This window comes from Vicugna pacos, chromosome 6 (assembly GCF_048564905.1).
Source record: "Vicugna pacos chromosome 6, VicPac4, whole genome shotgun sequence".
Lineage (NCBI taxonomy): Eukaryota > Metazoa > Chordata > Mammalia > Artiodactyla > Camelidae > Vicugna > Vicugna pacos.
Window position 1 is genome coordinate 42277223 of NC_132992.1, and position 278977 is coordinate 42556199.

General features: G+C 33.9%; 3 protein-coding genes, 1 long non-coding RNA gene and 1 other non-coding gene across 10 annotated transcripts; 3 read left to right on the forward strand and 2 right to left on the reverse strand.

Moving 5' to 3' along the window:
• Positions 1-5901: 5901 nt before the first annotated feature.
• On the forward strand, positions 5902-7569 carry INSM2 (INSM transcriptional repressor 2). The gene has a single exon (XM_006212755.3). The coding sequence runs from the start codon at positions 5902-5904 to the stop codon at positions 7567-7569; it is 1668 nt and encodes a 555-aa protein (XP_006212817.1).
• Positions 7570-9770: 2201 nt separating this feature from the next.
• RALGAPA1 (Ral GTPase activating protein catalytic subunit alpha 1) lies at positions 9771-222629 on the reverse strand. Of its 5 annotated transcripts, none has more exons than XM_031678941.2 (41): positions 221989-222624; positions 183206-183316; positions 182616-182665; positions 179413-179470; positions 172954-172997; positions 171143-171320; positions 169814-169929; positions 167120-167258; positions 165880-166088; positions 163987-164226; positions 157564-157761; positions 155342-155479; positions 150725-150873; positions 147701-147830; positions 145731-145968; positions 144559-144720; positions 124513-126054; positions 122642-122766; positions 121411-121627; positions 120184-120360; positions 118146-118298; positions 115574-115767; positions 115205-115303; positions 114346-114501; positions 112786-112914; positions 108758-108883; positions 106165-106223; positions 103105-103213; positions 101640-101750; positions 99064-99132; positions 91383-91517; positions 90784-90967; positions 83355-84219; positions 80924-80995; positions 59929-60052; positions 55813-55968; positions 41106-41264; positions 39513-39640; positions 19798-19922; positions 19171-19201; positions 9771-11115 (listed from the first exon to the last, which is right to left on the reverse strand). In XM_031678941.2, exons 1-40 carry the CDS (start codon positions 222092-222094, stop codon positions 19194-19196), a joined length of 7488 nt encoding a protein of 2495 aa, XP_031534801.1. In that variant the 5' UTR covers positions 222095-222624; the 3' UTR covers positions 9771-11115; positions 19171-19193. The 5 variants fall into 5 exon arrangements, with proteins under 5 accessions (XP_031534801.1, XP_031534806.1, XP_072819029.1 ...); XM_031678946.2 differs by having other exon boundaries at positions 125887-126054; positions 221989-222621; XM_072962928.1 differs by lacking the exon at positions 19171-19201.
• On the forward strand, positions 24754-30939 carry LOC140696890 (uncharacterized). Its single transcript, XR_012073511.1, has 3 exons — positions 24754-24794; positions 29769-29889; positions 30747-30939. It is a non-coding gene; the product is annotated as an uncharacterized lncRNA (long non-coding RNA).
• On the reverse strand, positions 171017-171133 carry LOC116281119 (U5 spliceosomal RNA). The gene has a single exon (XR_004190570.1). It is a non-coding gene; the product is annotated as a U5 spliceosomal RNA (small nuclear RNA).
• Positions 222630-240071: 17442 nt separating the features above from the next.
• BRMS1L (BRMS1 like transcriptional repressor) lies at positions 240072-270051 on the forward strand. 2 transcript variants are annotated; one of them, XM_072962942.1, is made up of 10 exons: positions 240072-240654; positions 243680-243770; positions 247565-247692; positions 249303-249382; positions 262210-262306; positions 263322-263405; positions 264196-264260; positions 264986-265025; positions 266887-267034; positions 268450-270051. In XM_072962942.1, exons 1-10 carry the CDS (start codon positions 240513-240515, stop codon positions 268565-268567), a joined length of 993 nt encoding a protein of 330 aa, XP_072819043.1. In that variant the 5' UTR covers positions 240072-240512; the 3' UTR covers positions 268568-270051. The 2 variants fall into 2 exon arrangements, with proteins under 2 accessions (XP_072819043.1, XP_031534810.1); XM_031678950.2 differs by having other exon boundaries at positions 240080-240654; positions 266908-267034.
• The last annotated feature ends 8926 nt before the right edge of the window (positions 270052-278977 follow it).

A 278977-nucleotide genomic window follows, 5' to 3' on the forward strand; every position in this document is an offset into this window, starting at 1 on the left:
ACCCAAGTGAAGTGAAGGAACAAGTCATGAGCGTATCTGAAGAAAGAACATTGTGGCAGAATGAATGGCCTCGAGGTGGAAGTGGACTTGCCGGGTTTGAGGGGGGCAAGGAGATCCCCATGTGTGGAGCACCATGAATGAGGAAGAGAGTGGGGTGAGACGTGGTTTAAGGACAACCAGGGACCAGTCAAAGCTTGGGGTTTTATTCCAAATATGGTGGGAAGTCATTTGAAGATTCTGGGCAAAAGAGTGAAGTGACCAGATTTATATTCTAACAGGATCCATCTCGCAGGTGAATGATGGTGACATTTCGGAGGGGCACAAGTGGAAGCAGAGAGACCATATAGTGCAGTGGTAGCCAGTCAGTCTGAGAGTGTTCAGACTCAGGAAGTGCTCGAAGGTGGAGCCAATAAAAATTGCTCATGGAATGAATGTGGGATCTTTGGCTTGAGCCAAAAGTTTCTGGGATTTGGTTCAGGCAGCTAATTGAATAGAAATGCCATTTACCAAGGTGAGACTGAGACTTAGGAGAGGAAATCAAGAGCTTTGTTTTAGATGCACAAGAGAGCACTTGACCCTCACATTCTTGGGGGAGAAGAGGCCCCTGGTTGTAACCTCGTACAGGGGCACGTCTGCATTGAGGTGAGGGAGCAGAAAAATGGAAGAAATTAAGTTCCTTCTGAGAAATCCTTCTGATAGTCAAGTGACTGAAAAGTAGGTCAGTCATCTGAGCTTGTCTAATACACACCATGATTTCAGGACAAGAAGTCTCTCCATACAAAAAAATTTCCCAACTGCTATTACCTTAAAATTCCTGAATTTAAATAAAAGTAATTTATTCCATAATTAGAGATAGGAAGCTTAAAGTGCAAATAGCTTGAGAGATAATTCAGTGTTTATGAACTTTTATCAAAGTATGACAGAACAGGTGAAGGTCTTGATTGTGTATTAAAAGGTCCTGAGTGTTAAAAACAGAAAACAAAAAACAACAGTGTCATTGTTGAAAGAAAAGATGTAGGTAAAGAAGCAAAGGTTTCACAGTCTTGCCAGGGACTGCCCTAGTTAGTATAATTTCTGAGTGTGAAAATGAAGAGGTGTTCGTATCTTGAAGGATTATCTGGGTTGATACCTAAGTGGAGAGTATCTGCCTAAATACTGTCTCTCGTCTTAGCCCTTTTTCTACCTTTAATTTAACCCCTAATCTCTTCTCTCAAATCTTCTTCAACTTAAAGGCCTGTGGTGTCACAGAGGCTTGTCACCTCTTTTCTAGGGCCAGAGTTCTGGAGAATGCTACTTAACTGTGCAATTCCCATTTGATGTCACCTGTCATTTGTCCAACAGTGTCCCGGGGGAGGGGTACCACATCTAACACCAGAAAGGATTTAAGGCAGCTTGTACATTATTTTATCCCCTGATTATCAGAGTGATATGTGCTAATTGCAAAAAAATTAACAAAAAAGTTTTAAAAGTAACAAGACTAAAATTCCTACTAACTGGAAGCAACTGCAACTTCATTAAGTATTTTCATATTTTGGCATAATTCCTTCCAATGTTTTATTCGTTTTCTTCTTTCATAATTGAGCTCTCTATTGCACATGCAACTTTCGAATCCTGCTGTTTTTGCTCAACATAAAGATACATCTTTGTCCATGTCATTGCATTTTTATGGCTACCTAATCATCTGTAGTAGAGTGGCACCATGATTTACTCAAGGTAGTTTCTGATCATTTACAATTACAAATAACACTGTGATAAACAGCCTTGTGTGTAAATCTTTGCCCTTCTTTTAGATGATCTACTAAAAGAGAAATTGGTGAATTAAAAGGGTATATATGTTTTTTAAAGTTTCTAATATTCATTGCTACCTTGATATCTAGAGTGGTTGTTATCAAGTTATACGTGGGGGTAAGAGAGGGAGACCTGTTAGAACTATGGGATCTGTAGAAAATATTTGATAACAATTCTTCCTTCTCTTCCCTCCTCCCCTTCTCCTTCAAAGAATGCTTTTTATTTTGAACACACAGAATAGAAACGACAGTGTATTGTTATATACTAATCATTATTTGCTCTGTTTCATAGTGGTAACATAGTACTATTAGACGAGTATCAGACAATTATTAGCCTACATGGTGGCCAATACAAGTGTTACAAAGCATGGAGATTAGCAGAAGCACGTGTGCAGTGAAACTCAGGAAACTTTCCTTCAGTGGAGGTGGGACGTTCACTGGATATTGAGGGAATGGGGTGGGAAGGAGAGGAGAGGTCAGAGAAGGTGGTCCCCAGGAAGGGGATGGAGTGGGAAGGAGGTGGATGTTACCCCCAGAGGAGGGGGAGTTGCAGGGACAGCAGAGCAGTGCCCAAAGGGTCTGCACTTCTTCGCACAGGCAGAGCTGGTAGGAGGGCAGCCTGGGAGCAAACCCTTTGGCAACGGGGGGTTGGGGAGGTATGTCACAATGTCTTTTGGGGCAACCAGAGATTTCAGGGTAATTTTCTGTAAAATGATTGTTGGAAATAAAACCAGCTCTGTGCAGGCCAGGCCCTCTCCTACACAAATTTGTTTTCCTGAAAATAAAGATACTGCTTGAACGCTGTGTTTCTGAATTGTAACAGAAAGAACACACAGCAATTACTTGATTTGATTGAATAGATGTACAGATGGAAGCCAGGATGTCTGGAAGCCAGGATGGTTGGAAGGATGCTTGGATAGATGGATGGACACACTTGCTCTCCATCTAATAACCAGCACCATTCATTCAAAAAGTATTTATTGAATATCAGCTCTATGCCAATCACTTCATTAAGTATTTTCACATTATAACTGCTCTTTTGACTTCTTAAGTTTCCATTATTATTGTTACTATTATTTTTCCTAGAAAAAGCCTGCACTCAGAAAGGGGAAGGACTGCGGGGAGGAGGCTTGCATATCTGTGTTTCCTTTTCTCTCTCTGGCAGAAAGTTTAGCCAAAGATGTTTTCCCGTATGCAATTTCAAAAGCAAATATCACTCTCTCATTTTTAAAACTTTAATTGGCTCCCTGTCCTGTGTAATAAGGCCCAAATAATATGACCTAGTCCTTGACATTCTTTTCAGTCTGATATGCCACGATTTTGCCTTCCACTCTTTCTTGGTGTGTGTGTAAAAATTTTTACTGCAGTAAAATATAGATCACAAAAATGTCCATGTGTACAACTTTTAAGTGTGCAATTCAGTGTTATTAATTGCATTAACAATGTTGTCCATTTGTCAGCGCTATTGATTAACAAAACTTTTTCCATCACTCTAGAAAGAAATTCTATAACCTTTAAGCTGTAAGTTTCCAGTCCCTAAGTCTCTAACAACCGATAATAATCTGCTTTCTATTTCTATGAATTTGCCTATTCAAGTTATTTCATTAAGGGGAATCTTCTAGTATATTTCTTATTGTGCCTGGCTCATTTCACTTAGAGTGTTTCAAGATTTTCAGTGTTTTTGAGATCCACCCATGTTTAGTATAGCAGTACTTCACTTCTTTTTATGATAAATAATAGTCTGTCATTTGCATATACCACGTTTTGTTTATACGTTTATCTGTTGGTGTGCACTGGGTTGTTTCCTTCTTTGGGCTACTGTGGATAATGCTGCAATGAACACTGGTGTACAAGTATGTACAAGTACAAGATTCAGTTCCTGTTTTCAATTCTTTTGTGTGTATAATTGCAAGCACAAAGGCTGGGTCAGTTGGTTGAGAGCAATTCTTAGACTACTATGCACCCAGGAAAAAGCCCTACTGGAGAAGGAGCTGTCTTAAAGTTCTTACATCAGATTTTCCATACCACACAATATATCTGGGTCATTAGGAGAAAAAGGAAAGGAGAAGAATTGAGAGGGAGTTGAGTTAGAAGTGGCAGAAATTATCCGTTTGGGAAACTAAGTTTACACTACTAAAGGACTCAAATATTTAAGGAGTGATTCAGAATAGTAGTTTGGATTATGAAGTGTCAGGTTTATTTATTTTTGTTTGATTTCATGCTATTTAATAGGAGACATCATAATGATGGTGTTTTTCAAACTGTGCATCCTAATCCATTAGTGAGTTAGGAAATAAATTTGTTTGCTATGATCAGTATTAAAAAAAAAGAGAAAATAGAATTGAATAGAAAAATACAAAAATGCATTGTACCTAGTTAAGGGGAAGTATTATTTGTGAAACTTCTGTTTCAGTTACATGTGTGTACTATAAAATGTATTTCTTATTGTGGGATGGGATCAGGAAAAAATTGTTTAAAGCCACTGGGGTAGTGGAAAGTCTGAGCTTTGGAATTAGCCAGAGCTTGGTTCGAATCTGGGCTCTGGGAGACTTCTGTCAGTTTAGTAACTTCTTTGTGGCTCAATCCCCTTATCAAAAAAGGAGAGTAATAATATCTGTTTTGTTTGAAAAGATTAGAGATTACTTAAGTAGAATACTTAAAATACAGTCAATGATTAACAAATATTTAGTTACCTTCAAATTTTCCCATAAATAATGCTCTCTGTGTAAAGATACTTGATTCGCTAGAAGGAAGACGATATATGTTATTGATGACTAGATCTGTTATGCTGTAGTCTATTTTGAAAACACATCGCTCAGTCTGTTTCTCCAGTCCGGTTCAGGAAGGAGGCTTGAACACACCGTTTTTCCCCGTTCCTATTCTCAGAGTGTACTTTTCTAAATTATGGATTTGGGGCATTTTATCGTACATCTGCCATGTATTTCGTAATTATTTCATAGTTCAGCTAGTATTACAAACTTTCAAATCTCTTCTCGTGCTTAAAACAGTGCTGGATGAAAACGTATTGGGGTTTTAAGGGTCCATAGCATACCTTTTGCAAAGTATCACTTATACAAGGGGAAGCAGATGCAATCCTGATTCCACCAGTATTTCTCACTCAATCTACTCCATGCTAAACAGGTCAGTTAGGCACTGTCATGTCTCTGGGTAGTACAAGTGGAAGGTGTGAACAGAGAAACCACTTTATGTGAGGACAGTCGAAAATTAGATCCGATTTCCCTCTCCCCACTCCTATTCCCATCGGGGAGGAAGCATTTATAAGCCCCGAGGACCAGGGCCCAGAAACCTGCTGGCGTCCTGAGCTCCAGAGGCTTGCCAGCACGCACGATCTCCCGCACTGAGAGCCCTTCTTCCCAGATGAATTCTCATAGTATCACAGACGCGCGCAGTCTCGATCGATACTGGATGGCAGACGTGCTCCCGCCGTCAAGTGTAGGCACAGAGCGGTGGATTTAGCCGCCCTGCCGCTCTGTCGCAGCTTCTCATCAGCTCGATACGGGCAGAGGAGGTTAACCCGTTCCCCGGCTGACACCCAACCGGCCGGCTCCCCGGCACCCGCTGCCCCGTCGCCCTTCCTCTAGGCTCTGCTGCTGCAGGGCGGGGGCTTTTCCACCAGGCTCCCACGGGGCTGGGCAGCAGGGTCCCGCCCGCAAGGGGGGCGCTTTGAGGTGGCCTCTTAGCCAGGCTCCCCAGACGGCCTCCCGGAGGCGGCTGAGGCGGGCAGTGCGGAGCTTCCTCACACTCCGGACCTTACCTTCTTGAGCCTTCGCCCGGCAGGCAGCGTGGGGAGGCTGCTGCGGGCAGCCTCTAAGCCGGCCGCGGGGTCCAGGCCGGGGAGCCGCCCGCGCCGCCGCCCGCCTCAGGGACCCCTGCGAGCCCAGCCCCGCGAAAGCCCCGCCCCCGTACCCGCTCCCACTCCTGATTGGCGAGTCCGGCCCAAAGGCGACCTGGCTGTCCCCCGGCCCGCGTCTCAGCTATAAAGGCGGCGGACGCATGACCGCCGTGGCGAAGCTCGGATAGCTGCGGTGCTCTCCCGCTCTCAGCCCCCGCGGCGCCCCCGTTACTCCTTGCCCCCGACCGCTCCGACTCCACCATGCCTAGGGGCTTCCTGGTAAAGCGAACTAAACGGACAAGCGGCTCGTACCGAGTGCGCCTAGCCGAGCGGGTCTTCCCCTTGCTGGGGCCCCACAGGGCGCCACCCTTCCCCGAGGAGGCTTCCAGTGCCCCCCAGCCCAGTGCCGAGCAGCCGGCATCCCCCGCCCCGGAGGAGGAGGTGGCCCACGAACTGTCGGGGTCGTCCTGTCAGGCAGCTAGGGTGAGCCCAGGGGCGGGCGGGCGGAAAGGCGCGGGGTGGAGGGCGGATGGCAGGGAGGGTCCCGGGCCCAGCCCCAGCCCCACGAAGCCAGCCGGCGCGGAGCTACGCCGGGCGTTCCTTGAGCGCTGTCTCAGCTCGCCCGTCTCTGCTGAGTCCTTTCCCGGGGGAGCCGCCGCCGTGGCCGCTTTCTCCTGCTCGGTGGCGCCAGCAGCCGCACCGACCTCGGGGGAGCAGTTCTTGCTGCCGCTCCGGGCACCTTTCCCGGAGCCCGCGCTCCATCCAGACCCTGCACCCCTCTCGGCCAACCTACACGGCCTGAAGCGGGCCACCGGCGGCGAGCGCCGCGCCAAGGCACCTCCCGGCTGCGCGTCTGGACCCTCTGCCGCAGTAGTGAAGAAGCCAAAGGCCATGAGGAAGTTGAGCTTCGCCGATGAAGTCACCACGTCCCCTGTCCTCGGCCTGAAGATCAAGGAGGAGGAGCCCGGAGCCCCGTCCCAGGGCCTTGGGGGCAGCCGCACACCGTTGGGGGAATTCATCTGCCAGCTGTGCAAGGAGCAGTACGCAGACCCCTTCGCTCTAGCTCAACACCGCTGCTCCCGCATCGTACGCGTCGAGTACCGCTGCCCTGAGTGCGACAAGGTCTTCAGCTGCCCTGCGAACCTCGCCTCACATCGCCGCTGGCACAAACCCCGTCCTGCAGCGGCAAATGCCGCCACAGTCTCCTCAGCCGACGGGAAGCTGCTGCCTTCGTCGGCCTCGTCCTCCCAGGATTCTGGGGCTGTTGCATCTTATCTGGCCGAGGGGAAAGAGAACAGCCGGGCAGAGCGAACTGCGGATCAGCACTTGCAGGCCGGGGACAGCTCCGGAGCGGAGCAGCACCAGGACAGTGCCCGGCATCAAGGCCTCCAGGTGTTGTCCCACCCCGACCCACCGCTGCCTCAAGTCCCTTATGCGGAGGGGGTATTGGGGCGCCGGGTGCCTGGGCCGGGCAGTGCCAGTGGTGTTGGGGGCCCCGAGATCTTCGTGTGCCCATATTGCCACAAAAAGTTCCGTCGCCAAGCCTATCTACGCAAGCACCTGGGCACTCACGAGGCGGGCTCGGCCGGCACACTGGCCCCGGGCTTTGGCGCCGAACGCGGCGCCCCACTCGCCTTCGCTTGCCCGCTGTGCGGGGCGCACTTCCCGTCGGCAGACATCAGGGACAAGCACCGGCTGTGGCATGCGGTCCGCGAGGAGCTGCTCCTGCCCGCTCTGGCCGGGGCGCCCCCTGAAGCACAGAGCCCAGGCGGGGCATCCGACGCGAGTGCTCAGCAAATTTTCTCTTGCAAGCACTGCCCGTCCACTTTTTTTAGCTCCCCGGGGCTAACCCGGCACATCAATAAGTGCCACCCCTCAGAAAGTCGGCAGGTACTGCTGCTGCAGATGCCACTGCGGCCGGGTTGTTGAGGGCCAAGAGCCGAGGAAGATTGTGAGGCTGGCCTTGGAGGAAAGAGATCATGGGAATCTCTGTGGGGATTTTTTTTCAACTTTCAAGTTGACCCTCTTTCCTTCATTTTCTCTCCTAAAACTCCCAGTAGTCAATATTCCGCCAGAGGAGCGGACAGCGAAATGTAAAATCTCTCTGTAGAGCAGGTATGTATGTGGTATAAACTTTCTCGATCAAGAACCGTCAGCTTTAAATCCTTCTCACTTTCCCCGCGAAAATAGGATTCCACCCCTCGTCCCCCTCCACCCCCACCAAACTCTGGAGATCCTAACGAATACTATATGACTTGTAATTCCTATGGAAAGTCGCAGTGAATGCGTGCATGTCTCAGTGTCTACAAAGGATTCTAGCTACCCAAAGTGGTAGTCCTTAATCTTTTTTTCTCTTGCCATCGCAGGCGCCTATGTAGTCTCTGTCTCAGTAGGGTCAGATATCTTGCATTGTATATTCTGTGAATTAAAAGTTATGTGATTGGTGCCAAACTTACACAGGGGTGGGGGCGGAAATACAAGACTTGTGTCTGTGGGCAGGAAATGTAAGAGGATGTTGGGGCTTTTGGGGGATGTGGGGAATCGCCCTGGAAACTTTCGTTTTCTCAATTACAAGTAATAGTCCAATCTTCAGTTAGTGTTTGGAGGTGAGGAATAGCACCTCTTTACTGGAAGGAGTTGACACTCCCCCCAAATTTTCACTTTTAGCTATTCTGTGAGCAGTATTCAGGAAGAGATACTTAAAACCTTTAATACATTTTGGAGAATATAAATGCATGTCCTTAAGTTTGACTGTTTTAGTAGTTTCATCCGAATTGTTTAATTCTTCTGTTGTAAATCTCATAATGTGTATTATATACGATACTACGTTCAGCTTAAAGATGTTAATACTTTTAATCCACTATGGAACTGAAGGGCAATTCATTCAATATTCAGTGTTTTCTTTTCAGCAGCAACTGGTTTTTGAATTTCTTTCTGTAAGCATATTCAGTGTACATTCTGTACCTATGCCCTAATAGCCAGCGTCTGGGACACTGGCTGAGTACTTCTTGACAGATAAGCCCATATATGTAAGATGCTTACCACCAAATAAATGTACATAGCCGGTGCTCTGTTGTGTTCTGTGTTTGTCTTAAGAATCCCATTGAACACAGCCTATTTTTGAAAGCCACATTTCTTGTCTCCCCAAAGCCAGTATCCTACTTTTTAATCTCACTGACCCATTTAGATGGAATACAGACAGGAGAAATTTATTTTGTAAATGAATGTAATGGTGCAGAAATTCAATGGGAAAACTTCTTTTGAAATATGGCTGCACAGAATGAGCTCCAAAAGGCAGAGAATATGTACTGTTCTTTTAGATATTAAAGATACTTTCCCACCCAAAAATCTCAACAGAAAATACACTTTAAATACTTTTAAAAAAAGCTAGGTGAAGAGTGTTATCCAGATGAATATAAATCATGTTATCTGTGTTAATTAAATTCACTATTTTCAAGTTGGTATTTTCACTCCATTTTGTTACCTATCAATCCATTAGCTGTTCATTTTTCAAAAATGAAAGCACTATAGAAATGTGTACTTTAATTTTCCTTTCTGCAGTTCTTCACTTTGGTTGTGGGAAGCTGTCTATATTGTTTAATCTTGTTCCCAGGGATTCTCTCTATCCATTTGTTTATGACCTCTACGTAAGCTTTCATGGGAATTTGTTTATTTTCTACACAGTTTTATAGGAATTTGTTTTTACTTATAAGAAAACCCAAAACTTAAGTGCACAGGAACTCTGAAAGCTTGCTTTAGAAACTGTCTGTAAAAAGTTTTGTTCCTGAATATATATTACAAAACAAAGTAAAATTAAAGAAATCAAAGAAGGAGGCTGAGCTAAATCGATGCTTTAATCAAGGACATTGGGTGAAGTTCCTGGCCAGCCCTTATGATGGCATAAACTTTCCTGTGTTTTCAATGACTGTGGTAGGTTCTCTGAGGAATAAATTGGAGTGTATCCTAAGAAGGGAATTAAAATTCATTTTTCATGATTAGCTAAGATACTCTAGGTTTATGCTTTATACCTCTCCATTAAATACAGCCCTGCTTACTAAGTCTGGAAAATATATGTAAGAAAAACAGAAGACAAAAGAAATATAGACAAATCAACACTCATGGACAGGAAATGATAAGAATATTTTTATTGTATTATTAAATACCATCTTTTTTCCACTGTTACAAATTTGTAGATACTACATGAATGATGATACATAATTTATATTTTATAGTTTGCCGCTATGATGTATTTACACATGCAGTTAGTACCAATGTCATGCTACATTTCCTTAGAAGATGCCCATTCAAAACAAAATGTGAGCAAATGTGAGCAGCTTATCTACTGTAGGAAAATACTTTGGAAGGGTGGAATGTATACCAACCTGCACCTGCAAGTTCAGTATTAACAATATTAGATTAATTTTAGACTCCTGGGTCATGTTCCCTTTTCTTTTAAAATAACGTACATAATTTAAGCAACATATTTGTATCAGAAGTTTTTTCCTTTTGTTTTTTCTCTCCTGCAGTTTCTCCCTTTTTGGTACTTAAGAAAGAACAGATACACCAGGATCAAGTAGCCAATAATAAAGGGCCACAATCTCAAAAGTAGAAATGGCATTTAACAGTGATACCATTTAAAAAGCAAAACATTAGAAAAATATTTGGAAGCTAAACACGAATCAAAGTTCAGCACAGTGAACTTTCTGGTTATTGGATATATCATGGTATCACCTGCACAGTTAAGAAATGACACATTGCTTTGGGAAGAAAAAGTTAATGCTAAAATTATTTCAGCTGGAATTTGAGATGCTCAAAGACCACTTATTTTTAAGTGTCTTATTTTCATAACTTAAATAATCCATACACACCCTGTGTATTAACAGATCTGCAACTTTTGCTATAACTTTACAAATGCTTAAATTGAAAGATGTACATGTATTAAAAAGTTATATATTTACTGAGCCATAAAGTTGCAATGGGGCATGATAAATAAAATAATAAGACTATCTGTCCAATTATATTTTGGCTCAAAGTTAATTAAGAAATTAAAACTACTTAGACATAATTATCTAGGGAAAGTGAAGGGTGCAGAATAAAACTCCACCCTCCCCCCCATATGGCAGCTTGGAGTGTTGGGGGAAAAAAACCAACCAAATAAACAACCCAAATCTAAAATATTAAGTTACAAATTATTTAAATCCAGTGTTTTCTAAAATAAATGTTCAGGAAAGAACATGCATGTTATGGCAAACATGAAGCCTAAAAGGGTTAACACCGTGTTCATGCTAAGATGGCTACTGCTGATCACTGCTGGGCTGCTGTCTCCTTAGGATTTATTGGCTGAGCCAGAGGAACGACGCAGCTTCATGGACATGCGGCTTTTGCTAGTTCGAGGAGACATTGGAGAGGCCAGGTCAGCCCCGTCTACCTGCGTTGCTGTGGGAGTTTCACTGGGTAGAATCTCTGGGTAGGAGCCTGTGGGAAACAGCAGGAGCATGAGTACAAGTCATCCAACCTCTTGTCCCATAATAACCTTCTGCTACCGATCTGCAGCATGGATCCCAATCCTTAATGAGGCCCTTTGAGAGGAAACAGCAAGTCCAAAACTTGCTTGTTTAACAGTCTACTAATATTTTATTTAAAACCCAGTGATTTGGTGGCTCATGTCATCATATTAGCAAGAAAGCACCAATCACTATTTCCAGAGCCAGAACCAACCAGAGAGCTCCCTGGAAAAAGCAATGGGAAGCAAAATCTTTTGAGACAGGGATCCAAAGCACCATTAGCATGCACGAAAAGGCTTAAGAAGCAGGATACAGGGTATAATCAAGAAAAGGGCCTTCATTGCCCAAACTTGAAAAAAAATTGCACCAAATTTTTCCAAAAAGGAACTTAGCAGCATGAGACCATTATATATGCTAGTTATTTAAATATGCTTTGAAGGAGGAGTAAGATAAATTCCTGGGAAAAGGAGGAGGACAAGAACTCTGATCTGAAAGTCAGTCAAAAAAGACAAACTGATGTCTCAGTCATAAGCAATGCTTTTGTTTTCTTAAACCTTTGCAGTTATACTATCCAGTCATAGCAAGTAGGGAACTAACCAGTAGAATTAGCAGATACAAAAATTTTTAAAGCAGCAAAACAAGTTCAAATTGGAAAATTCTTCATGTCATTTACAAAGTAGCCCTTCACCACTGTACTTTATTTCTGAGTTACAATTTTCTAATATACAAAAGTACTACAGAACTTTGCACACTGCAGGCTGTTAAATATTTCATGAATGAATAAGAAGTTACATTAAAAATAAAAACCCTTCAAAACAACAAAAAGTCTGCAAATATAACACAGTAACAAAATTTAAAAAATTTTAAGGCACTTTAATCCAGATTTTCTTGGGTTTATGTATATGAAAATTATCTTTATGTGTGTCAAAAACAAACACACACATCATATAAGTTATAGGCTTACACTTATATATAGCTCCTTACTCTGCAGGAAAACTTTTGGCATAATAGCCACTGTAGCACCTCACTGACACCTTGGGCTTGGGCATACTTATACTACTATTTCCATATAATAAAATATTTGTGTCTAAACTGAAGTTATGGATATTTATAAGGAAACACAACACTGTTCAGTAAGGGGTAAACTTCCTAGTGAGATGTTTTAGGAAATTAAGAATGTATCTCTGTAGAACTCTTCAAAGTGTTTTTTAAGGCCAAATATTATAATTATACTTAAGAACAAACATACATTGTCAAGGAAAAAATATTTTACCACTACTCCCAATCCAGGTAAATTGTCCTCCTTTTCAAAGTAACTTCTCCAACATTCTTTTCTAATTGAAATGAAGTTGGCCTTCAAAATACAAGGAGAAGGAAATTTATTTCTGTTCACCTTTACTCTTCCTGAGGCTCTGAACTGGTTCATACTGGACTCAGACTGGAAAACCTAGAGGAGAATGTGAATCCATGGCCCTTTTGAGGGAAGCACTGCAGATGGATGGCAGAAGGGCGGTGAAGAGCAGTAGCTCATGCTTTTCTGGTGATGCGTATTATTCCCAGCCAACCATGAGAGGCCTTCCCATGGCTGTTTACCTTGAGATGGCCAATGTTTTCTAGTGGAGGTTTTGGGAGGAAGAGAACTATCACTGCATTTCTTTCTTTGTTGTGAATGAAGAAATGGAGTAGCGCGCAGAAATGAGAAAACAAAAGAGAAGATAGGTAACAGATATGAGAGACACAGTGCAGAATTTTACAGGTGTTAACAGAGGAGCAGAGAATCAGGTTTTTATTATGAAATATAATTGGGCATGCAATGTGTTAGGGTGATGAGGTTTCACAATGGACAAATGCTTTGTAAATTCAAATATACTTACCAACTAACAAAACAAGTTCAAGTAGGAAAAAAGAAAAGAAAAAAAAAAGCCTATGAGCAGTTCTACAAACATCTACCTTTTAAACTGTTGACTGTGCTGCTGGCATGTCATCCTAATCACTCAGTCATGAAATCGCTAGGGCTGTGCTGTCCAACGTGGTGGCTACAGCCACATAACATTTAATTAAATAAAAATCTGGCTTCTCGGTGCACTGGCTACATTTCACACATTTCAAGTGTTCAGCAGCCACATGTGGTTAGTGGCAACCATACTGGACAGTTCCATCATCATAGAAAGTTTTATTAGAGAACACTGCTTTAGAGTATGCCAAATTCAAAGAATATTTCCCACAAAAACAGCAATTCCTCGATGCCACCCTTACTGCCTTCAAGGTAAAACCCCCTTTTAGTCAACAGAGTCAAATCAGGCTTTTTAAAAGTGTGTGTGATATACAGCTATCAGTATGTCCTCATGTTTTAGCAAATGGTATCTGTGACATATACTCGGCATATCCAAACTCTGTAAATAATTTATGGTGGATCTCAATTTTAGATGTAAAAAAGTACAGTCATACCTACACTTCATTTCCTATCCTATTCTCCCTAAGTACTGATTTATATCTCCTGAGTCATAAAAAATACTGATTTATTTATTTCTATTATTACTATATCCTCAAGTATGAAGTTTAAAAGGCACCCAGGGGCCCCTATATTTTGCATACTGTATCTGTTACTAATCTTCTTGCAGCACTCACACAGACTGTTGTGTATATCTTGATGGTTTAATACATTGATTCATGTATTGTACATTGATTACAATGAACTATTATTACAAATAACATGATGACTATGACTTTGGGGATCTACAAAGAGATTGTTATTTATTGTGGCTTTGTTTACAGTGCTTGCTGACAGGTATGACCAGTTTAAAACTGCCAAAGTTACTGGATTAACTAAATATAGCCTTTAAAAATATTGGGATTTTGAAGGCAACTCCAATTAATACTGAACTAAGAGGCAGTGTCATATGTTAAAAAGAGCGTGGGCATGGGTTAGACAGACCTAGGTTAAATGACAAGTTTATCGTATTATTAGATGTTGGATGTTGGGCAAACTGACCCAAGATAGTTTCCTTATTTATAAAATGGAGACAATACAAGTTACTTTGCATAGCTGTGGGGGATGAAAGACCACATATGCAAAGACCCAGGCACACAGCAGGTACATGGTAAGTGTAGCTGTGTAATAACACTATGATGAGTAAAAATTAATAGTCTTTGAAATCAGATCAGATGAGGATTAGAAAAGGGACAGAAACTAGAAATATTTTTGAAGCAAATGACCACTTACAAAATTTAATTATTAAAAGTTGGAGAACACAACATAATTTAAAGTTTAGTTTGGGGGAAAGTAAAGAATTTATCTACTAAAATACAATTTTATATTAAAGGATAGAAAACTACCCGAATAATCTTATGGCTTTAATATTGTTAAAGGAGTTGAATAATTAAGATTAGTGTGGATGAACCAGTGAATGTCATAAAGGAAGTAACACATAATTTAAAATAAAATAGTACAGAAACATAGGCAAACAAGAGGTTTCATATTAAGATAGTCAAGAATTATTATTATTGCAGACTTAAATCATATCAGTTTAAGCCTGTCATATTTTATCTCCTTACAAATGGGAAAAGTGGGTATAGGATAGATTAATGATATTTGAGTTCATGCAGATAACAAATGGTAGAACTTGTATTTAAATCCAGATCAGTCTGATTCCAAAGCCCATAGTCCTCTCATGGCAACCTTAAAATGATATAAAAAATAAGGGAATTAAAAAATTTTTTTCTCAACGGGTAGAAGAGTAAAAAGCCTTCAAAATAAAAACTTCTAACAACTTCTAATTTGCAAATATGACAGACTGTTGGTCAGTTTCTCTCCTCTCTCAATTTCAAGAAGGGATTGAAAATATTTAGACTAAATGAGTATAATAGTTAAGATCATATACTCTGATGTCAGACTCTGGCTTTACTCTGGGTAAGCTTTTTTACCCCCTCATCTCATGGAACTACCATGAAGATTCAATGAGAGAATGTATGTATAGTACTTAGCACAGAGCCTGGCATTCAGTAATTGCGCTATTTTATTATTTTCATTACAAAAATTTTACATCTGAATTAATGTTTTAAGTGGTAACTGAACCCAGTAACTAATGTCACAAAAGGTTAATGGACTTTATTTAAGATTAATATTATTTGCTTCTTGGTCAACAACATGTAAGCCAAATTCAAAGTTCAAAACACTGAAAACAGAATACATTTGGCTACTTTTAATTTCAGGCTAACCTAGTGACAAATAAATACTATGTTTTTAAAAACAAATTCCTAATCATAAACAAACTTACAGCTTTTGTTAAGTTGAGGGAAACTGGCACTTAGAAATAACATTTAAGATATATAGAAAATAACTATCTTCTGAAGAGCTAAAATTTCTTCTTCCAGATCATTTCAAAGCCTGGGAAAAGGAGAAAAGTTTAACGGCTAAATTTGATGATTCATTCCATTCAGCTTCAAATACATGGGTCTGACAATCATAATAGTATCCCATCTACATGTGGCAATCCAGATTTTGGGAATTAACAGCAAAACTGAGGTTAAAGTGAAGGAAGATTAGATGCTACTCTACGTTTCCATAATCACTCTAGATTATCTCTTATTTTGATGGTATAGAAATATTTGAATCTCATTATTAAATTTTTATAATATTTACTTAAATAGGAACCTATACGCTTTCTGAAGGTAATTATACAAAGTGGTATGTATCAGTAGATATATGTACATTTATGTGGCATATAGCTGACCCTCAAACATGGGGGGTTAGGGGTGCCGACCCTCTGCATAATGTGCTTCTAACTTACGGTCAGCCTCCATACATGCAGTTCCTCCCTATAGGCGCTCTGGTTCCCCTACATCCATAGTTCCGCATCCACAGATTCAACCAACATCAGACTGTGTAGTACTGTAATATTTACTACTGAAAAAACTGCATGTATAAGTGGACCTGTGCAGTTCAAACCCATGTTGTGCAAGGGTCAACTGTATATGTGTACACACACACACACACACACGAATATATTCATATGTAGAATCAAATACCAATCAACCCTTTAGTTTTCGAAGTACTAAAATTTCTAACTTAATTCATAGAAAAACAAATCCAGAGGGAGGTATCTACTAGCTCAATTAAAACAACAGAGTGTTAGAGGTAATTGTAGATATGCTTACACAATAGGCATTCAAAAATATTTATGGCTGATGATATTGAAAAAGATGATATAATACTTGAAAAAATTACGGGTGTATATTTACTGAGACAGATAATTAATATTTACTGTGCACTTTTGGTAAAACATGATTCTGTTTCTTGTTGTAGGCATTCTAGGGTTTCTTTTATTTAAAAAAAAAAGATTTGAAAAGACATTGTGGCACTATGGGAAAATATCTAGATTTTACACTACCAATATAATCTAGCCAAGAACGGGAGCAATCTTATTTTAAAGTTTAGAGTCAAGAGGACAGGGGCTCATGAATATAAAAAAAGTTAAAAAAGAAGGCCACTGCAAAACTTTTGATATTTTCCACACACACGGCTGACAAAGATAAAAGGATTTTTTCCTGTAATTTTTTTTTAAATAAAGGACATGAAAAAATCTAATAATATTTTAATGTAGTTATGGAAGATCAACAAACTGTGACATCACAATATCTCCCGCAATGACCTTAGGGATAAAAATAAATTCCCTTAAGTATCAGTCTACTGTCACAGACAGAGTCCATTCTGAGAAAATACAGTTAAGAAATTTATGGATCAACTATGATACACCAAAAATGTTTTTCATTATCTATTTAAGTAATACTAAAAATTATCTAGAAAAATTCCCTTTTGAATTTCAATGTCATCACAGTTGGTGCATTACTGTTAACCAGGAAGTAAGTTTTAAATAATTTTGAGCCAAGTTAAGTAAACTTAAAAAATAGTATTTTTCCACTACTCCACTGAATAGAATTATATTATAGGTTTGATTAGAATGAATAGATCATATCCTTTAAATGGTTATCATACTGGTATTCCTTTAAAACTTAATTTCAAATTATTGCATTAGTGTTGATTAATATTATTTTATATACATTGGGTATGCACAGGATATCTAAAGTTGATTCTCAATTGCAGGTTTTAAAAAAAATTTTTATTAAAAAAAAACTTTTTTTAACAGAGATACTGGGGATTGAACCCAGGACCTCATGCATGCTAAGCATGTGTTCTACCACTGAGCTATAACCTCCCACCACAACTGCAGTTTTGAATGCATATAAATTTTATCCTTACGTTAAAAAGTAAAAATAAACCTAAAAATCTTCACTCCATTATGAAATTTTTATAAACTGTAAGTCAGCTCCACGTGACTATTAAGTATGTCCTATTTCATGTCTTCTCTCTCCACTTTGACTTCAAACTTAAAAGGGAGTTCTATATGTATGGGGTGGCTTATGACAAGAAAATAAAAATTTGAGATGATTGGGGGAAAAAATCATTCTTCAGATATCATAATGTTTTTGTTACCATAAAGGAGTAAATATTTCATTTTTATATTATTGTGTTGAATTGAAAACCACTGATAAAACTTTTTATCTTTCATAACTATTAAAAGTCTGCCAGAAAAAACCCATAAAAATGTATTCAGTAATACTGGAAAAGTTATTCACAGGTAAAGACACTTTTAAAAAATTCAAGTGCATGTTTCTAATGGTCCCTAAAGGCAAAGACAATTTAAAAAATTAATACATACAACATTATAAAATGACTATAACTCAATAAAAAAATGTAAAAGAAAAAGAAAAAAATTAACTAAAGAACCTTGACTGTATCCTTTACCTAATGTCTCAGAAAGTGAGAATACCACTTACTTCCCATATTATACATCTGGCCAAATGTGCAGGATAATATGCAAAATATAAGAAAAACATTAAGAGAAAGAATATGAAAGACTCCAGCTGGTAAACAACTACAACATGAAAACTGACAGCCTTTCTACATTTAAGTGGAAAAGTTAGTCTGAACGTGGCCTTATTACCAATATTTTTCATTTGTGAGATTTATGGGTTGCCTATACGGTAACAAATACAAAAGTATTATCCATATCTATTTTAATGTCTGATATTTTATCAGATATTCTCTATTATTAAAAGTGACATTTCTAGGTATACTTAACTAGCTTTTGTTTTGTTGTTGTTCATTAATTTACTTTTTCTGTCCTTCTTTTGCCATCTTTCTTATCACCAAACTGAATAATTTTAGATGGTGTCAATTCACTAAACAAATCTTAAATTAACACTTTTAAATCTCTCCTTCCAAAGATTCAACCTCTTCTAATATAACTTTCTCTTTGCTAAGTCTTTTATATATTAATTGAAAGGGCTCCACATTTTTTTGTAAAATTATTTTTATAATGGCCAATAAAAATGATGACAGGAATGGAAGCTTTGATTTCATCAACTAAACCTCAACTGAGAATTATAGTAATTATTTTCCAAACAAATTAGGCCAGAAAATACTGCACCATTTAAACATATTTAATGTATATAGTATAAAGAGAATTTGAAGGCTTATTATGATGAACTTCAAGTGTACTGTATTCTCTTTTCCTGCTTCCCTTAAACATCATTAAAACACTTATCTTTGTATTTCAGGTGCCTAGTATAGTATGAGGCACACAACAGAATAACTATTTGATGAGTTAAGATATCCAGTAACAATGCAACACATTACAAAATACAAGACATCATTTCAGTTCAATAGTACTACTTTTTCATGCTGAGAAACAAAAAGGTCTATGCAACGAGGTGTAACTAACTTCAACCAAGGGTTCTACTATTAGTTATTTTGATCCCAGAACCAGTGTTAGTGTTTCATGCAGACCTGGGTTAGTAAGTATAATTCTGGAAGAAATTTAGAGACAATTTCTGAAATGTTTAGTATGAACCAGGGCAGTGTTAAGTTTGCTTATTAACTGAGTTACAAGCTTAGTGCTTGCTAACTTTAAAAAAAGGAAATGGGGGAAGAACAAAGGGTGTTTTGGTTGACACTTTGTCTTACCTTCAGATAAACAGAACTGATATTTAATGATCTAAAGAGGGAAAATAAAATAAATGAAACAATCATAAGGAGTGCAAAGTATTACAGAATAGGAAGGCCATGAGTCATTTATTTTCTTACTGATTTCTTCAAAATTAGTTAATTGCAAAATGCAGTACCCTCTTATAATCTTTAAATATTTATAAAATAATTTAGTCTGCTAAGTACTTCTAACTCTAGACCAGTTATTTTAACTTTATTTGTAAAATCAGCGCTGATAAGGCAATATTCTTGGCCATAAAATTTGATCCTCTGAAGTTGAGAGAGTGCCTGCTCAACTTGTGTTTCTATTGCAGATACTTCAGTAATGATTCATGAAACACAGTAGTCACTGCCCATTAGCTAAGATAAAATGTGCTTGTGCTTTTACGAAGATTGTTGACTTTTGGAGGAACTGCATATAGGTAAAAGAAAGTATAAATCAAATTTACAGGCCAAATATTCAATATAATGAAAAATATTTATATATCAATGACTAGAATTTTATTCAAGCAAGTTTTCCATTATTTTAAGAGTTTTTAGAACAAAAGGGTATTGCATTTCAAGTTTCAATAATGACCAGTAACTAATACTTGCTTTTAATCTTACCGGCATCAGATGGTAAATGATGGTAGGGAGCTGGAGAAAAAACCTGTGCTGCAAAATCTTCAAAGGTTGTTGGTTCTAAATGGTGCTGGACAATTGTTTGCAGATACCGCGCTCTCTCCTCATAGCTGATTTCCTTCAGTTAAGGATGAACTTAAATACAGCTTACATTGGAAAAGAATGTATCTCATGGAAAAGGACTACTATGATTACTAAGCCATTACTTCTTAATAAATAAAATTATTTACTATTCTTGCATATCATTAAAAGTATAGTCTTTTAAAGAGTAAAAATACAGCTTTTAACATAAGTTTATTCTTCTGGATACCACTACACTTGACAGCTTAACAGGTAGGCATTTATTAGAAAATAATTAATAGTAAACTGTTGGAAGAAAGAAAGGTAACAGTTTACTTGGGAAAGGATTCAACTGCTTTCAGGTCAGCCTAGGCTCATCTTATCTTGTTAATCAGCTTCGATCTGCAGCTGTACTCTAAAAAGCCACACAATAAATATTACAATGCTGCCTAAAATACTGTCTGAAATTCTGTTTTTCATTTCTAATGATTTATTGTAAAAAAAAAATTCCTGCATATCTTCTTCTTCTTCTGAAATCCCTGCATTTTCTCAACAATTGTTCTCATTGTGAATGGAAGACTACTGTTGCTGTAATCCTCAAATAACTCCATGCGGTTAAGATAAATACATAGTAGAATTTTTATGTCAGAAAAAAAAAATACCTAGTCAATTATAACACTGAAACAAGCAGGAATATTTGCAGAGTCCACAGGACTCCTAAATACTGTCTAACAAAGCATCTACAGGGCACTGACACTGACAGAAAAATACTGTACTTCCCTTTCACCATATTTTCTTCTCTGATATTATTGACAAGCAACCAGTACCTTGAAGTGTTGTTGCTTTTGAACAACCCACTCCAGGCTTCCTGTTTCAGCAGGCCTGATTGTGCTGTTAGCACAGAGAGGGCGAGAAAGAGAGAGAATATTTCTGTTGTTCACGAAAGCAACTATGGAAATGGCTGTCAAAATGTAGAGCAGCAGGCAGCAACATACAATTATCAGGAAAAACTCACATGCTGACTTCATGTCGTATAGTTCCTGAACTGAGAAATCAGTTAACCTTTCTTCTACAACTTTTAAAACTTTTCCTGCTGTACCCAGTGTGCTATGTTGATAGGCTTTACATCAGACATTTATATAAGTATAAAGGATAATAAAAATTTGCCTATTGGTTCTTTATTCACTGATTTTTTTCCAAAACCCATTTTAATATTTTCCCCACAAAATTCATTATTCTCTCTCTCTTTAAAACTGCAATTCAATGGTTGTAGTTCTACTGTTCTAGAAATTGTAGACCAAGTCTACAAACAGGACAGAAAAAAAAATTTTGAGAGGAGGGTAATTTAAAATGTTAATTCAGTGAGAGATGCCATAGCCAGTTAAATTTACAAAAGGTTACTGATAAGGAAGAGAAAAAAAAAAATAGAGTGAACGGTAAGACTATAGTCATTATGCACTTGACTTAGACTGTGATGTATTTTGCCCTCAAAATGGCTTGGGTAATCTCTTCTACAATTTATTTTATCTATCAAATATTGAAATAATCTGACTTCCAATTCCTTCCAATTCATTATTTTCAATTCTGGAGTTGAACTTCAAAATAATCTTACCTCTGAAATGGGTAGCAACAGGACAAGATGCTACATTAAAATGATCAGTGGTAAAGATTTCATGGAAGGATCATATAGATACTTTTGAGTGTTAACACAGAAAAGTAATATAGCACACTTTAAAAAGAGGGTATATGCTTATAAATGGAAGAGGATGAAACTGATGGTTCAATCTAAATAATACCACATATCTCACAACTTGTTGGAAAGTACTTTTTTCATTGGGGGAGATTCACAGCTGCCGAATTTTCTGCAGTTAATAGAGTCCTTTGATTCACAGCAGTGCCCCTTGTACAAAAAATACTGGCCTTTGTGTATTACCAGAAACTAATTTTCTATTTGGCTGAAAAGGGAAAAATGGGGTTATTGCTTCTCCCTCCTACAGAGCTTTTCATTATGCCTGATGCACTCAACTTCTAAGCTCTTCTGAGAAAAAAAAATAACTGAAGAGGCAAGAGGTAGAAAAATGAGCTTGTTAGCACATTAGAAGTGAAGTATCTTGGTGGGCCCTAGAAATTCCCAGTGGTGTGTTAACTTATCACTCTATGCATGCTGGCACTGATAGTCTCCCAATTGATCACTCTCTTTTCGCACCAAAGGTGCTGCCAGGAAGCAAAGGCTGAAGGCCCACAGGAGAACAGTCTGCTATCAAAACAAGCTGTTTTTAAAAGTCTGCTTGAATGGGTAAAATGCTTCATGAAAAGTAGGGTGGAGACACCTACCTGCTTTTAAAATGCTCTACTTTCAGAAGGTCTATAAATGAAATATTTTACTTTATCTTATTATATTCAGAGTTTACACAAAAATTAGAAAGAAAGCAAATTTAATATTTCTAAAGCAGGGAGGATATTTCCAATGTAGTAAAAATGTATTAGAGCAAGAAATGACTATCTAGATAAAATATATTTTTGAAGTATAATTTGATTTCACTATACAAAAAAGAGATTTATAAAACTTTGAAGAAACCCTAATATAAACCTACATAAACTAAAATTATCTAGACATAATGTATTCATTTTGTATAAAAACACATGATGTATTTAATAAAACTGTAAAAAATCATTACTGAAAATGATGCTCTCTAAAACGACTTTTTAAAGTTTAAATAGAGGTGGCAGAGTGAAGGAAAACAATCATTAATGATTGAATTTAAATGAAAAACTGCCGTGCTTATCACAAATTAGGCAGGCTAATGCCTGAGGTTTCCTTTTGTGGGGTTAATTTCAGAAAACACTGTTAGCTTAGTAAATTATTATAGTCTACAATAATACCTTTTAAAAGCTAAATATTCTTTATAATTTTCCAAGTTTGATGTAGCCAAATAAACAACATTATCAAAATGACTCAATCTATAGTACTTACATCTTTTCCCGTTTTACTTTGGAAAATACATATTAAGATGATATAATGAACTCTAAGTACTTAAACCATAGCCCTGAGTCCACAAACAAGGTGCTTTTTGTGATTGAGATGATAATAAAGTTTCAAACAGAGATGTTAGCATCTGCAATGGTAACCATAATCCAAACGGTTAATTCCCATATCTCCTTATAATAGGCCAGACACTTATTCCATAAAAGGCAGCTCTCTAGGGAAGAGTTATTAGTAACTATAAATTGAGCGGCATACACAAACTTGATGACTAACAACAACAGGATAGCTCAAGCTATATTTTGACTGTGAGTGCATGTTGCCATTGGCACTGAAATGACCAAAACTGAAATGGCTGAGATAAAAAGGTGATGGTAAACTTACAAATTCAGAATAAAATTTAAAGTACAAGTCTAAGCTGAATTAAGATTTTTGTTGCAAATCTAAAACAAACCAAGCCAAAACTAGCTAATAAAAAGCCACTTGATGAAGGAGACTTTTAACTGGTAGGAATCTTTGATGCAGAACTAGCCAATCAAAAGAAATAACACACAGGTGCTGCAATCACAGCAATATAATTATCCACTAATCCTCTTCCTACTTTCTGCAGAAGCAGAAAAAGAGGGAAAGAATATTACTATTCTAAAAATAATAAAAGGGAACGAAATGTTTTCTATAGCATAAATAAACAGTTTAAACCTAATCTGTACTTCATTAATATGAAATTAACATCATTATTCATTTTAAGGAACTACTTTTGATTTTTATGTATGAAATTATTTATGGCCCTCTGTCACTGCATCCAGACCAGCTGTCATGAAACCAAGGTTCAATTTCAGCCCATTTCTGGAAAGAGGTGCATGGATTCTCTGTGCCACAGTTTACCTGAATGTTAAATGGGGATACTACCACCTGCTCCTATTTATGTCATAGGGGTGTTGAAGATAAAGGATATAAATTCAGGGTAACCCCAAAGTCCCCCTACATCTGTGCTGACAAAAGTTTGACTTTTGACTCAAGTATTTGTAAACAGCAGGTGCTGTCTCCATGAGGACAATTTTCAGTATTGATTTAAGAAATGTATCTGTATTCATGTACAAGAAATCTTTGATAATATGTCTTGTTTATGATATATACAGAGGAACTTTTGACTTATAAGAGAAAACTCGATTTCTCATGAGAAAAAAGACATTATATGAAGAAAAGAGACTGCAAACAGTATATTATAGTATCCTTTTTCCAATTTTACTAATGATAGGGAGAATGTACTCACTAATGTAAAGGTAGATTTGGTTTTAAGGAAGCAACAACTCTTCATTCTCCACAATAATTTCCTTAATAATATAATGTAATTTTGAACTGCTTTTGCAGTTAGAAAAGGCAAAACCTTTAGTTTTGTGATCACTAATTCTGTGGCACAACCCAGGAGGTTGTATAAACACTTAGGTCAAGTGTAATTTGTGACTAGTCTCATAGAAACAGAAATATGTGGGTGTGTATGTATATGTATGTTTATGTGTATATGTATATATATCATACATAGTAAGAATGAATATACAGTATACTTTTTCATAAAAAGGAGTAATGAAAATTTTAACTGTAAGCAGACATCAGAGGCATATCACTGCTTAATTAATTACCTCTTAAATTCAATTTTAATGTTTTCTTTCCTAAACCAGAAAAGAAAAACCTACTGGCTCCTTTTTAAGCAAAAGCAAAGCATGAAGTGTTTATATCTGTGCTTAACATCATAGCCTCAGGGATTTAAGGCCCATTCTGAATTCCTAATTTAGTAAGCACTTGCCTATACTCATATTTCTATGGTTTCTTTGCAGTTTTAGCAGTTAGGAATTTCATCTCCCTTCTCTGTATAGAAAATTCCAAGAACAGTAACTGTAGGAAGAGAGAGAGTTTTGCCTGCTGACTTAGAAAACTTTCTGTGAGTACTACTTACAAAATTCACAAAGTTTGGAAGGTGGTTGGTAGCTTGAAACTGGCTATGGTGGGAGTTTTCACATCATAGAATTCAATAAATGCCACAAACTGGGCCTCCTCCTGCTCTCCAGAGCCAGTTGTTAAACACCAAGAGAGCCTCTTTCCTCATGCTTGTTCTCCTAATAAACTAGTGGAGAGGCTAATGTCTGGGGGCAGAGGCCTTGTCTCTCTATCTTTATATCTACAGCACCTAACACAGTAGTACTCAATGACAGTTTATAGAAGGAATGAATAAAGTTGGTTTGACAGCTGATTAGGAGACTTATGCAGACAGTCCCCTTCCTCTGATTGCAACTTGGCTCCCCAGAGGCAAATCCTTTGGGGCAAATATAGTTGGGACTTTCCTAGGACTGAATTTAGAGTTTCAATCTTGTGAGGAACACTTTGATTCTACCCTATCCTTAATCTTGCTGATCTTCTTTGGAAGAAGAAAAAGTGAATAAAGCACAATGTATACATGTGTAAGGTATAACATTAGAAGAAAGCTGATATTAACTTCTCAAAAAATTTTAACAATTGCCTACAGAAGAAATTCTGTAAGTGTTGAGAGTAATTACAACTCATTACAACTTAGCATTGAAATAAATATTCTGCTCCACTGGTTGTGACAATTTTTAAAATGTTCATATATTCTACAGTATGAGACAACAAATTTAGTTAAATGAATTCTTTTCATTTAAGTGGCCATCTGTACAGAGGGTGGAGAAAAGGGAAGAAACCGAGAAAATCTCTATATAAAATCAAATGAAGGTTTCTTTCAAAATCATTTTAGGCAGATTTCCAAAACTGCTCTGTACACCACTACAGGTAAAAATATCCTTGAAAAATAATACTTGGAAATTTAAATATTTAAGTTTTTAAAAAGGCCATGTTGAGGGGGTTGATCCCAAGGCATCATTTATTGAGAATATTTTAGGACACTGTGACCTAGAGGAATGATACAACAGTGATCTACCAACATTACTTTCAGGAGACTTAGCAAAATCGGCAAAATGTTTATTCAGCAATAACCCTTGCCTCAAAGGAGAACAGAGATATGCTCAGAAAAACAAAGCTGCTGACTAGTAGAGCTGGGACTAGAAGCTTGGTCACTTAATAGTCCAGTGCTCTTTCTACATATAGTCTCAGTGATCTGGGTTTTATATGGAGAGAAAAAAGGGTATAAAAGCCATTTTAGTTAGTGCAAGATGGTCAACACAATGACCATTAGCTTAAGTTCTAGGATTGGCAATTTTGGAAAAATGTTTATAAAACAGGATATCATACTGTAGTATAGTAAAATTCCATGGCATGCTATAAAATAAAAATGAGAAATGTCGTATTTGGCTTTTCAGTTCTAAAAGGCCTTGAGATATCTTCAGACATTCTGAGGCAGTATTATTACACAGGGTCTTGAAAAAATAATAAAAAAAAAGAATTTTATTGAGATATAGGATATAGGTAGATATATTTTGTAAGTACACCTCAAGAATTTCATGGCTATTATTATCAATAGTAAAGCAATATATTTCTCTGAAATATACAGGGCAATTACATATCCCATTGGACTAACAGGCACTGCTCATTTATAAAAGTAAACTATTGTTTACTTTATAAAGAAGATCTAGTAAGCTAACACTCCATTTATTTCCTAGAGTAGCTAATTAAGAATCAAGCAGTCTAGTTCATATACAGCAAAAATTCCCCCAAATAATAGCATGAATCTTGGTATTGTTTGCATTAATGTTAACAGAAATTCTTCTGAAAATCTGCAACAGGTTATGACAAATTATTGTGTATGATTATACGATGCCTTATATTAAAGACATTCTTTAGTAGTTGATACTATCTACACCATGAAGGAAAAGCTGTGATTTGTCAAGTAGACAAAGATGGGCTTTAATCCATCCTTTTAACCATACTGCCAACTCTATATTGTTTTCACTGCGTCTCAATTAGGAGACAGGCAGGACACCTGGTACTTCTTTATCTAAGTCCCATGGGCTGCCAGATGACTCAAAATCCGTAACAGGTGCTAAGGCACTGTGAGGATAGTCCTATTATTGAAGGCTGGAGTTGAATAAAATTTGGACCATATATAATTGCTCATAAGTCAGTCAATTACTAAATGAAAACATTAAGCAAAAAGTTGATAAGCCCAATTCTACCAAAGTTAATGTAAATACATTTAAAAAGATTAACCTTAAATAAATAGGATTAAAAACTTAAACCTACCTAAAGGTTCTGAAAATCCTCCCTGATTTAATAATCCAATAATCATTGGTGGCTTCTAAAAAGCACTAACATGATTATCAAATATGTATATTATCTATTACACTTTCATGAAAGTTGTATACAGTAAAGCATTTAAAAGAAAAACTAAGTTACCTGGATTTCAAATTTAATGAAATTAAAAATATGGACTCTCCTCTCATTCTTGATATCACCTACTTGAAAATGTTATTAATAATGAGACTTTCATCATCAACAGGGAACTGCTTCAGAATCACTAATAGAGTAAGAATTTAAAAAATATTGGGGGAGACTAGAAAAAAATCACTCTGTGTTGTTCCTTTTAGGAACAAAAATTTCAGTACATTAAAGTTGAGGAAATGAATGTCTTTGTTTGAACTAAATACTAAACTTGGGTTCTGTCAGAAGATTGCAAAAAGGAAAAAAATAACTAAGTGAAATTTTACAGTGTACAATTACTTAAGTGTTATCTCTACCTAAATGTGTACTAACTTAATTAAGATTTTGTTTAAATGCTGTAATTATCAGGAGTACAAAAAAAGTGATTTACTATCATGGTAAGTAGTTACAAAGTACAGCAAACTGTCATTTAAGACAGTGTTGTAGAATCTATGATAAACAGTATATTGGCTTAAACTAATGCACTATATGCCCCCAGGGAATAATAGGTTCAGAGACTGGATTTTAACATCAAAATCTACCCATTAATCTTGACTTAACTATAATCTATGCTGCAGTAAAAGGAAGAATGGGCATTCAATGAATTACTGTTTTTGAAATATTGCACTGGTGTCCATTTACTAAAATAATTTAAGGGGACACGAAGAGAGAATACTAGTAAATTTTGCACACTGTTACTAATTTTACAAAACATGCATTTGATTTTCCCTCAGTTTAACAAGAACATCCCATTTAAAAAAATTATAGATTAAATTTTTTTCCTTAAAATATTTCTCCCTGATCCTATGAAAGGACTTATTGCATAAATTATAATAGTATAGTAGTATAATTTAGTCAACTTAAATTATGCTGAAAAAGAATCGTCTATGGAAATATACACTGTAGGCTTAGGATCCTGGGGGCAGAAATAAGCTTTAATTTTTTAAGCTGTAGATCATTATTTCTTTACATCAGAACCACCAACTGCCTGATTAGATTGACTAGGAGAAAACGGAAAGGCCAAGAGTAGTGTTTATAAAATATCACAGCATAGAGTGCTTCAGATAAAAGGAAACAAGCCTCACATTTAAAAAAGATACCCAAAACAGAATTCAAGGAGAGAAAGATAATCATATAGGTATCAGCTATTCATTTCAATGATAAGTCCAGTTTTTAACCTTAAGATCTGCGGAGTGGATTATTTTAGCATTCGTAATTATTACGCATAAATTAATTTACATTTCTACATTAATATAGCATATTTGTATTCAGATGATATTTGGGGAATCTAAAAAGCACAGCATAAAGGAAATTAAGCCAAATCTGTCTTTAACATTATCTGATATATAAACTGTGGTGGTTTTAATTCACTTTCTCTCATTGTAAATTTTTATGAACATAAGCATTATTTTCATCTAAACATAAAAATTTGCTCTGCTATAATCTAGTGGGCTGAAAACAGATAATGGCATGTTAACAAGGAATTACTACAGGTGGTTGCTTAAATATATTTATTTGCTTTCTTTATGATACTAGGTATGTGCTAAATACAAGTCAACACTCCTATCAAGAGAATAAGTAAATGTAGAAACATCAATTCTACAACAGCTATTTTTGCTTCTTTCTTTTTTCTGAACAGCAATTAGTAAAGCTACCCCTTCCCCTCCTCCCTAGTGCCGTCAAGCTGTTCAGAGCAGTTTGCAATTCGACAATGGTACCATTGTGAATGCTCTCTGGGCTTCCTTCCCACAGAGAGTTAAATGGGCAGTTCCTGCTGCCCATGATTGGTGTCCAGTGAAATAATACTCAAGAGCCAGGTTTTATCAGCTTCACGCCAAAGAAGTGAAGCCAGGGAACCCAAGCCTTCATATCATACTGGACCATATGCCAACCCTGATGGCCCAAAGGTTTATCACTAAGAATCAGGATCCATCATGTCCCTTGTGAAATTTCACTTCACATACCTTATGTGAAATGCAAAGCTTCACTAAAAACAGAACCTTCTTTACAATTGGCATGAACAGATGGACGGTAACAGTGGTTTGGCAAGCAAAAGTTAAGATTTAAATAGGCTGTATTCTAGTGTTTGAGAGGAAAAGCAGTTAGAAGAAAATGGGGAGATTTGTGACCCATAGTTTAATTTTAATTCCATTATTGAGTTATTAAAAATTCAATAGCAGAATCTCTTACTTTTGGTGAAAGGAAAAGGATGGATTATAAGCACTGCAATTCCTATGTTAAACAAGGTTAGACTAATTTCAGCTTTATAGCTTTCATTCTTTTCTCTCTGAAATCCCCAAACAGCATCTGAACTACTGATGTTTCTATATTTAAACAAAGACTAGAATAAAACTCACACATTATGTAGTAGGTGAGGTGAATAATAATGTGAGCATACCACTGTGCCTTCACCACTAATATCGACAACATAAGGGTTTGATAGGAAAAAAAAAAATCCCTGTTCAAGCAAAGGCCAGAAGTTAATAAAGACAGAAGCAGAGAAACTTTAAGTTTTGTTGTTTTTAAGGAACAGCTTGACTATCACCTGAAAGAGTTCTCCTGTATTCCTTCTGGTACACTATGATATAACCCAAATGTCTAGATTGGCATGTATGGACCATACTGTCACACTGGATTTGACAAAACAGGTAAGATGGTGGTAGTGCTCTCTCTTCCTTTGCTATTTTTGCTAAGAAACCAGAATAGGATAAAAATGCTTCATTTGTCAATAATGTGTAAAAGTATAATAGTAATGTAAAAGCATAATACTGTATAAAAAGTACTTTGCAGGAAAAGTTGTAAAGGACTGTTATGCAAGAATGAAGAGTATCATAAAACTTAAGAATTATGAAAATCTCAAGTGCTCTTTTTTAAATGGCAAATATGTATAAATATTATCAAACATTGAGAGAACTTACTCATTAAGAAAAATAACACTAGCTATTACTGCACAACTAATTAAAAAAATACTTTATTTAAATACTCATCTAATAAACTTATTTCGGAAAGGCTTTTACTAGAAAAGAAACAATACATTCATTATTTAAATACTAACCTAAAGAAAAATAATACATTCAAGCTGTGTTCTACCATTCAACATCTAAAAACTATGTAAGAGCACAAGGAGGATTTACTTTAGACACTGGTTGCTATGTTACTGGCAGTAACATTAGAAAACTAAACTTACGTTGGTTTTCTTCCTGCTTGACTACCATCTGGTTTTGAACTACTTGATCGTCATCAGCTACTACTATTCCCTTTGCTTTACACCACCCAGCAGTGTGAAACCCCTTGCATTTCTTGACCACATCACACTTTCAGCCTTCCACGCCCATTTTCTACCCCTGAGAAGCTCTTCCCTGGCCCTGTCTGTAAAGTCCCATGTGCCTTTGAAGTAATAAGTGAAAGAACATAGTTCCCTGGTGAAGCCATTCCTACTTTCCTCTTCTCCGCTATCCTCTCCCACTTCAGTAAAATTAATCACCGTTTCTATCCTTCTCTGTAGGTATCACTATTGCTGGATTCTTCAGACTGTACCTCACTCGCTCACTCACTCATTCACAGGGCTCTTTCTCTCTCCTGCACCAGAGTGGAGAAGCTTCTTGAAAGCAGTGGTTGTCTTTCTATTCCTAGCTTTTCTCTCACAGTGCCTCCTATACAGTCAGTAATCAATAAATAATTGATGAATAAAAGAAAGATCCAAAATTGCTTGGTGATCTTTTTTTGGGTGAAGAAATATGGCCTTTTAAAATTACTTAAATTTATCATTAGTGCATTAAATTTTTGGTATAGAATAAAAAATTTAAATGTCTCTAGAATTAATACAGTGATAATAGGAATATAAGTTGGTGATGTAATGAAGTCATTTTCGTGAGCTCCCATAGTTTAAATATAAGAAAATTATTAAAGGTCTATATTAGTAAAAGATCATCTGTAGAGAACATTGAGATGATGCTACTTTCAGACATATTGGTTCAATTCCATAGAATAAATTTCATTATTATCAAAAATTTATTACATATCAGAGATTTATATTTATTACCTTTACATCGTTTTGAAATGACACAGGCAGATCTGATATACCAAAACTAACATCTTTATAAAGTTATGTAATAAAATATTTCCACAGTGATCGTAAGGAAACCTCTCAAAATACCTATAACATCATCAATAGGCATATATATTGCCACTGCCTGAAAAGAATAGCGAGTAAATTAAAATTAATGTAGTAAAGACTATATTAGAGTCACGATGGAGATGTTGCATGTATTCAGGTCCCCTGTTTAAATAGTTACTCTGATGTGTACACAGGCTGTAAGGTTTGGCAGTAAAAATCCAGGCCATGGGGATGTTAAATCACAAGGTTACAGCCAAAAAAATCTTCAATAGCAATGCCCATGTCTTTAACTCAGGAGACTTAAATGCTCCCAATACAGAGCAGACTGTTAGCTAAGAATATTTGACTGTTCTCGGTCCTAGTACAATAATTAGTATTCAAAGGTGCAGGCTGCAAGCATTTCAAAAGCCCCAAAACCTGGACCACTTAGTTGGTGAGACATTTTATTTAAAGAATCCTCTTCTGAGGCACAAATGGCCATAACCATAGTTCTCAGAGTATCTGTCCATTAAATTTAAAACTTTCATTTAGACAGTATGCTGAACAAGCAGCACTAACAAGATACTGAGAACTCCTAATGTGATCACTGATGGTGCAGAGGTTCAAGAAGTAAAATTAAAGACCTCAGCAGAGTCTAGACTCCTGTAGCTACGCCCACTGCTCTCCTGTGGCTACCACCTTCCTTACCATTCAGGAAGAAGTGTGAACATTTAGGGCTGTAGTCATGTGCTGCTTCCTTTCCTGGGATGGGGGGTGGGGTGGGGTGGGTAGGAGCAAACTCACCAAACTCTACTCTCCCCAAGACGTCTGTCATTGTCATCAAGTCACAGGTGTATTAGCTGTTTTCTCCTTAACAGATTCTCTCTCCCCCTTAGAAACAGAGGGAAAAACCTGATTATTGATCTCTGAAAATATCTTCTTTATAAACTATAATGCCCTCTAATAAAGATATATTGATTAATCAGTCAAAATACAAAACCCTTGTGTGTGTGTGTGCTATTCTGGCTTGTTCATGTATCAGAGGCAATTTTTGCTGCTCCTAGGTTTCCTTATCTATCCAGCATGCTCTTACACTTGTAGCCTAGTGTACCACAAATTACAACAACAACAAAGTGAACTTACCATTAAAAGTACATTGGCTGTATAGCACAGGAAACTATATTCAGTATCTCATAGTAATTTATGGTTAAAAAGAATATGAAAATGAATATATGTATGTTCCCATATGACTGAAGTATTATGCTGCACACCAGAAATTAACACATTGTAAACTGACTCTATACTTCAAATAAAAACATTAAGAACCCCCCCCAAAAAGTACCCTGGCAAATGAACAGAAATTTTGTTAGAGAAAAAAATGAATAGTTAAGAATCCATTCATCCATAAATTCATTTACTCTGTACTACAACTAATCACTAGCTACCTATCTCTGTTAGAAGTTAGTGAAACCAGGATAAGTAAGACTTCTTAACACGTGCACATACATGGTAAATCATCTAACAAAATGTTATGAGGCAGTGTGCTGCTTAGTGAAAAAAAAATTTGTTTTACATAGTTATTTCATTTGGGTCATGCAGAATGAGTATATTAGGTGGAAAAGAATAGAGAAAAGCATTCTTAGGGCAAAACCAGGGGCCTAAAAGAGGAGAAGGGCATTGAAGGATAAATAATATGTTTTAGCTGGACACATACCAGGTGTCCCGGGTGTGGTGGGAGTTGAGATGAAGGATGGGGGAACAGAGCTGTGAAGTAGTACATGTAGGTTTGACAAAAGTACAGTGAGAACTATGAGGCTGGGAGGGTAAGTGAACAAGAATTGCTTGCAGGTAGCCCAAGAATTTAGATAAGAATTTCAATAAGTCAAGAGCCATCACAAGTCTTTTAACATAGACTTGTGTTTCAGAAGCATATTTCTAGTGTCAATGTAGAGGATAATAATGATAACAGCATCAACTACCAGGCAGCCACCATTTTCTGAGCTCTTGCTACATTACAGACAGGATGCTTAGTGCTTCATGTGGATAATCTCGTTTAATCCTTACAACAATCCTGAGTTTGGGGCTCTTTTTACAGATTAAGTGAAAATTAAACATAAAGACAGTGACACACTTAATAAGTGGTTCTGGACTCTGAAGCCCATGCTGATTTCCCAACAGTCAGCTTCTACATTTTAAAATATAATTAATTTACAATTAAGGATAGTCTATACTTGTCAATGTTATCTTCTGAGGAAATGACCTACAAAAGACAGTACTGATATAAAATTATGTAGTTTCTCAACAAACTCACTTTCTTCTAACATGAAATGGCAGCAATATTGATGGGCCTCCCTAAGAGGTTTTATAATGTTCTTCACAATGAATGGCAAACTGCATTAGTGGAGCCAATCAATTACATTTCATTTCATTTTGGCTCTCATACTTTTGCAACAGGTTCTTTACATTTGAGTAGTAGAACTGCAGGGATAACAAACTGTGACTAATTGAAGAATGATCATTGACTTCTGGTAATTTGTCTGATAAAGTTGAACAGAAACCCAATTCTGGCATTTACGAAAAAGTCAAATCTAAACAGATTAGAAGAAATCAAATAATATTGGTTTGGTAGGAAAGAATATTAAGCCTAGGAAGAAAGTGTCTTTTTAAAGATATATTTAATTCTGTAACATCCCCCATATTATATACTTCAGAATTATTACATATGTATTATACACATGAGCCTCAAAATATAAATTATAAGAATTACAACAGATACACTGCAGTCCATTTACTCAAATCTCACCCTTTGAGGCCCAGATTTTCCATGCATTCTTCCCTGGTTTTCTTACTCCAAAGTAATAACCTATTCCCTGGAACTCCCATAGCATTTTATTTATAACCCTAATGTGACATATTTTATCTTGTGTTATAATTATTAATGTATATATTAATTATCTCCCCTATTAAATTATAAGCTTATTGAAGACGAGATTACCATCTGATTTGTCTTTGCCTCTCTCAAAATCTTTGCCATTATCATATAAGTAATCAATAAATATTTTTGATAGAAGACAAACAGTACAGTTCTATCTTTTGACCTGGTGGTGGTTTAACTATATTTATCATTTAGTATCATATAGTATATTTGGGGTTTACATACTTTTTTCAAGTTATATTTTGTAGTAAGAAAGGTTAATAAGAAAAATTTAAAATTAGGACAAGGGAGATGGTTAATTTTATGACAATTTAGCTAGGCCATGGTACCCAATTTTTGGCCAAACACCAGCCTAGATGTTGCTGTGAAGGTATTTTTTAATATGTAATTACCATATAAATCAGGAGAAAAGTAAATCAGACTATTCCCCATAATGTGGGTGGGTCTCATCCAATCAGTTGAAGGCCTTAAGAGAAAAGACTGAGGTCTCCAAAGAAGGAATTCTATCTCCAGATGCCTTCTGACTCAGACTGCATCAACTCTACCCAGGAACTCCTTCAGATTTCGGACTTGCCAGTACTCACAATTCTGTGACCCAATTCTTTACAATCAATCAATCTTTACGTATGTATGTATGTATGCATGTATGTATGTACGTATGTATATATGTGCATACGTACGTATGTACACACATCCTACTGACTGTTTCTCTGAGAACCTGAACACACCATGACTATATACTGTAACTTCTGAAAATTTCTATGTATAATCTCACTAAAAAAGAAACAGAAACAGTACATTTATGATAGCTACACACTTAACATTTGTACATAGTCAAAATGTCTGTAGGATCAAAACAAAGAACTAACTTTAAAATTTTTATTTAAGGAACAATCATGATAGCTAAGATCATGAAATTAATGCTTTGGAATTATTCCCACTGCAAAAAAGCCAGAAACAACAAAAAGCCCCCAAACCCCACCAAAACACATGCACACACTCTCTCTCTCTCAACAGGTAACTAATAAATTGATGGCTAAGATCAACCTGAAATACCCCTCAGGTCCAGTGGTTACCCAGAATGTGCCTAATCTTCCTCCTCAGTGTTGCATTTCAATTCTAACTGCATGATCAAACCAACAAATTGAGCTTGGGACAAAAAAAAAAAGCACCTAGATGACAAAGTCAGAGGTTGCAAGAAAATGCTTTTCATGTACAAGTAATGCAAGAAATGACAAGTGAAGTGAAGGAGAGGTTTCAAAGCTTGAAAGACAGTCATCAATACTGACAGATTACTGTAATTCTGGCTGCCAGCATGATCGATTTGGGCAGCATATGACAATCAATATTGTCCTCATTTAGTGAACAACATTAGATTCACAGATACAGAAGATGTTCCTAAGGTAAAATTTAAACTGTATTTAATGATCATAAATAGCACAATTTATGCTGTGGAATCTTAGTGGGTACTTTTATTGGGCATAAAATAACTGAAACAGCAATATAATTATCCAAATATAATTGAGTTTATTACATATTCTTTTGCCCCTTCATTTCTCTTATGAGAATTAAAATAGTAACTCTGATGGTTTTCAAAGCCTACTTCTATCTCAATTTTTGTTGTAATTTCTCTTGTTTTATCTGTCTGTTTTAGACTGCATGATTTTTTCCTTAATGAATTGTCAAAAATTCCTTCTGAATTTGTCAAAAACATGCACTTAAAATTTATTATATTTGTGAAATATGTATTTGTTATTTAAAATTAAAGAACATTTGTATTTCAGTATCTTAAAAACACCTAGTTGTAATTTATTGTATAAGCTTTCATTTAAAAATCAAGGAATCCACCTATATGAAGTCATTTCCCCCAACATTTAGAATTAATACAGAACTTTGTGAATCTCTGTGAAAGATGACTACATGTTCTTCAGATGAGCAAAGGCTAGGAGAATCTCTACTATATACCTAAACAGTATGGGAAAATAATTTCTATATAGCTTTTAAATTCAAGCTTCTAAGTCAAGAAAAATGTTTGATCTGTCTGATTTACTATTTTTACTTTGAGTGTTCCAGAAGTGGTTTTGCTCACAGAAATTGCTCACACTTGCTGTGTAAACAAACTGTTCATGTTTACTGTTTTCATCTGAAATTCTCTCTCTTCATCTTAGAATTTTCCCCAATGTGGTATCTATTAACGTCTCAGCAAGATTAACTATTAAGAACTTCATGAAGCAGGCCTGAAAATCCAATCCAATCAATTAACTGACCAACCAACCAAACATAAAAACCCAATTAGGCAATTCCTTGGTGTTGGGTAAAGTTGTTTTATATTGACTATAATTTTTACACATAACAGAATTAATCACGGCACAAAATAATGTACCTTATTTCATTTACTAGGCACATCCAAATTCATTATCTCATTTATTCTTCACAACAATTCTAAGATGTGTATTAGCACCTTTTTTACAGATAAAGAAAGTTAGGTTTAGATATTCTGTGACTGGACCAAGATCACAAGGTAGACTTCTAGTTAAAATCAATGTTTTCTAACTGCAAATCCAGCTATCATACCTCTGCAAATCTGAAAAAAAGTTCTCAAAAGTATGAATTTAGCCATAGGAAATAGAAAATTAAGCCATATCCTCAAACTTTTAATTGGCATACTTTAACTACTGGGTAAGGTGTGCTTCTTATATATTATTTGTATCTCAGGCCAGAAATAGTTTTTGTTAGCTCAATAAAATGAGTTCCTGTAAACACAAGAGGTAAACAGAGTTTTGTATTACAATCTAATCTCTCTCGCCACTTTCCCGAAAGATTTAAGGCATTCTTTCAACTGTGTCTTAGAAGAAATAATGAGCTCAAACAACTTAATAAGAAAAAAACAAACCACCCAATCCAAAAATGGGCAGAAGACCTAAACAAGCAATTCTTCAATGAAGACCTACAAATAGCCAATAGACACATGAAAAAATGCTCAGTATTGCTAATTATCAGAGAAATACAAATCCAAACTAATGAAGTATCACCTCACACCAGTCAGAATGGCCATCATTCAAAAGTCCACAAACAAATGCTGGAGAGGGTGTTGAGAAAAGAGAACCCTCCTACACTGTTGGTGGGACTGTAGTGTGGTGTAGCCATTATGGAAAACAGTATGGAGATTCCACAAAAGACTAAAAGTAGACTTACCATGTGATCCAGCAATCCCACTCCTGGGCATATGTCCAGAGGTAACCTTAATTCAAAAAGATACATGCACCCCCAATGTTCACAGCAGCATTATTTACAATAGCCAAGACATGGAAACAATCTAAATATCCATCAACAGATGACTGGATAAAGAAGTTGTGGTATATTTATACAATGGAATACTACTCAGCCATAAAAAAGAATAAAATAATGCCATTTGCAGCAACATGGATGGCCCTGGAGATTGTCATTCTAAGTGAAGTAAGCCAGAAAGAGAAAGAAAAATACCATATATCACGTATATGTGGAATCTTAAAAAAAAAAAAAAGACAAACTTATTTACAAAATAGAAAACAGGCTCACAGACATAGAAAACAAACTTATGGTTACCAGGGGGAAGGGAGTGGGAAGGGATAAACTGGGAGTTAGAAATTTGCAGATACTAACTACTATATATAAAAGAGATAAACAACAAGTTTATACTGTATAGCCCAGGGAACTATATTCAATATCTTATAGTAACTGATGGTTAAAAAGAATATGAAAACAAATATATGTATGTTCCTATATGACTGAAATATTGTGCTGTACACCAGAAACTGAGACATTATAAACTGTCTATAATTCAATAAAAATATATTAAAAAAGAAACTGACACCATTGTAAACTGACTATAATTCAATAAAAATATATTAAAAAAAAAGAAATGGTGGAGAACACTAACTTCAAGATGACTATCAGGATCAGGGGAAGTGTAAAGAGGTAAAGGTCAGAAAGAAGTCAACTTCAGTAGAGCTGACAATGTGGATTAAGTTAGTTTATAGCTAATAATCTGGATATTACTTATAAGATTAGCTACCTTTCTAGAGACAGGAAATAATAAGTTGAACCCTTACATTTCAAAAACAATGACCATGTCAAATCTGAGTTTTCAACTTAAAGTGAAGATACAACTGCCACAAGTAAGAAATGGAATATAAGTGTCATTAACTATAATCAATGTAACATGCATGATCCACCTATAATTCCATTCCAGTGTCAGAATGTGACAAAATACATAGGAATCAGATTGCATAAATCAATCTTCACTTAGAGAAGTAATGTATGCAGCAGATTTATGATAAATCCATTTCACATGGTAAAGGACATAGGATATTTAAAAAACCCTCCCTGTAAAGCTTAACATCTGCAGTTTATTATGTGAATGAAAAATAACCGAAATGTTTTTAATCACATATAAAATGTATATGGAAAGACAAATCCATTTTAGAAAGGAATAGCAAACAATTTAAAATTTAAAATTGTGTGCATAGTTCGTCCCAGGCACTGTTCTAAGATTTTTATACATATTGACTCAGTCAGTTCTCATACCACTACAGGCTAGATATTATTATCATTCTCATTTTATAGATAAGGAAATTGAGCCTGAGAGAGGTTAAATAACTTGCCCAAGTCTACATGGTTAAAGAAGTGGTGGCCAGCATTTGAGTCCAAGCACTCTGACTCCAGAAGCCATGTTGTCCTCTCCTACTTCTATGTCTCTGGTTATGTTGTTCTCTCTGCTTGGAATGCTCTTCTTAATCTCATTTACTTGATTAACTCTTATTCATCCTTCACGACTGGTTCAATATTTACATTTCTCAGAAGTGTTTCTTGATACCACCACCCCTTCCAGCTGAGATGCTCCTTGTTATTAAACTTCCAGAACAATCTTTGCACAACTCTATTACCACACATATACTGAAAACAGTGTATTTCCTCAACCGGATTGAGTACTTTGCGATGACTATTTCGATTATCTCTGCATCCAGAGTAGCAGAACGCCTAGTATATAATGGAGTGCTAATTAATTAATCAAAAATAAGTACTGATTAAAAGTGTATAAAAGAAAATGCATTATTCAAATATCGTAACTGCTTAAATACTGGGGAGGAACTCTATCATCAGTGTATCAATAAACAGAAACTCAAAGGTCTCACTTAACAACACATAAGTAGCAGTTCAGAAAGTAGACAGAGCAGAAAACACACTGTTAAAAAGGATACAAGTTTTGATACAATGGAATCAGTGATTTCAGAGCACGGCTTGCATTTATAGCTGTTGCTCGAACCATAATGGGTAGAACCTTTCCATTCACAATAGCACCATCAAAAAGTGGGCCAAAGAAGGGAACCTGAATGAGAAATCAGAACATAATTTTATACTCAAATTGGAGAAAAGTTGTAAATAAGAACAATCAAAACAGTTTGTATACAAAAAGGTTTCTGGTTCCGCTTCTGCTTTAGTTCTTCCTTTAGTAGAAATACTTTTTCAAATTCAATTCTTTTCCATGATGGGTCCATACTAGGACAATAAATAAACAAAAAATGCCAATGGACTACAGGTCTTCCATTCAAAAGAATTATGTGCTTCATGTAATTGACTAAATAATTTATACTATCTGCCAATTCTCAAATTTTTGTTGCCTCAATTATATACAAAAACCCAACACTGGAAATAAATTACTTTTCCTCCACTGAATAAACAGAGAAAAGATGCACATTTTTACAGTTAGCAAGTTAGTTTTTCATTATTTTTGTGTGATGCCAGCTTTACTACACAGTCTAATATGCTTTTATTATTTTACCACAGAACATAAAATATTTTTTATTTTATTATATAGTTTACTAGGAAAAAAATCTGTCATTTTTATCAGATGGCTGACAGTTTCAAAACATTCTATTTGAATATGGCTGGTAGAAATGGCAGCTGAAGGCAGAGACATGAGCTGTGGATAATTCAGTAAATATTTCAGGCTTTGTGGCCACATACTATCTCTGCTGTATATTCTTAAATTTTTTTTTAAAAAAGAAAAACCCATTAAAAAAGTAATAAAACATTCTTAGCTTGCAAGCTGTTACAAAAACAACATGAAGTAGGCTGTAGTTTGCTGACCTCTATTTTAGATGAATCCTAATAAAATCTGGCTATAAGCTTAAATTCATATATGGGAAACAATCCAATTCAAGAAACTCTAAAAATTCAAGATAAACTGTCAAAAAGTAGGTTTTCTATAAACTAAAAGCACTCAAAAGACGGACAGACAGACCCAAAATACTACCAAACTTTAACTGTTCTAGAAGAAAACACTTCTGCAGATTTTTCAGCCCTATCGTGTAAGACATCCATCTAGAACTACTTGGCTTTTTTTTTTTTACTTTGTAGAATTCTCATTTATTATGTAACATAACTAAAAAATCATGTAATCTTAACCAGATGTATCAACTAAAAATACAGGTATCATGCGTTCCTGTTCTAAAGGGAGTGATTACTTCTTACTGCGTCTTTTAGAAAACTGTATTCATCCTCTTAATAAAAGGTAAGTCTTAAGTCTTTTTTGTGAGCTTAATGTAAAGGATCTTCCACTCTGGCACTACCTGGTTTTCTCATATTTCAGTACAGTTTCTTTCTATTTTTCCTGCTTTAGCTCCTTCTAAACTAGACTCAGACGATTCATAGAGCTACAGTCTGTGCCTCACCTCCCCTTTCATTTTCATAACTTGATGGCTAACCTAATCCTTCTGAAAGAAGGAAAGAAACTCACAAAGCTGTACAGAATTTGAAATATATTATTAAAATGTAAGATAAGGAGTTCTTACCTCTGGCTTTTTCATTATCTGGATACTGAACATGTGATTTTTCATTGGATATATTACTATAAGGACATCACCAAATTCTGTAGGAATAATTCCTCTTCTGTAGTCTCTTGTATGCTCTGACCAAACAATGTGTACTTCATCATTTCCTAAATGTCTCAACTGGAAAACCAAGAAAAAAGTTCATAGTGCTTTAGAAAAGCCCTCTTGAGTACAGTCATAAAACTACTGACAACATACTATAAAAAGATTAAAAGGTAAAGAAATTAAAAATATTTTTAAAGCTTCATTTGATCATTTTTCACAACACAAAACACACTCAAAAAAAACATTAGGAGACACTGCATAAGACTAGATAATTTTCAACCGTCTATAGTCAATGTGCAACAGAGAAATTAGATTAAAAAAATTCACAGCCCAAATACTTTTCTTACCAGCAACTGCATCAATTCTCCATTACCAAAGATTGTTTTTAAGAGTATTTTTAAGAAATGATTAATTTAAGATTGTTCTTTTTTTCTGACCACACTCTGTAAGTGCTAACGAGTAGCGAAATAGTCTAACAGAGGCATTAGGAAGAGAAGTAAAAAAACTCATAAATTGGGTCATCACCTACTGAGTAAGAGAAAGTTGATTATATTTAGTTTAACAAATTTATTTCCAGGTTTTCTTTGCCTATGAGACTCTGCCTATGAAATTCTTCTACCCAGATTTCCTGAGATTAGTTAGACTCCCTCTAGGTGTTACTCAAATATCTGTAGTGCTTACAAAGGTGTTTTTGGCAATTAAAGTTAACATGATGATTACAATTATAAAAAAGCAAAGTATCCAAAAGTTGGATATCTAATGAACTATTAAGAAAAATGAACTTAATACCCATCAGTCTTAAGTTTTCTTCACAGAGATTATTGCATAAACATGTATTTTAATATATAATTTTGATTATCTTAGTATATGTATTGATTCTGCTACTGCAAACATCTGAATCCATTTTTTTGGATACCTATCTCACGTGGGTTTTTCTATTACGTTCAGATAACTAGACATATTGTATGCAGGGAAGTTTGGAAGAGAAAATTAGGATGTCATCAGTATTTTTATTATGGGCTAAGATTTTGGCAAGTTCTATTTTTGAAATATGCAATTTATTTTGGCTTAATGACCACAGGGCAGGAAAAGAATTAAATACGTGATTTAAACAAAGAACGGAATTAAGTCAATTAATGAAATGCTCTCTTCTGTTACTGTTTAACCCTGGAGTTCTTAATCTGCATCAGTAATATTTGAAAATTTCATCTGTGTTATTTTTCTGACAAGAAAGTCTATCAAATAGGACTATGTACTTTAAAAAAAAAAAAGAGCCAAGAACTGATGTTCCAATGGTTCTTAAAAGTCTCCAACACCAGTCTAGAAAAAATTCTAATCACTATGAATGTCATTAAGTATTTAAGAATATGAGGTAAATCCCTGAACTTTAAAATTTATATTCCTAAGCAAGAAATGCCCTCCCTTCTTTGATAGATTATAAGACAGTGGCAGCTATTATTCTAAAGACGTTGTCCAGCTAAATCTACAGACCAGAATCTATCATTTTAGAAATACAGTTTAAAGATTTTTATTTTCTTTTAAGGAAGGCTTTTTTCAGATTTAAGTGGATTAAGTAATTCTTTTTTTCTTTTTGAAAACCATAAACATGCTTATTGCTCTAAATACATTATGATAGACCTCAAGCATCAAAACACTGTTTAAGTTTTAATTCTCATTATTTTCAACACACACACACACACACCTTGAATGACATAAATGCAGGACATGGGCTTTGTGACATTTCTAAAAACCAAAAAAGATTACACAACTCAGAAAAGCCATGGCTCTATAATTTCATTTTTTAATCAAAATACTTTAAAAATATCCTTCCTATACAGCCATCCCCATGTGTCAGCTTCCCTAATAGGTTTATGTTAACTGAATACAAAAGAAATGTGAAATAAATTTAACCAGGAGGGATGATCCAATCTAATTTTGATACATTAATGTCATATGCTGTACATGTTACAATAGCAGCCAGATCTAATACTAAGCTCCAGGCTATACTGAGATTTCCAAATGGCAGATTGTTCTAAGTGATAGCTAGTATAATTGAAGTAATAAACGATAGTAAAAGCTGAGCACACTGTCAGGAAGAATTTAAGTATTTACTTTTTAAAATTAAATGAGTTAGGTTAGGAAAGACAAGACAACTGAAATAATGCAGGTCTCAATTTACAGAAAATTCCTTTTATTTATCTGCTACATTAACCCTTGAACTCTTGCCAAAGCTATCTGTAATTTCTAGTGCCCACTTATCTAAAGAAATGAGAGAAAAGGGCAACTGTAGTTTTATTTTATAAAGAAAGCTTGTCTTCAAATATCTACCACAGAGTATTGAAAGTCTGATATGGAAGTTTAATGGAAAAGAATACTGTATTTTCACCAAGATGTTGTAATGAAGATACTTGTGGCACAGAATCATGCATATAATAGTCATTTAAAACACGTTCAATCATTTTTAGGAAAGCTTCAAGAACACCCCTTATCATTTATATCCAAATGCTAAAAAAGTAACTATTTTATGCTGTTATGGTGAGGCATGTTTTTATATCTTTATGTCTTTAAAACCTGCTATATAATAATGAAACACAAATTGAGAAATTGCTAATAAAGTATCTTAGAACTTCTGAAAGACTACTGAAAATATGAATTTTCAGTGGTTAATAGTTAATAAAAATTTCAGAAGTGTGTTTGACATTTGATAAATACTTTATATAGTATTTTGTTTATTTTATCTATTCCTTATCTCTTATAGACTTAAAAGATTGTGTCCTATTGTATACTCAGCAGGTTTTTCTAGATTCTAAAAACTCTCAAAGGAGTTCCTACCTACATGTTTTTGTACCCAGATGCCAATCACTTCTAAAATAAGAGTGTAAGACTTCTGTACATGGGACAGGTCTATTCAAATGACTGGCAACCAAACTACTCTTCCAAATTCACTTCAACTGCTACTGAAGTCATTTTGGTACTCAAGTTATATACAATGAGCTGCAGATTTTCATTATCAATTTATGAAGATAAAGCAGTTAAATGAAATTCAACATGTATAAAACTGAAGTCCTCGATACACTATAGAATATTAGCACTGGAAGAGACTTTAAAGCTCTAATTTCCCACACAATACAGGAACTCCCACTGTAATATCCCTGGCAAGTAATCCTGCCTCTGCTTGAAATTTCCAGAGCTGGGAAGCTTAAAATTCACAAATCAGCCCATTCATTCTAAAAGAGCTACAATCATCAGAATCTTCTTTATACTAAGCTAAAATCTGTCTTCCTGAAGCTAGTTCTTCTACAATAAAACTTAGCAAGTAAACCCAATGTATATTTCATATATTATCTTTTCAGGTGTTTGAAGATTGGTCTAATATATATCTCAACTTTTCTATTCCAGGTTAAAAGTGTTCCCTTTATAGTTTACAAACCTATTCATTATCCTGGATTATTACCTCAGTTTATTAATGCTTCCATTAAATTGTAGTGTCTGGAATATAATACAGTATCAGTAGATGCTCTTATACAACCAGCCCATAGTGGAACTACTTCCTTTGTTCTGTTCAACTATTTTCTGCATTTTTACAACACTGGCTTAAATGGAAGTTGTAGTCAGTTCAAACCCTGAAAACTTTTTCTTATGAAGTTCTTTTAAGCAGACAGAATTGACTGCTAGAATTAGAGAGGATTTCTATGTATTCTTATAAAACTTTATCATACCAGGTTCAGATTACCTTTAAGTCTATCAAGGTCTTTTGTTAGCATGATTCTGCTATTCAGTACACTGGCTCTCTCTTTCCCAGATTTGGGTTATCCTTACATTCAAATTCTAGCATCTTTATTCAGATTTTGGGTCAAAATGTCAAATGGGACAGGTTCAGGTAACAGCCTTAGAGAAAGTCATTACAGATGTCCTTCCTGGTTAAATAAATATCCAACATTTATTAAGTGCTTACTATTCTAAGTGCTTTGTAATAATTTATTTAATTTCACAACAAGCTATAAGGTAAATATAATTATTATTGACCTTATTTTTATAGGTGAGGAGTTGAACCTTAAAGAGATAAAGTAACTTGCCTAAGGTCATGTAACTAGTAAGTGGCAAAGCAGGCTAGTTTCAGAAACCATACTCTACCTACCTCCCTATATTGCCTCTCATTAAATAATTAATTTATATCTCCAGATATAATTATACAACCAGTCATGAACATACTTACTGAACTATTATTAAGACCCCATTTCTTCAACTTGTCCACAAAAAATGACTTAGTTAAATGCTTTATATTATCTATGGTGTTCCCTGATCTAGTAATCCTATTAAAACAAATTAAGTTACTTTGATGTGATTTGTTATGGTGAACTCATGGTGGCTCCTAGTGATCACTACTTCATTACCTAAGTGCTCACAAACCATCTGTTTAATAATCCCATTTTGCCAGGCACTGACATGGAGTTCATGAATGTTAGTAGTTTTTGTAGTTGGTGGCCTGTTCCGTGTCCTTTTGTGAAAATCAGATGTTTGCCTATCTTATGGCAGTGTTCTTGTTTTCCATTATCATAAGTGGAGATTTTAGATTTCTCCAGTGAAAAATCATTCATTTGGAGCTGGAGACAAGAATTCATATAATGTAACTATATCCTCTGTTTCACAAAATCAGCTTATCCCCTACATCTTCATTTCTGTTAAAAGCACCTAACAACTAGTTATAATCACTCAAGGTCAAAATCTGAAAGTCTTCAATTTTTGTTTTCCTTATGGTATCTCTAACAAGCTCTTCAATTAAAATAAAAGTTACTATACTCCTTTTTTTGTACTTTCCTTCCTATTTCCTCTACTGTTGCTCTACGTCAGATGCTAGTCATCCTACACACCTGGACTAGTTCCTGGGTTCTAAAAAGCCCTTCTCCCCCCTCCTCTTTCTCTTTCTTATCTGCCATCTTTCAAACATTAGCAAATATTGAGAAATGACTAAATGCACTGTGCTAGCTATTGAAGATACAGCAGTGAGGAAAAACAGACATACTTTCTGCTCTCCACAAAGCTTGAAGTCCAGTGGAGGAGACAGAGTAAACAACTAAGCAATAAATGAATAATTAATGGTCAATGCTCTAAATATACTTCTCTGAATGCAAGTAACAAAGGCAATTGATCTATAATGGCACTTGGAAGAATGTAGAGAAGTTTAATTAGGTTAGGAGGTTACTTCAGGAGATAGTGGTATACATGTAGAAATTGAAACTGTGTAATTCTCACTACCCAAGCCCTCATTCTTTCCCCACATTTTCCAGACACTCATATGTAGCAAAATATACACTATTATACAGTCCCCAATCATGTAAAAAAACATATTTTCATAATTTACTGTCTGGATCATTCATTTTTAGTAATTAGGAAAAGTTTCTTGAAGCAACGGGCACAGCATTTAGTATACAATACCTTAGCAGAGTGGGCATTCAATAAATATGCTATTAAAATACAATATCACAGTATTTATTTGGCAAGTTTTTCTATCAATACATAGAGCACAGCATAAAAACAGAATTACCTGCAATTATGGCTTAATTTAAATATGCCATTTTGATGATGAAGTGCTATAAAAATATAAAGTAGGGTAATGTAATAGTGTTACTGGGTAGAGAGAACTTTTTTAGCCATAATGGTCTGGAAAGATCTCTCTAGGAACTGTCACGTGTGTTTAAGAAATAGAACAATGAGGATGACAAAGCCTAATGATGTGGTTAAAGAGCATTTCAAATGGAAAAAATAGTAAGTGTACAGCTCCTGCGATGGGAATGGGCTTGATATGTTGGCAGGTTAGAATGACAGCCAGTGAGGCCAGATTGTGGTAAATAAAAAGGAAAGTGACAGGAGATGAGATCAGAGAGGTAGGCAGGCAAGTGGTCAAATCTTGTAGGGCACTGAAGGCCACAGTGAAGAATCAGAATTTTATTCTACATGCAATGAGAAGCCACTGCTATACTATCCAAATTAAACCATTCACAGAGGTGAGATAATTTTACTCTAAACCATTTATATTTCCTGGTTTTTTAATCTTCTGTTCTTGTCATCAGGAGTATATTTATAGGAACTGGGGTTAAGAGTAGACTCTATGATATTAAAATAGAATTATTTTATGTATGTGGCTATATCTGGGACTAAAACCGTAAGTATAATTCCATAGCATTTATTAACTATTATATTAACTACACTTTTACTAAAACAATTAAAAAAATTCACTATTCCTTAAATTTGTTTTTAATTCATTTTCCAGACTTTATTTAGCATGTGGTTCTTTGGAAAGTGAAGTATATTTTAATTGCATTTCTAGATAAAATAAAGAAAAACAGATCTAAAGTTAAAATTAGACAAGCAGTTCTATAAAGCTCATTTACTTGTGAAACTATCGTGATCAAATTTCAAAACAGCAAACAAACTGCTGTCCATTACACTAACAGTATTTCAGAGGGAACTGACTTAAATGAAGTGCTTCTTTCCCCTCTTTTAGGGGGGTCCAGGAAATGAAAGATAGGCTAGAGAGTCCAACTAAGTAGGTTACAATTATCTCAACCTGATCTTCATCAAACTCCTAAAAAGATGATTCAGCTACCTACGAAGCAGAGAGTATCAGCAAGTGGCTAGAACAAGGAGATAGAGGAAATGAGACAAGCTCCTGTGAACACTTTACACCAATGCTTGCAGCACTTTTGATTTTTAGGGGTGAATAAACTCAGTTAAGTGGAAATTATTTTTAACCATTTTCCGTCAGTCTTCCTCAGGTAGAGATAATTTATAGAACAGATGGCTTGGACTGGGTTTACATCAGGACTTCTGATAAGGCAATATAATACTTCTAGAGAGACTACTTTGTTAGACTGAATGTTTGGTTAATTTGTTAAAAACATATAGTCTATGTGGTAAAAATTCTATTGCTATCATCATGAGCCTTGAAAAAGCTTCTCTTCATGAGAAATAAAATGCTTCACTTAAAAAGGTTCAAGAATATTTACCTCATTCTGAGAAACTAAAATGCTTAAAAATAATTTACGAAATCACCATGTGATATTTTTAACAAAAAGTGAAAACTAAAATTAGTTTCTATAAAATAGGTATAAATGATTTTCTCCTATCAAGTTTAAAACAAAGAACAAGAGTCATAAATAATTCTGCTTTGCCAGAGGCATGGCTATTTCTTTATACTGACTGTCGACTATCTAATTTAATTAGAGGTATTAAACTCCATGCTGAGGTCAACGAGCCTTACTTCCTTCAATATTACACTTCAACCGGTGCTCATTAATGTGTCTACTGAATGGATTAACACACCTAAAGATATATGTACAAAGGAAAGGGGGACAACATAATGATATCCAATTGTTCATTTGCAATAGGACACATGTTCTAGGCCTCAACTTATTACCACTAATGTGGAATTTATTAAATTCAGGAGAAAAAATACCAATACAGAAAGTGATTTTTTTATTAAGGAGAACTCAAACTGGTGTCTATGATTAACTTTAAACATTTAACCTTTTATTAAAAAGAAACTGATATTATAATAGAGCTAAAATATAAGCTGTTTCTGTTTCTTAGAAAAATCTTACATACTAGGACTCTGAAGAACAGATTAAGGGCAAGGGTCATAGAGAATAGGGAAAAGGAAAACTCAGTATATAGAGAAATAAATGTTAACTTTTTTCATTTCTATGAAAAGGTTTAGAATAATTTATATTGAATTATGAGACTAGGTTAAGTTTTTCCTTTTTATTGAATTAAGTGAAATGTTGCTTCACTTTATTCCTAGGTAAGTTTTTCCTTTTTATTGAATTAAGTGAAATGTTGCTTCACTTTATTCCCAACCTTGGTATCATAGACTCTACTAAACTAACTTAAATTACTACTTGAGAAGATAAGAGAACTATACCTTCCAAAATGATACCACATTATTATTTACTGTTTACAGTTTTGATAGGTTGCATTTTTATATGGTAGGTACTATACATGTGAAGAAAGTGACATTTTGAAATTTTCTCACTACAACAAACAAATAAATCCTTTAACTTGCTTTATTTAAGTGAAAAAGCCTACCTGGCCAGGGTAATTTTCTTCACTAAAACAAGTATAATTTTGTTAACTACTAAAATAGTACACATGCTTGATTAATTATTTTAAAATTATAAACATATGCTTTCATTTTTTAAAGTTATAATACTTCTGGCATCTCGATACTAAACAGCTGGAATATCATGCCACATAATTACCTACATTCTTTCTTGAATAATTCGAAAAATAATACTAAATAATTGCAAAGTAATTGGGAAAAAAATACTAATACTATTCCACTTGGTAAACTGCCAAATAATTTTGTATTTAGATTAATTAGCTTGGGGGAAAAAAACCCCAATTTTTTTCCACATTGTTATGTCAGCAAAATGGTGGACCAGGGAAGCTCCAAGCTCTTGTGTCTCCACAGCAACATTGGAAAGACATGATCTTAAATGTAGAAAACCTTGATTCCACAACAAAACATATCAGAGGCAATACACAAATTCATCAAAGTTGCACAATAAAAAATTAACACACAAAAATCAGCTGCATTTCTAATAATGAACAATTGAAAAAGGAAGTTACAAAAATAATTCCATTTACAATTATATCAAAAAGAATAAAATACTTAGTGATAAATTTGACTAAAGAGAAGAAAGACATGTATACCAAAAAGTACAAAATATCACTGAAAGAAATGAAAGACTACATGAGTAAATGAAACGATATCCTATGTTCATGGGCTGTAAGGCTTATTATTAAGATGACAATATTACCCCAAAGGGATCCAAAGGTTCAGTGCAATCTATCAAAATCCCAACAAAGATTTTGCAGAAATAGAAAAACCTATCCTAAAATTCATATGGATTCTAGAGATCTTGAATAGTAAAAACAATCTTGAAAAAGAAAAACAAAGTTGTAGGACTCACATTACTTGAATTCAAAACTTACTACAAAGCTACAGTAATTAAACTAATTAATTAAAGCAAAAAGATAGATATTCAGATCAACGGAACAGAATAGAGAACCCAGAAATATAGCCTTGCATAGATGACCAACTGAGTTTTGACAAGAGTGCCAAGATCACTCAATGAAGAAATGTGTAGTCTTTTAAACAAAGTGGTGGTGGGACAAATGGACAGCCACATGCAAAATATAGAGCCAACTTTTATCTCATACTGTACACAAAAATTAACTAAAAAATGGATCCAAAACCTAAATATAAAAGCTAAAACTATAAAACTCTTAGAATAAAGTATATGGGAAAATGTTCACAACATTAGATTTGGCAGTGATTTCTTGAACTGATACCAGAAACAGAAACAACAAAAAAAACATGGATAAATTGGACTCCATCAAAATTAAAACTTATGCATCAAAAGACACTATCAACCCGCAAAATGGGAGAAAATATTTGCCAGTCTTAACATCTGTATACTAACATCTAGAACATATAAAGAACTCCAACCACGCAACTAGAAAATTACAAACAAGTTGATTAAAAAATGGGTAAAAGATCTGAATAGACATTTCTCCAAAGAAGATACACAAATGGCCAGTGGCCAATAAGCACATGAAAAGATGCACATCATTAGGCATTAGGGAAATGCAAGCCACAACAAAATAAAACTGCACCTATTAGGATAGCCAAAAAAATTTTTTTAATGGAAATGAACAAGTGTTGACAAGGAAGTGGAAAAATTGGAACTCCTGTGCATTGCATTGGTGGGAATGTCAAATAGTATAATCACTGTGGAAAACAGTTTGACAGCTCCTCAGGAAGCTGAACGTATAATTTTCATATTACCCAGCAATTCCACTCATAGGTCTATACCTAAAAGAACTGCAGATACGGATTCAAATAAATACTGGCATGAAAATGTTCACTGCAGCATTATTCACAGTAGCTAAAAAGTAGAAACAACTCAGTGTCTATCAATAGATAAATGGATAAACAAAATATATTTATATATTATGGAATATTATTCAGCCATAAAATAATGAAATTCTGACATGCTTTAATATCAATGAAGCTTGAAAACATTATATTAAGTGAAATAAGACAGACACAAAAGCACAAATACTGTATGATTCCAACTTATACGAAGTATCTGGAACTGGAAAACTCTAAGAGAAAGAAAGTAAGTTAGAGGCTACCAGGGATGTGCTGGGGTGGGTAATGAAGAGTTATTATTAAAGGATACAGAGTTTCTGTTTGGGAGGATAAAGTTCTGAGAGTTTCAGTTTTCAGCCTGGCATGTAAGGAGACTAGAAGCTGCCACTCTGTCCTAACAAGTAAAAAGCTAAACAAATTAAAAATCAACTATAGTACTTTTCATAGATCAGAGAAGAGAGGTAATAGGGAAAACTGCTGCCCCCAAATCGGATAGACAGGCAAATATGAAGAACAACAACTTAAAAGGAGCAAAAACTTCTGCAGGATCCAGTGCCATAGTAGGAAAACCTGAACCGTAATTCAGCGTGCACAAGTGTGAGAGAATGATGACGCATCAGAACTAAAGTCAGATATGACAAGGATGTGGGAATTGTAACTATGAATAATATGCTAAGGGCACTAATGGAAAAAGCAGACAATATCGAAGAACAGATGGATAATTTAAGCAGAGAGATGGACATTCTCAGAAAGAATAAAAAAGAAATGCTAGAGATAAAAAGAAAATATTTTATTTATGGAAGAGGAGCAAAAATAAGAATTACACTGAATTTCTCTCAGAAATCATGCAAGCAAGAAGAGAGAAGAGTAAAATATTTAAGGTGCTGAGAGAAAAACCACTCATCTAGAATTCTCTACCGTGTGAAGCTATCCTTCAAAAGAGAATAAAGACATGTCAGACAAACAAAAATGAGGGAATTTGTTGCCAGTAGACCTGCCTTAATGAGAAATTCAGAGAGAAGGAAAATGATATAGGTTAGAAATTTAGATCTACATATAGAAAGGAAGAGCTTTAGAGAATCAATAACTGAAGGCAAAATCAAAACTTTTTTTTCTTAGGGGGAGGGCATAGCTCAGTGGTAGAGTCTGTGCCTAGCATGTACAAGGTCCTGGGTTCAATCCCCAGTATCTCCATTAAAAATAAACATACAGAAACCTAAACCTAATTAACACCCCCCCCAAAAAAAACCAAAAAAAAATCACTTATTTTTCTTATTCTAACACTTAACAGTTTGTCCAAAATAATAAACAGCAATAATGTATTTGATTATATATGTTTATGTATATATGATTATGTATGAATAAAATGAATGATGGTAACCATATAGGGAAGAATTAGGCATATTCTGTTATTATAAGGTACTTGCAGTGAACCACTGAAGTGCTATTTGAAAGTGGACTTAGATTAGTTGTAAACATACAGCACAAACTCTAGGGCAGGGACTGAAAAAATGTAAGGACAAAAATATAAATGATATGCTAAGAAAGGAGAGAAAACGGAATCATGTAAAGTGCTCAGTTATAACCACAAATCGCAGAAAAAATGTAAAATGCAAAAATAGAAACAAGAGTAACAAACAGAAAACAGTAACAAATCCAGGAAATATTAATCTAACTATGTCAATGATCACTTTAAATGGCAATGGTCTAAATACACAGAGACTGTCAGAGTGGATTAAAAAACAAGCCTCAACTGTATGCTGTCTACAAGAAACCCATTTTAAATATAAGGACACATACAGATTAAAAGTAATGGGATGGAGAAAAATATACCATGATACCACCAATAAAAGAAAGCAGGAGTAGTCATACTAATTTAAGACAGAGCAGACTTCAGAGCAAGCAAAGTTATCCTGGATATGGAGGGGTATAATCTAATGATAAAGAGATCAATAGTCCAAGAAGACATAACCAATCTTTAAGGTGTATGTGCCTAACAACAGAGTAGCAAAACATTTGAGGCAAAAACTGATAAAACTGCAAGGAAAAATAGAAGAATCCACTACTATAGTTGGAGACTTTAATACCGCTCTCGGAAAAGGAGAGATCCAACAGGCAGAAAACTGGTAAGGATATAGCTGAACTCAACAGTTCCAACAATCAACTGGATATAACTGACATTTACAGACTATTCATCCAACAGCAGCAGATTATACATTCTTCCCAGACTCACATGGAACATTCACCATACAGACTACATTTGGGCCGTAGAACACACCTTACCAAATTAAAAAAAAATAGAAATCACATGATGTCTGCTCTCAGACCACAGTGGAATTAAATTCGAAATCAGTAACAGAAAGATAGCTGGAAAAGCCCAAAATTCTTGGAAATTAAACGATATACTTCTAAATAACGCATGGGTCAAAGAATTCTCAAGAGAAAATAAAAAATATTTTGAACTACATGAAAATGAAAAATGAGTGCTTGTGATGGTTGTATAACACTGTAAATGTACTTTATGACAATGAACTGTACATTTAAAAATGGTTAAAATGTGGGAGTTTGAGATTTACAGATACTAAGTACTATATATAAAATAGATAAACAAGTTTCCACTGTATAGCCCAGAGAAATATATTCAATATCTTGTAGTAACCTATAGGGAAAAACAGTATGAAAAGGAATTTATGTATTTATACGTATAACTGAAACATTATGCTGTACACCAGAAAATGACACACTGTAAACTGACTATACTTCAATTAAAAAAAATGGTTTAAATGGTAAATTTTGTTATATATATTTTTATCACAATGAAAAAATTTCTAAACTTATAGATGAAACAAATATCTGTAAGTTTAATCTTAAATTTAAGGTTTAACCCATCAAAATTTTCTAGTAAATCCAGTACTTAAAAATTTTACCATTTAAAGGTAAAATTTTAATTAAAACTCAACCATACAATAATTTTAAGTGGTATTATCATCTCCAAAATTAATTTTGTTATGACAATGGATTTTTAACCATTCATTTCAGATTCTCCTCAAATAATTAAGGACAAACTTTTGTGACTGTTGTGAAGGAAAGAAGAAACCTTACTTATTTGACATTTTTACAAAGGTTGCAGGAATAAAATTTCAATCATCTTATAATCATCAGGTTTAATATAGTGAAGTAAAAATAGCCTCATAATTTCCTTAAAAAAGAAAAGCATTTCAACAAAAAATGATGTATTTTGTTCTGCTCTTACATTTGCAATCGAAGATACTATTAATTTTAGACTCTGCTCTGGGGCTTAAAAGTTGTAGCTATGGAGTCATGAAAATGAGGATCACTGCCAAGTTCTTAATGATTAAAATTATTTATCTTTTTGTACTAAACTCCTAATTGTCCCTAATTTGGGTATGGCTTATTTTCATACAGATTTAAAATGAAGTGATGGAAGAAAGTGCCTAATGGAAGTTTTAATGAAGTTTTACTCCAATCCAGCTCTTCACCATCTTCTTGTCAGTATTCATGTCTCATTCTGTACTTCTAAAAACTATATGCCAATTCTATAGCAAACCTGTTACTGAATATACTTTCCTACATTTATCAATTAGCTCCACCTTTGCTACTCATTCCAATCTAGTCAGCATCTATATATTAATCTTACTAACCATTACTCATTTAATAGGCAATTTCCAACAGTATTCTAAAACGTAAACAAAAGGAATCAAGGACATTAAATCAATCTTACAAAATATTTGAGAGGAATTCTGAAGTTCCTTTTCTAAAGAGTGTAAGAAACACTATTTTCTTTTCATAGCTTATTAATGAAGTGTAAAGAGCTTTAATATCTGGCAACATGATAACAGACTATCAAATAAAATGACTTATGATGTTATTACGTTGGTTACATTCAGCAGTAGTTCTGAATAAACTGCGGAGAAGGAAGAAAAGGAGGAGGAGACAATAAAGAAACATGGGACAAGGTTTTACTTTAAAAAAATATTTCTCCCTAAAAAAAACAAACACGCATTGAACACATGCAACTTTACTCTGAGGTATGTCTGTGGTCACTAGAATGATTTTTGAATGCTTGTGCCAGCTGTAGCAAAACAGTGGTGTAGGTTTTAAAAGATGTTGGCCATCAAAACCATTCCACTATATCTCTCATAAATTCTAAGGCAGTAAAATCTATTTGAATTAATTAAGGTTTATTTTATCTGCTATATTAGTTTTAGTTAAAATTTATGATAAAAGACAGGTTTTCCTGGCTTACAGAGATTTAAAGTATTAAAAATGTGTTTGTAAAAATGCTAAAAAAAAATTTATGATAAAAGGTTACATTTTAGGCGTTTTGTAGTAATTTACATTTTAACTTATTCCCTCTCCCTCAATCCATATAAAAATTATATCTATCCATGTGTGTAGAGACTTGAAATATAATTTCATCAATGAGAACATATATAGAAGCTTTTCAATTTTTCAAATGCCCATTTCCTTGAAGGCAAATTCATTGTTAAGACTATCACCTTCAATCATATCATTAAGGAATACAGACTTTACTATTTCTGAAGACACTACTAGGTGAAAGTAGAGTACTCAGAATAGTTCTTCATCAATTAATTAGATCACTTACTTATATATTTTATATATTATTAGGATTTAAACTCTGAGCACTTTCTTCTCAACACTTACTTTTTTAGTCAAAGAGTCATCAGAATCAGAAGGCATTCTTGTTGATACATGAAATATTACTTCAACAGTAGAGGTAGCAAAGTATGGTGTGGTCAATCCAGTGCTTTTATTTTTTTGTAGTCCTCCCATGAAACCGCAATGGTTTGTAAGATTTACCTAGAAACAATGAAAAGACATATAATATTAATTAACTAAACAAACTCAAAAACTCACTACTGAAAAATACTCAAATTTCTCTCTTTGCAAAAACATGGGGAAGAAAGTCTTTCGCATGTTATCAACTAATGCTTGATCCAGTATTATTAGTTAGAGCTGTTCTATTAATATTGGTAGTTTTTCTTAAGTATTTGATCCTTAATTAGTAGAAATTAATTAGGAAAGAAATCAACCGCTGTGCACTATGCATCATTTATTAGGCTACTAGGTGTTAAATTGTAAAGGCTGTCAAGGGAATATCAAAGCCAGAAAATAAAAATCAAGTGGCCAAAATCAAGACTGGAACTGACCTGCAGAAAAAGTTAAAATAGTAATGTCACTCTGATATAATGACTAATTAGGTGTGTCATATTTACTCATCAAAACCGGCTTTCTAATTATTAGTACCTATCATAGCCCAGAACAAAAATACAGAAATGCAAAACTTAATTATATTTCAAATGCATGAAAAAACTACAAGTTAATCTGTGCAAAGATTTTTAATTATCTTTTTTCCTGATTATAAACATAATACATGCTAATATCAGGTTGTTGCATTAGATGATATCCCCTGGACTTGTTTGATGCACAGAAGCCAGCAACTTGTACTCACTGTAGAAAATTAAAGAAGTATAAAAAAAAACAAAATTTAAACATTGCTTGTATCTCTCCATTTAGAGAAACGACATGCATATACTTGTAAAAAATAAACTATAAATATATGATAAAGTAGAGAATTACAAAAACAAATTTCTGCATCATGTGAAGTGAACATGTCTCAACTATCAAAGCCATTACTAATGGCTGAACATATGAATAACAAGTTAGTTTTTATGCCATTACTACAAGATTGCCTCAATCACTTATATTTTAAATTTCTTGACTCAGTAATATTCATATAATTAAAAGTTCAAAAGATACATCCAAATTTTTCCTTCCATGTCTCTCATCTCTAGCTACTCAGTTCTCCTTCAAAAAAGCAATTTAAGTATGCCTTCAAAAAAGCAATTTGTTTCCTTTCAAAAATGTTCTTGATATACAATTAAATCTTCAATGTATGTATATATACAAACAGGCACACACACAGCACAGATACACAATGCTCTGGACCTTGCTTTTTTGCATTTAAAATACCTTGAAAAATACTCCTTATTAGTAAGTAAAGAGCATCCTGATTTCTTAATTTTCATGGCTTCACAGAAGTCCATTTTCTTGATGTACAGTAATTTAACTACCGCCCTGCTTGAAGGATATTTAGGCTTTCCCAATCTTTTGCTATTATAGTCAATGCTATAGTGAACAGCAATGAACACATATGCTGCATTTGTGAAGGTAGATCTGTAGGACAAAGTCAAAAGTGGTACTGCAGGTCAAAGGGCACGTGTACTTCTCCTAATTTTGAAACCCACTACCAAACTGCACTCCACAGACAGTTTCAACAGGGCATGAGAGTGCCTATTTCCCACAGACCCTTTCAAATATATCATTAAACCTTATGCCCTTTGCTAATCTGATAGGTAAAAAAATGATATCTTACTGTAGATTTTTTGTTCTGTTTTGTTTTAGTGAGAAAGTTATCTTCAAGTCAGTTCTCTGAGTTTATAAAGGAGTTTCAGTTCATAGTGTTCCTTTGCTGTAAACACTTCCGTAACACTCGTAATAAAAAAATAAAATTTTTTATCTGGAATAATTGTAGATTTACATGAAGTTTTAAGAAATAATAAAAAGAAATCCTACGTACCCTTTACCCAGATTCCCCCAATGTAAAGCTGTTTTACAACCAGGATATTGACACTGATATGACTAAGAGAGAGAATCACAAGGATCTCCCATGTGGCCCTGTTATATGACGCACAGCCACTTCCCTCCTACCCTACCTCCTAAACCAGGCAATCACTAACCTGTTCTTCACTACTGAAACTGTCAGTTTAAGGATGTTACATAGGCGGAATTATATGGAATGTAACTTTTCCATGTGTTAGGAGATTTTCCCATTATCCTTCTGTTAATGATTTCAACTTTGATAGTACTGTAGTTAGAGAAAAGACTGTGTGATTTCAATGCTTTTAAACTTGCGGAAATTTGTTTTATGGCCCAATATATGGTCTATCTTGGTATTATTTCCATGGGCACTTAAAAAGGATATGTATTATGGTATCATTGGGTAGGGTAGTCTATAAATGTCAATTAGATCCTGTTGGTTGATGGTGGTGTTGAATCCTTCTTTACACTTGCTCGTTTTCTTTCTGCTTCTTCTCTCAGTTGTTGAGTCAATTTTTGTACATAGTATGAGATAAGAGTCCAAAGCCATTTTTTTGAATGCAGTTATCCAGTTATTCTAGCACCATTTGCTGAAAAGACTTTCTCCATGGGATGGTCTTGGAACCCATGTTGAAAATCAGTTATGGGGTTTACTTCTAGAATCTCAAATCTATTTTACTGATCGATATGTCTATCCTTAGTGCAAGTAACACACTGTTCGATCAGAGGTATTTTGTACTAAGTTTTGAAACCAGGAAGTGTGTGAGTTCTCCTAATTTACTCTTTCAAATGTCTCTTGCTTTTTACTAACACTGTTCTAGGTTTTTATTGTTTGCTTTTTTAAAAAAGGAAACCTATAATGTTTCTTAATACTTTCCAAAGCAATTTCACATACATATCTCAAATGAACTTCATATTTTATCTGTTGAGTAAAAAAGTATACTACCTTTGACAAATAAGCAAACAGGCCAAGAGAGCTCAAGTAACTCAGTTTATGAAACAGCAGGTTAGATCAGCCATAAAAATATATATTGAATGCTAAAGGTTTATGTATTGGATGATACTGTGCAGGGACTGCGATTGAGAAAGAAAACCTAGTAAGATGAAGGAGCCTGCCTTCTAGGAGCTTACAGTCTTCTGCAGTGGTCTTCAACAATTTTGCTCATGTACTCTAAAAGAATATTGAGAAATTATGTATTAAATTGACAACTATAAAGAAAATCCTCATCTTAAGTTTAAGCTGTTGCAAAAGATATAATTTCCAGTACACTGTATATTTATGTACTTTAAATATATCTTCATCAAAATCTTAGAGCATAGATTTGGCTGATATAACATATATAAAATGTTTGTTATTAACTTAATGACAAATCAGCCACATCAAATTACTTTCTGTTATATGTCTGACTCTTCATTTTTCAATTTAAATAAACTTACTAATACAAATCACTATGACACATAGCTCACTTCTGAGTTATAATTCTTAGACAGCTTTGGTTCAGGAACTTTGGTATGAGTTGGTTGCTGACATGGCACAGAGTGCAGCACCTTTCAATATCTCGTGCTTTTGCTGTCAGAGACACGCTCTCTCTCAGGAACATGCCTTCTTGAATCAACTGTCTCTTTTTTCGGTGCCAAACCTTCTAGGGCCATGTAGGATGCAGGTGAGTGAGTGGTATGCCTTTCTTTTACAAAGATGAAGAACAGGAAAAGAAGAGGCAAGAGACTGCAGAAGGGTTCTCAGGTATTAATTTTAGTAAAGCTGAGGATCTGGGAACTTATCTCCTCAAAACTATCCATGCTGATGTGCTTTCCGCCCTCCCAACCCCCAGGAATCCCTGGGATAGCCTTAAGGATATTCTTATCGTTGTTTGAAGACCACTATTCTAGAGGCCACAGCTGTGAGGAAAATCCAGATCTTCTAAGCCTATGTGTTTAGTACTCTGACAATATATCCTGTGATAAAATAGTTAAAAACTCGTTAAGTCCCAACTGCTGCTGCCTTTATAGATGAGAGACAAGGCAAAAACAAATAACAAACCCACTGTCAGGTTGTTGAGTTTCCTAAAGTAACACTTCTAAAACAGGTCAGAAAGAAAAAGAGAAACCATTGCTTCCAAATAGAAATAAAATGATATTTGGTATAATTTAAAACAATACCTCCCAACCAAGACCAGCTACAAAATCTTCATATGCTTGACTTCCTCCTGTATTGGTGAGAATGGAATGTTTGTCTTCTTGTCCTTCAGCAACATAAAATACTGCAATCTTGTGTGTCTCTCGGCTATAAAACAAAAGATTTCACAATTCATTTAATCCTTAATTTATCCACTCATTCATCCAATAATTAAGTTCTTAATATGTGGTAATAAAAAAGATGAAAGTGAATTAATTCTTAGTCTACAGAGGGAGATAATTACAAGTAAAAAATTATAAAAGTCATAAAATTGCCTTTGGAACAGAAGAAATGCATGATTACTTCTGACTGAGAAACAGAAACTTAAAGGAGAAAGTAATATTAAGTTGAGTGAAGGTAAGTAAGATACACCAGATGAAGAAGTGACAGTATCAGGAAAGACACATAGGTGTAAATGGACAAAGCATCTGAAAAGCTGCCTGTTGTGCAATGTGGTTGAACCTCAGAGTTAAAGGGATTGTGTTTTAGAAATAAAATGAAGTAGGAGTATAGAGATGAGTGAGAAATAATCCATTTCTTCAAATTATTTGTAAGAAATGTATACACAAATATTATAAACCTGTATGGAGAAATTGACAAGTTCTTAGACTTCTTAGTTCTCCCTAAAATTGAAAATGTTCACAAAAGCAAATTTCTTGTATGAAATCTGGCTTTCCAAGCTAACTAGGGCACAGCACATTTGGTCTAGGTTGATTTAATAAAGCATGGGCCCATAAGTTTTATGACAAGAACTAATGTTTTCACTATCATACTACTTTCCCTACTATACTATGTAGGAATTAAGAAACAAACAAATTACATCCAGCAACAACAAGAAGCAAATAAGAATTTAAGTTATTTTAAAAGTTTAGTCAGACAACCAGATTCTCCTACACATCTTGAGGAAGTTGTCTATCATGATTGTGGGCTTCAATATCAGCAACTTAAAATCAGGACCAAAGATGTTTTAGCTGCTTTTCACTACTGGCAATATTTCCCTTTAGGTTGTGAACACTTAGGCAGACTTTTGGTGTATTCAACGTAACATTAGGATGATCTCATGTAAGCAGAAAAATGTAATTTAGTGCGTGTGTGGTGGTGGTGGGGACTTCCAGAATTGTCAAGTATCTGGGTGAACTCTCTCCCAAGCAAAATAACAATGTAACTGGTGAAAATGATTTTTAAAAAATTACCTAAAGTCTCTGGATATTGTTCAAAGGACATACAGTAAATGGGAGAAACAGTCATTAAAGAAAATCTACAAAATCTGATAAGAACAGAGCCTGACATTTGAGGCACCATTTACTCCCTTACCTCACCTCTTCACCTCCACATTACAGAAGCTTTACTCTGAGATTCTACCTAGGCCAAAACAGGGGTTCCCTCTCCCCTCCAGTTCCCAGTTTGAGAATATGGTTTCACCTTGGGAGAAGCAGGCTGTGTTTCTCATCCTTCCTACTCCCATCTCCCCAATGGTTGCAGAAGCTCTCTTCCAAGCTGGTGTGGCTGACAGAACCAGGTCTCTCTTATCTCATCCAGCTCTCTCTCCTACAGAGCTCTAGGTGCAAAATATTGGTGTGTCCCAATCTTCCCCACTGTAGTTTACCAGTAGGATGGAGGTTTCACACCAGGAGGGCAAGCTAAAAGACAGGAATTGTCAATCCCTTCCCAAGTGCACACTCGTATAGTCAGAGTATTAATCCAGGAAAAGTTTTGGTCCTGACCCCAGCTCAGGTATAGTGGCAGCAGGGTTCTGCCCTGGGTGAAAAGCAGGTCATAAGTGTAAAGAATTCAGTAGCAGCTCTGCCTGAGGGGAACAAAACTCCAAGAACTCCATGCTTAAGGGTGTTGTCAAAAACAAAGGAGATCTTGGTGGAAAGCAATTAAAAGAAGTCAGCAGCTACAAGACCAGCGAAACAGCAGAGCAGTCAGGTTTCAGTGGAGAGAACCAGGAAGCGACAACCAAGATGAGCCCTCCTGGGAACAGTCAATTCAAGGGCTCAGAAAGCCTGTGCGCACGCACTATGTTGCAACCACACAGGGGCAATTAGAGTAAGATGTAGGACAGACATGAAAGCATTCTCCAAGTCACACAGTCCTATCAACACAGCGTGAAGGCTCACTGGTGGTGAACAATACTTTACTTGAATTCAGGGTCAATCCTAGGAAGCCAAGACTTAAAAACAGCACCCAGTCATCCCTGGTAGTCTGGAAGTCAGTGCATGCCTAAGGCTGTACCTTCTCTGGAGCAATCAGAGTGAACCTCCAACCTACTAGCCTCTGGATGCACATGGGGCCAAAAACAAACACTTTGAATGGGACAGCAGCCTGCACGCCACACACACACCCACAGTTAATAAAAATGGGCATTTCCACATGGCTGCTGGGCAGGACCAGTGGGACAGGGCTCAATATTGGAAGAAAAGCCGTAGTATTTAGCGGGGGAATTTGCCACCTAGAGCCTGTCCAGTCCATGCATGGGTGGGCCACAGTGGTCTTATAGACATGAAGGCTTTGCACCTCTTTCAAGGGAAAAAAGAGAGTCCATATGCCATTCTGGAGTACAGAAGTTTTTTAGAGTAGTGAAAATACTTTGTATGACATTATAACACCACCAATGTACTTTTGATTCAAAGACATATAAATAAAGTTGAAAGTAAATGGGAAAAGGTGCCATACAAATTAGCCATGCTAATATCAGACCTTAAAATTAAAATCTTATAAAAGATATATTTCCTAATGTTAAAAGGTCCCTCTAATAGGAAGATATGAAAATTAAAAACATATATGTACCCAACAACAGAGATTCAAAATACATGAAGCAAAAAGAGACGGAACTGAAGGCAGAAATAGACATTTCTATAATCATAGCTGGAGACTTCAATACCTCACTTTCAATAATGGACAGAACCAGGAGAACATCAACAAGGAAATAGAAGACTTAAACAACAGTATAAACCAACTACACCTAACAGATACCTACAGAACACTCCACCCAGTAGTAGTAGAAAACACATTCTGCTCTAGCATCCATCGAACATCTTTCAGGATAAACCATATGGTAAGCCACAGAACAAGCCTTAGTAAATTTGGAAATAACTGAAATCATGCAAAGTACATTTTTTAACCATATGTAATAAAATTTGAAATCAATAAAAAAATTACAGATATGTGGATACAAAACATTGTACTGCTAAATAACCAATGGGTTAAAGACTAAATCTCAAGGGAAACTAGAAAAAAATGTTGAAATGAATGAAAGTGAAGATATAATACAACAAAACTGATGGCATGCAGGTAAAGCAGTAATCATTGGTAAGTTAATGGATGTAAATGCCTTGTATGAAAAAAAAGGGGAAAAAAACTCACATAAAAAACTAAACCTTCTACCTAACAGAAAAAGAAGAGCAACTAAACTGAAAGCAAGCAGGAGGAAAACAGAGACAAGTGAAAATAAATGAAATAGAAAAGAAAAACAACACAAAATAAAAATTTTGAGGTATTAATCAAAACTGACAAACTGTAGCTAGACTGAGCAAGAAAAAAAGACTCAAATTACTCATATCAGGAATGAAAAAAGAGACAACACTACGGACCCTACAGAAACAAAAAGGATTATAAGGGAATACTATCAACAACTGTACACCAACAAATTTGATACATTAAACAAATTCCTAAAAAGATGCAAATTATTAGAACGAACTCAAGGGCAAAAAGGATATCAGAATAGATCAATAATAACTAAAGAGATCAAATTAGTAATTTGATTGAAAAGGAAGAAGTAGATTACTTCCACTTGCAGATGACATGATCTTGTCTATAGAACATCCTTAGAAATCTACTAAAAAGCTATTAGAACTAATAAATGAGTTCAGAAAGGATTCAGGATACATTATCAACATACAGAAATCAATTGTATTATTATAAACTAACAATGAACAATATGAAAACAAAATTAAGAAAGCAATTCTTTTTATAATAGCATCTAAAATAATAAAAATAAAAAAATATATATTTAACAAAGGTATAAAACTTATACTGTGAAATCTACAAAACATTGTTGGTAAAAATTCAAGATCTAAAAAAAAAAAGTCGACATTCATGGACTAAAAGACTTAAGATAATAACAGTCCCTAAATTGATCTACAAATTTAATGCAATCCCTATTAAAATCCCAATTTTAAAACCTGCTACAAAACTACAGCAATCAATGCACTGTGGTACTACCGTAAGAAGAGACATCTAGATCTATATAGAACAGAATCTTGGGTCCTGAAATAAACTTTTATATTTGTCATCAATTGCTTTTTGCACTGGTACCAAGATAATTCAATGGGGAAAAATAATCTTTTCAACATACAGTGCTGGAGCAACTGGATATCTACAATGCAAAAGAATGAAGTTGGATTCTTTGTACCATGTACAAAATTTAAATCAAAATGCATCATAGATCTAAATATAAGGCCTAAAACTATAAAAGTCTTATTACAAAGTTTACTAAACTGTAAAATGTCCATGTAAAAAAACCGACACAAATGTTCATGTTCACAGCAGCAGTATTCTTAACAGCCAGAAAGTGAAACTAATTCAGATGTCCATCAACTGATGAATAGATAAACAAAATGCAGAATATTCACACAATGGAACATTATTCAGGAATAAAGAGAAATGAAGTGCTGACACATGCTACAATATAGATAAACTTTGAAAACATTATGCTAAGAGGCCTGCCACAAAAGACCACATATTGTTCGATTCCTTTTATATGAAATATCCAGAACTGGCAAAGCTATAGAGAGAGAAAGTAGACGAGTGTAGTCTAGAGCTGGGGAGTAGAGCATGATGTCTAGGGGTAATGGAGAGTGACTGGTAATGAGTATGAGATTTCTTTTTGAAGGACTAAGATCTTTTAAAATTAAGATTGTTGAGATAGTTGTCTGTGAATATTCTAAAAACACGTACACTTCAAATGAATGAATTTTATGGTATGTGAATTACATCTCAATAAAGCTGTTAAGAATTTAACTTGGAAGCATGATCTACCATATGTAAATTCTGATCTTGACAGAAAAGGGACTTCTCAGTGTTCTCAATTTCTGAGATAAAAGGCTATCAATTAGAACTCAAAAATCATAATCTATGAAATTCAGAAGAGTTGCATAGAAATGTTCAGCTAATATATAAATTTAAAAGAGAAATACATGTGCCAAATAGGAAAAAGTAGAAAATAACTCTTTAAAATACAAAAGTAAAAGAGAAACCACCTTTATAATTATCTGTCCTCATAGTAATTTGTAAAAGCAGAGTTTAGCTGCCCTTTTATGTCAAATTTTAATTTGTCACCATTCTTTCTTATTATTCCACTGCTTCTGCTAAAATATCTGATATATTGATTGCCATTCGATTAATATGTACAATAGTGAATGAGGCAAAACAAAATTAGAAAAAAGCTAAAATTAGTGAATTTGCAACCACAAGTATAGATATAAGAATATTTCCAGTACTGGCAAAGTACTATGAGCTTACTGAAAAATTCCAGATGAAATGTGCTAAGTTATAAGCACTTCCGATTCATTGTTTACACATTGCAATAGAAGTAATAATACAAAATCATTTTGAGATTTGAAATTTAAAAATCTGGTGATTCACCCAGGAGGAAAGGAATCAGTAAATCTAGTCAAAGAAAATGGATCTATAAATGGTCTGGAGAGATATGACTATAAAGAAAGTAACTTTTCATTTTTTTTTCCTCCCTAGTCCTCCAGACAAGTAATCAGGTTTGAGTAATCAGGTTTGTTTCCAGGTTCTTAGCATAAGAAGCTCAAAAGTTGCCTTACTGTCACACAATTAGAATAAATTTTTATTTGAACCCACTGTATTGGAAAAAGAAAGGAAGCTTGTTTTCATTTTGCTTTCTTTAATTCTTTTTAAAAAGCAAAATACACAACATTGTAAACTGAATATAACCCAATAAAATAAAATTAAAAAAAAACACCAAATAAATATCATGTGTTCATTTGGTATACAGTATCAAAAAAAAAAATCTATGCTGTCTCAAGATGTCCTCCATACATTCAAGGTATATTTGAGAATGGAAGTAGTTTAGCATCCCCAAGAAATAGAAAAGCATAAGATAATGTTAAGAAACCATGAATAGCCAAGAATGGCTGCTGTGGCCTTAGTTCTAGAGTATAGAGTCTGGTTAGGCACTGGGAAGTGACTAAGAAGTAAAATTAAATTTTTACTTTAGAAAAATTATTCTGGTGGTGAGGATTGCCTAGATGGTGAAGAATCAGAAGATGAAACCCTATAGACTACTTAGATAGTTGTTATAACTGTCTTAAAAAATAGTAAGGAAAAAATAAAAAAGTAGTAAGGACATCAATCACAAGGTTGAGAGTAGGAAAAGCAAAGGAGAGATAACAAGAAAGAAATGACATAATGATTATGAAACTCTCAGGGCAACGGAAAGGAAATGATCAAGTTTGAGTGACCCTGAAATGGTACTTATTTCTTGCTTTTTTTGTATATATATTTTTATTGAAGTATAGTCAGTTTATAATGTTGTGTCAATTTCTGGTGTACAGCACTGTACTTCTAAATATAATTGGAAAATCAGGAGGAGGATCTGACTTGGGAAAGAAACGATGACCTGGAAATGGTAGTAAGGAGGCACATAAAAATTTGTAATAAGCAGATGTAAAATCATGACTGAGAATTGGGAGATAGGAGTGTATGGACAGAAAAGAATAGGGTTGAGAAGATATGAGAGATATCCCAATGAGAGGGATAACTACATTAGGAGAGGAAAAGGTAGAAAATGAGCCAGTGAAGACAAACTTGGAATAACTAGAAAATTAAGAATGAGGTAATTTTAGCATGATTTTAGAAATCAAGAGAGAAAAGAGTATTTTAAAGAGAGAATAGACAACGGTATTAGATAGTTAGTGGATATAATACTCAAGGGGGTTTTACAGCAGAAACTATTCTGCATTATACTGTGATGGTGTACAAATTTGTCAAAACTCATGCAATGTACAACACCAAGAGTGAAATCTAATATAAACTAGGGACTTCAGTTAATAATAAATCAACACTGGCTCATCAGGTTTAACAAATGTATCTCACTGATTCAAGATACAAATAATAGGAGTACCTATGTGTAGAGGGAAAGAGAATATGCAGCAACACTCTGTAATTTGCAACTAATTATATTGTAAATCTAAAACCTGCTATAATTTTCAAAGTGCCTATTATATTAATTAAAATTAATTAATTAGATAAAGAGGTCAGAGAGGATGGAGAAAACTTTAAGACTTGATGGTCAGGATACTAACCTTCTAAAGGATGGTTTCAGTAGAGCAGCAGAGGTCTGAGAACACACGGTAAGCAAGAAAGCAAAAGAGGTACAATTCGGGCCCTTGGTGACTTGACTATCCAGTATCAAAGACAAGTTATTATGGGGAAGAGTCAGGATATGAGAACTCAGAAACTACTTAGAGAGTTTTTATTTTATAATTGTCTCAGAAAGAGTAAGAATCTAAGAAATAATAATAATATAGTGTGATAAATACTATGACAGGGAAGTGTAACAGGGGTCTGTGAGAGCACGTGGAAAGACACCCAAACATATGCTGGAAGGAACTGGAGAGGAAGGTTAAAGGATTAAGGGTAGATTAGGGAGAGGCTTTTCAGAAAAAAATAATGTTTAAGCTGAGAATAAAATGATGGACAGGAACTATACTTGGAAAAAATTAGAGAATAAAACTATTTCACTGTTAAATAATAAATAAAACCAAGACAAATAGCATTTAATTCTAGAAGAAAAAGAACAATATAAAGCTTACATACAAGAAATAACAGAAATTAATGAGTTAAAAAACATAATAGAATATAATAAATGAAAAATAGTTTCTTCAAAAAGAGTAAGTAAATTATTTGTATCAAGAAAAAACAAGTCCCACTGTAATGGTGGTGCACAATTCACTTATGAATCTAGTTTAAAAGTTAAAAATGTTTAAAAAGTAACCATTATTACAAAAACTTGTTACTGGATACATAATATAAAAAAGATGTAAACTGTAACACCAATAACCTAAAATGTGAAGATGGAAAAAATAAGAATATAAACCTTCTGTATACTATCAGTTAAGCTGTAATCAGCTTAAAATAGAATATTATAAATATATTTTTTTAACATTTTTTATTGATTTATAATCATTTTACAGTGTTGTGTCAAATTCGTGTTCAGCACAATTTTTCAGTCATTCATGGACATATACACACTCATTGTCACATTTTTTTCTCTGTGATTTATCATAACATTTTGTGTATATTTCCCTGTGCTATACAGTGTTATCTTGTTTATCTATTCTACAATTTTGAAATCCCAGTCTATCCCTTCCCACCCTCTACCCCCCTGGTAACCACAAGTCTGTATTCTCTGTCCATGAGTCTATTTCTGTCCTGTATTTATGCTTTGTTTTTGTCTGTTTCTTTGTTTTTGTTTTTTAGATTCCACATATGAGCGATCTCATATGGTATTTTTCTCTTTCTGGCTTACTTCACTTAGAATGACATTCTCCAGGAGCATCCATGTTGCTGCAAATGGCATTATGTTGTTGGTTTTTATGGCTGAGTAGTATTCCATTGTATAAATATACCACCTTTTCTTTATCCAGTCACCTGTTGATGGACATTTACGCTGTTTCCATGTCTTGGCTATTGTAAATAGTGCTGCTATGAACATTGGAGTGCAGGTGTCATCCTGAAGTAGGGTTCCTTCTGGGTACAAGCCCAGGAGTGGGATTCCTGGGTCATATGGTAAGTCTATTCCTAGTCTTTTGAGGAATCTCCACACTGTTTTCCATAGTGGCTGCACCAAACTGCATTCCCACCAGCAGTGTAGAAGGGTTCCCCTTTCTCCACAGCCTCTCCAGCATTTGTCATTTGTGGATTTTTGAATGACGGCCATTCTGACTGGTGTGAGGTGATACCTCATTGTAGTTTTGATTTGCATTTCTCTGATAATTAGTGATATTGAACATTTTTTCATGTGCTTTTTGATCATTTGTATGTCTTCCTTGGAGAATTGCTTGTTTAGGTCTTCTGCCCATTTTTGGATTGGGTTGTTTATTTTTTTCTTATTGAGTCGTATGAGCTGCTTATATATTTTGGAGATCAAGCCTTTGTCGGTTTCACTTGCAAAAATTTTCTCCCATTCCGTAGGTTTTCTTCTTGTTTTATTTCTGGTTTCCTTTGCTCTGCAGAAGCTTGTAAGTTTCATTAGGTCCCATTTGTTTATTCTTGCTTTTATTTCTTCTACGAGAAAATTTTTGAAATGTATGTCAGATAATGTTTTGCCTATGTTTTCCTCTAGGAGGTTTATTGTATCTTGTCTTATGTTTAAGACTTTAATCCATTTTGAGTTGATTTTTGTATAGGGTGTAAGGGTGTGTTCTAGCTTCATTTTTTACATGCTGCTGTCCAGTTTTCCCAACACCATTTGCTGAAGAGACTGTCTTTATTCCATTGTATATTCTTGCCTCCTTTGTCGAAGATGAGTTGACCAAAAGTTTGTGGGTTCATTTCTGGGCTCTCTATTCTGTTCCATTGGTCTATATGTCTGTTTTGGTACCAATACCATGCTGTCTTGATGACTGTAGCTCTATAGCATTGTCTGAAGTCTGGGAGAGTTATTCTTCCAGCCTCTTTCTTTCTCTTCAGTAATGCTTTAGCAATTCTAGGTCTTTGATGGTTCCATATAAATTTTATTATGATTTGTTCTAGTTCTGTGAAATATGTCCTGGGTAATTTGATAAGGATTGCATTAAATCTGTAGGTTGCCTTGGGCAGTGTGACCATTTTAACAATATTGATTCTTCCAATCCAAGAGCATGGGATATCTTTCCATTTTTTAAAGTCTTCTTTAATTTCCTTCATCAATGGTTTATAGTTTTCTGTGTATAATTCTTTCACCTCCTTGGTTAGATTTATTCCCAGATATTTTATTACTTTGGGTGCTATTTTAAAGGGGATTGTTTCTTTACTTTCTTTTTCTGTTGATTTATCGTTAGTGTAAAGAAATGTAACTGATTTTTGAACATTAATTTTGTAACCTGCTACCTTGCTGAATTCTTCAATCAGCTCTAGTAGCTTTTTTTGTGGACCTTTTAGGGTTTTCTATATATAGTAACATGTCATCAGCATATAATGACACTTTTACCTCTTCTTTTCCAATTTGGATCCCTTTTATTTTTTTCTCTTGCCTGACTGCTGTGGCTAGGACTTCCAGGACTATGTTGAATAGGAGTGGTGATAGTGGGCATCCTTGTCTTGTCCCAGATTTTAGTGGGAAGCAATATAAAATATTTTATGTAAGCCTCATAGTAACCACAGAGTAGATTTAGTAGTAGATACAGAAAGATTATAATAAAGGATACAAAGTATACCACTACAAAGAATCATTAAAATACAAACTAAGACAGCAAGAGAAGAAGCAAGGAGCAAAGGATCTGTAAAACAGTTAACAAACTAGCATTAATAAGTCTTTACTTATCAATAACTACTTTAAATGTAAATGAATTAAATTATTCACTCAAAAAAACACAGAATATCTAAATGCATTAAAAAAAACCCAAAGGAGATCCAAACAATATGCTGCCTACAATAGACTCACTTTAAGAACACAAAGACAATGAGAATGAAGGAATGGAAAAAGATATTTCAAGCAAACAATAAATTAAAAAAAAAGGGTAGCTTTATTTTTATCAGACAAAACAAACTTTGAGTTTAAAATGGTCAAAAGGGACAAAGATGGTCATTATATAATGATAAAGAGGTCAATCCATCAAGAAGATATAACAGTTGTAAATACTTATGCATCTAACATTGAAACACCTAAATATATAAAGCAAATACAAACAGAAAAGGGAAATAAACAGCAATACAGCAAGAGTTGGGGATTTTAATATCCCACTCTCAATAATGGATAGATCATCCAGACAGAGAATCAAAAAGGAAACAGTGGATTTGAACAACACTATAGACAACATGTACCATAAATACAGAATATTCTGTCCAACAGCATCAGAATATACATTCTGTTCAAGTACACATAGAACATTTCTATAATAGATACTGTATTAGAATGCAGAACAAATCCGAACAAACTCAAGAAGCTAGAAATTATATCAAGTATCTTTTCTAACTAGGCCAATGGAATTAAACTAAATATCAACAATAGGAGAAAAACTAGAAAATTCATAAATATATAAAAATTAAATAACACACTCCTGAACAAACAATGTATCAAAGAAAAGAAGTCAAAAGGGAAATTTAAAAAATATCTTGAGACAAAGATGGAAAGACAACATACCAAAATGTATGGAATATAGCAAGCTCTAAGAGGGAAGTTTTTAATGATAAACACATATGTGAAGAAAAAGAAAGATCTCAAATAAACAAGTTAACTTTACAATTAAAAGAACAACAAAAAAAGAAACCCAAAGTTAGCAGAAAAAAGGAAATAATAGAGATTAGAGCATAAATAAATAAAATAGAGGAAAAGGAAAAAATATGAAGAAAACCAAGAGTTACTTCTATGGAAAGATAAACCAATTGATAAACCTTTAGCTAGACTAACCAAGAAAAATAAAAATGCACATAAAAATTACTGTAAATGAAAAAAGGAGAGACTATAACTGATACCATAGAAATACAAAGGCTCAAAAGCAACAACTACACAGTATGAACAACTATACATCAACAAATTGGACAACCTAGAAGAAATGGTTACTTTCCTAGAAACATACAATCTGCCAAGAATTATTAATGAAGAAATAGAAAATCTGAACAGATCACTAACAAGTAAGCAGATTGAATGAGTAATCAAAACCTTTCAACAAAGAAAAGCCCAGGACTGGATGGTTTCACTGGTGAATTCTACCAAATACTTTAAGAATTAACGCCATTTCTTCTCAGACTCTTCCAAAAAACTGAAGAGGAAGGAATACTTCCAAACTCATTTTACTAGGCATTAGCTTAATATCAAAGTCAGATAAGAATACTATAAGAAAACTACAGGCCATTATCCCTAATGAATATGGATGCAAAAATTCTCAACAAAATACTAGCAAACAGAATTCACCAGCACATTAAACGATCATACAATATTACAAAGTGAGGTTCATCCCTTGGATGCAAGGACAGTTCAACATATGCTAAGAAACATCTAAGAAAAGAAGAATGTGTGTGTGTGGTATGAGGAAGAAGATTGAGCCTATCAGATACTAAATTATAAAGCTGTACTAAATTAAACTAATATCTGCATGATATTAATAGACAAATCAAAAGAAATTAACATATAGTTTTGAAACAGACAGCTTAATATTTGATAAAGACAGTATCAAATCAATGGGAAAGGTATGGATTATTTAACAAATTACAGAAAGACTATTCTGCAACATTCAAAAGTGGTTCCATTTCTTCTTCCATAAATCAAAATGTATCTCAGAAGGAATAAAGAATTAAATATAAAATAATTACCACTCCAACCAAATACTTAAAAATCTAGATGGAAATGTAACAATTGATTTCAAGACAGAACTCTCTAAGCATAACAGACAACTGAAGAAATAAAAGAAGATTGAGAGATTTTATTACTACATAAAAATGAAAAACCTGTATGTTGAACAACCTGAAGTTGTTGAATACTGAAAGCCAAACAACTAACCAGGAAAACTCCCACAATAAGTACAAAAGTTAATCCTTCACACACACACATATGTAAAATAGCTTTTACAATTAAGAAAAATTCCTGCAGTGCTGAGAAGTTGTTGTCAGGTAGCCACAGCCCTGACTGTGGTGAGGGAGACCAGGTCCTGCAGACCCCTCAGCTTTCCATGACTTGGCGCAGAGGACTGGAGAAAGAAGACTGAGGACGAGGCCAAGATGGCAGAGTAGTATGACGCTCATAGCTCACCCTCTCCCACAGATACACCAAGACTCACATCCATGGACCCACTCAGCCAACCAGAGTACCTGTGGAACTCCGACAGAACACTGTCTTCTTCAAAATACAAAGACACCAAAAATCTGTTTTATTCCTACACAGGCATTAGATAGATAAATAAATAAACTCCCTTAAGGACCACAATAGATAACTGATACTCCATAAGCCACAGTGCCAGAGAGATATGAGCAAGATGAAGAAGCAGAGAAACCATTCCCAATTAAAAGAACAAGAGAAATCCCCTGAAAGAATGATCAATGAAATAGACATCGATAGCCTACTAGATCAAGATTTCAAAAATGGAGTGATCAAAGTATTCAAGGAACTAAAAGAGATAGTGTTTAGAGATATAAAACATGTCAAAAATGAAATAGAAGCGATAAAGAAGAGCCAAGCAGAATTGGTAAACTCTGGCTGAGATGAGAATGGATCTAAAGGCTGTGCAAAGCAGACTAGATAATGCAGAGGAACAAATTAGTGACCTAGAAGACAGGATAACAGAAAGCACCCAATCAGAATAACTGCAAGATAAACAAATAAAAACAAATGAAAGCAACATAAGGGACCTATGGGATACTATAAAGCATGCCAATCTTCACATAATAGGGGTCCCAGAAGGGGAAGAAAGATCAAAGGGGATTGAAAAGGTTTTTGAAGAAATCATGACTGAAAACTTCCCAAACTTAAAGAAGGAATCAGATATCCAAGTACAGGAAGTTCAAAGGGTCCCAAACAGGAAGAACCCAAACAGACCCACACCAAGACATATCATAATCAAGATGGTCAGAGTCAAGGATAAAGAAATGATCCTAAAGGCAGCAAGAGAAAAGCAAAGAGTGAGTTACAAGGGAACCCCCATAAGGCTCTCAGCTGATTTCTCTACACAAACACTACAGGCCAGAAGGGAGTGGCAAGATATATTCAAAACCCTGAATAAAAAAAAGATGCAGCCTAGGATACTTTATCCAGCAAGACTATCCTTTAAGATAGAAAGAGAGATAAAGAATTTCACAGACAAGCAAAAACTAAAAGAATTTAGCAACACTAAACTCATGCTAAAAGAAATACTGAAAGGTCTACCTAAATAGAAAAGAAGCAGGATGCTACAGAAATGAGAAACTCATAACTGGAAAGGTGGTAACTGATGAATTACAAATAAAATAAACACAAAATTGTAAAAGACGACATTGAAATCATTAATAAGAGTGGGAGAGGGAAGCAAGAAAATATAGAGTAATTTTTTTCTTTCTTTTTAAAATCTTTTGTTTTTCATAGGATGGGTTCGAGATATAGTAATGGGCTAATAGACTTACAGAAGAGGGTAACCACAAGCCAAAAACTTACAAGGGAGTCACAAAATCTAAATAAAATCCATGATAATACGAAGGAAAATTACCAAACCACAAAAGGAAGAAGAAAGGAACAAAGAGGATATACCAATTCAACTGCAAAGATAAGTTCAAAATGGCAATAAACACACATCTATCATTAATTACTGTAAATGTTAATGGACTAAATGCTCCAGTCAAAAGACATAGAGTGGCAGACTGGACAATAAAGCAAGAACCTTCAATATGCTGCATACAAGAGACCCACTTTAGGGAGAAGGACACATATAGATTGAGAGTGAAAGGATGGAAAAGGATATTCCATGCAAATAGAAAAGCCAAAAAAGCAGGTGTTGCAGTACTGATTTCAGACAAAACAGACTTTAAAACAAAGGCCATAAAGGAAGATAAAGAAGGACATTTTATAATGATTAAAGGAGTGATACAAGATGAGGATATTACACTCGTTAATATATACGCACCCAATATAGGAGCACCTAAATACATAAAACAATTACTAACAGAGATAAAGGGGGATACTGATGGGAATACAATCATAGTTGGAGATTTTAACACTGCATTAACATTACTAGACAGATCTTCCAGACAGAAAATAAATAAGGCAACAGAGAAACTAAATAATACAATACAAAAATTAGATTTGGTGGATATTTTCAGAGCATTACACTCTCCCAAAATAGGATATACATTCTTTTCAAGTGCACATGAAACATTTTCTAGGACTGATCATGTACTTGGGCACAAAAGAAACCTCAAGAATTTTAAGAAGATAGAAATTATCTCAAGCATCTTTACTGACCACAATGCCATGAAACTAGAAATCAACAACAGAGAAACAAAGGAGAAAAAAAGGAAAGCACGGAGATGAAACAATATGCTATTAAAAAACCAATGGGTCAATGAGGAAATCAAAGCTGAAATTAAAAAATACCTTGAGACAAATGAAACCGAAAGCACAACCACACAAAATTTATGGGACACAGCAAAGGCAGTGCTAAGAGGGTAGTTTATAGTGATACAGGCCTTTCTCAAAAAAGAAGAACAATCTCAAACAATTTAACTCACCAACTAAAAGAAGTAGAAAAAGAACAACAAAAAACCCCCAAAAGGCAGCAGAAGGAAGGAAATTATAAAGATCAGGGAGGAAATAAATAAAATAGAGATAAAAAAACCATAGAAAAAAAATCAATCAAACCAAAAGCTGGTTTTTTGAAAAAGTAAATAAAATCGACAAACCTCTGGCCAAACTCACAAAGAAGAAAAAAGAGAGAGCACAAATTAGCAAAATAAGAAAGGAAAATGGAGAAATTACAACAAATAAAATAGAAATACAGAATATCATACGAGAATATTATGAAAAACTATATGGAACCAAACTGGATAACCTAGAGGAGATGGACAAGCTTCTGGAAACATACAGTCCACCGAGACAGAATCAAGAAGAAACTGACCACTTGAACAAACCGATCACTAGATATGAAATTGAAATAGCAATAAAAAACCTTCCTACAAATAGAAGTCCAGGACCGGACAGCTTTATTGGGGAATTCTACCAAACATACAAAGAAGAGCTCATACCAGTCTTTCTCAAACTCTTCCAGAAGATTGAAAAGGAGGGAATACTCCCAAACTCATTCTATGAAGCCACCATCACCCTGATACCAAAACTAGGCAAAGACACTACCAAAGAAGAGAATTATAGGCCAATATCACTGATGAACATAAATGCCAAAATCCTCACCAAAATATTAGCAAATAGAATCCAACAACACATAAAAAAGATTATACATTATGACTAAGTGGGGTTCATCCCAGGGATACAAGGGTGGTTCAACATATGCAAATCATTCAATGTAATACATCACATCAACAGGAGAAGGGACAAAAACCACATGATCATCTCAACAGATGCAGAAAAAGCATTCGATAAAATTCAACACCCATTTATGATATAAACTCTCACCAAAGTGGGTATAGAGGGAACATATCTCAACATCATAAAAGCTATTGATGACAAACCTACAGCCAGCATAGTACTCAATGGTGAAAAACTCAAAAGCTTCCCACTAAAATTCGGGACAAGGATGCCCACTATCACCACTCCTATTCAACACAGTCTTGGAAGCCCTAGCCACAGCAATCAGGCAAGAGAGAGAAATAAAAGGGATCCAAATTGGAAAAGAAGAGGTAAAAGTGTCATTATATGCCGACGACATGTTACTATATACAGAAAATCCTAAAAGGTCCACACAGAAACTACTAGAGCTGATCGAAGAATTCAGCAAGGTAGCAGGTTACAAGATTCACGTTCAAAAATCAGTTGCATTTCTTTACACTAACGATGAATTAAAAGAAAAAGAAAGTAAAGAAATAATCCCCTTTAAAATAGCACCCAAAGTAATAAAAATAGCTAGGAATAAATCCAACCAAGGAGGTGAAAGAATTATACACAGAAAACTATAAACCATTGATGAAGGAAATTAAAGAAGACTTTAAAAAATGGAAAGATATCCCATGCTCTTGGATTGGAAGAATCAGTATTGTTAAAATGGTCACACTGCCCAAGGCAATCTACAGATTTAATGCAATCCTTATCAAATTACCCAGGACATATTTCACAGAACTAGAACAAATCATAATAAAATTTATATGGAACAAAGACCTAGAATTGCCAAGGCATTACTGAAGAGAAAGAAAGAGGCTGGAAGAATAACTCTCCCAAACTTCAGACAATGCTATAGAGCTACAGTCATCAAGACAGCATGGTATTGGTACAAAAATAGACATATAGACCAATGGAACAGAATAGAGAGCCCAGAAATGAACCCACAAACTTTTGGTCAACTCATCTTCGACAAAGGAGGCAAGAATATACAATGGAATAAAGACAGTCTCTTCAGCAAATGGTGTTGGGAAAACTGGACAGCAGCATGTAAAGCAATGAAGCTAGAACACTCCTTTACACCATACACAAAAATCAACTCAAAATAGATCAAAGACTTAAACATAAGACAAGATACAATAAGCCCCCTAGAAGAAAACATAGGTAAAACATTAATTGACATACATCTCAAAAGTGTTCTCCTAGAACAGTGTACTCAAGCAATAGCAATAAAAGTAAGAATAAACAAATGGGACCCAATGAAACTTACAAGCTTCTGGACAGCAAAGGAAACCATAAGTAAAACAAAAAAACCTACAGAATGGGAGAAAATTTTTGCAAACGAAACCGACAAAGGCTTGATCTCCAGAATATAGAAGCAGCTCATATGTCTTAATAAGAAAAAAACCAAACAACCCAATCCAAAAATGGGCAAAAGACCTAAACAAGCAATTCTCCAGGGAAGACATACAAATTATCAATAGGCACATGAAAAATGCTCAATATCACTCATTATCAGAGAAATGCAAATCAAAACTACAATGAGGTATCACCTCACACCAGTCAGCATGGCCATCATTCAAAAATCCACAAATGACAAATGCTGGAGAGGCTGTGGGGAGAAGGGAACCCTCCTACACCGTTGGTGAGAATGCAGTTTGGTGCAGCCACTGTGGGAAACAGTATGGAGATTCCTCAAAAGACTAGGAATAGACTTACCATATGACCCAGGAAACCCATTCCTGGGCATATATCCAGAAGGAACCCTACTTCAGGATGACACCTGCACCCCAATGTCCATAGAAGCACTATTTACAATAGCCAAGACATGGAAACAGCCTAAATGTCCATCAACAGATGACTGGATAAAAAAAGGTGGTATATTTATACAATGGAATACTATTCAGCCATTAAAAACCAACAACATAATGCCATTTGCAGCAACATGGTTGTCCCTAGAGAATGTCATTCTAAGTGAAGTAAGCCAGAAAGAGAAAGAAAAATACCATATGAGATCACTCATATGTGGAATCTAAAACAACAACAACAACAACAACAACAACAAAGCATAAATACAAAACAGAAAAAACAGACTCATAGACATAGAATATAAACTTGTGGTTGCCAAGGAGGTGGAGGGTGGAAAGGGATAGACAGGATTTCAAAATTGTAGAATAGATAAACAAGAGCATACTGTATAGCACAGGGAAATATACACAAGATCTTATGGTAGCTCACAGAGAAAAAAATGTGACAATGAATATATATATGTTTATGTATAACTGAGAAATTGTGCTCTACACTGGAATTTGACACAACATTGTAAAATGGTTATAAATCAATAAAAATTGTTAAAAAAAAAAAAAAGAAAAATTCCTGAACAGAAAAAGGACACTAACAGAGAACCTGGAAACAGATTAAAATTTATTACAAATATACAAAAAATATTAACTTCACTAGTAATTAAAATATAAAAATTAATGAGATAACACGATTTGTCTCTTAATCTATAAAGATTAAGAAAATGTGACGAACATCTTGTGCTGGGCAGGTTGAAGTTATATGATATTTGTAGAATTAGAAATCAGTACTTAATGAACAGTAATTCTGCAATACATATGATCTGAAATAAGTTCTTACGCTTTGACTTAGTAATTCTGTTTTTAAGAATCTATCCTAGCATAAGAAATTAAAAGCAATTTAAATGTCCAATAGTCATAGAACTTGGTGCCATAAAAAATTTTGTTTCAAAGAATATCTAAACGGCCAAGGAAAATGCTCACAATGTAATATAAAGTTTTAGGAGATAACTTACTATACATTAGTATGATTTCAGTTTTGTAAAACAAAATCATATGTCTACGAAAAAAGACTGAAAACACATAAACAAATGTTAATAATAGTTTTGTGAATAATAAGTGTTGCTTTTCTGTTTTATATTTTCTATAATAACCAAAGAAATTACACATTATTTAAAAAATTATTCTGAGGAAAGCTAAAAGCAACAACAAAAACTAGTTAGGAATTACAAAAAGTGAGTAAAGATTTTTTTCTATAAATTTGGCAGAAAAAGGCATGAAAGGGATTGACTATTTCTTGAAAAGATAGTAAGTGAGGAAAGTTTTGTTTGGTTTTGTTTAAAGGCATATAACAAACATGTTTATGGTAAGAGACATAAAGTAGAAATACAAGATAAAGAAGGGATAACAAAATTTTTTAAGATCCTAGAGCAGACACAGAAGGTAGGAAGCAGAAGTACAGACAGAAAGGGGAAAAAAAGGCTTTTCTGAAGCTGAAGGGGATCAAGAGAAGATAGCTCAATACAGAAAATTTAAAGAGACGAAATGCAAGGCATAATTGTTTAACGTGGGAAAGGTCTGAATTACCCTCTTGACTTTGTATTCCTGTAGAATAGTGATGACAGGGTGAACGGCTTGTTTCAAACTAGTTTCCCACTTCTCAGGATCACTGGATTTAATTAATGAGAGATGTGACTAACCTGTGTTAAAATGTGAATGTGTAGAGGACAAAGAAAGGTTAAGAATTACTATTCTAACAGATTATCTTTCATATAGGCCAACCTTTGAATTGAATTCTTAGTGAGGTTAGAGTAGAGATGATCTTCTGACTATAATAAAGGGCTGAGGAACAAAGAAGTGGTTTATAATGATTACTCTGAGAAATAAATAAGTGAACAAGGGATTAAAAAATTTGCCAAACAAGAGATGACACAGTTGAAATAAAGGAGCATGAATCTACAGTAACTTTCTATGCCACTCTGCTTTGATGATTTTTCTCTTAATGTAATGCTGCCCAAGAGTAAATAAAGCAGATGTCAAGAATGATTCTGATGAGAGAATTGATTATAGATATACATATATAAACTTCAGCAAAACATAGTTTTGAGGGTGCTAGATATGACATTTTAAAAATGGCTGACAATATGTGAATCTACTGTACAGAAAGGCAAGTGCAACCAGAGGTGGGTGGGCAAACTGACTGTGGAACAGGAAAAGCAAAAAACTGAAGATATAAAAGTATAAAGCACCAGTTGAGTAAGATGTGAGAGTTAAGAGTGCCCAGAAGTACCTATCCACAAATTTTATTTTAATGAGTCTAAAAGGGAAAGTAGCACCTATACATTAGTTGACCTAATGGGAATTCCAGTTAAGTAGTATTTTGTAGTTTCTAAAGTACTAGTTTCCCAGGAAATCTCATTCAGATACATCAGGAACCTAGAGATCACTAAAATAATAATACAACAAGGTTTATACATTAAAACCCACATATAAATGGATACATATTCAAGGCTTAAAAAGAAATCAGATTTATACCAATATAACAAACTATATCTATCTTTGTTCCATTAATATTTTTGTGGGTATTAGCTTGTATTCACCACTCATTTCACTTGGGTTCTCTTAGACTAGTCAAGGGTATACTTGGAATGAGTAAGTATGGGAAAACTAAATGATATTTTATAGGTTCAGTCAGATTTCTTCAATTCAAAAGATGATTGATTCTACAATGTATAATAAGAAAGATATAAACAATCTGAACATGTCAAATATTTAAATGCAGCCCTACATCTTTCTTTATTATTTCTAAGGTATATATAAATGAAATATAGTTCCTGCTCAGGAAGTTATAATTCATTAATTCAGTATTATTCACACATAAACAGAGAAACAGCTGACAGGTGCTAGATATAATTTTAAAATTTCTCAACAACTTACCACTGTCTTGAGTCCAAGTTCCTAAGTTCTCTAAGTAGTTTTTCATTTTTCTTCAGGAGATGAAAGCTCCTCCTAAATAGAGAGATTTATAAACATTTTCATCACCTTTGCAGTGAATGACATGACAGTCCCGGAAATACTTTCCACTCTACTCATGCAACTCTTATACTTTTCTTGCCTTTTCATACTTCTAACACAAAGGAGAACAGACCCTAAAAAAAATGTAAAGAATATATGTCATTATTTCTATCCAGGCCCTCAAACACTCCTGCTAGTGGATCATTATCTATTGGCCACTTTAATTTTTCCTTGCAGAAAAATGGATAAAATACTTGTAGTTTCCTTCTTAAGAGTTTCAAAAAAAGTGAGAAAATTGTTCCTCATGAGAAAGAAAATATTCACAAAATCTAAATCATTATCAAACAAGGATATCTAATCCACATGGAATTTGCTTTCTTCCTTGTTTTATATTATATGCATTTCTAATACTACTAAGCAAGTATGCATATTTTACCAAATATATTATACAGGTGATAAATATGTACAAATTATATTCACGAAATCAATGCTTGCTATGGTAAAATACAGCTTCCCATCTTAAATTTTTCTCAAGAGACAACATATGAATCATTCTACAGCAAAAGAGAGTAGAATTTATATGAGTGGCTATTACTCGTATTTTAATATACTATAAGGTAAATTGTGTTCTTGATATAACACGGCTTTCCCATAAGGCAGAGAATACTCCCTTCTAATAAATGGAAGGGTTTAAATCAAGTAAGATTATAAACACTAGGTAAGCAAGATTTCCATTTCAGTGGTTCACATGCATTTGAATTACTTTAAGATTTATTCGCCCTGTGTTATCTGACTCCCCTCCTACTATAAATTGAACAAAAACACATTAATGCTTCTTCTTCCACTTCCCTACAGCTTTTAGTATCATAGAAATTTTAAAAATAAATGTATATTAATAATGTTTTACACTAGTGTACAATTTTAGTATTTTATGCACATTATCTAATTTAATTCTCACTACTATGTAAGGTAGGATTTATTTCCTCAATTTGCAGACTGTAGCCCAAGGCTCAAAGTTTAAGTTACTCTAACCTAGATCTTCTGATTTAAGTCTCATGCCTTTTCATTTAACTCCTACTTACCTTACTTCAAAACTTTGTATATTGCAAGTTTTAATGAGGTTTTGCAATATGCACAAGAGAAACTAAAATTAAAGAAAAATGAAATATCGATTTTTTTTCTTCATTTGATGCTAAATCTTGAGTTAATTTCTGATACAAACAAGAACTGATCACTGCTGTTTGCCTTAAAAAAAAAAAAGTTAGGCTTATGTGACATAATAAGAAATACACATTTGGGCTTCGTCTCTAGTTCCAGAGTTCTAAAACCTTTGTAATTTCCTGAGTGCTGGAGGTGACAGGAGCATCTTACACATATCTCCTAAAATCTTTGGAATTTCCTGGGTAATAGGAGCATCTTTTGTTCTAATTAGGTGACTCTTGGTGGGCTTCTGGATAACTTCAGAATGGGGCTTCATCACCAGAAAGAGCAAGCCATGGGTAGACGCTTGAAACTTTCAGCCCCACCTCTAGGGAGGGAGAGGGAATGGACACTGAGTTAATAATCAATCATGTCTACGTGATGAGACCTCCATAAAAATCCCTAAATTAGGAGATTCAGAGAGCTTCCAGGTTGGTGAGCACATTCAGCGTGCTGGGAGGGTGGCAAACTCCAACACCATAGTAACAGAAGTTCCTGCACTTGGAATCCTTTCAGACTTTACCTTATTTACCTCTTCTTCAAGCTGTTCTTCTGTATCCTTTAACTACCCTTCATAATAAACTCATAAATGTAAGTAAATATTTTGTGAGTCAGTATAACTGTCAAATCCAAGGAGGGGGTTGTGGGAACCCCTGATTTATAATCAGTTGCCCAGACGCATGGGTAGCCTAGACTTGCAACTGGTAACTGAGGTGGGGGGGGCAATCATGTAGGTCTGAGCTCTTAACTTGTCTCTGCTAACTCCAGGTATCGTTGGAACTGCTTAGCATGAAAAACTCACACATTTGGTGTCAGAAGTGTTTTTAAGAAAAACCAGTCTTTCCTATTAGATTAGATGAAGGTTGGAAAAAATATTTTTTCAATTATATGAGCTATGAGTTCTAAGTCAGGTAGTTCTACTAGTCATTATGAAAATTTAATAGTTAATTTACTATGTTAAGGTTTTTTTTATTCCTTTGAAAGCTGATTATGACTCAGTGGGACTCAAGAAAAAAAAATTCGCCCACTGGTCAAAGAACTAATTGGTAGGTAACCACTTAGTAAGGAAAAGAACAGAGACTAAAATGCCAATCATAAGATGAATAAGACTAATACTAAAAAAAAAAAGGAAAAATGTCTCCTTTATTCTTACCTTTTGTCCCAGGAATTCATTCCCAATATACTAAGAAGCAATCTGCAATAATAAAATGCTGATTGAGGTTTCTGAGGTGTTGGTTCATCTTGCTCCACAGCTTTCATGTTTAAGTCATTAAAGTGTTTCTCAACAAATTCTTTTTCCTCCGTATGTTGTTTGAGGATAGCATTAATAACATCATTTTCCTGTTTTTCAGAAATGCACACAGGTTGTGGAGCAGGAATATTAAGTGAGATTCCAGTTCTCTGTAAGCATTCAGGACTAGTTACACCTAAATACTGCAAAAGCTCGTCAAGAACATCTTCTTCATCTCTTATTGTATCCCAAGTTGGTACAGTTTCTCTAAACCTTCTTTTAAATTGGAGGGAAATCTCATCTTTTACTGTTAGGTCTTCTAAGCATTCATTAGATGTAGGAGGCTCTTCTGGCTTCTCTTGACGAGACAATGAAAGTATGAGAGATGTAGGTTCTGACAAGCCACTTACAAGAGGTGGTCCGTACAGGATGGCAGAGTCCCATGAATATTTTCCAGAAAGATCACGTACTATAATTCTGACATTTGAATTGGCTGATGCAAGGCCAGCAGATAAACCTCCTCCAGGTATACTCTCTTCTGATCTGATCTGGATACAGGACACTAAGGTTGTATTGTTCAACACAAAGAATTGGATATTTGGACTCTCAAAGAGTTCAGGAGAAAGTTCAGTACTTTCACTGTAATGATTGTCATGATTTTCACACACCTGACTTGTTAACATAGCAGGACCACCACTCATTGGATAATGGCCCAAGTGATTTACCAGATGTGTAATAACAGTGCGGGCAGCTATAGAGATTAATCCTTGCTGCATCTGAGTTTTCACTAGAAATAAAAAAATATGAGTGAGTGGAATACTTCTGCTTCCTAGGAAGTCATATAACAATGAAACATTAGACCAAAAATGGGGATTTCATCACATTATCAAAGTCACATTCAAATATTTGACTAAATATTAATATTTCCAATTTAGAGCCTATACTACAAGAATGATGGCAAAGAAGACAACTGCTTTTTGATGAAGCTTTGTTAAACTTTATACAAAAGCACTTTTTGAAATTTTGCTTATGGATTCATAAGTTAAACTGAGGCCCTCAAATGTAAATCACACCTTCAAAGAAGGTTCAAAAGTATTATAAATCACTTGAAATCACTTAGTGCCCACATTAAAGTCAATGAAATCCAACTGATAAGTTTATCTCATGAGGAGATTCACAAACATAGTTTGCAGCATGCCTTAAATGTCATTTAATTATGGCTGTTATGGATGATGCAGAAGTTTCAGAGAAAAGTGATCTTTCACTAAACTTTAGGAGTCAGGATCAGTTTAAACAGTGAGTCAGTGTAGCTAGCATATGCCAAGGAAACTTTACTTTAAAGGAAAAAATATTTTATGGGCCTGCTTATGTATTAAATTTTTCTGAGTCACTAAAGGAAACACATAAGAAGCATATCCATACAAGTAACTTAAAAACACAAACAAACAAAACAGAGGAAATGGTAAAAAGAGAAAACTCAAAAAAAAAAAAAAAAACGGGAATTGAAAACTCAAGGCATACAGTCGTAAGAGGTCTAAAGAGACAAGGTGCATAATGTCAGGATTCTGGAGGAAAAGGAAAAGGAGTGGAGTGGGAAAAGAAGACAGAGAACATAGAAAGCAAGTAAAGGTTCCAGGAAGGGGGAAGTAGAGATAGACAGTAACTTGTCAAAGCCCACTAGCCAGAGACTGCCCGTGTGATTCTAAAGAGGGTTGATGTGGAAGCCAGTTATAGAATGAGTGGTCTCAGGAAGTGGGGACAACAGGGTTAACTTAATATTTTTCATCTAGGAGGAGAGCTGTCATTGGTAAAGATGTACTAATCATGTTATAGAGGACGTTTAGTTGTGTTTGTGTATGTATTGATAGTGTTCCTGTCTGTCTTGGTTATAGAGAGGATTACAGAATGATCATGTCTCTGTATTGTTCTACTAGTTAGAGAGATACTGTCTGAGTACTGTTTATATTCTGAAAGTTAATCCTTTGGGAATACTATGGTCTAGCTGCCAGAATAAATATAGATTTGAAAATGTCCTGATGATCAAAGTATTATCTATATACAAGCAATTCGTTACTTTTAAGTGTATTATGTGATGAATTTCAGTAACTGTATAAAACTGTGTAACCACCAACATAATCAATATATAGTCAATTCTTACATCAAAGAAAGAGAAATTTTATTTTATATAAATTATACCTCAATAAAATACCAACTTAAAAAAGTTTATAAGGAGACTAGGTTGTGTACTGCTGATAAGATTACTTTTAAAAGAGGCAAGAGAGGAACAGTGCTATATTTTCGAGGCCACAGTCATCAAGATTGAGAACTAACACCACTGGGTACAGGCAGAGTCAGCAACAAATCAGCTGCTATGCCATTAATATGAATAACACCTTCAATGGTCTAACTCTAAAAAAGAACAGTTTTCTTTGAGCTTTGGTTGATTCTGAAATGTCACTGAGTATCAAAATTTTAATCTCTTTCCATTATCAATTAAGTTTTATTTTACATACATGTATAAATAAACATTTTTCAGTTTACTTAAAAAGTTCCAATTACATCGAGCTGTTCCTTGATTACAATTACGGCTAAATTTGAAATTGAGTTATTCAACATAGGATAACAGCACTACTAAATGATTAACCTTCATTTAATCCTACATTTTCAAGACCTATTATGGTACAGTAAAAAGATATGCCACTGAATGATGAGAAACAGAGGGGTGACTTGAATCTAGTGTTTGCTTTCCCTCCTCTAATTCTAACTTAGAATATAATGAATGTTCACACTATAAGGGACCTTACAGATAATCTAGCCAGTACTTCTCATTTTGCATGTGAGGACAAATGGGTTCACAGAAGTTCAAGGATTTGCCTGCCATAGAGATTTCACATCGGGGCAGTGTTATTTCCATCTTTATCACAACTCTAATTCCTTTTTTTTTTTTCTTTTGTTAAACTACCCTTTTCTTTTGGTAAATCACTGTGACATATAGAAACAATGAATTCAAAATTAATTTTTTTCCATATACAGTATCTTCAAAAAAGTGTTACTTAGCATAAATAATTAAGTGGCCAAGATCAACTGGAAAGGCTCATTTAAATAAGACTAAGCCATATTTTAAATGGTAATATAAAATCATTTTTTTTTAGTTTTTGATACAGGAAAAACATTTTCTGTTCTTATTTTCTTTTTCCCCTTCTTTTTGAGAGATAAATTTAGAAAGGTGAATCTTTTTTGCAAAACATTTCCGAAGAAGTGAAAGAGTGTAGTTTAATAGAAACAGATTATAGAAAAGAGAAGAATTTCTGACTTTGTCTCTAGTTTCCTCTGTGATCATGGGCAAATCACATAAAGCTTCTTAAACTCCATTTTCCCCTAAGAATAACACAGACTTTTTGTAAAGATGAACTGAAAATTCATATACAAAGCTGGATATAATAGAAACAATAAAATAATTTCATTTTGAGACCATTGTAAGTAACACAGATTTTATGAGTTTCTTTTTCAAACTTGCTTATAAATAAATTGCAAGAATGAGCCAGCTCTTTCCCTAAAACAAAAACCTAAGTCCAGGTACCAGTTCATCCTACACATGCTCTTCCCAAAGGAAGAAATAATGAGAATGCAGTTTGAGCTTGTTCAATAATGTCATAATTACTAACATTGAGAACACTTAAAAAGTAAATTTAGATTTCAGCTGTGGGTAAAAACATTTTCTTTCCTAAGCTGCTTCTCTAAATTCAGGATATACAGAGGGATAAAAACCTCTCAACTTGTTAATTTAGCAGTTAGGTTTATTTAGATTTATTTTTGAATTGTAAGCTACAGAACATATCTCTGTTCTACATAACTTCTTAGATATAAAGAAAACATGAAATTCTGATTTAAAAATTCTAAATGAAATTATAAAATAACCAGCCTTGTAAGAAATTGTAAAATGAAGATATCGATGCTTCTAAAGCTTTGTGTAAGTAGCATTCATTTAAATAAGTCTATTCAAGGTTGTCTTTTCAGATTGTCAGATTAAACAAACCCTACAGCATTTCCAGCAAACCCATAATTACAGATTATTATGGCATACAAAAGCAGCAAGACATAAAAAGCTGCTGCAATTCACTGCACTGTAATAGAACATGCAGAGGAAGTTAATTTCGGCAAATGCTTTAAATATTAGCTTTGCATAATATGTATAGGTGAAACTATAATTAAGACAGAATGAATCCTTTGGAGCCTCCTTTCACTCTGATCCCGCAAATGATGACTTTTTGCTAATAAGACTACTGCCATTTGACAAAAAGCCAACTTCACTACCTTGCTTTATTCTTTAGTAAATTTAATAATTATAGCTACTCCTGCCAATAGTTCTCTAATCAGACTTGTTCAATCCAATACTGAGCTTATTAGGGACACTCTATGTTTAGAAATCTTGGCCAAAAAGTACTTGAAGATGATGAAGCATGCCTTAGATAAGGGCACAATGATTAGCCATTTTGGCCACATTAAAAAAAAAAACAACCCACAGCATGTAGTCCCTACAGACACAGAATCACCTGCTGTTAGCTCACAGCTGTTTATAAAAGGTTCTGCATTTATCTGGTCTTTTATACCTTTAAGAAAGTCCAAAGGGAAAAACTTTAATACATTTAGACAGTAGTATTTCACAGAGTATTTGGTATCAATATAAAGGTTATCTGTTAAAATCTTTAGCTTTGTGTCTTTTACAATGACTATTAATGGCACAGAAAATTTTGCATGAAATACATTAAAACTTCCCTTCACATAAATGAACTATTTAGTTTAAGAAATACACTATATTGCCCTGAATCAAACTTTAACATTTTACACCTTTAACAATGCAAAAAGCAACTAATACTTTCCTATAACTTTGTTTTTAAGTAAAATAAACACTTCATTTTACTATGTCAAATCTAAAGAAATAATTATGTCACCTGTATCAATTCCTGTCTAATTTTTCTATACTATACTACCCAGTATATCTCTATTACATCTCAGCTATAATTTAAATCTTATATTCCTATTTCACTTGTATATACATATTTTAGACAAACTATTAGAGGTACTTGTGGTCAACCCAAAGCCCTAGTCCTACTTCCTTGATGTGTAACTTCATATCTTCACTCACAGTCTATCTCATCAATCCATTACCATGGCCACATCCTACATGTTTTAATCATTTACAACTTTTTTAAAAGTCGAACTCTTCTTAATAGCTTACTCTTTGATGACAACCTCCTAGTCTAGTGATTTCCCAATTTGGTTTTGTGGAGCCCTTGAAGAGAGCTCTTAGAGATGAATGGGAGAGAGATCAGTAGAACCCCATGCTTCCACCCTGCTGCAGCTCTACTTCAAAAAGTTTCACAAAATGGACTCTCTTGTGAAATTTATTAGAAGAGGTTCTACTGCTTAAAAACTCATTTTAAAAAAACACTGTCCTAACATACTGATACTCTCAGTGGTTCTCAACCTTGGGTGTTTATTAATTATCTGCAAGGTTTTAAAAATCCCAGCAATTCCAGATCAATACATCAAAGTCTCTATAGATGGGACCAGAGCATCAGAATTTTAAGATGCAGCCAAGGCTGAGAACCACTGTTCTAACTTCTTATTATCAACCACATCTACTTTTGACTCATTGGATCACTTCTATTTTCTTCCAGCTTATTAGCCATTTCCTAGCATCAGTTCAATCCTTACCAAAACCTAGATTCCATGACTAAACCATATACCAATTATTCTGAAAGCCAATGTACTCATGTATTTCTGCCAGATCCGCCCTACTGAATGTTGCCTGGTGTAACCAAAACTTTGCAAATTCCATTTTCTATTGGGCCCTGAATAACTTCTGTCAATCCTCTTAATTTAGTTCCTTCTTCTTTCGGTCTCAGAAGAAGGGCTAACATTAGCAGCTGACCCCTCAGGAATGATCCCCTCATTCTATTAATGATCCCCCTACCATCTTCCTTCTCAGCTTATAATTCAACTCTCTTCACCTTTAAAACTCTCTTAACCTGGAATGATCTTTTAGCTTACCTACTATCATTTTTCTTTGCTTTTTTAAATAAACAGTTAAATTTTTTAATAAAGAGTACTTTAAAAAGTTGAAGTATAGTTGATTTACAATGTTGTGTTAGTTGCTGGTATAAGGAGTTCTTCTGATACATGGCTCTATTTCCTTAAGGCTTGCTTCTCAACCCACAGCCATCCACTTCTATCTCCCTGTTCTCTGCTGAAACTAAAGCTGTCTTTCTCTACTTGACATCTCTATCATTTAATACCGTTGGCCAGTCTTTAAAAAACTTTCTCTTCTTTTTGTTTCTGAGAAATTACTCTGATTTTCCTTCCTTTTCAACTTGTTCTTCTCAGAACACACACACCCATGTAAATATGTATTCCTAACAAAGACCTCTCTGCTAAGATCTAGATCTGCATGTACAATGAACTGCCTGCTAGATCTCATCATATGAATATTCAACAGGCACTCTGAGCTAATCCATTCCCAATACTGCCCTCCTTATTTCTCTTTCAACCCTCTAAACTTTCTTACATTCTTGGTCTAGTTTGGGGAAAATCTAACCAATTCAAGCCTTTAGCAACTCCTGCTAGGCCTACTGCAACAGTGTCATGACTAGTCTCTCTGGTCCTGGGTTAACCTCCATAAAATCAATCTAATATACTAGAGATCAACAAACTTTTTCTGTAAGGGGCAAGAGAGTAAATTATCTTCAGCTTATGGGACACAGTATCTCTGTCACAACTACTCAACACTACTGTTGTTGCACAAAAGCAGTCCTAACAATACATAAATGAACAGCACGATGTGTCCCAATAAAACTATTCACAGAAACAGGAGGCAGGTATGGGCCATAATTTGCTGACTCCTGTAAAATACTACTGTCAAAGTGTTCTTAATACTAATTTAATCATGTATATCACCTCCTTAAAACCTTCAATAACTGCTGGGTTCCTCTGGGCTACCTCTGTATCTTGAATGTACTTTTATTCCTATATGTACTCATATCAGGTTATTTGTTTACATCTTTCTCTTGTATCACACAGTAAACTCTCTGGATCCAAAAACAATGTAGTTAAAGAACTTATCAGAATAACTCAGCTGGACGTATAACAGGAACATCATCTCTTATAATTAATAATTGTATATCTGAAATTATTTCTTAAAATAAAAATGAACTTATTAGCTTTATAATGTACATGGCAGGGTAAATAATTACAAAGTAAGCTACATTATCCTCCTGAATTACTACTAAGGCCCATATCATACCTTGGGGGAACCCAAGCAACAATACTTCCTGAAGAGAATTCATTTTACCTTCTGTTACTGGCTGGAGTTTAGAAGATCGTTCTGAATCAGGAGAGTGCAGAGGTTCAGGCTCTTTCAGACTTTCCAAATGCATAAAAGGATCATAATCTACAGATGCCAAATCAGAGAGACTTATTGGAAAATACCTTGGATTGCTAAAACATTGAGCTCCATAAACACACCCATGTAATACCTGAAAACACAGGGGAAAACACATATCAAGTTTTCCTTTTCAGTGAAAATAAATAAATAAAGGTAAAAGGAGAAAATAAGTCAACTGGTAATACAAGAGCTTGACAAAAATTTTAAATACTTTAAAACTTAGCTCTTCAATCAAGGTAAAATTTAATCTTGAAAAGAAGAATAAGCAAAATTTAACTAATGATTCTCACATTCAACAAAGATTGACTTCTTTCAAAATTCTGCAGTGAAATAACACTGTCTTGTAGGAAGTACTTTTTAATTATTCTTAGGTACTACAAAATAAGCCTACATTCTTTGAAAATACCTAGCTCTAAAACAATAAAAATGTAATACAAAGAAGTGCTATTTCTTTAGTTTTTAAAAACCTTTGGTTACCAAATAAATAATAAGGCAAAGAAATTTACCTTATAAATACAATTGAGGACAGATTTTTCTGTTCTATCATTTTCTGCTCCTGTAGCATGGACTGGTTGGAGCAGTGTCTTTAGAGGTAAGGCCATGATCCAGTCAAGAAGGCACAGAAGTAAGGATACGACCAACTAAAACAACAACAAAAAAAGACCATCATTACTGTCAACTCATAAAATAAGACTTTAATACTTAACAGAAATTCACCAACTTATTTTGTTTTCTAAAATTTATTTCAGGAACTAACAACCTTAAGTTCCACTCTTAACATTTACTTACACTTAACTGATTTTAACATGTACATGAAACCTTCAGCATAATAAAAACAGGAATGTTGAAAATTATTTTCAAATGAATATAGAAACAATGAGTTTAAAAGACAATGGACATCAATTAGCTATACTTAATGCACAAAGAATGGAACACAAATGAAAAGGTTTTAGTCCATAAGTGGTGTATTATAATCATTTCCACATTCCTTTTCTAATTTAATAACACCTCACTGAGTAACCTGCCAGAAAGACCATCTTAACCACTTTCTGCAACTGTTACTAATTATATTAAGTGAATCCACTGGACACTTTTAAATTAATGGATGTTATAACCAAAACACTTTAACCCAAAGTGTAGAGCAAAACAGCAGTATCTATGTGGTCCATTTTACTGAATAAAGAATCGTAATTAGTGCCATAAAGTGTCAATCAAGCAGCAATAAGAGATCCACTGATCTTTAGAGTCAAAGTCCAACTCTGCAACTCAAGGAGTAATGCTGGTCTAAATCTCCCAACATACCCTCCAAAAGAATGATAAAGAACAAAAAGAACCAATAAAATATCACAAAACCTCCATCCTCAATATAACCAGAAAACAGAACATCCAAACTTCAAATTATCTGTAAGCAGAAAACATACACAGCAAACCCAACAGCCCCTTTCCCCATTGCAAACTTTCATGAAGAGTGAGGACAGTTTGGGAAAAACTGTGAAGAAGAGAGAAAGGAACTAGGTACCAATCAAAAAACCACGCCAGGAAGAAAAGATCCACCCTAAGTGTGAGAATATTGAAAAATGTGTACTGGTAGGTAGGGTACTAAGTAAAAAGAAAGTACAGGAAAGGTAATACCTTGGAGGAGAAAAATTTTAAGAGGGAACGGAGAGACATCCTGTGGAAAACACGCAGTGAAAAGAAAAAGCAAAAGATAAACTTGGGACCCTGCAAGACTTAAAAATTTTTTTTTAAAAAACTAACAGACCTACAATTCTTCTCCTCCTTAAAAACAATCATCCAATAAAAACACGATACTTTGTTAAACTGCCAGAAGAGAGAGCTCTTGAAGTAGGAATCTTCTAAACCACCCCAAGCCACCAACCTTGTCCATAGAAATGCAGAGGTAGTCTTCATCTATACAAAACTACTATAAAAAGAAAACAGAAAATGAGAATCTTGAGCAATTCAGCTGATGAAAATTCCCATCCCCCAACCAATAATTAAGCAGAAGAAAACTAAAACAACATTCTAATCTAAATTTAAAAATTTCAAACAAACATTGAGATATAGGGGACAAGGAAAGCTTAATCTTAAACCAGAAATTAAAAAACTAAGAAGACAGACCAAAAAGGGAAGAACTGATTTAAGTCAGGAGAAAAACTAAAAAGGGTAAAATGATATTAGAAAAGAAACCTGATCACTCCTTGGCCTTTGGGCTAAGATCAAGTGTAGAAAGGAAGCCTGAGTTATAAGATGCCTAAAGAATAAATTTGAAAAAATTAAAAGAAAATTTTATTAATAAGGGGCATTGAAGAACAACAGGAAAGCAATAATGAATAAAAATGAGATAAAGAAAAAGGTAAAAAGTGTCAGAGAGAAAAATATTGGAATGGAAGAAGGAAAAAGAATATTCTATTTATATATAACTGGAGTCCTGAAACCTACACACTGACAAGACCTACCAGATTCAGGATAAATTGACCTGCAACAATCAAGTCTAATACATACCCTGGTAAAATTTCAAAAGTAAGATCTTAAAAAAAAAATTATCCACCTATCTATTTATCTATCTTCTTAGAGTCTCCAGGGAAAAAGATGAAATAACTTACAAGAGAATAAAAATGGCATCAGATTTCTCAAAACCAATATACAAAGCTAGGCAATATAAAAAGAAACAAAAAACCTCAAGGAAAATAAATGTCAACCAAGGATTCCATGTCTAGCCAAGAATCAAGTATCAGGGTTACAGAAAAAAATTTAAATATACAACAGTTCAGGGAATTCTGTATTCATAAGCCCATCTTGAAAAATAAAGTGAATTTCATTTAACCAAGAAGTTGACTGAGCAACTTCAGCAAAAAGATTAATAGTATTTGATATATTTAGTTATAGATCTAAGATTAAAAGAAATAAATGTAGAGATGAGTGTAGAACAATCATTTGTTATATGACATGCTACATGTGTAGACATAAAGTAACTAAAAATGAAGGTGAAGAGAGAGAAAGAGAACAGTAACATCAGCTCATTTATTAACATACAGGCAATATGCAGGAAATAAAGGGTATCATTAATAATCATGAACCATATCGTACAAAAGGTTAAGTAAGAAAGCAAGGAATAAAGGCATTAAAAAAGGTATATATATATATAGGTAAGCACAAGAAAAAAGTACAAAATGTCCTGAATACCAAAAGAAATTTTAAAAATAGAACAACGGAAACATATCATGTAGAGAAAGAAACACAGAAAATATAACATGCATAATAATCATAAAATTAAACGACAGAGGTGAGATAAAAAATATATAATAAAGTCTCTTATAAGAATCAATTTAACTTGCCTAATAAAAGAAAAAGATTTTCAATTTGGCTCATAAAGCAAGACCCAAATATATGTTGTATTCAAGATATAGTTAAACAAAAAGATTCAAAAAGACTAAAATTAAACAGATGAAAAAAGGTATATTAGGCAAGTTAGAATTCAAACCAAAAAACATTAACGTTTAAAAGCTGTAATTCAAAAGGAAGATAAAACAGTTAAGAATATCCATATATAAAATAACAGTGACTCACTTTACAAAACAAAAACTACAGCAGATGCAAAGGAACAGAAACATTAACAACAGAAGTCTTTAACACATCATTCTCAGTACAAAACAGATCAAGAAGACAAAATATAATCCACATTAAGAAGTTGCTTGAGTGTAGGAGGGTGTATCTCAGAGCACTGTGTTTAGCATGCACAAGGTCCTGGGTTTAGTTCCCAACACCTCCATTAAGAAATAAACACAAACTAATTACCTCCTCCCACTCCCCCCATTAAAAAAAAAGTTACTTGAGATCTTCAATAATGTTTAACAATATTAAAGGGCTCCTGTCATTGAAACAGTCTGAAAATGGCTAGTAAAGAAACTCAAGAGACAGACATAAGTAATTATGGAACTTGATTATTCAGTAAGGAGCAAAGATGAACATTTTAATAAAGGGAACTCAGAAATCTGGTTATTAGTTTGGAAAAGAACAAAAATTAGATCCCTATCTCAAAACACAGAAAATAAACTCCAAACGGATGAGGGATAAAAATGTAAAAAATGAAGTCATACAAATACTAGAAGAAAATATGCAAAGGTTTTCTACCTATGATTCAAAATCTAGCTCAACTGAAAGAAAAGACTGATAAACTGACTACACAAAAAATAAATCATTTTCCAAGATCCGCCACAAGAAACAACAACAACAAAATCCACCATACGCAAAATCAAAAGACAAATGAATGGGGGAAAATATTTGCAACATACATCACAGTGGAGAGCTAATATCCCTAATATGTAAACACCTGAGGGAATAATACCAAAATCTAACAGAAAATGTATAAACATATGAATGGATAATTCACAAAAATGAAGTAAAAATTAGGCCATTAAGAAATATAAGATAAGAGAAAAGTAAATGAAAACTATAATGAAATACCATCATTTGTCTATTAAATTGGCAAAAATGAAAAATATGACATACTGTGCGATTAGGCTCTGGGGAAACAGATACTCTCACAGTATATTTGTGGAACGCCAATATTTAACAAAATTACATATCTGTTTACCTTCTGACCCAGCAATTCCACTTCTAAGAATATACCCTAAAGACACACTCCAAAAATGTAAAAATATATAGGCACACAGTTAGCCACTGCAGCATTGTTTGTAATTGTAGAATTCTGAAAACAATCTATATGTCCATACATGGAATAGTGAGTTGAATAAACTATGGTACATTCTCACAATGGAGTACTAATATTGTAGAGCTGCAAAAAAGAACATGGAAAGTCTTCATGAAGTGATGTATTGTGAATTTTAAGGATATATTGTCAAGTGAAAAATCTAAACTGCCACAGAATATTTAGAATGAGGTATTGTACCTTCTGTGTAACAAGGAGAAAAAAGAAAATGTAGTTTATCTGCTCATCTGTCCAAAAAAAAAAAAAAGGATGGATAAACCATAGATTAAAAAATATAAATAAGAACAACAGGAATGGGGGAAAAAATCTGAAATGGAATACAAATAGCAATGCACTTGTTAACAACTGCTTCTTTGTTTCAGAGTTCTGTGGGAGTTGTGAATGCAAGCCCCTTTGGCTTTTAGAGCCAGGTGATTTGGGGGCCTATTCCTTGGGTGGCAGGCTTAAAAGACTGGGTTCAAGATGTATGGTCTAAACCCCTTTCTCCTCAGAGAGAAGATGGGAGTTTGGGGTTCCCTCCTGATTGTATGGAGCTATGCTGGGGGTAGGGTTATGTCAAGAGCGTGTCTTAGCCTTTCCCACATGTTTTTTAATTTTTTTAAATTTTTAAAATTTTTAAAAATTTTTAATTTATTTTTATTTATTTATTTATTTTTTAATTTTTTAAAATTTTTTAATTTTTTAAATTTTTTTATTTTTTAAATTTTTATTTATTTTTTTTAATTTTTTTTTTTTACCCACATGTTTTTGATAGGGGTTATTTTCTCAGTTGCTTGATACATAGGAGTCACTTGATTAGTTTCTGGATTTCTCTCACAGGGAATTGCTCCACATGTAGCTGTACCTCTGGTGTGTCCAAGGGAGAACGGAAGTTCAGGAGCATCCTATGTCACTATCTTGGCGACCACCTCGCTGCCTGCTGTTACTCTTCAAGATGTTATGTTTTGCTAACTCTTCTTACTCTGTAACTTCTCCTTAAGTGATCTCATACATTTCCACAATTTAATACAACTCGTGTGTTGACAATGTCAGTAATTGTTTCCAGTCTTGAATTTACTACTTTAGGTATATAGCTGCTTTGCTGGTGGTCTCTACCTGGGCATCACTCCTTACATGCAATACAATGAAAACTGAAATTCATCTTTCTTCAACTACCCTGATCTTTTTTTTTCCTTTATTCCTGACACTGGTGGTGGATTCCACTTTATCAGTATTTACACTTTAATCCTTTTGCCTTAGTTCAGAATATCATCCATCAATTCTTATTGAGATGACTATAAAAAACAATTACCATATTATTCCTTTTAGGTCCCCTTTCATACGTTCTTCTGTGTTCTTTCACAAATCTTACATTTAACTGTGTATTAAAACCCTTCCAAAAAGTCACTTTCAAAAACAGGACTTTCACAGAAGTCCGAGGTTTTTACATGGCATCCAAGGCCTTTCATATCCTGACCAGTTCGTATCTCTACTGTCTAATTTCCCAGCTCTGAACCATGCATTTCACATCCTAAAATACAGAACTGCCTACTGTTTTCCCGTAACACCCATGCCATTTTACACCTTCATGATCTTACACATGCTATTACCTCCACTTGGAATAACTCTCTGACTCTACTCCTCATCTCCATCTATGGAGAAAATTCTATTCATCTTTAAAGAATTTTTCCCTTAACAAGCTCTTCTGCCTCGATAGTTAATTACTTCCTCCTCTGTGTCCTACCTTGTCTCAATAAATTTTTCTGCTTTTTATAGTAAGTACTTACTATACTGGATTGCTTCACTTGCCTCTCTAATCTTTAAAATCCAGGAAAGCAGGGACTATCTTAATTCTATCTGTTTCACAAGCTCCAAGCAGAATACCATACACGTATTTTGTGATCAATGAACGTTTCGTGAATTAAGTGGGCAGGGAACAAAAACCTGTAGTGGAGTTTTTTCATATTAACAGCTAGGCTTTTGGAAAACAAAGATGATCAAAAAGATGCAGCCTATTAGTTCTCCAGATATTGTTCACAAACTGGATTTGGAATCCTTAACCATAGTTTAAGACACTAAAATGAAGGACTCTTGGCCAAAAAATGGAGCAATAGAGTCTTTTAAAGATGGGGAAGAATGTACTTATCAAGAGTTAGACAACCTGATCAAATGAGTTTTAAACTAAATAGAAAGAACAAGGATAAAAAATCTTGAGGTAAACTATTGAAATTAGTAATACAGGAGACAGCAGGAAAGACTAAAAGTGTAAAAGGTATTAAGCCACACAAGAAAATAACTGAGAATAGGTCCAGACACATAATAACATCTGTGAGTTCTATACATTAATAGGCAGAACATATGTAATACAATATATTTGAGATTTCAACAGAATATGACTAAGAGATGGTAATACTTTGTTCTGGAGAATAGAATTCAATGAGAGATGAGAAAATGGAAAGGAATAGGATAATTTTCAGAGGAAATTAACAGGATCTAGAGAGAGCAGTGATGTCTGAAGAACTTTGTGCAATGATGGAAATGATGTATATTTGCCCACGTGGCTACTGAACACTTGAAATATGGTTAGTACAAACATGAAATTACATTTTTAATGTAAACTTTCAATATGATTTTATTTGAATTTGAAGTCACAAGTGGTTAATAGTCACATGTGGGCAGCAGGGATCTAGATTCTCTACATGTTATCTGCAATGCCTGGTGCGCAATAAAAAATTAACAGACATATGAACAAACAGGAAAACAGAACCCAAAGTCATGAGGAAAAAAGTTCAATGAAAACAGACTCAGCAATAAATCAGATATTGAATTTAGGAGATAAGGACTTTAAAGTAATTATAATAAATATATCAAAAATCTATGAGAGAAGATGGATAGAATTAATGAAGAAATGCAGAATTTCAGGAAAGATATAGAAACTATAAAGAGAAACTAAATAGAAATTTTAGACTGATAAACACAATATTTAAATGAAGGAATCTCATAAAATACACCAAGGTAAATACAATCTTGTAGAACTTTTTGGTGGCTAAAGGACATGTCTTCTCCAAAATACTGTATCTTAAATATTATCTATACTCTCCTTAATGGAAATTCTTTACTCTCTACCAGTAACAGCTATACAAAATGCATGGCTGCCTTTAGAGTGGATGAATTTCTCAGAATTGATAAGTTTCAGGCAATAACAAGACCATAACAAGTGAAAAAACTATAAATGTCCTCCCAGGTTCCTTACAACCCTATGATTTAATCTTAAACTTTATCAAATGACCATGATTAACTTGAAATATGAACTAGAAATATAACTTAGTTACACATAATGAAAAGATATATTTCACATTATAATTAACTTTAAACACAAGACTAATTAATGTTTACCATGTAAATATATATACCATCACAATTTAAATATATTTTACTAGATAACCACATATTAAATATTAAAAAATTTAAATTACCCTCTTGTCCATTTCATATGATGAAGCTTCTGTACTTGGCAAAAGATGGGTAATGGTGGCTATTAGAATCTGCACGAAATGAGAAAAAAAGAAAGCTCAAACTATGTCAAACTAATGCTGCATCCCAAAACTTAAATGTTAATGCAAAAGTGATATAAAATCTACTGCAGAAAGTTTATCTAAAATACATTAACACTGTTATTTCAAAGTAATTTCTAATAGGTCAGCTTTTCAACTACACTTGACTACCAATCATTTACAATCCCAATGTACAGAACCAAAATTATATATGCTCTGTCAACTGTAAATGAATTTCTTACAAGTTCAATTCATAAATCAGTATGTATAAACACACAAATAATATATGTTCTAACAGAAAAAATAGAAGATTTGGGTAAGCAAAAAGGTTTATAGACACACCTGCAATTTATCACTCAAGAAATCTACTTTGCTTAACAAATTAGGTATAAAAGGAATGTACTTCAACATAAACACCGTACATGACAAGCCCAAAGTAACATCATCCTCAATGATAAAAAGTTAATATTCTTTTCTCTAAGGTCAGGAAAAAGACAAGGATGCCCACAGTTGCCATTTCTATTCAATATAGTACTGGAAGTCCTACCACAAAAATCAGGCAAGAAAAAGAAATAAAAGGAATCCAAATCTGAAAGGAAGAAGTAAAATTACTTCTGTTTGCAGATGGTCTGATCCTATATATAGGAAACTATAAACATTCTATCAAAAAACTGGTAGAACTCATCAATGAATTCAGTCAAGTTGCAGGACACAAAATCAACATACAAAAAATCAGCAGTGTCACATTTCCTGATTTTAAGCTTTATTATAAAGCTATAGCCATAAAAATATGGTACTGATAGTAAAGTACTAATATAAAAATAGGCATACAGACCAGTGCATCAGAATAGAGAGTCTAGACATAAATCTACATGTATACAGCCAACTAATCTTTGACAAGAGTGCCAAGAACACACAGTAGGGAAAGGATAGTCTCTTCTATAAACAGTGTTGAGAAAACTGGATATTCACATGCAAAAGAATAGAACTAGACCCCTATCTTATACACTCACAAAAATTAATCTGAAATGGATCAAAGACTTAAATATAAAGACCTGAAAACAATAAAACTCCTAAAAGAAAACATAGGAAAAAGGCTCCTTGACATGGGTCTTGGTAATTTTTTTGGAAATTGTACCTAAAGTACAAGTAACAAAATAAAAAATAAACAAGTGGGACTACATAAACAAAAAGCTTCTGCATAGCAAAAGAAACCATCAATAAAGTGAAAAGACAACTCACAGAATGGGAAAAAAACACCTGCAAACCATACATCTGACAAGAGGTTAATATCCAAAATATACAAGGAACTTATACACCCAACAGCAAAAATAACTGAGTAACTAAATTTATAAATGGGCAAAGGATCTGAAGAGACATTTTCCCAAAGACACAGAAGCGGCCAACAAGTACACGAAAAGGTGCTCAAAATCACTAATCATCAGGAAAATGTAAATCAAAATCAAAATCAGGTATCACTTCACATTTGTTAGGATGGCTATCTTTAAAAAGACAAGAGATAACAGATGTTGGTGAAAATGTGGAGGAAAGGGAACCCTTATGACACTGTTGGTGGGAATGTAAACTAGTACAGCCATTATGGAAAACAGTAAATTTAAAATGTGGTAGAGGATAATAGCTTAGTGATAGAGCACATGCTTAACAAGCACAAGGTCCTGGGTTCAATCCCTAGTACCTCCCTAAAAAAAAAGTTAAAAACAGAACTACCATATAATGGAGCAATCTCACTCTTGGGTATATATCTGAAGGAAATAAAATGAGTATCTCAAAGAGATACCTAAACACCCATGTTCGCTGCAATATTACTCACAATAGCTAAGATATGGAAACAACCCACATGTCTTCCACTGGATGAACGGATAAAGAAAACGTGGTGTATATATACACAATGGAGTATTATTCAGCCATTGAAAAAAAGAAAATCCTGACATTTGTGACGACATGGAAGAACCTGGAGGGCATCATGCTAAGTGAAATAAGCCAAAGACAAATCCTGTATGGTATCACTCATATGTGGAATCTAAAAAAATCGTATAGTAATGAATATCTGAAAGTTGCTAAGAGTAGACCTTAAGCATTCTCACCATAAAAAAAAAGGGGTAACGTGAGGTAATGGATGTGTTAATTTTCTTGATCTTGGTAACCCTTCTATAATACCGAATCATTATGCTGACACTTTAAATATTATACAATTTTATTTATCAATTAAGTTGGGGGAAAATAAATTTACTTTCATCTTTCCAGATATTTTGGTGTCTTAAGACAGAAATAATTGAAGGCTGAAAATGTCAGGTGTTGTAGGAAGCACAGACCAACTGACTGTTATGAACTCTGGTATCTCAAAAAAACACCCTGAGTTGCCATTATTTGGCCGTAAAATATTTAAGGAAAATTGTTAATTAATTTTACATTTCAATGTATCCAAATCTAAGGATCTTTAACAAGTCATAATAAGAAATAAATGAGAAATTACTTACTTGAATAATTTTCAAAGGAGAATCAGGCTGGTAAATCTGAAGTCTAGGTACATAATGAACCAGCATGTGAAGCATGTTACAAGCTACATGGGCTACTGTTTTATTAGTAAACTGTTAAAATACAAAACAAAACAAAACACTGTTATAAAAAATTTCTTCCTGAACTATTATTCATCAGTGCATTAGCTGCTGAAAAAATTTAAATTTTATAGATGTTTCTTTTGTCATTTAATGTTTATAATGTGTTTTTAATAAATAATAATAGTTTAATACTATTATTAGGATGATAAATATGTATCTGCAAAATAAACAATCACTGTACATTCCAAAGATATAATTAACTTTATTTTTTCTTTGTAATATTTGTCCTCATTAAAGTTTTATCCCATTTTCTCTTACCTGGATTTCTAGAATGGCCTCTAAACTGCTAATCTTGTTATCAATCTTTTTCCCATTCCAATCTACTATACACAATACTTTCAAATTATCTTCTAAAGAACTGCTCTGATGCTGACATTCTCTATGCTTAAAAACCTTGGATGACTCCCCAATGGTATAAAGCCAAACTTTTATGCTTGTCTCTGTGACCAAATCTCATCCACTCAAGCGCTGTCCACACGTCTCCTCTTTCCAGTCTTCTCTGATACCTAAGTAAAAGTGACCTCAGCTTCCTCCGAACTCAATCATCAATTTATATGCACCACTCGTTTGGTTCTCTCAGCTTTTTATATTCTGCTACTCTTATTTGAATCTTTTTCAGCCATCCAATTATTAATCTCTTGAATCTAGTATTTTTTTTTCATTCTGGAGTCCCTCACTTTGCCTAGAAAAGCACCCCATAGTATACACTCAGAAATACCTGTTAATTAAGTAGTATTTGTACTTTGTGTGTTTGGAGTTCTTCACAGATACTGTATTACAAGTCTTAAGACAAAAACAGTATCATGTATCTTTTTACAAATAAAAAAATCCATTTATTCATTCAGATGCTTCAAATAATTAGGTTATTATTTCTGAACAAACCTAATTCTGGTCACAAAGAGCATATTTAACTTGAATGATAAAGCCAAAAATTTGAACAGGTCAAGAATTCAGGAAATAATGAAGATCAAAGAGTAGGTTAAAAAATACTGATTAGGAAAAGAGAAACAACCCTACATATGTTGTTAAATGGCTGCTTTTCTTTCTAGGAGTCATCCAGATGCATCTTAGGGACAAAGCCAAATACATAAGAAGTTGAGATAAGATAAAGCAGGTCATGACTAAGATATCCTAAATTCAAGAGTAGAGCCACCCTTAAGGAAAAAGTCAGAATTAACAATAAATTAATGAAAACATCTATTAAATATTTTATTTTAAAAGGACATAAGATATAATTAACATTTGGAGAAAAACAATGATGCATTCTATACTATCTTAATACAATCCATGACCCACTAAATGTATTATTATTATTTTTTTTTACCTTTAAGGAAACACAAATTACATTCAGAGCTTCCTTAATTTGAGGATGATGAGACTCATGGACTAGTTCTTCACAAATCCAAATACCTAAACTGCAAAGTGCTACACATCTGCAAAAAAGGCAACCAATAAAGACACAAATAAATAAGTAGTGAGCCTTTAAATGAAATGAAATCACCACAACCAAAACACCCACAACCAAACCACCTAGAATGAACATTAACTGTTTAAGTGAATTAATTAAAAAATATGCAACTGAATTAAAAAGCTTTCTACATTAGCTCTCTGTAGGAAGATAAAGCAGGAGGAAAGCTCATCCCCCAAACCCTAAGCCTTATTTCAATTATAATTTATTACCAAGATCATAGGTAGGGATAACACAGAGGATTTTTCTAACAAACCCATATTAATACATTGATACTGTCATAAAGCATCCCCTAAAAAATGCAATCTGATTTCAAAATGGAAAGTATAATTTTATTGACGTGATAGCAGTAGTAAGATATTATTTTCCTATCTTTAAAATTTAACATAGCTAGCTACAAATTCTTTTTAAAACAAAGTGGGAACACACATAAAATTTACACACTTTATAAAGGTATTCCAACAAAAACAGGACTTGCAGAATTTCTGTCCCCTAATGTCTTGTGAAACTTTAACTCCCTACTTCAACTGAGTTTCAGCTTGAAGAACATAATCTGATGATCAGAATCAGTAAGAATTCTACTAGCACATTCAAATACAGGCTTCTTATGAAGCATACAATGTTTCTAAAAATAAAAGATCAACTCCTTCTAGTATCCTGATATATCTTGTATGTCCTGATACTGTATTCCTAAATTAAAATCAGCAGAATGCTAAATTTCAGAACAATTCAAAGCAGAAATAGTTTTCTTCCTGAACATAATGGATCAGAAGTTCTTAGGTCCCATTTTTCAGTCTATCAGTGATAATGCTACTGATTTACTATCAAAAAGTGCCAAAATGCTTCTAAGTGAAGTCAACTGCTTTCTTTCTTCCCTATTGTTGTCCACCCATAAAGCTTACATGATATTTATAGATTTATATAGCCAAGTGTCAAGTTTGGCAGTGGAAGGAGCTGTAATCCTTAAGTAACAATAAACTCTGAAGAGAAGCAATGTTCTCCATGGATGCAGCTAACTAAGGCATTGTAAAGGCACAGACTGGGAATACAAATGCTTAAACTGTTTTTGTTTTTAAAGAGGGTTAAATTCAGTCTGTGTGTCTACAGTTTCCTACATTCTTCAGGTTGTTAAATTAATCTAGATTATCCCCAGTATGGCACAACTCTCTGCTCCTGGTCAGATTTGGGTGTATATGCTTCTAAGATCTTATACACCTAAAAGGTATAGGAAAACAAGTTTAGAAAATGTTTATGTTCAACTTCTGGGATTTATCTATACTGTCAATACAAGCCATCGTGTTAAAGACTCCCAAGTCTACTTTTGGACAATTATGTTTTAGGCTTCAATATTCTTTCACTTGAGAGGTAACGAAGTTTTAAAAAAAGTAGGGGTAGAGAGGACGGGGCAGTTCTAGGTTCAGATCTAGAATCTGAAGCTCTAGGTTCAAATCTGGTTCTGCCACTTATTACTTATGCATCTAAAAAGGCGCTGAAGACAAACTGCCAGGGTTTAATCATGGCTCTACATTTTCTGGGTGATAGGGCAGATGAGAAATTCTCTAGGCTCCCATCTATAAAAAGAAAGATACAAATTATACCTATCTCTGAGAGCTGTTATAAAGATGAAATGAGGCAATAAAATGTTTAGAACAGTGGTTGGCACATAGAAAAGGCTTAATAAATGTTAGCTTTCTAAGCCATCTGTTTCCTGGGAGCAAAATTGAAAGAATAATGATGATTCCAATAATTTCTTAGAATTGTGTAAAGATTAAATGAAATAATATTATAGGAATATCTTTGTAAACTTAAAAAGTTGTCATTACTAACATAGAAAATGCTAGAGAAGTAATACTGAAAATCATCAAATTTAGGGCTAAAGCTAACAGAAATGAAAATATGGAATACGGAAGGGACATTGTCATTTTCTGGAGTAGGTGACCAGTATTAAATTAGAATTAACGTTAAAGAAGAATCTACTCAAATAGATTTGTTTTTAGTAAACTTGGCTATTATGTAAAAAAACATGCAACTGAATTAAAAAGCTGGCACTATGTCTCATTTAAGAAAACTGTTCATTTTATATTATTTTTAATTGTGGAAAAGAGATTTAAGTTAGAACTAGAATCCAAATTGTCAAAGTCATGATCTGTACCTTTATGAGCCTTGGGTCAAAAAATGTCCAGATTATTGAAAAAGAAGCTTTGCAGAAATGTCGGTCAGAGAAATACTAATACAGATTACTGTTGAGGCTAATGACATACTATTAGAATTAATTTCAAGAAATATAAAATGTAAATTAATATATTTTGAGGAAAAGAAGGAACATGGAATGCTGTTGGCAATGTGCTGATTGAAAGCTCAACCTTTTGGGGAAAGGTTTAGTAAAACAGAGAAAATTCCAATTTTCATTTCTTAATAAGACATTTAAAAAGGAAAACATTCTAAAATCTTATTACAGTCTATTTTTAAAAATCCTGATCAAATATTTATAAATATTACTACTTATTATTTTCTTAGATCTATTACTTTCTACAATAAAAATATTTTAATTTAATTCAATGTAATGAACATTTATTAGGCAACTACTACTACATTTCAAGGTATTGCAGAAGAGACACTGACACATATAATCTGAAAGGAAACCAAAGTGTACTTATACAAAATTAAAAGAAATCATTTTAGATACAGACGGTGAAGCTACTGAAGAAGGTGACCAGGAATTTATTTTTTCCTGAAGAAGGTTTGTACTTAAATAATGAAAAAAAGTATTTAATCATCCAAACAGTTTATATCTGTAATTCAGAATACTTTCCGTGTATCTGAAACAATCTGGGCTACTAAATAATTCAATCAACTTCTAAAATAAGATTCCAAACACAGAACGGTTATGTCAAGTTTTAAGACTATCTGACCTACCGTGCAGGACCAGAGGGCTCATCTCTTGCCGAGCTTAATACAGTTTTAATTATTAGTTCCTGAAATAAAGGAGAAATAGTAGCAATGACTAGGATTTTATTCACTTACTTAACAAATATTTATTAAATAGCCACCACAGGCCTAGGCACTGTGCCAGGTGCTAGGGATACAATACTGAAATAAAACAGACATTCTTTATTCTCATGTACATACTTTAATAGATTCCAAAGTTATCCTTAAAATTAGCTAAATAAATACAATGGCATGGTCTGAATGTTTATGCCCTCTCACCAAATCCGTCTGTTGAAATCCTAACCCCTGAAGATGAAGGTATCAGGAGGTGCTTAGGCCATGAGGGTAGAGCCTTTATAAATGGGATTAATGCTCTTATGAAAGAGACTCACAGAGCTCCCAGAGTTTCTTCCACTCTCTGAGGACACAGCGAGAAGGCACTGGCTCTGAACTATGAAGAGGGCCTTCACCAGAATGCAGCTATGCCAGAGTCCTGATTTTGGACTTCTCAGCCTCCAGAATGGTGAGAAATAAATTTCTGTTACTTACAAGCTACCTACTCTGTAGTTATTTTGGTATAGCAGACAAATGATTTTTGAAATTTATAACCAAATGTGTATTTTTAAAAAAATATTTTTTCCTCATTAGAATAGTATTAAAAAGCTTACTATAAGGATAATTAAAGGAGATTTAATAGCTCAAAGGTATGAACACTTTTTTAAACTTTTAAAAACTTTGAAAGTCATCATTTAATCACCTCCTCTAATTTGAAAATTTGTAAAACATGATTATGTGTGAGTTCTGAATAAGTACTAATTAATAGTTAAAATGATTTTTAAAAATCATTCATTCATTCAGTCATTAAGGATTTATCAGCTATGTAGACTGTAAGCTCCTTAAGAGGGGTAACATTCCACTTAATCTTTGTAAACTTAGCATCTAGCTCAATGGCTGGCAATTAACAGGTACTTAGAAGCTATCCATTGTTTAAGCCCAAGAGCTTTCTATGTAAGCTTTCTTTTTTAAAAAAAAAAATCACTTCAGCCATTACTGCCTATATATAATGACAAGCAAGGAACAAGGCCACACTGATTATGTAGCTCACATACAGCAGGCTAGAACTAAGCCCAAACAAACTCAAAACTACCTAAGCAAATAGAAACTCTTACCTATCCTTGACCTTCAGGATCTTCAGAAAATAGAAGAAACCAAAGCCATTACTTCCCTAAAGACCAAAGGTCAATTTGTATCATTTCTACTAAGTATCACTGTAAATCTACACTAGCCTATACAATTTTATGTTTATGTGAAGTTCACTTGTTTAACAAATGTTTTCTGAGTATATTCTACGTGCCAAGCAGTATGCTAAGCTCTGAGGACATAGCAGGGGGTGTTTATTTGTCTAAAGTATAAATCAGACACTAAACAAGTAATTACAAATGTGATAAATGTTGCAAAGAGAAATAAAGGTGTTATGGAAAGTACATGTAATACTCCTGACAAAAATCCAATTAAAAATTTCTTTCAAAGAAAGCAAAAGTTAAAAAAAAATCAGCATGATTTCTTAAGAGACAGAATGCCCCTCTCTTGTCCCTTCTTTACTCTGTTTTCCCTTCTAATTCTAGGTACCAATTCAGGTCAGAAAGAGACCACCTGGCAATTACTGTAACAGGCACAAATTCTTAGGACTATTAAACCTGTGAGAATTTATAATATATGGGCATTCAGTTAGAGACAGGTCTTGACTTAGTGATGGAATTATTAACTACTAGACACATTGCACTAAGTGCCTTTATCCTAACCAGGAGACCTGATCATACCATCCCCTCCACCATGGGCAAAGAATTATTGAGTCCAGAGGACTAAAGACACTTATCGTGTCATACCTTCCGCTTCAAACAGAGGTTAATATAACCTCTAAAGAGGCACAAAACTACTTTTCACCAATTTTTTACTTGAAATTTTTAAAGAGGCTTGTAAATACCAATTAGGAGCATGTCTACTCCTAATTAGACACTATTATCTTTTAAAAAAAGATTTAATATCTGGGGTAAGTTCTATCAACAACTGTACAGTCACTTTAATTTTGCACTATCTCCTGTTTGAGCCTGCCAATGCTTCATGTACATGGGAATTCCCAACCTCAATTCCACAGTTTCCTATAGCAGAACAGAATATTCTATTACAATGTTTGATTCATCACACTGGGAAACTGGGAAAGGGAGAGAGTTAAATATGCAGGTTGGATGCCATCTCAATCTTAGGAGCCTTACACTAGCAGCATAGTATTCTGGCTCACAGGATGTTTCAATAAATATTCAGTGAGTGAATGAAGAAATCCTAAGATACTGACATATGACTGGGTTCAACAGTGAGAAAACATTTTCATAGCAGTTATAAATAAAAAAAGTCTATGCTCCTAATGTGCATTCCAGCTTTGTGTCTGAGGGGTAAAACTGATCAATGTTCTTTAATAATTGTGTGGATTTCTAGAGGAAAAGAAAGAAAACAAATTTTATTGCATATACTGTTAAGATTACAAAATCATTTAAATGCTAAAAATTCACATTTGATTTCCTACCTTAACATCTGTAAATTGAGACACAGCAATATCAGGAATGTTGGGATGGAGAGCAGGCAGTTCACAATACAAGTTGGGAAAGCAAACCAAAGATCCCAGAAGAACCTGTGCTTCTACTCTTGGTGCCTATGTATCAGATTTTAAAAATCTTTAGAATGTATTTGATTATATCATTAAATTATCAGAAAAATTATTTTATTACCCAGTTTATACAAGGAAGTCAGAGAACAGGACCAAATTCAAAAAGGAGGGAGGAAGCAAAAAAGATTAGGTTTTCACCTATACTTTCCACAGATACTGTTATTATCAATAAATCCAATGAACAAATAGCAGAGCTTTTCTCAAAAGCAGCTAATAAGCAGAAATGTGGCTACAGTTAATGAGCCGTAAACAGGAATGCAGCTTCGCTAACAGCATAAAATTACCCAAAATTTGAGGAAAAATATAAATAGTTCCATTTTAAAGGCAATTTACACATCATAACATATTGTTCTAATGAGCAGAAGCCTCAATGTCTCTGGATTATGTCTGTTACTTTCCAAGGACGAATAAAGTAACTAAGGATGAAAATGTTCACTGTACCTTTAAGAAACAGGCACTAGTCTAGATGTGTTTTATAATATTATGCACATGATAAGAACACTGTCTATACCACTTAGTAAAAACAAAACTAGAAATTATACTTGACGGCAGGTGAAAGTAACTCTTCATCCTTCTTCTTTAGCTGTATTAAGTCATTTCTGAAGTGTCAGCATTGAACATTTCTTTTTCTTCTGCTTTTTTCATGCCCACCAAACATCAACATCCACCTATTATCTAACATCTAATATATTGCTTAATTTACTAAATTACCTTCAAATTGATTTATATGTTTAATAATAGCTAACAAAAATGCTAAAATAAATCTATTAAAAATAGAAGACTTCTACTCACATAAAACAAGAACTTATCTCCAAAAGGATTTCCTCATGTTAATAAATGTTATAACAGAGATGAAGGAGTAGTATTCTTATGATTTTCAACAAAACAACTCATTTCCATATTTTAAAAATAATCTAGATTTACAGATATAAGGCCAGCAGCATAAAGGGGCAGGGTAAGCCCACAGCCACTGTCCCAATTTAAAATGTTATACTACAAAAATGAAACTGAAAAAAAACCCAATATTTAATGAAAGAGATTAGCTAAAGGTTTTTCTTTAAAGTTGAATAAGAAAACCGTGAATATTCATTCAGGTATGAGAGGTATGATGAGGGACAGAACTGAAATATAATTACGATTAAGAGAGGCAAAACCTAATCAAATTATTTTGTAATCTTCCTGGGAGGGTGGGGATTAACAGAAGAAAAGTGATATGTATAGGATCTAAAATGAGAATCCAAGGAGCAGGATTTAGACTGTGTATTTCCAACATCATCCAGAAGAAAAGACTGCCCTTAACCTCACAGTGGAGATGTGTCAGGTTTATATCCTGTAATGATTTGGTTTCCTGTGCGGCCTTTCTCAATAGATGTTCTTCATACGAACCACAGAAAAGAGAAAACAACTATTTTCTAAATTTTCCCAAAGATGTTACATAAGTAGTAACATTTTGGATAGGAAGGAGGTTTAGTCACATAAAATGGATGCCTAAGGACATCAGGGCTTAATTCTCCTGCAGAACCTTGAGAAAGGCAGCAGGAAATGTGCCAACTAGTCATCTGGAATAATCAGTCCACTGAATAGGTAGTTTCCATAGTAAATGGATTAAAAGATGGCATCGGTTTATGCATCAGTCTCCTTTCAGTTCTATCAGCTTTTGCCAGTATCCAAGAGATTGATAATCTGTATACACTGATAATACTCTAACAGCTTTGTAACTTGTTTACCATCTTTAGTTTGTCCTCCATTTAATCTATTCCTAGTTTAATATACTTATTTAACATTCCCAAAGCACAGATTCAAACATCTCTCTCCTTACTTTAACAAAAATTCAACTGTTAATCTAATGTAGCATTATAATATGATCCCTGGCATTAACAGACCTTCCAAGATGTGTAAAGCAGCATTCCTCAACCTTTACTGCCCATACCAATTATTTGGGATATAGTTAAAATATATATTCTGCTTCAGTAGGTCCGCGATGGGGTCTGATATTCTGCATGCCAAACATTTCTGGTGTGCAGATCACAGGCAGCTGGGATCTTAGGTACCTTTCTGTTCTTTCTATTACTCTCTAGTTACATTAATCAGCTTGTTAACAAAATGAATTATCTGTTGTTCCTAGGACACAGCTTACTTATGCCTGTTTCCCTAGGCCTGTAATATTTTTTCTTTTTTTCATTTTCACTTATAAAAATACTACTAATCTTTCAAGGACCTATTCAAACATCTTTTCCTTGGAAACTTTTGATAGTCCTAAAAAAGTTAAGATCTCTCCTTTGTCTGAACTACCAAATTATTTTATTTATTTTAACAAACTCTTAAATTGCACATATAACATCATATAATGTTCCAATCATGTTACAAATATTAATTAATTCAATTCTTATAAAAATAACTCTGTGAGGAAGGTTATTTCTATTTTATACATGAAGAAACTTAGACACAGAGAAATCAGGTAATCTGCACAAGGTCTTGCAAATAACAAGCGGCAGAGCTGAAATTTGAACACAGGCAGACTGGTTCTGTGTTCCATGCTTTTAACACTATGCTAAGCTCCTACTGGTTCCTCTTTGCTGTCCTACATTCTTTAGTTGTCAATAAATATTGCTATCTTCCCAGCAGCAAACTATACTTTCCTTGAGCACAATATGTATCTTATTTATTCTATATCCTTCTGTATTCCATCCAAAGGAATTTTGGGGAAACGAAAGTTTAATAACCACAAGAGGCAGCACAATGTTGAATACATACGAAGTGCTGAATGTGTATTTACACATTCAACTAATAAGCACCTATAAGCATGATGCTGTGCCAGGCCTGGGGATACCAAGATAAGAAAGACATGATCACTGTTCTCAGGGAACGAGGGAAACAGGGTTAATAACTAGCCATAAGCAAGGGTTCTTCTCTTATTTACACATTTCTTCTAGGTGATTGTATCCAGTTTCACAGTTACCAATATCATCTATAAGCTAGTATCTCCTAGTTTCACATTTTTGGTCCAGACATCTTCTTTGAGATCCTGGCTTATATATATGCAGTAGCCTTCCTGACATCTCATGATGTCTAATAGGCAGCTTAGTATGCCCCAGATAGAACTCCTTTTCATTCACTCTAGGTCTTCTGCAGCTTATAAATGAAGTAACGTACGTTAAACTGCTTTGCAAGTCATAAAGTACTGGTCAAATATGACTAATTTTTCTTTCCCAAATACTCTTAGTTTTTTTTGCCAGGAGACTTCCAGTTAATTGTTGTTTCTCACTTACATTTTGTTCCAGAGTGATCTTTCTAAAATCTTTGCCTAAAATTCTTCAATGGTTACTCACTCTTTCCTTAGGATGAAATCTAACCTCTTGAGCACTTACAGAGTTAATGCCTTCCTCCTTAGTTCACTTCTTTCACTTACATCTGATCATGTTCCAGTTACACTAAGTTACTTGGCATTGTCTCATAGCTCCAGAGCTGTATGAAAAATCCTCACATGCTGTTTTAGAGTTTAAAGTTAATGCCTAAAGCATATTTCTGGGTTACTGCATCTCTTTCTCTTCTCTTCCGCTATAGCCCATAGCCTGTTTTTAAAATTTTCTTCCTTACCTCTGTTTATTTCCTTAGATTTTCTCAATTTTAAATTGTTTTGCTTATCAGACTTAACCCATTTTTTAGCTCTTTGGTCAATTTATCAAATTTAGTAATTTCTTACAATTCAGAACTGTTTTTTTTTTAATGTAGGAGAAGCAATCAATTCCAATTAAATTATACATATTTTCCTGAACTCCAGCTTGCTATATTTTATCAACAATGGCTCTTCCCTTTGTTGCTCTGTTAGTTGAATCTTGGTTAACTACAGTTTATTATATTATTAAGGACAGGAAATAAAAACTTACATTGAGAAAAGCTGAAGAAGCCACTCTACCAGCTGCTACAATAAAATCCATAATAAGCATCGTGGCACCAGGCAAACCAAGTGAAAAAAATTGAGGTGAGCAGTGCTTGATGATTGTATTGACAATATCCTTAGGAATAAAGAAAGAAGGGAGAAAAATATCACAAATATAATTTTAGGTATCAGCTAATCAATAGATAACATACAAAATAATAAAACAGGTAATAACTATACACTGGCTGACTAATTAGAAAGACTAATTTTGATTCTTCCAAATAATCCATTCTTTTTTTCCCCCCAAATAATCCATTCTTGATACTGTATTTTGTTAAAGGAAAGTAAACTTAAAACAATTTTTAAAAAAACTGGTATCAATACAGCAATTTTTTTTCACCCTAGAGAGCAGGTTGGAAGGCTCTTTGCTTCAGAGGGTTAAAAATATAAGGCCCATGTGTTATAAAACTGAATTGCAGAGTAGTTCCTCCTGCCATCTATTTGCTTCCATGTGGTAACTCTATTTCTGAAATTGTGTGATCTGTTATGGGGCAAATGGAGAGAATTTCTTTTTTAGATAAACTGAAGTTCTCTGATGATAGATATCTAGCCTCGGAAATCCAGACCTAGGCATTTTGAGGGAATATTCTTAATTTGGTTATTCATTCATTTTGTCTTTGGAATTCACAATGAGGATGCAGTGTAACAGGCTGTATTACTCAATCAGATTTATCTTAAATAAAAGCTCTTTTTCCAGTAACTAACAGTATTTTATCTGAGACATGTTTATAAGGTAGAACACTGTAATTATTTCAAATTAACACAAATTTTTTCACTTTTCAGGAAGAGATATTATCATCTTTTAATATTAATTTAATGCTCTCTAAATGAACTGGAAGTGAAATTTAACCATATTATAATAAAAACATTTATATCACTTTGACCTGCAACCTTCCACACTTTTTAGTTTTATGTCCAGGATCAATCAAGATCCCTGAAGTAATGTTCTACAGACATATTTATGACTATCTAATGTAATGATTACATTGTTACAAATGCCAAATCAACATAATTGTCACTATGTAATATAATCTATGGAAATAAGAAATGAGATGTGCTGACTCTTAGAGTAGAAAAAAAACTCTGCTGCATCACTAGTTGAGCAAATCCAAAAGTTTCAAGTGCTAGTTACCAAGCACAACTACAAAATACCTAAGAATTAAGAATTAGGTATTTTGTAATTAGGACATTAAAGGAAGAACATTAGGACATTAAAGGAAGATGTTGTCAGTGTAAGCAAAGGATGGTTTTATCTCTTCGAAAAGTGAACTAGTTGGTATAATATCAGAAGAAAAATGCATTTTATAATCAAGTCAACCTCATAACTACAAACCTCTTATGAGTTTGTTTTTCAATTATATTTCAAAATAAATGGTTATAAAAAGGAAGATATCTGTAAATAAACTTCCAAATAAAAGTGTTTTTAATCAAACACTTTTGATTAAACAAAATCAAGAATTAAAGATTAAACTTATAAAGTGACTTGTTAGAAAGTATATATATTTACCTGATCAACATGAAGTAATCCACAATGCATTATATTGTAGAAGTGTGTTAGAAAATCTCTATTTGGAGAAACATCTTGTCTTCTTTTCATTGTATTGCAAATAAGTTTATAAGCATGTAATTTACCTTGTTTATATTTATCAGTTAACATGGTTGCCTACAATTAAAACATGTTGGTTTTAATACCAAAGTCAAATACTTTTTGCAAATACTTAAGCAACTGAATATAGCAAGCCATATATTTGTCTTCATTTATTTCTATGCTGGCCCATTTTCTTTAATGAATTAAATATCAAGATTACTGAAATTATTTTTATCATTAAAATGATACAATGTAGTTGTGAATAACCACACACTGTTTCAATTCAGAAAATGCACCAAACGTATCAAATAATACTTAAAAGAATTAGTTCTTTAGAAGTACGTAACAGATGCTATAACACAAATTTGTGATTTATATTTCACTTACATACAATAAAAACATAATTTTCTGTGTTCATTTTTGTTCTATTAATCAAAATGATGTATCTGGAGGAAGAGGTTGTAGCTCAGTGGTAGAGCATGCGCTTAGCATGCACAAGGTCCTGGGTTCAATAGCCAGTACCTCCATTAAATAAACAAACAAACTTAATTACCACCCTCCAAAAAAAACTACCAAAAGAAACAAACAAAAATTGATGCATCCTAAAAGTAATTTTGCCAGGCCCACTCTCCTCTCTATATAATCCCTAATGGCTACTTCAAAACTAAGTGCTCTAGAAGACTACACAGTAGTATTCTATCTCTCAAATGTCTAAGACTGACCACATATTTATTAACTAAGTAAAATTTTCAAATTAATACTTTTTTGTTAAGCTTACCTTGAAAAGCCAAGGTGTAAGAATTCTCAGTGGAGGAATCAAAACTGGTGGAGAAGGGGAGGTCAAGTTATCAGTTGAAATGCCGAGGTTATCTCTAATCTGTAATTTTCAAACAAAATGCAACAAATCTATGAAAAGTGTCTTCTTTTCCAATTTGTTTTACCTTAAATTTGAGGTCCAGTTTGTACCACTAACTATATATTTAATCACAATAAGGTATCAGTTTGTAGTAAGGGGGGGGTATGTGCGCGTGCATGCAAGGGACAGAGAGAGAGAGAGAGAAAGAATGCTATCTAAGGCTTTTCTATACTTCTTAATACTTCATTTTTCTTTCCTTTCCCTCTCGTACTTTTTCTTTTCTTTTTTTACCTTAGCTAGATTCTGCCAAAGTTCACAGAGGTAATCAAAAACTTGTGCATGTATTTCAGGGTCCATAATAGCATTGACATCCCCCAAAATGCCTAGCATTCTTCGCCACATTACAGTAGCAACATCGGCATGCCATCCAGTGAGAGTGCCTCCTGCCATCACACTACAACATTCAGATGGAAATTCGCTGATTTCTATAGAAAAAAATAATATACCACTGTCAGTAATTTTTTTAGGGAACTGATCACAAAAACACAAAGGAGGCAAATTAACAATCTTAAATATCTACAAATGAATAAAAGAAATGTCACTATGCATTAGTGTTACTTTTGATAAGATCAAAATCTCACCAGTTTATAATTCCTTATTATGACAATAATTACTTATTCAATAGTGTTTCTATCTAGATTTACCTAAGGAGAAAATGATGCAGATACCAGATGGAGAAATTTATGTTTAACATAAAGATCGTATTTTTAGGCACAAACTCTCTTTCATCTAGTAGCTACTTCAGGTTACATCATCAAATTAACAGAAAAATCTCAGGCTGAAGACAGAACCTTTACGAAGTCTTCCTAAGCTTGTTTCTTTATAGTTTAAACTTCCAAAGAAATGTATTTCTATATTTTACAACTAGGTCAGACCTAACATTAAAAGGGATATCACAATAGCATAAAAAAATTTAGACATAATCTAAAGTTTCCATAATTATATTTCTTTTGTTTAGTAATACTGGCAAGATTATATATAAGACATAGATAACCTAGGGTTATCTATATATCTCATTTCTGTCACTAATTTTGTGACATTGTACAAATTACTTAATAAACTCCCTAAGACTATACTTCCTCATCTATAAAATTGATGGTGTAGATAAATGTCATTATAGATTTCCTCCAGCTTAAAAACAAAAAAAGTCACTATTTTACACAATGTATATAATGGAAAAGGCAAAATCATTAGAAAGACAGTAAAGATTTTTCCTACTTGATAATATCTCAATGTACTGGTAATTTATAAGGTCATACTTAGTATACATACATCCTTTATGCCTAATGGTTAACTTCTTTCTCTTTGCATGTAAAGTGTATAATAACTGGTTGTATTATTAAAAAGTTACCAGACAGTACTTCATAATAATAAAAAGTGGGCTCCTGACATAAACTTACTAAAAAAATTTCAAAAACAGTGCAGTTTTAAGCATCATTGTGAACATCATCCTATTCTACAGAACCCTAATTAACAAGTGATAAATCAACTAATTTGTAGTTATGAAGGATACTATTGGGACAACTGAGGAAAACTGACTATGGACTACAATTACAGTGATGTATCAATGCTAAATATCCAGAATGTAGCCATTATATTGTAGTTATGCAGGAAATGTACACTTATTTTTAAGACACAGTTGCCAAGTATTGAGGTATAAAGGGTCTGATATTTCCAATCCACTGTTAAATGGCTCAAAAAAAAAAAAAGGGTGGGTACAATGGGGTTGTTTCTGTGCATTCATGTGTATGTGTGTATGGAGACACAGAAAGAGATAAAGTGGCAAAATATTAATAAGTGGTGGATTTATCTGAAGGATTTATGGGTATTCATTTTACTAATCTTACAACTTTTCAGTAAGTTTGAAATTCTTTTCCAAACGCAGGGGGAAAAACTGAAAATAAAAATCAAAAGACAAAAAATTATAAGACAAAAGTAGGAAAGAAAAGGTCAGAAGTAATCTACAAATGAGAAAATTAGGGCTATGTAATTGCAAAGTAATTGCATATTAAGAGAATGAGTACCTTACAAAAAAAAAAAAAAAAAGGCCAGAAGTTACATGGTTTTAATTTTTTCCTTTGGAGGTCAGAGAGTAAATGTGCTACATTACCAATGAAAACTGGCATTTTATATTATTCATTATAAATATCTTATCAACTGTGTCCTTGACCAAAGTTTCTGACATATTTGCAAAATGACTTTTTACCCTGATGCTTGTTACATCATGTACAACTTAGCAAAAATAATTTTTACTAACTTGTAGTTTTTAATGTGTCCTAGTCACTTTTAAACATTTACTTAAACATGAAAGTATTTCATTTGAATTGCCTACTTTTTAATTACAAGTAGTTGATTTATTTGCAGAATGACTGATTTGACCAATTATTTCAATAAAAGCTTGATTAGCAAGTGATAATCTACTACTTTATCCTGTGAATAAACTGGTACTTCAGATAAAACATTAAGAAAAATGATGCCAAACTATGTATTTCCTGCTTTAGAAAACAGTACCATATCAATAAATGATAATATAACACATAAAAATAATGCAATAACTAATGTCAGGACTATAATCAACTATGATAAAATATCAAATAACAAAAATCAAAATGTAACTGTCTTTCTTTAAGGACAAGAAAAAATGTTACAGTAACAAATTTCCAAAAGACAGAAAAGTCCGAAAGACTTATGATACCTAATAAATATAAAATAGATAATCAAGTTTAAGATGACTTATTTAAAATCTCCTGACACTAATGCCCCAAAAGGAAAAATTGGCAAATATCTAATTTCCAAATACTGCCTAGGTCATCTGGTGTCTGAAGAACAGAGTGGTGAAGCTTCTCATCAAGCTGTAGATCCTTCTGTTCCATGTGATCTATATTCAACGTGGAAGGAGAAGGTGTCTGTGACCTGGATCCCAAACCTGAATGGACTGGAGAAGCGCTTTCTGAACCTGTGAATATAATTTCATAAAATTACCATAAAGAATATATTTAACACTCTCTACCAAAGATATAATGCTTAAAGCCTCCATAAAACACAAATTAAAAATATCAAAAGATAAAACAGTCATAAATTGGCCAAAGAGGTCAATAAAGTCATAATACAATAGAGGAGGAGGGTCTGACTCAGTAGGAGAGTGTGTGTTTAGCATGCACGAGGTCCTGGGTTCAATCCCCAACACCTCTGTTAAAAAATAATAAACAAACAAACCTAATAACTCCCTCCCAAAACAAACAACCAAAAAATCAGAATAGTATTCAAGACTATATCTAGCAGTCTCATCTCATGTCTACCATGGGTCTAGTATGGAATCAAAACTGAATATACCAGTTAATAGGAGCCATGAGTGAGAGCTGTGTACTCCCATTCCTGGTCCAGATACAGAAACTCTTGCTACTTTGTCTCACTTACTTCAGTCTTGAGGCAAGTCAGAAGAGAAATCTGCTCAGTGCTATATGGTACTAACACCACTAGCCTTGACATCTTTCATTTAAAAGCATGTTGAGAGTCAGCTATGGTTTTGCATATATTAACATTTAATTCTTTTTTTAATTGCTGAGTACTATTCCATGGATATTTAATGAATGAATATATTACAGTCTGATTATCTGTTCACTGGTTAATGGATATTTGGGCTGTTTTCAATTGAGCCACTGTGAATAATGCTGTCATGAATTTTGAAATAAATTCTGAAATAAATACCTAGGAATGGGTATCTCATGGATTTTATCTACATTCCCTGATTACTAGTAATGTTGAGTATCTTTTCATCTAAATTTAAGGACATCTACAGTAAAAAGGTGTTTATTGTAAAATATGAATTTTCTCTAGTATTTCTCTTTGAGTAATTTAAATTCTGTAATAATAGGAATGTGGATCCAACCCAACTGGCTCCTGTCTTCCACTAAGCCCTTATTCTGCAATGGGGCAGGCCAAAGTTCTTACTCATCCTCTGACAGAAAAGATGTGGAAAAGAAGAGGCAGGATGTGAAAACAGAGGATGGGTTCCTGCCTATTGAGTATTTCACTGGCCAAATTTCTTTTGTTTTTTTTTTTTTGGCTGGGGAAATGTGCCTAACTCAGACATGCAGACATCACTGCTTCAGTCTTATAAGTTCCAGGCAACCAGAGGATGCAAAAACCACCCTACTGATACTTCATCCATCATCCATCAAAGGGCATCAAACTACAATGGAAATCAGACTGAATCTGGATTACACACTGGCACTCTTGAAATATGGGCCACTAGCTGCTCAGTCTCCCTCTGGTCACTGTCAATCCTTGTGATAATGTGACCCTTCATTTTCCTACTCAGTTTCTTGGAACCCATGTGTCATAGTATTGTCGGAACTGAACACACATAAAAAGTTGCTGAGAAGCATAATTTACTGTATAAATACAGAATATTAGTATATTTTAAAAAAGGCCTTCTTTTAGGCAGTGTGCTTTATGTTTTCAGTAATAAATATTTTGCCAAAAACATCTATAAAAATCTAGGCTGACTCTGAAAGTCAATGAAAAAGATAAAGTACAATACTTCTTAACTCTGTTTTGCTTAGCTATTTAAAAATCATTGCAGGAAATGCTCTGGTACAAACATGTACAAAATTCTGCATAGAGTTCATAGAGTTTCTTGAAACTTATCCATGTGGACTCCAGGTCAAGAAACTCTTACATTAATTTTCTTTTCCTCCATTGTTACATAAAGAGGAGTGAAAAAAATAATACTTAAACAGTAACAAGTAATATTTAAATCTATCAAATAAAATTCTGAAAAGGTTCTTGGTGGCTTAAAAAAATGCATTTTAGGAATACATTCCCTTAAGTAACTTTACCAGTAACCGTCGCAACTTCAGTAGAGAAAGCTTGTTGATTACGACTGCTTGTTTCAGAATCGATGTGAAGCGTAGTTAGACTAGCCACTTCTTGTTCTTCAGCACTCTGATGATGGCCAGCACCTGAATCCACATCAGCAGAGGATGCAACCCCAGTATCAGCTCCAAAGCCAAAATCTATTGGAAGAAGAAATACTAGTGTATAGAAATTCCAATTACAAAACAAAAATATTTACAAGAGACAGCTACTTCAGCAAAATGATAAAACATGAACATTCCCCCTAAATCTATTCTATTTACATACCATTCAGGCAAGAGTAAATCATGCTAACACTTTGAAGTTTACAATTAGAAATAAAATTTTAAAGGTCCTCATAGCCTATTATTAACAACAATAATGATAAAAGACAAATATATGATATATCATCACTATTCTTTTCCATATTTTCTGGTATCTGGAAATACACTTACTGCTTGTCAAGTTTTATAATCCTTAGAAGAGATACATATATATAATAAAAATGGCACATATATGGTAAAAGTCATTTTTCTCTTAAATTCTATTTCCAGTCCGAGATCACAATAGTATACAATCCATGAGGACAAGAAACATACAGTTCTCCAAAGAATCTCCTAGCACTTCACAACTTTGGTTCCCAAGCCTTTGACATTCTTCTTTAAAATTTTGGTACCCTTCACTGACTGACAAATACAGAATTACAGCAGAAAAGCTATGTACTAGCTTAATACCACTGATGTCATTTTAACATGAAGCAATTATTCAAGAAGGGTTCTAGGTAATGCAGCATTGAACATAACTATACCGGATATACTGAAGCACTGACCACAACTAGGTAGTGGTTTCCAAATAAGACAGCATGAAATAGTGCCACCTCATAACCATGACTGTACTTTACTCTAATAACAAGTCCATCCTAACTCTTTTCCTTTCTACATGTCTGATCTTAAAATATCATGTTTTATGAAAGGACAGTGTTTTGTTTTGTTTTTTAATGTTTTTAGTTGGCAAAATAAAGTGGTCTCAACTTGAAGTGATTCCCTAAAAATTCTTCTGGAATTTCACTGAAAAATGAAATAAAAATACTTATGTAGGAACCCCTAAGCAAAGTTAGAAAGGAAGGTGATGGTTATGTGATCCATAAGTTAGCCTGGAACAGAAAACAATGAACAAAAAACCGTATCACTCAAACAGAAAAAGATACTTGCTGTCAAATTTTCGGCCATCATATTGGAAAGCGCTGAAAGAATCCGAATGACTATCTGAGCTGATAAGATCACTGCTCCCTGCACTGGCAGGAGAAGTCCATTCTGAGGGTACACCTGGGTCATCAATAGGGCGCATTTGGCTCTGCTTGTTTAGAATATCAGGGAGGTCTTTGGGAATTTCGAGGCTGCCTGGACTACTTCCTCTTCTTGTCATAGTCTAAAAATTCAAAAAACACTACATCATTAAAAAAAATTTTTTTAATTTTTATACGTTTGAAATCTTTAATTTCCAAGACAATCATCACAATAACTGTTGAAATTTAGGACATAAAGTAGGCAGAAGAAACATTGACTGAACAGTATATAACTATATGGAGCTGGAGCCTGAACTACCGTTGGTCTGCCTAAAGCAAAGACCCAAATACCATATGTGCTGGGCCCAAGACCCTGAAGCCTCAAAAGGATCCACAGAGTCATTAAGTTAAGACAGTAGAAAGAGCAAAGTAATCAAATAGAAAAAAAAAAAGAAGCAAATGGAAGAGATAATGGAGGGAAGAAAGATGGCAAAGATGTCATTCTATAATGACTATATTACTTTTTTCCCACTTAAAGAAAAAAAACTAAAAAAAAATGTAATGGAGCTACACATTTTCACTAAACTGAAATCCAAATGGAATACTTTCATTTAAAAAAAGCCATTCTACATATATTTATCTTTCCTTAACAAATAAGCTTTATTAGGAATAAAATTGCTTGTATTTTCATTTTGCCATAATTCTAATACTGAAAGATAACTTGAACATCTATTCCAAAGTTATCCGGAATGATTGAGCAACTGACGTTTATGCTGTCAAAACTATAGGAGTTGGACCAGAAGACCTCCTATCCTCCTATGTTAACACTTCCTGCTGAGTGCTAACAACAGGCATCAGAGTAACCTAAGAGCAAGATGAAAAACAGAAGAACTAGGAAGGTAGTGGCTTATACCTAAGTAGCTGAACAAACAGGGACTCCAATCATTCACCCTGATCAAAACCATAAGCTGGCTTGTTTTAAATCTTCGGATAAAAATATCATAAAAATATAATTTTAAAATATTAATTCAAAAAAGGGCTAAATTTCAGGGGAAGGCTAATTTGAATATATTACATACACATACACATACATAAGTATGTATCTTTTAGTTTCTCTACCCACCTCTCTAAAACCAAATAAATAAAATAACACTTACTGAGGCATTACCACTTCGAAGTCGTTCTGCTATAAACTCATCCATCAGATCAGGAACATTAGCATTGCTGCTGCCAATATCACTATTAAGAGGGGGCAGTTTTGAGCTCATGTCCTCTTTATTGACTAAAAATAAATAAATAACTATATATAGTGAGGAAAGACTTAACTGCATTTTCTAAATTTGAAACAAACAAAAAAAACAGCCAAAATAAATTACCTATGCCATACCAATTATTTGCCAAACATGCATTAAAGAATAATTTCTCTCCTTTTAGATTTAATTTCAAGAATTAGTAAATTGATATTTACTTTATTTAACTAAGCAGATGTTAGTCAATCTTCAGTATGACCTTAAACAGCAAAGAAAGCTTATAGATAAGCACTAGTTGGAGTTAGGTTAATATTGCCTATAAAGAAACTGGTATATTTTTCTTTCTTCCTGCTCTATGCTTCTATTTGGAGCCTTAATAATTTATAATTCCTTTTTCCCCAAAGAATATGTGCAAGGAATAGATCCCTTGAGTTTAAGTTGAGGTATTTATGAATTAAAATTCTATGATTTTGACATAATGCTTCTATTCGCTACAAAATCTAATTTTATTGCTTTAAAAAAAGATTTTATTTTCACAAAGGTTTTTGTTTAAACAAAACCACAATAATTATTTTTATTTTTTTAAATGACTACATTATGATTCACATTAACAAGAAAGTTTCAAACTTGGGAAACTAACTTACAGAAAATAAGGTATTCAACTATTATGCTGTTAAAAAGATGATTCCTCTGCAACTAAAGGAAAATCAGCACTGTTTATACTTCTAATGAACTACAAAGTATTTCAGGTCAAGAAAACACACTGGTCAGGAACTCATTGTAAAATACCATTATCTTTATATTACTTGGCCAGGCTTTGCTCAGCTGTGAAATACTGCCCTCAAGTGGCATTAATGGCTCAATGCAAGATGCAGCGTTCTGTTAATCATGCTAACAAAACCGTGTTAAACAAATAAAATCAAAACCTACCTTACTGCTGAAAGTTAATTTTCTATAACTGTAAAGTTATTTTAAATTTGAATCAAGATAAGAGAAAACAGTTACCATAATCTTGCTTTCTGTAATCTGTCCATAGAGGTTCCATATTTAAATCATGATTGGCTACCATGAAACCTTTATGCACATCTAAAATCTCAGAAAAAAGAAAGTAATGATAAGTGTTTCACAGATGTAACTTGCATTCTATACAAATGAATGCAAAACTAAAAAGCCTACAGCTTGTCTGGAAATGGCTTAAATGAAAAGTAACTAAATCCACTTTGAGATTTAAGAAATAATTTCCTCTTTAATGATAGTTAAGTAAAAATGTAGATGCTTGGTTTTCATTATGTTATACAATGTCAGAGTAGTTTTCTACCAAGAAAATAATAAAACCAAATAAATAGCAGTAAAAATAATGAACCCAATTATGTACATAGCTGGGGACCTTTTAAATGTAAACTATAGGCAGGCAGGGGAGAAAGTATTCCAATTCCTCGGTAAACTTAATCTCAAGGTTCATGTAGTATACACTCAGAAAAATATCTGATTTAGATAGCCTTTGGAAAGGTCATTAAAATTTTCCCGTATCTCCCTCTTTCCTATTTCGTTCAGCAGCAAAGAGGTTTAACTAAATGCTTTATAAGGGAAATTAGTAATTTAAATAAACATTTTATGCTGGGAAAAATACAGCTGGGAAAAGGCGCATGCATAACCAAACAGAGAGAAAGCAGTGACCATCCCAAAGCTTTTTGATTGCTTATAGCTTGCTTCAGTTGCATTAAGCCAAACTGGTGCTGTCTTTCTCCTTTTGCGCTCTGCACACTGTTAGTGCTCACCTGCAGCTTTCCTTCCAAAATAGCCCATTACATGACTGTACAGATCCCTCAGTGGAGCCTCTGGTGGCATTCTGTTCTGCCTCTGTGGGGAAACATTTGCCTTCGGCTTCGAAAGAGCATGTACAACAGTTTTATAAACGCCACCCAGGGGGCCCTGCTGTAGTCCTGCCTCATGACTTGATGACCTAAGAGTACTCTGACAACCTGATTGACTACTTGCAATTCCTTCTTTCTGTAAAATGACGGTGGGAATCTCTGTAGATTCCTTAACTGTCTTACTACTTACTGATGCCGCACTAACTGTATCTAGAGGCCTGTATACACCAGGTTTTACCAGCTCTGTGACAGTATTTGAGCTGGTGTGGGGGTTGCTGGTGCTGCTACTGCTGCTACTACTAAAGCCACTGAGCTTCCGCAGTCTCATCTTCCATGGAGCCTCCTTGTTTTCCAGAGGATTGTAAAACTGAACTGACTCAGTAGATGGTCTAAAAGTAACATGAACACTATTTCGTTTTTTAGTAGCAATTTTCATGATTTTGGCTCTGTGAGTTACTGTTTCAGACAAGCTCCTTTTAGTTGGAGAAAGCTTGCTAGTGCTTGTAACATGAGGCATTCTACGGTTAACAGGTGCTTTTAGTGTAGTTTTCTTGGCATGCATAACATGTGGGACAGTGATTTTTTCATTAATTTGCACACCCTTAACCTTTTCACCTAGTGTTACATCTACACAGGCATCTAATTCTGTGGCTGTTTGTCTATACAGATGTTTCCTCTTTTCTTTATCACAAGGGCTATCTGAACTAGGTTCCGATGACTGTTTATCACTGTTTAGCTGTTTAGATTTTTCAGACGTTTTTGCTCTCATAAAGCTGTCTAACTGGTTGGTTGCAATATTACTCATGGAGACAGCTGAGTTTGGTTCTTTTTGAAATTGTATGTTTTCAGGAGTTCCAACAAACGAAGTGATATTTTCTGTTTTACTTTCCTGATCTATGTATTCTAATTTATCTAAGGATGATTGTTCATCCCTATTTACTGCAATAATCAGTTCCTGCGAAGCTGCATCTTTACCTAACTCGTTTTTACTGTGATTTTCCTGGTTTTCCTTAAAATATTCTTTCAGGGAGGAAAGAAGATCATCATCTCCTTCAAGGTCAATGTACTGGATTTGTTCAAAAGCTGAATCTGCAAGTTCTACAGGATCTATTAAGTGACAAAGATGGTCATATATGCTATCACCAACTTCCAGAGAAGACTCTCTACTATGAGTATCAGTGATGTGGCTTTCAGTGGATCTAGTTATTGAAGAAGCCTCTGTGGAACTCTGCAAGCTTGGCGCATGACGGGATGAACTGTCAATGACAGGAACTGCACCTTTGGCTCGTTCAACAGTGAATGGTTCCAAGATATCAGAAGTGCTGCTACTTCGAGGCAATGGCTGCTCCTCATTCAAAGCACCAAAAACTTCATTTCCAGTGTCTTCACTTTGTGAAAAATGTCTGACCCTAGTTGGACGGGGAAGTATTTGAGCATCATCAATATCTGTAAAAAACAGAAAAATTACATAGAGTAGGCACTATATGAATATGAAAAGTAAGTATTCATTTCAACCACACCCTAAGCATATGCTTAAAAGTAAAAAAATTTGAGATTTTTTTGTAAGCTCAATGAAAGAAAATCTATTACAAATAGAAATCTGTTTTTAAAAAATGATATGGGCACAAGCCAACATAGCATGTAGTATAAATGAATTAGAAAACTACCAGAATACATTTTAAAATGTTAACATGCATAGAAACAGACAGTGAGGTAATGAAACATTTGGAAGTGCAATTCAAGATAGAGCTGTGCCAATAAATCAAGCAATTCAAACTTGCTATTCAACTTTTCCTACTTATTTAAGTTTCAAGCAGAATAAGTAGATCTTATCACAAAAAAGGTGATCTAAATATTTCACTGTAGGATCTTACAGGGTCTCATAAATTCCTGTTTCCTTCTTTACCAGCCAAGAAGCATCATCTTTTCTTCAAATCTTGCTTATAACTGATCACATATTACAAACAGAAACCTCCAACTTCTACCTGAAGTTCTTTGTCAGGAAACTATTAATCTCTTCTACTGAGGTGTTTTACTTTATTATATTATTAAAACCTATTCATCCTACCAAATAAAATCAATACCTTGCTAAAAAAATTAATTGTACCTTTTTGTTTCTGATACAAACACCATTAAATCTACCAGGAAGAAACTTTCTCTGCCTATCAATGGCCCATTCCATTAAACAACCAATGAACCCTAAAAATAGTACCTATGTCCAAGGCATTTCTTTTAAAGAATTATAGATTTTAGAGTCAAAATGGACATCACAGGTTACCTAATTTAGTAACTTTCTCACTGGAAACCGGCCCAAAGAGATGAAGACACTCTCTCAAATTTGTAACTATGAAGTCTGAGAAGCAGGCTTGGTGTACAATGTCACGGCACTGTTTTTGCTGCCTGAAGTGCTAAGTATGTGATAAACCCTCAAAAATATTTAAGAAATTGAAAATCAAAATGTGAAGTACTATTTAACTGTAGACATATATACAAATTAGAAAGTTTAGAAGTAAAATACAGTGTCTATGAATCCATCATGGCCTTTAATGTTACCTAGAAATAACTTGAAAATTTTCTTTCAGAAGTCAAGAAAATACAATGAAAAAAGGACAAAGAATCAAAAAGTCAGATGTTGTTACTCATTAGGTTTGTAACGCAAAAATTATAAGTAACAAAACTCTAACTGAACAATAAAAATGAACACATTGAGATCCATGGTGAAACAGTGACTTATCCAAGATCACAAATAAATTTATTAATGGTGCTAGGTCTAAAACTTGGTTTTCTTATTCTAGACTCTGAGACCACAATTTCCTCATTTATCAAATGGGGATAATAAGTAAAAATATTCTCAGGATCCATGCAATGGATTAAAGGAGGCTAGTCCACATCACCTTCTTTGTATGAGGTCCAAAAGGAGTCACCTTATACTAAGTTCAGATCGAGAGAAGTTTGTAATATGCTGAGATTGCACTACATTCCTGAAGATACACATTTAGATTCTCGACACAGGTTAAATACAAAATATCTGGATAAAGCTGAAACAGCTTCTTTTCATCATTAAGTTGAAGAGAATATAATACTTAAAAAAAACTGATGTTGGTTTTCTACTTCATAAACTCCACTTAGAAATTGTTCTAAATGAAAAACAAAGCATTTCCTCAAAACTTCACATTTATACATTTATACTCATTATTTAATATTGCAGTAGGTAACTAATGCATATTGACGAATGTTAAGTATTCTGGTTTATCTCCCATAATAGATCATAAGAACTTCTGTCTAGACACTACATTCAACATGCACTCTACTTTCTTTCCACAAAATATTTTAATAAGACTCAACAAAGGATAAAGATTATATAACTTTTCTATAAAAATTCTTAAGAATTTTATAGTTGGAATTTTATCAGCTGCAAATTCAAATTCAAGATCTTAAAACCTAATTTGTGAGACTAACAAATATATAAACTTCAAGGAAAAAGTAGAATATTAGTTTTAATTTTTAGTTCCTTTACCAGTATTTCATTTTTCTATTCTAAAGCCAGGAAAGATTACTGAGAAGTTCTCTTTTTAGGAATTTTTCCCCCAAACTTAGTCCTCACCTTGTAGATTAGCAAATTTAATCATTATTTCAGACTAAGTGTTTTTTTCCCTAAACTTCTGTTAACATATAAGAATACCTAAAAAACTTCCAAGTTTAAGAGGGTAAGAAGTTAAAAAAAACACAATATTTTTCTATCAATAATGTACTGTTCAGAGAATTGAAACAAAAAACTTTTGAAAGTTTTAAGATTTAAGTACAGTTCTTACACAGGCATATGACAATACTAACTGCATAAAATCAAAGAGGATAACTGCTGACAGGAAATCAAAGTCAGCACATGAATTACACATAATTGACTTTAATAAGCCTTAAATTTAAAGAAACATATTTGAACTTTGTTAAGAAGAAAAAGACTAAATGATAGCTAAATCATGTAAGTCATTCTTCGGTATCCATGGGGACTGGTTCCAGGAGCCCCCCACAGATGCTAAAATCCATTGGCATTCAGGTCTCCTATATAAAATGACCTAGTACAGTGAATACAGTTGGCTCTCCATAGCTGCAGATATACACAGATTCAACCAACCTCAGATACGAAGGGCCAACTGCCTAGTCTTTCCCACATGCTAAGCATTTTAAGCATTTTATACATATTAACTCATTTAATCGTCACAATAACCTCATGAAATAGGTGTTATTATCTCCATTTTATAGATGAAGAAACTATTTAATTGACTTGCCTGAGGTTACACAGCTAGAAGGTGGAGAGCTAGGATTTGAAGTAAGGTAAAAATTAGTTCATGATCTTAATCTTGAATAATATATATTACATATTCATGAAATAATTCATTAATGTCTTAAATTGGTAAAAATTAATTATATTAAGAAATTATAAAGCAGCACAGTGATTTATCTTTATAAAGATAAGAATCTTAGAAATCAAAACTGAGTCACATACAAATATTAGTAAATTATACAGAACACAATGGACAAACTTTGTATTGGATTGCTGAAAATAACGGTGACATCAGGTTAAAATAGAAACAGCATTCAAAACTAATGCTGGTTATGTTTTACCTTGAACAGCAGCAGCCTCTAATGAAATTATTTTAATCTGAGGTATCAGTAACCACTGACTGAGCAAAACAAGAAGTTTAACCAAGGGGAAAAAAAAAACTTGAACACTGAGAAAATGTCTCCCTACAGAGCATACAAAGTACTAGAAATGTCAAGTTTTATCTTTGAATTTGCTCAATAATCTTTCAGCATGAAAGTGATGGAAATTATTTCTCGATTAAAAACTAGTTCTTTCTGAATGTTCTGTTTCAAAGAAAAGTTTTCTTTGCTATTTCAAAGGATAAGCTGTAAAATAAAGTGTAATATCAGCTTGTAACATGTAAAAAACATTCTTTCCACTGAAATTTACCTTTCTTCATGATTTTGTTTATATTAACATTACAAAATCTCCACTGCTTGAAATAGCTCTTGTCACATAGTAGGGGCTCAATAAATATTGGTAGAAGGATGTCTTTTATATTAAAAATTAATAGCTGCTAACTAGTAACATATCAAGCTAGTTTCTCAGGGGAAAAAATCCATCTAGGTATAATACTAACATACCACTAGAAAATTTTAATAAATTCTAAAACAAGGTACAGAATAAAGTGCTAAAATCCCTTTTACCGAAGTTAAGTTCTATTCTCAGTCAATCACAAATATTAGCTATTAGTAATAACATTTTTACAGCTCTTGAATCTATAAAATCACTTATATTAGTTCATGGAGAAACTGATACCATTTTGAAGCTTAAATTTTCTCTGGTATTACCTAAAGGAAATGCCAATGTCTTTTATCTAATTAAAAAAATTTTTTTTGCCTATTTGGGCTACAGTGGCAATGGACCTTCAAGGTAAGTTAAGAACTACACAGTATCTATGTTTCCAATTTTATTATCAGCAGAGGCTAGTAAAAAGCTCTACATCTTTTTAAGACTAGATGTTCAATTTGTAGGTAATTCGAAACAGTATCCGTATTACTGAAATCATAAGAAGAGACTGAAAAGCAATAAAACAAGCTTAAATAATTCTAATTTTAGACCACTAAATTTAAACCACTAAACTATTTTCTATTTTTATCCTTCTAACTCTTAAATTCTAGAAACAGACAAATGACCAATATATTTTTTATGATAAGAAAATTATACTGTTTTATTTGTTTATAAACATATTATATAATGCCATGTTTAGGTTAGCTTCAAATTTTTGAGATGGACTTTTAAAAAAATTAACACAAATTATTTCAGAAAAAAGAAATCTAATTTAGAAGTATGTTACAATCTGCTGGTTTTTTAGGTGGAAAACCTATAAAATTACTTTCATATATTGATGACAAGAAGAAATAAATTCCTTGATTATGTAAAGGGCCTACTTGTTTGATCAGAGATAGAAAATTCTCCTCCTTATTAGGCAGACTCTAGGAACCGTATGGGACATGAGAGATACCATCTTCTTTCTCCTAATACTCAGAAAACAGAAGTAGAAAGATAAAAATATTTTGCTCTACAGTGCTCAATTCAAATAATAAAGCATTGTTAATAACATTAGCAGCCTTTGTAATATGGCCTAGACAGACTAGAGTCTAACACTATGAAATATGGCACACAAGTTAGCAGTTTTGAAAACTACTTGGAAGAAAGTAGGTCTGTAAACTTAACAACGGTGAGAAACCCACAGTACTTAACTAGAAAATAAGAAGAAACAGTTGCAAAAGTCAGTTACTCACCATGTTTATGTTCTTTTATATCCCTTCTTTCATTAAAGTATTATTTTTGCAGTAAAAGCTAATTTGCTTAAGAACAATTACTGAGATTTCTGGCTTCTCTCTGTTTATCAGAAAAAATAAGGACTGCTAGGTTGGGCTCCCAGATGTGTAAAAGTACAATCCAGTGAGGAGAAAGGACAGGGAAAACGTGCTCGCCCAGACACCAGTGCTACTTACAGAACTTTAAAAAATGAAGTTAGATGCTTCTGCAATCCCCAGGATATTCTATCAAAACCTGAGACAGGAGCCTGGGAAAAAAATATTTTTTGACATCAGATGAGTCTGATGTTAAGAGTTAATGTTACTAACATAGTATCTATGCCCTTGAAATAGTCCCTAGAGCTTAAGAAAAACTCTTCAAGGATATTCAGCTATCCAACTAATTTAATCTATGTACAGATATCATACAGCGCCACACTCACAACAAAGCAGGTTGAATGGACATCCAACCAAGAATAGCGGAGGAGAAAAAAGGGCTGGATAAAAAGAGAGTACTTTGAAAACTCACAGTCTATTTTTAGAAACTGCAGATTGTTAAAATAAACAAACATAAAAGGAATTTCTTTTTACCCCATAACTATTCTAGAGTATCAAGTAAATATTTTTCTGGAAAACTCTACTTCTAACCAAAAGCTAGAGTGACTGTCTATGCTCACGTTCATTGTTTTATTGGTGAAGTAGTTACAGAAACCCTAACTCTTGATCTTAGATGATGCACATAGGAAATAATTAATTATTCTTGAGTTCAGTTAAGCCTGCTCACATCAGGGGGAGAGAGAAAACTTGCAAAACAGTTTTTTTCTTTTATGTAGTTTATTTTCCTTTTTAATTTCCAACTATATACCCCACCTTCGTTTGGGAGAAATCTGATATTAATGGGATTAGGGATGGTGGAAGGGACTTCATCTGAAATAACCTTATTAATAAAAATGCACTTTCCCTCGCATAAACCTACAGTCCATTAGAAACTGAAAGGATACTGGGATATGTTGTTAAAAAAAAAAAACAAAACAGCAACATCACCAAAAGTCGCAACATCAGGGAAACATTCCTAAGAAGAGTGATAGGAAAGCACCGAAGAATGCACAAACAACTTTCTCTGAGCCAGCACATTTTGTACAGTAAGTACAGTTGGCCCATGGCTTTGCATTGCACATTTCCACTACTACAGAACTACGTGATGAGTGGTTGGTTGAATCTGCCCATGTGAAAGCACAGAAATGGAGGGTCTACTTTAAAGTTAAATACGAATTTTGGACAATGCGAGGGCCAGCACACCATCACCTCTGTTGTATTCAACACAAGTTTGCGTCTGTCTAAAAGACAAGGCATCATATGATTTTACTAATACAAAAATTTTTTTAAAAAGAAAAAAAATTTCTGGGGTGGGGGCTACTAAGTGGAAAGTGTCACTAGGGAATTTAGGTGGTAATGGAAAATTCCATGTTTTGCTTGTGATAAAAATTGATAGGGGTATGTACAATTCTTAAAACTCACTGAACCCAACCCAGGAACCATGCATTTTATTATATGTTAATTAAGTCTTGTTGAAGAGTAGACCATCCCAGTACTAGAAACCTAGGACCTGAGGCAAAATTGGAAAGTTGAGCAGCTTTTGAGGTGCCTTAGAATTTGGGGCTTCACAGAATGGTTTCTTTATTTGGTTTAAAAATGAGTTGAGTTCTTAGAATTCTATATACTATTATAATGTAACATAAATACAAAGATTTATTCCAAAGCAACTTTTAGATTATGTACTTTTCTTGATTATTGATTTCTCTGGCTTAAGTTCCATTATTATAGATAATGGAGAACACATTATTCAAGATTTACCATATTGTTAGTCAAAACAGTGGAAAATTTAAAGTCAAGGCTCTCACTATTATCTTCCAAGTCATCTTTTGTGAGATATGTATAATGACATTAAAAATATACATTACTACTTCTTTTAACCACCTAGGAAGAAAAAAAACAAACATAAACAAACAAACAAGCAAAACTCCATCCATTTACAATCCAAAATATCGGTCATTGGCACAGCACTAAACTGAGCACTTCCAGAATGAACTGGCAAGGATAGCATTAGAGTTCAAATAACTCAAAATGTTGATTTCTCAACCACTTCCCCAATTTCCCACACCTCCCCCAAAGAAATTAACTTTGAAGAGTTTATTTGATTAAGCAAAATTTGAAAGCAGAAGGATTAAAAAGTGAAAAAGGTGGTGCAGAAATTAGCAGAGGTGGCACTACCTGAAAGCTCATCAGAAAGGGGAGTGAGAACAATATCAGGCAAGAAGGGTTTGGAAGTATGGATCAGAACAGGAGCACTTTTAGCACTGCGTATATACGCCGATGGCAGAGCACATTCACCAATGGATCGGCTTCTCATGGCTTTAAAAAAGGAAAAGAAAGAAGTGGGGAAGGAAAAAAGAAGAGTGACTATAATGAAAGGCTTGTGTCACAGAAAAAGCAGCAACAGAGAAAACTAAAAGATACAAAGGAAGGAAATCTTAAATTAAAACATTTCAGCACGGCAAATACTGGCAAGCTGTAAGAAAAGAAATCAGAGAACACACATGACATTCTGAATGTAAATTTTTGGTGTAAAGCAGGAAAATGCTTTTTATTATTAGCAGTTACAATGGTATAGAATTAAAAACAGCAGACACTTTAATTAGCACTATGTTCTTAAAACCAAAGGTTGAAAAGTTCATTGAATGGAAACATTGAAAAGAACTCAATATTATTAATTCAAAGAAATTTTTGGTACCATATTTAAGCATTTCTCTGAGTCATTCTTCTTAATGAAGCTGAATTCCAAGAACAAATTCCTACTTTCACACTCTTCCCTAAAAAGTTTCAAAGTCACTCAAAGGTCTTTTTAGAGACTTTTATTCATAATCTAGAGGATTGAACCTCATAGTTAGTATTTGTTCCTGGTAGAAGAAGAATGCTTGATCAAATCAGTATCTATTTAAAGTTAATAGCATAATTAAAAATTTTTAAGTAGAAACATTTACAGAAAATAGAACTTACAATCAGCGTGAGGAATCAAGTTATTGAGAAAAATAAGTTTATGCATATTCAAATCTTAAGTATATTACATATAAACTTAAATTTTTAAAGATAAACACTTAAAAACTAGATTAATTTCTAAAAATTTCATTTGTAGTTGTATTTGATAATTTCTTTTAAAAAGTCAACAGTTCACAAAATTAAAGACAAATTTTGACACACTCAGAAATAAATGAATAATCAAGTTTATACTTCCCACATTTTTAACTTATCTTTCAGTTTAGATTCTTGAGTAAATGAAGGTTTGTATGAATAGAGAACTTAAAAGAAACAATATTGCATAATATTTGGTGTAATAATGACATTGGTTAAAAATATACATATATATTTGAATGTTACTATGAATTCAAAATCATAGGTTTTCCTGATTACTAGAAACAGCTAGTTCCCTGATGCCTAATCCCTGAGCCGGTCACTGAAACTTCGTCTCCTCCTACTGTTCTCCTAGGTTGCTGCCACACAGAATTTTATACTATTTCTTGAAAACTGCATCACCCTTCACAACAAAATGGTTTTGTGAGTTCATAATATGTTTGGTCTTCTTTTCTTCCTGACATTCCTCCATACTCAAAATGTCATCTCATCTCTGAAGCTTTTAAGACTCTCTCACATAATTAACTTACTAGCAATACAGCAATTACTTAAACAAGAATTCCTGCTTTTACAAAGCTTACAATCTATTTTTAACAGACAGTATGTTTTACATGTCAGCCTCTCAACTTTTCAAAGGTAAAAATTATATCTTCTTATCTTTATATCTCTGGTGCCTGGCACACACAAGCTCAAAAAAATCTCTACTGAACAAGTATTCATATTTGGTGCAGCATAATCATATGAAAAAAAAAAAGCAAAAGTTTCAGTTGTGAATACACAGAGGGGAAAATAAAAAAAATTATTAACCAAAAACTAAACATCATAATTACTGAAAAAGGGTAGAGATTCCCCTCACCCTGACATTTACAAATGTTAGCAAAATAAAGATTCCTTAAGAGCAGCTTTTATGTAAATTTACGTACAGCAAAAACATGGAAGGTTGGACTATATTAAGAAAATGGCAACAACCTGTCTTCAGTGTATGACTTCCCATGTAATATATTAAAGATAAGTGTATTTTAAAATTGAAGCCATATACAAAATGTCAGAATCTGGCCATACTCTTGTTTTCCTGCTAGCTGCTTCTTCTTGTGAAAGTGACCAATAATTTTATAATACAATTTGAAATAAAAGTTGACTTCAAGATAATCCTTCATTAAAACTTATTAGAGCACAGACACAAATATACAGGTAAAACTTGAAGTCTGCTCTTTAATACAAAAGGTAAAATACCATCTACAGTTATAATCAGATGTGATTTTGAGAGATATTTCTTTTAAAACTAAATTGAATCAAATTTTCAATTCCACAGATGAATTAAAAGTTTTCTTGATTTTTCCCCCTGGGTTAGATAATTCTTTGGCGATAACAATTCTTCTGTTCCTTCTTTCCCACCACCAACATGAAGAAAGAGCTTGGGCATTTCCCTTGGGACTTTTTCCATAATCACAATGGTGTAAGTTTGGGATATGATTCTAAATGAATTTTTCAACAGACTCACAGACATAGTAAACAAATTTATGGTAACAACAGGGAAACAGAGTGAGAAGGGATAAATTAGGAGTCTGAGATTTGCAAATACTAACAACTATTGTATAAGATAGATAAAAAACAAATTTCTTCTGTATAGCACAGGGAACTATATTCAATATCTTATAGTAACCTATAATGAAAAAGAATATGAAAACAAATATATCTATATCTATATATACGTATGACTGAAACATTAGGCTGTACACTAGAAATGGACACATTATAACTAACTATACTTCAATTAAAAAAACAGAAAAGAGAAATAGCAAAAAAAAAAAATAATAAAATAAAAATAAAAAAGAACCCCTCCATTTGTTACTGTACTGCAGGTCATTACGCATACCTGGAAATCAGTCAAGTGCCTCACAGTTGTGCAATCCACACTACAGAATGATTTACAATGGATTAGCTACTGGGATTTGGGGGGATTTACTAATCTAAAGTTTAGATCAGAGAATCTCTGTAAAGCCACTGAAATTCCTACTGCTGCATATATTTCTAAGCCGTAAGCAGCAGTGATCTCAAATCTGTAATGTGCTTTATGTAGATGGAAGGGTAGTATTGAAAAATAACATCAAGAAGCAAAAACAAATTTTCAAACCTATAAGCATGTCAATTTCTGAAAGCTTCTTATCTTTACCCCTCTCAAAAAAAAAAAAGAGCAAAGGAAAATAGATGTACCTTCCCATAACTTCATCTTGGACCATAAAATACACATACTATATCAAAAACTGTAACCTTCCCTCAAGAGTTCCCATGTGGCTTAAGAAATTCATGGATAGCAAATGCGATGGATCACTAAAAGCATACCAAAGCATATAAAATATACAGGAGGAGGGCAACTCCAGCTTTTTCTCATTTCTAAGAAGTTACACATATTTCTCCCTATTTATAATTAAGTACTCAAGTGTGTCCACTGGCAGAAATACCTTTTTAAGTTCTCCATTATAACAAACATAAACTACTGGGACATTGTGCTGTACACCAGAAACTGACACATTGTAACTGACTCTACTTCAATAAAAATTAAAATAATAATAATAAAAAACATTAAGAGGAAAATCTGAAAACAAAAGCAAAGATATATTTGTTCCAGAAGTTAAATACCAAGTTTTAAATCCTAACTGTAAACAAGTTACACTGCTTCTTACAAATATATTCTAAAATAAGTCCTAAATTCACTGCATCTCCTTTAAAGTAACTCCTAAGTTCACTGCATCTCCTTTAATATTTGTTGGCATAAGCAAAACTTTACATATGCTATCCAAATAAAATTTTCTAATTAAATTTTAAATTTATATTTAATATTAATAACATAAAATTTCTTACTCAGGCCATGCTGGATAATTTGAAGGTTAAAGGATTATATGCTATGTTTAATTCTTTTTTTAAATGTCAGACAAGTTGTCTTTAAGTAAAATAAATGATAAATTCTCTTAGAATTCCTATCTGAAAATCCTACAGAGCAACCAATAAAATAAGTCTGAATATCATATAACAAAATTACTACTTTGTAAATTTCACCATACACCTATATTACTGTCCTTGTGAATTAAAAGGATATTAGGTGTGTACTTCAGTTTAGACTACTAGTAAAAAGAAAAAGTTGTTTTAGGTTAAATTAGTCTTAAAAAGTTATATATTTTATCCCTCTACCGAGTAATTCAAAGTCATAGGAAAGAATATGAGTTTTAACATGAAAGGAACCAAGTTTGTTATTAAAAGGAATACTGCATAAAAGAGAAATGTTTAGTAAAATCAGAAATATTATCAACATGACTTATTTCTCCCAGTACAAGTCATAAAATTTTGAAAAGAAAAATGACACAAAGTTTAAAAAGTAAATTAAGAAATTTATAGGTAAATCTGTGGTTATTTCAAATTTCTAAATTATTTTGTTCCTAATGAACATATATATTTTAAATTAATACAGGCATACCTTGTTTATGGTATAAAACACTCTGAAGCATTTTATTGCGCTTCACAGATACTGCATTTTTATACAAATTGAAGGTTTGTGAAACGCTGTATCAAGCAAGTCTACAGGCACCATTTGTCCAACAGCATTTGCTCACTTCGTGTCTCTGTGTCACACTTTGGTAATTCTCACACTATTTAAAACTTTTTCATTATTATTGTATTTGTTATGGTGAGCAGTGATCTTTGATATTACTATAGTGATTGTTTCGGGGCAACATGAACCATGCCTATGTGATATGACAATGAACTTAACTGATAAACGCTGTGTGTTTTGTGAATGCTCCACCAATGGGCTGTTTCCCCATCTCTCTCCCTCCCTATTTCTTGAGACACAATTTTGAAATTAGGCCAATTAATAACCTGACAATGGCCTCTAAGTGCTCAAGTGAAAGGGAGAGTCACACATCTCTCACTTTAAATCAAAAGCTAGAAATGATTAAGTTTAGCAAGGAAGGTTTGTCAAAAGCCATGCAGACCAAAAGCTAGGCCTCTTGTACTAAGCAGCCAAGCTGTGAATGCAAAGGAAAAGCTCTTTAAAGAAATTAACAGTGAACAACCATAAGTAAAACAAAATGACAACCTATGGAATGGGAGAAAATTTTTGCAAATGAAACCAACAAAGGCTTGATCTCCAGAATATATAAGCAGCTCATATGACTTAATAAGAAAAAACCAAACAACCCAATCCAAAAATGGGCAAAAGACCTAAACAAGCAATTCTCCAAGGAAGACATACAAATGATCACTAGGCACATGAAAAAATGCTCAATATCACTCATTATCAGAGAAATGCAAATCAAAACTACAATGAAGTTATCACCTCACACCAGTCAGCATAGCCATCATTCAAAAGTCCACAAATGACAAATGGTGGAGAGGCTGTGGAGAAAAGGGAACCCTCCTACACTGCTGGTGGGAATGCAGTTTGGTGCAGCTACTGTGGAAAACTGTATGGAGATTTCTCAAAAGACCAGGAATAGACTTACCATATGACCAAGGAATCCCGCTCCTAGGCATATATCCAGAAGGAACCCTACTTCAAAAAGACACCTGCACCCCAATGTTCATAGCAGTACTATTTACAATAGCCAAGACATGGAAACACCCTAAATGTCCATCGACAGATGACTGGATAAAGAAAAGGTGGTATATTTATACAATGGAATACTATTCAGCCATAAAAACCAACAACATAATGCCATTTGCAGCAACATGGATGTACCCGGACAATGTCATTCTAAGTGAAGTAAGCCAGAAAGAGAAAGGAAAATGCCATATGAGATCACTCATATGTGGAATCTAAAACAAACAAACAAACAAACAAAAAACAGAAACAGACTCATACATAGAATACAAACTTGTGGTTGCCAAGGAGGAGAGGGGTGGGAAGGGATAGACTGGGAGTTCAAAATTTGTGGATACTGACAGGCATATGTAGAATGGATAAACAAGATTACACTGTATAGCACAGGGAAATATATACAAGATCTTGTGGTAGCTCACAGTGAAAGAAAATGTGACAATGAATATATGCATGTTCACGTATAATTGAAAAATTGTGCTCTACACTGGAAGTTGACACAACATTGTAAAATGACTATAACTCAGTAAAAAGAAGTTTTTTTTTTTTAAAGGAAAAGAAATAAACAGTGAACAGACTAACTGCTGATATGGAGAAAGTTTTTGTTGTCTGGAAACAAGATCTAACAGCCAGAACATTCTCTTACACCAAATCCTAATCCAGAGCAAGGTCCTAACTCTCTTCAATTCTAGGAAGGCTGAGAGAGGTGAGTAAGCTGTAGAAGAGAAGTCTGAAGCTAGCAGAGTTGGTTCATGAGATTTAAAGAAAGAAGCCATCAACATAACATAAAAGTGCAAGTGGTGATGTAGAAGCTGTAGCAAGTTACCCGGAAGATCTAACTAAGATCATTAATGAAGGCGACTACATTACACAAAAGATTTTCAACGTGGACACAACAGTCTTCCAGTGGAAGAAGACGCTATCGAGGACTTTCACAGCTAGAGAAGTCAGTGGCTGGCTTCAAAGAACAGGCTGACTCTCTTAGGGGCTAATGCAGCAGGTGGTGACTAAGTTGAAGCCCATGCTCGTTTACCATTCTGAAAATCCTAGGGGCCCTTAAAAATTATCCTAAACTGACTTGGTCTGTGCTCTATCAGTGGAACAGCACATCTATTTACAACATATTGAATACTTCAAGCCCACTGCTGAGACCTACTGCTCAGAAAAAAAGATTCCTTTCAAAATATTACTGCTCATTGACAAGGCACCTGGTCACCCAAGCTCTGATGGAGATGTACAATGAGATTCGTGCTGTTTTCATGCCGGTTAACACGACATCCACTCTGCAGCCCATGGATCAATGAGTCATTTCAACTTTCAAGTCTGATTCTTTAAGAAATACATCTCATGAGGCTATAGCTGCCAAAGATGGTGATTCCTCTAATGGATCTGGGCAAAGTCCATTGAAAACCTTCTGGGAAGGATTCACCATTCTAGATGACATTATTAAGAACATTCGTGATTTATGGGAAGTGGTCAAAACATTAACATTAACAGCAGTTTGGAAGAAGTTCATTCCAACTCTTTTCAGTAACTTCAGTGGAGGAAGTAACTACAAATGTGGTAGAAAAAACAACAGAACTAGCCTGAGAATATGCCTGAATTGTTTCAGTCTCAACATAAAACTTAATAGATGAGAAGTTTCTTCTCATGAATGAGAAAAGAAAGCAGTCTTGAGGTGGAACCTATTCCTGGTGAAGACGTTGTGAAGATTGTTCAAATGGCAATCAATGATTTAAAATATCACATAAATTTAGTTGATAAACCTCTGGCAGGGTTGGAGAGGACTGATTACACTTTTGAAAGAAGTTCTACTGTGAGTAAAATGCTATCAAACAGCATTGGATGCTACAGAGAAACTGTTTGTGAAAGGAAGAATCAATCAATGTGCAAACTTTGTCAATGGTCTTTAAGAAACTGCCACAGTCACCTCAACCTTCAGCTACCACCACTCTGATCAGCCAGTAGCCATTAACATCGAGATAAGACCCTCCACCAGCAAAAAGGTTTTGAATTGCTGAAGGTTCCAATTGATGGTCAGCATTTTTAGCAATATTTTTAATCAAGGTATGTACATTGTTTCTTTAGACATAATGCTACTGCACACTTAACAGATTGCAGTACAGTGTAAACATAACTTTTATATGCACTGGGAAACCAAAAAATTCATGTGATCCACTTTATTGGGATATTTGCTTTATTGGGGTGGTCTGGAATCAAATCCACAATATCTCCTAAGGTATTCCTGTACGCTTTAATTTTTAAAAAGCAGTTTTAGGTTTGCAGAAATATTGCACTCAAGTACAAAGAGTAAGAATACATCCCTTTCTCTTTTCATCCCCACCTCGAGTCTCCCCAAGTACTGACATCTTGCATTAGTGTGGTATATTTTCTACAACTGATGAGCCAATACTGACACAGTATTACTAACAAAAGCCCATTCTTTACATTAGTGATCACTCTGTATGTTGTACATTCTATGAGCTTTTGACAAATGCATAATAACATGTGTACAGCATTATAGTATCATACAGAACAGTTTTACTGCTCTAAAAACCCTGTTCTCTACCTATTTGTCCCTCCTTGTTGCTCTGTTCCCCATCCCCACCCCCAGCAACCAGTGACGTTTTTACCATTTCTTTAGTTTGCCCTTTTCCAGAATATCATATTGTTGAAATCATACAGCCTCTCAAGTTGGTGATTTTACTATGCATTTGGGACTCCTCCGTATTTTCTCCATGGCCTGATGGCTCACTTTTTTTTTCTTTTCACTTCTTGTCAGTGAATAATATTCCATTGTGTGGATATACCACAGTTTGATAATCTATTCACCTATTTAAGAATAACTTGGTTGATTCCAAGTTTTGGCAACTAGGAATAAAGCTGCTACAAACATCTAGCAGATGTCTGTGTGGACATAGGTTTTCAACTTACCTGGGTAAATGTCAAGGGTGGTCTGATTCTATGGTAAGAGTATCTTTAGTTTTTTAAGAAACTATCAAACTGTCTTCTAAAGTGGCTGTACCATTTTGCATTCCCATGAACAATGAGAGTTACTCTTTCTCTATATTCTTGTCAGCATTTGGTGCTGTCAGTGTTTTGGATTTCAGCCATTCTAGTAGGTGTGTAGTGGTATTTCATTGTTTTAAGGGCAACTTAATTTCCAATCCTATAGATTAAAACTACAGACATATCTGTATATAAGTACAAAGTATAGAAGTATATATAATTTTATTCTGGTCCATTTTTAACAGCATAAAGTTGGAAATAAACTAAATGTCCATCTTCAGAATAGAGGTTAAATTATGGTACTGCCATGTAATGAAATCTGATACAAGAAGTTCAACATTTTTTGATATGTAATTATCTTTAAGATATATCATTATAGCTTGACTTCGTTGCCTACCACTCTCGTCTTTCTTTATTTTACACTTCAGCCACTCTGGCTTCCTTACTCTTCCTTAAATACTAAAGCACACTCTTGCTCCAGGGCTTTTATTCTTTTCCTTCTGCCTGGAACACTCTTCCCCCAGATACTTGCTATCACTTTATTCAGGTTTCTGTTCTTATATCATATTGACCAGACAGGCTTTCACTGACCTACCTATCTAAAACAGTCCCATTTCTCCATCCTAGGACTCTTGTCCCTTTATCCTGCTTTACTTTTCTTCATAGTACTTAATACCTCCTGATGTTTGGTTTATCTGCTTATTGTATGCCTCCTCTGACACTAGAATTGTCAACTTCAATGGACTTTATTTGCTTTGTTCACACATATATCCTCAATGCTTAGAACAGAGTTTCCATAGCAAATACTTAAAAGTATTTTTTTTATTTGAATGTCTAAAAGCCATGGTTCCCCACAGTGTATACATTATGCTGTATACCTGGTTTTAGAGGAATGCTTAAAAAACTAGTAACAGCAGTTATCTCTAATGAGATGAGGGTGGGGAGTAGTGATGAGGGAAAGACTTACTAGAAGGTATATGCTTTATCACAGTTTGAATTCTTAACTATGTACATTCCCTAAGAACATAAAAAATTAATTTAAAAAGTTAAGAAAACATATGTCAAAAGGCAAACTCAATTCAATCTGTTGTCCCTTTTAGTATTTCCAACTTTATGCAGGCACCTTTCTAAACAAAATTTGTAACGCTTTAAAACTTTTTATTTGATATATTAGTCCAATGAACAAGCCAGACTAGACAGTTTTGCCAGAGGTACCAAAGTAAACATAGTCAGGTATGCATTTAAGATGAATATTTTACTCACTATATGCTTTTGTAAAGATTAGAAATATGCTAACATGTTAGCAATGATTACTTCTCATTAGACAGCTAATATGTTTTATTTTTTTTGAACTTTACTTTCCACACTATGCATAAAATATTTCTATGATCAGAAATATGTATGTATAAGGAACTTTTTTTAAAGATTCAAGTTTTATGTAAAACAAAGTAAAATTTTAAACTTTAAAAGAACAATTCCTTCTTAACCAATATAGAAATATTTTCTAGAAATGTGACATTAACATAAAATGAAGAAAAGCATTTCAGATACAATCAAATCTTGCTAAGACTTTCAAAATGTAATTCTATACCAAAACGTCTAAGTATTATACTAATTTCTGTGCATCAGTATCTTTTTCCCTTGTATAATTTCTTATTCTTCCTGCTTGACATATACAACCAATATAATTGTATGCTTATTTTATAGACAGAAGACAATTGTGAAATTTTTCTTTTAAAAAATTTTTAAAACTAAGCATTTTAAATTCATTTAAAACCTTTAATTTCCCTATTCTCTTTCTACTTTTGTTTTTTTCCTTTAGAACTATAATTCTTATTAACATTTTAGAACCTATTATTTTATAGAAGACACACCCTTACAACGGTTTAAATCTCTTTAAAATAATGTGTTTTTCACTGATTACCATCAAATATAGATACATGTCCACAGAAAATTCTCCTTCCACAGAATTACAGATTATAAAGCCTGAAGTAACTTCAAGCAATTCTGTTACAGGCATGGGAGTTATTATCAGTCCCACCACACAGATGAAATAAGTAAAGCTTAGAAAGTTCAGTAAATTGTTTAAGGTTATCTAGCTACTTAGTGATAAAAGAGAGTGAAAAAGAGAGATTAGGACAAGCCCTCTTGTTTTTCATTGCAGCACTGTTTCTACTACAACAAAGACCAAGGTATAAATCTCTGAGAGGAAAAGGGATAAGATGGTCCACAGTATGCTGAATGACTCTACATCCATAAATTCTTCCCATTACTGCTCTTTGTTGCTGTTTCCAAGACTATAGAAATTTCTTCCATGCCTATTGAAAGCAGGAAGGAACCTGGCAATATACTCCACCTTAGCCTCAGCTGTCCACAAGTAACGAGCATGAATTCCTCACTAGAAGTCTGTGAAGCCAAAATAATTGTGTAACTGTAGCACCGAAAATAAGCTACCCTAATCTTCCACGTTTATGAGTATATTCACTTAGTACCAACCATACCAGTAAATGCATGCGTTCTGTAAAGTGAATCAGAATTCTACTTCTTCAGTTCTGTAAAATAAGTTTAAAATTATTGATATCTACAATAAATAAACTACATAAAAACAGTAATGTGAGGTGCATCTTAATAGCATAAAAGGGTAACACAGCATGTCACTGGACTCTTAAGTACTACTGAAAAAAAGATTTTGCCATAGAAGCTTTTCATTTAACAACAAAAACCAACTGACGAGAAAATTGTGTATTTACATACTACTAAGGACTATAAACATACTGCCCCATACAATTCTCATTATTTCACAGAGTACATACCAACAGTTTTTTGCCGTACTATACTCCTCGCCTTTTCTGTTCCTGGGGAACCAGTGGTTGTTGCACTTCTCTGTCTCATTGGGGCTTGGCCAGGCTGATCGCGACTCCATCCTCTAGAAAACGACTTGTCAACTGAAACTTTCTGAAATTCGTGTCCCACTCCTAGAATGTAGATTTTCAATCTCAGTGTAGTCACCTCATCAATCATCTCTTCAAATTATCGTGCCACTGCACCTCAGATTCTTAGGTTTACTTATAATGTATTATTATAAAGTAACTAGATAAAATGCTGTGTACTGTAAGGCTTTTTTGAACTTGATTTTATGTACAACTCATATTTCAAAACTGAGGCAGAATTCTAAAAATACACCATCAACAACAGACTATTATAAATCCTCCGCCACCCCCTTGCTTCATAACAGAAGTGAAACATTCAGACAAGCAGAAAAGGATAGGAAATGAGCTAACCAAAATCCAATCTGCCAATAATAGCCACTTGGGAAATAAACAATCCAGGAAAAAGCAGTCTGGTCACATACTTACCACTCTGGACTACTATTTAAGTATGAAATGTGACTCAGATGTAATAATTATTAAGAGTGAAAAATACTGGCAAACCAAGAATTACAAAAACATGTATTAATGATATAATCACTATGTTACTGTCCCTCTCTACCATGTTAACATTACATGGATATATAATACACATCTCGGGAATGTTTGCTTTTAGTTAAAACTAGGAGAATGCTTTCAAAAAATTTTTCAAATAATTCTTTTTAAACAGAATTAACATGAAATCACCTAAGTTTTAATAAAAAATCATGTAAGATAAAAAGGAAGAGTGTTTTATAAGTTTCCATTTTGGTTAATTGTTAAAAAATAAAATATTTTAGATCCTGAAGTATTATTTAACTTTAGCTAGATATGTACAGAACAATGTACATTAAATACTTTATGACTCTCCAAAATGACTACTGACTTTAAGGTTCTTGAAGAAAAATTACAAGGTATCTAAATGTTTCACTGTTGAAATTTTTTAACTTTCAGAATAAATTAAGGAGGAAACAATTAAGAGAAAATATGACTTTTACCCTCACTCCTCTCCCTGGCTTGATTTTCCCAGACCGAATTATTTAAACAAATTTATGTGGAGCATCTCTGTGAACTCTTACCTTTCCCTTTGTGCTTTTTTTGTTTCTGTTCACTCAGCTTATCCAATGGTAAATCACTGAGATCCAAACTATATAAATTTCTAGCTAAAACTTTAGTTAGTGTCTCCATAGTCAGTGACCATTCAGTGGCTAACTCTTCCCAATAGGTCAATGATGACAATACCGAGAGTAAGTCATCCCAAAGCTCACGGGAGATATACACATTTAGATTTGCTTTGATCCAGGCAACTATAAGAGTCTATAAAAAACAAATAATCAGAATTAACAATGAAATATGTTCAAAATCAGATATTCAATTATTAAGAAATTACTAAAAACAAGAACTTAAACCACATAATATCCATGATATCCTTTCTTGGTATATAATACTTATAAAAGTAATCCATGCAATCATTAGCATCTACTATACATTTCAACAACTGCCAATTCCCAACATTCTAACATTAGGACAAGTTACCAAAACTGAAAAGAAACCACTGTAAAGAATTATTCTTCATGCTGCACTACATTAATGTTAAATAAATATTGTTTAAAGAGATCAAAGTCTCCACACTATTAAGCATTGAAATTATTGAGTAGTGAATAGTGAAAACACCAAAACCTACATTCTCAAATTAAAGATGGGAATCACTAACTATACAATTTGAATATTCTTAAAAAAAAGTTATTAGAGATGTACTTAATTTACTGAAATGTATTTTTGAAAAATTATATGTAAACTAAAGGATAAAATTAAATTTCACTTTAAAGACACCAGAGGAATTAAAGATGTTCTGTAACAAATCCAATCACAGAATGAAAACTTATTCATAAAAGGGCAGAAATTACTGACCAGGCAGTACCCTGAGATTTTATAAATTTCTACCGAAGATACATTCTCCTATCAAAAAAAACAAGTCATAAAATAAAGGATTTTTCAAAAGTTTAACTTAACAAATTTTACTAAGGAATTCATAAAAATTCATATAAATTTATACATTAAATGTAAAGATTAAAATGAGCTAAGTTTATAACGTAAAACAGTAACAACTAGTGACTCTCCATTCTACTTTTAAACATTCAGAGGACAAAATGTTATTCCACATAGCAAGCTAAAATTTTGTCTTCTGATAGTGCTCACTATTGAGTTAGTTTTAACAATGGGAAAATAAAAAGACTACTGAAGTCAAGAGAAGTTTAGATAATAAATGTAGCTGGTTTCAAAGACTTATTCCCTACCAGAAGAGAATTTGAAGTAAACTAGAATAATCTGAGGGAAAATATTAATTTGAATGGCTACACTAATGGCCAAGAATTAGATCTGAGATAGCTTTTATCTCTGACATTAAGAACCATTTTATCCATGTATTTATATTTAATGTGTCAGGTTAAAAAGTGTTAGTTTGCTTTCAATTTTCCAAATAATCCATAATATATTTAAAGTCAGTACTTTATCTTTGGTTTGGAAAACACAGTATGTAATTCCTACATAATGAACTACCACTGTATTTCAAATGAGGATAAGAAGAGAATAAAGTCTTACAGAATAGAATGATAGAAAGAATCTTAATTTACTTTTTCTTTACTACAGAAAAACTTAAAAGTTTTGTTTTTCTAACAATCCCAGAGACTTTGAAACACATAAAGCAAAGCATCAAGCCATTATTCATGAAGCCTTCTGGTAGCTTTTTGTCGTCATACATTAAGTGTACCACACAAGAGCTAAAGTCAATATCATCGGCCTGTTTTAACAGTTTTTTTCCATAGACCTGGTATTTACTCTACTCTACTAAGTTGTGAGTTTGTATGTATGGCAAACAACCTATTTAGATAAGCAACTTTTATTTGGCTCTACAAAAGATCCTTTAATATGAAATGATTTCTGATTTAAAGCTTTTTCCCCCAGGTAACAAGTTCAGGGCTCAATGAATCTTAAGAAAAAATACGTATCTATCCACCTATTTATCTATTTATTTATTTATTTTTATTGCCTGGAAAAGTGGTCCTGCAAGTCGACCTGCCAAGGTCATATTTTTTTTCCCCTGGAACTGTAGGAAAGCTTGTGATGGCATCTTCAGTACAGACTCCGTGACTCTGAGCAACACAAGCAGCATCTGTTCCCTTAAAGTAAAAAAATTAATTAATGTTTCCTTCTTGCATATGTTTGCTTTTGATTAATGAATAACTTTTAAATTAATACTTGTTATAAAAATGGTATTATCTTTCAATAACTCAAATATCTTCCAAATTTTTAGAATTCTTTAAATATTAAAATTAAAGATTCCATTTTATAAATCTGTACCAGCCATTTTTAAGCCATTTCTCAACCACAATACTTCTTTCTCATCAAATAAAAATATATACAAAAAGCTGGGGGAGAAAAACTGAAAATTGCTCCCATTACCCCAACCCACAAATCAAGTTGTGACCTTAGGGAGCTGTCTGAAGAATATTCATCTAACTTTATAAACAATATAGTTCTACCTTGATGCCTGTCCATCTAATTTATCTTTACAATATGGAGAACAACTACAAATCAAGAATTGTACCAGGTTCAATTTTTAAAACTACATATTTTAAGATTAATAGATCACAATGAGCCAGACAAGTAATAGAGGACCATCATTCTATCGCTTCTTTCCATTCTTTTTAGTCTGGCCATCTTTTAACCCTTTATTCTCTTTGTGTACTGGGATTCAAGCCAGTTCTATTATATTATCCTCAGCTTGCCTCTTTCTCCTAGATGCTTATTATTAAGACCATAAAACTACCTTATTTGTACCTGTTAATTCAAAAACTGATTCAACCTCATGCCAAAAAAAAAAAAAAAAACAGAGGTTGACAAGGGGAATTTCAGTTGGGTGTACAGTCAGGCTAATAGCCCAGGTCTATCACAGCCTCCTCCTCTTTTGCTTACTGGCAGGCCCATTCCAGGCGTAGTAATATGTGGGACAGTCCATGTGAGTAATGTGGCAGAGGCAAGAGGTCCCAGATCCAGATATAATGGTTTTTCTGGGAAGTGTGGGCAGAATTAAATAGAAAAGCATCACTTAGTGAAAGATATTCTGAATTTAACCAAACAAATGCATGCACTTAACTCACAAAATAAAAATTAGAGGTGACAGTGTTTGTAATCTCAGGCTTCAAGCATTGCTACCAGAAATGAAAAGCCATTTGAAATCAATGACGTATGCAATAAAGAAAAGGTTTTCCAAATAAATCTTTCTGACTTGTGGTCAAACCATAACTCACTCATATATTAAATAACCTTTTGCTTTGTAATAATGATTTTAATTCATAAAGTCTTATAAACCAATGTAAATATGTGAGCAATCTCTCACGCTGCTATGACTTCAAGGGAACTTATAAAAATTAAGAAAAAAATTCTAAAATTGTGTTCTACATAGCAAATCTTTCACTTTAACCTGGCTCAACAGCACTGATTCAAAGTATATAAAAAGAAAAAAGGGGGACGGACTAACAAAAGAATGGTCCAAAGTAGCACTGTTATTGGCTGATAATAACTTGGGCTCTGAAGTCAGAAGGACCACAGTTCAAATCTCAGCTGTGTGAACAATGACAAATTACTTAATCTATTTGTGCCTAAGAATCACCCTGTAAAAGAGAGATATTATCTACCTCTTGGGTGCTACCAGGATTAAGAAAAAAATGCATGCAAAAATATTAAAAAGATACTTGACACAGAAAAATGCTCCAAATAACTAACAGTAACTACTTCTATATGTAACTATATCAATATTGTTAATAAAAGTTTTTTCAAAATAAAACTATTTTCCCATATGTAACAAAACATAAAATATAAAAACTATCCCACTTTTTAAGAATGAGTCAAAGGCGGAAAATTATATATGTATAAGGATGTTCATTATCCTAGCCTCCTCCAACAATAAAATTAGTAACTACATAACAAGCAACAAATAACTGGTTAAGAAAGTGATGGTACATACATATGGCATAATACTATGTGACTGTGTGTGTGGTGTGGTGCCCTTAAGTGAACCAGGTGTTCACCAAAGGGCAAACAATGATTACCTCTAGAGAGTGAGCTTTTGGGCAACTTTTTAAAAAAAATCTTTCTTTGAATTTTACAATGAACATGTATCATTTCAATAAAAACTGAATAATTGCTCTTCTCATTTCTCTAAAAGGCCTCTCTTTTCATTCAATTAAACAAATATTTACAGAGTACCAATAGTATATAAGATACTATGTTAAGAAATGTAGGAAATAAAAAACAAGACAACCAGTATATATCTTTTAGGACCTCTCAATTCAGTGAGATAAACAGACATTTATATAAGTAATTTACAAATTAAAACAAATTAAGACAATTTTGACAAGATCTATAACAGAGGTACAAACACAGAATGAAAGCAAGCAAGCTGAAAAAATAAGGATATGTTGAAAAAAGAAGGTAGAATGTAAGGATAGATATGATTAACAATAGAAAAAGATGGCAAGAATTAGACACTCTAAAGAAAAGTTCAGAATGTGCTTGAGAGAGCAATTTGACAAAGCTAGGAGGTAGGATCCTACCCTGTAGGGTAGAGTTTAGGTTTGAGAAAGGGCTAGAAAAGTAGGCAGGAAACTGACTGTACATGGCCTTGAATGCCAGGCTGAGGAATCAGGCATTTATACATTTAATCATTTATTTATTTATTCATTCACACATGCATAAATTCATTTATTCATACATGCACGCCAGTTTTCAATGATAGTGATGGCGGGCGTTGGAGGAGGCCATCACATGCCCATTTTAGAAAGACCCTCTATCAGAAGGATCTTGTCAAGTATGATCAAAGATGTCTGAGATAAAGTGAAGGTCAAAACCATTGTTGTCATCATGATTATTACATAAAATATTATACTTATTTATTCATTCAATAGAAGCCTGTACATTATTGTCACAAATCCTGATCTAAGATATGATTCCTCTAAAAATTACTACGTTCACATACACGATGAGAAAAGCCATAAAAATAAGTATTTTTTACCAAGTCTTTTTGTCCATTGATACTTGCACAACCATGAACCGATAAATGTTTAGAATTCGTTTACACATATCTGTGTGCTCATCCAGAAGATTTTTTATCTCATTTGCAGGTTCAAGAAGAAATATGTTTGAAGAGTTTATTATAAACACCTAAGATAAAAGAAATCATAAGCGATTCATTACAGAATTTCAATGGCAAATTTCTTACTCAAAGGTAAAAAAAAGTCTCGGGGAGATGGTAAAGTTCAAGTGGTAGAGTGTATACTTAGCATGCATGAAGTCCTGGGTTCAATCCCCAGTACTTCCTCTAAGAATAAATAAATAAGTAAACCTAACTACTTCCCTGACCAAAAAATAAATAAATAAAAATACAAAGGTAAAAAAACTCAAAATGCTGATCACTAGGTCACCTATAACAAAGCAAAAAGCATTAGACTATAGGTTAATTTTAACCCTGCTTCTACCACCAGCTTGGTATCTGAAATTTAAGCTCATTAAATCTATTTTTGCTTATCTAGACAAATATGAAGTTAATAGTAGACACCCAAAGAAAATAAACCAAATGAAAAATAGCATTTTTTAAACTGAGGGCGGCTTTAATGTAATAATCTGGTTGTTGCCATAAAATGAAAAGAACATAAAAAATAAAAATAGTTTAGGATAAAAGATGATACCTAAATCAAAAAGAATTTTCTGAATAAGGTGTTCAAAACCATCTATCCTCTATTTCCATGTTTATTGGCTATATGTTCATATCTGTTTTGGTAATAACAGACTGCATAAATAGCTTGTATATTATAGAACTACTAACGCAGATCAATCGATATGTATCTTTAATTAAGTTTATTATAATCAAATCATTAATTGTATTTTGTTACTGAGGACAAAGCTGTTATAATGGTGACAAAGTATGTGCAAAGGTTCTCAAAGACACTTTGGACGAACAGATCATTACATCTATTGTGACCCAGGACATTTACACCTTCTATACCCATAATTGCCCATAATTCTGATTTAAATCCTCTGGCTAACCTTTGTAACAAAATACAGTTGTAAAATCATGTAAGACAAAGAACATTAAGCTAAATTTAAAATCATGAAAAGCGCTGTCTCTGTAAGTCTAGCAACACTGAAGAAGAAAAGCGAGAGGCACAAAAAACAGAAATAATGACATACCTGCATAGCCAGTAGAGAATTTTAAAATGATAATTCAGTGGATAACTTTATACCAATAAAAAAGAAAATTTAATAAAATGGATTACTTTGTAAACAAAACATAAATTGCCAAAAATGACTCAAGAAGAAATAGATGTATACACCAATACATAAAAGAAAGTGAACTGGGAATCAAGGTATCCCTGATCCATCCCTACACACCAAGCCTAGACTGCTTTACAGGCGAAGTTTTGCCCAACCTTCCTAGAAGGTGATCTCTATTTTACACAAGCTGTTTCAGAGACTAAAAAAGGAAGAAAAACTACCCAATTTATTTTTTATAAAACTATAATCCAGTTATCGAAAACAGACAAGGACTATAAAAGAAAAATAAGAGACCAGTATCACTTATGAACATGGAGACAAAAATCTTGAAAAATAGTAGCAAATCAAACTGAGCAAAATATATACTTTATGACCAAACAGTATTTGCCCCAGAAACTTAAGGATGACTTGACACTGAGAAAAGTCTTAATAATATAACATACTCGATCAGTAGATTAAAATGGAAAAAAGCAGATCATCACAATGTATACAGAAAAAGCATTTAACACTTACTCATTATTTTTTTAATTTAACAAACTAAGAAAAAAGGTAAAATTCCTTAATCTGAAAAAGAGTATTTACCAAGAACTACAGCAAATGTTATAACAGCAACTGAACCTGAAAAGAGCTGCCTGAACCTGAGAAATGTGGAAGTAGTGCAAAAAGCCAAGAACAAAGCAAGGGTACTCACTATCACCTTATTGTACTGGGGAACCTAGTATGCAAAGGAAATGGCAGGGAATAGAGGATGAATACAAAGATGAATGAATTGATAAAGAAAAGGCAAAACTCAATTATGTAGCAACCTAGAAGAAAAACATTCCAAACAAAAATAATAGCAAGTTTAAAGGACCTGAGTAAGAGCAGGCCTAGTGTATCTCAGGAACAAGGATAGAGTGAAATGAAGAAGGGGAAAAGCAATGGGAATTGATGCTGAGAAACAACCAGAGTATATGAAGCACAGCTTCTCATAGTGTCAGTGGAGAGGGAACAGGTGTTTCCCCCAATCTTCTGCAGACCAATCCTATTGTAAAATACAATTAAAAATGAACAGCAAAAAGGAAATGAAAAAAGACATGCAAAATACAAACCCAAACTTTTCATCAGAATCAAGAGATATTAAATGACTTCGTTTCTCAACTCTCACTCTCTATTTTGTAATTACTTTGTGGGCCACATTCTGAGGAGCAATGATGTAGAGCCTTGATCATTAGGAAGAATGCTTAATGATAATGAAAAGGGGAGTTGGAGCAGAAAAATGACATGATCTGCCTTATATTTTACAGGGTCCCTCTGGCTATGTTGAGAATATACCAGGATGATAGGTGGGCAAGACCACATGCAATTAGAAGTTTATTGCATTAGAAGTTTATTACATGTCATTATGCATTTGTCAAAACCCACAGAATGTACAACAAGAGTGAACCCTAATGTAAACTACAGACTTTGGTTGATAATAATATGCCCATGTTGGTTCATCGATTGTACCAAATATGTCACACTGATGAGGGATGCTGAGGGTACAGAAGTATATATGTGTGAGTGGGGAAGGCTATGTGTGAACTCTCTATTTTTTGCTCAATTCTGTTGTGAACCTGAAACTGCTCTAAAAGAATAAAGTCTACTAAAAAAAAAAAAAGAAGCTTATTGCAATAATTCAGATGAAAGATTATGGAAGCTTGAACAGAAAAGGCAGTGTGAGTGCTGAAGAGTATTCAGATTCTACAGACACTCTGAAAGTTGACAGGATTTGTCATCAAATTTGGTGTGAGATATAAAAGAAATATAGAAAACAAGATGGCCTGAGCAACTGAAAACAGAGCTGCCAAAAAATGAAATGATGAAAACTGCAGGAAGAGCATGTTTGTTGAATAAGATGAGAAACCAAGTTTTAGACATGTCAAGTTTGAGAAGTCCATTAGAAACCCAAGTGAAAATGCCAACTTGGCAATTTGAGTATTTGAGTTCAGGCCTCTTAAGAGTTTCAGACAAGAGGTCTCAGACCAGTGATAAAATGTACACGATGCAGCATACAGATGACATTTAAAGCCCTATAAATGGATGAGGTCAACAAGAGAATAAGTTAAAGTAGAAAAGAGAACCAAGAACTGATTCCTGGGCACTACAACATGAAAAGTTCAGAAATATATGGAAAAAAAAATCCGTTAAAAAAAAAAAAATCTGAGACGTGGCCAGTGAGTCAGGAGAAAAACAGGAGGGTATGCTATTCTGAAGGCCAAGTGAAGAAGGGTTTCAATAGGAAGGGAACAATCTACTCTGTAAAATGCTCCTGATAATTCTAGTAAAATTAGGATTGAAAAACACCTATCTGATTTAACACTGGAGAGGTCACATGCGGCCTTGAAAACATGATTTGGTGGTGGGTTATAGCTCAGTGGTAGAGAGCATGCCTAGCATGCACGAGGCCCTTGGTTCAATCCTCAGTACCTCCATTAAAAATTATTTTTAAAAATAGTATAATTTTTTAAATGTATAAATATAATGGACTACAAATCAATAACAAAAAGACATCCAACAGAATAACAGAAAAAGCATATTAATAGGCAATTCATAGATGAGGAAAGATACTCACTTTCAGTAGTGATGAAAGAAAAGCAAATTAAAACAGAGAAACACAAACTAAAAAAAAAAAAAAGAGATAACATTTCACATACATAGGAGGAACAAAAATTAAAATCTGACCATACAAGTAATGAGGAAGATACAAGGAAATGAGAACTCACAAACACTACTGGAGGGAATGTAAATAATTATAACCATACTGAAGAACAATTTGGCAATAACAGCAAAGTAAAGCTGATAATGTACAAATGCTCCAACCTAGTAATTCCACTTCTATTGTATATATCCTAGGGAAATTCTGCCACACGTGTCCCAAAACACAAATATAAGAATGTCAATGTAGCATTATTTGGAATACTGAGAAATTAGAAACAATCTAAAAAACCATCAAGAGAAAAATGAATAAATAAAATGTGAAATAACCATAAATTATACCACAAAATAGTTTAAAATGAATGAACTGTGACTATATATCAATAACAAATCTCAAAAATATAAGGGTTAATGCAAAAAGTTAAGTTGCAGATGACAGTACACCATGACATAATTTCTATAAATTTTAAGATCATCTAGAATAATAATATGTAATGTTTATCAATACATATATTATGAAGTGAAAGTTAAGGAAAAGACAAAATTAATATGGTATAACAATAACTGACAAATACGGCTGTTGAGTTTATAATATTTCAGTAATTACAATGAAATACTGAACTATGTACTTGAAATATTTAATAATTATTTTATTTTTAAAAATAAACAAAAAGGGATCTACCTGCAGAACTGCCTGGGCACCAGCTCGTATGTTTTGTTCTGTGGCTTCTTCAGAAGCATTATGAAGAACATCTTGGTAGGTGCCATTTTTTGCCCAAGTAGAATTTCGACCATGATCAGCAATATTGGTTCCATTTTCCTGAAGCAAAATATTTTCAAAAATATATATATATATTTTTTCAATGTCTCTCACATCTTTGTAGAAGTTATTCACACTATGTGGCTCCTTTCTCATTTGTTACCTGCTCTTTCTTTGTATTATACTACTTTCTCCCTGAAGCCTTCCTTGGGCAGACTTAGGTATTCCCTCTTTCACACTATAGGACCATAGCAATAATATTGTTTTAAAATAATTACTTTGTATTCTTGTCTTCTTGCTAAACCAGTTATGTGAATGATGTCTTTTCACGTTTATCTCTCTAACACCGGTTCTCAATGTGGGCATTACGTATTTTAAGAAAGCACTCTGAAATTTGTGAGTGTTTTGTTGCCACACAAATTGAAACTACTACTGGGATTTAATGGGATAAGCCAGGTAGCACCAAACATACTACAAGGTGCATGACAGTCTGCAAGCACACGAACTGTCCTGTATTTCACATGTCTGTCGAATGTCTAACAGATACTATGTGAATAAGAAATCCATTTATAATTATCTGAGTCTATAACTTTATTTTATAATTAACACTAAATTTTAAATGACATATATATATATATATATATATATATATATATACACTGAATTTATCAGAAATATAAATCAATGATTATACCTTTTGTTTTCTGGCTTATGCCATCAACAAGAAATCAGATCTCTAATGGCAACACTGGTGAAGTATTTGAGTAACCAACAGAACACATCTATACAATATACCCACATCACCCTACATTTGTAGCTTCTTTCCTTCCTGCCTTTTTCCCTTCTTCCTACAGTTTGTTTCTTTAATTATATATGTAAACAAATTTATTATCTACCATTTCAATTTAAGGATAATAAATGACACAGAATAGGCTCAGTATTGAGCTATCAATTCATGATAAAAAAAACGAGAGGAAAACAAATTATTTTGACTGATAACTATATTTTCTAGCTTGATGCAAAATTGGACATTTTTATTGGTGTGTAACAAATAAAACTGTGAATGTTATTTTATAATTGACATGGTTAATTTTATTTACTTCAATTATATTTCTTAGTTATATTTTCTCCCTTCCACAAGTAGGGGAGCATGCCATTATACATATATATCATATATACAAATTTATACATACATATTGTTTCATTGAATCCCTATAGAACGTTGCCTGTTCATTCATATGTTAATATCATGATAAAATCCACTGATGAAGTTAAATTAACCAGCAAGGTGATTATCAAATTGCTCCCATCTGGATTTAGTAAGATATATGCCAGTGTCAGACTGCGACTTTTTGATGAGAACCTGACTAATGACGAGGGTTAAACAAAAGCCAGAATATTCTGAATCCTTTCTTACAAATTTTGCACTAGAGCTGACTGCAGAATAAAAAGCTTTCTGACCTGTTAAGTGCTGGTCTGTGATAAGAAATACCGGAGTTTTCTCACAGAGGAGAAAGGATGAGATAAGAGAGAACAGAAGTGAAATTTGGGTCCATGGTTCCATTTCTCCCTGAAGTCTAAATGCATAAGACAGGCAAGGGAATTGTAGTTTGGTAATCACTCTAAGATGTATTTACTACAACATCCATTTTGATCTAGTATCACAGTTTTTAATATTATACCTTTTATAACAGCATCTAGTTTTGATCTAAACAATGACTTAAAGAATCAGAATACAACCTCTTTTAAAGTTGTGACACCAAAGAGCTTTGAGATAGGGTACTGAGGTAACTGTTACATCACGTAAGTTGCAAAACACAGTTGACCCTTGAACAACACCAGGGTCAGGGTCCCAATGTTCTGAGCAGTCGAAAATCTGCGTATAACTTAGAGTCGGCCCTCGGTATCCACGGTTCCTCTGTATCCCTGGACTTCTCTGTATCTGCAGATTCAGCCAACTGTGGACTGTGTGGTACTACAGTATTATAAAAATCCTTGTATAAATGGACCCACACAGTTCAAAATCATGTTGTTCAAGAGTCAGCTGTATACTGAAAGGTAGCTTTACCTTCCCATTTATCACAATACTGTGAAAAATCTATTCTATTAAATTTATACTAAAATACCTAAGTCTTATCATTTACCTCTTCTCTCTTTTCTCCTTCTTCCATTGAAGTATCATGGTCTGTGACATCGTCAATGCACGGTAAGTCTGAAGAAGAGGTCCCAATTTCTTCAGGCTCTTGCATGAACAAAGGTTTTTCCTCTTGCTGGATCCATTCTTGATACACTTTTACCACTTTTCTCATAGCTGCTGCTTCACAAATTGGTAATAAAAATGCCTAGTGAAAAAAAAGACAGAATAGAGATAATGACACCTTTTATTTTGCCACAAACCATTAACATATACATTTCTATGTTGTTACAAAATGTGAGACATAAATGATTCTTAGAGTTAAGGTCAACCAATTCATTGTCAGAAAAAACCTTCTGTCTCCAAATAATGTGTAAATACATTGAGGTAGAAATACTTTTGGTAGGTAGACACTGATTTCCAGTACAAGGAGCAAAGATTTGTTTCAATTGGACTATCTATCTCAAATGAACATATTCCTTGTAACTCCTAAAAGCTTAATATAAATACAACTTTTCATAATAAATCACATTTTTAAAAGTTGTATTATTGGGTTCTTTTTTAAGATTACCACTGAAATAAATTTTAATCAAAAGATTTTAATTTAAAAATTGTGCCTAAGAAGTCATAAAATACCATATAACAAGGGAATTTTGCTTTTCTAAGTATATTTCAAAAGTTACAGCCTTTTTTCATTTTACATATACATCCAAAGTTACATATGTTAAATAATAAGGCAAAATACTTAGAAAATGAAAAAGAATATCTTAGTTATTCTTTCCTTGAGGTACTTTCAGGACTGCCTTAAGTTTTAACAAAAAGTAAACATTTTCCTCATCACAAAAGTACTACACTGCCACAGAAAACAATTTTTTTATACAATTCACACTTCCACAAACAAAGCAATAAAAAGACTCATACTCTCACTACCCAAAGTCTTTTCCTTACGCACATTTGTGTTTGTTAACATTTTCACTGTACTTTTTATTTACAAATAGAAATGGAATTAAATTGACTTTAACTTTTCTTTTTACAACTACTAATTAATTTCACTCTCAAAATCACACACTTTATCTAAAATCTGCCACTCTCTAACCAGTAGGTATATTTAACAATAATCTTGAGTTCAAATGACCTTATTATATCTGAGTGAAACTAGCCAAGAAAATCAGCTTCTTGACATAAAGATGAAAAGTTCTTATAATAATAACAACAGAGTATTTAATGTTGGTTGGTATTATTATTGCTGATTCCCTAGCAAACTACATTACCTGCTACTTTCCTCCATCTAACAAACCCATTCCAAAGTTTTCATTCTCATATTCCAGCAGCTTAATGGTCAATGACATAATTTTGATCATCACTGCCTGCTCTAAGACTATTTTACAGTTAAAGCAACAGCTCAGCATTCCTTAAAAAAGTTCAAATAAATTTTAAAAAGACTCACATAAACTCAAAGAAGTTCTATTCTCAGATACTGAAAAATTAACTTAAAAATTAGCATAGGAATTGTTTTTTTCCTGCTCATTTTTGCTATGAATTAAAAACTGCTCTAAAAATAAAGTTTATTAATTTTAAAAATATTAGATCGAGAGCTAAGATATTCATTATCGTATAAACTGTCACCCTATATCCCAAGTGGCTAGATGAATGTATTCAAGACCAGAGAATATCACATTCATCCTATCACCCCCTAAATCTGATTTTGTCTACACACTAAATAAGGATCTTGAGGAAAGACTGATACTAGTCATGGCTAAAAATCTGATACATAAAAAATACAGGGGGAGGTGGTGGCGGCAGGGTGAGCCAGCCATGTGGCCCTGTGGGCAGCCCAGTCCAGGGCCCCATCGTCACCCAGAGCTGGCCCGGTGGCAGGTGGGGCACACACCCTCCTGGCATGGGAGTGGTAGGGTTTAGACCAGTGAGGAAACCTGTCAATTAACTTGGGGTAGGGGAATATGAGAAAAGAACAGTTTTCTCTGCAACTTCATATTCTCAGGCTGGCCATCACCTAACTTTGAGTGCTACACAGTGAGAAGAATCATAAGCAAGAACTGTAATTTAAAGAAAAACCAAGGTTGATGGGACTCCTGAATATATGAGAGAAGGAAGTACAAATCCTCTCTGGAGGAGCACATCCTTCAACCCAGGTTTCAAAATCATTTCCACAAAATTCCAAAGCCCATGACACAAAAACCTAAAACAAACAAATAAGGGTGAGTAAACAGGAACAAACAAGTCCAGAGCTGTAAAAACTTGAGTTACTGGGATTACTGGAATAAGTAATATAAAATAAACATTTAATATTTTAATTAAGAAGAAAATGAAAATATGAACAAAGAATAAACCACACAAAAAAATGACTAGGCAGATATGGAAAAAACAACCAAATGCAACTTCTAGAAATTAAAATATAAAGAGCATCATTAAAAAGTCAATACGGGGAATTCTGTTTCCAAGAATGTGGCGGACTTGGTAACCTGACCAACCTTACAACTGAAAAAACAAAAATGATACATTAAAAAAAACTTTAATCTTCTTAAATGCACTTATGAGCCAAAAAGTTGGAAGAAATATTTGAAAATAAAAACCTACATGAAATTCAAACTCAAGAGGTTTCAGAGAGAGCAATAAAACTGACTTTCAAATTGAATGGAACCAATTACTTTGGTTTTCATGGGCTTATCAGGGCAAGGTAGGAAGAATAACAGGACACCTCCAAATAAAGTTGGGATTCCAAAGAACTGTATGTCATCAATGTGATACTAAATTAGAAATAAACCCACCCCACGAAAAGTCTGCAAGGAAAATTGCCCATACTTAGATTCAAAGTAGACAACAGAAATCCCTTTAGAGACACTGCAATCAAAAGCTAGCCTTAATACAGGTTTATACTGTACATTCATATTATCCACCTGGCTTGAACCTCAAATCAAAACTTCAGTGTAATGTGAGGTTGGTAGTGTTTCTCTGCATCTATATGAAGCAAATGCAACTTGACTCTGGAGCAATCAACCTTTAACAAACAAAGCCAAGAAACAGTCTTAAGAAATCAGAATCAAAATTATGAATTTCTGAAACCACGAAATTTATCAGAAATACATGAGAATACAGCACCGGAAGAAAGAGCATTCAAAAACAAAACATGTCAGAATCAGACCTATAAAGACCTAAGAAATATAAGGATGATCAATCAGTGTAAATTAATTATGTTTAATATTAATATATAAAATATAAGTAATGAACCAGAAACAATAAAATTAACCAAGCAGACTGGCCAACTTCCAGAAACAGTTACAATTAAAAAGAAATTATCCAGAATGTAGCACAGAGAGACAAAAAGATTGAAAATATAAATGAGAGATTAGTAGACATATAAAGTGGGAAGGTCTAACATACATCTTTGTTAGAGTCTAGAAAAGCAATAAAAAATGGGAAGAGGCAATATTTAAAGAGATAATGGCTGGAAATTTTCCAGAACTGTCAAATTATATTAATTCATAAAGACAGTATGCCCAAGTATCCCCTGAAGAATAAATAAAAGGATATCTAGACCTGGATGTACCACAGTAAAATACAAAATGCTAAATATTTAAAAAAAATATATTAAAAAGGGCCAGAGGAAAGATAAACAACCTATTAAGCACTAGGAGTTCAACTGCTGGTTGGTATCTCAACAGTGACAATGTAAAACAGAAAACAGTGGGAAAGTATCCAAGTATCTGAAATGTACCAGGTGAAAATAACTGTCAATCTAGAATTTCATGTCTAGTGAAAAATAAAGACATTTCAGAGCAAAAACTTTTAAATGTTTGACACCAATGGACATCCACTAAAGTAAATTCTAAATGATGAACTTCAAGCAGAGGAAAGTAATTCTAAATGGAAGCTCTGAAAAGGAAGAAATTACAATCAAAAGAAGTGATGAATGTAACTACATGGAAATCAATATTGAATGCACATAATAACAATACTTGAATTAAAACACAAACATGAAAAATAGAACTGGATTATTTGACAAAAATAATATGTAAGTTGGGAGGAGAAATTAGAGTAACAAGGTTCTACGATCCCCCTATTAATTAGGAAGAGGTAAAAAATAACAACTTTAGATTTGGAAAGTGAAGTATGTACATTAAAATTTATACAGTACTCACTAAAGGAAAAGGACTGAAGTACAACTTTCAAACCAAGTGATGAGAAGGATGCAGAATGAAAAAACATCAATTAAAAAGAAAGCAAAAAGAAAATAAGGGAAAAAAAGAAATACAGACATGATAAGAAAAAGAAATAGAATAAGACAGTTATCAGTAAATCCAAATATCAGTAATATAATAAATATGCCTCTTATGACGAAGATTTTAAAAAATTCAACCATCTTTACAACAGATATAAAAATCTAATGGTACAAAAAGGCTGAAAATAAGATGATTAAAGAAATACACAAGGCTGATTCTAATAAAATGTGATAAAAATGTATGAAAAGTAGGTAAAATACACTTTAAGCAAAAATATTTTCTACAAATGACAAGAGCCATAAATAAAAGGCTTAATTCACCAAAAAAATATAAAATTATAAGCATATATGTACTTAATCATATAGCTTCAAAATATACAAAGGAAAATTTATGGAATAGAAAAAAACAAATGACCATCAGAATATAAGATTTTAACACATGTTTCTCCAAAACTGAGGCCACACTAACCAAAAATCTTAAGTAAGGATATATGCAATAATAAAGTTGATTTAAGATTTTACTAATCATGAACTCACCAGTAAAGAATACATTCTTTTCAAAAACATGGGACATTTATGAGGACTGGCTACATACTGATTATATAGACTGTATGCTCTGACCAAAATAATCTCATCAGAAATCTGAAAAAAAAAGAAAACTAGAAAATCTTGTATGTCTGGAAGATACACACTGCTAACTCATAAGTCAAAAAAGGTATTAACGTGAAAATTAAAAAATATATAGATGTGAATACTAACAAAAATGCTATATATCAGATTTTGTAGCTAAAACAGGTAAGAGGTAAATTAGTAGTCTCCAAAATACTTTTATGAGAAAAATATGAGGTTAATTAGTTAGCTAGGAAAAGAACCACCTAATAAAATCCAGAAAAGTAGAAAGAAATAACAAGGAGCAAAACTTAATTAAAAAAAAAAATAAAACATAGAGGATCAGCAAAGCCAAAAGTTCATTCTTTGCAAAGACTAATAAAATTGACAAATCCCTGGTAAGAATCATCAAGAAACAAACAAGCAACAAATACTAACAAGAATGAAAAGGTGGAACATGAATATAAATGCTTCAGAGGTTAAAAAGATTATTAGAATGTATTTGAAAACACATGTAATGAACAAATTCCTAGAAAAATAAACGTACTCCAGCTGACTCAAGAACTAGAAAACCTGAATAGGTCTATAAGCTTTAAATTTTTCCACAAGTATTTCCAACAATATTCATTAAATCTTTCCGTTCCCATTTGTCATATATTCTGTCAACACAAACCTTAACCTTGGCAACTAAGAACCAATACCAAAGCAGGACAAAATGTTACAGTGAGTTTGTTTAACTTAGATTGACAGAGCTAATGCCGCCCCGTGCCTTGTTTTATGTAATAAACGTGTAGGAGATGAAGATCTGCTTTGTTTGGAGAGCTCCCTGGCATGTAAAGGCAGTCTGACACAGAATAAAGAGCACTGACATGGGAATCAGAAACTGGGTATTTTAGTCCTGGGTCTACTACTTACTTGCTATGAGACTTGAATGATCCCCTTCAGCTACAAAACTCAATGATGTTTACCTGCAAAAGTTTAAGTACCTTTGCTATTAAGAGCAAATGATTACTTTTCATAAGGTTTATTTCCCGACAAAATTTCTATGTAATTGAGAATGTGCACCTAGGGAGTTCTAGCTATCTTTATGTGAAATAGCTTTTATTCATTTTCTTTCCCTCTCTTTATTTTATTCTCTAAATAATACCTGCCTTAAATAAATTTAATTTTAGAATATCATAGAGGGCAAAACTGAGCCTCTGAGGGAAGGATAAAAACAATGAAAACATCTCCTCTTATAAACTGCTTTTTTTTGATTGAAGAGTGAAGGATATAGTAATTTTACCATAATTTATTAATCAAATGATAGGAAGAAAAGTTTCAAATCATAAAATGAGTAAGAAAATTATTCTGATAAATGAAAGAATATTGGGGGAAGAAGGGTACAATTATTAAACTAAAGTCATCAGAAGCTAAAAAATATAAATAGAAAATATTAAAGGATAGATGTAATAAATTTTAAAACTAAATACGAACTTTAAAAACATTTCCATGAAAAATAAATTTTAAATAGCTAAAAATCAGTATATTCAATATTAAAGACAGAACTCTACATTACAAATTAAAAATACTAAGGTATTTTACCTGACGAAATATCTCTGTGACAAAGTTTACATTACTTCTTTTAGAAGAAAAAACTCTACGAACTATTTCAATGTCTGTGAGATGTTCTTCATCAATACTACAGAGACTAGAAGAGCTAGGTTCTCGTTCCGTGAGAGTGCTTGTGTTGGAATGAGACTGTTCTGGTTCTGCAGTTCTGTCTGCTTTATCAGCATTATCATTTTTGTTTTCTTCTCTGGATACCAAACTAGCAGCTGCTCTCTAAAATAAAAACAAAAGGGGGAGAATATCATAATAATTTAACCTTAGTATTCTGTCTTTAAATAGCAAATACTGACAAAGCCCAAAGCATTCTATAAGTAACTTACAGTACTATTTAAAATCGAGGCATAGAGTTTCATTTAGAATTCACTCTAAATAATTAAGTGGCAATGAAATAACTCAGTATTTAGTGATATAGTGATACTCTCTAATCATCTATTCAATTAAGTTTATTTTTCAGTATGTTTGCAGTACAAATAAGTTGTTAATTAAAACTGGATAAAATAATACAGATGGAATCAGCTCAGATCTTCAGTAATAAATAAGTAACACTACAATAAAGTCTTAATGTGTAAAATCATCTCTATTATCTCCATTTTACCTTAGACAAAAATTATACACGCAAAAACTTCTTAAAAAAAACAAAAAGAAAAATCATGAAGAAAAAGTAGAAATGAAGCTAAAATAAAATAGAACTCTACACTCTATAATGACTTATCAGTATTTTCACCATGACTGACCATGATGTCTAAGCCTAGGGAAAAAGTAAGTCTTAAGGTGGTAATAGAGAAATTACTACCATGGGAAGATAGAAGTAGCCCTATTCTGTGGTGTGGTAAATTACTTCTGGTAAGTTACTCGATTTTTGGTCCATTTTGTTACCTATAAAATAAAAAAGTTTAAGCAAAAATATGCCTTCACAATTTAAAAAAAATCTCTGATTTTTAATTCACGGAGTTCTGGGATAAGAAAAATAGTTTTGCTTCAGAGTTTCTACATTTAATAATCTTTGCAGAAAACCTGGAATAAAGTTTTCGGGAAAACACATCACATAATCTGCTACAGATAAATAAAAGGCTCGGGGAAATATTTAGTCAAATTTGCTAAATGCTAACGAACACACTTTATATCTCCAACTAATTTTTAAAGGATTTAAGAAGCTGCATATAAAACACACACATAAAATATTTTTAAAACTAAATGACAAAATGTGAGAAAAGAGAAATAAAAATAGCCTAAGAATACTATATTTAGATGACTTCAGAAAAAAAGCACAATGAGAGAAAAGGAGAAAATGAAAAGAAAGCATGAAAAAGAGGGAAACCATTTAATTAAAAATAATTTTAAATACTAGTCCCTCCACTATGTAACTTTACATCATGTTTCTAGGTTCAGTGTTCTTGGTTTAAAAAGGGGAAATGAGATGCGGACAGGATTTTAAATCAGCATTCTGTGAATACCTAGAATGCTAAAAATTATGAAGGTCATTTGATTGCAAATTGTTTCTAATCACAAGAATTTGCACAATGCAGAATATTTTGATTTGTACAATTAAGGATATTTTTAGTACTGTACAATTAACGTAAAGTATAGACATAAGTTAGAAGTTGAGACACATATGACTGAAATCATCTTCTATATCTTACATATTTCATTTTTTTACTAAGAAAACTATTGGTTCTATAATTGGTAAAATTTGGATTTATAAAATACATTTATACAAAGAAAATATCACTATATTTTTTGTTTGTTTGTTTGTTTTTCACTATTACTTGTTTTAAGTGTGTTCTACAGCTAAGGCAACTGAAATCAAGTGGACAAATCTCTAAAGCTATTTCTAACTTTAACAAGTTCGCCCTATGTTTGTGTTACCTGAATATTCTTTGGCAAGACTTCACCTTCCATCCCAGGAATATGAGGTCCTGTATGCGGCTTTGGCTCAAGCCAGAATGAAACCAGCCAACGAATAACAATAACACGAGCCTTAATGAAAGGCTCCTTTGTACAATAGATTGCTTCATTGGTTTCAGCATCCTTCTTTATCATGACATAATGTGGCTTTGGTCTCATCTGTGGGATATCTATGCAAAATAAAAGGAAAACAAAAAACAAAAGTAAGAAAGGAATTATGCTCAGATAAATCTGTGTTTTAAAATACTTGAGAAAACACTGTGGTAATATTCTTGTTTAAGAAATAGAATTAGTACATTTTAAAGTAGTTTGCTAGATATTAGCATGGAATCTAGAAGACTAAACCATATATGGCTGATATATGGAAACACATCTTTTTGCAAAATGCCATTAAAAGGTTCAATGAATCCTAAATACAAAGAAACTTCCTGAGTTATGTATAATTAACGAGAGCTCACTTCAATTAACCTAAGTCTGACACACATATTTTGACATCATACAAAGTATGAGAATTTTTACAGCAAAAATATTTTCAAAGCAAATATTGTTCTCAATGGTAAAGGTTTACTACTCTAATTTAAGTCACTTTTACTAGCCCTAATGGCTACTATGCCTAAGCTTGTTAGTCGCCTAAACTTGGCAGAGCTTAAAACAGGAACATCTTGGTGCAAAAAGGACATTTCCACATACAGGCTTATCAATGTCTTCTATACATGGCAGAGGTATACTTCCAACCCAGGATTTTTCCTTGAGGCTAAGCTTTCAAGGTTCCAAAGGACATTTTGGCACAGTCACTAAATACCGAATGAGATATGATCAAAATATATGACAATTATTCATATAGAATTTGAACAAGACATACTGAATTGAACCCTTGAAGACCTTTAAAATTTTTTAAATATAGTTTAAGGAATATATGAACATTAAAATTAAGTTGAATTTATAATCACAAATATTTATGGTGGGCTAATTTCTCCAATAGGTAATATCCAGAGAATAAGTTTTTAAAAGCATTTCTTCACTCTTAATGAAAATTTTCTATTAATAAAATTCCACTTTCAGTATGAATGAAAGTGTATCTCCAATTAATCAATATAAATTAAATGTTACCAGTTTTCTGCAGGTAAAAAATGCCATCTTTACACTGAAGACTGTTTTATTCTTACGTGTTATCTTTTAGAAAATTCCAAAGATTACATACCAAGTACAGGATGATATAAACTATTCTCCTTACAGATGTTTGGAAAAATATAAGGCAAGTAATATTTCTTAAAATGTGAAAACAAAAATGAAAATCCCCTTTCTTGGTTTTCTTTGTTCTTCCATTCTAAACTTTTTACCTAAAAATAAACAATTAGAATCATTTCAGAAGAAGAAATTATTAGCTGTTATAAACAAGCTTGTAAAGATTATTTCAGCAAATAAGCTAAACTGTTAACACTGTAAAGATATATATATATCTCTAAATATATATGTGTCTGTATATATATTTATGTACCTTCAAAACTGATCTAATGTCATGCAAATGCACTATACAGTAGACCCTTGAATAACTCGCAGGCTTGGGTGCTAATAACCCTTCTCATCCAGTCGAAAATCCACGTATAACTACAATTGGTCCTTCATATATGCAGGTTCAACCAACAATGGACTGTGTAGTACTGTAGTTTGTATTTATTGAAAACAATCTGTGTGTAAGTGGACCTATGTTGTTCAAGGGTCAACGGTTTATCTTTCAAAAATCTTAGAAGTGAAAATGTACTCTGAAAAACTGTCAAAGTTGACTTAAAACTCAGCTCTACTACTGGCAAAGCTGCTAATGTTCTTTCCTTTTTCCCCTTCCTAAATAATTCAGCCTAAAAGTCACACAAAATAGTCATATGTGAGAGGGAGGGGAGGAAGGAATGAAACAGTGGCAATCAAATGCAGGTAATCAGAGCCTAACCACAGGAAGCACTGATGAAGGAGGTGCAACAGAGGCAGCAGCCCACTGGGGACTCAGAACCTGAGAGGGGTAAGGATGGTGTCCACAAAGTACAGAGGGGAGTAGACAAGAGTAGGCAGAGCTGAAAAATGTAGGGTGTGAAAATTCTAGTAGGATGAAGAAGCTATCTAAGTAGGGGAATAGTAAAGGCCCAGAGTGGGCCATAGTGAGATACAACTATACGCTATCTTTAGAATGGATAAAATTACACGCTGACCATACCAACTGTTAGTAAAGATGTGAAGCAACTTTAAGTCTCATACATTGCTGGTGGAATATAAAAAGGTACAATCATTTGGAAACTAGCCTGGCAGTATCAAAAAGTCAATATATGCTTTCCACCAACCCAGCCATTCCACTACTAGGCTACTTACCCAAAGGAAAACAAAACTTATGTTCACACAGAACTTGTTTACCACCATTCATAGCAGTTTTATTTGTAACAGCCAAAAACTGGAAACAACTCACATGACCATCAAAAGGTGACTGGATAACAGGGGGAGAGTATAGCTTAAGTGGCAGAGTGCACGCCTAGCATGCATAAGGTCCTGGGTTCAATCCCCAGTACCTCCTCTAAAAATTAAATAAATAAGTAAAACCTAATTACCTCCGCCGACAAAAGGAGACTAGAGAACAAATCATAGGATATACATACAATGAAAAGCTACTCAGCAATAAAAGTGACCAAACTACTGATACAGATAAAATATGATTTTTAAATAATTATGCTAAAAAAAAGCCAGACCAAAAAAAAAGATATTATCATATGATTCCATTTATATGAAAATATAGAAAATGCAAACTATAGTGAAAGAAATCAGATCAATGGCTGCCTTGAGATGGGATGGGGGGGCAGCTAGAAAAGGGTGAATTACCAAGGGATATGAGAACTTTTAAGGGTGATAGATATGTTCATTATCTTGATTGCAGTGATGGTTTCATGGGTCTACACATGTAATAAATTTATCAATTGTATTTTTCAATTACAGTTTACTGTATGTCAAATGTATCTCAATAAACCAGCAAAACAATTTTAAAAAACTACATGAAATACAAGTTTTGTTTTTGTTTTTTTTTTTTTTAAGAAAAACTGGTAATAATGACAATAACAAAAACTACCCACTATGGAACACTTACTGTATGTTATATATTCTAACTTTTTCTTTCTAAGTACTCTGCACTAGTAACTTAAGCCTCAAACATCAAAATGGGATAGGTATTATTTTTATCTCTATTTTAAGCACAGAGAGGTTAAGTAATTTGCCAAAGATCACACTATTAGTAAGCTACAGAATCAGGATTCAAACCCTGGCAATCTCATTCAGGGTCCAAATTAATTTTGTAATGTTTATTTCTGAGGCATAGGGAATTTTTGTGTTTCGAACAGTTAACGAGAAATGAGTGTGTGCTAAAAGTGTTTTCAACAATCACTAGAGATGAATGGGTTACCTTACAAAATACATGTACCTAGAAATTTTAAGTACGTTTAAGTGTAAATTACATTCCTCCACTCCCCCAACCTCATCCCGAGCCCCACTTCCCCGTTGCTGCTTCTTGGCAGACTGATCCTAAAATCAAACAATTATTATTTTTCATTTAAAATATCATAAATGCTGATTATAAATGAAAAGATTAGAAAGCAAACACAACTGGCTCACATTACAAGGTTTATACATAAAGAATCTACTATAAAAATTTCTCTCTCTAGCTCCCTTTCTAAGAGGTTCATAATCCCTTCAATAATTTTCATTTTGGGAAGAGCACACTAACATACTTTCAAAAGCAAAAATTTGTTACTCCTCTTTCAGAAAAATAAGCAAATATTTACTATGACAGAATAATGTAAGAGGGGGAAAAATGAATTACCCACGGAATAGTAGAGAGGGTGACATCAAAGAAAATAACACATACCTGAATTACTATATATTTTAAAAGTGCTTCAAGAAAATAGCTTGTAAGATCTTCTTGTCCTTTATCTCCTGATTGTGGGGGGACAAGAGGAGTGATTTCCTCTATAGTGACTTGAGCTAACCAGAGACAAAAGAAAAGTTTAGTGTAATTATAAAACAAATAAAACAATAATATGACCCAAATAAGATTTTAACTACAAAACAGATATGCAAAAATTACTGCTTAGAAATACCCTAATGACTGAAACTTGAAATAAATCTGAGGTCATCCTATAGCCCACCACAATGACCTAGGGCCAGGTACCAGACAACCAGAAACAACCTCTGTGCCCCAGAGCCTGGCTGAAATTATCCAAACTAGCCAGTTCTCAGCCTGCTAACCCTGCCTCACACATTCCCACCTGGAGAAATCACAATAAGGGCTCTTGCCCATGACCCCCAACCATACCCCTCAAGCCCCTACCTCTGATCAACCCTGGTACTTCCCCATGTGGCCACTCTCCTTGGTGTGGCATGCTCCCTCCTCCTGGGACTGTGAGTAACAAACTGTTTTTTTAATGGCAATCATTTCCTGATCTGCTGGCCTCATTACTTCTGGATGATAAAACCTACATTTAATTTTTTAAATTTGTATTTATTTACTTTTTCATTGAAGTATAATTGACATACAACATTATATTACTTTCAGGCATACAACAAAATGACTCAACATTTATATGCACTGTGAAATAATCACCCCCAGTAAGTCTATTTACCATCTGTCACCATACAAAATTACAAAAAATTTTTTTCTTGTGATAAGAACTTGTAAGATATACTTTCTTAGCAACTTTCAAATCTGCAATACAATATTACTAACTACAGCCCCCATGCTGTACATTACATCCCATGGATTATTTACTTTAAGACTGGAAGTCTGTACCTCTTGATCTCCTTCACTCATTTCACCCACCCTCAATCCCCCTCTCAACTCCTCTTGGGCAACCACCAATCTTTTCTCTGTATTTGAGTTTGGGTTTATAAAACTTACATTTAAAAACATGGCCTTGGATTACCCGGTTAATAAATGTACAGACATTTAAAAATATATATTAACATACCTTCCCCAGAAAAAAATTACATTAAAAAATATATAAACAAACCACATAGACATTTTTTTCATAATGATGGAAAAAAATCACATGAATCTTACTTTCTTTTTTTTAGCCCCATAGAAAGTAAGGCTTCAAAAAATTGGTTAAAGACTCCTAACTGTTCCTCTCCACGGAAATCTTTAGTAAAAGGTGAAAGATTTGTACGATCTGAAGAGAAACCAGAGTATGAATCTTACTTTCTTGAAGGTTGAGTGGAGGATTAATGAGATTATCTAAAGTTCGAGGTCCATGTTCAGATTGTGGTGCTGAAAATCCAGGGATTAAGCATGAAAACATCCAAAGCTGTTCTTTGCTACAGTTATTCTGAAGAGCTTGCAACCATAATAAGAAAAGACGAACACCTTCCCGCCTAATCTAAAATAAAATAAAATGAAAAAAAGTATTTTATTTAAAATGGCAATATTTTCTTCCTTCCAAGGCCAAAATTCTCTAGATGATTACAGAATGACAGTTTGCAAAGAAGAAGAAAAGGAAGAAAGTATGGAGAGGGAGGAGAAGAGGGAAAGAGAAATACTATACCCATTACAATTTACTGGACCTTCATTATTTATAAATCTAATTTTATGGATTTTGAACAAACGTACCTGCCTTCTAACTACTTAAAGCCATCAGGTAATCTTTATGCTGTAACTTCCATTTGTAAAAAGTCAGAATCATTTCCTACTTGTTTACTTCCCTCCTTCCTATCATCACAAGTCTAATTCAAAAAGCAAGGAGAGAGGGTAGAATATAGCTCAAGTGGTTGAGCGTGTACTTCGCATGCACAAAGTCCTGGGTTCAATGAATCCCCAGTACCTCCTCTAAAAATAAATAAATAAATACAATACCCCCCCAAACAAACAAAAACAAAACAAGCAAGGAGAGAGGACAATGACTATTCCTTGTTATAATGGGCTTGGTAAAAGGAGGAATGGTCTTGGGGATCCTGGTACACTGCTAACTCAATGATCTTGTCCTTAAAAAGCTTATCAATCTAAAATTATCTCATTTATATAACTTGCTTCTAAATTGCACAAAGCAGGAATTCTGGCCTATTACTGTATTCTAAGCAACTAGAACAATGCCCCATATGCAGAAGACAGTAAATATTTAAATCGATGAAGAGAACAGGAGAAAATAGAAGAAAATTCAAGTCTCCAAGCAAAATACAAAATTCTTCACTAACCTAACCTTACTGGAAGCTTTAGATATTACCCTACCACAGCTTTGCAAACAGGCACCGCCAACACTATTCAACACTATATAAACACTATTCAACCCTATTTAAACACTATTCAACCGCTGCCACCCTCATGGTTTAGTTAGAAACAGGATAAACATGTTGGAAGGCTTACTCCTTTGTACTGCTATACTGAAGCCTTGACACCAAAAGTACCTATAATATGAGATTTTTATTCAACCTACAGCAAGATGCCTTCGGACTGGGTAGCTTCTCTTACCATAGCACAATGAGATAATGAAAACGAAAAAAAAAAAGAAAAGAAAAGAAAAAAACAAAACCAAAATTTTTTAACAGATGCCCTACTTTCCTCTACATCTAACAATAGCTATGATAAAATGAAGAATAATTTGTTGAATGATTGAATGATTTTTGTCTTCTGGGGACCACAGAGCAAAGTAGAGTTGTCCCTCAGTATCTACGGGGTACTGATTCCAGGAACTCCCCCACCATGGATACCAAAATCAGTGGATGCTCAAGTCCCTTATATAAAATGGCTTGGATGTGGAATCCATGGATATGGAGGACTGATTGTATTTCTGCTGAATGAGTCAATGCAGCAGTAAAAGAACTAGTTTTTCAATAGCCTGGTCAACCTCATAAATACTGAGTATGTTGCTAGATTTTAAGTGAATTCACTTCAATTAAGGTAAGTGAAGATAATTCAAAATTCTTTAGGAAAAAGTTGATAAAGAAAGTAGACAAGCTGCCTGTATGCTTTACTCAGTTTTTTAAAAGTCATAGAAAAAATATATAATTATATTATACCTTCAAGGAGTTTCCTGTGTGTAGTAGTTTCTTTAAAATCAATCCTGAAAAGAAAACATGATTTTAAACATTCATATCTATTTATTTGTTTCTAAATGTCAGAGTTCTCGGTCAGACTTGAAAACACTTTAAAACAAGTCCTTGGCAACCTCCAAGTTATTCTTGGTGACCTTAATATCCCTCTGGCCACAATCTTGGAACCAGAAGGGCATATAAAAAGTCACCTTTTCAACACATGGTTTATTGCAGTTAAACATGATTTATCCTATCAAAACAAACCCTAAACCCAAAATTGAATTTAAGACAACAATCTATATATTTAATCTCTTACTTAGACTAAGAATATCCTTAAATACTTTCCCCATCACTAATACAAATAAAAACCACTGTAGAAAATTTCCATTTAGTTAATCATGTGAACATCTCTAACTTTAGTATTTTCTAAAAAAATTTCCATTGTACTTATTATTTCAAAATATTCAAAACCACCTTTAATATTCCTTTTTCTTTTGAATTATACAATATTTCAAATCTACAAAGAAATAATGAAATAATATCCACAGACATCCAGAGGTCCACCATCTGGTCTGAACAAATCTAAACACAGTCCCATGTTTCTTATAATTTCAAATATTCACTTATTTACATTATCTATTTTTTATATAATAGTACAAGTATCATTGAAGCCACCTTTAAACCCATACCAAATCATTTTCCTCCTTCTCTCCCCATAGGAAACCATAATCCAAATTTTGGTATTAATTATTTCCAAAAACATTTTATATTACTACTACTTATTTAGAAATCCATAAAATATTTAGAAATGGTTTCTATGTTTAAAACTTTTACCAGTAACAAGAATTTCTTCCACAGCTATTTGTTCTAATACTGCATTTTTATTCTTTCTAGTAACATCAAGATTATAAGATATACTTATATATTTTATATATATAATGATCAAGTCTATGACTTTATTTGCATGTTTTATTTGTCATACAAAAACTTAAGCTTTAATATTTCAACTGACTATGTTGATTTAGCTGCAATTCTCTTCCTTGTGTTTGAGCAAATTCAATCTCTCAAAACAATACTATGTAAAGCCCAGTCCTTAATCAGCTGTCCTAAAAAAAAATCTATATATGCTAATTGCAATATAATATCATGGGCTGAATCCTGGAATGGAAAAAAAATTAGTGGAAAACTAATAAAATCTGAGTAAGTTTGGAATTCAATTAATAGCAAAAATAAAAATATCAAAACATTATACATGGTATCATACAAGTCATTTTAGAAGCTCCATTTCAACATTAGCTTCTGAAATTTAACTATAATGACCTGTGTAGCTCTAGTTAATTCATTTTTTTCACATTTAATTTTTTTAATTGAAGTATAGTTGATTTACAATATTGTATTAGTTTCAAGCATACAGCAAGGTGACTCAGTTGTACATATATACACAGATGTATATTCTTTTTCAGATTCTTTTCCATTATGGATTATTACAAGGCACTGAATATAGCTCCCTGTGCAATACAATCAGTTCTTGTTTTTTATCCATTTTATACATAGTAGTGTGTATCTAGTTAATTCACTTTAACTGCTGTATATTGTTCCATTAATTTATCATCTTTATATTAGGACATCTGGTTTGTTTTCAAATTTTTGCTATTCCTCAGAATATTATAATAAAGGGCTCGTGTCTGTGATTCCACATATGCATGTGAGCTTCCCCAGGATATATAAATAGGAATTAAATTACTCAGTCTTAACTTAATTAAGTATTGGGAAATTCTCTCCAAAGTAGTTGAGAAAATGAGATCTAATACTAACAGTGCATGTGATTGCTGTAATAACACATTTTGGCAACACAAAACACTGGCAGATGCTCTAATATTCACCAGTCCTGACTGTTACACACCTCAATAATGTTTTCATTTTGATGTTTCCTAGTAACACTGAGCATCTTTTCATTTGATCATTCAAGTTACTGCAAATTGTCTGTCACACCTTTTGTATATTTTTCAACTGGGCTATTTTGTTTTGTTTTAATATGCTAGTTCCTTATACATACTGACTACTAGTTCTATGTCAGTTCTGTAAACTTGAAGTGTTCTCCCAAACAACTTAGCTATGTTTTTATTGACTGGGAAGGTGGTATCATCTGATGTACAGTAATTTTAAATTTCAATATAACCAATTCACCAATGTTTTTCTTTTAGTGTACTTACTATGTCTAAAGAGATACTTCCCTACCATAAGTTATAAAGATAAACCAGTCTCTTCAAAAAGTTTCCAAATGTTGTTTTCACATTCAAATTCTGAAATCCATCATAAATTTACTTGTGTGTGACAATAGCAGAATTTTCCCTCCCCAAATGGATAACCAGTTGTATTATTCTTTCAGGTTTTATAATGAAATTCCACAAAGGAATTAAGTTAGAAATCACAACAAAGAGAAATCTGTGATAACACAAAATATTTGAAAATTTAAAAAATACAAACACTCAAAAAAGCTATGAATCAAAGAAAACAAAAGGGACATTAAAAAATATTTTCAATTGAATGAAAGTGAAAATGCAACATATTAAAACTCAATCATGTTACAAGTATCCATATATAAGCCTAGGTCTTTTGCTGGCCTCAATGTCCTTTTCCATTAGTCCATCCCTGCTATACCAACGATACTGTCTTAATTATTATAACTTTATAATACATCTTGTTATTGGGTATGGTAGTATCTAACAACACCATCCTCCCTCTCTCATTTGTTATCCTTTCAAGTTGCTTTGGCTTTGATTTTCCATATAAATTTTACAATAAACTCATCAGGCTATATTGAAAGGTCCCTACAGGAATTCTAGATGAGAACTGTTACCTTTATACATAACATCAAGCCTATCATCCATGAATACTGCATAAGATTCCATTTATTCAAGTTCTTTCTTGTTCTTCAATAATCATTTTATTGCCATAAATTAATCTAATATTTTTAATGACTACAGAATACACATTCTCAAGTACACTGGAACATTCTCCAGGAAAGACTATATTCTGGGCCACAAAATGTCTCAAAATACTTTAAAAGATTAAAATCATATAAAATGTATTTTCTGGCCACAAAGGAATTAAGTTATAAGTTAGAAATCACAATAGAAAGAAATCTGATAACTCTAAATATTTGAAAATTAAAAAACTACAAACTCAAAAAAGCTATGGATCAAAGAAAACAAGAGACATTAAAAAATGTTTTCTAATGAATGAAAGTGAAAACACAACATATTAAAACTTATGGAATGAGCTTTTAGGGAAATTTATTGCCTTGGATGTCTATATCAGAAAAGAAGAAAGGTATTAAATTAATATCCTAGACTTTCATCTTAAGAAAATACAAAATAAACAAGCAAATTAAACCAAAGTAAGAAAAATTTCTGAAAATATAAAAGTCTAGAATGGAAATCAGTGAAATTCAAAGCAGAAAAACAATAGAGAAAATCAGCAATACTAAAGTTAGTTCTTTGAAATGACCAACAATGATGACAAATGCTTAGCTACTAGACAAGTCAATAAAATAAAGGACACAAATTACCAAATTCAAAACTGAAAGAGGGGACATCACTACTGAGCCTATAGGAATAAAAAGATTACGAGAGTAACTTGAACAACTTTACACCAAAAAATTAAACAGCTTAAATGAAATAGACAAACTCCCAGAAAGATAAATTATCCAAATTGACTCTAAAAGGAATATAAAGCAACAATTACAAATCTTCTCACAAAGAAAAGCCCAACCACAAATTGATTTACTTGTGAATTGTACCAAATACTTTAAAAAGATGTAATACCAACAGTTCACAAACTCTTTCAGAAAATAAAGGAGCGAACACTTCCTAAACTTTGTATGGGGCTATTATTATCTTGATAATAAATCCAGATGAAGACCTCATAGAAGAACACTACTGTGTTCAATATTTCTCACAAACATAGAGGCAAAAATCTTTAATGAATTACTAGCAAACTGAATTTAGCAATATATTAAAAGGACTATAAATGCTAACCAAGTGGGATTTATCTCAGTGATGCAAAGTTGGTTTAATATTTGAAAAGCAATTCATGAAGTACACAATATTAATAGAATAAATGACAAAACTACCAGTAATGCTAACCATGATCATGTCAATAGATGCAGAAAAAGCAGCTGACAAAATACAATGTCCATGCATGATTAAAAACTCTCAACAAAACAGGACAGATGAGAACTACTTCAACTTGATAAACAGCATCTATAAAAACAGCTAACATCATACATAACGGTGAAAAACTGAATGTTTTCTCCCTTACATCAGGAATAATGCAAGGATGTCTGCTTTTACCATTTTTATTCAATATTGTACTAGAGGAACAATAAAAAAAAAAAACAGAAAAACAGATGAAATTAAAGGTACCAGATTGGAAATTAAAAAGTAAAACTAAATCTGCAGTTAACATAATCCTATACATAGGAAATCAAAAGGAATCTACATTAAAACAAATATAATAAATAAGTTATAATAAACTGGAAACAATATAAATGTCTATTAATTGGTGAGTAAATATAATATGGTATATCCATACAATAGAATACTACACAGCAACAAAAGGAATGCTGATATATGCTATGTTAACAAATAACAAAAAATCATGCAAACTAAAAGAAGCCAGATGTAAACTACTACAAATTTTATGATTTCATTTGCATGAAATGTCAAAAAAAGACAAATTTATTGAGGACAGAAAGCAGATTGGTGGTAGGAAAGGTGACTGACTATAAATGGGCTCAAAGGAACATTTTAGGGTGTTGGAAATGTTCTAAAACTGGACTGTAGTGACTTTAAATATCTACTACAAAGTACTGACTTATTTAAATGATTTTTACCTAAGTAAATTATACCTCAAAAAATCTACTCTAAAAAAAATCGAGTTACTGATTTATTTTTCTATAAACACAAATCAAAAAAGAAAGGAAACAGACTTTTAGGATTCTTCTGGGTGACAAAGAAAAATGACCACTTATGTATCTTCTGAAGTTGGACACTTATTGGAATATTATTAATCATGACAACCAGATAGTCTAAAGGCTGTTTACAGATTGAAGGCTACACTCCTCAGAAGATATAATAAACTTTAGAAGTTCAGATGTCTCAAAAAAAGTTTCTTCATAGATAATCTTAAAGGACACTTTATGATTACAAAATAAAAAACTGGATTATAGTATCCTATTAAGCACCATATCATGTGCTTATTAGTGATTCATATAATCTTCTTTGGTGTGGTATCTACGCAAGTATTTTGCCTATTTAAAAAATTAACTTGTCTTGTTGAGTTGTCAGTTATTCATATATTAAAGGAGTATCATTTTTAGTCTTGAGTTTTATCCAAAAAGTTTATTTTAAAAGGCTGCAATTTAGGATTTTGTCTTTTTTAGCCTCTGCATCAATATCTGCGCTGTATGTCCAGAGTTCCTTTTGTTTCTGGAACAGCTAATTGGGATGCCTTATAGTTTCTAAGCCTCAGAGAAGATTTCATTTCCTATAACATTATATAAATCTATGATGGGCTTTTTAGGAAAAATACAAGTTTTACAAATGAATAGGAGTCCTATAACATTCTACTTCAACAATGGAGATCTGGTGGCTGTCCGTATATTAACAAGAGAAGGGTCAAGAGACTCACCAGCAATCAGCCCTGACATCACTGAGACACTGAACCAAAGCCAGCAATTGCCTACCTGCAGGTTCCTTTTTCATCTGAGGGGGGAAAATGTCTTATAATGAGAGCTTGACAGTCCTGTGGTGATGCTGGGATTGTTAAAGAACAAGACTCCAAGCCAGCAACACCTTGGCTTAGCTCCTGGTAACAGAAGTCTGTCACCTCCTGCCTACTTGGTCTCTCACAGTAATCCACAGCAGGGATGCTTTTTTTTTTTTTCTTCTCCTTTTCTTTCAACTTCATTTCATGATTTGGGAAGCTATACTTTGGCTCTTCAAGCAGTAAGCTTAACTCCAGTTCCCTCCTTTTTATTTTTTAATTTTTTTTCAATGGAGGAAACTGCCAGCTGACATTGCTTGTTTTCAAATCTGGAGCCCATGGCTTCCACTCTACTTGGCAGTATGCATTTTCTTATTTTTGATTTACAGAATGTTATTTTGATGCTGAGTCTGCTTTTATTTTTTTGGTTTTATAGTTTTATCATCATTGCTAATGTTTTCAGAGAAAATGAACAGGTGGATTTAATATGCCATTTTGACTGAAAATCCTTTATGCAGGTTTTTATCTCTGGTAAATATAGTTCTGTATTCTTTATTTTGTTTTTACTAAAGCATTAACTATTAACTCATTTCAAATAATGACTAAACCATTAAAGAGTATTTTCATATATTATCATTTATTTAAATTCGTGAACTGTATTTTTAAATTACTTACCAATACTATGAAACTGCCATCGCTGATGAATTCTTTCTGGAAGAAGTTGTAAAATTTTCTAAAAATCAATATGAATAAAACAAAGAAAAGTATGAAAAGCAAGTAAAAAGTCTACATCTTGAACAATGTCAAAAACAAAGAGCTTACTCTAAGCCTTTAAGAGTTTCTTATGTAAAAGATAGTATCACAAAATACAAAATAGTCTTTGAGCTAACCTGATGGTACTGGCATAACTTCAGCACTGGCAGGCACACTGATCAGCATTTGAAAACTCCAGAAAACAACAAGCTATGCTAACAAAGCCTTGGAACAGGAAACTAATGAAATGTATCTTTCATAATGATGTGAAAAGTACGTATATTTCTCCTTAGTGATTAAATACTAACTCTAATATATATTTAAATGCTCATTTACTATTCTCAGAATTTCTGCATTGTGGATACTACTGTAAGTTTTAAATTCTTTCAGATATGAGTATCTGTGACTTTTTTTTTCTCTCTGAGTAGTCCTTTCTCCTATTCTGATAAATCTGAGAGGGGAAATATTTCCCTTTCATGTGAACTCAAAGATACTTACATATTATGATGGCTACAGTTATGAAACAAAATTTAAAAATTCAGGAGCCCTATAGTTAAGCTAATATATACAAGCTTCCACAAATTGGGAATAAACATTTTTTACACATAATACTTCCAAATTTTGTCTTTATTTTCCTTTACATATTGTTGCTAGGTAGATTATCCTAAATCAACAGCTGCCTTATTATGCTACTGAACTACATTCTCAGTACTCATCCACCTGCTAAATGACATTTGTCTGTGTTTGTAATTATTGCTGCTCTTACTATTACTATTATTTAAAAATACCATTAATTGAACGTTCATATGAGCCAAACACTACACTAGACACATTATATAATGGTATCTCATTAATCCTCAAAACCATCCTAAAAGAAGAGTTTATTAATTTCATTTGGCAAATGAGAAAATGGGTTAAGTAATGTGCTTAGGTTAGAAAGCGGAAAAACAGAGATTTCAACTTCAATGTGCCAATTTCAAAAACTTGCACTTTTATACTGTTCTACACAAAAGAATGGTATGCATGTTTTTACACTTCTCTATCTTCTGTTGATACGCTCTTCTTTAGTCCAGCTCATATAAGAGGATGATGAATAAATTATAAAGTTCTTCATAGATGCTGTTCCCACATAAGATGCATAAACTTCTTCACCTTTGTCCTCCTACATTTCCCCCATAGCTAGTCAACAAGTGTATAATTATATTTATTGTGGTGTGGAAAGAGATAAAACTACAGAAAAATAAGAAGTCTGTGAGCTACTCAAAAGCACTCCCAAATTATGACTATTCAATTATACTTTAGATTTAACCCCTTATAAAATGTAAACTTCAATGTTTATCTTTTTTATATGATTAATGGAAAGATGAAAGAAATCATGCGTACTCAACTACATAAAAGAAAACAGAATATAAATCTTATGTCATATTAACATTACATAATGTTGCTTTTTATTCCAGAAAGAGGAAATGATTTTACTTATAATTTCTTGATTTTTTAAAATCATCATTAGTATCCAAAGGTGGAAGTCAGATATTGTCCCCATTATAAATAGAAAGATATCAGTACACAGATTAAATATTTTTCCAAAAGATGAAAACCCTGTATCTAACATCCTTTTTCTGAATGCAATTTAGTTATTCATAAAAAATACAAACATTTCTGTTCAATGAGTAACAAATGATCTAACAGGAAAGTATTTACTTTTTAATAGAGGGAATATCCTAAAAGAGTGTCTATTAACTATTCAACCATCTCAGTTTCATTAATACAGGACAAACATGGATCTCTGAAGGCACCTTGCTTTTCCCGTGGATGCTTTTATTCTTTCTCAAAACACCTGTTTTAATATTCCCCCTGTAAACAGTTCATGCAAACACTTGGGGAGGTAAATATAAGCAAATTCCTCAGAGTTAATGACTAATGAAAATTAACTGCATAACAGGTAACAACACCAATTACTTCTGTCTATTTTTTTGTTTGTTTGTTTTGGGGGGGGAGGGCTTAGGCTTATTTATTTATTTTTTTAGTGGAGGTACTGGGGATTGAACCCAGGACCTTGTGCATACTAGGCATGAACACTACCACTGAGCTATACTCTCCCCCAACTTTCATCTGGAACTTTAAAAAAAAAAAAAACTTCCTTCTTTTTAGCTGTGACTAAATCAGTAACTAAGAGAGATATCAATCAAATTGTTCAAATTCTTCTAAACCATATCAAAATACTCAAGATACAAAATAGTGAATTCTCTTTAACTAGCAATAGATACAATAGTTCAATCTTTAGAAACTGATTTCCATATTCTTTATTATGCCTTTCAAGGCACAAAGTCTAATCCTAGCTTTCTCCAGATCTCTAAAATTCTCAATGAAGATCAGAATACTCCTATTTGATTTGAAACACAGAATGAAAAGCAAGGAGTTATTTTAAAAGCATGTCTGTGTGTCCCTCATTTTTATCAGTGTGCCAAAAACCCCCAGAAATTTTAGCAGACTATTAAATGTTACTATGTTTATTTAGCAATAAAAACTTGTCCCACCTCAATCCAAAGTAACACAGAACAATTTATAAAACATTTAAAACTTTTTTATACAAGTTTTTAATGAAAAGTAGGTAAAACAGAAACTATAAACTCTTTAGGCATATAACAGTTCCATGAATTTATTCTCTCAAGAATGTTTTAGAATTAAAAAAAAAAATTTCCAAGGGGGAGAGTAGCTCAAGTGGTACAGCGGATGCTCAGCATACACAAGGTACTGGGTTCAATCCCCAGCACCTCCCCTAAAAATAAATAAATAAGTAAACCTAATTCCCACCCCCAAAAACTTCTCCATTTGTATAAATCCCCCACTAATTAAAATTTTCATTATTTGCAAACACATTGAATAAGTATCAATTTTGTGGTATCAAATACATAAAAACATCATTCTATCTCTACTTACAAATAATACATGTAAACCTCAAAAAATAATTAAGAATTAAGTCAGGTATATTTTTAGGTTAAAAAATGTGATTCAGTTCTCGGAAAGCATGGCAGATTCACAGTGTTTGTTAATATTCAATATATTTCTTTGTATGTTGCAAAACTTAATTTTGGGAAAAAAAAGTTACATAGGCAAGTACTTACCTCAAAAATAAAAAGTATAGCATCCAATTCCTCCCTCTGAGACTTGTGACCTAAAACATTTTTACACAAAAATATTTTAAACATTATCATTTTGTTCTCACTGTTAATAACCACTTAAAAAGCTTAAAAAATTTCAAGCACTGAAGGTTTTTTTCAGTGATTCTTTAATAAAACGTTTAAAGTATATTCTGTTCAATGTATAGACAATATCGCAGCATTTCTCTCTATTCTTTTTCAACAATTAAATTTAACTTCTACATACTTGTGTCTAAAAACAAATCATAATATATTGTGGAGAATTCTAAATGAACTGTGAGAATGAAAATATGAAAATGACTGCTCAACCCTGACATATGCCTCTAGGGGAGAGCAAAGGGGAGAAAACAGGTAAACCTGACAAGAGAAAAGGCATTCACAAAATAATGAGGATTGTATTACTAACCCATAGTGTGAGAGGGGTGTCTACAAGCTGTGTGACAAAAAGTAAAATAATACTAAGATTCCAATATCCAAGAGCCTATTTTTAACTGAATGTTTATGACAATTACTTGAAACATTAACATAAGCCATGACTGACTTTAATATCTTACCTTTCTGTTTAAGACTAGCTTCAATAGTAACAAAATTCTCAAAGAACACATAATATATATGTGAAAAATGTTGATCAAAAAACTGTTTAAGATCGATGGACTCTGCATTCTCTGAAAAATACATAAAAAAGTTTTTAGTGATTATTACTTACATGTATGTTAAATCATGTTCAGCAATTATTTATTATGGCAAGTTTCCTTCAAAAATGTCAGACCTGCTCCTTAAATTCTACTCTGTTAAAATACTGGAGAAATGTACATATCTTTATCTTTGTTCTCATAACATTAGTTTTTGAAGATTTTAGTTATAATTTTAAAAACTGGTCAAATCAGGTTATCATAAATCTTTGTTTATTAAAAGAAAACAATGTCTCAGAGAGATTTATTCAAAATCATTAACCAAACCAAAAAAGTTCTATTTTCAATTCACAGCTATGCCTCTCCAAACTCTCCCCAAGACATAATTATAAGAGTAATAATATATTATGTCTAAAATACATTTACTTTAGATATCTGACAATAGGCTTTGCAAATAGGCACTTAAAATTACAAAACTCAAACAGAGATACAGAGATAATACTGCTCCACAAAACCTGTCAGTATAGTCCAAGGCACACAAAATTAAACATAACTATGCAGAGCAGAAAGTAAAGTGATAAGGTATAATGGAAGTTTAGAAACACAAAATTACTTTCAAAGCTCAGTGAGGAATGAAAGTGGGAAAAGGAGAGAAGACTGAGAACACACTATTTCAACAGACCTTTATGGACAGGAAGGACTTTGGACATGAAATGGTGAGGTTGAATGATAATGACATTCTCGGAATAAAAAAGACACAAAATGAGGAAAGCATGATAGGATGCAGAAAAATAATTCAATTCAGCTAGTGCTTAGAGCATTTTGATAAAAATAAGATGAAAAAAGTAGCCTTGACATGTGGTAAAATGTCATAAATGCAAACTAGGGGAAATGGGATTTATTATTTAAAGCAAGATATCTATGTAGGTATATGTGTACTTATGCATTTTGTTTGGTTTATTTTCGGGGGAATGAGAAAGTTGAAAAACTAAAAGGGGGGGAATTCAGAACTTTTACTTTATATACTTCCTACATTTCAAATTTGTTTATAAGAAGCATGACTCTTTCATAATAAACAAGAAATTTATGAACAAATTTGTTTATAAAAAGCATATCTCTTTCATAATAAACAACAAATTTGAAAAAGGCAACTGGAAAAAAACCAAAGATTTTTTAAACCTGGGAGTAAAATGAAGAATAAACTACTAATTGTTAATGAACTCAACGTAAAAGTAAGCATCAATTAACTTTCTGGAATACTCTAAGCCTGAATGCAAGGCTTCAGAATAAAGTTAAATAGTAACAACATAGATACTACTTTAAACTCTCTTTGGTGTATTATATCTTACCCTATGAATATTCAAAATAATTCTTTAAAGACATCTCATCTATGGAATTTTCTAAGACTGTTTCTCTACTGTTTTGACCTTCCAAATAAAAGGGTCGGGTGCCCGCTCCTCTCTATTCCCTTGGGTTCTTGAAGCATTTCTCTCTTATTGGAAATAACTATGTTTCAAATGTTTCCTTGTCTTTTTTCCAGAATTAGTCTATAGTTTCTTTAGGATAGAAAGTGAGTCTACCTTAGTATTCCCCAAACCTAAGCAGAGCGCTGAGCACATATGTACTCAAATGTGCCTTATTATAGATAAAACAAATAATTTTAATTTTACTATATTCAACTTGTAGCTTGGAAATTTTTATCTTGGAAAAAAACTGCATAACAAAATAGTATTGCTTCATCTTGACTAGAATTAGAGCACCTAGATTCTACTCCTCCCTGTAACACTATCTGTGTGACTCTTTCACAGAGCTAGAAAAAAATAATAATGGCGAACACAATGTTTCCTAAATTTTAGTCACTCTTCTAAGTCTTTTATAGAAATTAGTTCCTTTAGTCCTCAAAGCAACACTATGAAATGAATACAATTATTATCCCTACTCTATAGGTGAGGAAATAGGCACAGAGAGTTTAAGTAATAGTAAGAAACAGTCAGGGATTTAAACCCCACAGCCTAGATTTAGTGCCCATGATCTGAACCTCTATGTTATTCAGCCTCCAGTGTAATGTATGTACAAGAAAAATAGGAACAGAATCTAGTAGTTTATCTGTTACCTGCCCGTAAGAAGATAAGAATAATAGTCACTGAATACTAGTTAAACATATTTTAGAGACTACCAAAATAAAGACACATACACTGAGATAAACAGAAATACTCTATTTTATCCACAGATTAGTTTGAAGTAACAAAGAACTACGAAATTAGAATGAAACAGCCTGCTATAATTACCTGTCACTTTACTGAAATTAATGTTTCAAACATAACTAATGTCCCAGGGGAAAGGAGAAAGGAGAACAATAACAAAGCAAAACAAAAAATCAAAAAACAAAACAAAAACAAACATGAATCAACTCAAGATTTTGCAACATAATTTAGAAGCCAAGACAGTCTCTCTCAATTTCCTTCCCATACAGCATGTTAGACAAAGCCTGGAAACTACATACTTACTAATAAAAAAAAAAAATACTTCTAATAATAAAATGCATACTTGCTAATAAAGAATCAAAGTTAAGTAAATTTGTTTTTACTCTATATCTATTTTAATGAACTAGTTAGCAAATAAAAACTCTCTTAAAAATATTTTTGTTCACCAATTCACAAAATTTACATGGTGGGGGAAAGTAAGGAAAGAAACACAAAAAAGATGGCTACCACAGAATAAAGTTTCACTTATTTAAAAACAATCCTCTATATAAGACAATAACAGAAGAAAGGAAAATTTAAAAAAAAGGAAATTCAGGGAGGGAAGGTATATAGCTCAGTGGTAGAGAGTGCCTAGCATGCATGAGGTCCTGGGTTCGGTCCCCAGTATCTCTATTAACGATTAAGAAATTTTAAAAATTTACTTATTTCCCCACTAAAATAAAATAAAAATAAATAAATAAAAAAGGAAATTCGGAAATAAAGATTATGGAACAACTTCTACCAATATTATACCCTGACACCTTCCCCAAAAAAATCCCCATTCTGTTTTTTCTTTTTCTGAATGCCTCCATAACTTTTAGTCAACATGGCTCCTAACTAGGTCACATTAGCTAGTACAATCAGCCCTCAGTTTCAGCAGGTAGTGGTTCCAGGAACCCGTCAGATACCAAAATCTGAGGATGCTCCAGTGCCTTATATAAAATGATACAGTACTTGCATAAAACCCATGTACATCTTTCCATACACTTTAAATCACCTTTAGATTACTTACAATAGCCAATAAATGTAAATAGTTGCCTGTGTGCCGCAAACTCAAGTTTTGCTTTCAGTAACTTTTTGGAATTTTTTACCAAATATTTTTGATCAAAGGTAGGTTGAATCTGAGGCCCATCTCAAAACGGAGGGCCAACTGTACTATATTGTCTTAAAGATACTGGATGTTCTTTGGGAGCAGAAGGCATGCCTTAGCTTCTTTTATCTCTCAAATTCTTTCAAAATTTTAATCTGGGGAAGTGTTTTGCATAGTGCTAAACTGATGGTTGACACTTAAAAAAGTGTAAGAGTTCAAAACTTTCCCCCATTTTCAGAAATACTTCTGTTTGATTTGCAATGTTTGTGAATTAGTATTTCCTTAAAAAAATTAAATAGACATTTCAACCACAAATTAAGACTGAAGTTTCTGAAATTTTTAAAAACTGACTCAGGGTTAGGAATGCTTCGAAGACCTTTGGGAATACTAACTTTAAGTAGCAAAATAGTTCAGACTTCATTTAGTTTCCACAAATAAAGTTTCAGATGTCTCCTTAGGATCTTTCTATGAATAAGCTTTAAGAACCTAACTGCAATGTATTTATTTCCTACTATGTATTTCAAAGACATTCAAGCTGTACAACAAATACATAGTTAAAAATTATAAAATTCAGAAGCCAGTTTTCCTGACCTTAAATTTCAGATACATGTATTAAATATTTCCTTATAAAGGTTATCACACAACTCAAGCTGGAAGACCAAAAATTTAACAAATGTTACAGTTATCATTATTCTTCTTCCTCATCCACTAAAACAAAAATCAAAATTTAGAACTTTTTCTCAAATGACTGCATTTATAATACACTAATCTGTGTAGTGTAACACAAGTAATTTGCTTCTAATAATAAGTACAAAACAATGCAAATTATTGCCTTAGAACAACCAATAATAATAAGGACAGAGCCAACAATATGTTGAATTGTTGTAACACAAAATACGTTCTTATTGCAAACACACAGAAATGTAGAATAAAAATAAATAATACAAGCTCAAAAAGGGTGAGGGAGGAGTGGAAGTGAAGAAATGAGAGTAAGAAGGAAAGGAGGAAGTGGGATGGATAAAGAGGGGCCATGAGGGAAAGGAGGATGGTGAGAAAGTGGGATGGAGAAAGGCAAGGAAGGGTTGAAAGGTAAATATGGAAGAAGGGGAATGGGAAGGAAGTAAGGATGAGGGGAAGGGAGACTGGGTAAGGGGAAAGAAACACAGATACGTAGTACAAAATATAAGCAATATGGAGTCAAGCACAAATAAGGAAGAAAGCAAACGAGAAAAGCAGGAGGAAAAGAGAAAGGTGAAAGAAGAACAAGGAAAGAAGGAATAAAACCACACAAACAGGCTGAAAAATTATAAATAATGCATCATCAGGTTCTAAAAAGAAGAAAGATATCTGAGAACGTAGGACAAATGGAGAAAAGGGAGGAAGAGAAGAAAGGACAAAGGGAAGAAACTGAGGAATAGCAAGTTGGAAAATAGACTAATGCTATTACTCAGAATGTAACACAGGAGAATAAGATGGAAAATATAAAGAGGAGGGTAAGAGATTACCTGAGAAGTTCCAAGAACAAAGACAAAATGTAAGCAATATTCAAAGAAATAATGTCTGAGATCTAAAATTGGTGAAATACATAAATAAATCTTTAGACTGAAAAGGCACATTGAGTCCCAAGCACATGAACATAAATCCACACATGGACACATTCTAATCTCAAAAAACAAAACAGAAATATTAAAACCAAGAAAAGTTACCTATACATAAGACTATCAAAATTAACAACAGACTTCTCATTGGCCCAAAAGAGGCAGGAAGACAATGCAATTTTATACTGAAAGAACTAAGGGAGAATAACAGTCAATCTAAAATTCTATTTCAGCTGAACTACTCAATAACATGAACTTGAAAATAAAGAAAAGGCATTTTCTAACATTCTTAGAGCTTAACACTCAAAAATTCTTACTCAAGGAACTACAAAAAGATTTCTGAAAGAAGAGAAATAAACTCACATGGGAGAGTGAAAAGAAAGAAGCAAAGATGAGCTAAGAACTGGAAAATACATGGGTAAATCTCAATGAGCACTGACAAACTAAAAAGAAACAAAAGTACTAATGCAAAAGGTTACTAACAAGGAGGAAGTAAAATAATGGACAATAAATGTCAAAGATGAAACAAATGCTGGAGAGAGTATTTTAAGACACTATTTTGTTAAGAGGATGGTAGAAATAGTGATAAACTCTAGACTTTAATATTAGTATGATTTTGAAATTTTGTGAGTTACCACTAAGAGAGTAACAATGAAATGTATAACTTCTAATCATTAAAAGGAAAAAAGAATATAGAAAAGCTTATAAGTCTAACAGAAATGAGTAAAAGAAAAGCACCTCAGTTCCATACCTGGATTGGCTGTTTGTAATGGTTACCAAAAAAACAAACAAAAATCCCAAAAAACAAAAAACAAAAAGAAAAAAAAAGAATGAAAGAAAAGCACCTCAAAAAGATGAATAAAGTGATAGAAATAAATATAAATATACAAGTAATTACAAAAAGGTTAATGGATAAGTGCTTCAGTTAAGAGACAGCTGTAATCAAACTGGATTTAAAAACACACAGAAAAATCAAGCTACAAAGTGTTTAGTAAGAAAAATACTTTTAGCCCCAATGATTGAAGGAATGAAGTAAAATATATCACTTAAACGCTAACCAAAAATACCAACATTAATCCCTCAATAAGAGGCAAAAAGTAAACATTAAGGTAAGAATTACTACAATTAAAAAGGGTTAATGTATTTTGACAACAGGTTCTATTTATCAAGAAGCTTTAATTTCAGTTTTGCATGAAGAGTTTCAAAATATAAAAAGTAAAAACTGACATATTTCTAAGGAAAAACAAACACTAATAGTGTAGTAGATTTTTTAACACATCTGTCTCATACCTAACAGAGGTAAGACTAGTAAGTGTACACAATATTTCAATAACACAATTAACATTCTATCCATAAAACTCTTAAGTTCAACAGAGAATAAATCTTCTTTTCATGCAAAATAAGATACTTACACAAAAACTGAACTAGTAAAGACACAAACTAAAGAGAAAAAGTACCAAGAATAACTTAGCACATATCATTGCTCTATGACCAAAACAAAATAAAATTAACATTTAATAACTAAAGCTATCCAACCCTCATATAAAACGAGGAGAATGCTGGAAAGGAGTAGAGGTAACAGTCCCAAATATTCACAGGGGCCAGGAAGAGTGCCTAATTTCAGCAGCCGTTAGAAAACCTCATAATTCACATAGCAATTAGCCCTAGAATGAACACTACCCCAGAGCACCTAACATCTTAAAAGAAAGATGAAAAAGGATCAAACCGTTTCCAAACAAACTTGAACAGAGCTCAAGAAAACGTATAGGTATACAAAATATCCAGGATCAAATAAGGTAAAATTCACAGTCTGGTATATAATTGAAGATTACCAGGCATGCAAAGAAGCAGGAAAACCTAATTCATAATGAAGAGAATAATCATTAAATCAGATTTAAACTAGATTTTAGCAAGATGTTAGAATGAGTAGAAAACGGCATCAAATTAATTATTCTAAATGTATTCTGTATATCCAAAAAGTTGACGAAACATTATAAAAAGAAAGACTCAAACTGAACTTCTATGTATAGATAAAAACTACAAAGTATAAAGTACTAGATGAATTTAACAGCAGATTGATGTTGAAGAAGAAAAGATAACTGAACTTGAAGGCAAAGTAACAGAAACTATCCAAAAGAAACAGGGAAAAAAATAATCAAAAAAACTGAAAAGTACAGAAGTGAACAGTGAGATGATTTTAGGCAGCCCAACATAAGAGTAATCAAAACACCCAAGGAGGAGGGGCAGAAAAATATTTATAGTAGTAATGGCCAAAATTTTCAAACTTGATGGAAATCACAAATGCATCTATGAATGAAGCTCGAGAAACCCCAAGAACAAGAAACACAAAGAAAAATTCACCAAGGCACATTATAATTAAATTCCTCAAAACCAGTGAGAAATCTTAAAAGTAGCCAAAAGAAAAAAAAAAAGACGTTACATAACTAAAATAAAAATGACATCAAATTTTTCATCAAAAAACAATGTCAATATATATCCAGAAGGAACCCTACTTCAGGATGACAACTGCACCCCAATGTTCACAGCAGAACTATTTACAATAGCCAAGACATGGAAACACCCTAAATGTCCATCGACAGATGACTAGATAAAGAAGATGTGGTATATTTATACAGTGGAATACTACTCAGCCATAAAAACCAACAACATAACACCATTTGCAGCAACATGGATGCTCCTAGAGAATGTTATTCTAAGTGAAGTAAGCCAGAAAGAAAAAGAAAAATACCATATGAGATCACTCGTATGTGGAATCTAAAAAAAAAATTTTTAAAAAGCATAAATACAAAACAGAAATAGACTCACAGACATAGAATATAAACTTGCGGCTGCTAAGGGGGTGGGGGGTGGGAAGAGATAGACTGGGATTTCAAAACTGTAGAATAGATAAACAAGATTATACTATATAGAATATATATACAGATCTTATGGTAGCTCACAGAGAAAAAAATATGACAATGAATATATATATGTTCATGTATAACTGAAAAATTGTGCTCTACACTGGAATTTGACACAACATTGTAAAATGATTATAAATCTATAAAAAATGTTAAAAAAATGCCAATAAAAAGACAGTGCAACAATATTTTTAAAGCACTGAAAGAAAAAACTGGCAAGCTGGAATTCTACAACCATAAAAACAGCCTTCAAAAACAAAGGCAAAATAGATATTTTCAGACATCTAAAAGCTGAAAGAATTCATCACCAGCAAACCCACACACTACTAGAAATGATAAAGCCCTTCAGACAAAATGGAATTGTATCAGACAGAAATACAAATTGGAATGAGGAGCACTGAAAATGGTGACAACAGGGTAAATGCGTAAGTTTTCTTCCTACTATTTCAAACTTTTCCAAAGATAACTGTTTAAACAAAAATAATAATAATGCATTGTAGGGCTTGTAACATATGTAAAAAAAAGTGCATAAAGACAAAAGCATACAGGTTAGGAGGGGGGAAAATGCAAGTACATCACTACAATATTCTCATACGAGTAGTAGTATAACCATAATTGAAGGCAGACTTTGATATGTTAAAAATGTATCTGTATATGTACTATAAACCTTAAAGCAACTACTAAAATAAAACATAAAAGTATTGGCAGCAGCACTATATACAATAGCCAAGACACAGACCTAAATGTCCATCAACAGATGAATGGATAAAGAAGTTGTGGTATATTTATATACATTTATATACAATGGAATACTGCTCAGCAATAAAAAAGAATAAAATAATGTCATTTGCAGCAACATGGATGGACGTGGAGACAGTCATTCTAAGTGAGGTAAGCCAGAAAAAGAAAGAAAAATACCATATGATATTACTCATATGTAGAATCTACAAAAAAAAAAAAAAAAGAAAGAATAAGGAGGACACTAATAAACTCATCTACAAAAGAAACAGACTCACGGACATAGTAAGCAATCTTATGGTTACTAGGGAAAGGAGGGTGGGAAGTGCTAAGTTTGGAAGTTTGAGATTTGCAAATGGTAATCACTATATATTAAAAACAGATAAAAACAAATGACTTCTGTATAGTATAAGGAACTATATTCAATATCTTGTATTAACCTTTAATGAAAAAGAATATGAAAACAAATATATGTATGTATACGCATGACTGTGATCTTATGGTGTATACCAGAAATTGACACATTGTAACTGACTATACTTCAACATAAATAAATTCTAATAAATAAATTGGTAATAAGCAAAAAAGAGAGAAAATTACAAATACCTGATTAATCCAAAAGGCGGCAAAAAGCGAAACAATGATCAAAGAGGATAAACAGAAGACAAAGAGTAGATGATAGATTCTAGACCAGAAACCACATTAAATTAAAATGATACCTCAAAAATGGCAGACTGTCAAACGGATAAAAAAGCAAAACTCAAATGTGCTCACACAAGAAATAAACAGTACACTTAGACTGTATGCAGTTTACTGTATGTTAGTTATATCTCAATAACCCCCTCCAAAAAAACCTAACTGATTATTTAATATATATTCAAGATTATTTCTATTCATTTTCATTCCACTGTGTTTTCTGAAGTGGAGGGGGGGGAATGGAACGCCAAAAATGGAGTTACTGGTATCATTCCAGGAAATGCATTAATCTGCAGAATACTTTCTTAACACTTAAACCTATGCCCATCTGTATCCACAGAAGCTTTTGCACAAGCGAATGTATTTTTTTTAAAAAAATTAAAATCTCTGATTTAAAACACTTACAATACATTTATGAAAGAATTTAAAACAATCAAAGAAAACCAAAAAATAACCATGCTTTAATGAATATAGTCTAGTGTCCCAAAACTAGTAAGTCATTTCAACTAGAAAAAATAACTCATAGAAAAGAACTATTAAAACTGGTTTTTATTTTTATACAATCAACTAGTATTAACATAAATTAAAATGGCAAACTCATCCTGTATTTAATGAGGTAGAAGCAGGCAAGTTAATCTTCCCATTGATAATTGTCCTGACTGTTTTATCAAAATGAAATGTAGAGAGCTTTCTCCTAGATAAACACTTAAGATTTATTTTTTTTATCTTTCAGGTATTTATTACACATTAGTCATTCACTATGAAAAGCAAGCAGATACAAATCATCCTCTAAAAACCTGCTAACATTTCAAAGCAAGCAAAATAGTTTCTCTCTTGATCATACTGATGTTTCAAAATAACTGCAGAAACGCTTCTAAGATATGATTACAGTTATAACTGACAAGATAATATAGAAGTAAAAAAGCAGAACCAAAAAGCACTAAAGGAAGCATAATAAGTGATCATGATCTCAAAGTAATTATTTCTAGGCCTTTTAATTCTAAACTTCAAATCTATAAACACAAATTAAAAAAAAATTATTCTCCTGCCTTCAAAGGATTCCACATAGGCATAGAGGAAATGGGGAGACACAGTCTAAAAGAGGTTCTAATAAACAAAGATACAATGTCTAATTTAAAAGCAAAGTCAATTCTGTTTTATCAAACATTACACTACAAGCTAACCATGGGGACATAAAGATAAGGCAAAGGCAAACAGCTATAATCACTCATGCTTACTTAATGGTTTACATTTGCATATAGCACTTTTACAATTACACATACATGATCTTACTCATTCTCCACAAATATGTTTCTGAAATAGGTATATCACCTCCATTTTACAAGGAAATTAAGCCTGGGAGAAGTTAGGTAACTAGCCCAGATCACACAAAGCTATCAAATAGCTCCCTATCAGTTCTTCTGAGTCCCTCAATCAACACCACCAAATTAGCCACACTTCATAGGGTGGGCCAGAGCATATAATAACCTATGGCAATTTTTCATCAAATTCATTCTGCTTCTGCACAGCAAAGGAAACCATAAGTAAAACAAAAAGACAACCTACAGAATGGGAGAAAATTTTTGCAAATGAAACCAACAAAGGCTTGATCTTCAGAATATATAAGCAGCTCATACAACTTAATAAGAAAAAAACCAAACAACCCAATCCAAAAATGGGCAAAAGACCTAAACAAGCAATTCTCCAAGGAAGACATATAAATGATCAATAGGCACATGAAAAAATGCTCAATATCACTCATTATCAGAGAAATGCAAATCAAAACTACAATGAGGTTATCACCTCACACCAGTCAAAACATCCATCATTCAAAAATCCACAAATGACAAATGCTGGAGAGGCTGTGGGGAAAAGGGAACCCTCCTACACTGCTGGTGGGAATGCAATTTGGTGCAGACACTGTGGAAAACAGTATGGAGATTCCTCAAAAGACTAGGAATAGACTTACCATATGACCCAGGAATCCCGCTCCTGGGCATATATCCAGAAGGAACCCTATTTCAAAAAGACACCTGCACCCCAACGTTCATAGTAGCACTACTTACAACAGCCAAGACATGGAAACAGCCTAAATGTCCATCAACAGATGACTGGATAAAGAAAAGGTGGTATATTTATACAATGGAATACTATTCAGCCATAAAAACCAACAACACAATGCCATTTGCAGCAACATGGATGCTCCTGGAGAATGTCATTCTAAGTGAAGTAAGCCAGAAAGAGAAAGAAAAATGCCACATGAGATCACTCATGTGGAATCTAAAAAAAAAACAAACCATAAATACAAAACAGAAACAGACTCACAGACATAGAATACAAACTTGTGGTTGCCAAGGGGGCAGGGGGTGGAAAGGGACAGACTGGGATTTCAAAACGTAGAATAGATAAACAAGATTATACTGTATAGCACAGGGAAATATATACAAGATCTTATGGTAGCTCACAGTGAAAAAAAGTGACAATGAATATATATATGTTCATGTATAACTGAAAAATTGTGCTCTACACTGGAATTTGACACAACATTGTAAAGTGACTATAACTCAATAAAAAAATGTTAAAAATAGGCATTAGATAGATAAAATCCTTAAGATCCAAAATAGACAACTGATACTCCATAAACCACAGTGCCAGAGAGGTATGAGCAAGATGAAGAAGCAGAGAAACCTTTCCCAATTAAAAGAACAAGAGGAATCCCCTGAAAGAAAGATCAATGAAATAGACATCAATAGCCTACTAGATCAAGATTTCAAAAAAGGAGTCATCAAATTGCTGAAGGAATTAAAAGAGATAGTGCTTAGAGAGATAAAATATGTCAAAAATAAAATTGAAGCTATAAAGAAGAGCCAAGTAGAATGGGTAAACTCATTGACAGAGATGAGGAATGATCTAATAGCTGTGCAAAGCCGACTAGTTAATGCAGAGGAACGAATTAGTGATCTAGAAGACAGGGCAACAGAAAGCACCCATTCAGAAGAACTACAAGATAAGCAAATAAAAAATAATGATAATAGCATAAGGGACCTATGGGATAATATAAAGCGTCCCAATCTTCGCATAATAGGGGTCCCAGAAGGGGAAGAAGGATCAAAGGGGATTGAAAAGGTTTGTGAAGAAATCATGACTGAAAACTTCCCAAACTTAAAGAAGGAATCAGATATCCAAGTACAGGAAGCACAGAGGGTCCCAAACAGGAAGAATCCAAATAGACCCACACCAAGACATATCATAATCAAGATGGCCAGAGTCAAGGATAAAGAAATGATTCTAAAGGCAGCAAGAGAAAAGCAAAGAGTGAATTACAAGGGAACCCCCATAAGGCTCTCAGCTGATTTCTCTACACAAACACTACAGGCCAGAAGGGAGTGGCAAGATATATTCAAAGCCCTGAATGAAAAAAAGATGCAGCCTAGGATACTTTATCCAGCAAGGCTATCCTTTAGAATAGAAGGAGAAATAAAGAGTTTCACAGACAAAAAAAAGCTGCAGGAGTTTGGCAACACTAAACCCATGCTAAAAGAAATATTGAAAGGGCTATTCTAAATAGAAAAGCAGCAGGATGCTACAGAAATGAGAAACTCACAACTGGAAAGGTGATAACTCATGAATTACAAATAAAGAAAACACGAAATTATAAAAGAAGACATACAAATCACTGAGAGTGGGAGAGTGAGGCAGGGAAATATAGAATTTTTTTTCTTTCTTTTTTAAATTTTTTTAACAGTAGGATGGGTTTGAGATCATGTTATTATCAGTTTAATAAAAACAGGTATAGGTTAATAGATTTACAAAAAAGGGTAACCACAAGTCAAAAATTTACAAGGGAATCACAAAAATTAAATAAAATCCATGATAATACAAAGGAAAATTACCAAACCACAAAAGGAAGAAGAAAGGAACAAAGAGGATATACCAATTCAACTGCAAAGATAAGTTCAAAATGGCAATAAACACACATCTATCATTAATTACTGTAAATGTTAATGGACTAAATGCTCCAGTCAAAAGACATAGGGTGGCAGACTGGATAATAAAACAAGAACCTTCAATATGCTGCATACAAGAGACCCACTTTAGGGAGAAGGACACATACAGATTGAGAGTGAAAGGATGGAAAAGGATATTCCATGCAAATGGAAAAGCCAAAAAAGCAGGTGTTGCAGTACTGATTTCAGACAAAATAGACTTTAAAACAAAGGCCATAAAGAAAGATAAAGAGGGACATTTTATAATGATTAAAGGAGTGATACAAGATGAAGACATTATACTCGTTAATATATATGCACCCAATATAGGAGCACCTAAGTACATACAAGAATTACTAACAGAGATAAAGGGCGATATTGATGGGAATACAATCATAGTTGGAGATTTTAACACTGCATTAACATCACCAGACAGATCTTCCAGACAGAAAATAAACAAGGCAACAGAGAAATTAAATACTAAAATAGAAAAACTAGATTTGGTGGATATTTTCAGAGCATTACACCCCCCAAAAATAGAATATACATTCTTTTCAAGTGCATATGGAACATTTTCCAGGATCGATCATGTATTTGGACACAAAAGAAACCTCAACAATTTTAAGAAGATAGAAATTATCTCAAGCATCTTTACTGACCACAATGCCATGAAACTGGAAATCAACAACAGAGAAACAAAGGAGAAAAAAAGAAAAGCATGGAGATTAAACAATATGTTATTGAAAAAACAATGGATCAATGAGGAAATCAAAGCTGAAATTAAAAAATACCTTGAGACAAAAAATGTTAAAAAAATTCATTCTGAAGCAATGATATTTTTAAAGAATTATTTGAAAGCTACAGTCTTACAGAGGCTGAGGCAGATAGTTTAAAGTTTTAGGACTGGTAGACAATGAAAATTACCAAGAATTCAGAGAATTTAGTCCAGTTGTATGCACACTACCCTCAAGTATCTTTTTACATTAGCAGATTGTCTTCTATTTATTTCATCACAACACCTAAGATTTCACTAAATTCATTAGTGATACCAACTATTCCAACATACAGTGTAAGGAGTTTAGTACCACTCAAATATTAGTATAAATTGGTACCAATTGCTTTCCTCGTAACAAATAATAAAGGAGTAAAGGAATTCTGATAACAGTGTGAAGATATGGAGAAAAGAAGAAATATTTCCTGAGCATTCACTGTTTTCTAAGACTGAGCTAGAGATTTTCCTTTCAGTTTCATTAATTCTCTTAGAAACTTTAAAAGACAGGTCCTATCAGCTTCATTTTACCTCTTCACTTAGCTTATTAGGAAATTAAAAATAAACTGAAAACTAAGTTTCAAAGAAACAAAGTTACTAGCTGCAACAGCAATTAATAGAATGAAGCTGGTCTAAGAATAAGGTATGCCTTATTCTATGCTACTTCCCAAGACAGGCAAGTTGTTGTGATATTAAAGTTTACGGCTGAACCAGGACTCTGCTGAAGAAGATACAGAAAAATTATTATGAAAATATTAGCAACAACGACCTATTAAAAATTTGGTGTGCAGAAAAGATGAACACTCTTTTCTCTTTCTCGTTTGCTTTTTTCCATCTCCACTATGAATGTCTCTTCTTCTATATTCTCCCTTTAAATACTGGTGTCTATCAGAAATATGTCCGTTGGCTTTATTTCTTTGATAACTATGCAAGTTTAAAAAGCTAAAGCTCTAAATGTTCTTAGAAACAATGAACAGTACATATATGTAAATTAAAAAATGTTCAGTAAAAAAAAAAAAATCTATCAAGCCATGAAAGACATAGAAGAAACTTAAAGGATATATTACTAAACGAAAGAAGCCAGTCTGAAAAGGCTACAAACTGTACGATTCCAACCAAATGACATTCTGGAAAAGGCATAGCTACAGAATACAATAAAAAGATCGTGGTTTCCAGGGGATTGGGGAGAGGGAGGGAGGAATGAATACATGGGAGCACAAGGGATTTTTAGGGCAATGATATTATTCTGTTATGATACTATAGTGGTGGATACATGTCATTATGCATTTGTCAAAACCCACAGTATGCACAACATCAAAAGTGAACCCTAATGTAAACTATGGACTTTGGTTGATAATAATGTGCCCATGTTGGTTCATTGATTGTACCAAAAATGCCACACTGACGAGGGATGTTGAGCGTAGGGGAATATATATGTGTGGGTGGGGAGGGCTATGTGGGAACTCTCTATTTTCTGCTCAATTCTGCTGTAAATCTGAAACTGCTCAAAAAAAAAAAAAAGTCTATCAAAAAAAAAGAAGAAGAAATATGCCCTCCTCCTTCTTCACCAGATACAACTTGAACTCTTATCTACATAAAAATACCTCCCAAATCCATAGCTGCTACTTAATGCCCTTTCCTGAGATTCAAGTTTATACTACCTGTCCAATTAAATCTTTCATGGCCATTTCAAACTCAACTTGCCCCCAAAATGAACTTATCTTCTCTAGCTTCTGTATTCCCTTACTAGATTGGTACTACCACCTAACTCTTAAGCCTGACATTTAATTCAGATTCATCTTCCTCTTTTCAGCTTCCTCCACCCCATCCCACCCCTACCACTCAACAAATCACTCATTTTTTGACTAAATAGTTCTGCAATACATTTCTTTCTCTCCACGCCCCCTGCCAGTTTAGTTTGGTGCCTCATTATCTCTTGCCTGAATAGCCTCCTACCTACTCTCATACCATTCCAGCCCACTTTTTATCCATCCTCCAGAAGTAGCTACCAGAATAATTTACCCTAAGTCCAACTACCTGTATCGTTCACCTGCTTAAAATACTTAAGAGGTTTCCCACTGCAAACAGGATAAAGGCCATGACATACAAGCCCTATTTTTCTTCCCTAACTTCCTACCATCTTGTCCACTACTCATTACACAATAAGGCACTAAAAAAAAAAAAAACTGTAGTACATCCATACCAATAAATAGGCAGCCACTAAAAATATTCACAAAAGAATATTTTAACATAATTAAAAACATTAAGTATTTATAGTTTAAAAAGCAGGTTAGAAGTAGGTAGTACCAGACAGTTAGTGGAATAAAGAACTCTGAAAATCTCCATAAAGATAACCAAACAAAAGAAAAACAGTAAAAATCAGTAATTTCAGAAACCTAGAAATTAATCAAAGGTTTGTATCAATCAGGGGCATTTATTCATGAAAAACTGATGAATCTCAATAAAAGTAGTGAGCTTTGTGTCATTCAACTTACCAAATTCCCATCCTTCTGTCCTCATCTCCGTGGCAGCCTTAAAAACCAACAGCCCAGGATCACAGTGAGAAACAGCAGCCTATCAGTCACTGGAGGAGTCAGAATAGGATTGTAGCTGTTTCAAAGCTTTACCCTAAGAGAACTGTTATTATTTAACTTACTTAGCTGCTCCCTGGAAAATCCCACTTACAAAGCTTATCTTTATTTGACTTAACTCAGAGCTCACACAGTACATACAACCAACAGCTTTTTCCCTGGAGACAACTGTGGAAAGCAATCAGTGGCAATTAGTTAACACAACTGCCTGAGGCAGCAATTACTGACGAGGCAAACAAAACTAAAACAAAAACTAACCAAAAATAACTTAAAAGGAAAAGCTGGGGAATGTACTATATATGCAAAGGGAAATTTTAAAAGCTCTGACATATTAAGGGGTATATAGAAGGCCTTGTGCATGAGCTGCAAGTATGTTCAGGAAAGCCTGAAAAAAGATCTAAACTTTCACCACTCAATGACCTTGAGACTACACTAAAAGGATGTGAAGGCTAAAACAGTACTGTAAACTGCTGAATACTGACAGTATGTCCCCTAACAAAGACTAGGAGACTTATTGACTCCAGGCTTGTAAGGAAGTCTGTTCAGTTATTAGCTGACCACTAAGTTGAACAAATAAAGAATTCAGTGGTCACAGAGGAGAAAGAAAATAGACTGTACATAGTTCAGGAAAGTCATTAAAGAAATACACACCACCAGCACCACCAAACAGAAATAACAAGAAACCCTGGGGGAAAGGGGGAAACTGGTTTACAGAGTTGCTATACTATTTAAAGCTGTCAAGTTATCAACAAAAATTACAAGACACACAAATAAGAAAGTTATTGTCTCATGTACGGGGAAAAAAGCAGTCAATAGAAACCATCCCTGAAGAAGCACAAACATTAGGCATACTGGCCAAAAACTATTATCTGTTTTAAATGTGTTTCAAAATGAAGTAAACTACGTCTAAATAACTAAGGGAAAGTGTGAGAATGGTATCTCACCAAACAGACAATATCAATAATGAGGTAGAAATTATGTTTTAAAAAAAGAAAATAGTATAAAAGTACAATAAATAAAATGTAAAATCACTAAAAGTTTCACAGCACATTTGAACTGGCAAAATAAAAAATAAGCAACTTCAAAAGATGGGTTAGTTGAGATCCAGTCTGAAGAACAGAAATGAAAAATGAACAAAAATACAAAGAACATCAGAGACCTACTGGCCACTATCAAATGCAATAATACATGTATAATAGGCGACTCAGGAGAGAAAAAAAGACAAAAAGATTTCAAGAAATAATGGCTGAAAATTTTCCAAATTTTATGAAAAACATGTATCTGTACATTAAAGAAACTCAGTAAATTTGAAGTAGAATAAACTCAGAGACCCGTATCTAAACACCTCATAACAAAACTCAAGAGACAATGACTGAGAATCTTGAGAAGACCAAGAAAGAAGCAACATCAGTTAAAAAGAAAGCGTCACTAAGAAAAATATCTGATTCAGAGAACAGAGAGGCCAGAAGTCACTGAGATGTTGTAGTCAAATAGCTTAAAGAAAGTATCTGGCAACCAAGAATTCTATATACAGTGAAGCAAAACTGCCCTTCAAAAATTAAGCAGAAATTAAGACATCCCTAGGTAACAAAAAAAACAAAAACTATTTGTTGCTAGCGGGTCTGCTTTATAAAAATTACTAAAGTGAGTCTATCAGGTTGAAATGAAAGGATTCTGGACAGCAATTTGAATCCACCAGAAATAAACACTTTGACATGTAAGTGACAGAACATACCAAAATATATAGCATCCAGCTAAAACAGTGCTTAAAAGTAAATTTATAGCTTTAAATACTTATACAGATCTCACAATCAATAACCTAATGTTCCACTTTAAAAAAACTAAAAAAGAGCAACAGCAGGCTAATCCTAAAGCATGGGAAGAAAGGAAGTAATAAAGAATAGAGTGGATAAATTGGGAGTTTGAAATTTGCAGATACTAACTACTATATATAAAATAGACAAACAATAAGTTTATACTGTAAGCACATGGAACTATATTCAATATCTTGTAGTAACCTATAATGAAAAAGAGTATGAAAATGAATATATGTATGTATATGTATGACTGAAATATTATGCTGTACATCAGAAACTGACACAACATTGTAAACTGACTATACTTCAATAAAAGGGAAAAAAAAAAGATTAGAGATAGGTAAAATAGACAAAAGAAAAAAAAATACCAAAACCAATGAAACCAAAACTAGTTCTCTGGAAAGATCAACAAAATTGACAAGTCTCTGGCTAGACCATCCAAGATAAAGAGGTAAGATTCACATTACTAATTTGGACTGGAAAAGAAGACATTACTACCAATCTTACAGAAATAGAAAATATCTTAAGAGAGTACTATTGGCAGTTATATGCTAGCACATTAGATTACTGATATGAAATGGACAAATTCCCAGAAAGACATAAACCACCAAAACTGATAGACTGAGTAATAAATAAAACTGACCTCAAAGAAAAGCTCAGATCCAAATGGCTTCATAAGCGAACCCTATAAACTTTTCCAAAGAACAGAGGAAAGAACACTGTTAAACTCAATCAATGAGGCCAGTATTATCCTCATTCCAAAATGAGACAAAGACATTACAAGGAAAGAAAACTACAGACCAATATCCCTTATGAATACAGGCACAAAAATCCTCAATGAAGTCAAGAAAACTGAATATGGCAATACATGAAAAAAGAACTATACATCATGATTTAACTCAGAATGCAAGATTGGTTCAACAGATAAAAATCAATCAATGCAATGCACAATATTAACAAACAGGTCAAAACTCATATGATAGTCTCAACAGACACAGAAAAAGCACTGAACAATACCCAATATCCTTTAATAAAGATACTCAAAAAGTTAGGAATAGAAAGTAATATCCTCAATATGATAAAGGGCACCTGTGCAAAAACAATACCTAACTTTAAACTGACTAGTTAGTTTTACCCCTAAAAACATAAACAAGGTAAGGACATCTCCCTTTGTCACTTTATTCAACAGTGTACTGGAGGTTCTAGTCAAAGAATTTAGACATGAAAATAATAAAACCATATAGATTGTAAAGTAAGAAGTATTACATCTCTATTCACAAATGACATGATCTTGTATGTAAAGAATTCTAAGGAATCCACACACACAAAAATCTGTAGGAGGTAACAAGTTCAACTAGGCTGATGAATACAAGATGAATACAAAAAATTAACTGAATTTTTACCCACTAGCAATGAATACTTCAAAAGTGAAATGAAGAAACAACCTCATTTACAATAGTACAAAAAGAGTAAAATATTTGGGAATAAATCTAACACAAGAAATGTTAAGATTTGTACACAAAACTCTAAGACATCAATAAAAGAGATTAAAGAGCTAAACAAACAGAAAGACATTCCATGTTTATAGGTGGGAAGACTCAATATTGTTAAGATAGCAATATTCTCTGAAATATATCTAAAGATTAAGTGCAACCTCTATCAAAATCCCAAGTAGCTCTTTGCAGAAACTGACAAGTTGATCCTAAAACACAAGGGACCCAGAATAATCAAAATAATCTTGAAAAAGAAGAGTATCAAAAGGCATAAACTTCCAGTTTTAAAATAAGTCATGGGAGATGTAATATACAGCAATGATGACGAACTGTGACTACAGTTAATACTATATTGCGTATCTGAAAAGTGCTAAGAGAGGAGATCTTAAAAGTTCTCAAAAAAGAGAAAAAGGTTGTAATTATGTACAAGGTGCAGATGTCAATTATACAAATATCAAATCATTGAGCTCTACACCTGAAACTAATAGATGTAAATAAAACCATAATACTTCAAATTTAAAAAGAGAAGAAAAAGAAAAACAAAGCTGGCGAAAAAGACACTTTCTAGTTCCTAAACTTGCTAAAAATTACAGTAATCAAGACAGTATGGTGCTGGTATAAGGATAAACATACAGATGAGTGGACTAAAATTAAGAGTCCAGAAAGAAACTCTTACACTGATGGTCAAATGATTTTCAACAAGGGTATTAAGACAACTCAATGGGGGAAAACAGTCTCTTCAACAAACGGTGCTGTGACAACTGAATCTCCATATGCAAAACAATGAAGAGGGATCACAACCTCATCCCATATACAAAAATTAACTCAAAATGGACCAAAGGCCCAAATGTAAAAGCTAAAACTACAAAACTCTTAGAAGAAAACATGATCTTAGACGAGCCAATTGTTTCTTAGATATGACACCAAAAGCACAAGCAACAACAAAAATAAACTGGACTCTGTCAAAACTCAAAATTGTTTTGCCTCAAAGGGCTCTATTAAAAAATAAAAAGAAGACAATCTACAGAATGAGAAAATATTTGCAAACTACATGTCTGATAAGGGACTAGGACCCAAAATATATAAAGAACTCTCAGAACTCAACTATAAAAAGAAATAAAACCCAATTAAAAATAGGCAAAGGACTTGACTAGACATTTAACCAAAGAAGATATACAAATGGCCAATAAGCACATGAAAAGATGCTCAACATCAACAGCCATCAGGCAAATCCAAATCCAAATCAAAATGTGATACCACTTCCCATCCACTATGATGGCTATACTCAGAAAAATAGACAGTAACAAGTGTTGACAAGCATGTGGGGAAATTTCAATCTTCATACACTACTGGTGGAAAATAAATTACACAGCTGCTTTGCAAAGTTTGGCCTATTGTTCAAAAAGTTACATATATAATTAACTATGACCCACCAATTCAACTCCTAGAACAGTATATATATCCAAGAACTGAAAACATATCATCACACAAATGTTCATATTATTTCTAAGTCAGAAAGTGGTAACAACCCAAATGTCCATCAATTGATGAATATATAAATAAAATGCAGTATATCCATACAATTCATTATTATGCAGCCATAAAAAAGGAAGAAATAACTCTTAACTTGCTAAAACATGGATGAACCTTGAAAACATTATGTTAAGAAATCAGACACAAAAGACCACACATTTTATGATTCCATTTATCTGCAACATCTAAAATAGTGAAATCCATATAGATAGATACTAGATTAATGGTCGCCAGGGGTAGAAAGTAAAAGAAATGGGAAATGACTGCTAATGGTGTAGGTTTCTGTTTTACTGATCTATTCCTTATAGCTGGCCTAATATTCTTGTAAAGTCCACCAGACCCAACCTGGCTAACTAAATCTGAAAGCTAGAACTTCTTGGCTAATCTGAAAAGAAAAAGAATTAATGGAAATCAGAATGGAAAAATACTTTTTTCTAACTCTAGAAACTGCAAACTGTTATATCCCCAATTACTGATGTTTACTCCAAGCAAATGCATTACCTTAACTTTTACAGGGCCAAATACTAGCCAGGTCCTAGTATACCACTATTACATAAAACAATGTCATTCTTTGTTTTTTTAATTGAGTAGTCAGACAACAGGAAGAGTAATCAAAATACAGTACTACCAATATTCTCGGTACAGTTCTATACCTCCAAAATAGAAAATAATTTCTCAATTCATATCCTTAAACTCCAAGGTATCTAAAAATTATTAAACATATGCATAATAAAAGAATGCATTACACTGAGGAAGCAGAAGTAAATATCATTACACTGGGAAAAGAAAATCAGAGGATAAAATCAAAATGAGTTAGAATGGAAGAAGTTTATTTTAAACAACACAGATCATGCTTCTCAAATTATCTATAAAGGAGCAGTTTTTGGTTTTTTTAATTCCAATTCAACATGGACCAATGCTTTACAATAAATTACTAGAAAATAAAGAAAATAAGCACCTAGAATGGTCTACACTCTATTCAACAAGACAAGTCGCCTAATCATTTGCTTGGATGTCCCAGCATTGTCAAATTGGGCTGAGCTTCTCAACATCTCAATTTCTGCAACATGTTACAGACTTGCAATAAATAGCTGGTAAACTAGCACCAGTCTGCAGACTACACTTTGAGTAACAGTAATACTGACTGGGAAGGAATGATGCAGAGTTTTGGTGTATAGGCTGAGTAACCTTGATAATGGTACTGGAAATGAAAAACCTGTTCCTGATATGAGTTCACCAATAAAGCCATGATTTCAAAAAGTAGAATGATACAGTCAGGGAAGTGGCATAATCCTAAATCCTCATGAAATCCTAAATTCTCATTAAAACCTAGTTACAAACAACAAAAAAAAACAAAACAACAAAACAATCTGGTTACCAAATCTCATAAATCCTCTCTCCACATTATCTTCCACAACACATTCCTTTCTACTCACCTTGTCATTAAATTGTAATATCTAGGGTGAGGCCTGGTATCTTTATTTTTTAAAAGCTTGGGAAACTATTGCCTTCAGCATTCCTGCATTCATCTCTACTCATTACTTTCACCCAAACTGCTCTTCTTTTACTTCTATCTACTGAAATTCTAATCATCTTTCAAGGTACAGCTCAAATGACTCAGTCTCATCAAGCTTTTTCCAAGCCCCTCATTTAGATATGATCCTTCTTTTTTTAAAATTTTCATTTTTTTTATTGAAGTATAGTTGATTTACAATGTTCCAGGTGTACAGCAAAGTGATTCAGTTATATATACACAAATATACATATAAATGTGTATTCTTTTTCAGACTCCTTTCCATTATAGGTTATTACACAATACTGAGTATAATTCCCTGAGCTATACCGTAGGTCCTATTGTTTATCTATTTTTTTATATATGATAGTGTGTATCTGTTAATCCTAAATTCCAAATTTATCCCTCTCCCCTTTGGTAATCATAATTTTGGTTTCTACATCTGTGAGTCTATTTGTTTTGTAAGTAAGTTCTTTTGTACCACTTTAAAAAGATTTTTATTCATGTATAATATAAGTAATATCATACAATATCTGTCATTCTCTGTCTGACTTACTTCACTTAGTATGATAATCTCTAGGTCCAACCTATGTTGCTGAAAATGGTATTATTTCATTCTTTTTTATGGCTGAGTAATAGTCCATTATATATACATGTATCACAGATATACATATATATCACATCTTTATCCATTCATCTGTACATGGACATTTAGGTTGCTCCCATGTCTCAGCTATTGTAAACAGTGCTGCTCTGAACATTGGGGTACATGTGCCTTTTTGAGTTAGAGTTTTTTCTGGATATATGTCCAGGAGTGGGATTGTTGGATCATATAGTAATTCTATTTTCAGTTTTTTAAGGAATCTCCACACTGTTCTCCTTAGTGGCAGCACCAATTTACATTCCCACTAACAGTGTAGGAGGGCTCCCTATTCTCCACACCCTTTCCAGCATCTATTATTTGATGAAGGCCATTCTGACTGGTGTGAGGTGATACTTCATTGTGGTTTTGATTTGCATTTCTCTAATAGTCAGCAATGTTGAACATCTTTTTATATGCTTGTTGGCCATTTGTATGTCTTATTTGGAGAAATATCTATTTAGGTCTTTTGCCCATTTTTGGATTGGGTTGCTTGTGTTTTTTTTTTTTTTAATATATTGAGCTTTATAAGCTGTCTGAATATTTTGAAAATTAATCCCGTTCAGTCGCATTGGATTTTTGTCTTTTATACTCATGTTTCCTACTTGACATGACTCTCTTATTATACTATCAACTCCTTTATTTCTCTGCAACTGCCTCAAAACTAGAAAAGTACTACATGTAGTTATTCAAATGGTTGCTCAAATCTACCATTTTCATATTTTTAAAGAAATAAATGGAAGCAGAGATGGATAATTATTTTCCTTAAAGACAATTTATAAGACATAGCATGATTACAAGAAGTAGCTTATAGTCACAACCAACTTGCTTCTAGGAGGCCCTAAGGACAACTGATGGAAAACCCTGGGATCCTTGAAGCTACTGATTTATAAAAATTCAGAAAATGACAACAAATTTTTGGTAACACAAACACACATTTTACTAGCTGCTTTATTTTAGTTTGGGGTGGGGAGGGAAAGAATAATGTTGCTAAGAGACACAACTTAAGGATTTCCTTGTGTTTATTTGAAATAAAACACCAATAATGAATTTCATTTCCTTTCATTCATTCAGTTCTTTGACTTCCCAAAATGTAACTTTTAAATAATTTTGTCTCTGATTTACTCATTTTTAATAGGTTAGAGACTGAGAATAAAGGTATAGAATCTTGACCATCAAGCATCTTCAGGGGTTTGTACTCAATTAACTTTTTAGAAACAGAATTTTGCTTGAGTTTGAACAGGCCATAATATCTGATTCAATTCTATCATCTTTGAGGTTCCAATTAAAATTCAAATGTTTTAAATTCTTCCATAAATTCTGTGCTTCAAAGGCATTTTTTCATGTAATCTTCCAACAACATATGAACATGAGTTCCTATTTTAATTTTACAGAAAGGTAAAATAACTATAAAAATGTTAACTAAATAATATAGCTGACATCAGAAAGTAGGTTCTTATTTACTCCACCATATCTCCCAGCTTACTAGCTATTTAACACTCAAGTTTCCTTGGGGATTAATTACTATCTGCCACACTGGCCTATTGAAGGAATTAAGTCAGGTAATACATATAAAACGTTTGGCCCAGAACCTGCCTATATGTGTTCAAAAATGTTAACTATTATTTCCAATATATGACAGCTGCTTCTATAAAAATGTTCATTCTTTAAAAAGTCGCAAAGATAATGAAGAGATAGAACCATATCTAAAATGTATTTTGTTGTGTTCATGTGAAAAAGGTCAACCTATTTGTTAAGTAGTTATTAGAATGCTAACAATTTCTAAGAATTATAATGTTCACCTATAGGAATATATCTAAATTCTAAAATCAATCTTAAAATAATATTTAAATTAGTTCAAATTTTTCACTATTCTAAACAACACTGCAGTGATCCTGCACACTTATCCACTTACTTCCTTAGAAAAAAATCCTAAGAAATGGAAATGCTGGTTTCAAAGCATATACATATGTACATTTTAAATTTTAACAATTAAACTACACAAATGACTCTCTAATTTACATTGGTTTATTAAGCTTGGTACAGTAAATACCATTAGTAAAAGCACAAGCATCGCAGAAAGTGATTTCTGGCTCAATATTACTGAAATATAAAGTACCAGACAGGAGTAATAAGAAGTTAAAGATGACAATATGAAAGACAAAAATAAATTTATGTTTCTTTGTCTACCATACCGTCAAAGATGAAACTTTCATGTGTTAGTAACCTGGGGATGATGATGCCATTTATACAAATGAAAAATAAAAGAATGAAAGAAAGAAAGAAAGGAGGGAGGGAGGGAAGAAAACAATTTAGATTGTGTAGATATTTGATATTTTGATACTAGAAAGAACAGGTCTAACAAACATACTAATCACCTATTTTTCTATTTTCTCCAAAGTCTATTCCTACCACATGATCCTTCTAATAGAATAGACAGTAGATAATACATGAGAATACGTATGTATGCACACAAATTGTGATTGAATTTAGAATCCATAAAAAAAAATCTTTTAACCAAAAAAAAAATCATGCTCTCTCTTCTCTTTCTTTCCTAAGATATTGAAACTTCTAAACCAACATGCTTCTCTTTTCACTTTAGCTGCCAGGAAATCTAAGAACCAAATTCAATGCCTTACACCTATAATCAGCTCATCTCTGGAACCCAGTAAGTTTCCTTTCTTTAAGTAATGGCTATCGACTGTTTGTTTTATTTCTAATTGTTCTGTTCCATATTTTATTCAATCCTATAATTCATGTAAAATCCACTGGATATGATAAAATCCTTAATAAAAGAAATGTTAATGCAAAGATGGCTTACAGTATTTTGATGGCTTACAGTTGTTTTATAAGAAAATTAATCAGTAACACTATGTAATAACAATGTGATAATGTAATGTAATGTTAACTGTATATAATAATCCGCTCAGTAAATCACTTCTTCATAAATACACAAAGACCATTTCAAAGGTCAAATTAATTTTTCAAATCAGTAAGAGTCAAATTAAAGAATATAAATTAAAGAGTTTATACAAATCAAAGAATATAAAAGTCTAATGTCATGTATATAGGATCACTTATTAACTTTGCATATCAAATTCTTAAAAATATATTCAAATATCAAGTTAGTTTATTATTCGCAATGACTCCTACACATTTTCAGATTCCAGTCATATCTGTTCCAAGTTAATCTACACCACCACTTTCAAGTTATTTACTTAATAAACATATAGTATTTGCTTCTGTCTTATACATTACCCTTTATACCTACTGAACATTAGTGTTTCATCTTTCTGATTTAATATATTTTAATCTGATTTTCTTTTTGAAAACATTAATATATCTAGATTGGAAAATAATTAGATATTTTTTCACAGATATAGTCAATAATCAACTGATCATAAATTTTTTCTCTAAATATAAAAAAGTAATAAATGGGGGCCAAGTTGCTTTGTATGAGGCCAATTTTCAGTCTCAGTCATTTAGGAGAACCTCTTATTATCAGCATTTGATGTCCACTGTCTTGAAAATTGTTGTTTATGTTTCAGGGTTTTTTCCTGTCCTTTTGTAAACTTGTTTGTTTGTATGTTTCCAGTATATGGATATCAGGTAAGGAAAGTCATTCCCGACAGATTAGTAAACAAATGAGTTGTATCTCTGACTGCTCCAGCTTGCTGATTTTCCCCTAAGTATGATCATCAATACTTGCAAGGAAACTTCCCAAGTCAGGAAAAAGAACTATGTGAGAGAACGTGAGAGAAAAATATCAGATGCTTACATAAGACAGGAACAGTGCGGGTTCATAAGAGCTGGGCTACAAGAAAAAAACTCATAATTTGGGGCACTGGATAGAATACTCAGAAAGATATTGCCTCATAGTAGGTAATAATTATCCCTAGATGGACCCTCTCAACAAACCATAAAAGCAAGACCCAAAATGACTGAACTGTTTTCAAGTAAATGAACAGCAGCCCAGAAAAAAGCTCAAGAATTTATAGAAATACAAAAATAACCGAAAGCTAAGAAGGTGAAATTCACAGTATGAGACACCCAAAGACTATTCAGCATATAAAGAAGCAAGAAAACAACCCAGGATGAGGAGAATAATCAGCTAACTGAAACTGACCCAGAATAGACAGAGACATTGGAATGAGTAGAGATGACGTAAGTTATTTCACTTATATTTCATATGTTCAAGAAGCAAGATATACAATATAGATGATACAATTTTATTCACACACACACAAAATGAACTAGATAAAAATTACAATGTCTGACATAAAAAATAAATTAGATGGGATCAATGGTAGATTGCATATAGTAAAAGAAAAAACTAGTAAATTTGAAGAGTAGCAATAGGGACTATACAAGATAAAACACAGAAAAAAGAATCCAAAAAAACAAAGAGTATCAGTACTTTTCAAAAAACTAAGAGAGCTTCCAATATACTAATAATACATCCTAGTATACTAATCTGATATTAATACTTTTTAATATGTCAATAAATGAAATTCCAAAAAGAAAGGAGGTGAGAAATAAGTGGGGGAAATGGTCAAAAATTTCCCAAACTTCATGAAAACTCTAAACCCACAAATCTAAAAATCTCAGTGAGCCACAAGCAAGAAATAGTAAGAAAACTACACCATGACACATTATAATCAAATTGCTGAAAACCAATGATAAAGAGAAAATCCTGAAAGTAGCCAGAAAAAAAAGATAAACGATGTTATACACAGAATAAGACAAAGATGATAGCAGGCTTCTTATCAGAAACAATCCAAGCACAGAGACAGTGGAGAAAAATCCTTACAGGACAAAGGAAGAAAAGCTATCAACCTAGAGTTCTAATCACAGCAAAATATCTTCCAAAATAGAAGGAAAGGCTTTTTTACACAAACAAAAGCATAAAGAATCCATCAGCAGCAGACTGTCATTGCAGAAGAAATGTTAAAGAAAGTCCTGCAATCAAAAACAAAATGATGCTGGCTCAATAGAAATATCTTTCTCTGCAAAGTAATGAAGAATGCTGAAAATGGCACTACATGGGTTAATAAGTCTTTTTGTCATTATTCAAAAGTATTTAAAAGATATTGCTTGTTTAAACAAAATAATACACTGTTAGGTTTACAACTTGTATAAATTAAGGCATAATCAGAAAAGTATAAAGGCTAGGAGAGGGAATGAAAGTACATTCTTCTAAAGTTCTTATACAGTATAAGAAGTGGTATAATATCACTTAATAGTAGACTCTGGTAAGTTATATACTATAAATCATTAAAATAATAAAACATTATAGCTAATAAGACAATAAAAGAATTTTTTTAATCATAAATTTATTCAACTCTTACAGAAAAAAAGGCCAAAAAAAGGGGGAAAAAAGAGAACTAAGAACAGATAGGCCAAATAGAAAACAAATAGCAAGATAACAGACACAAACCTAAATCAAACTCGAGCAAATCAATAATGACATTATATGCATCTCATACAGATCTGAATGACAAGTTACTGGTCTGAATTTGAACAGAACAATTACAAGCATGGAGACTGAATTAGCAATCAAAAACCTCCCAAGAGAGAAAAGTCCAGGACCAGATGGCTTCACTGGTAAATTCTACCAAACATTTAAAGAATTAATACCAATCCTTCTTAAATTCTTCCATATAATGGAAACAAAGAGAATACCTCCAAACTCAGTTTGCAAAGCCAGTATTATCATGATAACAAAACCAGATAAAGACATTACAAGAAAGTAACAGGCCAATATTCCTGAAAAACACAGATGCAAAAATCCTCAACAAAATATTAGCAAACCAAATGCAACAACACATTAAAAGGAACATAACCACGATTAGGTGGAATTTATTCCAGGCATGCAAAAGTGGTTCAACTTCCACAAATTAACCAATGTGATTCACCACATTAATAAAATAAAGGTTACAAATCATCTGATCATCTCAATAGGTACAGAAAGGCATCTGACAAAACTCAGTATCCATTCACAATAAATACTCTTAACAAACTAAGTACAGAGGGAAGACCTCCACATAATAAAGGTAATATATGATAAGCCTACAGCTAGCATCATGCTCAATGCTGAAAAGCTGAAAGCTTTTCTTCTAAGATCAGAAACAAGATCAGGGAGCCCACTCTCATCACTTCTATTCAAGACAGTATTGAAAGTCCTAGCCAGAGCAATTAGGCAAGAAGAAAAAAAGGCAACCAAATTTGAAAGGAAGAAGTAAAACTGTCTCTATTTGCAGATGACATGATCTTATATACAGAAAACCTTAGAGACTCCAGCAGAAAACTACTAGAACTAATAAGTGAATTCAGTACTACTGTGGGATACAAAATTAATATACAAAAATCAGTTGTGTGGAAACATAAATTTGTGCAGTCACATGGAAAAAAACCAGTTTAGCGGTTCCTCAATAAATTAACAATAGAACTACCACATGATCCAGCAAGTCCACCACTGGGTATGTACCCAAATGAAACAAAGTCACTACTTTGAAGAGGTATCTGTACTCCCATGTTTAGTGCAGCATTATTTACAATAGCCAAGACATGAAAACAACCTAAGTGTCTGACAACAGATGAATGGATAAAGAAAATGTGATATATATTTGTGTGTGTGTATATGTGTACACAAATACAGAGACACATACAAATGTACATGCTATGGAATATTATTTAGCTACGAAAAAGAAAATCCTGCCATTTGCTACAGCAGAGGTGGACTTTGAAAGCATTATGCTAAGTGAATAAGACAGAGAAACATAAATACTACATGTCCTCACACGTGAAATCTAAAAAAACCCAAATTCATAGAAACACAATGGAACGGTGATTGAGGCAGGGAGTTGGGGTGGGGAAAATGGGTGAAAACGGTGAAAAGGTATTATTTCTAGCCATAAGATAAATAAGTTCTGAGGATGCAATGTACAGTATAGTGACAAAGAAAAAAAATATACATTGTCCAAAATCTCAGTTTAAAGACTGAGATGATTAGAGTACAAATTAAGACTCAAAAATATGCTGCCACCAAGAAATCCACTTTAAATATGAAGATATAAATAGGTTAAAAAGACAGGAAAAACTATACCCTAGCAATAATAGTCAATGAAAGTGGAAGTGGCTATATTACTATCAAAGTACATTTCAGAGCAAAGACTGTTACCAGGGACAAAGATATCATTTCATAATGCTAAAGAAGTCAATTTATTAAGGGGAAATAATAACTCTAAATGTTTAGGCACTTAAGAACAGAGCTTCCAAATACATTAAGCAAAATCTGATAGAATTGCAAAAAGAAATAGACAAACCCCTCAATCACAGTAAGAAACTTCAGCCCTCTACTCTCAATAATTCAGAAAAACAAGGAGACAGAAATTTAGCAAGGATATAGAAGGCTTGAACCACACTATCAAACAATTTGTCCTAATTGAAAATTTTTTGAACACTTAAGCCAACAGCAGCAAAATATATACTGTTTTCAAGTGTGTGTGGAACATTCAAGTTAAAACATATTCTAGACTATCAAATTTGAGTAAATTTTAAAGAACTTAAGTCATAAACATGTTTTCTGACTATAATGAATCAATAACAGAAAGATATCAAGATATTCCACCAATATTTGAAGCTAAAAAACATACTTGAAAATAACCCAGAGATGAAAGAAGAAATCAAAAGGGAAGTTAGAATGCATTTTGGACCTAACTGAAAATGAACATACAAAATATCATAATTCGTGGGGTGCTTTTCAGGGGAAAATTTACATCACCAAAAGCCTGTAATAGAAAGAAAAAGAGTCTCAAATCAATAACCTCAGTTTACACTTTAAAAAACTAGAAAAAGAGCAAAGTAAATAAAACTAAGCAGAGAAAGAAAATAAATATGACTAAAGCAGAAGTCAATGATATAGAAGCAGAAAAATAGAGAAAAGTCAATAAAATCACAAACTGGTTTTTTCAGAGCAATAAAAGTGACAACCCTCTAGCCATACTGATTAAGAAAAGAAAGACAAATCAGCATCAGGAATAAGAGGGGTGACATCACCACAGGTTCTATAATGATAATAAGGAAGCATTATGAACAACTTTATAACTATAAATTTGACAACTTATATGAAATAAGAAAATTCCTTAAAAGACAAAAACTACCAACGTTCACTCAAGAAGATACAGAGATATCTACTTAACAGCTATCTACTAAAGTATTTTAAAAACCTTTCCTCAAAGAAAACTTGAGATCTAGATGGCTTCACTGGTGAATTCTACCAAACATTTAAGTAAAAAAAAAAGTATGAATTCTACATGAACACTTCCAGAAAACTGAAAAGAAAGGAATACTTCTCAATTAATACTATGAGGCTAACATTATCTGTTATTAAAAAATCCAAATAGTTACAAGAAAAGTACAGACCAATATCCTTCATAAACATAATTACAAAATTATAAACATTTTAGATATTAAATCTACTAATAAATAAAAATGACAACATACCATGACCAACGTAGGTTGGCAGAGTATTGCAGAGTTGATTTAACACTTGAAAATCAATGACTAGGGCTTAAGAAGGGATAAATTGGGAGTTTGAGATTTGCAGATACTAACTACTAAATATAAAACAGATAAACAACAAGTTTATACTGTATAGCACAGGGAACCATATTCAGTATCTTATAATAACTTATAATGAGAAAGAATGTGAAAAGGAATATATGTGTATATATACGACTGAAACGTTATGCAGTGCACCAGAAATTGACATTAGACTGTAAACTGACTATATCTCAATAAAAAAAAGCAAAAAAAGAAAATCAATGATTATAATTCACATTAACAGAATGAAAAACATTTTTTTACCTGCAAACCTCAAAAGAAAAAGCATTTGACAAATCTAATATCCATGTTTAATGAAAACTCTCAGCAAACTAAAAAGAGAATAAAACTTTTTCAACTGTGTATGATAAAGGGCATATATAAAAAAATCTACAATTAACATCATATTGAATGGTGAAAAAACTCATCACTTTACCCTTAAGATCAAGGAAAAAAGGATGTCCATTCTCATCACGCCTACTCTCCACTGTGCTAAAGAGTCTAATGTGATCAATAAGACAAGAAAAAGAAATAGGGCATCCTGATTAAAAAGAAGTAAAACTATCTTTATTCACAGACAGCAATACTGTCTATGTAAAAAAAAATCCAATGGAATCCATAAAATACTAGTAGAACTAAAAAGTAAGTTTAGCAAGGTTTCAGGATAAAGCTCAATATTGGAAAATCAACTGTATTTCCTTAGACCAGCAATCAGAAATGGACATGAAGATACCACTTACAAGGGCATCAAAAGTAGAAAATATTTACAGATAAATGACAAAAGAGGTATAAGACCTATACACCAAAAACTCCAAAACAGGCTTTCCAAGACAGCCCGCACTCTAAGGAATGTCTATCTAATTCTACTCTAAACTGAGCACCCAAACCCCACACCTCGTGGCCTTTCCCCTGCCTTCTGAAACAGCTTGCAGTCTGCATATGGAGTATGTATCTCTCTGAATAAAGCTACCTTTACTCAGAAAAAAGAAAAGAAAAAACTACAAAAATACTGCTAAAGAAATTAAAGAAGCTGTATGTATAATGAAGAAATAAACATTGTTCATGAGTCAGAATTCCATATCGCCAATTTTTGACCTATAGATTTATCACAATCCCAATCAAAATCCCAGCAAGCAAGAATTTTTTATTTTATTTGTTTTATTTTTAGAAATTGGCAAGCTATCTTAAAACTCATATTGGGAAGGTAAAGGGCCTGGTATAGCTCCCACCCACCCACACCAAAAAAACCCTTTGAAAAGGAAGAACAAAGTTGGAGAGACGATACTATCTGATTTCAGATTTACTATCAAGTTAGGTAACAAGAACAACAACAAAACCACTGTGGTATTGGCACCAACACAGGCAAATAGATCACTGGAACAAAACAGAAGAGAGTCCAAAAATAGGCCCACACATATACAGACAACTGAGTTTGGAAAAAGCACAAAGGCAATTCAGTGAAGTAAGGGAAGTCTTTTTCAACAAATGGTGCCGAAACATTTGGATATCCGTAAGAAAAAAAAAAAAAAACTTCAACCCATACCTCAAACCATATTTGCAAAATTAACTCAAGATGGATCACAGACTTAAATATAGATCCTAAAATAATAAAACTTCTGGAAGAACACATAGGAGAGAATTTCTGTGAGCTTGACTGAGGCAAAGATTTCAGATACAACACCAAAAGCATGAACCATAAAATTAAAAGTTGATATATGGGTTGAGGGTACAGCTCAAGGGGTAGAGCACATGCTTAGTTAGCATACACAAGGTCCTGGGTTCAATCCCCAGTACCTCCTCTAAAAAACTAAGTAAATTTTTTATCCCCCCTTAAAAAGAAAGAAAGAAAGAAAGAAAGAAAATTAAATAAAAATTAAAAAAAATAAAAAATAAAAAAAAGAGAGATACTCTATTTAGATAAAAGGACACAAAGAGGTTGAAAGGGGTGGGAAAATACATCCAAAATTGGGAATTCCTACTCCTTCAAAGAAAATGTTAAGAGGATTAAAAGACAATACAAAGACTGGGGAAAAAAAATCTTTGTAAATCATGTATCTGATAAAGTATTTTTATATAAAGAATTTTCAGAACTAAGTAAGAAAGCAAACAACTCAATTTAAAAATAGGTAAAAGATTTGAGCAGACACTTCATCAACGAAGATACACAATGGCAAGTAAGTACAAGCTCAATGTTATTAGGTATCAGGAAAACACTAATTGTAAGCATCACATAACTTATTATAGTGGCTGAAATTAAGAAAATTGATCATACCAAGTGATGTTGGAGCATTTATAGAGGGACCAGGGCTCTCATACACTGTTGGTGAGAATGTAAAATGGTAAAAAAAAAAATAAATCAGTCTCTAAAAAGAAAATACACAGATGCCACAGGATCCATCCATTCCACTCCTAAGTATTATTCCAAGGGAAAAGAAAGTATATGTCTATAAAATGAGTACATCTTATAGCAGTTTTATATTTAATAGCCCCAAACCGAATATAACCCACATGTCAATCAACATGTGAATGAGACAATGGAATATTACCCAACAGTAAAAGCAATGCACTATAGACACGTCACCATACAACAAATACAGAATTTCAAAATGTGCTAAGTTAAAGAAATCAAACAAAAAAGAGTAAATACTGTTCATTCCATATATATGGAAATATATATATATATATATATAACTCTAAAAAAATGCAAACTAATACAGAGGGAGAGATCAGTGGTTGCTCAGGGAAGTGGCTGGGTAGCAGCTAAGTAGAAGTGAAAGGAATGGACTAAAGAGGGGCAAAAGGAAACTTTTTATGAGGTTATATATGTTTGTTATCTTATTGTCTGAATATGTTCCTAATGTTGATTGTCATAATGAATTCACAAGGTATACAAATGTCAAAAAGTATCAGTTACCCCAATGTTCATAAATAGCATTGTTATTATTTACAACTGCCAAGACATGGAAGCAACCTAAGGGCCCATCAATGGATGAATGGATAAAGAAGATGTAGGGTATATACACAATGGAATATTACTCAGCCATAAAAAGAATGAAATTTTGCCATTTGTAGCAACATGGATAGACTTGGAGGGTATTACGATAAGCAAAATAAGTCAGACAGAGAAAGACAAATACTATCTGATATAACTCATATGTGGAATCTAAAAAATACAACAAACTAGTGAATAGAACAAAGAAGCAGACTCCCAAATAGACAGCAAACTAGCGGTTACCAGCGGGGAAAGGAAAGGGAGGGGGCAATACAGGGGTAGGGATGTAAGAGGCACAAACTATTATGTACAAAATAAGCAACAAGAATATATTATACAACATGGGGAATACAGGTAGTGTTTTATAACTATTAATGGAGTATAATCTTTAAAAATTGTGAATCACTATATTGTACACCTGGAACTTATATACTGTACATCAACTATATTTCAGTTTTTAAAAAGCATTCGCTTACATGCTTTAAATATGTGATTTATTGTCTGCCAATTATACCTCACCAAAGCTACTAGAAAGAATGACCCAACAATAATCAAGATATTTATTAGCTAAATAAGCACTCTTTTTTTCTTAAAGTTGAGATGACTGAACTGTTACCTTGCCATACAAGAAAATTAACATTTGTTCAATATCCACTGTACGTCAAGCATTATGTTGTTAGCCACTTAGTTAAAACAGTTATGAACTCACTTAGTATCAGTATCTTAAGGCCATTAGTTATAAAAAAGGGGGCAGAGGAGTAGATAACATGAAACTTTAGGAACTAGGAAGGTTTTATTTCTATTTTTTAATAATTCTGACTTCCAGTTCCACAAATTAAATTACAACAGTATCAATAAAAACAGATTTATATCTAAATGTTTCAGAGTCAAGTTCGGTAAATGTCCTTCAGTGGGAACACATACAAGGACGAATGTTTACACCAGATGCTTTTGTTCTCACATACTGGATGCACTGAATCTCCAATAAATGCCCTGAGTGAATGGCAGTTCAATTTAAGGGTTAAAAATATAGTTTAGATGGGGCCAAACAAAAACCAAAATCCTGTGTATGGCAATGTCCCGTTATTCTGTGAACTAGTTTCCTCATAGTGTTTATGTAAAACCTGACTTGCAAAAAGGAGTTGAAGGGGCTCTCCCATCTACAAAATGGGAGACCACAAAGATGCTTTTCACTCCTTGTCATTCTACTCTCCCAGTTATCTTCTTAGGAATTACATTAATCATATTTCAAGCAAAATAATGGTAACCACTTAAAGATACAGAATATTTTATTCAATTAATTAATATATTAGAACCAAGTATAGCATTTGGAGGTTCATCTTTTCTTACTCTATGTTTTGACAAGGTTTACCTCAGCACTACTGACATTTGGGGCTACAATATTGAATAGAATATTATCCTGTGCATTTTGAGACGTTCAGCAGCATATCTGCTACCCACTAGATGCCAGTAGCACCTCTCCACAATTGTGAAAATCAAGTGTCTCCAGACATTCTTACTGTCTCCAGGGGAGCAAAATTGTCCCTGGTTGAGAACTGCTGTTCTACAACTACGTAAATGTAGTAATCTCTCTGTATCGATCTCCTTCATTCACACAGGGCAGGGACTCCGTAAGAACAATGTCTTCCATTTGAAGGTTCTTAAGGATATTTTAAATGTTTGTTTATAGTATATGCTCCATTTTGTTTGAAAGCCCATAAATTGCTAAAACGTAAAAGGGTGGTTTTTTTAAACTATTGTTTTCAAATGGAGAAAGCTAGGACCTACAAAATATTTGGTATATATGACCTCTTAATTTAGACCATGTCTCTCAGGTGGGAAAAAACTTCTATGCAAAAGAAGTGTATATGAGTCATTCCTTAACTATAACTAAAGAACTATGGCAGTCAACTTAGGAAATGTCAGTACTCTACTGGAACTCAACTTTATAGATCTGCCATTAACCAACCTACAGTATGTCCCAAGTAGGTGTCTAATTCCATTTACTCTTCAATTTCAAATTGTCATTACTGTAATAAATCTTACATTCACACATTAATTTTCTGTCTCAGTCTCTCAGCCAGGTTTTTTTCTTTAAACACAAAATTAAAAGATCACAATCTCAACCATATTTAGAAGATTCATATCTTTTCACATTACTAAACCGGATTTAATTAGTTTCTTACTACTCCACGGGAATTAACACAATTTACTTGTGATACAGATTGGCTGCCATAAATGTAGGAACAGTTAAAAAAAACAAGAGACATGAACTCTGGGCTCAAGTTCTGGCTTTACCTCCTAGTAGCTGGATGACCACTGAACTTTGCCAAACTTCAGCTTTCTCATTTGTTAAAAAAAAAAAAGGAGGATAATAATTTATCTACTTCTAGAATTATTATGAGGATTACAATTTAGGTGAAGTAATTTTGTAAACAGTAAAGCACCATACAAATGTTGACGGTATCCTGTTGGGACTTGTAAACAATATAGTAGAGAAACATGCACTTCAAATATGAGACTTTTATCACTGAATAAACGTAACTTTTCAAAACAAACATTCATTAGGAAGAGAGCTTGAAATGATAAACTCTTAACTAGGATTCAGCCATCTGGGTTCCAAACGCAGTTCTGCTATTAACTCTCTGTATCAACACAGAAACTAACTTTCCTTTTCACCTGAGAATTCATCTAAAAAGATTCAAGCAATATACCAGACATTCCATAAGTAATATTACAGCCCCTTAGCCCACGAAACGACCAGATTACCAAAAAAAATGGTTTAACACTATGCTCACAACTCAAGAGCAGTTTGGTCAGCCAGCAAAACAGGGTAACAGACAGTAAGAAAATTTCAATTAAAAAGAGAATTCTATGTAATTCTAGAAAAGCACAGGAAGCCTTAAATTACCTTGTTTTCTATAATTAATAATAGCTCCCCCTCTAAATGATAGTAATTATGAACAAGGTGCATTAACAGAAGGGCGGGGCTCTCTCCCACAAGCTTTTTGGGAACCACCCACTTCCCAAAGAGGTAAAACTGCTTCCTCCTTGCCCTCCCTAGCCAAGAAACTTCAAAGACTACGGTTCATATTGTCCCAAAGAAATTTTTTTCTTTTTTCTCACTTGGGTGGGGATAGCGGTAGTCATCTGACAAACATCCTATAAACACCATTATCCGCAACATCAAGTCTCCCGAAAGTCTAAAAATGATTTAAGTTCTTAGAATAATACCAATTTTTTTAATGAGTTCGAGCTATTAACTCAAAATTAGATAACCCTGCGTTTGTGTGATGAGCGTTTGCCAAATGCCAAGTGTTCCCTTCGTCAAATTATCCGCCCTCCCGCGTCCGTGCAGAGGCGACGCCTCGTCCTCCACTCCCGCACCGCGCCAGGGCGGGGGGGACAGTCCCCAGGGGTTCACAGGACAGGGAAGGCCGGCAACTCAGGCCTCCCGGGGCCGTCACCCCTCGCCCCTTACCTATGACGATGCGCAGGTGCTTGAGGCGGGTCAGCGCGTCCTTCTTAGTGTCTAGCACCTTCTGGGTAGACTTCTTCACGTCCCCGTGTGGCTTCTTGGAGAACATCCTGCGGCCGCCGCCGCCACGGCCGACTCCGGCCCCTCCCGGCCCGGTCGCGCGGTGGAAAGTGGAGGGAGTGGGCGGGGAGGAGACTAGAGTGAGTCGCTCATTCACTCCGCAGCCTTGCGGGCCCCGGCGCAGCCGACTCCTCCCAGATTCAGGCCAGGGCCGCCACCTCCATCAGCCTCGCGCGGCAGCAGCAAGGCACCTTCGGCTCCGGCTCCAATATGGCGGATCCCCTCTTCCAGCCCTGCACGGAGCGACGGAGACCCGGGCGGGTTGCCCGCCCCGCCGCCGCCGCCGCCGCCGCCGCCGCCGCCGAAGCCGCCGCCGCCGGCTTCCTGCGGCCGCCGCTCGCCGCCACAGGCCAGGGCCCAGGACTCGGAGCCGCGGAGGTGGGGCTCTCGGCAGCAGCCGCACAATTCCTCTCTCCCTGAGGCCCCCTTAAGGTTAAAGCTTCTTTAGCAGCTTAGACCCTGCAGAGGCCGTCATGGAGACGGAGTGTGGTGATGGGGTTTCACGACTTTGCCGTCGGTGGCGAATGGTCCCCGTGGCAACCGCCTTCTGACGTAAACGGTAGTTGACGTCATGCCAGCGTGAGATCACCCGTGACCTTATCTCCTTTGGTTTCCTCTGTAAGCAGCCAAAGGAAAAGCTCAAGAAAGTCTGGAAACGGATTTACTGCGTGCGCCATTGTAAGCGTGATGACTCCTCCCAAACTCCGAGACCACTTTTTGTTTAAAAAGGTCCTCCGCCTCTGCTGTTTACTATACAACTTAAGAAGTAACTTAAGAATATAGGTTCAAAACATCAAAGCAGGTGTGCAGTATATTTTAGATGTCAATTCTGAAGACTGGTTAACACCCCTTCATTTCCTTAATTTGAATTTTGTTTAAAGAATTTTTGTTTGTTTTGCAAAGTAATGATTAACAATTTACTGTAGTTTAGAGTTTTTAGGGTTATATAGTACATCCTCTTGGTTAAAATTATCTTGCACAAATAAATGAGTTCTCCCAAAAGCATGCCATAACGGAAAGAAAAATTACAGGGTAAAGAAATCTGGAGAACTTTAAAGGTTAATTTTCTTAATATGCAAAGAGTTCACATATCCAGGAGAAAATTGCTAAGGCCCAGGTAGAAAAACTGTAGAAAACATGAAAAGTCTCACAGAAATGGACACTCAACTAAAACAGGTGAAAAATGTTCACGCCCATATTTTATAAAAATCAGATTAAAACATTGTTTATTTTTAAATAGCTTTATTGAGGTGTAATTGATATACAATAAACTGCACAGTTTCAAAGTGTACAATTTGGTAAGTTGGACATTTGCATACACCCATAAAAATATAAGCATAATCAAAATAGTGAGCATATTCATCACCTGGCAAATTTTTCTCTTGCCCCTTCGTAATCCCTCCCTTGCACTGGTCCACCCCTGATGCCCAGGCAACCAGTGATCTGCTTTCTGTCACCCAGAATTTGTATTTTCTAGAGTTTTACATAAGTGTAAGCATACAGTATGCTCTTTTTGTTTGGTTCCTTGCACTCAATATAGTTTTTTTTTATTAATGTAATGCTTTATCAGTCAAAATAGGAATGTTTGTTTTTAATTTAGTCATCTTACTGCTGGTGAATGCAGCAGCAGACACTCCTATTGCTTGCTAGAGGGAAGTATTAATTATTACAAAATTTGGCATTATTATCAAGACATTTAAAAATGTTTATATGTACTTTCATTCATTAGGTCCACTTTTAGAATTCTATTCTGAAATACCAGAAATGGGGAAAATGTTTATGTAAAAATATTAAAGCATGACTTTTAACACTGAAAGATTGGAAACTATGAATGCTCATCAGAAAGGAGATGAATGGCCAGTAGGTGGAATGTCAAACAGCCATGAAAATTATTAATATGAAGATTTTTTAATGACATAGAAAATACTCAAGACAATATTAAGTGAAAAAGGAATACAAAGCCAAAAATATGTTATCAAAACTGTGAAATTTTGCATATAAAATGTAGTTAGAAAAAATGGAAGATGAATAAAAAACTTCAAAATTGTGATACCTCCAAAGTGCAATTACAGATGATTTTAATTTTTTCTTTATATTTTGTTTAGTTTCTGAGTTTTTTTTACTAAAAGCATATGTTGCTTTTACAACTGAAAAAACAAAAGACTTTTTAAAGAAAATTAAGAAAATCTAATTACCAATTTTAAACTCACAAATTAAGATGTATCTGTAGGAATAGAAACTTCTTGAAAACAAGAGCTTTTTCAAAAATATTATCTTATGTCCTACTATGGCACAGAATAAATATTTGTTGATTTTTGAATTATGTTTACCTTACAAAGTGGCTTCTTTTGATAATGTAAGAGTTATCTAACCCCATGATTCTGACTATCATTTATATGGTGATTTTAGACACCTGTGTCCTTACCTGTAACCCAAGTTTCTTTTCCAAGCTTCCATGAGCTATTCAAATTCAATATATAGAAAACAGCACTTGACATCTTTCGCTCCCCTTCCAAACCTGATCTTCCTTCTTCATCAAGTATCTTCATTGGTAATACCACTATCAGCTCAGTTTTTCAGTCCAGAAACTAGTATCATCTTAAGGCTTCTTCCCCTTCTCTCTTGTCCAATCAGTTACTGAGACCTGATGATTCTGCTTCTTAAGTATTTCTTGGTTTGGTCCTCTTCTCTCCATTATAACAATGTCTGTTCAAGCTCAGGGTTTCACCATTTCTAGCCATGTATGCTAGAAATGGCAGTGGTTTCCCCCCTACCCCCACATCTTAGTAGGATTTCAGCATCCACTCTTTTTAAAGTAAATTTTAAGAGTTAAAGAAAATGCCCAATAGTGTTCTCTTCTTGCTGTCAGTACTTGAATATCTGTATTAATGAAGAAAATAAGTGGTATGGATAAATCAAGACATTTTCTTTCTTTTTTTTTTGGTATGGTTTATGGATAACATATTTGTTTAAGGATCTATTTTACAGTCAGGAAATGCATAGCACTTTGAATCAAGAAACAAAACTCATATTGGAGGACTGACTTCAGAGAAGCTGGAAACATGTCCAGGTTTTATACCTTGCTCTCACTTCATAGTGATTATAACCAATCTCTAAGTTTGTTAAGATGATGCAGGGAAAGCAGACTTAGTCTCTTGCTCTTTCTAAACTTACAGAGTGGCGATTTAAAAAAAAAAAAGGATAATTAGCTACATTGAGTGTAGTGACAATATGTTTTGCCTGCCTTCTGGTAATATACTCAGATTTTCCTTTGGAATGTCACCCCTCCCTTGGTCTCATTTGATCTCATGCCACACTTTCCCCCTTTACACTTCAGTATTCTAGCACCCTGGGGAAAGCAAGTGTGTTAGGGATGGACACATGACCAGGTCAGTCCAATAAAACTCACTCCTACAACTACTAGAAAAGGGAAACTATTTTTTCTGGAATGAAGGCCTGGAACTGCTAGGAACCAACATGTGAAAAGAATCTGCTGGGGTAAAGCCAACCTTTCCAGAACAGAGGAGACAGGAAGAGAGTTTGTCTTGATGATATTACTTGGGCATTTGGATCCAACTAGCCTGAAGTACCACTGTCTTTTCTATTTCACAGCTCAGTAGTGTCTTTATTTTGCTTAAGCCCATTTGAGTTGAGTTTCAGTCACTTGCAGTAGGAAAAGTCCAGACTTACACATTTTAAAGATATTCTGCTAGGCTGAATAGGGAGTAGAAATTATAAAAGGAAAAAAAAAACAAAACAGCTGCTTGAAATAATATTGCAGCCCTTTTCTGAAGTCCTCCATCAGCACTTGCTATTTCTCCACAGTGACACTCACCACGTTCTATTTTGTAGTCATTCTATGCTTCATCTCCCTTATATTAGGTATAATCTTTCCTTAAGATGGCTTAAAAAAATTTTTTTTATTCTTCTGTGTTTTACAATCTAAGGCTCCAAGAGTTGCCTTCTTCCCTCTTTCCCTCTCTCTGTCTTCTCTATTTCTCTGCTCTCCCCAGTGGTACCTGTCATGGGATAGGCACTCAATAGTTATTTATGGAAAGAATGAGTAAACGCTAGGCACTAAGCAAATGCTTACTGAATTTATGCTACTATACTGGAGTTGTTCCTGCTGTCAGTTCAGGAACAGTAACCTGCTTCATGGGGACACTGGAGGAGCACAGAGGATGATGGAAGGAAGACGAAGAAAGGACAAACAACGCTTATTAGAGGCAGATCAGAGTATAAGCAAAGCCAATCTTTTACTTGTCAGGTTTTGATTCACAGATGTGTTCTATGCTTTCCTTAAGGTTTGAGGTGGAATTTTTTTTTAATCTTTTATTTTGATCTTTTTCAGCTGTGGGAGTTAAATCGCTTTTAGGGTCTTAAAATTTCAGAATGTTGTTACATGGTTGAGACAAAAATAGAGATGCAAGGAATAGGAAAAAAAAGAAAAGAAAAAGAAAAGTAGTCTTTATTAATTATTTTCAATATTTTTCTATGAAAATGAATGTAGGTTGTAGTCCCCAGAGACTTGAGCAGAAAAATAAACATGAAGGCTGCATTTTGGGCAATTCATTCTGTCCTAAATCTATTATTAGGAATATTTTCATATACTATTTATGTGTTTTCTTTCATATTTTTTTTCTATTTGCTATATCATATCCCAGTTTGTTTTTGTTTTTGTTTTTGTTTGCTGCAAACAGCAGCAACGAAAAGACTTAAGCAGAGCTACATATGTTTTCTAAAAAATTAATCTCGGTTTCCTTTTCTATTACTGTGTTCTTTGTTTAAAATCATCTTACCCTATTTACTTTCTCTGGATTTACTTTCTCTGGGATACCTGGCATATAGTTTAATCTCTCTGAGCCTCATTTTCCTCATATGTAAACCACATCAATAATGGTGATAATTGGGTAAGAAATGTTATTGAAAGTTACTTCTACTGACTCATCTTACAATGTACCTTTCCTTCATATACTTTTTTAAAATTGAAGTGTTGTTGATTTACAATGTTGTGTTAGTTTCTGGCGTACAGCATAGTGATTCAGTTATACATTTATATATTCTTTTTCATTATAGGTTATTACAAGATATTGAACATAGTTCCCTGTGCTATATGGTAGGTCCTTGTTGTTTATCTTTTTTATATATAGTAGTATGTATCTGCAAATTCCAAACTCCTAATTTATCCTTCCCTCCCATCCACCTTTCCCCTTTGGTAACCATAAGTTTGTTTTCTATGTCTGTGAGTCTATTTCTGTTTTGTAAATAACTTCATTTGTGTCATTTTTTTCCACATATAAGTGATATCATATAATATTTTTCTTTCTTTTTCTGACTTACTTCACTTATTATGATCATCTCTGGGTCCATCCATGTTGCTGGCAAATGGCATTATTTCATGCCTTTTTATGGCTGAGTAGTATTCCATTTTGTGTGTGTGTGTGTGTACACACATATATATACACCACAACTTCTTTATCTAGTCGTCTGTCAATGGATATTTAGGTTGTTTCCATGTCTTGGCTATTGTGAATAGTGCTGCTGTGAACATTGGGGTGCATGTATCTTTTCAAATTATAGTTTTCTCCAGATATATGCTCAGGAGTGAGATATTTGGATCATATGGTAACTTTTTTAGTTTTGTAAGGAATTTCCATATGGTTTCCCGTAGTGGCCACACCAGTTTACATTCCCACCAACAGTCTAGGAGAGTTCCCTTTTCTCTACACCCTCTCCATCATTTATCATTTGTGGACTTTTTAATGATGACCATTCTGACTGTGTGAGGTGATACCTATTATAGTTTTGATTTGCATTTCTCTGATTATCAACATTAAGCATCTTTTCATGTGCCTGTGGGCCATCTGCATGTCTTCCATGAGAAATGTCTATTTAGGTCTTCTGCCCATTTTTGTATACAGTTGTTTGTTCTTTTGCTATTGAGTCTTATGAGCTGTTTGTATATGCTGGAAGTTAAGCCCTTGTCGGTCACATCATTTGCAAATATTTTCTCCCAGTCTGTAGGTTGTCTTTATTTTGTTTATTGTCTCCTTTGCTATGCAATAGCTTATAAGTTTGATAAGATCCCATTTGTTTATTTTTGCTTTTATTTCTATTGCCTTGGGAGACTGATCGAGGAAAACATTGCAATGATTTATGTCAGAGAACCTTTTGCCTATGTTCTCTTATGTTTAAGTCCTTCATAGACTTTTAATGGAGCAATTTGTGTAATTGTTTAAAAGTTTGCTTTCCCACTATCTTGTGTCTCATCTTCTTACAAAATGCCCTGTACAAAATGCCCTCCATAAACATTTGTTGAATGGAATAATGAATGCCAGTTCCCCTCCCTTTCTCTTGCACAGGCACTCAGTAAGTGTTTAGTGAATGATGAAATAATTTAGAAAATATAAAATGTAACATATAATTAGTAATAATTATATGGCTGGCATACCTGAGAAAAAAGGAAACTCCATTGCAAAACAAACTGGCATAAGTATAATTTAGATATAGCATGCCAAGCCCGCTGCCTGAGTTTCTCTTTGAAGGTATAAGCTCTCCTCACTGGAAACATATTTATTTTGAAAAGAAAAACCCAGAAAATTCCCTTTGAAATACTGCTTTTGAAAACTAGACTCCAAACTTAGGTTTAAAATCATGAACATCCCAAGAAAAATAGGTCATCATCAATCTCCCAAATGTGAACATTACATTACTATTTTTCATAAAGTCAGATTTATTCAAATTTAAGAGTTTTTTTAAATTAACAGATTATTTTTAATGAATTTTATTTCTGTTAATCAGTTTTAGGTTCACAGCAAAGTTGAGAGGAAGATATAGAGATTTCCTGTATACTCCCTACCCCTACACATGCACAGACTCCCCCATTTAGCAGCAGCCTCCGCCACTCAGGAGTGGTACATTTGCTACAATTGGTGAACCTACTCTGACGTATCATTGTCACCCAAAGACCATAATTTACATTAGGGTTCACCTTCAGTGATACACATTTTATGGGTTTGGACAAATAAATAATGACATGTGTTCACTATTATAGTATCATACAGAGTATTTTCACTGCCCTAAAAAAATCCTTTGTGCTCTACACATTCACCCCTCCCTCTAACCCCTGGCAACCACTGATCTTTTTACTGAACAGACTTAATTTTTAAAACAACTGAAAATGTGTAGGAAAATTGGGCCAATAGTATTGAGAGTTCCCAGATGCCCAACTCCTGTAGCTTCCCCTATTATTCATATCTTATGTTAGTATGGTATATTTATTACAATTCATAAACCAATAATGATGTTATTAACTAAATTCCATAGTTTTATTTTTATCTAATGTCTTTTTTCCAGTCCATGATCTTACTCAGGGTACCTTACTATATTTAGCTATCATTTCTCCTTAGGTTCCTCTTTGCTGTGATTGTTTTCATATTTTCGTTGGTTTTAATGACCTTAACAGTTTTGAGGAGCACCGGTTAGGTTGATTGAAGGATGCCCCTCTATAGAAATTTGTCAGATGTTTTTCTCATGATTAGGTTGTTGGTTTGGGGGAGGAAGATCACAGAGGTAAAATGCCATTTTCATCACATCATATCAATGGTACGTACTGTTGACATGACTTAACTACTGTTGATGTTGACCTTGATCACCTGGCTGAAGTATTGTTTGTCAGGGTTCCCTAATGTAAAGTTTTTTGTTTTGTTTTAGTTTTGCCTTTTCCATACCTTATTCTTTGGAGGGAAATCACTATGGGCAGCCATTATTTCTTACTTAATTGCATTTCTTAGAAAAGCTATTTGTTTACTTCTATTACTTTAGACATTGTATCTGCTTTGATTTCATTACTTGTGAATAAGAAGGTTGAAATTCCAACTGCGTTGACAGTTGTTAGAGTAGGAGCAGAATACTTATCACCTGAATCCTAATGAAACGTGAATGGCAAGGATCTGAAGTTAGGAGTTAGAAAATTAAGAACCGAGGATATACGTATGTTCATGTATCACTGAAGCATTATGCTGTATACCAGAAATTGACACAACATTGTAAACTGACTGTACTTCAATAAAATGTGTGTGTGTATATATATATATATATATATATACACAAAAAAAAAATAAATAAAAGAAAATAAGAACCAAAAGTAGTGATCAGGAGATAGACAAGCAATTCTCAAAGCTTTTGGTCTCAGGACCAAAATTATTGAGGACCCCCAAAGAGCTTTTCCTACTCTATTATTAAAATTTTTTATTTTAACAAAAAATTATTAAAAATTAAAGCTGAGGAAACTACAAAATTCTGGTGAAAGAAATCAAAGATATGAATAAGTGGACAGAGAGTTTATGTTCATGGAATAGAGCATTCGATTTTTTAAAGATGTAAGTTCTTCCCAACTTGATCTGTAAACTGAACTCAACACAATACCAATCAAAATCCCAGGAAGCTATTTTGTAGGTATTAACACACTGATTATTAAGTTTATATGGAAAGGCAAAAGATCCAGAATAGCCAACACAATATTGGAGAAGAACAAAGTTGTTACAACCGGATTTCAAAACTCACTCTATAACTATAGTAATCAAGACAGCATGATATTGGTGAAAGCATAGATACAACAATCAATAGAACAGAAGAGAGAGCCCAGAAATAGACCCACAAAAATACAGTCAACTGATATTTGACAAAGGAGTAAAGGCAGTTCAATAGAGAAGGGATGATCTTTTCAACAAATGTGCTGAAACAAGTTGACATTCACATGCAAAAAATAAATAAATGAATAAAAATAAGCCTAGACACAGACGTTAGACCTTTCATAAAGTTACTCAAAATGGAACATACCTAAAGGTAAAATGCAAAACTGTAAAACTACTAGAAGAAAACATAGGAGAAAATCTAGGTGAGCTTTAGTTTGGTGATGAGTTTTTAGGTATAGCACCAAAAGCATAATCCATGACAGAAAGAAAATGTTAGATTTTATTAAAATTAAAATTTCTACTGTGTGAAACACATGATCAAGAGAATCGCAAGACAAGCCATGGACTGGCACAAAATGTTTGCAAAACACATATCTGATAAAGGAGTTGTTTAAAATACACAAAGAACTCTCAAGAACTGACCCAACTAAAAAATGGGCAAAAAGACCTTACCAAAGAAGATACACAGATGGCAAATAAGCAGATGAAAAGATCCTCAATATCATTTGTCACTAGGGAATTACAAATTAAAACAACAATAAGATACTACTGTACACATATTAGAATGACCAAAATTCAAAACACTGGCTATACCAAATGCTGGTGGGAATGCAGAGCACAGGAGCTCTTATTCATTGCTCATGGGACTGTAAAATGGTACAGCCCACTTTGGAAGACAGTTTGGCAGTTTTTTTATAAAGTTAAACATAGTCTTACCATATGATCCAGCAATTGCACTTCAAGGTATTTACCCAGTTAATCTGAGAATATAACCTCCCAAAAATCCGCACACAAATATTTCTATTCTCTTCATTCACAACTCCAAAAATTGGAAGAACCAAGATGTCCTTCAACAGGTGAGTGAATAAACAAACTGTGTTACTTCCATACAATGGAATATTATTCATCAATAAATAGAAATCAAGCCATGAAAACACAGGGATGAATCTTAAATACATAATACTAAGTGAAAGAAGCCAGTCTGAAAAGACCACATATTTTATGATTTTAATAATATGACATTCTGGAAAAGACAATATAGCAGCAGTAAAAATCGTGGTTGCCAGGGATTTGCAGATACTAACTACTATATATAAAATAGATAAACAACAAGTTCATACTGTATAGCACAGGGAACTATAGTCAGTATTTTGTAGTAACCTATAATGAAAATGAAAAAGAATATGAAAAGGAAAATTAGTATGTATATGCCTGACTGAAACATGCTGTACACCAGAAATTGACACGACATTGTAAACTGACTATACTTCAATAAAAAATGGGAAAAAAGTCTCTTAAAACATTAAACCTGAGAAATTTAAAAACTATTTTACTATGCTTAAAAATAACAGTAAGCCACTGCATGATAAAATTCATAACTTTTTTGAAAAATGTATTTATGAACTGACGTTTATAAAAAGTTTAAAAAACTTTTTCAAAATGAAAAATATTTCATAAGAAAATATTGTTTTACAAATCTTAATGTCTGGCTTAATAGAAGACAGCTGGATTCTTACAATGTGGTTATCTTCTTTTGGTTGAAGTATATGAAAAAAATCTGGCTTTATACAGATTTATAATTGGAAAAGCAGATTAGTTTAATAGTTTTTTTCAGATAATTGTGCTCACTCTACTAAAATTAAACTAAATTAAAACTCAACAGGTGGTGGTTTCTTAAAGATTAGCTGTGATGTGGATTATGAAAGCATGTCAGTAAAATTTTTATATTCTTTACATTTAAATCTTGCACTGTAAATGGATCTTCTACCCATTCATAATTTTGTAACATTATGCGTTTGCCATTTGGAAAATGATTGTTCACTGAGTTGTACAGATGCTCCAAATATTACTACATTTCATTAATCAACATAAATATTTTTAAAAAATCATATACATCAGAAAATCCTTTAAGTATTAGAAAATTGTCATGCTCACCATGGTGGATAAAAATTTTCCAAATTCCTAATTACCATTTGGTAGCTTGAATTTTTATCTTTGGTAACAAATCCTGTCAATTGTTTTACTAAAAGTGACAGGCTCACTTTTTTATTGGATGTTTTTTGGAAAATATTTGCCAAATATCAAAGTCTGAATAACTTTAGTTTGTTGATTCTTTCAAGTAAAAATGCTGTTCCTTGAATCAGGTTGCTAGGTTAGCTCACAACTCAGTTGTGCAAGTGTTTTTCCTGAACACCACCATTGTACTTCAGTATGCAGGATTTGCCACAGGAAATAGTAAAAAGATGTGTACTCAATGCTTGGGATCTCATAAAGAATAACTTTTCCTTCTTTGTCAAGGACATTCCTGCTGGTGATGAAGAATACAATTAATATTTGTATAGTTTGGTACCACTGCCTTCATGCGAATGTGCCAACTGCTGTACCTGTCACTGCTTTTGTACCATCAGTGCCAATGTCAATAAATTTTGTCATTTTTTTCTGTTGTAATTTCACAGATTATAATTTAATTTTTAGAGAAAACAGGTAGCATTCACACAAGTCAAACTAGGGGTGTAATATACAACAAGATAAATATAAATTCAAACTGCTATATGTTATATATGAAAGTTAAGAGAGTAAATTCTAAGAGTTCTCATCACAGGAAAAGAATATTTTCTATTTCTTTAATTTTGTACCTATATGAGATGATGGATGTTCATTAAACTTATGGTGATAATCACTTCTCGATGTATGTAAATCAAATCATTATGCTGTATGCCTTAAACTTATGCAGTGCTGTCAATTATATCTCAATAAAACTGGAAGAAAATAAAAGAAGCATTGGAAGAAATATGATTGGTTAAGGATAGAGAAAGCTGAAAATTATATACAATGAGTATAGAACTTCTTAAGTGAAATATATTTTTAATGAGATTTGTTGAAGCAAAGGCTGCTGACATTTATTAGTATAATGAAACGAATCAAACTCAAAAAAGAAGGGAGATAAGGGAACTATATCATATGTCCTCTCTCTCATGCCCCATATTTAATGCATTACTAAGTTTTGTTGATTTTATCTCCTCACTGTCTCAAATTGGTCCATTTCTTTTTGCCACACAGCCTCTGCTCCTGTCCAAGCCACCATTATCTTATCTCAGTATCTGACAGACTTGTTCCTATCCAATCCATTTTCCACTAAGTGAGCAGTGAACTTTAAAAAAAAATTTGATCTTAAATTAATGTAATCTTATCATTAATCTAATCACGTCATCCCTTCCTACAAACTTCCTAATGGCAACCCACTGAATTTAGGATTAAAAAAAAACCCAAATTTCCTTACCATAATCTACCAGGCCCTGTAAGATGTGGCATTTCTTTATCTTACCAGCCTCATCTTATGTCTGTTTCATCCTTAAACACTGACTGTCCATTGTGATCTCTTAATTCTTCAAACATGAACATGCTGCAGCTCATTTCTACATCAGGACCTTTCCCTTCCTAGCTGGGCTAACCCTTCCCTATCTGTCATGTATTAGCAGAAATATTACTACTTTAGAGAGGTCTTACCTGACACCCACTCCCACAGGTCTGTTTATTATACTGTCATAACACCAGCAGAGAGTATACCTTAATTAGTATAGTTAATTGTTATATTTATCTCTTTTCTCTAAGCTTTGTTCAAGCAGAGGTTGTCTGTTCACCGATGAAGCTCTTGAAACCACCACAGTACCTGACATATAGTATACATTCAATAAGTAGTTAATATATAAATGAGTATAAGAGGGGACTTTTGACAAGAATAGATAAAAAATTATGATGGGAGATTTTAAAATATTTCATTTACTGCTTCCTTTTAAAAACACATACACATTTTTAACATTTTTTATTGATTTACAATCATTTTACAATGTGTCAAATTCCAGTGTTCAGCACAATTTTTCAGTCATTCATGGACATATACACACTCATTGTCACATTTTTTTCTCTGTGATAAAAACACATACAAATTTTTAAGAAAAAAATTAGCTGTCTTTTGTAGTCAGAACTCTTTCAGCTGAAACTAACAAGTAGCAAAACAGTTGCAATAAGCAGAGGAATTTATTGCTTCATGTAATGGAAAGTCTAAGGATTAACAATGAACACATGTGGATCCAGGTGCTTAAATAATGTCATCAGGGGTCTTTCTGTTTTAGCTTTGCCTTTCTTCTCTTTTGGTTCCCATGTTGCCTCCCTATTTCCCCAGTCACAGTGGAAGGAGAAATGGCCCTACCAAACCTAGGCTCATAGGCTTAGTAGAAATTTTAATTTCAAAAGAGAAAAACTTCTTCCTGATAGCTCCAATAAAAGTTCTGGCAATGCCCATCACAGCCTAGGTTGGTCCACATGTCCATCCCTGAACCAGGAGAATGTAATATTCTGATTGGTCACCTGGACCATATGGGCTGAATGGAGCAGAGGGGGTTCTCAAAGGGCAAATCAAGGAGCTATTGCTTCAGAAAGGGGATACTGGGGAGGCCAAAACAAAAGATACCCACTTTAACTATGCAGAAAAATTGTGTGAAGAGGAAAATTACTGATTAAAAATAATACTGCATGTAAAATATTTACCCTTGAGAAAAATCTTAGAGAAAAAGAAAATTTCCCTACTTAAAACAAAATTAGATATTGACTACAGAAAAACACATGATAATCTTTTTTCTGGAGGGGCGAGGTAATTAGGTTTATTTATTTATTTATTTTTAAATGGAGGTACTGGGGATTGAACCCAGGACCTCGTGTGTGCTAGGCATGCACTCTACCACTGAGCTATGCCCTCCCTCCATAACAGCATATGATAATTTGAACTATGAGATAATGGAATCATAATAAAAACATAAATATGGGGACTAGGAATGTTAACAAGTTTATTGTTTAATTCCAGAACTAACATCTACAAATAGACAATTAATACAAGGATAGGCCCTATACCAGTGAACAGACTATTTCAAGCACCTTTAGATTGTTTTATTCTTATGTAATTGGAATCATGGTCTTATACAATTGTATAATTATAAATTGGTCTCATTTAGTTGTCACGGTAGGTCTCTAAAGACCTACATTTAGTTTGAATGATTAAAGGGCTTACCCTGATTTGAGTATTAGCCATCAGTTGCTGCCTCTTGTCTCCTGCGTTTGTTTTTTCCAGCTACCAGCATCTGGCCTGGGTCAGTCAGCCGTGACAAGGTCCGTAGATGTACAGCTGATGTCTCAGCTCCACCATGTGGTAGTGGTTGGAATTTAAATTGCTTCCCTTCAGAGGCAGAATCTGCTGATGAAAAACAAGAAAGCAAGGAATATAATGAGGGTAAATGAGTAAAAAATGGGCTTATTGCTTCTTTCCTATATCTACTTTATAGCAAACAAAGATGAAATTGAAAATTACATAAACAGAAGTTTTAATATTTTCTTCCCATCCTCCAGGATATATTCCCTGGATACACATGTCCAACTTTGGGGAGCCCACTGACCTCGAGAAATATACACATGCTCCAAAAGATACATATAAGAATTTCATTGACGCAACTGTTTTTAATAATGAAAAAATTGGAAGCAATCTAAATGTTCATTAACAGGTAAGTGAGTAAAAGTTTTAATATTCATTCAATGGAATATATGTACTCAGTGGATTACCTTACAGCAGGTTAAAATAACTATTACAGCTACCTGTTTCACAATGGAAAAGACTCAAAAACTGTTGAAGACAAAGAAAGTTCTTGCATGGTATGTAGTGTATGAGACTATGTTAAAATATGTTAAACAATCCTTTCTATTGTTTATGGATACATACATATACAAAAATGGTATGTACACCTGCATAGCAATCAAAAACACCAAAGTATGGATAATGGTTACTCTGGAAAGGGAAGGAGAGAACTGGGATTGAAGAGGGGTCTGGAGAAAATGTGGTAAAATGCTAAGATTTGACAAAGCTTAGGGGTGGGTACTGTGTTTTATATATATATATATATAAATCAAATATACTGAAGACCTTTCAGTGTGTTTGTATTAATATGTAATATTAAAATATTCAGTGAAACATATTGGGAAAAAGTTACCCCACAAAAGGTATGGGAAGAAAACTAGAAAGAAAAGACCAGAAATATTTTATGTCTACTCTATAATAGAGCAAATGCAGTAAGAAATGGAGTGGTATAGGATTATCTACAAGAATACTAAAATGACCAAGAATTATGATAGATGTACCATGGGAGAGAATGAACCAAGAGCTAAAATCAAAAAATGAGGGGGAGTTCCCCCAGGAGTATGTACATGACAGCCACAAATAGAGATCCTGTGTGGTATACCCTGGTGACAAGCTGGGATTTTCGAGGGAGGAGTGGGGAGGATGATCTGGAAGGAACAAGGAGAACAAGGCACATACCTACTCCGTGACAAGGCTCAGTGGGAGCAGGGGTGCAAAGGCAGCAGGGTCCCAGGGGAGAACCATGTTTACTTAAGAAAAGAAAAGTTAAGGGACCATTCAGAGAAGAGGGCGAAGACATAGTAGATTTTGCTGATGATTGACCATGAATTTTAGAAGGGTCTCCATAAATATGAATGGATTAATGAAAAAGTGAGACTTAAAATGTATCTAATCATTCTGTAAGCCGTATGTAAAATGTAAAGTGCTACAGAAATGGACGGCATTGTTTCTACCTTTTTAAATGCCTTGATTGAGGAAACTTCATTCTGCTTTCATGGTTTTCTTTACATTAATCTGTATTTTCTAAATTGACAATATTCTTTTCCAGCCTTACTCATTTTTCTCCCCACATGGTTCCTTCTCCATTTCCTACACATCTTTTCTAAAATCTGTTTGGGAAGAGGAGAGAGAAACTTTCCTGTTAAGCAAAACACCATCATGCAACTCTAAACTTTTCTTTTAAATCGAAGTATAGGCAGTTATAATGTGTCAGTTTCTGGTGTACAGTCTAATATTTCAGTCATATATATACATATATTCATTTTATATTCTTTTTCATTATACGTTACTATAAGAAATTGAATATAGTTCCCTGTCATCATGAAACTCTAATCGCACAATCTCCTATTATTCTGTCTGCCGTAAACATAAATATAATGATGACAGGAATTTTAGAGCCGAAAGGGTACTTAAAGAACATAATGTGACCTTCTTATTTTACAACTGACTAGAGATTATGCAATTTGCCAAATTTAATTGGCTGGTTACTAGCAGAGCCAGGGCTAGAATTCATGCCTCCTCTCCAGCTTCCTTCTGTTTTCCATTAAACAGCAGAAACATAGAAAGCACCTGTTAGAGGGGCACTGTATGCTGGTGGTTGAGTGCAGGCTCTGATGTTAGATTACTCAAGTTCAAATCTTAAAACCTGCTACCTATTAGCTGTATGACCTTAACCAAGTAATTGCCCTATGCTTCAGTTTCTTCATCTACAAAATAGAAGGCACAATTATATCTACTTCATAGAGTTGTGGTAAGCATTGAATGAATTACTGTACTTAAAGCACATAACAGTGTTTCGCACATAAAGAGTGAACAGAAATCTGAGCTATTGTTACTATTTAGGACATACTCTCATAGCTTCTGATATAACAGAGATTAACGGAGGCCAGAGATTTTACCCACAGCTGTTTTTGTTTGGTCTGGAGTTTAAGAAACAAAACCAAGACAAGAGCAAAAAAAAAAAAGTATATATATATATATATATATATATATATATATATACACACACACACACACACATATATATATATATCACACTTCAGATAATGTTTACAAATATGGTTATTTCACATGGAGATATAAATTTCCAGTTTTTCTTGAAAATTGGAAGGTTTGATATCTAGGTCAGAACTTTTTTTTTTAAGATAGGTTTATTTATTTATTTTTTCTGAGGATTGAACCTAGGACTATGTGCGTGCTAAGCAAGCACTGTACCACTGAGCTATATCTTCTCCCTAGGCCAGAATTCTGATGCAGCATCAGTTGGCTGTAGCTAAAAGCAGCTGCCTCCTTTAGACCCCACCACCCACATAATGTATGTGCATGTACTCATACCCTTGCAGTCTCTATCTTTTAACTTTACTTACCTGACTACTGCATGCCTCTGAAATTGCATCCCAGACTAAGACAGTCTCAAGGAATTCATAATCCAATAGGTGAGATGCATTGGCTAAACAATTCACAATACAGTATGATAGAAACAAGTGCAAAGTTTCAAAGTACAAAGTATACAGTAGCCTGAAGGAACATGAGTGTGTACTGAATGGTGAAGGTGCTGCTGCTGCTGTATGTTGTTAAGAAAGTGGCATTGAAAAAGAAGAGGAGTGGAAGAGGGTTGAGGGCTGCAGAGAGAAAAGGATGTGTACTGACAGATGACTGGATAAAGAAGTTGTGGTATATTTATGCAATGGAATACTACTCAGCCATAAAAATGATGAAATTATGCCATTTGTAGCAACATGGATGGCTCGGGAGAATGTCATTGTAAGTGAAGTAAGCCAGAAAGGGAAAGAAAAATACTATATATCACTCATATGTGGAATCTAAAAAAAAGACCATTCTCTGTCAAATGTCTTTGGACCTTGTGTTTGAGAAAGAAGTGCTGTATAATCCACAATATTCTATGAAATATCTTTCAGTAGCAAATTGTCACTTCAGGAAGAAGCCCTGTCTTTATAATGGATAAAATACAGTTTTTAGGTTTGTCTGCAAGTAAAGTTTCCTCATCTGTAAAATGGGTATAATAATAGCACCTACAGCAGGGCTATTAAATTGAGTATTAAACTCAATATGTCATGTAAAGATCTTGCAAGGGTACCTCATACAGATTAAAAGTAGTAAATTAATTTGTTATTATTATTATGATATCTAATGAGTTCTCCTTGCCTATCATCCCTACTGTTGAGAAAATATAATATTTCATTAAGTCAAATACGTATTTTTCATTAAAAATTGAAGTTAAATCAAGACGGGTGGCATTTTTAGGCTGCATATGGTAAAAAGTAAACCCCCAAAATACTAGATGAAAGTGCCAAGATAAAATTTCCTTTCCTTCCATATTATTGATTGCACAAGTTTCAAGAACAATTTAAAGGTTTTTGTGCAGCACAGAAAATTCAAGTTATTGTCTGCAGAAACTAATTCAATAATAACAGTTTATTAGTGGCAATAAAGGTGCTTAGGTAAAGAGACATTTCTCCAGTTCCCCCAGCCTCAAAGAGGAGAAAAACACAGAGACAAAAGACCTTTTCACATCTGACAATAACATCTTGGTCAGCCTGGGAGCTCAGACAATCACTTGGCGGGAAAAGAATAAATACAGACCAAATTCGCACAATCTGTTTCTGTTTAGGTTATAAACTGCGATCGAGTGTGGCAGCTTTCGTGCCTTGTGGGACTTGAAGTCCACAGGGGAGAAGTGATCGCGGCGGCCCCTGCAGGTCTGAGCAGAAGGGACTACAACTCCCGAAACACAGTGCGAGGCCGCGCCGTAATTACCGGCAACCAACCCGACGGGAGCAGGACAAGCCCCATCCCCCGGCTCGGAGGACGGCCTCCGCCAATGGCAGAGCTCCCAGCTCAGAGCCTGCGGGTTAGGTTGTGAGGCTCCGGCCGGGGGCGGGGAGGAGCCGAGGGGGTTCAGAACGAGCTCGGCCGCTGGGTGGGTCGGGGCGTTCGGCGCGCCCTTCACTGAAGCGGCGGTGGCCGGGCTGGGCGCCGGGAGTGGAAAGCGACGGCGCGGCTGGAAAATGCCAGTCCACTCCCGAGGGGATAAGAAGGAGACGAACCATCACGATGAGATGGAGGTGGACTACGCCGAAAATGAGGGGAGCAGCTCCGAGGACGAGGACACCGAGAGCTCGTCCGTCTCCGAGGATGGAGATAGCTCAGGTATGCGACCTGGGAGGGCTGGGAGCCGGAGACCTCGCGCCGGGGTAGCGACAGGCCGCTCTCCGCACGCCGGCAGCTGCGTCCTGCTGGGAGAGCGGGGCGGGGAGAGAGGGAAGGGGCGGAGACTGGCTCCCGGCCCTCGGCGGCACCGGGACTATTCGCTGGGCGCTGCCTGGCTCCTGGCGGGTCCCGGTTGGCGGGGCGGGGCGGGGCAGGGCGCGGGCCTGGACTCGCCCGGCTCTGGGACGCTGTGCCGTCCTGCGCGCGGTCCTTCCTGCCCTTGGGACCTCCGGGCAGTGCCCGGGGCTCTCCTGATCGGAGAGCGGAATGTCCCGCCTCTTGTCTAGGAGACCCTGGAAATGCCTCCTTTTCCCAGACCGCCGACTTCTTATTTTTCGGCTTTGCAACCCTTACTTCTCAACGTGGGTGGGTTATCGGAGCCGAGGATAGATTTGTTTTGGCTCTTCGAATTTGGCTGGCTGGCTTAGAATTTATTAATCTCAGCTTCCAAGTCAGCCTGTCAGTCAGCCCTTGACATCGGTGCTCTTTTGGGGGCTGACGTGGGAGCTGTCCGATTTACAGCATCTCTCCGAACTTTTCAAGACTGATAAGAAGAGCCTAGCATCAGGGGTGATTTGGGATCTTCATATGCTCATAAATTGACTAGTATTTGGCAACTTTGAATTTCTCCAGATGTTTTCTTCCCTGTTATCTTTGGATTATTTTAGGGTGGGGTTCTTGTTTGTTTTTTGCGGGAGTGGGATGGAGTGGTGGAGGGCAGATTAACACCACAAATCAATTTTTGCGAAATTTTAGGAATGGTTATTTAAAAAAGAAATGGAATTTGGATTACCTGGATTCTTTTTCTTCTATCCGTATGATGAAGGTGAGACTTCTGTGTCTTGGCCTGATTTGGGCCCTGTAAAGCAGGGATTGATAACAGATTGATGACAGTCTATTGTGATCTCGACACCCTCTTTTCAGGTTTCCTTTTCAAAGAAAATCTCCATGGAAGTATGTAATTTCAGTCAATAGATTAACTATCTAAAAATAATTGTTTACGAGTGACTTCCTTGTGCAGCACTGGGTTCTACTGTGAGGTATAAATAGTTATGATCTGATCTCAATTAAAGAGTTGCCCTAAGTCATCACTTGATTAAATTGCCAAATGAATGTTTAACAGTACTGTAGGAATTCAGAGGCAGAGGAAATCTTTTCAGAATAGGGTGGTCAGCAAAGGCTAGTTGAAGGAGGTGGGATTACCTGAACTATCTTGAAGAATGAGTAGACTTTGGATTGGAGTGGTAATGGTCAGGTGTTTCTTTAGGGGGAGGAATGCAAGAAGAAAGTGCAAAGGCCAGTGCTTAAGGCTTATTTAAAAGAGTGAGAAAACCAGTTTGGTTGGAAAAAGGATTTGAGCTAGAAAAGGAAAAGATATATATGTGAAAAAAATTTTTTAAAGCACAAAGCAAGATTGATGACTACAAGCTTAGGAGTGAGGGTAAGAGGAAAAAAACCCAGGTACAAGAATGGTGGTAGCATGAACAGAAATAGAAAAATGAAAGATTTGAGATGAAGATGGAAGATATGGTATTACAGACATGTCCAATTGACAGGTTGAAGTGTGGCATTGGAACCTGCTAGGGATGGGAAGCATAATTTGGAAGTCCTCTACCTAGTCATGAAAACAGGTGAGATTTCAAAAATGAGGAATACGGAGAAAGAACATCCAGACTGTATGTGAATATATTTCCTAGGTCTGAAAAACATTTTATCTTCGATTGCTCTTTGTTTTTGTTTGTTTGTTTGTTTGTTTGTTTTAACAGGAGCTAGAATCTCACAAAATGACGTCTATTTACTAAAATTCTGCCTGTCTGATTTTTATGTTGACTCTTATGATTTCTCTCTGTTTTTTATTCCATCCTCGAAAATAACAGACAACTTAATTTGTGAAGAATAACAATAATTTGAACTACAAGTCAAATTTCTTAAGTGGAAAGAAATTATTTAGATAAATTTTGCCATTTTGCGTCCTGTGAAAGCATCTCCTTTCTACCACATGTCTTGCATGTTAAACTTCTACAATTTTATTCTTCTCCAGCCTTGGTCCTAAGGCTGCAGAAAATCTCTACTGTCCAGAGATGTTGGGGAGTGAGTCATCTTGAGGGACCAAATTTTAAATAGCCAAGGAATAAGCTATTAAGAACCAGAAACAATTTTAATCTGTTTCTGAAAAGTTAAAATAATTGCATACTTCCTTGTTATACAAAAACAACATAATTTAATTTCCACATAGTTTGACCTTTATTTGATGGAGATCAATTTGCTCATCATTTTGTGCTTTAGTTATTCTGGTGTCAACTATATGTGATGTAAAAATAGAAGATATGAAATATAGGACAGAACTGGTAATTAACAGTTGCTTTCTTTGAAAAGTTTTCTTGTTTTTCTCATTTTTCTCCTCTCACTGACTGACAGTAATTTGGGGAGAGGGAACCAGTGGGAGTATAAGAGTAAGGGAGCAGAAAAAAAAAAGTAGGAGACCAAGATATCCTATGGTAAACATAATGAGATTCGTTTTCTTTTTTTATGTGACTGGCAAACCATCCATGAGAGCAGTACCAAAGGAAGAATTCCATAAGTGTTTTTGAGCAATATTAACCTTTAAAGGACATAATCATTTTGGTGCTTAAGTTCTGGTGAGTTGATGGAAAACAAACCAAAAGTGGGTTAATCATAGTCAGCCCTTTAAATGTCAGCCCTTTAAACTGATTTAAAAATGAATAAAAATAAGAAGTTCTAGAGAGACTGCTATTGTTTTAACTCTCATCTATATTTTAGGTTAAAATCTGTATGGAAATTATTTTTGATAAATATTTATTCGGTGTTAAAGCTTAGTATAGGCCTTGCGTATCTAACTTCATAGTTCGTTTCTTTTTTCCTTTTTTACCATTTGAATTAACATTCAGATGTATTTGGAACTTAAAGTTAATTTTATCTTTGATATTTGCCTTCTTATTAACAGAAATGGATGATGAAGACTGTGAAAGAAGAAGAATGGAATGTTTAGATGAAATGTCCAATCTTGAAAAACAGTTTACCGATCTCAAGGATCAGTAAGTAGTGACTTCAGAAAGTCATTGTCACTGAATCTCAACCACATCACTAGCATGAGAGAAATTATATTCACTCTAAACTGTTTTCCTTTTTGTATTTTATGGGACTGAGTGATCTGAAAAAGGCTTTAGTTATTGTTGGCCTGCTGAAGACCGCATTAACTAAATTTGAGGCTGTTTTTTGGGGGGCTATCTTAAGATTTTTATGTAGGTGTTGATCATTAAGATGTTTCCGTAGGTCGTTACACCCTTGGTTCAAATCTGCTTCATTCATTCCTGTGTTAAATAATTGGATAAAGACAGCATTGTAAAAATAGAGAATAAGATTTTTCCCGAAGATGGCATAGTGATTTTGTTTATATCTTAACATTGGATACTTCATACATGACATGTTTCATGTGCATTACTTAGTTTGCTTCTTGCAGCAACTCTGTAAGTTTGGAAGGTCGTCTTACTTCTAATTTACCTGTGAGATTATTGATGTTCAGAGAGGTTAAGTGATTTGTCCATAGTTGATCAGAAAATGATAAATTAAGCCAGGCTTTCTGCCTCCTATGCTATGGTGTTCCTTCCATTAAGGCACGTTACTTTGGAGGAATTGTAGTGGAATAGGAAGAGCATAGGCTCTAAATGCAGGCTTTCTTGACAGATTATAAAGGTATAGTAATAGATCCTTTATTATCTGCTATAAAGATTGAATGAGCAGTATGTAAAATCCTCAACCCTTTGTCTGGCATGTAGTGCGTGTCTATTAGATACTGTTTTTTTTCCCCTCTTTACGATGCCAGAACTCTTAGGTAAAGTTGGTAACACAGGAGTGGGCCCCAGTGATTTCAGAGCATAGAATAGATGCAAATGCAGATTAGAAAAATCTTAAAGGTGAGCTTTCTCTTTGGAACTTGCTGGCAAGGTCATGGAGCATGCTACATGTTAGACTGTAAATGAAAGAGAGAAAATTTTGAGACTATGGACATCTTAATTTATTCAGAAGCTTGTTCTTTAGTTTATGAATTCTTCGTGATTTTGCTGCTTATTCTTTTTTTCTACTTCTTCCCTGGAGAGGCCCAAAGAAGAGATGAAAACCTGTTTAATGTCTGGAATTGCCAGACTAAAATAAGACATATTTGTTTACCGTATGAATCTTGCTTTTATACCATTTCTGGTCTTAACTTTCATTGGTATTAGAGATGAATGTATAGGTATGTTCCATGGTAGTGCAGGAAATTAATATAAGCAATCCAAAATAATCCAGGCTTTAAAATTTTGACTTTAAAAAATGTGATATCATTTTCTTATCCTTAAGATTTACATTGTTAACTTGAAAATAGAATTAGTTTGGATCTCCTGAGAATCCTTTGTTGGGGCAACATGGAGAGTTTATTCAGGATGATTCTGGAAAAGAAGAAGCAAATTTGTATTTTTGTATTTTAGCACAAGTAATTCATGAGTGAATAATTCTTACACAGTTAATTAAGATATACCTACTGAGTTTCTTAAAGAGCATTTTATGGTTGTCCAAGAAATGAAAATTGCTGCAGAGTTCTAGTATAATGTATCACATAGGAGAGCTATGCGTCTTGTCGGCCATTTGGCCTAGTCTTGTTCACGCTGGGGCCGGCAGTTGCTGTGATTTTTGCTTTCTCAAGGCTCACTGTGACCACAGCCAATTACCTACCCCTATCAGCTTCATTCATTTCTGAAAGTATTAAAAATAGACCCATTACTACTACTTAATAGGAATTTTCCCCAAGGAATTGGTATCCAGAAATATGTCCTAGAAAAAAATAATCTTGACACCATGTTTATAATTATTTTTTGTCTTGCCCCAATTGCTTTGTTGTTTTTATCTTGTCATACTGTGTGTCTCCACAAGCTGTCCCTAATCCTCTTTGGAAGAGGTGGGAAATGTAATAATAATAATAGTAACAACATCAACAACAATAGCAATAATAAAATTATCCTGCTCTGCCTGTTGTAGCACTGCAGGGCACAGTAGCACTCCTTTCATAAGGCAGAAAATCTGCAGTTTACAGTTTGTAAAGTGGTGGAAGGTGAGTTCTTCCACCTCCTTGAAAAGATAGAGGAACTTGTGCCACCCAAGCTTCCATTCATTTCGGTGTTCAATACCCAATAAACATTAGTTTAGCTTCTATTTTGTGAATAGTGTTGTGATTGCTGCTGAGGGACTTGTGATCCATGCCTTTGATGAGTTTGCATTTGAATTGCAAGGTTGTAGAAATCGTATTGATTTTGAGGAATCTATTCTTTTAGAACTTTTATTCTCTTAGTTAATTGAATATTGTTAATTCACATATCCTCTTCATTCAAGATACTTTTCACCTGTTCAGGATACCTTATCAATATTTTGTTTGATGTTTTTCAGTTGCAGTCATTTTTTGCATCAGATTTTTAGCATTTTGCCTAAAGTTGTATTTATAATTTCAGAAACTACAAGTATCATGTACTTTTCTGACTTTACACGTTTATCACTGTATGTTGAGTTTTAGAAAAATTTAACCCAGGCATGATAATATATTGTTTTGGTCATTAATACAGATAATTTTTCTTTTTGTTTTTAAAAAAAGAATATTTATTACATTAACATTCAAACTTGCTTTATTCCTTTAGAGTCATTATGTAAATCTCTACGCTAATTATAATGACCATTAATAGACAATTAATATTGATTGCCATAATTGTATTGTATTGGCTTATATTTTCAAGAGAAAAGAGCAGAATTTTATATGAAAGACAGATATAATGTTTTCAAAAGCTAGTTATACTGAAACCTGCAAGCATAAACTGTGGTTTCTTTTGGAAGTTACTATATGCCATCCTTGGACATTTTATGACATTTCTCCACCTATAATAAAATAATAAATGGCAAAAAAAATTTACAAAGTGATCTTAATTTGTTAATCTGCTTTGAAATTTTGGCCTATCCATGGAATGCCAGAAAACCAGGATTAGAAGTGTCTTTCATAAAAAATGATAATTTAAACATTTTCCTGTTAAAAAGTTAGTTCCGTCCTGCAGGATTATTGCTAAAAATAAACATTGAGTTGTCTCACATATTCTGTCTTTGATAATTAAGCTAAAGATGTGACAGCTGGTAAATCAGAAGTATTTATATGTGGGCTCATAAATACAGGAACAGGGAATCCCTGCCCACTTTTCATTTCCCCATCCATTGAGCAACTCATATTGTTATAGCCTGTTCATTTGCAGTCCAGGTGAACTGTGTATGCCAGAACACAAATTCTGGAGTCATTAGTTTTACCTTCATCACTCTACTTCTTCTTTGTTCTTTTAAAAAATCAAGTAGGCTGAATATTGCAATACTGACTCCTTTTCAGGAAGCTTGGAGAGGAGACAGGGAATTATTTATTTCTGACGACTAGTAATGCCTATATCTAAATCATCCAAAATGATCTCTTTGTTTCTTTTAAATTCAGTGTTTATTTGGTCTTTTCTTTTGGAATTGATTTATTGTTCTGTAGTTAAAACAAAAACACATGTGGAATGCCCCAAAGTTGTCATTTCAGTTGTATTTTTTGTATTGTAAATTAACCATTAAAGAGTAATATAGCTAAAAAAAATAGAAAAACAGTTTGTGATTATATGCATGAAGTCGAATAATGTAACTGAGTTCTTCACTTGAATTCAAGGCAAAAATACATTTGGTAGGTTATTAGAATATGAACAATGCTAAGAAGAGATAATGTATAGAAGTGGTAAATTGTTAGCCTTTGTTGGGCTTTTAAAATTAATATCTTAATTTTTGCTTTGTTAAGACTTTATAAAGAACGATTAAGTCAGGTGGATGCAAAACTACAAGAAGTCATAGCTGGAAAAGCACCAGAATATTTGGAACCACTGGCAACTTTACAAGAAAATATGCAAATTCGTACAAAGGTAGCAGGTAGGAAAGTGAAACATCTTTTCCATATAGTAGTATATGAACTCTTCACTAGACTTAAAAGGTGTTTTTCAAGTGAGTGGTTGTTGTTAATGGAAGTACGAATATATTTACATTGACCAGAGCTTTTCATTATCAGTCAGCCCACATTATTTATTAAATGCCTCAGTGCTTTTATCTGTTGCTGTGGGGGTTTAAAAAAAAAAAGGCCCTCAAAATTGCTCACAGTGTTTTTGAGAAGATACCTCCATGTGCGAAACAATTAGAACCCATGATATTTTCATTAAGGGATACTGTTTCTATCACAGTTTAATTTCCTGTTAAATATATTAAGGTTCAAATTAAGTCCTCTTAGCATTTTTCAGCTATAACAGTGATAAGTATTTTTCATTTGTAAAACTATTTTTTGAATGTTTTATCAGGATATTATAGAACAGGGAATTAGTCTTCAAACTTACAACTTAGTGATAAGTTAATTTTGGTAAATTTGATGACTCATTTGTGGCTCTGAATAAATGAAGATGTACTACATGTGTATAGTTAAATTTCAGTCTGTTATGTAATACCTAGGGCATTATTGATAATAGGTTCTTTTTGTACTAGATTCAAATTTTATTCTTGAGTGCTTAATATTAAGTATATAGATGATGTGATACTTAATCTGCTATCTTTGCATCTTGGCTTAGCACATCCTTTTAAAAGTAGACATATCCTTAATTTTCCTTGGCATTCTAAAAGACCTGAGTGAGACTTACTGGCTGTTTAGGAAATATTACTTTATTACTTGAGTCAATTATTCAGATTTCTACTTGGTGGCCTCCTTTACTTTTTGACTGTATGAGAGTAGTGGGTATGAATGTGTTGCTAATAGCATAGTTCCAGATATCTGTCCCTTGCCTTTTCTATACAAGACAGAATTGTATTTCTAGGGGCAGTTTTGGCATAGAGTTAAGTATATACTTCTGGACCTCTTTCTTTGCCGTTTTTGTGATGGCATATTTGAATGGTCACGTTGCCTATTTTATGCTGTTGTCCTCATACCTCTAGGTTAAACTCTCTTGAGTGTCCATCCCCTAGGTAAAGCCCTGTCGGGAGCGCTCAAACATCATATCAGTTTATACATTTTGTTAAATTAGTTTATATATTTAATCCTCTTGGAAGCTTTGGACTCTGAAAATAAGTAGTAGTTGGAAAACAGTAGTTTTGCTGATTATAGTATCCAGGTGTTACTTTGAGTTTATATGATTAATGACACTGGGGTTTATTGACTCTGTTTCCATTATGAGTCCTGAGAGATTGTTTTTCATAGGTAGAGTTTTACTTTCATTTTAATCATTCTCTATCAAACATTTAGGAGTATTCTTCAGAAAAATAGGGTAAGAACTAAAAGTTGCAGTGTAGCTTCTGTCTGGCTCTTAAACTCTTAGTTTTCTAGTCTTCTCTGATATGTATTTTAACTGAGCCTTTTTATTTTTAGTTTTTAAAGGTTAAGTTAGACTCACTTGCCAATTTCTTCTTGGTTCATCTTATAAAATAGGACAGAATTCCTGTAGGGAAGTGATAATGAAACTCCTTATTGCTGATATAATCAGAGTAATTGTGTTTGGTTGCAGGAATCTATAGAGAGCTCTGCTTAGAATCTGTAAAGAACAAATATGAATGTGAAATTCAAGCTTCTCGCCAGCATTGTGAGGTACTGTTATTTTGCTTAACTTTTAAGCTGATTTCAACTCTTCAAGTCTTCTGAGTGCAGCAGTTAAAAAAGTAAATAAAATAAGTGAAACAAAATTAAATAGTACTTTAGCTCAGCACTTGTGTGATTTTTTTTTTTATTTTATACAGTTGCACTGGAAGCTGTATTGGAAATAGGACACAAAGAAGGGACCATAGAAAAGAAATAAGTGATATAATTTTATAAGTTTTGCAACTATTACCTTAAAAAGACTTTGTAATGATTATGTCATCTGGCATCACTGAAAATAGTGTAATTGATATGATATTCAAGGCTCAAAAAATGTATATCTGGTAGTACAATTAGAATGTTGGGCCATATTAATTTCTTGATTTCTGGATCTGTTTCCACATCCTAGGATGAAAATCTCTGCAGGATAAAAACAGATTCTGTATATTCTGTTTTGAATAGTATTTAAAAAACATAGTGCTGATTTTGTAGATAACTTTTCATGAAACTTAGACAAGATTATAAATGTACTAGTGAGAAATAAGAGGACAAGTTCTATGATGATTCTTATCTTACTTTAATATATCTTTATAAATCATTAAAATACTGAAAGTAGATAGGTATAAAAATGGTGGAGCTTGTTATTTCATTGTCTTGATTGTAACTGAGATGAAACATCGTCTGGTGGTTATTGGCTGCTTGGAATTTCTTTCCTAAGAAGTGCCTGTTCGTATCTTTTGCCTTTATGTTGAGCTTTAAGTCTTTTCCTCATTGACTGTAGAGGTTCTTTTTATGTTCTGGATTAAAATGCATTGCTGGTTATATGCTTTGCACATATTTTTATCCAGGCAATGTGGTATCTTTTCACTCTTTTTGATGACTTTATGAACAAAATTTTACATTTTAATGTAGTTAAATTTATCATCTTTCCTTTATGACATATGCTTTTTGTGTGTTCCCCGCTTTGAGGAAGAACAATGTACTTTATTTAAAAGTTGAAAGTTTGCTTTTAAACATTTAGATTGGTAAACCACTTTTACTTGTAACTACCTTTGATTAAACTACTTTTAATTTTTAGTTGCCAAACTACCAGTTAATTTTTATGTGTGGTTAAAGGATGGGTCTAATTTTACTTTTTTGCATATGGATAGATAATCTCAACACTACTTATTACACACGTCATTGTTTTCCACTAATCAGCAATTCCATCTCTTTTTATATCAAATATCCGCATATGTGCTGGCTTGCTTCTAGCTTTTCTCATTTGTTTTGTTGGTCTGTTTGGCTCTTTCTGCACAAGTGTCATATGTTTTTTTTTTACAGCTTTCCATCTAGTAAGTCTTATTAACTCAAAAGCCTAATAATTTTGCCTTATTCTTTTTCTTCTTACAGTTGTTATTGTTAAAAAATTTTTTGTTTAGTAACAACTTCAAAAAAATTTCTTTTTATTTTCTGCTGCCACACAGAAAAATAATTTTGTACATTGATATATCCAACCTTATCTACCTCTCTTAATTCTAATAATTACAGATTCTTAGATTGTCCATGTGGATAGTAGTGTCCCTTGTAAATAATGGCAACGTATTTCTTCCTTTCTCATTTCCTCTGATTTATTTTACTTGTCTTAATGGCACTGATAGAACCTCTAGTACTTCTTGGAATAGTAGCAGTGAAAGCAGGTCATTACTGTGTTCTTGATTTTAAGGGAATGCTTCTAAGTTTTCTAATAAATGTGGTATTCACTGTTTGGTTCTGATAAGCATTGTTTTTATCAAGTTAAGAAAATTTATTTCTTATTTTCTGAGAATTTTTCCATAAATATTGACTTTATTAAACACTTTGCCTGCATCTATTGCATTAGTCATTTTTTTGCACTTAACATGAATGTAGTGACTTAGATTAGTAATGTATTTTCTAATGTTAAACTATCGTTGGATTCCTGGAATGATTTTTCTTGTGCATACCAGATTCAATTTGCTAATATTTGTTTAGAAGCTTTATTTCTATGTTAATAAGTGAGATTTAATTTTTAATTCTTATACTGTCTTTGATTTCAGGATTCATAAAATAAGTTAGGAATATTCATTTTTTTCTTTTCCATAAAAGTATATATTTAAGATTGCAATCATCAGGTCATGAATGCTTAGTACGTATTGCCTGTATGCTACATTTTTAAAAACAATCTCAGAGTAAAGCTGAGAGAAAGTACAAAATAACTTTTTTGGTGAACATGAGAATCAGTTGGCAACATGATGCCCCATAACCCTTGAATACTGTAATGAATATTTCAAACAAATGAGGGACTGTTCTCTTACATAACCACACTCCCATCAAGTCATCAAAATCAGGAAATGTACATTGATGTTACTACCATCTAATCCTCAGAGCCCATTTAAGTTTCAGCAGTAGTCGCAATAGCACTCTTTAAAGCAAAGAGATCCAGCTCAGAATCACATGTTGTCTTTGTCATTGCATCTAGTTCTCATGTCTTTTTAGTCTCCTTCAATATGAAACAATACCTCAGTCTTCCCTTGACTTTGATGATCTTTGCATTTTTGAAAATTTCAGGCCAGTTATGTTTTAGAATGTTCCTCAATTTTGAATTGGTCTGCTGTTTCTTCATGATTGGGGTTAAGTTTTGCTTCTTTGATAGGCGTGCCACAGCAGTGATGCTATGTTCTTATTGAATTCTAACAGGCAGTGCCCAATTTTGGTATGCACCACTGTTGGTGATATACACTGATCACTCAATTTAAGTGTTGTCTTCAAGATTTCTCTAAGTAAACTTACTTTTTGTCATTTTGATAAATAAGTATTTAGAGGAGAAGTACTTTGAAACTGCAAATATCTCATTCCTCATAACACTATCTATCTGTCTGTCTATTTATTTATTTGTATATATATATATGTAAGTATATACATTGTTTCCTCTTTTTTTTATTTTTGGTCGGCTTCATCTTTCAATTACTAAACGAGATGAGTCAGAATTTCTCTCTGTGATGATGGATTTATTAATAACCTCCTTTTGTTTATTTATTTTATTATAGTTACTAGTTTTCTTTTTTAGTACCTAAGAAAACCCATATACTATTCCTTTCAAAATAGTTAAATCATTAACCATTTGAGATCTAGGGGCCAAAAGTGCTAATGATGATATGCCCCACAATGTATATCCACTGTCACAGGTTTCTTTGATCAAAAAGGTTGGTACTGTCCCAAAGACACTGAATGCTTATGATTCCAGAGCACCCTGTTGCAGCTTATCTCTCATGGAATTTCTTTTATCTTTTTCCCTTTTTTTTCTTTTTTCTCTCTCTCCATTCCTTCCTCCCTTCTCCCTTCTTCCCTTCCTCCCTCCCTCCCTCCCTCCTACCCACACCCTATTTCTTTGTCTTTTTTAAATTGAGATAAGGATACTTAACATCAGATCTACCCTCTTAACAAATTTCAAGTATGTAATACATTATTGTTAACTATAGGCATACTGTTGTACAATAGATCTCTAGAACTTAACTGTCATGTGTAACTGAAACTTTATACCCATTAAATAGCAAGTCCCTATTTTCCCTTCCCTGTAGCTCCTGGCAACCACTGTTCTGCTCTCTGCTTCTATGTGTTTGACTAGTTTATATACCTTATCAATTTGGTATGCAATATTTATCCTTACGTGACTGGCTTATTTCACTTGGCATAATATTCTCAAGGTATATCCATGCTGTGATACGGCAGGATTTCCTTCTTTTTTTAAAATTGTGTGTATATATCATATTTCCTTGTCCATCCATCCTTCAGTGTATATTTAGGTTGTTGTTGCACTTGTTGCCTATTGTGAATAATTCTGCAGTGAACAAAGGAGTGCAGATATCTTTTTGAGATCCTGATCTCAGTTCTTTTGGGTATTTACTCAGAAGTAGGATTGCTGGATCATATGATAATTCTATTATAAATGTTTTTGAGGAACATCCATTACCTCCATTCTGTTTTTCACAGTAACGACACCATTTTACATTCCCACCAACTGTGCACAAGGGTTCCAATTTCTCCATATCCTCACCAACACTTACTATTTTTTGTTTTTTGATAATAGCCATCCTAACAGGTGTTAAGTGATATCTCATGGTAATTTTAATTTGCATTTTTCTTATGATTAGTGATGGTGAGCATCTTTCCATGTACCTGTCAGCCATCTGTATGTCTTTTTTGGAGAAATGTCTATTCAAGTCTTCTGTCCATTTTTTAATTGAGTTCCTTATATATTTTATATAACTCCTTATCAGGAGGATATTAACCCCTTATCACATATATGGTTTGTAAGTATTTTCTCCCATTCTGGTAGTGTGCCTTTTTACTCTAGTTGTTCCTTTGATATGCAGAAACCTTTTATTTTGATATAATGCCACTTACCTTTTTGGGTTTTTTTTGGAGCGGGGAGGTAATTAGGTTCATCTATTTATTTATTACTATTAGTGGAGGGACTGGGGATTGAACCTCGGATCTCGTGCATGCTAGGCATGCACTCTACCACTGAGCTATCCCCTCCCCTCTTTTTGGGTTTTTCTGTCTGTGCTTTTGGTGTCATATCCAGGAAATCATTCCCAAGACTGATGTGACAAAACTTATCTTCTGTATTTTCTTCTAGTAATTTTACAGTTTCAGGTCTTGCATTTAAATGCTTAACCAATTTTGCGTTGATTTTTGTGTATGGTGTAAGGTAAGGGTCAAATTTTAGTCTTTTGCATGTGGCTTTCCAGTTCTCCCAAAGCCGTTTGTTGAAGATCTATTCTTTCCCTATTACGTATTCTTGGCACCTTTGTTGATGATCAGCTGACCACATATGCATGGGTTTATTTCAGGTCTGTGTATTCTGTTCCATTGGTCTAAATGTTTATGCTCATACCATATTGTTGTAATTACTGTAGCTTTATAATATGTTTTAAAATTAGGAAATGTGAGGCCTCTAGCTTTGTTCTTCTTTCTCTAGATTGTTTTGGCTCTTTGGGGTCCTTTGTGTTTCCATATGAATTTTAGGGTTTTTAAAAATTTCTGTAAAAAAAAAAGTCACTGGAGTTCTGTTGGAAATTACATTGAATTTGTGGATTGCTTTGTATGGACATTTTAACAATATTAAGTCTTCCGGTTCATGAACATGGGCTCTTTTTCCATTTGTGTTTTCCTTAATTTCTTTCACCAACATTTTATAGTTGTCAGTATGTAAGTCTTCCACTTTAGTTTGTTCCTAAGTATTCTATTATTTTTGATGCTTTTGTAAATGGGATTTTTAGTTTACCAGGTCTCTTTGCATTTCTATCAGTTTTTGCTTTATATTGAGGCTATAATATCAGACTCACACATTTTAGAATTTTTATATTTTTAGTAAATGTAGTATTTTTCCTTTTTTATATGCTTCTATTTCTGTAACAGTGATTTTTTGCCTTAAAATCTATTTCGTCTGATAATTGAAACAGCTACCCTAGTTTTATTTGGCCTGGTGTTTGCCTGATAAAAGGTTTTTTTCATCCTTTTTTCCCTCCCAACTCTTTTTCTGGCCTCATATTTTAGGTGTATTACTTGTAAATAGCATATGCCTTGATTTAAAATAAAATCTATTTTAACAATCGCTGTGTTTTAACTGGTAAATTTAGTACAATTATATTGATGGTGATTATTTTGATATTTAATTCCAACCTATTTTGTGTTTTCAGTGTTTTGCTTAATCCCTCTTTATTCATTCCTGACCTTTTTGGGAGGTATGTGGGATTTACTGGGTTTTGCAATTACATCATATTAATTTTTATGTTATTGATTACCCCTATATCTTACATTTCTGTATTTTAATGATTACCTTAAATTTTCAGCATGCATGCCTACATTAGTAGAATCTAAATATTAATAACTCTGTCTTCATCCTTGGAACTCCTATGAAGGACCTTAGAACTCTAACTCCAGTTACTCCCTCCCAAATTACAAGTTAGAGTTGTTAACTATTTTAGTTCCATGTTGTTTTTTATACTTCAGATGAGACATTATTTTGATCTTGTAGATTTGGTTCTTTTTAGGTTAATCCACTTTTACTAGTTTCTTGTTCACTGGCTTTGAGTTGCAGCCCTCCCTTGCAGGTGTATTTTTCGCTTCTTGAAGAACATCCTAGGCATTTCTTCACTGAGAGTCTCTTAGTGGAAAGCTCAGCTTTTATTTGTTCATTTTACAAATAGTTCTATTTGTAAAAATTCTGGAACTGAATATCTGGTTTAGGGGGATATAACATTGTAACATAACAAGTATTTCCTCTTAATGTTTTTAGGATCTAACTTTCCTCAGTCTGTGCTAGAAGTCTACAGTCATTTGTAGATAACTTTTTCTTCTCACTGGCTATTGTAAGCTCTTTTCCTTATTGGTCTTCAGTTTTTCTACTTTGTGTCTCCACAGAGATTATTTTTCTCTCCTGATTTGGATTTGTTGTGCTTTCTGAATCTCAGAATATGTTTTCCATTAATTCTGGAAATTTCTCAGCTGTTATCTTTTCTGGTATCGCCTCTTCTATTTTCTCTACTTCTGTCTTCTGGAACTCTAATTAGTCAAATGTAAGTCCTCATTCTGTCTTTCATATCACTTAATAATTAATTCATATTTTTTATTCAATTAATTAGTGTCCGATGTTCTTCAGAGCCTAATTCTGCTTTTTTTTATTTCTGCCAAACCTCACAGCTTATTTCCCTATTTCATGATTCTGGAGGCTTTCTTGGTAGGAATTCTGTGAGCCTTGGACAGAGGATGTAGCTCTTCAGATAGTATCTGCTTTTATTTCGGCTGAGTTGTTTCAACCAGGCATCCTGGTGTGCCACCAGCACATGACTGCTTTCGCTTTTGGCTTGGGATTTTCTGAAAGATGCAGGGTCTGTATTTGAATCTCAGATATGTAGAGATGAGGCCTGAGATGACATGTTTTCAGGGGAAACTTTTTCTCACCTATTGCCTAGGCTGAGACAGATAGCTTTCCCTCGGGTGGATCGTTTCTGGTCTGCCTTTTCACTGAAGGTGGTAACCCTCCGGGGTTGTGCAAGGATCCCAGTTCTCCCCACGAACCTTCTCTTTTAACCACATTGCCACTAAAATCTGTGCCTCTCCATTCAGTAACCAGCAAATACCCTCAAGAAAACCACAGCTTCAACATCAGGTTAGCATGCTGGTTTCTAGCTCCTTCTTTATTTTTGGTCCTTAGGTATATCTCTTATTTTCTCAAGAGATGATCTCAATACAAAGATGTTTGGTATTTTATCTAGAATATCTGTCTAAGTGTGTTGGGAGTTTTATTTTGTTTTGTTTTGTTTTGTGGATAAGTACTCCACTATATTGCCATAAATAAAAGTCAACAAGATATCTTCAAGTAATGTTTTTACATAGACAATTATATGGATATTCTTTCTAGTCCAAAAGTTTTCAACTTTGAAAGTTCTCCTTCCTCCATAGAGATGCTAAATATTTACCTAAATTTCTTCTGGTCGAGTTAAATGGCTTGATGTGTTGTATGTTTTATATATAATTAATGTTATAAATAATCTGTTTAATTATATAATTAATCTGAAGATACTTCACCCGTTCAAGGGCATTTTAGATAGGAAATAAACGGTGAAAGGGAACTTATATTTAGAGTGTTATATGTTTTATATTCACGCTCTCGTTTTAATCCTTACGACAATTTTATAGAATAGGAATTATCTTGATTTTATGAATGAGTTAACTGAGGCTCAGAGAGGTTAAGTAATTTGCTTGGGGCTTGGGGGTGGTCACATAATTAAACAGAATCAGGACTGAAATCCTTTGATCTTTCTAGTTATTCATGTGGTTTACCATTCAGTCTGAACTTTGTTATTCTGGGCTTTGTATCTGCTTATTCCTTAGATCTACATTTGACTCATATAGAAATAACCTGAGAAGCCAGGGAAGTGGGAAGAAGGAAAACACACTGCCAGTTGTCAGAGTAAAGGTTTGACTAGTGGCAGATAGAAAGGAGGGGCCACGACCAGACACTAGACAGGTTCACACAGGTGTGCACACAGAGGGTGCCAGAAACCACAGAGACAATCAAGGCAGCAGATAGTTTGTATCAAATTAAGGAAGGAAATCAATTTTATAGAATACAACAGTGTGCCAGACACTGAGATGGGTGGAGATGCTTTATTTAGGTTATCTCAGCTAAGCCTTCCCACAGAGCTGGAAATGAGTATTAAGATGTGACAGCAGGCAGTAGCGAGGCCTCAGTCAGGCCCCTGGGGTTCAGATTCCAGTTCTTGAGAAGACTGGTGAGAGAGCTTCACAGCTCTGACCTTTTGGTTGTCTAGTCATTTAATTTTTTTTCCTGATTATAACATTAAAAAGTATCAATTGAGAAAACTTGAGAAATAAGTCTAAAGAAGGAAATAAAAGCAACCATGATCTACCAAGCAGAGGTAATCACTGTTAATAAGTGTGCAGAGGTTTGTAGAACTGTTTTTCAGATACTTGGTATGACTCTGTATATAGTATTTTGTATCCTAACTTCTTTACAAGCAGCATTTCATGGGCATTCCCTTATGTTCTTAATCTTTTTTTTAGGATCATTTTGTGTTCTTTTAAAATTTAAAACATTTTTTCTTTCAATTTTATTGAGGTATAATTGACATATAGCACTATGTAAGTTTAAGGTGTACAACATAATGATTTATGTGCATCATGTCATAATCATTAAGTTTAATACATAGCCATCATCTCATATAGATACAAAATTAAAGAAACAGCAAAAAATTTTTTTCCTTGTGATGATAACTGTTAGGGTTTACTCTCTTTAACAACTTTCATATATAACATACAAGAGTGTTAATTATATTAATAATGTTGTACATTGCGTTACATCCTCAGTACTTCCTTATCTTACAACTGGAAGTTTGTACCTTTTGAATGCTTTCATCGAGGTTCCCCTCCCTAAATATTCTTCCCTCCCTCCGTCCCTCCCTCCTTTCATTCTTATTTTGCTCTTTTTAAGAGCATATTCAAATTTCTCTTTAATCCTTTTACTGAATATTTTATTTTAATTTTACATTTAATTTCCAAGAGCTCTAATGTCCTCTGATTGCTCATTTTTTATGTTTTTTTTATAACTCCTGTTCTTTTCTCATGATATAATCTCTTGCCTCTGTGGGTATTAAATACAGTAGTTGCTATGAAATTTTTTTCTGTGTCTTCGCTTGTCTCTGTTTCCTTATACTTATTTTTATTTGTTTTTCTCTATGCCTTTTGTTTTGATGCTTTTTGCAAATAACTAGGAACCTTTGGCCATCATTCCTATTTCAGAGTGAGTCAGTAAAATCTGCCTGTGGCAGAGCTTGTCAGCTGCTGACCTCTGGAAGTTTTCTTCTCACTGGCGAGCCTAGCACGATAAGGAGGGCTTTCTCTCTCTAGGGCTTTCTATGTACTTTGCCTAGACGGCGCATCCAGACCCTCCTTCATTTCTTCCTAGATTTGGAAGTATGACTTTTCAGAATACTCCCCCCTCCCCGACATTCTTTCTTTAAAAGCACACACTTGTGTGTAATGTACATAGTGCAGATTTGGGGTTCTCTCAGTTTAGTTAATGTGTTCAGATATTATGGCATGACAATGGTGCCCCTTCCTTTGTTTAATAACTGCAAGTGTGGTTTGTTGATTTATTTTGCACATTTTTTTGTGTGTATTTCATTATGTTTTAGGGGAAGGAAGAGTTTATGATCTGGGTTAATTTGAAATCTTATCCTAGAAGTTTTTCCCTACTTTGTGAATTCTGAATTGTTAGTGTATGGATGTACAATAATTTATGTAGGCAATACTCTATTTTTGGATTTTACTTTGTTCCTCATTTTATGCATTGCACATATGGCTATTGTGAGCATCCTTTTACATACAATTTTAGCTGAGGTTGTTATTTCCTTAGGATAGAATCCTTAGTGTAATTACTGGATCAAAGGATACAGTCATTAAGGTCCTTAATACTTGTTTCTAAATTACTTTCTAAAATGCTGTTGGTTTATATTCTCAGCATCAGTAGACATTTTTTATTACAGTTGAAAAAAAATAGAATAACTTTGCAGGTGAAAAGTAGTATCACATAATGCACATTTTAATTTGCATTTGTGTTTTCTTTTTCTCTCTGTCTCTCTTTTTGGCCTATTTTTGGCAGTGAGTATGGACAGTATTTAGATTTTTCTTACTGATTTATCCATGCTTGTTTAATGACATCTAATGATTACTAAGCCTTTATCATGTTGCAAATATTTTTATTGCCTTTCTTTTACTTTTGATTGCTTTTTAATGTGTTTTTAATTTTTATATGCATAACTAATCTTTTAAAATGGATTAAACCCTTCTAATTTTTGTGCTTTGAAAGGCTTCCTTCATCCCAGCATCAAAGAGTCACCATCCTTCCTTTAGCTCTTTTAGATTTCCTTTTATGAGGTTAACTCTTTAGCCCATTAATGTTTTTGTATAGCATGAGGTAAAGAACATGAGTTTTTTCTCTATATAGTTAAACTCATTTTTCTGTTGTTATTATTGTCATCAGATTTCCAAATGATTTGAAAAGTCACCTTTTACATAAAAGTTTCAATAACCAGGATCTATTTCTTGGCTTTTAAATTTTATTCTGCTTATCTTTTTAATCCAGTGCAGCACACTTAAAAAAAAAACAATGATTTTAGCTTTTTAATATGTTTTACTCTCTGGTGATGCTAGTCCTTTAAAATCTCCCAGGACTCCAGTCCTGACAGTGCCTAAGTCAGGGAAATGCCAAAGGGGTGTTGGTTTTGAACACAGGCCAGAGGGAGACCAGGACAAACGTGGAACCTTGGAGCCGCTTTCCTGGAGCTCCTTGAAGTTGCCCTGAGGAGAACCAGCATAGATGTCAGCCTGGGAGAGGGCTCAGTGAGCAGGTTCACTAAGTATAGGTGGGGTGATTGGAGGGGCGTGGGATAAAGTGTAACTAGTAGGACTTTAACAAATCTAAATTACCAATTGACTATAGAAACCTCTTCAGGCACCACAGCAAGGGAGCTTGCAGGCCTCTTTCTTTTCCATGTATCTTCTAGCTGCTTCATTATGACTTTCTTTCCTTCTCGGGGAAGACTGTTAGGGATTGCGGATAAGGGAGAAGAGAACAATGAAGTAAGAATGAGAGTAGACTGAAGGCACTTCCATTTCTCTACTTTAAAGCACACCTATAATATCTTTAGAGACACCTTCGAAGCTTCAGACATTTCAGTCCACATTTCATTGTGGTGATCTTTCTTTCTTTTTTTTAATTATCAAGAATGGTAGATCTATTTTAGAATTTCTGCTTGGCTTAGGGCAAATTTATCAATAGAAAGAGAAGGCACCTGTTACATTTTTACATTCTTAAAAGCAAAGCTTTATCTCTCATTCCTGCTCTGCATCCAGAGTCATCTTTGGTTGGAGACTGTGGCTGTGTTCATAGCTGTCACACGATCTTGACCGTGGCTGCAGCCTGCTCTCCCGTTTTCTCTGCTGTGTAACATTTCCCAGTTCTTGTGTACAGTGTGGATAAGGCTACAATATTCTGTAAGACTTTACCAAGGGCAGGGGAATAAGTAAAAGGAAGTTAGCATAAAGAGTAGCGTGCAATGGTGTAATTTTTCACATGAGACCTGGTTTTAGTCGTCTTTAGCTTTGCTTTCTCTCTGGCTTCTGGATTGCCTCAAATTAACAAAAGCCATCTTTTCTCTGCAACTCAGGAGATCCTTCAAGCATGTGTAGACTCGAAGTCAAACCCAAAAGAGAGGACTTCATGATTGATGCTGGGAATGCTGAAAATGGGCATGGCTTGTACCTTCCACAAAAAATCATACCTAACTGTATTCTAATAGCCTCCCTGAGATAGTCATATCTAGCTTTATCCCAATAGGCTAATATTCTGACCAGAAATAAGCATGTGGTGGGTGAATGGGACTCTGTCATAGATTTTTATAAAATAAATCTATAATTATACTGCTGTGTAATTTTATGGCTTTTAAAATAAGGGATACAGTGTTTTATAATTTAAAAAACAGTGGGATAGAACCACTAGACCTGGGTTCTTTTCTGATTTGCTAATAAACAGTCATTTTTTCAGCAAGTCACTCAATCTTTCTATAGTTTTGTTGAAAGAGTTGAATATAATTAGTCTGTAATATTATGATTTTTGGCTATAATTGAATTATGATTATAAAAGTTATACCTGAATTTTTCTTTTGATGATATATTAGTCTGTTCTAATGATTCTGAGATATTAATGAGGAATAAAGTCCTGATTATTGTTCTGATGAGAAAAAATGATCCATTTTATTATGATATACTTTATAGGACAATCCCTGCATTTATGGTGACAGGTGGGACCTGCTTTTATTTAAAAGGGGCCTCAGGGGTGGAGGGGAGCTATAGCTCAGTGGTGGAGGGCATGCTTAGTATGCATGAGGTCTTGTGTTTGATTCCCAGTACCTCCAGCAGAAGGAAAAAAAATAAAGCTATAAAAAAATAAATAAAAGGAGCCATGGGAGCTTACTGTGAGTTTTTTTTTAATAAAGTAAATATTTATCTCTTTAGTACATATAAATTTAGATGTTCTTAAAACAATTTAATTGTATGTAGTTCTGTCTGTATCTAGATTCTGTATTTCTAGTTCATTCATATATTTGATATTTTATCTTTAAAATTTTTAAGTTGAAATTAAACAAAAGCACCATGTGTTAAAGTACTTAAAGAGTGAGTTATTTGGTACTCTTAGTTACCATAGACCAATTTTTTCTTTCTACTTATGTATAATCTATGTTTTTTTCCAGAGTGAAAAGCTTTTGTTATATGATACAGTCCAGAGTGAACTAGAGGAGAAGATCAGAAGGCTTGAAGAGGACAGGCACAGCATCGACATTACCTCAGGTGACGGGGTGCTGTGACTGGTGTTTGTGACACCTCGCCTTTAGTTTACTGCTGTCTTGTAATGTCTCATCCCCTATACAAGTGTTATGTAAATGAAGTGCCCTAATTGGGGGCGGGGGGACTGCTGAAGAATTTGCTCTAATTGTGATTGTTGCTTTGTGATTTGAACTCACACTTCAGAAAGACATAGGAAATGAAAAAGAACAAAATAGAAGTGTGACAGGAACTATAGGCAGAAGAATAGGAAACTACAAGAATAATGAGCTATTGTTATAAGAGTAGAATTGGAAGACAGCTATAGTATATGTTCTTTCCTCTACGTCTGGAAAGATTACCATGTGGAAGAAGGAACTGAAACCTTTTCTGTTTGGTACCACACAGACTAGGACAAATGGATGGACATTACAGGGAGGAAGATTCTTGTCTCAATAAAAGGAAATACTGATTAATTCTTAGATCAGTCCAAAGTGAAATTGGCTTTTTCAGGGGTACCATGGAAAGGCTTTGTACATTGGATGGAAGATTTACTGGGTTATCCTGTGGTTCTTGCATATGTATTATTTTCCTTGTTATAAATTCTGTTTCTCCAGTATGGAGTAGGCAGAGTGGACAAGCTGAGCTCTAATGCCACTGCTCCATTACTTACTAGTCAGGTAACCACGGGTGACAGTCACTTCAGCTTTTCTTAAATCAGTCTCCTTGTATAATTGAAGTAATGAGAACATAGAGGTAGCTTTAAGGGTTAGTTGAGACAATTCATGTGATGTATATTTAATAATGTACCTGACATATGTTCATCAGTTATTAGTCATTAAGTCCCAAGTTGATTTTTACTCTAATAAAGGCAGAGGAAAATTCATAAATATATAGCTGCTCATGAAATATATATAGTCATGCATATACAGTATATAAACATAGCCACCAATGAAGTTTTGCTACCGTGGAATTATATAGTCTTTTTACCCTCCTTTAATATCTAGAAATCTGTAATACTTAATTTTTATTTCCTTGCCAGAGCTGTGGAATGATGAGCTTCAGTCAAGAAAAAAGAGGAAGGATCCTTTCAGTCCTGACAAAAAGAAGCCGGTTGTTGTTTCAGATATCCTTTCCCAAATTTTCTGGGGTTTTTTGGGTTGTTTTGTTTTAATGTACATTTTTGCATTGTGCATATCTTTGTAACTTTTATTAGTATACATTGTCTTTATTTGCATGATCCTGTAATAAGCAAAAGATGATTTATGAAACTGATTGAAGGCAGAAGAATATAGTTTAGATTAAGAGGGATAGGGGAGGAGTAGAAATTTAGTCACAATCTAAGTTTTGAAGATTAATATGGCTTTATAGTTCATGAGGGCTTCGATATGAAATAGCTGTTTATTGTATAGTGTGATTGCTAAATTGTCATATGTACTTTTTTTTTAATAGACTTTTTTCTTTTAGAGCAGTTTCAGGTTCACAGCAGAATTGAGCAGAAAATAGAGTTCGCACATAGCCCTCCCCACCCTCACATATATATTTTTAACGTTTTTACTGTTTCTCAAATTGGAGTGTCTTTATATTAAATTAATATGTGCATTCAATCTTGGCATTCCCTATGATACCCTCCCTGGGCCCCTACCTTTCCCCTCATCCTCAAAATAATGATTAGGTTGGTGGTTGATCTTACTATTAATGTCATCACAGGATTAAGAGAAAACGGTTATAGCATCTGAATTCTCAAATGTATTTATCCTGGTACTAAGGTTTCTGAAGAAAAATTTGAAATCAGAATTCAGCATGCTGCAGGGTTATGTTCAGAAGTCATTGTTCCATTCTCTGAAAATCAGAAGTTTGGAAATATAATTCTAAATGTGAAATTCCTACAACTAAATTGGCCTTGACTTTTCAACGTCCATATATAGTTTATATGCTGCAAGATCTTGATATTCTTGAAGACTGGACAACAATCAGGAAGGTACGATTAAAGAGCAATGGAATACAAGTATTTTTCATAGTCTCCTTTTTAAGATTCTATAATGCTTCACTAATACATCAAAGTATGGTTATTGTAAATATGCTTACTTTGCACAGTCTCTCTTAAGGCAGTTAATACAAATACAGATAACAATGGATTGTGAGAGAATTTTAAGAGAGACATGTTAGGTGTTTGACTATTTTTTCCTGCGATAGTGTAATTAATAATTTCTGCAAAAGTACAGAAAATTATTTGGATTGCCCCAAATGATAACAAATTTCCATTTGGTGCTTAGTTCTTAGCCTGGTACTGGCTCACAGAAGGCACTCAGTAAATGGTGAATGAACGAAAGTGAATAGTTGAACCTTTATTATATATCTTGCATTCTGTTATTAAACATTCAAGACTTAAAGGATTTTGTGTGCTTGTTTCAAAGTGGAGACTTGTCTTCCTATTAAATTTTTCCATCTTCAGAAGCTTCTTAGTTGAGAATTAGAGATTATTTCAGGTATTGATAATACCTTAAGGATAAATTGTTATTCTTTTTATATATTCTCTGTGGTCTTAGACATTACCAATTTATTTAAGCAGCTGCAGATTGTATTTCTCTGTGTTTATTATTAAGCTTATCAGTAGTGTTGAATATATAGTCTTCCAAAATATACTTTGCCTTTGAACTCAGACATCTTTCTTCTTCTTCTTTTTTTTTTAAATTTTTTATTAAGGCGATGGCTACCCTGGGTCCGCACAGGGTGAAAACAGAACGTAAGTCATTTAGTCTGAATTCAGAAATCTTCTCTATGGAGACTTGTTAGGTCATCAGCATACGAAAGAGCTCCCCATCAGTGGTTTCACTTCATCAGTGAACCCTAGAATTAGAGGGAATTCTTTTGGGGTCTTTGCCTCATGTAAAAGTTTCAAGATTTTTGAATGGGAGGTATTTCTTCTTTCAGTGTTTCAGCTCCATTACAATTGCTAATAATGTCAGTAATTTAAAAAGTGTTTAATATTTTTTTATGGGCTCAGCAATTCTATGGGGGAGGTGTTTAGAGTCCATGGATTTCCTTCAGGAAGCCTACGAATCCTCCAGAATTGTGAGCAGCATTTCTTCTGTGCCTCTGTTTTCTAGGAGAGAGATCAGAGTGCTGGCAGTGGAGTTCACCAAGAAAATTTAGGCACCTCAAAGATTTACACATTCTGATATGCCTTAGTAAAATTCATAGCAAATGATACCTTTGCAATTGTGGAAGTCTGAAATCACTGCCAAAGTAGTCGTGGGCATTCTTGTCTAGGATAACTTTCTCTATTTCTTCCTCCTTTCACTATATATGAGATTTCCTAATCCTTCTAAAGACAATGAAGCTAGAATTTTTAAAAAACATGTTTTAAATACTAAAAGGAATCACACTCCAACAGATAAATCTGTTTTCTAAAAGAGATTGATTTCTATTTTATATTTAACCCAAAGATTCTTCTAAACTTTAAATGATGTAAGGAAGTTAGCAATATTGTACTAAACTACTTCCCTTCGGAATTAACTGAAAGGGTAACAACCTAACTTCTGTATATTCCGAACGCTTTTGAGTCATGGGGCCCTTTAAGAGCATCTCTACACTGTTGAGTGGGTCTCCTCCCACACCCTGTTATCTTTAGTGTGTGTCCTGCCTGTTTTCTTTGTGGCACTTACTGCAGTCTGTCATTTTATTGATTGTTTACATGTTTATCTGTCTCCTGACAGAACTGTAAGCTCCACAAAGGTCAGAAACATCTCTCTTTTGGTCACAGTGCTCAGAAGATATTTGTTGAATGAATGAATGAGTTAATACTTTTTATTATTAAAACCTTCTACATACCAGGCACTCTTTGAGGCTCTGGGGATACAATGGTGCAAGAGATGGACCTCCTGGAACTTCCCTGGGGGAGGCAGAATAATATATATTTAAATAAATAATTAACAAGATAATGACCTATTATAGTAATTGCTATGAAAAAAATATAAGGCTGTGATGAAGATTAACTGAGGGCTGGGTAGGGTGGTTGGGGAGGACCTTCCTGAGGTGGTGATGTTGTAATAAGGGAGAAGTACCTGTTTCATGGTTTGCTTTTGATGGGGTGCTTCCAGAAAGAACATTTTTTTCTCTGCATGAGGTTATCTGATTAATGCCAAACCATTTCTAGGGTTTAAAAATGGAAGTTCTACTTAGGACATTTCCTTTTTAGAATCAAAGGCCTGGGTAACTCTTGGAATATATTATACTCTGCTCCTTTGGAAGTATCAGCTGCAGGGGAGAAAATATGAAAAATACAACTTTCAGTGTAAATATGGTAATTCATATTTTAAATCTTAAGATTGGCACTAGAGATTGATAATGTACCTGCTTCTCCTTTTTGCCCTTGTATAGTTAATTGATTTATTCTATATTGTTAAGCTTTATTATATAGCTATATTATAAACTTAATGAAGTATGTAAAAAAGTAAGAAATTAAATTCTCTTATTTTTATTAGACTTTGGTTTGTTATCTAAGAAATATTTTTAGTGTTTTTTTCACATATGTGCATGGATTGATTTTAATACTTAGTGTTCTGCACTTTTGTTCTTCTGACAATGTCTTATTAATATAACAGTTTTTAAACTGATCCCTTTAGCACCTGTGAAACTGGAAAAACACCTGCACAGTGCTAGATCTGAAGAGGGAAGATTATATTATGATGGTGAATGGTATATACGTGGACAGACAATATGTATTGATAAAAAAGATGAATGTCCTACAAGGTAAAAAGCCTTTATCATTTCACTGCTGCTCAATATTAGTGTTTACTGCATTGTTGTCAGTAAATATTTTCTGCTTCTGTAGTGCATTCATAATGCGTTATTAGTTGCCTGTGGAATCTTTTTTTCTCTTGGCATATGATTTGATCAGCATGTTTGCACAGCAGTATTAATATTATACACCAGAGTTACTTATTAAGTTCACAGACACAAGCATTAACACAAATAGAAATGTTGGAATTATTTAGCCAGGTGAGAGATCCCGTTTGTTCATTCTTATCATAGATAACTTTGTTATGATTCTATGATTATGGCCTTTAAATCAGACTGTTACGCACTTGACAGTGTGCTTCCACAGTATGGCTCTATTAATCCTTGGGTTTTTTTGGTATACTACAGTATTTTGGGTAAAAAAAATTATATTAATTAGAGTGGGAAAGGAATGGAGAATTAATTAGTGGTAATTAAAGTATAACATGAAAACTGAGAGTTGTCTTTTAAACAACTCAATCTAGGCTTAAATAAAATTTATGTAATTATTTATGGGGCCTTCTAAGTTTTATCTGCTATGTCTTTTGGAAAATATTAATACCCTTCACTGCTTTAATTCCTTCCATAGTTCAGGATTTAATTCTCAGAGTAGTAATCTACAGTAAGAAAGTAATCTTTTCTAGGTGTCAGTAATAAATAAAGTATTTGCATTTAGTATGGAATACTCATTTTCCAAATACAGTGGTATTAACTGGATTGCAATTTTATCTTTAAGTTTATAGGATACCAGTAGCACTGTGTATAGTAACTTTTCTCTTAGCTCAGTGAATTAGTTACTAGGTTATATATGATACCCCTGGATTCTTTAACTTTATCTTACTGCTTTTGAGACATTTTATTAGTGACTACTTAGTATAAACGTGGAGATGAAATAGAATAAAAGAGGATTAAACACAAATCTATTTTTAGGAAGATTTCTGTGTAAAGATTAGAGGGGTCAAAAAAAATAAAAACCCAAACTAAACATACAAGTACCACACGTGCTTGACACTGGGAATTAGGATTGGTATTTGAAAGATTTCCTACAGCCAAGGCTGATAGGAGTTGGATGTGTAATACTATGTATGGAGTGGTTTTAGCTCCACTCTGTCTTCTTTTGGAGTTGGGGTCAGAATGGAGTTAGTGTAAATGTTCTTTTAGTCAGTTTTACTAACTCTATTAGTAAGACAAGAAAGGAGTTTTTTAAGTGTTGCCGAATGTGATATTTTTGACAGCATGCCCTGCTGATAGTCAGCATTCTGGTAGATGACAGTTACATACCTGAATCTACTGTTGTAGTCCAGCTATTTTGATTTTATAGCTAGTGCTCTAAAATGAGTGGAGGAGGCATGTTGTAATTCATTCATTCATTTTTTTTTCCTTTTTAGTGCCATAATTACAACAATTAACCATGATGAAGTTTGGTTTAAGAGGCCTGATGGAAGCAAATCTAAGCTTTACATTTCACAGCTACAGAAAGGAAAATATTCAATTAAACATTCGTAATCATGATTTAAGTGTTATCTAAATGTACCTTATTAGTGTTACCAAGTATGATGTGCCATGGGAATAAAAAAACATATTCAGTAACTTAATATTCTCATTGAATCTTGAGAGACTATGTATTTGTAGGTAGTACTCTAAGTAGACCTCATGTTGATATGTTACTAAAAGAGACAGTAATAAACGTTTAATCATAATCATTACATTTATTTGCCTTTTAGGTCCAATGACCAATAGGTATATATGGTAAGGGTTTCTTACTAAACTTTGTTTGGTTTTTATGTAAATCTGTCTTCTCTTTAGTGAACTATGTTGCTAAATGGCCGGCCACATTTATCTGCAGTTTTCTTGATTTTCAGTATCTGTCATTGATCATGCATTTGTAAATAAGCCTGATAAAATGTTTCCTATAAATGGTTTGTATTAGTACATAAGTGTTAAATCAGAATTGAACTTTCAGCATATATACGTGAGTATATATAGGTGGCATCGTCAGCTTGTTTAGAACTGATGGCCTTACTTTACAATCTTGTTTTACCCAAAATCAAGCTATTGCGTTTGAAAGCTAAAAGGAGCACTTTTGTAGGCTAGCAGCTTTCCTTTTCCTCTCCTTGATTGTATGGTGGCGACCTATTTTTACAAATTATACTTCATGTTGATTAGTAAAATTCATGTCAAGAAATAACATGCTTCTACCTGTGTTTCTCGTGAACCTTTAGAAGGCAGGTATTCAGGCCTGGTGTTTATGATGCAGGAAATAAGTGGTGAACCGTAACTGACAGTATTGTGGTGCTTGCTGTATATGTCTGATCTTTTGAAACAGATTTTTAGTAAGCATTTTCCAGAGGTAAAACTAGATTCTTATCCTAATTTTATTCCTAGGGCAAAATAGACAGGGATGATCCCCTTGAATCTGTTCCCAAATTAATATTTTTATCTTTGGTGTTTCTACACTTTAAGGCCACTTGGTGCAATTTAGAAAGTATTGGCCTCTCTTCCCCTAGTCACATTCAAAATTAACTTCTAAAACCTCAGGAACAGTACAATGACTCGAAGCCCTCAATATGGCAGCGCAGTTGGCTGTGGAATATATTAGGGTACAACCAAATCAGGTATTCCTGGTGGTCTTGTGCACTTTAATTTCTGTTATATTGAGACAAGGATGAGGAAGAGATCTACTTTTTAACACTTAAGGCAGTAATATCTGCATTATTCTGTTTGTTTTCTTACTATTTTGCCTCTGCAAACATCTTTCTGTACAGATCACTACTTCACAGTTGCCAAATGTTAAAATATTTGACTTCTGAAATTTGTTATCAGCAAAGTTGCATACTTTGTTCTGTTTCTAATTAACCTTAGCAAATGTATATAGTGTCATAATCCAATAGTATTTGACAGTACTTATGTATACAATGTTTCATAAGCATTTTTAATCAGATTTGTATTTTTAAATTTAGTATATAATAAAAAGATGTGGTTGAGTGTCATTTGTAGTGTCTTGAATTACTTGTGCATAAGTTCTTTTATTATTTATAACTTGTCTACTTCTAAGAAGGATTTGAGCCAACTTGCATTGGCATGGAATGTTGGAGTGTTGAACTAATGTTTCTGCTTCCCTGTACCACAGTTCACCCTCTCTTGGGGTGTATTTAGATATTTAAGATATCTAAGTTATACTTAATTTAAAATATGCATTTATGTTATCTTAATAAAAATATACTGTATAAGTTCTGAAATTCTAAGTAGAAAGTCTTTATCTTAAAAACTATGGTTTAGTACATTTACTTTCAAAACCTCAATATTTATATCGTAGGTAACTATTTCATAATACAGATGCTGATTCAGGTAAGCTTATACTTGTCTTTAATTAAAATACTATAAAATACATTTCATTATTGGCAGTTTGCCACTAGTCTTCCGGCCAGAAGGTTTGGTTTAGGGGAATTGTTAGGACCTGCAGCATGCGATATAACAGCTGCTGCTGTTACGTCTATGGTCAGCCTCTGTCTTGGGGTCAGTGTGTGGGCCTTTCCGTCATAGCTCCCAGTAGCTCCTGTTTAGTCTATCCCTTCTCACCATTTCCCTTTAAAAGAATTTAATCATCACTAATCCAATTCATCACTAATAATTATTAACAAACATTAATGTGCAGTCCTCATTCTGTCCCTTTTCCTCACTGGACACCGAGGACTTTTCATTGCAACCTTCCTCATGTAGAAGTTGTCTTGATGTATGTGTTACTCAGAACTCAAACACCACTGATAGAATCATGTACAATCTTAAATAATTGATAATTACTTAAAAAGAACAGGGACGTCTGTTATTTCTTTGTTTTTGTGCAGTTTTTTTTAAAGAAATCTTATTTATTTATTATATTTGGGAGGAGGAGGGGGAGGTAATTTGGTTTATTTTATTTATTTTAATGGAGGTATTGTGGATTGAACCCAGGACCTTGTGCATGCTAAGCATGTGCTCTGCCACTGAGCTATACCTCCCCTGGCCCCACACCCCTCCGTTGTGTGTTATTTCTGATTTTGTTTCTAGATTCAATAAGTCCAGTACTAAAACTGAACTAGAATGAATTTATAAGGTAAGGAAAATGCATGTAGGATGAATGAATATACCAGTTAGGATTTATGTAGTCTCTTGCCAAGTTGGAATATAAACTATTTTAATTGCTAAATATAAGAAAATCAAAAATATTTTTAAAAGGACATGAACGCTCTGAATGGGGTTAGGGAATAAGCATGTTCCTTGCATTGTCTTAATGGATGCACTACAGGAAATGGGCCTGCTGTGTCAGGTGACATTAACTGAGACAACTTCCCTCATTGATCACTGTGGCCCAGAGTCTTGCCCTTAACATCATAGGCCCAGAAACTTACACTTTATCCACATGCCCTGTTGTGGGCTGAACTGTACCCTCCCCTCCTCCCAAATTCATATGTTAAAGCCATCATTCCCATTACCTCAGAATGTATTTGGAGGTAGGCCCTTTAAAGAAGTGATGAAGTTAAAATGAGTGTTGGGGTGGGCCCTACTCCAGTCTGACTGATGTTCTCATGATAGGAGGAAACTTGGACCCAGAAATTTGGGCAGCAGACACGTGCGCACAGGAAAGACCATGCAAAGACACTGGGAAGGCTACCATCTGCAGGCCAAGGAGAGAGGCTTCAGAAGAAACCCAACCTGCCAACTCCTCGATCCAGGACTTCTGGCCTCCAGAACCATAAGAAAATTAATTTCTACTGTTGAAGCCACCCAGTCTGTAGTAGTTTGTTATGGCGGCCCTAGCAAACTAATAACGTGCCCCACGTTGACAGCTCTGGGGAAGTTAGACCGACCAACTCACAACTTGAAGTGACAGCCAAGTGTCAGTTTAATCGTTTACTTTGGGAAGTATAACTGAGAAGGAGACCTGACTCCTCAAGTCAACTGGTAAACGTATTCTTTCCTTCTAGGAAAATCTGTGAAAGCAAACTTGGAATCAGAAAATTTCTTTGTTTTGTTGAAACCTCAGGGAGTCACCAGCCCTCTCGTGAGGTAGCCCCTTCCTGGTATTGTGCTGGATACATTGCTATAACCTTATTTTTTATTTTATGTTTTCCTGGTGCTCTGCTGACCGAGATCTCGCCTCTGTTAGCGTGTGCTGTGCAGGCCTTGTCCATAGCCGCCTCTGAGTTCTTTCTATACCATGTACAGTGCCGCTGTGCCCAGTTTACTGGACCAGTGTGGCCCCAGGCTCACTGGCAGCCAGTGATCATACTTGTAATTTGAGTGACTGCCGTGTGCCAGGAACTATGTTTAGTGTATAAATAGGAAGCCATTATTTAATATTTTTCATGTTCCAAACAAGATGAACAAATGTCAGAATTCTGATATGTTTCTTCTTTATGACTTTACCATATTTAGGAATTTCTGGTCATGTCTTTCTCAAGGCACAAGAGGCAAACGATTGTGGCAGAAAAATTTTGAATATTCTTTAGCTTAGTAGATTATGTCAAGTTGCTAATTTTTCTGAAAAATGTACATATGTTACATACATCATCTATCTATCTATCTATCTATCTATCTATCTATCTATCTATCATCTATCTATCTATCATCTATAACTAGAAAGCAACTATAAGTCTAAAATTTCTTTGCTCCTAAACCTGAAGTTAATATATTCTCTTTCAAAGACAAAATTAATTAATTAATTAATTAAATTGAATTACAATCAATTACAATATTTCAATTTCTGGTGTACAGCACAATGTCCCAGTCATGCATATACATACATATATTCATTTTCATATTCTTTTTCATTAAAGGATATTACAAGATATTGAACATAGTTCCCTGTGCTATACAGAAGAAACTTTTTAAAAATATATATTTTATATACAGTGGCTAACATTTGGAAATCTCAAACTCCCAAATTTATCCCTTCCCACCCCCTTTCCCCCAGTAACCAGAAGATTGTTTACTATGTCTGCAAGTCTGTTTATGTTTTGTAGATGAGTTCATAGTGTCCTTTTTTTTTTCTTTAAGATTCCACATATGAGTGATATCGTATGGTATTTTTCTTTCTCTTTCTGACTTACTTCACTTAGAGTGACAATCTGTAGTTCTATTCATGTTGCTGCAAAGGCATTATTTTTATTTTTTATGGCTGAGTAGTATTCCATTTTAGAAATATACCACAACTTCTTTATTCAGCTATCTGTCGATGGACATTTAGGTTGCTTCCATGTCTTAGCTATTGTAAATAGTGTTGCTATGAACATTGGGGTACATGTATCTTTTTGAATAAGAGTTCCCTCCAGATATATGCCCAGGAGTGGGATTGCTGGATCATATAGTAAGTCTGTTTTTAGTTTTTTGAGGAATCTCCATACTGTTTTCCATAAAGGCTGCACCAAACTACATTCCTACCAGCAGTATAGGAGGGTTCCCTTTTCTTAACACCCTCTCCAGCATTTATTGTTCTTGGACTTTTGAATGATGGCTATCCTGACTGATGTGAGGTGATACCTCATTGTAGTTTTGATTTGCATTTCTCTAATAATTAGCGGTATTGAGCATTTTTTCCATATGCCTCTTGGCTATTTGTGTGTCTTCACTGGTGAATTGCTTGTTTAGGTATTCTGCCCATTTTTGGATTGGGTTGTTTGTTTTTTTGCCATTAAGTTGTATGAGCTGTTTTTATATTCTGGAAATTTAAGCATTTGAAAGACACAATTTATTAAATGAAGATCAAGGGGAAAAGTTGTGTAGTAACAGTCTTTAGAGTTCATTTTTCCTTTCCTTCTCCATTTTCCTATATCCAACAGAAGTTTGAAGTGCATGGACATGCCAGGAGGCTGCTGCATTCTCTTCAGGAGAGATGTGCTGCCGTTCTAGTCCAGAAGCGGGCCACATGGTAGCATTTCATTCTGTTGGTAAAGATTACCGTTTATGTTAAACTGCTCAGCAAACCAGATCCTTAGGCAGAGGCTCAATGATAGTTGCTATTAGTGGGATGCTGAAAGAAATATGTTTTGCTTATTACTGAACAAATATGAAAATGGGATTGCTAATGGCAAAGATAGCACAGTGTTTTCACTTGTTTGAAGATAAATTTATGATTTCAGTATATTATGTTTAAGTACATTTACGGGTAATTGCACTTATTAAGGAAAGCTGATTTTTTTTTAAAAGACTTTGGGCACTGTTTAAATTATTTATTGGCTGTAGCAGTCTTTGATTTGAGGCTTACATTCCATGTAGTTAACTTATACTTGTCAATATGCTTATGTACATGTAAATAATAACAGCCCCCACTACCCCAGGGCCCCCTGGTTTGGGCCTTTCTCGCACTTGAGCTGCACTGGCCCTCATGCTCAAGGGTCTGTTGGGGGCCTCAGGCTTCTCATGGTAATGGGAGCCCAAGGGCTGTGTCCACTTGTCCGCTTTCTTGTCCTGTAGAGCTCTCCTCTCCCTCCTCCAGGTGTGCTTGAGGGAGTTCTTAGCACGGGTCATGGTCATGGTCCAAGTGCGTTCTCTGTGAGGCTGCTCAGGCAGGAGGAGGCCCAAGAAGGAGAGGCTTCTGGTCTGGCCGCTGCCTGCCAGATGCCTCCTGTGTCCTCTGCTAGGTCTCTGGACTTACTCTTTTCTCCCTCCATTTTTAGCTTTAAAAGATTCTGTGAGATTCTATGACTATATTAGTTGTTTTTCTGCCAGGTAAATAAAATAGGCCACAGCAGTACCCATTATTTACATTAAAGGAATGTCATATATGTACTCTTCTGTGCTTCTTGTTTTCCTTCTTTTTAAAAATAATATATCTTGGCAATCCTTCTGCAGCAGCCTCCAGAACTCTGTCTCATTATTTTAATGACGGCGTGGTCTTCGTTTTAATGGAATAGCCACATGGAATTCCACGGTACGGAATACCAGCACAGTATGGATTGACATTTAGATTGTTTCTTTCTTCCCTCCTTCCCCTGCTTCTGTCTTATCAAACAAGGCTGAAGTGAACACTCTTGCCTGTGTATCTTGGACCATGAGAAAGAGTGTATTTGCAGCCTGCATTTCAAGCAGAATTGCTTGGTTGAATGATACGGGAATTTTATATTTTATTAGATATTGCCAAATTTCCCTGCAAGTGAGCTATACCAGTTTACACTCTCCCTAACTGTATAGGAGGATGCCTTTTTCTCCTTATCAGCAGAAACACTGATCTGATAGTCATTCTACCTTCTCTTTGTTTTCCTTCAGGCTGCGTGCCAGGTCGTCGTCCAAATCCTTCGAGAAGTTTTCACTCACTTTGCTGACTTCAGCTACCACCTGTGTCCTGACAACCCCAAATCTTACATTTCTATCCTCACCCCAGTTACATATTTCAGGTTGTCTACTGGGCATTTCTGCCCTTCACATTTTTTTTTTAATGGAGGTACAGGGGATTGAACCCAGGACCTCATGCATGGCAAGCATGTGCTCTACCACTGAGCTGTTTCCCTCCCCTCCAGTCTTCATACTTTTAGAACTAAATACCTTTTAGAACTAAGTATTATCTCCTCTTCACATGCCTCCCCCAACCCCTCTTGTCATCCTCTTGTGTTTCCACCTTTGATTCGAACTACCATCTACCCAAATTCAGAACTTGAAGAGGCTGTGCCAAGTGGTTAAAGTGCTTCTGGTTTTGGAGCAGGACTAACTTGGTGTGAACTCTACTTTTCAGCTATCTGACTTTGCACAATTGCTTAATGTTTGAACAATATCCCCATCTGGAAATGGAAACAATTAAAGCTTCACAGAGTTGTGGTGAGGATTTAATGAATTAATATATGCCATGTGCTTAGAACGGTGCCTGTTACATGATAAATCCTGTGGTAGATCTATTTATGTGTTTTGACTCCTTGTGTCTATTTAACTGTCAAGTCCTATAGATTTAAACTCTGTGATGCTTCCTGAAACCATCCTCTTTTCTCCAGTCGCATGGATGCTGCCCTCATTCAGGCCTCTACTATATTTTTCTGGGATGATTGTGATGGCCCACTGGTCTACTGGCCTTTTGCCTTTTTTCCTCTGTAGCAGATGTTTTCTTTCTAAACCCAGAACTGATGTTTTTCACTCCTGGCTGAACTTCCATTCTTTTGCCCAGCTTTCCAATTCCACTTTTTCCAGGAAATGCTTCTTCCAAAACCATGTGGTTCCAATGGGAGCATCCGTCCCTCTCATGCTTTGCCTTTCTTGCTCACAGTTGTTTAGATGAGGTAGGTGTGTAACTCAGGCTGCCCCAGTTGGAATTCTTTCCTGGGATCTTTCAAATTGTATCTGTGGAAAGAGAGTCTGTCTCCCTTTCGTAATGAAACTGGGAAGATAATTAAGCAATAGGCCTGTGGAGGACAACATGGAAAGCTGGAGACATGAGAGATGGACAGGTGGTTCTTGACATTTAACTTTCTGCTTCCAGCTGACCCACATCTACCTGCACCCCAGTCTTCCTCATGTTACATGGGCCTTTTAATAAAGACCCCCTTTTCTAATTTTCTTTTTTTGGAGCTGGTTTCTGACTCTTACAACATTTATCACAAACACTAGGGCTTCAAATTCTATTGATTTCCATCTTAAAAATTATAATAAACTTTTATGATTTCACCACCAATTCCAGGAATAAAAAGGTATCGGGAGAATTGCACATGTTCGTGTGAGAAAGAGAAAGCAGTCCCTGGCCACTGGGAACGGCCTGGCACTTAGTGCTGCGCCCTGGTGTTCTGCTGAACGTAAACAACCTTGCAGACACCAGCATCACACAAGGCCACTCTGTGTCCGTGATGAAAGGAGACAAAAAAATCAAGACCCTGTTCCCCCTTGTAACCTTGTCTAAGTATAGACAAAACCAGGGTCAGCCTGCCAACCACAAAATCCAACCCCCACCCCCATCCCCATCCTGGCTAATATGAACGGCTGCTGCTTCTGCTTTACCAATGCCAGCTTTGGCCTTGTTTCATTCCTCCTGCTTTATAAGTAAGATTTATTGAGATGCTCAACCATGGAAGTGCCCCAACTTCCTGACAGTATCCTATCCAGAGCAAAGTCCCATGTCTGTGAACCCAACCTCAAATTTCCTATTACAAGCTCAAATCCAGTAAGTCCTTTCTCACACCTTCGATCTCAGACACCCACAGCTCCCCGTAGCGTGTGTGCTCCCTCATTGCAGTGAGCAGAAAACCCAACGTGTTCACTACTGCTGTGTTCCTGGTGACCTTTGGCTGCAGGGCACTGACCCATGGAAACTTTGAAACTGTTTTGCTTGATAAATTGGGAGTTTGGGATTTGCAGATACTAGCTACTATATATAAAATAGATAGATGACAGTTTATACTATATAGCATGTGGAATTATATTCAGTATCTTGTAACCTATAATAAAAAAGAATATGAAAATGAATATATGTATGTGTATGTATGAAGCACTATGCTGTACACCAGAAATTGACACAACATTGTAAACTGACTATACTTCAATACAAAAACAAAAAACTGTTTTGCTTGAAGACTTTCTTATTAGATTTAGCCAAAAGATACTTAGGTATATTCTGACAGTGTTCTGGGAGCTCCCAGTGTATGATTATAGTTACAACGACTGATAAACACTTTAGGCGTTTTCAGTTACATTGTAGAAGAGTCATAAAAGACAAGGCACGGTGAAAGGGCATTTCATGGAAGACACTTGTACTGCCATCTAAGTTAGATAGCACAAACCAGAAAATAATGTTAGTATTTTAACTGCATTCACCAGGGGACTGTCTCCTGGAAATGTAAAAGCTGTACTATTGTATTTTGATTAAAACCTGAAGGTGGCAGTAAATTCCTACAAGACGAAGGTGCTTAGTTTGGAATTTGTATTTTTTCTTCTAATTATTCAAAATCATATAGTGAGACTGCAGTTGCATTTAATTCTATTGCGGACTAATTAACGGATATTCAGGAAGAAGAGAAAGTTCTAAACAAGCATTATATTGTTATTACTGTTTACTGACTGAAAAGAATTTGCCATGTAAAAAGGCTTAGGAACATTGCAAGGGATTATATGCTTTAGGGTTCCTATAGAAACAAAGTGTGAAACTAAACAAAAGGAGACAACTTTTCGTACAGATCAAGGTGCTCTGAAGGGATGTGGTAGTAAACAGTTTAATTTGTCTATTAATTTAATAACCCTGTTGTAGGCTTTTGTCCCCTACTTCCGCAATTTTATCCTCAACATTCTTGAAACAGCTTTGTATGCTTGTGTTTCACCCAATGATCTACTTATAATCAATAGAACCTCTAGACTATTTTTAATCAGGAATGGCCTGATAATTTAATAAAGAAAATTTACAAATAGCAAATTAGTAAGTATTAACTCATATTGGAAAACAAATTACTTCACTGATCTTTTATATAAAGATCCAGAACTAGATTGTTTCAGATTTCTTTCTCCTAGGGAATAAACATTGTCATTGGTACATTGAGTTTTACCCAAAGTTAGAGTGGGAAGCATAGGATTTCTATGATCTTTCTAGATTAACGTTAAAATAAACAGGTACTGTGTGTATTAGTGTGTAAATACACAAAATAAACAAGTTAATTTTTTTGAGTAAGATAAATGATAATGACATTTTAAATATCTTCAAATACCATGCTGACACAGGAATAATGATCAATTTAGAAATTATTAATATGGAAGATCTGAACTTTAAGATACTATTTAATCTAATTTTATTAACTATTTTAAACTATTCAACTATTTTTAAGGTTGTAGTATAGAAATAAATGACTTTATTAATCACAGTGAATATAACTTTAATTTTCATACTCCCATAGAATTTATTTTTATTATTTTTTATGGGCATTCCAGTCAAATTTTTACATGAAGAATGAAAGAGGTTAGTCATGGGTTTATTTT

Coding starts and splice junctions, on each gene's coding strand:
- INSM2 (XM_006212755.3), top strand. CDS start 5,902: ATGCCTAGGGGCTTCCTGGTAAAGCGAACTAAACGGACAAGCGGCTCG.
- RALGAPA1 (XM_072962928.1), bottom strand. CDS start 222,094: ATGTTCTCCAAGAAGCCACACGGGGACGTGAAGAAGTCTACCCAGAAG. Junction 171,321..172,953: donor ACACAGGAAACTCCTTGAAG/GTATAATATAAT, acceptor ATTTTATTTTAG/ATTAGGCGGGAAGGTGTTCG. Junction 120,361..121,410: donor TGATGGCCGAAAATTTGACA/GCAAGTATCTTT, acceptor TTCTTCCAATAG/ATTTTGGCTTTGGAGCTGAT.
- BRMS1L (XM_072962942.1), top strand. CDS start 240,513: ATGCCAGTCCACTCCCGAGGGGATAAGAAGGAGACGAACCATCACGAT. Junction 249,383..262,209: donor CTTCTCGCCAGCATTGTGAG/GTACTGTTATTT, acceptor GTTTTTTTCCAG/AGTGAAAAGCTTTTGTTATA. Junction 263,406..264,195: donor GAAGCCGGTTGTTGTTTCAG/ATATCCTTTCCC, acceptor TGACTTTTCAAC/GTCCATATATAGTTTATATG.